Genomic DNA, 244,248 nt, shown 5'->3' with positions numbered 1-244,248 from the left:
AGAGTAAAGATTAATCATTGTTAGATAATATGATTTTTTTTATTTAAAAAAATCTTTATAATTTTAAAAGTTAACATCGACAAATATTTAAATATTTAACATATAGAGGTATAGTATTACAACATATCTACTTAATTTATACTATCTATAAATCTAATGGATCATCTATTATTTAAATCCAATTGTTGATAGCCCAATAAAAAATTCTGGTAGACCTAAAATTTAAATGATAAAATTAGAGATTAAATGTAACATGACTTTCTAGGAATAAGTCCATTAGGTCCATTTTTTATAAAATCACACATGAATCAAGGTTGTCACTTCTGTTTTAATATATAAGATGCCAGTTACTTTACCTTTGTATTTCCTTTTTTTCATAATAGAATTTATCATTAAAATTGAAATGAATAATTTTACAAATAAATTACCCAAAAATAGTTTCTGTAATTCATCTATCTATCCTATTAAAAGTGAAGTACAAATGGGAATTCACCCTCACTTCTTCTCATTATTTACAACAGACTGCCACTGGTTTTAATTAAAGAGTTTTTACTTATTTATCCATCTACCATCTCTAGCGATCGGGCCAAACCTCATTAACCAAGCCCATTTCATTTTTTTCTACTTTTTAATGGGCTACGTTTTGTGCAAAGTGAATTAATCTATAGCTGGGCCTAATTACCTTACATCTAACCATCTTTAACCAGCTATAATCTCTAACCATAAAATTTGACTCATAATCATATTTCACATAAGCACAAACTTATAACAACTTTTTGTAAAGATATTTTTAAAAGGACATTGTAGCAAGTAGTTAACAAAAATATTCCTATACCGGACTTTGTTTATTGCATAATATATTCCAATGAAAACCAGTTGGTTTGGCAAATCCTCCTATACATTAAAAGAGAAGTCACTTTAGTGATTCCTGCTGACATGGCATTAATATAGAGCTTCTCAGAAAAATTGTTATAATTCTATTGGTCAATTTTTTTGAATTTTATTTTTCATTTATTTTAATCAATCGCTTATGTAGACAAGTCCAAAACTTTTGTCGATTTAGTTTAGCCTTGGCAAGATTTAGAACTAAGAAAAATATTAAAAACTTTTCTTATTATTCAAACAGTAAACTTGCGCATGTTGATATCATATTAATTACATTTGCTTAGGAAATATTTTAATATTTCTAATTAGTAGGGGTGGGCGTTCGGATACCCGTTCAGGTTCGGATCGGGTATTTTGGATTTTCGAGTATTTCGGTATAGAGGTGTAGAACCCGTTCGGGTATTTCTGTACTTCGAGTCGGGTTCGGGTATTTTTAGTTCGGATTCGGTTATTTTAGATCGGGTTCGGATATTTAGATTTTGAAAGAAAATAATTAAAATTTTCATTTCTCAAGTTTCTTATATTTAAAAATATAACTTTCAGTTAACTAATTTTTTATTTTTAATAGATTTAATGGTTAATAGATTTGGACATAAAAATTTAAAACTAAAAAGGCATTAATTTAGCTATTTTAAAAAAAAATTTGGATGTAACTTTTTTGTTAATTTTTTAAATAAAAAACTTGACATGAATTTTCGGATCGGGTTCGGGTGCCACTTCGGATATCGGGTAAAGTGCCCACCCCTACTAATTAGGTTGTTTGTTTTTAATAACTTACCTTTCTAATATGGGTTACTTGCACAAGTTGAAATCATTAAATATACAAATAACTTATTGACAAAATTTGTTTTTAATAACTTATCTTTCAAATATGCATTACTTGCGCAAGTTGAAATCATTTAATATGCAAATCACTTATTCACAATATGGATTACTTGCGCAAGTTGAAATCATTAAATATTATCGATTTAGTTTACCCTTGGGCAAGATTTAGAATTAAGACAAATATTAAAAACTTTCCTTATTATTCAAGCGGTAAACTTGCGCATGTTGATATCATATTTATTACATTGCTTACAAAATATTTTAATGTTTCTAATTAAGTTGTTTGTTTTTAATAACTTACATTTCTAATATGGATTACTTGCCCAAGTTAAAATCATATCATATGCAAATCATTTTTTGACAATACACATTTAATATCTTTCTTTAAACGATTTTATTATTTATTGTGCAAAATATTGTGCGTCATTAATATGAAAAATAAATCGACTGTATATATATAGGAGACACCCAAGGTCTTAAAATACAAACATTCTCTTTTCATTCTTTAAAGTATTATTCACAAATCTCTCCTCTCATACTATTAAGGTATTACGACGATGCTGCTTGTGTGCTAAGAAAAATGTGTTTAGACGCAAAGGCTCCTCATCTTTCATCGACTCTGCCACCCACTTTGCCTTGGAAGTTCAATAAACATGTACAGCCTAATAAAGGACTAACCCGCCAAGGCAATGGGAACACATAAGAACTACGTTGTGTCATTGCTGTTATTCGACAGTATGTTTTCTTAGCATATAAATCACACCTTTATCTCCTCTATACTTCTATCTGTTAAAATTTTGTTATTACATGACAGTGGCGATCGAACTCCAAAACAGAAGGTGAAACTAAATGTTACAGAGGAGAATTTGTTAAACCTGATGCTGAAGTACAATGGTGGAAAGCCAAGAGCTGAGGTGCGAGAGGCTCCAGCTTTTCTGTCATCCATCTTTTATCAGAGCCTTGATTCATTTTATATATATATATATTTTTTTTTGTAGACAAAACTAAAAAGTGCAGTCTAGTTGCAAGACCTATTAGATGCAACAAGAATGTTAGTTCCCCGTCCAAGGTAGAACCATGAACTCAACTCTTTGTGTCTTGTCTCCAAAAAGCATGTCTGATCTATCCTTTCCATGTGTTGAATACTGGTAACGACAATATGGTCTTCCTTTTTTTTATATGTAGACCAGGTCGTGAGAGTGATAGTGATCCAGAAGACCTTGAACATGCTGAGAAGCTTCGCCAAGTTAAAGCAGTTATTGAAGAGGTTCTTTAGTACTTTCTCTTTTTTTTGTTGAATATAGTCCGGAGAAAGTGTTACATAGTATCATTTTGTAATACTATCTTATATCATTTTTTTTGTTGAATATACTATCTTATAAGTAAGCTAGCTTTATGCATTTTTCATTTAATTCATGAGGTCATTTTCAAAGCAGTCAAATAACCTAGAAAATTAATAATCGAACCAGCTACCTTTTTTTATTAGACCGGATATTAGTTCCACCAATAATCGTGGTCAACTTACCAACATGGTGCATATATGTCAAATTGAAAAATTTACGTTTAAGTAACCCAACCTGTAAGGAATTTAGATTTTTTTTTTGTGAATCTCGTGGACTGATTTATCGCAGATTGGGGTTCATAGGTGAAATTTAAAGAAATTGTTATAATTTGATTGGTCGATTGTTTTTAATTTTTATTTATTTAATTTAGATCTAAAAATTTAAGATAAGTCTAAAATCATCTAACGTCACTTGCCATATAATCTAACGAATATTACAAATAACAATTTATGGAAACTAATTCTCGAAATTATAGAAAGATTAATAATGTTTTATTTATTACTTTTAATATTTATAAACTATAAAATACAATGAACAAAATTTTATATAAGATAATTATAATAGTTTTATACTCTACTTGATGAATTGTGTTCGAATGTAATTATATAATAACTATTTTAAAAATTACAAAATCCAAAAATGTTTATTAATATTATTTTTAAATTATTTATCGTTGTTTGAAGAATAAATTTATCATAATTTTAAAATAATTTATAAAATGCTTACAAAATGCAAGGCAAAGTTGCACTTTCAAGAGTTAAGTCGAGATTTGGATTAAAAATCCTAATAACTGGTAAAGAAGGGAAGCCGGAGACAAAAATATTGAATGTTGTCTACAAACAAGTTTTTCAGAATATTTCGTAGTCACGGTACAAAATTTTAATCTACTTTTTTTTCTTCAAATACAAATTTTAAAATAAATAAACTGTTACAATTATTTATTTTTTGTATTTGCTAGATGGGTTGTGATGAGTTAGGAGACCGATGACGGTATGTCAATTTAATATTATTTTATGTTCAATAAAATTTAGAAATTTATAAATCTATCAAATAATGTTAACCCGTCAAATTGCTTACAAAATTTATTTAATTTTTTGCAAGTTTCTAATTGAATTTGCTTTATTTATCGAGAAATTTAGTTCATATATTATTTATGGATAATATTTTGATTTTTATTATATTTTCTTTTAATATGTCTACATAAATGTTTGTTTATTATTTATGGAAAAATAATATTATTCACCTAAAATAAAGAATTACGAAACATATACAATACAATTCTAATTAATGATAATATAAAATCTGTTACTTCTAAAACTATACACTATTTATTCCATTTTTTGAATGAAAGTATCTTCGTAAACACACAAAATATTTTGTGACGTTGCAATTATACATACACACAATATCTCCATCTTTATACTGACGTTACTGTGTTCCCTCCCGTGAGGTACGGGCCGAGAGAGAACACAGGGTGCGGGCCGGTCATTTTCTTATGCCCGCACAGGATGCGGGCCGGTCACCTAGTTCACATTAGAGTAGAAAGCATTTGGTTTTCTTATTTATTAAATCATTACATTATAGAACAAAATTACTCGAGAAAAAATAAATTTTCAAAAATAAGATCAAGATTTTTGAATATCTTCCTTCCACATGTCATTTAACAATATACCCGATAATATCAATTCAAAATCTTAACAAATCAACTAACTATCCTTTAAATCTTAAAATATCTTAAATGCTTAACATAACAATCCTCTACATTAGGACCTATACTCGAATGACGATGCCACCTCGGAGGAAATAGCAGCTGCCCTGAAGGAATTATCTACTGCTCTTAAGGCAGAAAAGATGTTCTGGAGACAGAAAAGTAGGGTTCTCTGGTTAAGGGAAGGTGATAGGAACTCAAAATACTTCCATGCGTTGGTAAAGCAGAGAAGAGAAAAGAATAGGATAACACAACTTCTGGATGAAAATGGGAATGTCGTGGAAGATGAGGAAGGATTAGTAGCCATTGCTACTAGTTATTTCCGACAAATATTTGAATCATCCAACCCTGAGGATATAGCGGAAGAGTTATCTGAGATCTCACCTACGATTACTGGAGCAATAAACGAGGGCTTGACTGCCCCAGTGACAGAGTGGGAGGTCAAATTAGCATTGTTTGCTATGCACCTAGAGAAAGCTCCAGGACCGGATGGAATGACAGCTCTTTTCTATCAGAAGTTTTGGGATATTGTAAAAGATGATTTAACTCTTATGGTTAATCAGTTTCTTTTTGAGGGGACTATGGCCCAGGGTCTGAATGACACGAACATCTGTTTGATTCCTAAAACAACGAAGCCGAATGAGATGACAAAGTTCAGACCTATTAGTCTATGTAATGTCAGCTATAAGATAATATCTAAGGTCTTATGCCAAAGATTGCGGAAGGTTCTTCCACAGCGGATATCAGAGACCCAGTCAGCCTTCGTTGCTGGTAGACAGATCACAGATAACATCATGATAGCTCAGGAGATGTTTCACGCTCTGAGAAATAAACCGGGAGGAAGGGTTAAACGAATGGCCATAAAAACTGATAGGATGGAGTGGTCATTCATTGAGGCAGTCATGAGAAAGATGGGTTTTTCAGAATTGTGGATCGAATGGATTATGCGATGTATTACTTCGGTCACGTATAAAGTCCTCATGAATGGAGATCCGAGGGGAAACATTGTCCCTGGACGAGGTTTACGACAAGGAGATCCTTTGTCTCCTTTCATATTTATTCTATGCACGGAAGCGCTCGTTAGCCTTCTTAATCAAGCAGAGAATCAAGGGAAGATAACGGGGATGCGAGCCGCTCGTGCTTGCCCCTCGGTATCTCACCTTCTCTTTGCTGATGATAGCCTTTTCTTTTGTAAGGCGGAGCCCCGTGAATGTGAAGAAGTTATGAAAGTAGTAAGGAAATATGAGAAAGCATCAGGTCAACGTATTAATTTTGACAAATCCTCATTACTCTTTGGTAAAAGGGTTCCAGCGAACGTTAGGCAACAGATCAAGGATACCCTGGGTATACAAAATGAAGGTGGGATGGGCTCATACTTAGGAATCCCAGAGGACATCAGTGGATCAAAGTGCAAACTTTTTGCTTTCTTAAAGGATAAGCTCCTACACAGAGTGAATGGCTGGACGGGTAGATGGTTATCGAAGGGAGGGAAGGAGGTTTTGATTAAATCAATATTGCTAGCCCTTCCGACCTATGTCATGTCCAGCTTTCTTCTTCCCTTGGAGATATGTGAGAACCTAGCAAGTGCCATTGCACAGTTCTGGTGGAGTTCGAATCCTCCGAAAAGAGGAATACATTGAGCAAAATGGGGGAAGATGTGTGCACCTAGAGAAGAGGGAGGAATTGGGTTCCGTATGATCCATGAATTTAATTTAGCTCTTCTAGCTAAACAGCTATGGCGCCTGGTTCAATTTCCGGATTCACTTGTAGCAAGAGTTCTACGGGGAAGATATTATCGTTTGAGTTCGCCGTTGCGAACGGGCGCAGTGGATAACCCATCGTATGTATGGAAAAGTATAGCTGCTGCGAGGAAGCTGTTACTTTTCGGCATCAGAAGCAAAGTGCATTCAGGGTACGAGGTTAATGTGTGGGAGGATCATTGGATTCCTTCGACGCCAGCTAGGGCCGGGGCTCCAGCAGTAAACCCAAAGATGATCGTAAGTAGCCTTATCAATCCTGCTACAAAGGAATGAGATGTTCGAATACTGGAACAATATGTTGATGAAGAGGATATCCCGATGATTCTGAGTTTGGCCATAAGCCCTACTCATCGACGGGACACATTTTGCTGGAGTTACACGAAGAACGGACAATATACTGTTAAGTCGGGATATTGGGTTGCTACAAACCTGATGAGAGATGAGGAGGACTTAGAAATTCTACAACCCAGCATTACAAAACTTCAAGCCTTTGCTTGGAAGATGAATGCACCACAAAAGATATGCCATCTTATATGGCAATTAATATCCGGACAGGTGGCTGTAACAAGGAATCTGGTACGCCGTAATATGCGCTGCGACAATTACTGCCCAAGATGTGGAGCACCAGAAGAGACCGTTACTCATGCTATCTTTGAGTGCCCTCCGGCCTTACAAGCATGGGAACTATCATCAACCCCGACGAGTGCTGAAATCTTTCCGATACCAAGTATTTATGCTAATATGGATTATCTTTTTTGGAGAAAGAATAGTATTTTGGAACCCGAGTATGATAGAGATCCTTATCCTTGGATAATTTGGTATATCTGGAAAGCTAGGAATGATAAACTGTTTAGAGGTATAGACAGAGATCCATTGGAGCTAGTTAGGTATGCAGAGGGAGAGTGTCAAGCGTGGTATAATGCAAGAGAAAATGTACCGAATCTGCCAAATGCACAGAATAATGAAGAAACTCAAGTCTTAAGCTTGAGTAATATTTGTATGGTGGATGGTTCATGGACCTCCACAGCGCAGTTTAGTGGAATGGGATGGGTTTGGAAAGATACTTTGGGAAAGATACAGCTCATGGGGTCAAGGAATCTGCGGAGGAGGGAGACATCACTACATTCGGAGCTGGAGGCGCTAAAGTGGGCCATGGAGAGTATGCTACAACACTCGACCTGTCAGAGGTTTGGGACGGACTGTAAGGACCTGATTGCAATGATAGAGCAGCCACAAGATTGGCCCAACTTCTCAACTGAGCTGGAAATAGTTCAAACTCTTCGGTTATGTTTTTCGGACTTCAAGATAAGCTACGTTCCAAGGACGCAGAATGAGATTGCGGATTCGTTAGCTAGGAATGCACGTTCTTTTCATAGATCCTTATGTTTTATTGGTTGTTCTATTCCGGTCTGGCTTCCCAGACCACCTCAAGTTTGAGTAATAGAATAGCCGTTTGCCGTTAAAAAAAGAAAAAAAAAACAATCCTCTACATTTAAGGTCTCACATTTATAATAACTAAAAGAAATACTTGCTAATCAAGATAATATAGGTCTGATTGATTACAACCAATTTTAAATATCAAAATTTTAACCTCCCTAATTACGTGATTACGTGATCAAAATTGTAACCACAAAAATCTTTAAAAAATATTCGAATATTAAGTATATTTCTTATCTTGAACGACTTGCTCATCAAATTTTATAATAATTAGTTTAGATTTACCTATCAACAATATATCACACACACACACACACACATATATATATATATATATATATATATATATCCTTCATTCTACGTTCAATAACAACATTCATTTTGCGATCTAAACCAAAACACATAAAATGGCAAACATTGTAAGTCTCACGCCTGTCAAATACTTGAAACCATTTAAGACTAAATGACGATCTCAAGTGAAAAGGCTACTACATTCATGGCTGCAAAACACTGGTTTTGGTCTTCAAATGGTCTGACCGATGAACAAGTAAGTTTCAAAACGCAATCAATCATTACTTTAGTGTTTCTTAATATGCGTAACTTACATTATGAGTGTGATTGGTTATTCTTAGAGTAAATGAGAGAAATATAAATAAGTGGAAAATGGAGAAAAAGTAAAAGTGGGAAAAAGAAAAAAGTAGAGTAAATATGTTTACTCTTGAATAGGAGAGAGTAAATATGTGTCTATGTTTTACTCTATTTAAATAGTAATCAGAGGAAAAAAATCAATACATATTTTCACTTGATTGGTAGTTTTGTAGAGTAACCAAGAGTAAAACATTTTTCATCTTAAAGTTTTACTCCAGAAGTTACATTCAGTTACACCCTATGTGGTGCTTCTTTTGTAGGGTGAAAAGATTAGTGCTACGTGCAAAAAGAATCACATTTTGAGTGTCCAACGATAACTACCCCTGGGAAAATAACGTGTTCTCACAACATTTTCCGTTTCGCAAGCATCAGGCTAATATCGGCCAACAAGCCATCCATACAAGATAACGATCAGTGACGAATATGTGATAACAAAGTCTGACCTAATTCAAGATAGCATCTTCCTGTCTCTTGCCAGATACGAAGACGTCATTAATGGGACCGTAAAGACCAACTTCCTTATTGTAATACCTATATGTCAATGTTTCGGATATTTAGTTTCAGTTTCTGGTTTTGAATGTTCTTCTGTATACTAATGTGTTTTGTTTATCTTACAGATGTTATGGGGAAAATCGTAAGCCTTGAACCAGTTCAAACTGTCCAAGTTAAAGGACAGGACCGGAAAAAGTTCAATTTCGTTTGGTTGATGCAAAGTAAGTTTTTTATAAAACAATTTCGGCTTGCATACACGATTTTCTGATTTACTTGCGCTAATAGCTGTGCTTTTTTAGTGGTAAGGAACTTGCATGTTGTTTATGGGGAAAATATGCAGAGCAATTGGAGGTTTATGTTGAACATGAACCACTGATCTGTTTGATCAGGTTCGCCAAAATCAGTTTTTACAAAGGTATTTTTTATGCGTTTTCATATTATTGTATTCTTTTTATGTGCCTAATTCTATCTGGGTGTTAATGGGTGAGGTGCAAATCAAAAATACTTTTGATGCATCCATTGTTTATCTTGATCCAACTATGGAAGAAGCATTACAGTTCAAGGAGAAGTAAGTTTTGATAAACTTATTTTTTTTTGTTATATCTTGGTAATTTCCTTAGACAGTTGATATTTTCTACATATATGTGTAGGCTGGTGGAAGACAAGCTTCCTCTTGCTGTTATTGAGAAGAAAAATGGAAAGAAAGAAATCGTTTTACAAGAAGATGACTGGAACAAGCTTGAGATCAAGATGATTTCGGAACTCTTTGTTTCAAATTAAGTTATATTCCTACAGAAGAGTTTTTATTTAGTAAAGTGCCACTAATCTTATTGTAATATAAACGTGATCATATATTCCTAGGTGGAGAACTGCAAAATCATTTGTTCAATTGAAGCTGTTGACACTGATTGGGCATGATTCTACTTTGGGCATAAAGGTTGCAAACATCGTGCCTTAAAACTTGCATCAAACCATGACGACAACCAACTTTGGCGTTGTGAGAAGTGCCAAGTTAAAATCACAGAAAGTGATACCTATGGAAGAGCATATTTTCAAGTATTTTGTTCCTTATTCGAGTTTTCAATATATTTTCACACCACTCTAAATTAATTTTGTGAACTTTAATAGGTTCAAGCTTCATTTGATTGTGAGGGATGACACAGAAGCATGCAAGTTGATGTCGCTAAACACTGTTGCTAAAACCATTGTTGGACATGAAGCTGTTGATCTGTGGGATGGCTCCTATGATGAGGTATGTTTGGTTTCTGCTCTTAAGCATTTGATTTAATATGCACAAATCCTAATTTTACATGTTTACAGATTGAAGATCCAGAGCTCCTACCAGAATCTATCAGAGCTTTAGAAGGAAAATCTTTTTGTTTTGGCATTTCTGTGAACTCTGACAATGTGAGGGATGGGGCAGGAACATTTAAAGTTCTTGAGGTCTGGTCTGGAGATCACATTCTTAAAGTGGAATCTCAATCCGAGCCAACCTCAATGATTGGCACATCATCTTCTACCGTGTCTTCTGGTGATGTGATTTTGTAATAAATTAAAGTTTCGTATGTTATAGTTTTGCTAACTGTATAATTCTGTATATTAGGTGCTCATGCTGGAAGGAAACAGCCAGAATGATTCAGAAGAATGCAAAACACCTTTTGCAAAATGCAAAGAGGAAGATGCTGATCTCCCAGACATAACTTCTACTTCTAAGAAGTTGTGCACCTCCATCAAAGTAGAAAAAGAAAAGGAAGAGTAACACTGCAGAAGAAGAATGTTTTTCATTTTATGTTGGTTTTTTTTCTATTTTTAATCTTGGTTTTTTCATTGGTTTATCCAGAAACAATAAATTATTTTCCTATTTATTTATTTTATTTATTTTAGCGATTTGAATAAGATGGATGAATGAGAATCTTGATATTTTTGCAGAAAATAAATGAGTTATAAGTTTGTGCTTTCATATTATAATATTTAGTTAATTAAATATTTAAATTCTTACACTCTTCCTAATCTACAATATTAATATGAAAGAGTCTATATTAATATAGATAAGATTATCCTATCACTAACCAAGTATCAATCTCACTGAAACAAAACAGTTCCCCTTTTAGTCCTAGCAGTTTCTAACTATATACATAAATATAGACTCTTTTTGACATACCTTATGGTCAGATATAATCTTATGATGCAAGATGAAGCTTGACTCGAAATTCCTTAGTCCATTGATTTTCGACCTGTTTTTTTAAACATAAACATATTAGTACCTAGCATGGATGCTCCAGAACATTTTTTAGAATTACAAATTTAAAACAACTAATTCTTAGCTATATATCAAAGCAATACGTTTTATATACTTCTGTAAAAGAAAGATGTATCAATTATGTAAATTTCTGTTCCAGAATATTAACATATATTATTTACTTCTATCTCTATATTATAAACAAATAAATATAGTCCTAATTATTAGGTTATTGAAAATCCTATTTTGGATTTTGACACCAAAAACAAAAAAACTTTGAAACCTTCTCCTGCCTCTTCCATATTCTATCGATTACATCTCAGTTTTTCTAAAAACAAAAGCAGGATTTTCAGACTATGAAGAGGAAAAAAACAGATTATCACCCTGGAGATCGAGCTAACAACAATCACTCCAGAAACCTTGAAGGTTAAGAGAACATTCAGCAATGCAAGTCAAATTTGTTCAAATTCCATCACAAATAAAGACATTCCATTGCGATCAGTCTATTACAGGCTGTTTGACACTATGGAAGGAAGGAATGGTCCACCTAATACACATTCCTTATATCAGCAAATCAGCATGCTATCACCCCAGACACCAAGAAATAAACGGAAATGTGTACTTGGTAAGTGTATCATCCAAGCTTTTTTAGTCTTTTTATAAATAAATGCTTTTTGACAGGCTCTGACATGGAAGTTATATTCGGGATTTTCCTTTTAGGACTTGATATTTTGACTAACCAAACATCAGACTCACCAAAACAGAGCAGCTGTTTGACGAATTTGACATGTAAGTGATGAAAAATTACCTGTTGCTTTGTACAGAGAATGGCGATGCCTTGATTTCAGGCATTGAAAAGATAATACCTTTTTTATTCTCTTTTGTTCAGCTCAAGTCCTGCAGCCACAGAAGCCATTCTCAACTGGTCTCTCATTTGAGCAGAGAAAAAAAAACAACACACGTAATGTTTCTGTTTTGGTCAATGCTTGCAGACTTTTAAATTATTTTGAATGCATTCTATTCTTTACACCAATTTTTTTTTGTGGTGTATATATTTCTCTAGCCCAAGATTTGGTGCAAAACAACTCTCAAGGACAGCAAGTCAGAAAAAATGTTTCAGAACTCCATCATGTAAGTTTGAACTTTCAATGCCTGTGTTGGTTTCATTACGAGCTTGGCAGTAATCACTTCCATGCCCTTCATGCCTTTAGCATCTATTCTGCAAAAAAACAAAGGAGAACTCATTTAAGAAGTTGCCTGATAAGCGTCAAAGGAAAAGGACATCAAATATTTAAAAGACATTACAAATATTGCCTTTTCTTTGGGTTCTGAAAATCAATAATCACCATCTCCTACGGTTATTCCAAAACCCGAATTTGGAGGTTTGTTTTCACATTTTAATTAATTTATATTTTTAATTAGTCCTATAACCAATAACTTCATCTAAGCTACATTTGCATTTGTTTTGCAGCAATTGTCGATGAAACTGGCGAACTTGAATTTGATTGTAGCTCTCTAGATACTACTGATTCAAAATATGAAACTGACGATGTTGATGGACCTTCGTCTACAGCAACTACAAAAGGACAAAACAAAGATGGTATTGTCTTTTTTAAATAAAAAACTATTGATCATGATTGTATGATCTTTTTTTAAAGTATGTGCCTAATTTCTTGTTTTTTGTAAACTCAGAATATACTGATGAAGGTGATCCAAAATATACATGTTCACATTGTGGTGCAATGATGTGGTATGGAGAACGGTTGAACAACGCCAGAATGCTAAGAATCCTACATTTTCACTATGTTGTATGCAAGGACAAGTGCAATTGCCTTTATTGAAAGAACCACCAAATGTTCTAAAAAGGTTGATGGAAGGTGATGATTCAGAAAGCAAACATTTCCAGAAGAATATGAGACCTTATAACATGATTTTTTTCATTTACTTCACTTGGTGGGAAAGTAGAGAGATCTGCTCAAAAGGGAAAAGAACCACCAATGTTGGTTCTACAAGGTGAAAATCATCATCTTATCGGCAGCTTAACTCCTAATAATGACAGTCAAGCAAAGTTCGGACAGCTTTACATAGCTGACATAGAAAATGAAGTTGAGAACCGAGCAAAATGTTTGAGGTAATAACTCTGTTATATAACGTGGCTTACATGAAATTTGTATTAAATAATCAGTGTACTTAGAATTCTGATCTTTTATTCATTGTTTTGCAGACCAATAAGAAGGATAATCTGAGGAAAGATATTATTGAGAAGTTGATGAAGATGTTGGATGAAGTGAATCCATGAGTTAAGAAGTTTAGAACAGCGAGAGGTAGATTTAAAATACAACCAGAAGATTCATTTCATATGGGGATTGTAAGTGATCGATCTAAGGATGGAAGGACATATAATACTCCCACAGCTTCTGAAGTTTCTGCTCTCATACCAGGAGATTTCTCTCTAGATATGGATAACATGGATATTGTACTACAACAAAAATCAGGAAACCTACTGCGAATAAACGAGATACATGCTTCTTATCTTGCCATTTAATACCCTCTGTTATTTACTTACGGAGAAGATGGATTCAGACTTGGTATCCAGAAAGGTGTAACAAAATCTACAAAGAAACAAAAGAAGCCTAATATAAGTATGCGGCAGTTCTTTGCTTTCCACCTTCATGAATGTAAGAATGAGTCTCATTCTCTGTTGCATTCGAGAAGACTATTTCAGCAGTCCTTGGTGGATGCCTACACTACTATAAAGTCTAATCGCCTACGCTATCTGAGATTTAATCAACCTACTTTTCGATCTGATAGTTATGACTCTATCAAAGACTCTGAGAATGCAGGAAAGGTCGATATGAGTGATCAAGGATCAGAGTTCGTGTTACCAGCTTCATTCACAGGGAGTCCTAGATATATGAAGAATCTTAACTTGGATGCTATGACAGTATGTAAGAATTTTGGATTTCCAGATCTTTTCATTACTTTCACTTGTAATCCGAAATGGTCGGACATCACAAGATATGTTAAGTCTCAGAAGTTAAAGGCAGAAGGTAGATCAGATATTGTTTGTAGGATCTTCAAGATGAAGCTTGATTCATTGATGAATGACTTAACCAAAAAAAATCTTCTTGGAAAGACTGTTTCATGTAAGTTATAAATAGTGTTATATTTTTTAAAAACATGTTTTGACTTCGTTGATCATATGTCTAATAAGTTTTTTTTACAGCAATGTACATAGTCGAGTTCCAGAAACGTGGTCTACCACACACACACACATTCTCTTATTCATGGATCCTTTGCACAAGTTTCCTACAACCGATGACATTGACAATATCATTTCTGCGGAGATTCCTGATAAATTGGAAGAACCTGAGCTTTATGAAGTTATTAAGGATATGATGATTCATGGTCTTTGGGGAGCAGCTAATATGAATTCTCCATGTATGGAGAATGGTTTGTGCTCTAAGGCGTATCCTAAACCATTTGCTGAGAAGACCACTATTAATAAAGAAGTATTTCCCGTTTATAGGAGGCGAGAACAGTCAGAGAACTTTGTCCTCAAGAATGGATTGAAATGTGACAATCGGTTTGTTATTCCATATAACAAGAGACTATGGGCCTGACTGGTTTAAACGCAGCGGTTGCGGTTGTGGGAGTTTGTGGATGTGGGTGGTTGCGGTTTCTAGCGGTTTTAAGAGATTTGTACGACTGGTACTGCTTTTAAAAATTGGTGCGTTTGTGGGTGACTTATGACTGGTTAACTACCAAATGCGGTAACAGTCAAATAATAAATTAACAATATTTACATTTAATATAATTATAAAAATATCAAAAATCATAAAATTATAATAAATATAAAATTTATATTTAGAAAGTTATAATTTTAATTTTTGAAAATTTATTTAAATGGTTTTTATTATAAAATTTTATAATATTAATTAAATATAATAGATATATTTTAATATTTTCATAATTTTAGTTTTAAATTTTTTATTAAATATTTTTACTTTTGTATATATGCTGTTTTACAAAAAAGAAAAAAAAATTACCCTCCCGCAACTGCCCGCAACCGCAAACGCTAGCTGGAGTCAGCTTTTGAATTTATGAGATTCTGAGCGGTTTGAAGCGGTTTAGAGCGATTTGAGTGATTGTTGCAAACCGCCGACAACCGCTACCAACCGCAAAAGCTGCGTTTGCGGGTGGTAGCGGAAAAACCAGTCGCCCCCTATCTCTATGTTTCCGAGCTCATAGTAATGTGGAGTGGTGCAACCAAGATGGATCTATAAGGTACTTATTCAAGTACATTAATAAGGGACAAGATCGTGTGACTATTGCCGTGGAACCGCCAGATCACATTGTCTCTAACGAGTTGGGCAATGAAGAGATTACTGTGGAAAATATAGAAAAGAAAAGAAATGAACTGAAGTACTTTTTCGATTGCAGGTATGTAATTAATACAAAACGTTTTATAATTGTTCGATGTGATCAATTTTTCTGTTTCTAATGAGCTTTTTCTGTTATGCAGATATGTGTCTTCTTGTGAATCAGCTTGGCGAATCTTCATATTTCCTATTCACTATCGATCAACTGCTGTCGAGAAGCTTAGTTTTCATCTACCAGGAAAACAAGTGATTACTTTTAAGGGAAAGGACAAGCTGAAAGCAGTGATCAGTCGTAAGCTCATTAAAAATACAATATTCTTAGCATGATTCGAGTTGAATAAAATCGATGAGTTTGCAAGAACACTAACTTATGCTCAGATTCCTATCTTCTATATCTTTGACAAACGGTCTAAGAAGTTCAAGAAGTGGAAAAGAGATTTCTGTTTAGGAAGAATAAATTATGCTCCCCGGAAACAAAAAGCCGCTTATTTCTTGCGCATATAGTTTGAACATTGTCAGAGGGCCTACCAGTTATGATGACATTAATACCTTTGAGGGCTCTATCCTGAATACAAAGATGCGTGTTTTGCTCGTGGATTATTAGATGATGATCAGGAGTACATTGATGATCTTGTACGGAGAAGCTACAAATGCTCTGCAAGTGATCTAGGAGAGGTGTTTGTTATTATGCTTATGCGTAACACACTGTCTCAGCCAGAGGTCGTATGGGAATACACTTGGCAGTTTTGGCTGAAGATATAGAGCATAATAGAAGAAAATATTTGAATAGGCCACGTATAAATAATCATTCCGGAATCATCTTTATATTAGTTTTACCTACAATTTCAATAGAAAATTTGACTAACCATGTATCTTTTATCTACAATTTTTTTCTGTAGGATTATTGTTGAGCGACGACGACAAAAAGAGTATGTTTTACTAGAGATTGAGAAGCTCTTGAGACGTAATGGTACATTTCTACCAAGATTGACGAAGAAGCCAAATCTGCCAAAGACAAGTGCTTAGGATTTCAATATCTTGATAGTGGATGAGCGCAGTTATTCTCGAGAAACATTGTTAGAAACTCTTGATAGAGATATTCCGAAAATGACAGATGAGCAAAAGGAAATTTATGATCGGATCCTTGCTGCTGTGAATGAAAGAAGTGGTGGAATGTTTTTTGTTTATGGATTTGGTGGAACTGATAAAACCTTTCTCTGGAAATTATTTTCTGCAGCTATTAGATGTCGAGGAGATATTGTTATAAACGTTGGATCAAGTGGCATTGCTTCTTTATTACTACCTGGTGGTAGGACTGCTCATTCAAGATTTGGTATTCTATTAAATCCAGACGAGTTTTCATCGTGTACTATGGAGCCTGGAACTGATCAAGCTAATTTGGTAAAAGAATCATCACTTATTATATGCGACGAAGCGCCGATGATGGGCAAACATTGTTTTGAAGCTTTGGATAGGAGCTTATCTGATATAGTTGGGAAGCATGCAAACACCCCATTTGGTGGAAAGTTTATTGTCTTCGGGGGTGACTTTAGGCAGGTTCTTCTTGTTAAAAACATAGCTGGTAGGGCTGAGATCGTCTTTGCTTCTCTGAATTCGTCATATCTTTGGGAGCATTGCAAAGTTCTGAAGCTCACCAAGAACATGTGTTTGTTATCGGATGGTTTATCACCAGAAGACGCTGCAGATCTTTGGGATATTTCGGATTGGATATTAAAAATTGGAGATGGTAAACTTGCAGAGCCTAATGATGGTGCAGCGGATCTAAATTATGTTGATTTTTATTAGCTGGTCTCGGGCGAGTGGTTCGGAGCCATGAATCGTTCCATACATATATAGAAGAGCTCGTTCCCATCCTTTTGATTAGTCTTTTGCTTACCAGAGATCTATAAGAGACAATACTCCGCCACCCATAGGATGGAGAATATGAGCGAATCGGTTCCAGGGTTGAAGCATTCCTGTAATAGCGACCTTTAAGAACTCGGGCAAATAAAGTGTTTGGTTTCTCTATGAGACGCCAAAGCTGTTTGCCAAGCATCGCTGTATTAAAATCAGTGATGTCTTTAAACCCCAAACCTCCTTCTTTTTTATCAATACATACTTTGTCCCATGATTTCTAATGCAAACCCCTGGTACTTCCCCCTGGACTCCACCAGAATTGTGCTACCGCACTCGTCAACTTTTTTGCAGCTGCCTTAGGTAATCGATAGCATGACATCACATGATTAGGTAGGGCTGTGACCACTGATTTAATGATCACCTCTTTTTCTCCTTTTGTGGAAAACCAAAAAGCCCATCCGGTAACGCTACAATTTAACCTATCCTAGACAAAGCTGAAAACTTGTATCTTAGATCCCCCGAAATTTTCAGGCAGACCCAGATAAGAGCCCATTCCGCCTAAATTTTGAATCCCCAGAATATCCCTTAATTCCTGTCTGGTTGCTTCCTCAATCTTATGACCAAATTGAATCGATGACTTATCAAAATTTATAAGCTGACCAGATACTTGCTCATATTTCTTTAAAATCCTAAGAATGGTTTGACATTCTTCCTTTTGAGCCTTACAAAAGAAAAGACTATCATCCGCAAAAAGCAAATGAAATATTGATGGACATGCTCTTGTCACCTTCATTCCCGTTAACTGTTTCTCTGCCTCTGCCTTTTTTATGTTTGCGATCAAAGCCTCAGTGCAAAAAATAAATAAGTAGGGAGATAGAGGATCCCCCTGACGTAATCCTCTATGTGGAACAATGAGACCGCGTGGTTGTCCATTTAGTAGAACCCGATATTGAACTGAGATTATACATTCCATCATCAATTTGATCCAGTAAGGGTCAAAGCCCATCTTTCGAAGTAATGCCTTAATAAAATCTCATTCCACTCTATCATACGCCTTACTCATATCCGTTTTAATTGCCATATACTTTCTTGGGCATGCTTTATTAGTCCGTAACCCATGAAACATTTCCTGCGCTATAAGAATATTATCCGAAATCAACCGTCCTGCCACAAATGCCGATTGAGTTTCTGAGATGAGCATGGAAAGATATAATTTCAATCTCTGACACAATACCTCAAAATAATTTTATATCACTACAAAAAAAGTTCACATTGATAGCACATTGTTATAGCACGTTTTACTGAACTGTTATCGTATGTGTGTTTGAAATTTCCGTAATATATAATAGCATTCGATAAACGCTATGATAGAATGAAACCTAAAATAACACTTAATTAATGCTATTTTCAAGAATAACTAAGCGGGAATATAAATCACTCATTTCACCAGTACTTAGCGAAAAATTATACTTAAGCGCCAAAAAATTTATTTAAGCGGTTTCCATAATACTTTCAAAGACATATAATAGCATTTTTCTAACGCTAAGAAAAACTATTTTCTAGCATTATATTTCAAACACTATAACTCTAAACTTAAATTACGTACCAAATCATAAGCTCTTTTTTATATTTAAACACAATTTGTAATTTCCAAAATTCTTTAATTTTATAATTAAATCTTTACATGTATATTTAATAATTCATTTTAACATTTATAACCCCTAAATTAAAAATTTAAATTCCAAACCCTATATCTAAAGTCCAAACCTATTCCACAAACCCCAAATATACTCTAAACCCTATGTACTGTACCAAAAATTGAAATCTACACTGTAAAACTAATATTTTTTAACTTAAACACCAAATCTTAACATATAAATTACAAACACTACAAACACCTAAACATTTTTTGTTTAAGTTCTAAAATTCAAACATAAACTTTAAATTTATAATCTTCTTATACTATAACCCCAAATCTTAAAATTAAAATCAAAATTTCATCTTTTTAATCTTATTCTATAACTTTCAAAACACAGACCCTAAATCTTCATTCTATAATTAAACTCTATTTTGAAACATAAAAAGCCATACTTCTCAAACATTATCTTGATCATATACCCTACATAAAACAAACTCACCATACCTTCTATATACTATTAAAGCTTTAATAAACGAAACATAATAAATAATACACTCTTGTCGAAGACATAAAAGAAAAAAAAATACTCCTAATTTTCTATTGGTTAAGATAGTGATGTGAGGATCGCCATTTTTAGCCATTGATTAATTATAATCAATGGTTCAGATTCAATTTTTGTGTGTATCTCTCTCTCTCTCCAAGATTTCCTCTGTCGATTCCTTTTTCTTCTTTTCTTCCAATCTTCTTCTCTCCAGAACTCTGTCTCTTCGACAATCAATTTTTCATGTATCAAATCTTTAACAACTCTCACATCCTTCTTCTCCATTGTTTCCCTCTCAATCATCTCTCAACAACGACGACGCCAACGAGGAGCTCTGGTGTGACCAGCCCCTGAGTCATTCGCAAACAGAAGTAGAAAAGCTCTGGTATGGAAAGATTTACGGTTTGAGCTTGACGGCGGAGGAGGCAGAGACGGACATGGATTCTCCACCTCTACAAAGGAAGGATGGGAAGAAGACGCGACGACGGTGAGATGGGGAAGAAGATGGAGGAGAGGAAGATTTGTTGGAGACGACAACAGCGAGCAGGTCCGAGCTCTGGTGTGGAGAGGACGGTGACGACGGCGAGCAGGTCCAAGCCGAGGAAGAAGACGCGACGGCATGTGGAGGCGTAAGAAGAAGAAGCGGCGGTTTCATTAGGGTCAATTTATTTTTTAGGTTTGTTTTGGTGTAGAGTTAGGAAATTGTAGTGGTTTAACTTTATTTTTTAATATCTGGTTTAGTTTAGTAAACCAGAATTTATTTGTAAACCAATTTAAATTTATAAATAAAATTTATTTTATTTTTAATTATAAAGTAAGTTCAGTTTAATTTTTAATTATTTATTTTTAATTATAATTATTTGTGGTTTATTGTACAAAAGACCTATTATAGCACGAATATACGAATCACAATCAATTTGTAACAAAAAAATAGTGCTATAATTAAAGTTAATAACAACATTCAAGTATTGCTATCGTATCTGCACATTTCACAACATCTTATAAATGCTATCGTAGAGGGGGTACCTATGATGGCTGCCGATGACATAGCATATGAGAAAACGCTATGAAAGGCCTACTATAGCGTTTTTCGTGAGCTAAGAATGTACATATTTCTTGTAGTGTATCCTACATTACAAAGACTGATTGGTCTCAATTCCGTCATCCTTGTAGGTCTCTCCGTTTTTGGAATCATACATATATTAGTAATATTTAGTCTAGCATCCATTTCTCCAGAAACCAAAAAATCATTCACCAGCTCCACCAAATCTTCCTTAATAATGTGCCAGGAGTGTTAAAAAAATAACGCTGTTATACCGTCCGGTCCAGGTGCCTTTTCTGGGTGCATCATAAAAAGAGCCTCCTTAACCTCCTCCTCCGTAGCTATTCGCAACAATCGTTGATTTATTTGAGGGGTGATAGTCGGTGGAATTTGCCACTTTTTCTACCCCATTATCCTCTGTAATCCAATTCCCATCGACAACATGTAATCCAACAATTCTGTTACGTATCCGTCGCTGTTTTGTCAAAGCATGATAGAATTTTGTGTTGAGATCTCCAGATGAGTGCCACATATTCCTACTTTTCTGGTGCCAATATTCTTCTTCATCCCTATAAGCATCTTGTAATTTCTTAGACACTTCCAGTATATCCTCTTGAGTCCTTGTGTTATCTGTCTGTACCTCCTCCTGAGCTTGCTGTAATTCATTTATTTTTTTCTTTCCATAAGGTGGATTGGTTTTCCGCCATTTAGCAATTTCATGACGACAATTACTAATTTTTGCCACGATATTCTTCACTGTACCCTCATTTCTGTCTTCCCTAGAATCCGACCATCCCATTGATATTGATTCCATGAAACCCTCTCTTCCAATCCATCTCTTATCAAATCGGAATTGCCCTTTCCTCCTAGGAACTTTATCATCTAAATAAGCCACCACTGGTCTTTGATCAGATGCCATCATTTTTAAATATTATGTATAAGAGCATGGGAATAAAGTATGCCATTCTTCATTTGCCAAAGCACTATCAAGACGACATCGAACCATCACTGCCCCTTTCCCTTTTCCTCTTCTCCCTTGCCATGACATTTTATTTCCCCTCACCGGAAATTCCAGTAATCCACTGTTTCTGATCATATTATTGAAAGGAATAAAAGAATCTGCGTTTCTTAAAGCTCCTCCGTCTTTTTCATGGTTCCCTGTGATCTCATTTAGATTTCCAATAACGAACCAGGGCTCGGATCGTGAAAGTCCATATCTAGTTAAGCACTCCCATACGTGTTCCCTCAGTTGTTGATTTGGATCTCCATACACAAAAGTTATATAAGCTGTTTTCCCCATGACCTCTGTTTCCACATCTATCATCCGGTTACTAGAATATAGTACTTTAACTTGATACTCATTATTATAATAAAGTGCTAATCCACCACTTCTTCCCATTGGATTCACTGTGACCAAATTATCGAAACCCAAGTGGGCTTGAAAATTATGAACAAACTCTTTCTCTTGTTTCGTTTCTGATAAAAAGAGAAAGTCAGGTTTATGCTTATGCCTTATCTCTTGTAAATAACTTATTGTCCATTTACTTCCCATTCCTCTACAGTTCCAGCTTAGTACTCTCATTAAAAAACGAATTTTATATGGTTCGAAAAGCCAATTTGATGGGTGTAAAGAAGCCAAAAATACTCAACCCAAATTTTTTCCTTGTGTAGTAACTTGGCATATAATAGCTCCATGCCATTTTTCCAAACTGTATCATAAACAATTTCATGTATTTGCCAATCCAATATATCCCTCGTTCCAAAATAAGCGTGATCTAATATACCATTCCTAGTGATGTACCATACTAGAAGATAACTTTCAATTTTTATAAATCCCATATATCCATTATCATAACCGTTGTAACCCCAGCACCAAAGCAATATACAAATAAAATACATATACTCCATCACATAACCAATAGTTAATATTGTGAGAGCCATCGAAAAGAATTTTTCTATCCAATGGGCTCCATACATTCCTCTCCGTACTTGTGACTGTCCTGCTTTATGTACCTTGATCAACAATCCCATCGCATAAGACAGAGCCAAATCTCTCGTAACCGTGTTTGAAGCCATCAACCTCGATCTACTCTCTCGGCTTAAGCCCATTCTCCGCATGGCAAGTACCCTCTGTGTTGGGTTTAATGAGACCCAACAGAGTGAATGCATCCAGAAAGGGAGTCTGAAATCATCATCCCAGTATCCAAATCAGTAAATCGTTCCAAGAAGCCACAGTAGTCCCCTTATATCAACAATGCTCCACATATTTTCTTCGTCTTGTGACCACGAGTTTGTACCATACGAAGACCCAAATGTTGTCTGCTGGCCCGGTTTCTTAAAACAACAAGCTCTCTCCCTAACTCCTGCCCATAGTATCAACGTGCTGTTCCTGCACCAAAGACAATACCCAATGCAATACAACAGATTGTCATATGATGCTACTTGAAAAAACCATAATGCCTTAGTGCCAATCAAACATAGATCCATGCAAGTAACCTCATACTGTAAGCCCTCATTCTCCTGCGATCCACGAACTTGATGATAAACAAAACCAACAAGGGAGAATACTTCATACCATGAGACCAAAAACCATAAAACCGAGAACCAACAGACCCAATTTTTATTCCAATAGGTAATCATACTTAAAACAGAACTGACAATCATAAAAATATGAAAAACCATAACAATAATAAAACCCATAACCCTTATGCTTACTATGATAATACTCATAGAGCTTAATAAAAAACCGAGACTACTAATACCACGAGCGAACCCCTGCTCTCTCCATCTCCTTCTTATACTCTGATCCATAAAAGTATGGTTTAGGAGGTCCCATCTTCGGGTTTGAGGGGCCCTTATTCTCCATCTGCTTACCAGGTTCACCATGGCGCGTTCCAGTTTTACCTACAGCTCTTTTACGTGGGGAAACCAGAACCTTGGCAAGTCTCATTTTTGTGCTAGCTGCAGTGCTTATCGTCGGCTTGAACAGCCTTTTGCGAGATCCATTTTTCTTCCCCACGTCACCATCAGCCATATCCTTATCATCCTCAACCTTAGTCACTTCTTCAACCTCGCGATTTTCCTCTCCACTTGCCTGCTCTAACTCTCTCAATGCTTCCTCCATCTCCCTTTCAGAGCATTCCTCGAGATCAGCCGCGTCCATGTCAACACCATGCTCTAGAAAAACTGCCCTTATCTCATCCATTTCCATGATCCTGTCTTTATCACCACCATCATCAACCTCAGTTACATTGCCTATCAGACTCTTCACTACTTGTAACCCACTCTCTGTGTCCATTGGATCCGAAATGACAGCTGCTCCTGTAGCTTGAGTCTTAGCGAGCTCCTCCTGAAACTCAAGTGAAGGTACATTCTGTTGAGCTATCTCAACTGTCTGATTACCTTTGCCCACTTTATCTTCAGAGCGTTGTAGCTCCCTCCTCCCGTTCTTCCACGCGAGAGCCTCACATCACTTGTTGATCTCCTACTTGTCCAGTTACTTGTCCAGTTACTTGTCCAGGTATGCCCCTACCCCTTTCTTCCTGAGTGACCACTCTTGCTTCATCCCTACGTGGCATTCTCTGCCTAGACCCCTCTCCATCTCGTCTGTAATTTCCCCGGTTATTAAGCGAGCTCTTGTTCCCTTTCTCAGCAACACACCTCCATTTGTGATCATTTTCCTCCACCATCTTCCCTTTCCCCTTACCATAATACTCCCTTCCATCTCTTTCCTTCTGCTGATTGCCCGTGTTCCCGTTGATGACAACGCCCTTGTAACTCCTGGCCCTCACCTCGTGCTTTCCACCTTCAAACCACCCGCTATTACCATCTCTATTCTCCCTCTTCCTCTTCGGACTCTGCTTCACCTCTGGTTTAGCATGAGGACACCTCTCTTCCTTATGGCACAAACTAGCACATATTGAGCAAAATCCAAACAGTTTCTCGTACCGTAGAGTGATCGCCGCTTCCTCCCCATCATAAAACTATCTTCCTTTGAAGTCCACAGTGGTCTCCAAACATAGTTGTTGAAAACCATCTACTACCACTTGAACTCTTGAAAGCTCAAGATCCACCGAGATTAGCCTCCCAGGTGCGCCACCAATGCTCTCGAAAGTGGGAAGCGTCTTGAAATCCATTAGAACACCTCGCACCCGAACCCAAAATGGTATTTCTGACGGGAACAGTTGTGACTTCCTAGGTTGCCACCTTGCAAGAGCCAGCATCCAATAGTCAAAATGATATGGTTGCAGCTTCAGTACGGCTTCAATCTCTTCCTCCGTCTGAAAATTGAACTGGAACTCCCCGTGACCCAAATCTGTGCCCACCACACGGTCCTCCAACTTCCAAATCTTGGGATGTTCTGTAGCAGCGCCTGCATCTCTTGCTCAGCTGGATTCATGCACCTCCCAATCAAAGTCTTTGCATATGTCTTGATGAGAGCCGAATTATCAAAATGCGGAACCGATATCTTCAATCTTTTCCGAGTGTTCTCTCCCTCCTTCATGGCTCCACCAGTTCCCAATAGCTGTCCCTGTGTCATGATGAACCACACAACACCCAAATCTAGTTTTTTTATCAAAGCGAAAAGCTAGGAAACTTGAGACTGTGATGTAATAAACACCACCCCCACCACTCTTTTTATATTGTCTCCACATTCCTATTTCCTCTACCAAAACTATTCCGTCATTAGTACCAAATCTGTCAATAGTAAAGGCATGATTATCTCCATGAATCCAAATAATCCTCAGTATCTTCAACCCACACTTAACCCGTATCAAATCAAATCCGTAGGGATTGATTGCAATCCTCGCATAAAAGAATAGTATTCCTTTAGTTATGCGATCCAAAATAATACCTGAATATTCTTGTAATCGCAAATTGAAGAAGAACCATATCACAATCCATAGGATGCCGTCATCTCTTTCCTTAAATTGAGATCCTCTGAATCTTGTATCTATTAACCTGAATCGTGTATCCATTTACATCAATCGCTGGGTCGTCCTCACCAGAACCTTCCCAAGATCTGATTGATCACCTTCCCAAATCTGCCGAGATCCCTCGATTCCTCTCGAGGAGATCATCCCGAACCAACCATAATCCCCACTCCTCCATCGATTTCTTGGATCCCAATCTCGAAACTCCATCAAAACCCTAAACACGAATCGCCATCGCCGTCGCTTTTGTTGAGAGCGTTTTTTTGCTAGGAGAACGGATTTAGCAACCGATTATGTTCTTCGCCCAAAAATATTATATATCCACTTTTAAAATTTATAAATATTTTATTTTTAATATATGTGATTTGAAAATCCAATATAAGAAAAACGAGGTTAAACTTAAAAATATACAAAATTATATAAAAAGAAAATAGAAATAGAATTTTTAATAATAGATAATATTTCAAATTCATTAAAAATATTTTTTATAATTAACCGCCTTGAAAATTAACGTAACAACAATGTAGAACTTCCTAAATAATATTGTAGAGACTAGGTTCACCATCCACACTACAAGCAGAGATATATTAATATATTAATATATTAATTTATTTTTAGGTGATGTAGAAATTATTAATACATAATATTTACAAAATTGTATTATACGAAAAATAGGTTAAAAAGTGTCTTGTTTTCTTATATACTATTTTACCTTGGTCAATCGATTCACATGTCTCTAACATATCCAACATCTAACAACTTTCCAGAAAGTGGTGGCGAAAGGTATATGTAGTTGATTGTTAGTGTCCCACGTTTGAGTTACTAATGGTTTTCGTTGTTTCGTTTACTTTCAATGTCACAACCTGTTTTTTTCAAAAAAAGAAGGTATATGTACGTTTAAAGAATATATCTTGTTAATTCTTTTATAACTTAAGCATTTGATTTGTGATTAGTTATGTTACGAAATTTCCATTTTTATGTTTTCTTAACAAATTTGAGTTGTATGCTACATGTGTATAATCATAATTGAAGAAGTCTAGTTTATTAACGCTTCCTCTGTTTTTTCTATGTTCAAATTTCATTTTGTAATAAAATTAAAACTAAATTATAAGGGAAATAATTTACATAATTTAGTTGAAATACTAATTTGATCTAAAATTTTTGGTTTAAAATTTTATATAAGGGATATATTTCATAAATAAGTTTTGGTAATATATCGTATATATTTTTTTGGTTATAATTTTTTTTGGACATTACTGGTTACAGTGTTATATAGTGATTACATATTAGCATCCTATTAGAAATCGAACCGATAAACCTTGTGGCCATATATAATTCAGACCATCTTATGTTTTTCATGTATAATTCTTTCAGAAGATTAAGAATAGCATAATGGATTATACCACCGGATTTTTGTGTAATTTACATACAACTGATTTTGTTATGTTATTTATTTCAATATGAAATTACAAAGATGTCCATTAGTGTATGCATATCTTTGTAACTTCATACTCCAGTAAATAACATAACAAAATCAGTTGTACGTAAATTGCACAGAAAGACAATAATAAAACATTATTTGGTATCGAAAAGGGAAGAGTAACCATTAAAACTTTAATCTTCTAAATCCTTTGGTCGGTGGTAGATTAGATCATTAAAGAAAGGGAACTGTGTCAGAAGAGAACCAAAAGATTTGTTTTTTATACGGGAAAATCGTATTTTAAACCCTGAGAGTGTCACATTCTCGCACTTTAAACACTGAACGTTTTTGACTAGCACTTTAAACCTTGAAAGTGACATTTTTATCATAACAAACCTCCAAGTCAATTTGGTGACCTGTATTGTTCATTTTGTGATGACATGTCAGTTTTTTCGTTTTTTTATCTTTTAAATAAAAATAATAATACATAGAAAATTTGAAAAAAAATTGAAAAATCGAAAAAAAATGAAAAAAATCGAAAAAAGAAAAAAAAATCGAAAAAATTGAAAAAACTAAAAGTTTCAAAAAATATAAAAAATAACATTTTAAAATTTCAAATAAAATAAATATTTTAAAAATAAATAAAATAAATAGATTTTTTAAAAATAAATAAAATAAAGTAAATAAATTCTGGTTTTTGGTTTTTGATTTTTTTTAATTTTTTGATTTATTAATACTTAACTTGTTAAATTTTTGAAGTTAATCCTATTGTTGGTATTATTTATTAAAATGATATTTATTTTAAGTTTGTTTAAAAAGAAATTAACTTATAAGTGAAGTTCTTAAAAACAGTAAATAACTTTGAAATTAAATAAATAACTAATCAAACTTTAGAGAAACTAAAACATATGTTAGTTATCTAAGAAGCTCCACTAGTACCAAAACCTAACGTATACAAATCTAAAGGCATACCTCTCTATCTCTTAATTATATTTCAAACTAACTTACAATATTTTAGTTAAGGTCAAAAACATTTTGAGTGGTCTATGAGATATTTTCTTGTTTCACAAAAATTTAATAAGTTAAGTATTAATAAATAAAAATTAAAAAAGAAAATCAAAAACCAAAAAAACTGAATCTAGTATCACCATTCAAGTTATTATATATATTTATTGGTTTATAATTGGATTAATTTTTGTTAAATATTTTATTTTATTTTTAATTTTGAAATGTTATTTTTATATTTCTTTTTTTCAAAAAACTCAATTTTTTCAAATTTTTCAAATTTTCTATATATTTTTTTTTTAAATGAAAAAAAGAAACTGACACATCATCACCATATGAACAGTACATGTCACCTCGTTGACTTGGTAAATAAGTAAACCTCGTTGGAGGTTTGTTATAATAAAAATGTCACTTTCAAAGTTTAAAATGCTAGTAAAAAACGTTCAGTGTTTAAAGTGCGAGAATGTGACACTCTCAAGGTTTAAAATGCGATTTTCTCTTTTTTATACCTCTTCTCTATCTGTACTGGTGGAATCCAAAGAAGCCGTGTGAGACCAAACCGACAAACTTCAACTTGTCGCCACGTCAGCAGATGAACCTCCCACGTTAATTCCTTCTCCTACTTAGACTTCGTCACGTGTCTTTTCCCAACGGCTAGTTTTTGAGCCGCCTTTTGCTTCCACCAGAAAGGGGAGAAGGAGGGTAAAAATTAAAATGAAAAATGAAGATATTTTGGGCTTCAGAAGTTTCGGGTTCTTTATAAAAAATTTAATTGGACTAAAAAGTAAAAAGAATGATAATATCTTAACTATATAAGTACATTGAAGCTCATCTTGTAGTCACAACTCGAAAAAAAAAGAAAAATCACTCATTTTTCTCAGCTTCTTCATTTCAGCAAACATACTTGGAAACATTCAAGTATATATCGAGACAAATCTCAAATTGTCGTTTTTTTCCATAAAAATCACTCTGTGTATAGAGGTTCGTTTCTTCATCCATATCCCCTCTTCATCAGTCTCTGATTGTGTCTGCTTTTCGTATTCTGACGCAGATACTGTGAAGTAAGGAGCATTACGTATTTTACCTAATTTGACAGAAAAATGGCATTGGGAAAGAAGAGAATAATAGTTGTCCAGAAATCGCATTTGAAGCAACGTCGTGGTGTGGAAGATGGAGGATTAGGGTTAGAGTTAGAGTTAGAGTTGGTTCAGTACAAGAGAGGATTTGGGAGGAAGAGGGTTTTAATTTCATCAGGTGATAAGATTTGTGATTCACCTGTCCGAAAAACCTCATCGAAGAAGCTATGCGATGAAGCTTCGGCTGCAGGTGGTCAAAGTCGAGAGCTTGAATATCTTCCTCTAGATATTCTGGTTAGTTTCATCATTAACCATTTCTCCTAATCATCTTTTTTTTTTGGGTTATGTTTATTACTTGAGATTGAGCTCCTGAAAGTTTGAACCTTTTTTTTGTTCCTCTGAGATTCAAAATCGTATACGAAATGAGCAAGTGTTCGTTAATTTCATCATAATTTGATTCATGGGTTTTATTCTTAAGTTGAGATTCCATTCGGATGTACAGAGTATTTATCGGACTGAGCTCAAAGTTTAAACCTTTTGTTCTTAAAGATTCAAAATCATATAGGCGCTACAAGAATGGTTGATTTCATCACAAATTTACTGAATATTAAATTATATTGAGCTGAAAATCTAAATGTTAAAATTGTAATGCGATTTATCCTTTTATGATCTCTGGATTATATTAAGTTATTTGATATTAGTTCATAGATTTAGTTGAACGTTTGAACTTAATCTCGTTGCTTGATTTGACTGTAATTTCCAAATCTGGAGAATTTTTATTATTCTGCAGTTTGGCGTCAAACTTTGACCGTTTCATATAAGAGTTACTCAGTGACTTTGGGATTTTTATTACAGTTGAGGATTATATGTGGGGCATGAAGATTTGAAACAACTGTTCCATGTTTCAAAGGCAGTAAGAGAAGCTGTAAGTAAAATGGAGATCATTAGTATATATTTCACGAAACAACATTTTCTTGATGTTAATCTAATTGGTCTGTGTTTTTATTTTCAGACATTAATCGCAAAGCAGTCACATTTCGCATATAGTACACCTTGGAAAACCTCTGTTTTCGAACGTAGCAGATTCGGTTTAGATAAACCGTTTGGTTTAGGTGATGGCGACGATTATGAGATTGAAGCCCCAGGAGCCCCATTGCAGAAAAGGTACCGTTCCCGTGACGAGGACGATTCTGGAGTCTCAGTGGCTCTATTCAAGTGAATCAAACAGCTTGGTTTGAGGCGAACACCAATCTACTTGGTTTCTTCAAGATTCTTGATTGAAGAAACAGAGCTATAAGTTATGTTCTTAGGTTTGGGTTGGATAGGTCTCTGTAAAGTGTTGTTAGATAAAAAGAAAGATAGGGTTTTGGAAAGGCTAGCTTGTTTAGAAGGTCAGAAATGTTTTACTTTGGAGGTTCTAAACTTTTTTGTTGTGTAAGGAAAGATAAATATAGTATATTTGGATTTATTTATGAAGTAAATTAATTAGAAATGAAATATTGTGTTCTTTTAATTCATAGTGAAGTGATTTATCTTTTAGTGTGTATCTTGGTCTTCATTTAACTGATTACTGTAGTTTCAAATGCCATCCAATAAAACCATTGGTTTATTATATACTAGTGGTTGGCCCGCCCTACGGGCGGGTGAGTTTACACTAAAATTATTTTATATGAAAATATATTTTAATTTTATTATAAAATTTTTAAATTTATTTTATATTGAAATTATAAATATAATATTTTTTATATTAAAGCTTTTTGATGTTTTTTTTGTTTGTTTCGTGCGGGAAATTTATATATTTTATTTAACATTTACTTTATTTAAAACATATATTTGGCTATATATTTTGTATTTTCTTTTTTTTTTTATTCCTGTTAATTTTTTGAGCTTACCATATCACTTTAAATTCGTAGGGGCTATGTTATGTTCGCTTTAAACGATTTGTAGCTTTTATTGAGATAATTTCTAAAATAATTTAGTGGGGCTCTTCTGCTTTATATTGATTGTGTATATCTTTCTATATGTTTGTTTTATTTTATGTTATCTACTTTTATTTCTGATTTTTTATATATTGTATCAAGTTGTTTAATGATATTCGAAACTATTATATTCTTCTGAAATGTCATTCTTTAGTTTTTATGAAAGTAGTAAATACATATTGAAATAAGTCGTAAATTTGTAGATTTGTAGCATTTTCATTTTCTTCTTGTTATTTTTCGGTCTGAATTTAGATTGTGTTTGCAATTTAATTTGTTAATGTCTGCAAATTTTCATGAAACTAATCGATGTTCCTATTGTTTTAGTTTTTGGTGTATAACCTTTCTAAATTTACAATTTTGCGATTATTAATATATCCAAAAACCACATAAAAATTTACAATTTTTGCGATTATTAATTTTTATTAACAAATAAGTTATTGTGTTAAAATTTTATATATTATTTTTATTTTATATGTAATATTATCAATGAATCAGATAATTTTTTAATAAATTCTAGATTATTATATTCAGTTTTAAGTTTTAGTTAACTTATAAGTTGGATATAAGGTAATAATATATATTTTAATATTTTATATATGAATAAAAATTAGCATTTATCTTTAAATTTTGGTGTATTTGAACTTATTTATTACTGTATAAGTAATTGTTCAATAGTTTTGTTAAAAGAATTTGTCATGTAAGATACATTATATAATGTCTGCAAATATTAAATATAAACATAAGTATAGCATAGAATCGAGAGAATATTCTACTTGACATTAAAATAGCGAAGAATTTCACAAAAACTATTAAACAACGCTGCGAAGATTGGAACCATTAGAAATAGTATTCTCTTTAGAGTATTATGATCTTCAAATAGACTATTAGATGTTGTATTGCTTCTATCTTCAAAGTATCATTCGAGGAGTTGAGGATATTCTTTCCGTAGTGTGAACTCTCAGACTAAACACCAGAAGGAAATCTTCTTCATCTGGAAAGCCAAATCATAATCTCAAAAAATACAATGTTACATGGTTACCAGAAATGGAAAACTAAATCAGCATAAAAGATAGCGCAGTTGATGGCATGAGAAGAAGAAGGACAAGAGAGACTAAGAAAGATCCAGAAGCTGAGGCGTTAAAAGTTAGAAGAAACCTCTGATATAGGTCCGTGATCTCACATGACTTGGCTGATCAAGATGTCCTCGATTGGGGACCTGAATATAAATAGATGGGTGACTCTCCCCTGAACATGAGTCAAGTACCCTTCATACAATGCAAGTAGTTCTAAGAACAACAATAAACAGTTCTGGGAAATCTTAAAAGTTGCAAGTATAAAATCAAACTTAACAGCTGACTTCATACTCATCCACCATGAAATTAAAAAAAAGATAAGAAAGTTATGTTTCATTCGATATATGAGCCTTAGCTCAGGTATGATGTTCACCTTAAAGTATATTCTCTCTATGTCACTCAATTGCCAACAATGGGTGTTAGAATGCGACGTTGCTATGAAATTATGTCACATATACTGTCGGTTTTATGCTTGTCTTCAACCTGCATAATGAAAGAAAAACACTTGAAAGACAATCAGTTAAGAAACAGAGCCCGAGCTGAAGGTAATTACTAAGAACATTGAAGTGACATGTTGACACCTTTATATTTTTCTTTTTTCTTGGCATTTTCCCACATCTGAAACTGTAAGCGGCTTCAATGGCGTTTTTCCTTACCATATCATGTAAAGCTAACCTCTCTCTCTCTCTGATAATACACAAAACCAATACAAAGTAAAGCTCAAGAGGACAAATATAACCAAACGGTACTGCCTGAGGCAAATGCAGACCTTATTATGTCCCAAGTTGAGAAGGTTTGTATCGAAATAAATAGCAAAGCTTCCAAAAATATTGATGAAAGCTCGGACGACACAATCTCCCAGGATTAAAGAACGGAGACAACGATCATCTAAAGCTGCAAACTTGGTGCAATCACAACTCAGGCTCTCATGTGATCTTAAATCCTTTGAAATCTGCAAGAAAAGAACCCATTTAAGCGTATAACCAAACATGGGCTACGTGATGTTAATTGCAAGAGATACAAACAAAAACACAAGCTTGCAGCTTCAGTTAGGTAATAAAGAGAAAACTGTCCATAAAAATTCATCTGGGTATCTTCAATCGTTAAATCTATCAAAACAGAGATTGAATAGCAAAGAATTGAAGAGGCAAAAAAAAACCTGAGAGGAGACGATGGAGAGTTACAGATCCTGAATGATTCTAAACAGCAAAGCAGGGTAGACGTCTTCTTCTAACACCAAGAAAATTGGTGTTGAGTAAAGGAAGAATAAAAATTGGATCTTTTTCCCCACTTTCCTTCCATATCCAGACAATCCTCCGCCTCCGAAGTCGACGTCGTAGTCAACAAATCCTCTCAGATTCGCCGTCGTAGAATTGAAGACCACAGAGTAGGGCTACTTGAATGCAAGCTGGTTCATCGTTGCTGAACGAAGGAGGAGCTGAGACGACAGAGCTGGTTCATCGTTGCTGCAACACAGTAAGATCTCTGTTATTGGGCCAGTATTTGTGAAACTGATAACAAAGCCCGTATAACCCACAAGAACTAACTCGTGAATTCATTTTACTTACGCCACGTGTCACGTTTTAGAGATAGGAGAGGTGAAGTGGCTCAATGTGGAGAGTTTCTCCTCAACTTTATTAGTATAGATGACCTGATTTAAGCTCTCCTCAAGGCTTCAACTAAACGATACTGAGAAAGGAATTTTTATTAACGAGGAATGTTCACGAAAAAGAATGAGAAGTGCTTATAGGTTCTGCACTTGTCTGAATCTGGGTAATAATTAATTGCATAACGACCAATCTTTAGTACCGTGAGATTAGGAGTGGGTACAATTATTTGATACTTGTCTCACACTCCTTACTTGGTTTATTTGACTCGTAAAGTCAGGCACTTGATTTAACCAAGTCGAATATCAAGTAGTTTATTTAAATTACTTAGTTATAAGAATAAAATACATATCAAATATTAAAATAAAGTAACTATTTGGTATTATTTAGCTTGTTACTCGTTTTTAATGGACATATATACATATTTTCTTAAGTCATAGTAATGTATTTCATTTATATTTTCATTTTTATAAGTAAATTAAGCATAAGTTATATATTTATATAAACATCTTGGAATTGTATCTTTCTTATATATATTCTTTTCCAAATTAATTAAACAGAAAAAACAATAAGATATTATTTATAAATAATGTTTTTAATTTTGATTTCCAACGAATAATTAAATAATTTACAATTAGTTATCAAATAATTTACAAATAACTAGTGGCAAAATAAAACAAATAGTCGTTTTTAGCAAAGCAAATACAAATACAAAATCTTACTGCTTGGAAAAGCCAAATTAAATATCAAAATGTATCAAAAATACCAAGTACTTAGGCTAGGATTTATATATAAAAACCAAACCGAACTAAGACAGAGAAAATGGTTTGGATTTGATAAAACTTATTTTATTAATATAATATTCATAATTAAAATTTCGATTTCATAATCTGTTATTTTGTCTTAAGTTAAAAGGTTATTCTTTCTCATTCTCATCAAATCAAATAATATTTTTTATTTTATTGGTAACTATTTTTTCTAAAGTATAATTATATAACAATATTATGCTATTACTATATTTTAATTTTATTTTATCAGCTAAATAAAACAGAAAATATTATATTTAAAAGTTAGAGTAAGGAATGTATACTTATGTTTTAATAAATCTGATTTTTAATCATATAATTTATTTATTTTTATAACAGATAAATATAGTTATGTTTTTTTGGTGTAAAATTGAATAAATAAAAAACCGATAGTATATAAACTGAACCAAACCAAATTAGATATGGTTCTAATATAGTAGCTAATTTTTATAAACCAAAATATTAAAAAACGAAAAAAACTAACCAAAAATGGATCGAAATCCGGATTGAACATGCATACTTATATCTGTAGTTACTTCTAATTAATAATTAAGATATCTTCGGCTAACCACAAAAAAGGGTAAGGCACTGACCATTGTACCATCCCCTTCATCATCCTGGACATGTCACGGCCTCCAACCCCACCAAGAAGGCCAACTCCTCAAACTACCTGTGAAAGTCTATGTCTTTTCAATCTTCTTTTCAGAAGTTGAGAGAGACAGAGAGAGAGATAACTAGTGGCAAAATAAGATAAATAGTCGTTTTTAGCAAAGCAAATACAAATACAAAATCTTACTGCTTGGAAAAGCCAAATTAAATATCAAATATATCGAAAATACCAAGTACTTAGGCTAGGATTTATATATAAAAACCAAACCGACAGAGGAAATGGTTTGGATTTGATAAAACTTATTTTATTAATATAATATTCAAAATTAAAATTTCGATTTCATAATCTGTTATTTTGTCTTAAGTTAAAAGATTATTCTTTCTCATTTTCATCAAATCAAATAATATTTTTTATTTTATTGGTAACTATTTTTTCTAAAGTATAATTATATAACAATATTATGCTATTACTATATTTTAATTTTATTTTAATAGCTAAATAAAACAGAAAATATTATATTTAAAAGTTAGAGTAAGGAATGTATACTTATGTTTTAATAAATCTGATTTTTAATCATATAATTTATTTATTTTTATAACAGATAAATATAGTTATGTTTTTTTTGGTGTAAAATCGAATAAATAAAAAACCGATAGTATATAAACTGAACCAAACCAAATTAGATATGGTTCTAATATAGTAGCTAATTTTTATCAACCAAAATATTAAAAAACAAAAAAACTAACCGAAAATGGATCGAAATCCGGATTGAACATGCATACTTATATGTGTAGTTACTTCTAATTAATAATAGTTACTTCTAATTAATAATTAAGATATCTTCGGCTAACCACAAAAAAGGGTAAGGCACTGACCATTGTACCATCCCCTTCATCATCCTCGACATGTCACGGCCTCCAACCCCACCAAGAAGGCCAACTCCTCAAACTACCTGTGAAAGTCTATGTCTTTTCAATCCTCTTCTCAGAAGTTGAGAGAGAGAGAGAGAGATAACTAGTGGCAAAATAAGATAAATAGTCGTTTTTAGCAAAGCAAATACAAATACAAAACCTTACTGCTTGGAAAAGCCAAATTAAATATCAAATGTATCAAAAATACAAAGTACTTAGGCTAGAATTTATATATAAAAACCAAACCGAACTGAGACAGAGGAAATGGTTTGGATTTGATAAAACTTATTTTATTAATATAATATTCATAATTAAAATTTCGATTTCATAATCTGTTATTTTGTCTTAAGTTAAAAGATTATTCTTTCTCATTTTCATCAAATCAAATAATATTTTTTATTTTATTGGTAACTATTTTTTCTAAAGTATAATTATATAACAATATTATGCTATTACTATATTTTAATTTTATTTTAATAGCTAAATAAAACAGAAAATATTATATTTAAAAGTTAGAGTAAGGAATGTATACTTATGTTTTAATAAATCTGATTTTTAATCATATAATTTATTTATTTTTATAACAGATAAATATAGTTATGTTTTTTTTGGTGTAAAATCGAATAAATAAAAAACCGATAGTATATAAACTGAACCAAACCAAATTAGATATGGTTCTAATATAATAGCTAATTTTTATAAACCAAAATATTAAAAAAACAAAAAAAACTAACCGAAAATGGATCGAAATCCGGATTGAACATGCATACTTATATCTGTAGTTACTTCTAATTAATAATAGTTACTTCTAATTAATAATTAAGATATCTTCGGCTAACCACAAAAAAGGGTAAGGCACTGACCATTGTACCATCCCCTTCATCATCCTCGACATGTCACGGCCTCCAACCCCACCAAGAAGGCCAACTCCTCAAACTACCTGTGAAAGTCTATGTCTTTGCAATCCTCTTCTCAGAAGTTGAGAGAGAGAGAGAGAGAGAGAGAGAGAGAGAGAGAGAGAGAGAGAGAGAGAGAGAGAGAGAAGAGAGAGAGAGAGAGAGAGAGAGAGAGAGAGAGAGAGAGAGAGAGAGAGAGAAGTGAGGTGCTTTAGAAGTATAGACATTTTTGAAGACCGATAAACTGTCGGGAAGTTCCGAAAGACTGTCCAGAAGAGAAAGAAGGTTCTTTCCGAGTTCTGATCAGTCCAGAACAGTCTATTTAAGACATTACGTTGGGTTTTCAGATTAACACCACAGTACCAAGACGAAGATTTGGAGGGGATAAAAAGGGTTTGGTCAACATCTGGAATCAAAAAGTCAAGCCACATCGGTTAATCACTGTGAGTCACGGTTAATTGTTTGTTAACAAATTTTTAATGCAAGTTCCTGACATCGGAGACGGCTTCCGAGCTAGGATAGCGGGACCGGTCTAGGTGTCAGTTTGTGGATCCGAGGCTTGAGACGATGTATGGGCTAAGTGGATAGCAAGACTAGTCTAAGCACCCATATTATTGTGATTGTGTGATTATTATATGTTGTTATGGTGTGTGGTTACCTTGGGCGGAGTATTGATATAAAACGTCCTACCATTCCTCTTCCAACACTACTCCTTTCAAGGCGTTGTATGGCCGAGACCCACCAAAGTTATTGAGATGTGGAGATGTTCCAACCGCAAATGCTGAAGTGGAAGTGTTGCTTAAGAGTCGTGATGCACTATTGTGTGAGATGCGTGACTATCTGGCTGAGGCCCAAGCTCGTATGCAAGCAGCAGCAAACAAGAAACGAAGAGACGTAGAGTTCAGTGTTGGCGAGTGGGTTTATTTGAAGTTGAGACCATATAGACAGATCACGGTGGCTATGAAAAGAGCTGAGAAATTAGCACCGAGGTTTTTTGGCCCCTATCTGATTGAGAAACGAGTTGGGAAGGTGGCGTATAAGCTCTCACTCCTTGCTAACAGTTTGATCCATCCTGTCTTCCATGTCTCCCAGTTGAAAAAGCAGTAGAACCTCAGAAAAAGGTACAAGAACTCCCTTTGATCATATCTTCTTCTCTAGAGTGGAATGCAGAACCTGAAGATGTGTTGGAGGTTAGGAAGTCATATATTGATAAGCAAGCTGAAGTTTTGGTTAAGTGGAAAGGTCTTCCAGATTTTAAGAGTTCTTCGGAGTCGGTGCAAAGATTGAAGGAACAGTTCCCTTACTTCCAGCTTGAGGACAAGCTGAGTCTTCTTCGTGTGGGGGGGGGGGGGGGGGGGTATTGATAAGCTTGCAGTTCTCTTGGCTTTTACTCAGAGGAGTGAGAGAGAGAATCTTGATTAGAGATGTCAAATGGGCGGTTTGAGCGGAATTGGGTGTGTTCGAATGGGCTTCATTTTTTGCTGGATATTTTTGGTCGAAGCCCAAATAGAACCATGTCCAAACGAGACCATAACCAAATAAGACTATGATTTGTTGGGCGATACATGGACGGCCCATACGCCCACTTAATATAAACAACATAATTTCAGTTTTAAAGATTTAAAGATTCCGAAGTTTTCAATTTTAAAGATGCCATATACTTAAACTTTATGTTTTAAACTTCATGTTTCAAAGTTATAAAAAACACAAGATAAGTTCAAAAAATTCGTGATTTCGTCTGACTTGCGGAAACAGAAACAGTCGCCAGACTCGCCACCAGCTTTGTTATGAACACAAATCACTGATCCATCTAACACATAACCCATAACACAATATTAGTAGATGATATGAATCAGTAGCTAATAGTGAAAACCCATAACACAAATCACGAAATCAAACCTTAAGAGATGATGAAATCAGAAGTTGGTGAAGAAGAACCGAATGAGAATCGAAGAAGAAGAATCGAACACGAAGAGGAAGAATCAAAGACGAGGACTCGAAGAGGAAGAATCAAACACGAAGAAAAATCGCAAGAGTGAGACGGAAAGAAAAAAAAGTGATTTGTGTTTTCCCCCAATTTTCCAAACCCTAGACATTTAAGTTTATTGGGCCGCCCATTATCCAAGTGGTTAAGCCCAATGTTGCCCATGGATATAGTTGGGTTCACCCATCTGGACAAATTTTAATTATGGTTTAATCTGGGTCTGTCCATTTTGGACCATATCGATTTGAACACGGGCCACCCATTTATAACCCGCCCATTTGACATCTCTAATCTTGATATTATTAATAATGAGATAATATGTCGTTTTGGGTTATTTCGTATTGCTACTTAAGTTGAGATATGTGTATGGAAAACCTTATCCAAATAATTAATCAACAAATCTTATATTTTTATCCTTTCTTCTATCTCTCTATCCCCTTTTCTGTCACAACTCGATAAACCCTAATCAAGGGCTTATCAGATCCATGCCTAGCGCTAACGCTTGCAAAGAGGACATTAGGTTGACTTGCTTACTAGGATGAAGGTTGTGGATGTGGAGATGAAGAAACAAGCTTTGGAGGATGATAGATAGATATGTCAGGACTGTGATTGAAAGTAACGATATGGTTAACATCCTTGTTGGGTTTCTTGATTCAAGAGGAATCTGTTAAAGCTGTGTTTTTTATTTCTTTTATTTATGGTTTTGGTTCTTACAAGTCTTTTTTTTTTGGTCCTCTGGTTAGAGTTCTTGAGAATGGGAACGATGTTGGTAGAGAGAGAGGCGTCCGCAAAGTGTTTGAAGAGATTAATAGTGAATTCAGAGAATTCTTGGTCTGGCTCTGCTCATGAGAATTGATTGCTAGCTCGCTCGTGTGGATTGAGGAACCTCATTGGTGTTGAAGAAATCAAGAGGCATATGATCAAGGAAGATGATACAGTGACCCCTAGACTTTCATTAAGCTTATTAGATCTAAAGAAAAGATTGTTCAGGTGATCTCTTGTTAAGTATGTGTGCTAAAGATGAACAAACACGCGAGATCTTGGTTAGACAAGGAAAAATCCAGGAGCTTATTATGATGAGTGTATTATCAGATCTCAATTCCTTGTCTTCTTCCAAAATCTAAGTTGATAGAACTAAATGGCAATTGATAACTTATGTTTCGGGTTGACCTATTGTTTGAGTGCATTGATGAGCTGCAGATTTTTGGACCATTTGCTGTATTTGCTTTAAAATGGGGAGATTTCTGTTCAAGAATCAGCCTTGAAGGCTATCTACTTTATCAGAAGAGGTTAAAGAGGCAAATGGGGAGATTCTGGCTGTATGCCTGAGTTAGTTAAGTAAGAGAAATGGGGAGCATGGCGTTATTATACTGAATGATCTCTGTTCCAAAGAACAGGAAGAAGTTTGCGCAAGACAACTTTAGTATTAGCTACATTCTCAAGTTGCTAGACCATGATGATGGGAGCAATATGAGCAGCGATTCCAAGTTTTTGATATTGATATTGATGATGTCTTTAACGAGCTGCAATAGTGCGAGAAGGAAGATTGTGACTTCAGCCTATTTGAAAAGCATAGAGAAGCTAGCAGAAACTGAAAATTCTTAGAATCTTGCACTTTTAGGATAACGGTTCTCAATCAAGTTGCACTAGCATTATTTAAGGAGTTCAGTGATCAATCTTAACTTTGGTGCGGAAATGGCAAAACTCCTAAACATGACATACAATAAGATTCAAGCTAATAGATTTGATTAGAAAAATGAAACAAAAATTTTAGGAATTGCTTTTGTATAAATGGATGTAGTCTTGGACGTATGTGATACCACTCAAATTATCTTAACGAGTGAATTACTCTCTCAAATAAGAGGTTCAATTGCAGTACTTAGGGATCAAATCCACAAGGAGCTAGGGAACCTATTAAATCTAGTCAACTTATTAATTCTAGGTGTTTGTTGTTTTATGGGTTTATTGCTCGACTAACAAGATGATTGGGGGTGTAACTTTATTGGAAGATATTAGATGCAGGGTTTCTATTCAGGTGTTAGAGATTATAATCCTATAGATATCTAACAGTTGCATGCATGATATATTAGAGATCAACTCCTTAATCACAGTGATCAGCGAGGGCAATATTTCACTGGTTAACTAACTAGATCTTGGATCTCAACTGTCGTCTTTTGATCATAAGAAAGTGTCGATCAATGATCCTATATGGATATCGATCGATACACCTTTCGCAATATCGATCGATTTTCAGAAGACAATATCGATCGATAGCTTCTAGCTAAGCCCTAGGCGCGGGTTGATAATGCTCACTAGTCTCCTAGATCAACGGTTAGCTCTGTCTAGCAGTCCTAGCATGACATATTAGATTCAGGACAGGATGATCAAAGATGCTTGACACATGCAAATTCCTAGGTTCATTTTCTAGTTAGCAAGGCTAAAACAAGCATTAAGAAAAATTAATCAATGAATATCACAACTCAGCAAATCTATAGTTGGGGCTAATCCCTCTAACCTATTTGAACCCTGAATCTAACAAGTAAACTACTCAGACATAGCTAAGCAATTCATGACACAAAATATAGATAAAAACTGCATAGAATAGAATAGATGAATCAATGGAGTTCCAATCACAAATCTCTCTATGATTTTCTCTCCTAAAACTCTCTCTTTCTCTCTTGCTGAAAGTAAGAATACAAATGGTGGCTAAAAGCTCTCCTTGCCTCCTAACACTTAGGCAAGTATATAACTATTAGGTTAAAAACTCGTCAGGGGTAATCTTGTAATTTGGTGAAGCCTTGGGTTTAAAGTCGGCTGGAACCAAGTCGCACATCTCGCGTCTCGATATCGATCGATGGTACAGGATACACATTGATTGATCATAATCTTCAATTGTCGAGGCTTCTCTTCTGTATCGATCGACGGCACTAGATATGGATCGAACGATTGCTTCTTCTTCGTATCGACCTCTAATGATCAACTCGGATGAAATCTCCTTTAAACTCCTAAATGATCCATAATCATCACTTTACTCCAAGATACTCTTGAACCTGAAAACATACCTAATATGATAGAATATCTAATAACGTAAAGTAGAGATTTACTCAATTTTCATGGCGCCATGTATGTCCACAGCGTGACACCTGTCCCTCCCTTAAATGCGCTGCGTTTTATTAAGTTTATCGTTCGTTTGTTTTTGGGCTACTATTATTTATATCGACGTTTTTTGGGGCTGTCAAGAATAGAAAATTGGGTCGTGTATATTATTAACCTAAACCCGAAATGTATTGTCTTTAGAAACTCCGGCGAATCACGATGAAGATAGTCCCGCTGAAGTCTCCGGTTTTTTTTTCCTGTTGAAGTCTCGGTTACATACATCGATCGTTTCTGCCAATTCGTGTTGGAATCGACGCCGTCGTCTAATCCAATGGTGTTCTTCTCACCGCTGAACGTTACGGAAGTGGACTACAATCAATCGTCGTCATTAACAAAACTTCCCCACTCCTCACACGATTTCTTATTCAATGCATTACCTCTTTTGTATGAATCTCCAACTATAAATACCTGAGTTTCACTCCATGAAATTCATCAGTTTTTCTTTTCAATCATTATCATTCCTAAAACATTTTAAGAGAAAAGAATCCACAAGCAGAGTTCCTTGCTAGATCGAGTATGAATGTGAGCTTTTCAAGTAGAACGTCCGGCCTCTTAAGAGATGACACAATCAAGCTCTCAAATCTCACACCGACCACCAATTAAGGAAGAATCTCCTCAAGAAATGGAGGTAAAGCTTTCAACTTTCAAATTTATGCTCTTTGGGTTTCAATCTACTGAGTATAATTTGACATGGATATCGATGAGTACAGACAGTCATGATGACCTATCTTTTCCTTTATCCAGTGATTTTATATTCCAATAAGTTGTTGAAAATCTTTACTGCCGTACATATCCACTCTGTAAATTATGTTTTGCTTCAGTTTTTTTTCCCTAAGCAAAATGGTGCAAATCCCTTATATATTAATTGAGAAACATTACAACATTTAAGTGTAGCCACGTGTCATCAGCATAATGAAATTCACCAAAATATGTTGGTCCAATTAAATATATATTATATTTTTCATTAAACTAATCATGTGTACAATTAATATTTTATTTTCTTTCCTTAAATAAAACCTACGGAATTACCAAATATGACTAATATATATATGACAATTAATGATTATAATAATAAAGATTTGATAAAAATTTATATCTCATCCATCGTTTTTGTTTAATTTTATATTATTAAAATAATTTAAACAATCAAATTAGCTATAAAGTTAAAATATAGATTTTTTCGTATATGTTATATTTTGAATTTTTAAAAACGACAAAATTACTAAAACTGTTAAAATTATTATGTTAAAAATTAATGATCAATGGTTTAGCGTCCCTTATATATTAATAGATAAACATTTAAAAACTTTAGAACATGTAGTTAGCACCAAATAAAAGAGTGTCATGCTGAATTTTCACTTAATTGGAATGTTAATTTGTTTACGTGGCGGCTTGAAAATCAATTGAGAATTTTGTTAGTCAAAATTTAAATTGTTAGGGAATGATATATTATATAATATGTTCATTATGGACCATTCATTTATCAAATTGAAATTTATTATATATTATTTCCTTAAATAAAACCTATAGAATTACCTAATGTGATTATGATATATATATAGTAATTAATGATTTTAAATATAGTAATTAATGATTTTAAATAATGAAGATTTGCTAATAATTTGTATATTTTCTATCATTTTTGTTTAATTATTTATTATTAAAACTAAATTATACAATTACATTAATCATATATTAAAAATTAGATTTTTTCGTATATGTTGTAATTTGAATTTTTCAAAATGAGTATAAATTACTAAACTGTTAAAATTCTAACAAAATTTTGTGATCAATATCTAATTTTTTTCTATAATAAGATACAATGATAATAAAATCATATAAATAAATAATTTTATTTTAATAGTTTAATGCTAATATATATTTAATTCATATCGTTTACATTTAATTATATATCATATACGATAGATAAGATTGATTGTTTTGATTTATTTATCTTAAAATGATTGAGAATAAACAAGAGTGGTCATTTGATTTATATGTGCAAGCCAATTTATTACATAATTGTAAATGATTTCTTAGTTATTTAATATATAGTTATTATTTTAATATTTCATAATATGCAGAAAAAGATAAAATAAGTAATAAATATAAAATATTTATCCTGCACAAGGGTCAGATATTAACTTAAGTATTTATCTCTTTAATAATTTTGACTCTTAATCATTTTCTAAACAAGAAATGATAATAAACTCAAAAATCAATATTTATATCAAGCAATAACCAAAACATAAAAAAGAAAAAAATATCGAAGATAGATAGGATTGGCACGTGAACGTAAACTTCTCATAACCATAATTAACTTTTAAATTGCTGAATCATAATATAAAACCGAGCTGGCATAGTTTCATTGTAACCAAATAGTAGACATGAAATTCTCCGGCTTAAACGTTAGGTTCTTATGCGATAAATAATTTTTTGACCTGAAATATTTTTAAAAATGGGATCAGTTTATAAGTAAACAAATTATGTAATTAACAAAAAAAAGTTTTTAAAAAATTGTTTAAGAACCAAAAATATTAATTCGATCAATAATATAAATTTATTTTCCATACAATATTTCTTAAATAATTTTAATATAAATTTACCCGTCTTATCCTAGTAGGCTTTATATGGCAAATTGAATAAAGCTCCATCTAACAATACGGTAGATAGATGGTGTAGCAAATGAAATTCTTAGAGCAGTTGACAAAAACATATCATGTGTTAAGAAAATTGTTTCCATGTCTCTGCTTCCTTTAGTTTTGACTAGGCCGTTCGTTTCGTTTGGATTACTTTATAACTCTAATCACTCTTTCTTTTATTAGATTCTTTTATTTCATCCATCAAACCTTCAGTCTAAGTCTATTTGCATTGTAACTTTGTTCACATGTTTTAGCAAATGTCACCCACAAAACAAGCTAAACTGCTAAAGTGATCAAGGATTACTAGAAGTAGTATGCACAGCTGGACATGAAAGGAAATAAAATCCCTATCTATTCATTTCTAACAGCATAATGCAATCATGGTGTAATCGCGAATAATGGTTGTGTGATATTTGTTTTGTGTCTTTATAGATAAAGATGATGACAGCGGCAATTGATGGAACACTTGACAAGGAAGAAATTGAAGAAGAAACTGAAGATCTAACTAACCAGGTTATGTAGTTACTGCAGTTTCAGTCACAAGGTACATATACACCCGCACACACCTTTCGTTAGTTTTCTTCAAGGTTCTTCAATCTAACTCATTCCTCTATATTATGTTGCATATAGGTGGTCGATGAGATTAATGTTGGTGTTTCATCCCATGTTGGCTTTTCTTAAATAGTTATTTTTTTGTTAAGTTAAATTTGTCAAGAAAACCATTACAGGTGGCTTAAAAGTAAAAAGTTTGTTTCTTGCTTCGTTCTAAACAATTATCTACAGCTCTAATACGCCGGATGGCTACAACGATGTTCCCACTGCAGTTAAGAGCAGATGCACGAGTATGTTCATTGAGCATATCAACAGTTCTGCATCAAATCTTCCGTTTTTGAGAAATCAGTATAATATCCACTGATATAATAAACAAGTTTAAACTGGACGTATTTTATTTTCAAACATCATCAACCTATTGTAACACCCGTCTCTTTAACACTCGAGCCCGGCGTGCTAGTAATCAACAATTCATATCTCAAATCCGTAAAAAGGTCTGAAAGTCGACTTTCATATAAATAACGAAATAAATCCATAAATCCCATAGTCGAAATAACTGAAATAATCGTCGAAATAATAAATATAAGTCTGATAAATAAAATAAAGGAAAACGCCTAAAAGCACCAGCTGTCCGATCAATCTCCTAGTCGTCAGTCTCACCTGCATGGCGGCAAATGAGGGGTGAGTAACAGGTGAGTTACCCAGTGAGGTATGGAGATACTAAACCCGAAGTCCAAGGACCCGGACAGAGCACTCCGAATAAATATAATTTAATCCTAATACGTTACAAAACACGGTACCTAAAGTACCCAGAGATCAAATAAGCTGCCCACTAACAGGCCAAAACACCACCGAATACGTGCTCGGTAACACACGCCCGTAGACGATTTATCGACCTCGAAGCCTTGGCACAACAGGTCGACTAAGCTGTGCCGCAGCATACACCACACCCAATGTACTGGGCTCCGACCGACACATAGAATTACGTCTCCATGGTCGGCTAGCATCCAAAGCATCTCAATATATTATATACATATATATTATCAATTATAAATGAACAAGCACTGTTGAACCATCTAACACCCTAGTTCCGGTTTAAGCAAAGAGCCTATAACTAAACAAGCAATGACAGACTCGATTTCACACAGACGAAACACATTAGAAATAAATTATACTTATTCGAGGTCCTAAGCCGTGTAAGAGAAGCTCGGGAAAAGGCCCTCACCTTAGCAATATGGAAAAGTAGTAGCTATGAACTCCAACTGCTCAAACAGACTCCAAATCTGAAATCGGGGCGAAAAATCAAGTCAGAACGCCCTTCGAACGGTTAAAAATGGATAACCGGCGATCTGGTCTAAAAGTCAACCCGCTGGTCAAAGGTCAACCCGGTCAACTTTGACCCAAGCCGGTCAACCCTTGACCAAATTGAAATCGAATTGAACCAATCGGTTTATCCAAACCAAAATCGATTTCAATTAGACCAAATCGGTTTTCCATAGCTGAATTTAAATCAATTTTTAACCGCCGGTTTAACTTAACCAATTCAATTAATTTAAATCAGAAATCGATTTATTAAATAACCGGTTAGCCTAAACCAAACCAAAATCAATTAACCTAACCGGTTGACCGGACCTGTGTTGACTCGCTGAGTCGACTCGGCCGATTTACCGAGTCACGACCGAGTCAACGGCCGAGTCACCGGCGGCTGAAAAGGGACGGCGGCTTACCGGAATCAACGGCGGCGACGGGAAGCGGCGGGTGTGACGGACGGCGGTGGCGCGTGAGCTACACGCGCGGAACGTCGCGGGACAAATGCGGCGCGTGACGGCGCGTCTGAGCCACTCTCCGGCTGATCTTCCTTGTCCGGACTCGTCTCGACGTCACGATCACGATGGTTGTCTTGAAATCACGAGATTCCAAACGGTTAGTGAGTTATGATCGATTGAATGAACGGCCGTTTTAAAAACAAATCGGAAAGGGCGATTTCCGGTTACCTTCGGCTGGGATCGGCGGTGGACTGGTCGATCTCGGCTCTGGACGTGGTGGTGGCGGCGGTACGATCTCAGATGTGAGTGACGGCTCAATCTTTGTAGAGTTACAATGTTTAGGGTTTCTGGGGAATAAAATAATGGCAATAATGGTTTATATATTGGACTCACCAAGGGCTTCCTGCAACACTAACGGGCTCTGACGGGCCAAAGTGACTGGGCTGGAAATTGGGTCGTTACAATTCTCCCCCACTAGTAAAGAATTCGACCCCGAATTCGGCTCCTGAACCAACTGTCCAATACCATCCTCAAAAAGTCTTGGGTAATCAATTCTCATCTGAGTCTCGGTCTCCCATGTCTCCTCATGGATCCCATCTCTCTCCCAACGAACTCTGACAAAACTAGTCATCATGCCCTGAACCGCTTTCACTTGCCGATCCAAAATCTGTACTGGCTGACAAAGTGCAGATAAATTTTTACCAAGGTCACTTGGTGGTTGTTGCAGAATGAGCTCTGGTTCTCTCACGACTTTTCTCAGAACTGACACATGAAACACATCATGAAAGTCTGATAACTCTGCTGATAGTCCCAATATGTAAGCAACTGCTCCTATCCGCTCCAAAATAGGATACGGGCCCATGAATCTCGGTTTAAGCTTCTTTAGCTTTCGAGTCTTAGATCCTCCTTGAAATGTTCTCATTTTTAGATATACCAGGTCGCCCACCTGAAATTCTAAATCCTTACGGCGCTTATCTGCATAACTCTTCTGTCGGTCATGAGCTTCCTTAAGCCGAGTCTTGAGCATCTCCACCTGTTCTACTGTCTCCTGAACCATTGCAGGTTCTAAATCTCGTCTCTCCCCCACTTCTGTCCAGCAAAGTGGTGTACGACAAGGTCTACCATAAAGTGCCTCATATGGTGCCATTTCAATACTCGAGTGATAACTGTTGTTGTATGCAAACTCCGCTAGAGGTAGATACTTTCCCCAGTTTCCTTCCCAATCCAAAACACAAGCCCTAAGCATATCTTCCAAAGTCTGAATAGTCCTCTCTGACTGTCCATCTGTCTGCGGATGATAAGCTGTGCTCATATGGACTTTTGTCCCAAGCGCCTTCTGAAAGGCCCTCCAAAAAGCTGATGTAAACTTTGTATCTCGATCCGATACAATGCTGACAGGAACTCCGTGCAATCTCACAATCTCTCTAAGGTAAATCTGCGCCAACTGATCAGCTCCATCTGTCTTCTTAATCGCTATGAAATGAGCAGACTTGGTGAGTCTATCCACAATCACCCAAATAGCATTCCTCCCTCCTAAGGTTGTCGGGAGTCCAGTCACAAAATCCATAGTCACCATGTCCCATTTCCACTCTGGCAATGGCAGGTTCTGCAATAATCCGCTAGGCACTTGATGTTCAGCCTTAACCATCTGACATGTCTGGCACTGCGATACAAATGTAGCAACATCTTTCTTCATACCAGTCCAATGGTAATACCGCTTCAAATCTCTGTACATCTTGGTGTTCCCTGGGTGGATAGAGAAACGTGAGTTGTGTGCTTGCTGTAAAATTTCCTTCCGTAGCAGTTTATCATCTGGCACACAAACTCGGTTCCGGTACATGTACATCCCGCTTAAAGCTGTGTGATATCCAATACTCTCGATCTCAATCTGCTTAACCAAAGCCTCATCATCATCCTGGACTCTGCGTATCCTCCATAGTAAATCTGCTTGTTCCAAAGCATCAAGACCAGCTGTCTCCCCATCTGAAGTGATTGCACACAATCTGAGACTAGCAATTGTGCCAGTCAGCTCCTGAACCTCCTTGGTTCCTGAAACATCACTCCTGCGTCTACTCAAGGCGTCTGCCACATGGTTGGCCTTACCTGGATGATAGGTAATATCCAAGTTGTAATCCGCTAACAACTCCATCCATCTACGCTGTCTCAAATTCAGGTCTCCTTGAGTAAAGATATACTTAAGACTTTGGTGATCTGTGAGGATCTGAACTTTCTCTCCATACAGATATGACCTCCAGATTTTTAGCGCAAAAACAACTGCTGCTAACTCCAAATCATGGGTAGGGTAGTTGACCTCGTGAGGCCTCAACTGACGTGATGCATAAGCAATAACATGACCATCCTGCATCAGTACACAACCCAAACCAGTACCTGACGCATCCGTGTAAACCTCATAAGGTATCCCTGGCCTCGGTAGTACCAAAACTGGCGTGTCCGTGAGTTGTCGCTTCAATTCTGTGAGACTCTTCGAGCACTCGTCTGTCCACACAAACTTAACATCTTTGCCTGTCAACTGAGTCATCGGTTTGGCGATACTAGCAAATCCCTTGACGAATTTCCTGTAATAACCTGCTAAACCCAGAAAACTACGGATCTCTGTAGCACTCTTAGGTGTTGGCCACTCTGTAATTGCGATAATCTTCTCTGGATCTACAGAAACTCCTGCCTCAGAAACCACATGACCCAAAAATCCAATCTTTCTCTGCCAGAAGCTACACTTACTCAGCTTAGCAAATAGCTGATGCTCCCTGAGCTTCTCCAACACAATCCGTAAATGCTCAGCATGCTCTTCTCTGCTCCGAGAATAAATCAGAATATCGTTGATGAAGACGATTACACACTTATCTAAGTACTCGCGAAAAACATCATTCATAAGTTTCATGAACGCTGCAGGTGCATTCGTCAACCCAAATGGCATCACTACAAATTCGTAATGTCCATAGCGTGTACGGAAAGCCGTCTTCCGTACATCCTCCCCTGCTATCGCAATCTGGTGATAACCTGATGCCAAGTCAATCTTAGAAAACCATGAAGCTCCCTGTAGCTGATCCAACAACTCATCAATACGCGGAAGTGGATACTTATTCTTGATGGTCACCTTGTTTAGACCTCTGTAATCAATACAAAGCCTGAAACTCCCATCTTTCTTCTTCACAAACAATACTGGTGCTCCCCACGGTGAAGTACTTGGTCTGATGAAACCCTTACCCAATAGCTCCTCTAATTGTTTTTTAAGTTCAGCCATCTCTGCTGGCGCTAGTCGGTACGGGGCCCGTGAAACCGGTGCTGTCCCTGGTTCCAACTCAATAGTGAGAGCATCTCCTCTCGCTGGTGGTGGCCCCTTTAAGGCCTCAAATACATCGTCAAACTCCTCAACCACCGGAATATCCTGCAACTCGTGATGTTTGTCGTTTTTAACCATCGAAATAGTCGCCAGAAATCCCTCTGCTCCTTTCTCCAATAATTCCTCAGCATGCATCATAGAGATAATAGAAGTTCCCCGGTGAGCCTGAACACACTGGAATGTGATCTTCCCCTCTTCTCTAGGAATATGAACCCTGGCCTTCGGGCAATCTAACACCACTCGATGCCGTGACAACCAATCCATCCCAAGTATAACATCGTAGTAATCCAGCTCCATCTCTGCTAAGTCTCCGGTGAAAACGAACCCTCCAAGTAAGACAGGTACATCTCGATGTACGCCAGTGGCTCCAATTCTCTCTGTGCCGGCTGTCCGTATCTGCTTGGTCTTTGGCTCAAAGACACCTTGAAAAGGCCATGACTTGACTAGTCGCGAACTCACGAAGCTGTGAGAAGCTCCCGTATCGAAAAGAGTGTGAGCTACCTCACCTCCAACAGAAACCGATCCTACACATAATTTTTTTAACTATACATAGTAATCACAACCACAATAGCTCTCAAGAGAAACGAGTGTGGCAAAGATACGTACCGGCTATCGGCTCAGCTCCATTGGCCTCTCCTAGGGCATACACACGTGGAGCAACGGCTTGACGCTTAGCTGGTGGGAGCGTTGGTTGCCCCTTCTTTGGACACTCTCTGGCAATATGACCGGGCTCATAACAATTGTAACAAACCCTGTTTCCTGCTGTAGGTGCTGCAACCTGACTAGCCGAAGTCGCATCCGCTGGTCTCACCCGACAATACTTTGACAAATGTCCCCACCTTCCGCAAGTAAAACACTTGGGACACTCTCCGCTGTGATGACGACGACAACGAGCACAATACGGTGCCTCCGACTGGTCCTTGGTCCTCCTCTGAGACTCATCAGTCTTTCCAGACTTAGTCTGAGATGATTTGAGGAGCTTCTGCTCCTCTGCCAAACCTGCTTCCTGCTCAGCAGCTTTCTCTACCAAATCTCCCAATCTGTGGTAAGTGACGACACGACATCTGTTGCGAATGTCGACTCGCATCCCACTCAAAAACTTCCTAATCAGGTCTTCCTCAGTAATACCACCTCCTGCAAACCTACGAAGTCGGTTGAACTCAACCTCATACTCCCTGATTGTCATGCCACCCTGGCTCACATGCTCGAAGTCACTCTTCTTTTTATCCATAGCTTCTTTTGGGAAGTACTTCCTATCGAACTCCAGGATAAAATCTGCAAAGGTAAGCGGATCAGGCCCACGATGGCCCAATCGTACTCCCTCCCACCACACAAGTGCATCTCCACGTAGGTACTGCATAGCCAACCTAAGTGAAACCTCTGGTGGACACTCAATAATCTCCAATTTCCGTTGCAGACCAAGCTTCCAATCATATGCAACTGTAGCATCCACTGTTCCCCCAAAATGCTCCATATCCATGTTCCGCATCTGAGTCGTGAGTCTGTAAAATCTCTCATCATATACCCGGTAAACCGGTAAAGGTGGAGGTGGTGGTATTGGTGGCTGCAAACCCTGAGGAAGCTGCTGTCCTGGAACCCCCTGCACAGGAACCTGAGGTGGAATCTGCTGCGGTGGAATCTGCTGCGGTGGAACCTGCTGAGGTGGAATCTGCTGCGGTGGAATCTGCTGTGGTGGAATCTGCTGCGGTGGAACCTGCTGACCAGCAGCCAACTGACGGGCAACCTCCTGTGCAGCTACACGGGCAGCATCTTGTGCAGCTACACGAGTAGCTTCCTGCGTAACCTGTTGGATAGCAGCCTGAGCAGCCTGGGTAGCTGCCTGCTGAACAATCTGCATGAGCGCAGCCTGATCAAACTGTGGGGCTGCAGGCTGCACACCCTCTGCCTGAACACCTCCTGCAGGACCCTGCTCATCCACAACTTCCCGAGCATCAGCTCTGACCCTAACGGTGTGAGTACGCTTAGTTCCCTTTCTTGGTGGCATCTGAAAAGATAATGGACGAAACGATTAATTTCTGTTAAAGCGGGACATTAACGATTTCTGAAAAATAACCGAACAGAGAGGTGCTTCTAAGTTTTGAAAACCGTTGAAAACTTAAAAAAATTTGAAAATCAGGTCCCCTAACCGGCGTCCCGGGTCAGGGCCGAGACACAACTCGGCTCTGATACCAAATTGTAACACCCGTCTCTTTAACACTCGAGCCCGGCGTGCTACTAATCAACAATTCATATCTCAAATCCGTAAAAAGGTCTGAAAGTCGACTTTCATATAAATAACGAAATAAATCCATAAATCCCATAGTCGAAATAACTGAAATAATCGTCGAAATAATAAATATAAGTCTGATAAATAAAATAAAGGAAAACGCCTAAAAGCACCAGCTGTCCGATCAATCTCCTAGTCGTCAGTCTCACCTGCATGGGGGCAAATGAGGGGTGAGTAACAGGTGAGTTACCCAGTGAGGTATGGGGATACTAAACCCGAAGTCCAAGGACCCGGACAGAGCACTCCGAATAAATATAATTTAATCCTAATACGTTACAAAACACGGTACCTAAAGTACCCAGAGATCAAATAAGCTGCCCACTAACAGGCCAAAACACCACCGAATACGTGCTCGGTAACACACGCCCGTAGACGATTTATCGACCTCGAAGCCTTGGCACAACAGGTCGACTAAGCTGTGCCGCAGCATACACCACACCCAATGTACTGGGCTCCGGCCGACACATAGAATTACGTCTCCATGGTCGGCTAGCATCCAAAGCATCTCAATATATTATATACATATATATTATCAATTATAAATGAACAAGCACTGTTGAACCATCTAACACCCTAGTTCCGGTTTAAGCAAAGAGCCTATAACTAAACAAGCAATGACAGACTCGATTTCACACAGACGAAACACATTAGAAATAAATTATACTTATTCGAGGTCCTAAGCCGTGTAAGAGAAGCTCGGGAAAAGGCCCTCACCTTAGCAATATGGAAAAGTAGTAGCTATGAACTCCAACTGCTCAAACAGACTCCAAATCTGAAATCGGGGCGAAAAATCAAGTCAGAACGCCCTTCGAACGGTTAAAAATGGATAACCGGCGATCTGGTCTAAAAGTCAACCCGCTGGTCAAAGGTCAACCCGGTCAACTCTGACCCAAGCCGGTCAACCCTTGACCAAATTGAAATCGAATTGAACCAATCGGTTTATCCAAACCAAAATCGATTTCAATTAGACCAAATCGGTTTTCCATAGCCGAATTTAAATCAATTTTTAACCGCCGGTTTAACTTAACCAATTCAATTAATTTAAATCAGAAATCGATTTATTAAATAACCGGTTAGCCTAAACCAAACCAAAATCAATTAACCTAACCGGTTGACCGGACCTGTGTTGACTCGCTGAGTCGACTCGGCCGATTTACCGAGTCACGACCGAGTCAACGGCCGAGTCACCGGCGGCTGAAAAGGGACGGCGGCTTACCGGAATCAACGGCGGCGACGGGAAGCGGCGGGTGTGACGGACGGCGGTGGCGCGTGAGCTACACGCGCGGAAAGTTGCGGGACAAATGCGGCGCGTGACGGCGCGTCTGAGCCACTCTCCGGCTGATCTTCCTTGTCCGGACTCGTCTCGACGTCACGATCACGATGGTTGTCTTGAAATCACGAGATTCCAAACGGTTAGTGAGTTATGATCGATTGAATGAACGGCCGTTTTAAAAACAAATCGGAAAGGGCGATTTCCGGTTACCTTCGGCTGGGATCGGCGGTGGACTGGTCGATCTCGGCTCTGGACGTGGTGGTGGCGGCGGTACGATCTCAGATGTGAGTGACGGCTCAATCTCTGTAGAGTTACAATGTTTAGGGTTTCTGGGGAATAAAATAATGGCAATAATGGTTTATATATTGGACTCACCAAGGGCTTCCTGCAACACTAACGGGCTCTGGCGGGCCAAAGTGACTGGGCTGGAAATTGGGTCGTTACACCTATGTTGTCTTTTCGGTTGTTTCTCTATTGATTTTCCTTGATTCCATTCATGTTATTGAATAACTTTCAAAATATAAAATTGTAACATTCTCATGGCTTTTTTTTTTGACGGCGTAACATTCTACATGATATACAAATAATAAAATGATATCTATACTATTATTTGTGAAGTGATTTAGCTTATTTGTCACGATTTCTATGATTTTAGTTAATTTTGCTTATTTGTCATGTTTAACATGATTTTAGTCTCTTTTTTTTTTTTTTTTGTCGACAACATTACAGACTCATATTGACCCTGTAAACCACACTGGGAGATGTTGATCCATGTGAACGACGAAAGACGTTTGTGTCCTGACACTGCGTGCTAGGTTATCCGCCTTTGTATTTTGCGTTCTTGGCACATGAATAATCTCTGATCGTATGAAACTCTCTTTCAGACTCTTGATATCTTCCAAATAACTTGCAAAAGCAGGCCATTCTTCTGGTGCTGAAACCATCTTCACCAATTGAGAATAATCCGTTGCAAACGTAACCTGAAATTGTCGTAAGTTTCTCATACATTCCATAGCCCATAGTAGCGCTTCCATCTCTGCATGTAATGGTGTTAGAGAGGCCCGTACATTCCTTGCTCCCATCAACCCCTCAAATCCTTCTAATGTACTGAACCAACCCTGACCAGAGAAAATATCACCCTCTTTCCATGATCCATCTGTAAAACACCATCGTCCGGAAATTGACGGAAGGGACGTAACCTGTATCTGAGTTCCCATTTTCTGTTCATTCAAAACTTGTGCCTCTGCCCAGAGTATAGATTCCGTTTCTGCCAGTTTTAGAGTATCCTTAGGATCCATATCCAAATTGCTAAAAACCTTATTGTTTCTTCCTTTCCAAATATACCATAGTATCCAAGCAAACTGATGATCCTCCATCTGTGGAACAACCCTCCAAAAAAGATGATCCATATTCGTAAAAAGAGAACTCGTTGGGAAAATGACTGGATTTGTTGGTATCTTTGAAAGAGCCCAAACCTGAAGTGCTGGAGGACATTCGAAAAATACATGGTTAATCGACTCCTCCTCCGCTCCACATCTTGCACAACAAATCTCACCTTGCATCCCTCGCGCCTTCAGATTCTTCTTAACTGCTACACACCCTGATACCAATTGCCAAAGGAAATGTTTTATTTTTGGTGGACACCGGATTTTCCAACAAAAAGCCTTCAGAGCATCAACTGTTGGTCCCATCAATAATGGTGGTCGTTCCCTATCTGGGTAGATCCGCTCTACTTGACTTATTTGTCTTATTTGTCAATTTGACTTATTTGTCATGTTTTTATTAGGTTTTAGCTTAGTCTTTGATTTATTAATAATTTTTAATTGAATCACTAATTTATTAATTTAAAAAATATCAGTAATATTTTTATATATAATTAAAAACAAATTTTGATTTAATAATATTTAAATCTATATGTTATATTAAATTCTTATTTTCTTATTTGTCATATTTTGTTAGGTTTTAAGCTTTTACATAGGTCATTGATTTATTATTAGTTTTTAAATGGGTATTTATTAATTTTCACAAAATCCGTAATAAATTTTATATATAATAAAACACAAATTCTATTTTAATAATATTAAATTTATATGTTATATTAAATAATTAATTATAAACTAATATAAAAATGGTGAAAATATATTTTAAAATTAAGAGAATTATTATATATATATATATATATTGTGTTGCTATCTGAAAACAATATTTTTTATTATAAAGTTAAAAAATTAAGATATAAAACAATTTATAATTAAATATTAGTCAAACAAAAATATTTATATAAAGATATTTTCTAAACTATTTCTAATATATGAGTTTATTAAAGAACTTTTAACACAATAATAAGTACATAGTTTGATGAACGTTTTATCGACATATATAAATAATTTGATGTTTGATTTAACTATTTAAAATAATAAATAATAATTGTGGCTGAGTTGAGTTGGTGACCACTAGAAGAATGAGAAAAATAAACAAAATAAAAAAAAATTCATTTGAGGAATTGAAAAAATAAAATAAAAATAAGAATGTTTGTTCAATTTGTCCCTTATCAAAATTGCATAGGAAAAAATTCATTCCTCCATGGAAAATTTAAAAAAAAAGTGGAATCTACCTTTCAATAATTTGACTAAAATTTCAACATAACATGTATAAATTTTGAGGAACAAATAATTCACCATAAGTTTTTTTTCTTCAACATGTTCACCAATTAGAGTTTTATTATGCCGATTGGTGGATTAATAAAACATAAAATTATAAGTATTCGTAAGATGATGTGCGGGCAAAATACCTAGTTTAAAGTAAAACAAAAGCAATGTAATCAAATAAAATACTAACCCGATACATTTCGAATTTTAAATATCACATTTAAATTGGTAAGAGTTTCTCTTGGTACATGTACGAAATAAATTAATGTGTATGTATATAAGATTAAAGTAATAGTCTTTTTGAAAGCTATGTGCTGTCATATAAATAAAGCATGTTTAAATTTTTTAACCCCGATTCTTTGTTTGTTTTGTGAATTATATTTGGCAAAAAGAGTGAACACTGAAACATTAATAGCTTAATAATATGTTTTTTAAAAAAAGGTAGCTTAATAATATGTTTAACCATTATATATTTAAGTTATTAGTTTTAAGTATAATCTGAATATTAATAAATAAAACTAAATTATTTACATGTTAATATATAATAAATCAATTAGATTTAATGAGGTTAATGTTATATATCTATATATATAAAGAAATGTTCGCCTCTCTCCCGTGAAGCCACGTCATCAATTCGTGCGTTTTGGGAGTGACACGTGTCCCATTTTATATTTAGGGCCAAAATAAATAAATGCAGTTAAAGGTAATTGAACCCAGCACCTCTAGCACTGGTAATTTCTTTTAGAACCACTAGGCTAAAGTCACTTTTTATAAATATGTGGCCGCGAAAATACTTATTATCGTGTCAGCTGGAAGCCCATGCTTCTTCTGCTTGTGGCCAGGGTCGACACTGAACTGACGTCAAGATGAAAATCGTGAAGTTAAAAACTTTGCTCCAAACAGTTTAGCAATGTTTCTAACCTTTATAACTTGATGCATATAATATATATCAAAATACATTTGTTGTATATGCTTTTATTAGTTTTGTTTTTAAAAGAAGGTATTTACAGTTATAAATGTTTTGTGCCAGTGAAGTAATGGTTAAAAAATCTCTATACATATGTCATTTTAAAATAACACTCAACTTTTATATATAGTCAATACATATGTGCATGTTATATTCTAGACTAAATATTTTCTCTTTTAAAAATATAGAAAACAATTTTTTTAGTCTACAAGCAAATGTTGTAGAACAAGTATGCATTATACAAAATAATATATATTTAAAATCCATACACAAAAACATAAAAGTTGTTATAGGCCTCTTTCTGACACATGCACACTCCACTATGAATAAGAATTAAAAAAACAGTATTGTCATCAAACTTTATTACAAATCCACATTTGTACATCTATAATTATGAGTTAGACAATTAGTTAATTTGATACAATACCAAAGCAAAAATAATCGAAAAACAACTATACCACCGCATACTAATAAGTAAGACATAACAGATAACCAAATTCTTGAATCTTAAAACAAATTTCAACTCGAACATTTAGTGAATATCAAATTAACTAATATCCCGCCCGTAGGGCGGGCCGACCCTAGTTATTTTATAAACACTAGTCAGTATCTTTTTAGAAAACTTAATCAGTATCATATAAAGCTTACAAAAACAATCACAAAATAAATAGTGAAAGTTGTTAAAGAAATAGCTAAATTTAATGTTATGTATAATTGAGAATAAATTATTTTTAAAAAATTACATTAAAATTGTTTAAATGGTAAAATAAGTATATTTTTGAAAGTATTGTGAAGAGAAAATGTAAGGTTATTGTAATTTAATGTGTTTTTCTTAAAACAAAATATTAAAATAGAAGTCTCAACCATAATTTTAGTATTGATATGAAAAAATATATATACTTTCATAGTCTAACAAAAAAAAAACCTGATAAACAACAAAAAATAATGGAAATGTAATTAGATTTACTAAAACAAACAGTTAAACTATATATACGAAAAATAAAATTAAACTTCATTAACAATCGTAATAATCGTATTAGAAAATTTAGTTAACCCAACAAAACAGACGTTGCGTCTTATACAACAAATGAGATCAACATAAGGAAAAGATAAAAATTACAAAAATAATATTTTATACATAACTAAAATAAAATCATGTGAAATTGCCACAAATACCACATTCATAGTACCACTTTTCATGTTTACACTAATCACTTTTATCCTCATTTTTAATGAAGGGTAAAAGAAACTTATACTCCTATCGTTAATTAATCTAGACTTAAGGTTTAGAGTTGAGGAATGGGGTAAGGTTTTTAGAATGTGAAATTTAGTATTCTAATAAAGACTTAAAAATATATAATTTTTTTAAAAATAGTTTCAAACATAATTTTCGATTTTCAGAAAGAAATTTTGAAAAAAAAAATAAAACAAATTCGAAAAAATTAGAAAAACAATAAAAAAGTTAGAATATATAAAAGTATAATTCGAAAACATTATTTATTTATTTTTTATTTATTTAAATAATGAATTATTATGTATATAAATAACAAGGGTATAAGAATCTTTTGCCACTTAATGAAGAATGTATTTTCGAAAATGTCCATTTAGTGGTGGTAAAGATGAAAAGTGGTACAATAAAAGTGGTAAACATAAAATTTCTCCTAAAATCATTTAAGCTAAAAGCACATGTTAAATGAAAATATAGTGAAACAAATTTCCGCGCGAAGTGCGGACTTACACTAGTATAATATATAGATAGTAAAACACTTGTATACCATGGATGAAAATGGGTCAAATCCATGATATATCAGTATGTAAGGAAAAAGAGAAGCACATGGTATCAAGTGATAAAGAAGCCTATGAGGCTGTGTAGAGATAGAGTGATCTCTTCCATCTACCACACTTCAATTATGTGGAGAGAGAGAGTGATGGAACATATGAGAATTAAAATGTCTCCTTTGTTGCTTAAACTTATAGTGCTGTGACTAAGATTTGGGGCCATGTGCTGCACTTGGTGGCACACTAATAGAGTTTATGGACCGATTGGTTGTAATTCTTGATCTTTTGTCTCATTTGAAGTCTCTAAAACTTTATAACCAAATCGAAATAAATATGGAGAAGATTGAGAGAATGGGAGAATGTAAAATTTGCAACCTCATGGCTGACTGAAGAGTCAATTTCCATCCTTGATTTATTTTACAATTTTAACTAAACATATAGTCATGCCCACATGGAAGAATCAGATTGGTAAAAAAACTCATGTGGAAGAATTTAGCTCCTTGGAAGATTTGTTTTCATCAACAGAGAAGAGACCATTGGAGCGTTGAGACAGAGAAGAATCCTCATCGCTTGTGTCCAATACAAACATTGGTTGTGTTGGCTTAGGAAGATCCATTGTGGAAGTCAGCATCGACACAACTTGTTTGATGTTTGGTCTATCAATAGCTTGATGTTGAACACAGAGCAAACCAATATGAACACATCTCCCTACTTCAACTGGATTAACTGAATCATCATAATCAGCAAGATCTTCATCCAGTACATTCACTCCCCCTGTTTCACTCCAAGATTCCCATGCCTGTAAGGTGTTTGAAGAAGTTAGAATTTAGAATCAAATCTAGACTCTGCAAAGTGTTTAAGACATGTTCTTACATATGAGAGAAGGTTTTTGCCATCTTTCCCGTAGCTAAAGCTTGAAATCTCCTTTCCGGTGATGATTTCAAGCATCAGAACTCCAAAGCTGTAAATGTCAGATTTCTCAGAGAAGGTCCCTGTCCAAGCATACTCTGGAGACATGTATCCTCTGTTCAAAAATCAATTTAATAGTTAGTCAAGTTGGATACAAACAAGAAAGAGTTTTAGCTGAGCATGTCATGAGAATGGGATTGGTTCCTTACAGAGTTCCTACAACACTGCCAGTGCTGTCTTGATGTTGCTTTCCATGAAACATCCGAGCCAATCCAAAATCCGATATCTTAGGGTTCATTTTCTCATCCAAGAGAATGTTGCTGACCTTCAGATCACGGTGAACAACTCTGAGTAATGAGTCCCGGTGGAGATAGAGAAGTCCACGAGCAATTCCTTGAATGATATTGAATCTCTTAGGCCAATCAATCTCAAGCTTCTTCTTCAAATCTGTTACAGCCAAACTGATCAGCATAAAGAACTTTCTACTTTCATGGGAAGAAAACAAGCAAGAAAGAGACTTACCAAAGAGAAAAGTATCAAGGCTTTTGTTCACCATATATTCAAAGACCAATAACTTCTCTTCTCCATCGATGCAGCATCCCAAAAGCCGAACCAAGTTTCTGTGCTGTAGTTTTGAGATAAGTTTTATCTCATTCATGAACTCCTCTTTACCCTGAACAGAGCTGGTGGAAAGACGCTTCACAGCTATTTCCTTACCATCGTGAAGCTTCCCCTGAAGTCAACATAGTTGCAGACAATCATATAAAGATGCAAAAATATCAAAACGAGGAAGAGCTTACTATATAGAAGGAACAGTATCTCTTACCTTGTAAACCGTACCGAACCCACCCTGACCAAGTTTATTTGACGCGCTGAAATTGTTTGTGGCGGTTTGTAAGGTTTGAATCTCAAAGAAGTTTAAACCTGAGACATGTTGTGATTCCAAATCACTCTTCCAAGAGCCTTCTACATTTTCCTTGGAAACAAGACTTGAATCTAATAAACATATAAGCAACGATGTGTTAGCACAATGAAATGAGCTAAAGCTCAAATAGACGTCTGAAAGCAAAAAACAGAAAGAAGTTAGTTGGATTCTCACCATTTTGTTTCATTCTGTATCTCCAACAGCCATATGCAGCAAGCACCAAAATCAAGGAAATAGAGAGGCTGAGAGTGGCAATAGTGATAACCTTGATTCGGTTGCTTCCAGCTGAAAGGGACACACAAAAACATTGTTAAGACTCAAGACAGTTAAGAGATTACAAGAAAGGCTCTTTATGAAGGCTTACTCAATTCAGAATGTGCAAGACGAAGGGAAAGAGTCTCTCCTCCGGCAGCAAATTTCACGGTGTCTAACAGCTCCCGGTCCCAGAGCAAACATCCTATTCCTTTAATAAATGAAAAGGCTGTGCAAGAACAGTTCCTTAGACATCCCTGGTGGCACTGTTCTTCATCGCTAAAGCTTGCTAATTCGTAAGAATCTGGAGGCTTTACATTGGCAACATGATAGAAGAGGTCTCTTTCTTTCCCCTGTGTTTCTTCAGAAGACTTTTCTCGGCAAGATAAGTCCGTGCGTCTCACACACCCACGGCTCCAGTTCCCGCTTCTCCACTCCTCATCTGACTTTGGCTCAAACCCTTTCAAGCATTGGCACGTTGGAGTCTCGGACCTCACACACAAACCAAAAGGTCCACATGTACCATAAAGATCACACGAGCTCACCGGACCTTCAAAGTGCTTAATCCATTTGGTTCCCTCGTACCGTTGAATCCTCAAGGATCCCTCTGACGTTAGCTTGATGGATGACAAATTGAAATTTCTCAGTACACAGAAAGCGAAAACACCAGTGCCGTTGACTACATCTTGAACCATTCCCAACGGATTTATATATGATTCATCCATTTCAGGTATCCCAGTGAACCTCGTTCCCGCCCATGGTCCGCTTCTCCAGTAAGGCGACGAGCCTTTCCATATAATGCCTTGCGAGGGCACTTGTGGGGTGATCTCAGCTACAAAATCCCCAGGTGATGGATCAGTCTCGCTTCTCCACGAAGTCAACACACGTTTCCTGTTGTGAGGAGTATCATACATCAGAGACGTGAGTGGTAGCATAGTATCACCAAGATGCTCAAAGCTCTGCCATACATACTCTCCGGTTACGTTATCCACGAGGACAAGATTGCCCGTGTCTAAAAGCTCAGCACGACACTTGTTAGACGTGAGATCTCCTTCTGATGACCACACAGGATCTTGCTTGCCATTAAGCAAGACAAGACTTCCGTTGCTGCTGATTGTGAGACTCGCCATGGGGCTGGAGACTGGCTTCTCTCTGTTAGCCACCCAAACAATAACACGAGGAGTGACTTTCTGGAACCAGATTCCAACATACTGCTTCCCAGAACTGTTGGTAGTGAAGAAGCCTAGCTCAAAAGATCCACCAGGAGAGCTGAGAGTTTGGCCTACTGACAAAGGACTTGATGTGGTTATAGCTGCATAGCCAGAGTTTAAGAATAAGGTTGTTATCAAGAGCAAGCATACAACGATACCCATCTTAAGATATGAACAAAAAAAAAAAATGTAATTTAAGACTTGAGAGAACAATCCTCCTATAGAGTTTGATCTATAAACATAGAAACTGATGTCTTCTTCTGCTACTTAAAGAGACACCTAAAGTTGACCAGGTTTTTAGATCGCAATACTTGACTTTTTCAAAGTTTCCTTTAACTTTGTATGCGGCAATAATATATCACTATCAATAATCTATTCTTCAAGTTGCTTTCTATTTTCTATAATTAAACAGAAATAAAGACTGAGAGGTTGAAACAATCATCCATTTGCGCTAAGTCTAAATAGAAGTCAAAAAATTCTCTCCAAGCGCTGAAAAAAATACTTTTCAAAATTCACACTATCACTTTCCATGAAAGAGGGTCCATATGCAGAAGTTACCTGGATGCTACGGAACCTTTTCATATCTGAAATATGTCCTTCAAACTATCATTTAAACCATACAATTTCAAATTGCAATAATAATAATAGTAATAATCACGCATAGATAAATCAGCTTGAATAACTCAAGTACATAAAAACTATATACGGATCAAACAAGATTTTGGATTTCTTGCAAGAACCCAACTAAGAGAAAAATCTAAAGTACCTATATATTCACGAAGTCAAAACTCGGTCAGTCATTTCGTCGAACATAATCATTAATCACTGCGCCCCTTTCTGAAGAAGCGGTCAAGCAGAGACCAAAGGAAAATCAAAAAAATTATTTTAAAGTAATTGTGATTAGTCATGCTGAGATTATCTGGGCGTAAGCGCTTGGATCCAAAGTTTGCGACTTTAACTGAGAAACTTACGCAAACAACAACACAATTTTTTATGACGCGAGAAAGAAAGAAAAAGAAGAATTTTGAAGATGATGATGTTTTGCAAGGCCGTGAACAAGACTCCGGATTTGTCTCGTGTCTTTGAATATCTGAGCCAATAAGGCTTCTCCGTCTCTGGCCTAGACACAAAAAAAAAAAGTCAAAACACGTGCGGTTTGGACATTGAAGACGTACTTCTTAGGTAATCTTCCTCTCTCCTTCGTTAAATTAACTGACTTTTTTTGGGTCGTCTAACGATTTTTTACTTTTTCCACTTATGTTCTTGCTCGTCTTCTTATATTAAAATATCTTAAATCAATATGACGTTTGGCATACATCAAAATGTAAGCGAAAGGTGAAGAGGTTAGGAAAGCAGTCTTCTTATATTAAAATATCTTTAATCAACCTCCACAAGTGCCCTGGACCAGATGGGATGACGAAATTTTTTTGTTTCAACGAGAAACAGTACTAAATAGTGAAACGTTTGATTTCAGAAGTGGGTTAAGCAAAGACGTCTTATTAATGGTCGGAAAAGCGTTTAACCGGTCACAAGGAAAGGAGATGCGCAATATAAAAGAAACCGGAGCTCGAAGAGCTTGCCACGAGGCGCGCAATACGGCGAGATAATAAAGGTAAAACCCTAATCTAGCCGCCGAGTGTGTGTGAGTGATTTCGGATCTCATTTACGTCGCATACCTTTCTCTGTATATAGCCGACCTGGTGCTCTTTCGTGACCTAGCTCGTGTCGTCTTCATGGGCTTTCTAACTCGTTGGACCGAGAGATCCACGTTGCTTCAAAGAGCCGTTGAGGCGGATGCACCTAGTCGACGCGCGGTCGACCGAAAACACTCTCGTGTTGCGCCGAGGAGTTGGCGCTCCGAGCCGTTAAGCCGAGATGTCGATGTGCCTTATATGGGCCGGGCCGTCTATTCTTCGGGTCTTGAGGGATGGTGAAATCCATCCCCTACAATTTTTACCAATAATTTTGGGATACCGTGGGGGAAGAGGTCACTGAGATGGTACAGAGATTCTTTAGGAATGAATCTATCGAGGAAGGACTCAACAACACCAATATTTGTCTCTTACCGAAGAAGATGAACTCAAAGAAGCTCATTCAGGCCAATAAGTCTATGCAAAGTAGGCTTCAAAATCATTTCGAAGATCTTAGCAAAATGGTTGAAAAAGATATTGGGCTCAGTTATATCAGACATCCAAGCCGCGTTCATTGAAGGCAGACTTATATCGGACAATATCATGGTTGCACATGAACTTCTTCATGCTTTGAGCTCGAGGAATAAGTGTGCAAAGGAGTTCATTGCAGTAAAAACAGACATCTCTAAAGCATACGATCGGGTGGAGTGGTCATTTCTGCTCAAAGCGATGAAAGTGATGGGTTTCTCCGATAAGTGGTGCAATTTAATTATGAAGTGTGTTAACTCAGTAGGGTATCAGATCCTTATCAATGGAACACCATACGGGGAAGTGGTCCCTTCCAAAGGTTTGAGACAGGAAGACCCTTTGTCTCCATATCTGTTTGTGATATGCACTGAGATCCTGGTCCAAATGATGAGAAAGGCTGAAGAGGACAGGAAGCTTTCGGGTTTAAAATTCGCAAGAGGAGCCCCTGCGGTCACGCATCTTATGTATGCCGACGACAGCACGTTCTACTGTACGGAGGAGGAACTTCAGTACCTGGTTGATTTTATTCAGAGATATAGTATGGCCTCAGGACAACGAGTGAATTATCAGAAATCGAGTATTTACTTTGGTAAATTACTTCATGCGGAGAGGAAAGAAGAAATAAAAGCCAAACTTGGAATTGAACAAACATGTCGAGAACGAATTTATTTGTGGCTCCCTGAATCTTTTGATGGCTCCAAAGTTTCAATTCTCAGCTATCTCCAGGAAAAGCTGAGACAAAGAGTGCAAGGATGGCAGACCAAGTTCTTATTACCGAGTGGAAAAGAAGTCCTTCTCAAGGCAGTAGCAATGGCACTACCTACCTATACTATGTCTTGTTTCCTCTTGCCAAAGACTGTCTATAGGAAGATTGCTGCAATTATGTCTGATTTCTGGTGGAAGAACAAAGAGGAGTCTAGAGGCATGCACTGGTAAAGCTGGGACCAACTAACCAAGCCAAAGGAGCTCGGCAGTGTAGGGTTCAAGGACATAGAAGCATTCAATCTTGTCTTGTTAGATAAGCAGGTATGGAGGCTAGTGACAAAGAAAACACGCCTACTTGCTCAAATCTACAAAAGTCGATACTACTCAAAGTCTGATCCTTTAAATGCTGAGTTGGGGTCAAATCCGTCATATGCTTGGAAAAGTATCCATGCGGCTCAAAAGCTGATCAAGCAAGGGGCTAGAGTGATCATTGGAAATGGAATAAACACAAACATTTGGCTAGATCAATGGATCAAGTTTAAACCGGGGAGGAAAGTGTAAGCTATCAACATTCTGACAGAGCAGCAGCAGACACAAGTGTCAACTATAAAGAAGGTCAGTGATCTGTTACAAAGTCCGGGGAGGGAGTGGAATGTTCAGACCTTGAAGAGCTTATTTCCTGAGGAAGATGACACTGGATACAGCGGATCAGGCCATGTAGGGAGATGAGTTAAGATACTTACATTTGGGACTACACAAAAACAGGTCACTACACAGTTAAATCCGGTTACTGGGTGTACCAGAATATTCTAAAAAAGGATGAAACCCGGAATCAGGTGTTACAACTGAGCCTAGAGCCCCTGTTTCAGATGATATGGAAGCTAGAAACGAGTCCAAAGATCAGGCACTTTTTATGGAGATGTATAAGGGACTACCTCCATGTGGCTCACAATCTGAGCTATAGACATATCTCAGATGCGAAGCAGGGACTGAATCAGTCAACCATGTTCTATTCCAATGTCCATATGCTTGATTAATATGGGCAATGTCACCAATCCCTGCTCCTTCCGAAGGTATCACTGTAAATTCTCTCTACTCTAACCTCTATCACGTATTTAATTCTCATAAGAAATACCGAAAAGATGAAGTCCCAGTAGAGTTAGTGCCGTGGATTCTTTGGAGAATTTGGAAGAATAGGAATGATTTTCAGTATAAAGGGAGGGATTATGATGTGATAAGTACTTTGAACAAAGCTAGAGAAGATGCAGAGGATTGGAAGCGACGTAACGAGGGTGAAAAGAAAGAGGTGAAACAAAGGGTTCCAATATGCTACTGTCATAAATGGAAACCTCCACCATCAACATGGCTGAAATGCAACTCTGACGGGTCTTGGCACAAAGACAGAGACCACAGTGGAGTTGGCTGGGTGGGTACGGATCACGAAGGCAGGTTGGTATGGGAAGGTGCTAAAGCAGTTCAGCATATGGGATCAGCCATTTAATGTGAAGCAGAAGCGATCCAATGGGCAGCAAAAACGTTATCTGGTTTTGGTTATAAGAAAGTGATTATGGAAACCGATTCTCTGGTTTTATGCAGAATGATCCGGGGAGAAGAGGAGACATGGCCTAACCTATTAGCAAAACGTCATATGCTGAGAACAAATCCTGAATTTAAAGTGGAGTATTATCAGAGAGAGGACAATAAGGTGGCACACAAAAAAGCGAAGAAGTCTTCTTCTTTTTTGAATTATGTTCCCAAGTTATATTCTATAACACCATTGTGGTTGAAATATGTAATAGAGGCTGATATGCCTATGGAGTATATTTCAATTGGTGAATGAAAAGTTTGAAGTTGAGTTAAAAAAAAAAACGAAAGGTGAAGTTTCTACTTCATAGTTTTATAAGACCCTAAAATTCTTGAAAAAATTAGACCCCAAAATTTTTTTATTTTAAAATTTTTTGAATTTCTTGTATTAGATCACTTTAAAAAATCAGACTCCAAGAGTGGCAGGCAACAAACAACAAAACTTAGTGTTTTAGGTGATTCAATACATAACTAGCTTATATTAAGCACTAATATCTTCACAATCGTTTCAATTTGTAAACATGGTTTATCATTTGCAAAAGCAATGTTCTTTTATCTACCAAATATAGCACTTTGTGTTATTATCATTCACATGAATACATAGTCTTAAGACTCTGAATCACTCTCTTGGATCTGCAATGCGAAAACTGGTTGTTTTGGTCTCGAAAGATCCATTGTTGTAGTAAGCATTGACATGAGTTGTGCAATGTTGGGTCTATCCACAGCTTGTTGTTGAGTGTAGAACAAACCAATATGTATACATCTCGGTACTTCGGTTTCAGAACCGGAACTGGATATATTTTGAAATTTGATAAACACAAACATATAAGAAACATTTGATCCATAAATCAAGATTTAAGAACAATAGAAAAAAGTAATTTGACGTAGATAATCGAGAAGACTTTGTCCTTCCTCTCCAATAGTGAAGTTTTTGAAATCCTCTTTCATGTTATGGTTTCCAGTACTATTACTCCAAATGCATAGATGTCGGATTTTTCAAAAATCATTCATGTTCATTCATACTCTGGAGGCATATGTATCCCGGGTTCATTTTACCAAACTACTTACTCAGGTTGATAATGTAAGCAAGTAAAGAGTTGGTTTGAGATGTTATCCATATAAATAAAGGAGGCATATAGATACATACATAGTTTCAACAACTCTGCGAGTGTTGGCTTGATGTTGTGTTCCTTAGAACATCCAAGCCAATCCAACACTCGCAGAGTGACTGGCTTTTCACTATCAGTAGCAATGGAAGCCTTATCTTGTTCTTCTCCTCATGTAAAATAAGGCTCCCATTGCTACTGATAGTTAGATTTACGTTTGTTTTTGTGACTTGCTTATCTCTATTAGCAACCTAAACAATGATCTGAGTAATGTTCTTGAACCATATCCCAACATACAATTGAAGTTTCTTAACTCATAAGGATTTGCTTTGGATATAGCTGTATAGCCACTACTTGGGAATATGATCAGCAGGAAGAGAAATGAAGCAAATAAAACAATATCAATCTTGCCCATACGTACAAGAGTTTTTCTACAGATTTAAGTTTATGAAAAAACCATCTAGACCACATTGACCTCTAGAATCACTATCTCTCCACTGACACCAAATAAAACAAAAAACATATTTATTATTGTTCGTATTTTATATTTTACGTTGCCTTGGCAGAGAAATTTGAATATTATTTATAATAGAATAGAAGCCAACAACTTTCCATCTAACCAATCACATTAAAAATAAAGCACTCACATTCTACATTTTCTAGGAAAGTAACCAAAAGACAAAAACAAAACAGAGCTAGATTTATGCAACATCCTACTTGCATTAATACAAGGATTCAACAATATATTTGTTCATCAGCTCTGACACATAAACCAATATGTTTCAAGTGATTTAAAAACTCTGAAAGCGTAAGCAATGGTATTTGGAAGATAAAAAATACCATTAAAAATCTTATCTTAATTGCTGATAGTGGAGGTATGATTTTGATGGACGGCTTTCACTATTGGTCCCTACTGCTAGACTTCAGAACTTGACATTGAAGAGTCTAACCAAAGTCAGCAAAGTTTCACTGCCGCAAACTCAAAAGAAGATGATATCAACAAGTACAAATGCATGTGATGCACAATGAAGAACCACATTAACCTGTTTTGAGTATTTGACCAAGTCAACGAAACATTGTATTTAAGGATAACAAAACATGAGATATCAAAATCTTAGGCTCATGAATCTATAGACTGAAGTATATACAATAAGAACTTTTTGTCCTTGGATCACATAGTGTGTCAAGTCATTGACAGAGAAAAGATCTTTAGACGATGACATATAGTTAGAAGTTTCCACATTTTGAGTTTGCACCGCAAATATTGGCTGCTTTGGAATTGGAAGATATGTTGTTGAAGTAATCATAGACAGTACTTCAAGAATGTTTGGTCTATCTGCAGCTTCCTGCTGAACACATAGAATACCAACATGAACACATCTTGCAACTTCAATGCCGTTCCAAGAATAATCAAGATGTCTATCCAGAAGATTAGTTCCCTTGGACTCGCACCAAGATTCCCAAGCCTGATTATACTAATAACAAATTTGTAAGGGTGCCTGGAAATGTCTACAATTGAAGAAAAAAACAAAATCATTTTACTTACATATGCTAGAAGGCCTTTGCTCTCATCATCACCAAAGGCGAACCTTGAAATATTCTTTCTGCAGATGATTTCCAACATCAGAACTCCGAAGCTATAGATGTCAGACTTCTCAAAGAATAACCCTGCCATTGCATACTTTGGAGACATATATATATATATCTGCTGTTCAAATATCAAACAGTGATTGTTGAATATGGGATGATAAAGAATGAATCCTTGTTAAGGTGGTAGTTGAAGACAGGTTCTTAGAAAGTTCCTGCAACCTCTAGAGCGTTGTCCTGAAACTGGGTTCCCTGGAACATCTGAGCCAATCAAAAATCCAATATTTTTGGGTTCATCTTCTCATCCAGAAGAATATTGCCAACCTTCAGATCTCAGTGAATGGCCTTAAGGCGGGAGTCACGGTGGAGATAGAGAAGTCCACGTGCAATTCCTTAAATGATGTCGAATCTCTTTGGCCAATCGATCTCAAGCTTTAGAGTTTAATCTAGCCAATAACATTGAATAATATTAGTGACAGTAACACACCAACTATTACCATATAATGAGAAGGTAAATGAAATAAAAGGACATACCGAAGAGGAATATATCAAGGCTTTTGTTCACCATAAACTCATAGATCAAGGGCTTCTCTTCCCTTTCTAAGTAGTATCCCAAAAGACGAACCAAGTTTTGATGTTGTAGTTTTTGAGATTAATGTTATCCCATTCATGAATTCCTCTGTACCCTGACCAGAGCTACTAGAAAGGCGTTTAACGGCTATTTCCTTCTCATCTAGCAGGTTTCCCTGGAAGAATAGTTTCAGATAAATACAGAGGCGATGAAAGGAAGAAAATAGAACATAACATCACATACCTTGTACACTGGACCAAATCCACCTTGACCAAGTTCGTTTGAGGAACTGAAGTTATTGGTGGCAGTCCGTATGGTATGCATCTGAAAGAAATTTACGCCTAATATATCTTGTGGCTCGAAATCATTCTTCGATGCATCTTGCACCAGTTAGTTTAAAACTGATTAAGAACAAAATATTGGGACAAGGAAAGAGAGTGGCAAAGAGAAATAAAGCTGCTAAGTTTTTCACTGTCTCACCATTTTCCCCATTTTTGTATCTCAATAACATATATGCAGCAACAACCAATATCACGAAAATTGAAAGCCTAGCAGCAGTACCAACGATAATCTTGGCTTGACTGCTTTCAGCTGGTACATAACATTATGAAGAAAGTTGATTCTTCAGAGTAGTAACATCTCTAGAAGAAATATGTTTGATTCTTACCCAATTCCAAACGTGCAAGACGGAGGGGGAGAGTTTCCCCATTAGACAAAAACTGAACTGTTTTCACTAGCTTTCCATTCCATACTAATCATCCAATCCCACTTATATAGGCAAATGATGTGCAAGAACAGTTGCGCATGCAACCTTGGTAGCCCATTTTTGCATCGAGGAAGCATGCAAATTAGTGCATATCGGGAGTCTTTTCATTTGTCACACGATAGAAGTCGTCTGTCTCTTTGGCTTGAGAGTTTGCCTGGAAAGATAATTGTTTATCTCTCACACACCCACTTGTCCAGTTCCTTCTTTCCACTCCTCATCTGACTTTGGTACAAACCCTTTCATGCATATACACTTTGGGGTACTGGATCTCACACACAAACCGAAAGGCCCGCAAGTACCATATAAATCACATGGGTGTTCTGGTTCCGTAAGGTGATGCATCCATTTTTTGCCTTGATCCCAGTATATCTTCATTTCTCCCTCTGATGTTAGGGTAATATATGATAGATTAAAGTTTCTTATCATGTAATAAGAAACAGATCCTGTGCTGGTTGCTAAATCCTGGACAATGGTACATGGACTTACATATGTTTCATCAAACTGTGGAAACCCAGTGAATCTTGTTTTTACCCATGGACCAGTGGTGTATCTCTAGTGAGAGGCTCCCAGGAGATGGATTGCTGTTACTTTTCCATGAAGTCAATACACGCTTCTTGCCATGGGAAAGATCATACATCAACGATGAATGAGGCAGCATAGTATCACCAATATTCTTGAAGCTTTGCCATATTGTTGTTCTTGACACATCATCAATAACAACAAGGTTTTCGGTGTCTTGAAGCTCGGAATGACATTTATTGGATGTGAAAGCCTCTCATGTTGACCAAATAACATCTTGTTCCCCATCAAGTAGGATCAGGCTCCCATTAATGCTGATGTTTGGATTTGCCGGAGAGTTTGTAACTAGCGTATCTCTGTTAGCCACCCACACCACTACCCGAGGAACGATTTTCTTGAACCAGATCCCAACGTAGAGATTCCGGGTATTATTAGGAGTGAAGAAGCCTAACTCATAAAAGCCACCAGGGGAGCTGAGAGTTTGTCCTATTGACAAAGGGCTTGAGGTGTTCATAGCTGTGTAACCAACCACAAGTTGGGAAGATGATTAGTAAGAGAGAGCAAGCAAATAAAACCATACTTGTCTTTCTCATGTGTTAATTTTTATTTCTATATCAGGAACTTTATAAGAGCATCCGCATTGGTCTTTTTCTACGTGAGTCTCTTCTCCAAAAAATTAATAAATTGAACAATAGTAAGAGAGAGAGAGAGAGAGAGAGAGAGAGAGAGCCAAAAAGTTGAGAATCGTTTCGTCTTAAAGGTACTACAAATGCAAGAGTAAAAGATATTTCTACAGATGTAACTCATTTATTGGTTAGGTGTTAAAAGATAAATCAAATATAATTATTAAAATAACTGTTATTATTTTATCATTGTTGAGAAGCGCACATAATCTCTCTTTCCTGCTGATGCTGTAAGGATGTTATTGGTTCATATTGATGCTTGGAATATTACAAGCACTAACATAAAAACCATTTTGACGTGTCAGTCAGTGATAAGACAACTAATACTTAACCAATAAAACAAGTCAAAAAGAAAAAGAATATTGAACTAGAAATGCCCCCACCTTACATGTTCCATGTTGTAATCATAAGTCAACTTTCTGGAAATCAAATAAGTTTGGAGCTTTTGAAATGTTCAAGACGAACAATACAGAGCTGAAAGTTGATTCATTTTAATTTAAAAAACAACGTGCAAGCTACAAAATTACTTAGAAGAAGAAGACATTCCATGGGTTTGAAGATCACCTCAACTCCTATGAAACTGTATATCTCGTTCAAGGCATTTTATCAAACAGTTAGAAGACATGAATTTTACAATCATCCCCGGACCTTAAATACCGACCGAGAAAGCGATGTTACGGGGAACTTGGCTGATTTATACAATTCCCCCAAGCTTTTGGAATTTGATTATGAGATCAAATATAAGTAAGGAAAAGACAATATCGCGGCAGCAGACGCAGTGTCTCGAGTTGGTAGTGCAACAGAATTACATATGGTCTTCTTATCAGTGATTGAATGTGATTTGATGAATCCAATAAAAAAAAGTATGAGAAAGATCAGGAGTTAACAGAGTTGACTGAGAAATTAAAGGTGAAATAGAAAGTGAAGAAGCACTTTTCATCGGAACAAGAGATATTACGCATAAAAAGTAAGATTGTTATTTCTTCTGGTTCTGCATTGGGGAACTTTTTCTGGACTGGCTTCATGGTTTAGGAAGTGGTTGTCATTCGGGAAGAGATGTAACACATGAATGTGTTAAGAGTTTGTTTTAATGGAAAGGAAGAACGAAATATATCTTGAGTTTCATATAAAGTTGCAGAGTGGGGTCTCCAGTAGTACTCTTACAACGTTTACCAATACCGGAGATTCTGGACAGATATCTTGATAGCTTTCAGATGGACTGTAATAATCCTCATGAGCCAATAAATTTTTGGTCGAGAAAAATCCCGCTCGACCAGTTTTTAGTTGGTTTAACAAGGATTAATAAAAATAAAAATCGATCCGGTAGATTAATTTCTCGAAGGGACTGTCTTGTGGTTGAAAGACCTTCACTTGATAGTTTGGTCGAGACTTAAATATTTTGGTCGAATTTTCATTAAACTGGAAGAGATTTTTTGAGAACAAGACGAGAGCCAAAGACAAGGAATATTTGGTTGAAAAATTATTGAAAATTATCAACCAACTGCTACAAGTAATTTTGGACCAGACTCATGTCTTCCACCAGCCTGCTTGCTCAGTCTTTAAACACATGACTTGCACCTGCCTGCTTGCCTAGCTTCTTCAGTAACTGGCACATGACAATCACAATCTGCATGCTTGCCTTGTTTCTTAGATTGTCATGTGAGAAGCACATGAAAGGGCTGGAGTTTCTTCAGGTTAAGGAAAGGACAGCAGCTTGTGCTGAGAGTGCTGAAGCAGCTGGCCAGCTGTCCCCACTCAGCTTAGCTTTGTCCTGAGTGAAACCCTCACCTGAATCAAGCTCACCTCGTATTTAACCCCTCTCCAGCTGCTTCCCACGTTCAGAACCCTGCAGAAAAACCTAGAGGATTTTCAGCGAGAAAGAGAGAAAGAAGAAGAGAAAATCAGTGAGAAAATCAGAAAATTAAATCAAGAAAAAATTGTTGGTGATTTGATCTTCAGCCCTAGCTCAATCAGTTGCTGTGAGAAAGATCAGAAGGTGAGATTCTTAAATAAAACCCTAGACCTAGTTCAGTTCAGATCATGATCAGGCCTTGATCTTTCTCTTTGATGAATTCAGTCACAATCTAATCTTGGAGAAGAGGATCAGCTGAGGCCATATAGTCCTTTGGTTCATCTTGGTAAGCTTTGGTCTCTTACCTCAGTCATGTCTTGATCAGAGCTAGTTGATGTTTACATAAGAACTTGGTCGGATCAGTTCTCTAAGTGGTGATATAGTTCAGATTTTGAGTAATTTCGGTTTGAATCAACCTCTTAGAACCACCAGCTATGATGTTCTGATCTGGCTTTGATGAAACCAATTTGAACTCAGTCTGATCTTGTCCTGAACTTTGGTAGACTGACTAGAACCAAGCTGAACTGGTATAGTTTGAGTGGAACCAAGCTTGAACTGATCTGATCTAAGGTGTTAAAGCATGAACCAAACTAATTTTGTAGTCATTCACTTCTGTTTCAGGTCAGAGGTGGAGTAAGGCCTTAGGTATCCAACCAGTTCCAAGACTAATCTCTTAGGTGAGTCTAGATAGATGTTGAGATTGATTAAGTTAGTAAAGTCTCTCAAGTTTATAAGAGTGGTGTTATGTTTACTTATTGTGAACTATACATAAGAGTAATCAAAATGTTAAAGTAAGGTTAATCCTCATCTTAGTACTTGTGAACAAGTACTAATCTTAACTATGAAATAATCATGGTTTAATTAAGGATTAATCTTGGTTTAATTAAGGATTAATCATGGTTTAATTATGGATTGATCTTGATTTAATTAAGGATTAATTTTGGTTTAATTAAGGATTAATCTTGGTTTAATTAAGAATTAATCTGAAATTAATTAAAGAGTAATCATGATTAATTAAGTACTAATCTTGGAATAATTAAAAATTAATATGAGATTAATTATGGATTAATCTGAGATTAATTAGGAGTTAATTATGATAGGATTATTTTTGGATTAATTTTGGAATGATTATGGAAGTAGAATCATGTGAAGTCTTGTTATATTCAATATCACTAATGTCTCAGCATTACCGTGACTTGGTCCTGCGAACGGAACAAGGTCATGAAGACACGATGATGGGGCAGCTCCCTGGAGACCGTGTATTGCATGACGATGCAGTGTTGGATTGTTCATACCGAACATTCGACAATGATGGTGATGCTAACTCACTAGTCCCGGTTAGCCTTTGTGGTTTCTCGGGTCTAGTATATATATTGTATTATATGAGTTTAGTACCGGGCGGGTGTTGTGGAAGTGATGTTTAAAATAAGAATTCACAATGATGAATGATATACTATTGTATAGTACTAGTACTTGCATGATCATGTATATGCATTTGATAACTGTTTGGTTTATTATTGATTGTGTTGTGATTCTAGATTCACTGAGTAAATTAGTTGCTCATGACTCATTCGTGTGTGCAGGTAACCCTTAGGCGGGAGACACTTTACTTTTTGGACGGAAGGAACATCCAACCAGCGGTAGTATTTTGTTGTCCTTGCAACGTACCTTTTGAGGTATATTTACTTAAAACGTTGTTGGGCAATAGGCCATAGGATAAAACTATAACACTTTGTAAGATGTTTAAAGTAAATAAATAATGTATAAAAGATGTTTATAAATCACGAGTTCTCATATGATATTAGTCCTTGTCCAGGACGAACTAACTATCGAATATTGCTTTATCAGGTTGAAAAGCCTAGAGTAATATCCGATAGGAGCGTCTGTGTTCTTTGGTTGTTGGTCTAAGGCGATCGGATTTATTTCGAGAACCTCGGGTCGACCATCAGGGAACATCGACCGTGTCATTTCCGGTTATCTATGATCGGGGGTGTCACATGGACTGCCTCCATCTTTCGGGAATCTGTAATTTTTGTGGAAGTGGACATGCTCAATAAGGAAAGACACTTCATTTCTCTACAATACCTTTATACTCCATCCTCTTCTGTGTAAGGTATTAGTGCAATGGTATAATCAACCAGAGGAAAAAAACACTTGGGAATTTCTCTATGATCTTCAGTTAAAGTTTCCCAGACTTATACCTTGAGGTCAAACTCTTTCAAAATGGAAGGATTTGTTACTTTGATTTGAATACAGAGGAGAAGGGACACATGTTCATAAATGAGTGGAAGAGGCGTAACGAATTGGTGATCTAGCTCAAACAGGGGACTGAGACACGTGGAGTAAAATCAAAGGTCAGATGAGAAGTATGTTCAACTCGTCATCAATAACAAAGGAGGGAACGAACATTTTAGATTCATTAATACATTTTACAGAATGTAATCAGTCTCTCTTATCTCTCTTTGTAATCGTCTTCCACTGCTGTTGTTTAATTCATTCTCGGTTAGTGGTAATCTGAGTTCTATTCGATTGTTAAAAAACATTCTCATCTTTCCATATGAGAAATTATCCTCTTAATATTGAACTTTTAGACTCTTCTTCTGCTCTTTGCGTATTAGAAGTGCCATTGCCAAGGTAAACCGTATTGACTGATGCGAGTAACCGAAATAAAATAAAAGAAGACCAAGACTATTATATGCTACTGTCCACAGAAAATAGAAACACTTTTAGTAATAACAAAACATTAATACAAGAGGGAAGAGAATATTTGATAAAAAGAAAAAGAAACAATGAAGAAGTTATTCGGACCATCATCTTGGCTGCCCTCACTAATACAAGAGGGAAGAGAATATTCGAACTTTTTTTTAAAATTTCAGATTTTAATTATCGATATACAATTGATCGTAATTTTACTTAGCTGTACTGAGTTATACTTCGTTATAGTAAGTACTACTGAGTTAGTTATACTTAAAGCACCTCCAATGGGGTTCTACCCATTGGAGTTCTAAAATTGCCATATATACATATACATATATAGCAAGTTCAAAACTCCAATGGGTAGAACCCCCCCCCCCCCCCCATTGGAGGTGCTTTAAGATATACAATTGGTCGTAATTTCACAAAATAACAAGATCAAACTCGAATCTGTTCTCGTCTCTGGAACTTATAACATAAGATATAAATTACCAAAATAGGTAAGTGATCAAAAACAAGCAAATACTTCTGTCTTTCATCTAACGATTTAACAAACAAAAAATGTTGCAATGATAAAAGGGTTTACGAGTAAATAAAACTACCATTTTTTTCACTCGTCTTCATCGATGACCTTGGTGCCCAAACTAGACAATCCTTCAGCAGGAATCTCAGCGACAGTGACAAGAGAGTAAAACTCCTCCTTGGCGTCTTCATCATCATTTCTCTTACGTGCAACACAAACTCTGACTCTCCTAGGAGGACCATGAATTCCTCTGCTCCATATCTGCTTGTTCAGCTTAACATCCACTCTAACGTCCTTTGTTCCCATTGCTTTCAACACAAACTTCCTAATCTCTTTGATGGCACTGGGTGCCTTCTTCTTGAAGGTGTTGTGTACATATATTGATAATCGATCAAATCAATCAGCATCTCTAAAACCCTATCGAAAATGTACATGGAGCAATAAGGAAGGAGGTGATAATCTTCTTCTACAAACAATGAGATGTCACGACATTTTTACCAGCTATGCAGGCGCCTGTGGAGGTTGATAGTGTACTCCCTGGTAACAATCTCCTCCTTTCTTCCCTTGCCTTTCTCCATTTTTGTCTGATCTATGTTCTCTTCAGACGGCACAGTGAGAGAAAATTAAAAGAAGCTACGCAAACCCTAATATACAGATTCCCGTATTATTATTATTTGGGCCTGATGAATGGGTTTATGGTACGCAAATATATTGTCTTCATTATAAACTATAGTCTATTCTCCTTCAGTCCAAATATAAGTCCAGGGTATGTTATAATATAGTCCATTCTCATCCTGTCCTTCAAACTAAGACCATCATTAACGCTGAAACTGTGAACCGGTTTCTTAGAAATTTTAATTTTTATTTTTTCCTGTCTGAAAAAGAAAATTAAAAAGCGAACCAATCGTGAGCCGCCACTTGTCGGTGGAGTCCGCGAACAGTGCAAAAAACCCTCCAAGATCGGTCCTTATTTCACACTTCTAGGAACCGATTTTTGCAAAAATAATGGGACCCACCACTAAGAAACCCACTTAAACCCCCGTTAATTATGCCCTAATCTATTAAAATATAACAGGACTGCTGAAGACAATTCAGAAAAATTATGGAAGATGACTAGATGCAGAGAGAATGAGAGCCATTGCTACATGTTACTTTAGAACACTTTCCGAATCATCATATTCATTTGAATCATCAAATTCAGAAAAAAATAAATGACGTTTTTTGGAAAATATCTTTACAACAATCACATATGCGATAAATCAGGAACTCACCGCTTCAGTTACACAATGAGAGGTAAAACTTACATTTGTGATGCACCCTGATGGAATGAGCGCTTTATTTTTTCAGAAGTTTTAGGACATAGTGAAAGGAGATTTGACTCGTATGATCAATGAATTCTTATTTGATGGTATCATTATTCAATGATTAAATGACACAAACATTTGTCTCATTCTGAAAAAGATAAGCATGTTGATATGGTCCAATTTTTAACGATATTACAGCTCTTATTAGGTTCTTGACAAAGGGTAGGCAAATATACGGTATCTCTATCTGTCGTCAAAGGAATTTTGTCCCATTGTAATGCAGAAAACTGTCATATGAGCTCATGAATTTGTTTTCCCTTAAAGAGGAGATCTTCGGTTAGATGTTCGAGATGGGAACGTTGGCTAAGCCGTCCATGAACAACGTCTTTCTGTGTTTCTTCAATGACATTGTCAACTTCAGGACCGAGCTGGTGGCTCGGTGGATCTTTGATTTCATCAACCGGAGATAGGTTGTAGCTTGGGCTAATGTTTGTTTCAAGATGATGATCTCATTTTTCAGGCTTGCGGTATGTTGTCTGAAATAGATTCATGGTTTCTATTGTCTAAACTATTATTCTTGCGGGCTTCTTGGTGACGAAGCAATTTGAAAATCGATATGCTCCAGCTATTCACCCAAGATTTTTGTGAGTTGCTTTAAGCTTTCTGAAGCTTGATGTCTCATAACCTTCGGCTGACCTGCACGTTGAATCAAGATAAAGGAAACATTTCGTAACTCGCCTGGTGCATGGGATAGAGTTTCGTCCAGATTGACAATTAGTGATGTCGGTGGTGTTACACTGATGTGAGTTCCATCCGCGTTGAATTGCTGTCCTACGACATGCAGGGTGGAACCCGTGAGTTTTGTTGTTCTGGATAAATCAGATGTGTGTGTTCCAGTCAATTTTATTTGATTTTCACGCCGGATCTGAAGAGGGTTTTTGTATTAATTCCCACCTCGTTCCTTTAGCGCGCCAAATGATGGACCAGATGACCCACTCATAAATTATGGTTATGCTTTAATCTAAGATGTTGAACAAGTAATGAACAAAATGATAATGCATATGAGACAAGTTTCTTAGTGATACTCAAAGTTGATATAATGATGAAGAACAAGATATGTAAGAATACAAGTGAACTAGGTTAAGATCCGCGCCTTGCGCGGGACGAATATTATATATAAATTATTTTTAAGTATTATATATTTTCTACATGTTATGAAATAATAAATATATATTGAATAATTAAAAATTTAGTAACTATTACGTATATAATTAAATTGGTACAAATACTTAAATAAATTTTATTTATCCAAACAAACACTTTTTCTATTTTATATATGATAAAATTAAGTTTAAATGATATTAACATAGATATATAGTATATTTTTAATATTGACATCTGTTAAAACATATTTTATACTCATATTATTTTTACTTGTTTGTATTTCTTTATAACAAAAATTTTAAATCAATGATAACAATAAAAAATTTATGGGATGTTTAATAGTTTTAGTAATTTATAATTTTAAAAACATTCAATGCAAAGTTTAAAATCTAAATATTAAGTTGTCAACAATTGTTCAAAATGTTTATCAAAAATTTCAAATCAAATTCGAAATGAAAATACTTATGTATTTTACATGGTATATAATTTATTTTTAAAAAAATATTAATATGCATATATATAATATTTATTAAATGAGACTTCCTACTTATGTAATTTTGTAATCATTTGTATCTTGTTATAATATAAATTTTAAACCATGGATCACAAAAATTTCAGTGTGATATTTTTAACAACTTTAGTCATTTATATTCGTTTTTTAAAATTCAAAATATAACATATACGAAAAAATCTAAAATTTTATTATATAGTTAATGTGGTTGTTTAATTTATTTTAAAATGAATTAAAAATGATATAGAATAGACTGTTTTTTATCAAATATTTATTATTCAAAATCATTAATTATCATATATACTTTAGCCACATTAGGTAATTCAGTGATTTTTATTTAAGGAAACAATGAATAACATTTATGATTAATTTATGGTTAGTTTAATAAAAAGCTTATTATATATTTATATGGACCAACATATTTTTCTAAAGATTCTAAAAATGATTGTGGTGATGACATGTGGCTACAAAAATATGTTGTAATGCTTCCCTTTTAATATATAGGGGATTTGATTGTAAAAAGAGTATAATTTCGGTATGTGATTTTGAGGCTTGGATCCCTTTTTCTCCTTTGTCTTAATTTTATAGTCGGTTCTGAATAGAATAGTAACAGAGACGTTATATCCGGCTAGGAATATTAATATGGCTCAACCTAACAGGGTTATCCTTGACCTTGTAGGCAAACTTTTAGCACAAACCCTTACATTGACAAAAGGCTTAAAAGGCTTGAACATAATTAGCCTTAAATTTATAAGGCTTAATTTTAGCTCTTTTATTTTGCTTTATATAAACTGTATACAATATTTAATTGTATACTGAAATTTTAAATTTTTTCGATTATGCAGAATAAAGTTTTCTCACCACTCCGTAAAATCAATTTTTCTCGCCAAAACTTCAAAACGAGTTTTCTTGCCAAAACCAAAAAATTGAGCTTTCACATAAAACCCCGTAAAATGAGTTGCTTTTTCAAAACCATAAAATAGGGTTTTCTACCAAAACCAAAAATCAAATTTTCTCGTAAAACCAAAAATGCATTTTTTCGCCAAAACTTCAAAAATCAAGTTTCCGCCAAAACTAATAATCGGGTTTTCCTGCCAAAACCGTAAAATCAAATTTTCCTGCCAAAACCACAAAATCAAATTTTCTCGCAAAAAAACTTAAAATCGAATTTTCCAGCAAAAACTGAAAATCACGTTTTTCCGCCAAATGCGCAAATTTAAAATTTCTCCAAGACCAAAAAATGAGTTTTTATTAGATTTAAAAACAGTTGGAGGTTTAAATCACTAAAATATCCATCAGTTGTTAACAGAAGGTTAACATATTAATGGTGGGTTAACGGCATTAACAGCTTAATAGTTGAGGGTTTAAAAACATAAAATTTTAGTTGGGGGTTTTCCATCCGATATAAAAATAGTTAGGGGTTTAAATCGCTAAAAACATTTCATGAATTCTCATGACTCGTGTTATTTATATCATATAAATCAAAATTTTCATTTAGTTTTAAATTTTACCTTTTTAGCCTTTCTTTTGAATTCGTTATCTGCAAACTTTGTATTTGTGTGCATGGTTTTTTGTAGTTAGACCATCTCCAATGGTTAGCTTCACATTTTTATCTTAAACAATTCATTTTTTTTTTCAAAATGAAGTAACAATCACTCCAATGGCATGCTTCATCTATTTCTTATAAAAAGACTATTGCAAGTATATTTTATCTCTACTTTATCATTAATTACTAATAGACTCCTATACATTTTTATATTTACTTATTTTACCTAACTATTTTGTTTTAACAATAATCCAGCATAATTATTATTTCATATAAATTTAATATTATCATATAATGAATTTATTACATAACATGAATAAACAAACACAAAACATCATAATTTGTATAAAAAACACCATACATATAATTGTTTTCTACAATTGATTAACAAAAATGTTTAGAGTAAGAAATGAGCTTATTTATCTTTGATTCTTTTAAATCGAGTTAAAAAAGTTCTTAAAACAAATATTCATATCTTTTTTGATATAAACATCTGATTAGATAAAATTAATAGTCAAAATTTTGAAATTAATTGGATTATATTAAAGCATATAGTTTATTTCGTCAAAAGATAAGAATAAATAAAAGTTAAGGACCAATTTATAACAAAAAAGTTCATCTTCAAAAAAAAAATGAAGATATGTACAATACATTTCAAATTTGAAACAACAATGTTCATTACTTCATTTTGAAGCAAAAAAATGAAGTAAATTTGAAGCAAAACTTACTTCAAAATAAAGCAAAAAGTGAAAAATGAAGTGGAGTTGGAGATGCTCTCAGCAGATAATTTGATTTATAATTTTAGATAAAGAAAGAAGATGTGGGTGTAGTACAAATAGGTCAAATTTTCAATTTCCTTTATTAATTTCATTTAGTTTTTAAATGTGCTTTTCAAAAAATGATCTATATTCTATTTCTGAAGGACTTCCAACCAGTCGGTGAGACAGGTCCGATGTTAACGTTACCAGTAGTCACCACACTCACACTTGCGCTGAACTTGGGCACATCACCGTGGATGTCGTTGTTCGACACATCCAGTGTCCTAAGCCTAGGCAAACTGGTAAGCTCTTTCGGTATACTCCCGGTGAGTTGGTTATTAGAAAGATTGATGGTTTCCAAGGAAGTAAGCTTAGCAAAACTCGGAGATATCGTACCCGTGAGCTCCTGCCTCTCAAGATCAACCACTGTAACTTCATTACTTACAGAACAAGAAATCCCAAGCCAGCTACCACCACAAGGATCATTCCCTTTCCAACTCTTGGCTAGCTTCACCGGATATCCAAACGACTCAGCTACAGAAAGCAAGGCCTCGACACGAGGATCGCAGGGAGTACCAGGAGTATCCAGACAGAAGCTATTCGTGTTGGCTATTACATCAACAGCGACTGAGTTTTCGAATAACGGAGTCGGTCCTTGAAAGCAGTTATTAGTTAAATTCACGACAGTAAGGGATTTGAGACCAGTAAAAGAGGGTGGGACAAGGCCAGTGAGCTGATTCTCTCTTACATTGAACAACCTGAGAGACTGTAAACCAGATAGATCAGGGATGGGACCCGAAAAGGCGTTAGCTTGCAGATCAACCTCGACGAGAGAAGTCATATTCTGTAACACCGAGATTGACCCGCTGAGGTTCTGTCCGTTGAGATAGAGTTGCTGTAACGACGAAGCTCCGATGCTTGCAGGCAGCCCTCCCTGCATATTGTTCCGAGATAGCTTTAAAGAAACGAGGCTCGAGAGCGTATGGGAGCTGAAGAAATCAGGAATCGAACCCACGAGGTTGCAGTTGACGAGAGAGAGGTTTTTGAGTGACGTGGCTTCTTTGACGGTTTCCGGAATCTCCCAAGAAGCAAAAGGGTTGTTGTCGAGGTAAGCTTCTTGTAACGAGTTCATCCCCGAGAAGAGATTCTTAGGAGTCGAATCGAACAGATTGTCGTGCAGATTCAGCCTCTGTAGACGCGTTAGTCCCGAGAGGTCAGGAACCGGGCCGGTGATTTTGTTGGAGAAGAACTCGAGGACGATGAGCTCGGAGAGTTTCTGGAGATCCGGAGGGAGAGTGCCGCTGATCCCTTTCTGTTTAAGCTGGATCCTCGTCACGCGGTTGCTTCCGTCGCATTGGACGGCGACCCATTTGCAAGGGTCAGGGTTCGACCAGTCCACGTCTGGTGTGAGATGAAGAGTAGATTTGAGGGATTGCATAATCGTTGCATCGTCTTGAGAAGCGGCCAAATTCACTAGGGAGAGGAGGAGACAGAGGAGGCAAAGATGTGATCTTGTCATTGTCGCGGGAAAGTGAGGTGGAAATGAGAGACTACTCGAGAGTGTTGTGTGTGGGTGTGTGGGAGAGAGACACTGTCTCTATTAATAATAGATAAACAGTATAAAATGGGGAAAATATTCATAGTCAAACAAATGAATGTTTGTATATATCCTGAATAATCATATTTTAAGTAAGAAGATCGAAACAATTGACTGACTGGATGAAAATTTGGTAACTCTCTGACCACTTTTATGGTAAGAAGGAAACAAAGAAAAATCTACGGATCAAGATGAGAAAACGATATGGTCTTTGATTTATTATTCTCTTGCCTGTATTTCTATGATTGATTCTTTTTTTTTTGGCATTTTCGGCTCCCACTAATGATTAAGGAATTAAAAGAATGTGTACGAATTGAATACTCTACCATGACTTGGATGAAAATTTGGTAACTCTCTGACCACGTTTATGGTAAAAAGGAAACAAAGAAAAATCTACAGATCAAGATGAGAAAAACGATATGGTCTTTGATTTACTATTATCTTGCCTGTATTTCTATGATTGATTTTTTTCTTTTTTGGCATTTTCGGCTCCCACTAATGATTAAGGAATTAAGGATGGGTACGAATTGAATACTACGAAAACTAGATGATAATATGTGCCCTGCAAGGAGTGAATTTTTTTAAAATATATTGTATTAAAATATTGTAAACAATATATATTTTATTATCGATAATTTTTTTTACATTTGATTAGATGTGGGCATTCGAGTACCATTTGATTAGGTTCGATTCAGATCCTTGCGGGTTTGGTTCGGTTCTGCTCTTTGCGGGTCTGGTTCGGGTTTGGGTTTGGATAACTTATTTATTTATTTTTTCAAAAATTAAAGTTCATATATACTTTGAATATTTCAAAATCTAAAAATATAAATAATTTATAACATATAAATTTGAATAATGTATGCCAAAATACTTAAACTTAACCTAAAAATTGGTTTAGATAAAATATTTGGATTGAAAATCAATAGATATTTTAAGTATTTTAGGTATATTAAGGTGATGATTGATTAAGTGGTTTTTGTATATTAGGTTTTGGTTTTTAGATTTTAGTTTTTAGATTTGAAATTTTGGTTTTAAATTTTGGGTTTTTTATTTTTCGGTAGATTTTGGTTTTTCAAAAACTTGAATGGTAATTTTAGATTGTGGTTTTTGGTTTTTTTCTTTTCAACTATAATACTATTAATAATAAAATATTATTTTCAAAACAGTAAAAAATACAAAATAGTATTATTATGAAAATAAAAACATTTTAAATTTTATTTAAAATATATCATTAAATAAAAACTAATAGTTACATATTAAATACACAATTAATTTAATCTCCACGAAAATACAAAATTAATTGTTAAGCTTTTAAACAAATTAAATAAAATTTAATTATATTTTTTTAATATGAGAAATTTTAATAAAATTATGAAATTAAAATATTATAAAATATTTATCAATAAATTAATTTAAAGCACATTTAGTTCTAGATAATTAATAACTATATTTATAGCAACAAAATTAAAATAATTATATTTTAAAAATGGTAGTCATACATAAAATTTATGTAATTCAAACATTTAACATAAAACTGAGGATTTTTAACGTTAAAACCCCTCAACTAAGTTTGTTTTGTGTAAAAACCCCCCAAACTAAGTATTTATCGAAAAAACCCCTAAACTAACTTTATTTAATGGATTAAACCCTAACAGGTTATAATAACTATTACTACCGGTAAATCTTAGGTTAGGGGTTTCTCCATTAAGTACACATAGTTGAGAGTTTTTACCATTATAAATAAAAAAAATCAAAATTTTTATAATATTATCTAAAAATTAGTAGCTTAAATTTTTAAAATTTGCTTTTTTAATTTCTTTTTGTAAATATACGAGTTTAATGTGTTTTTAATATCAACATTATATATGTATAAATTAAAAATTTAAAAATCTAGCAAATGTAATAAAATTATATCTTATCTAATAAAAACGTAATAATAAATCTTTAGATAATTTTTAAGAATGTAAAAAACAAAAAAATTATCTAAAGATTTACATGTACTAAAATTACTAAAATATTAAAAAAGTAAAAAACAAGAAAATATAATAAAACTCATATCTTATCTAATAAAAATATAATAATAAATCTTTAGATAATTTTTATTATATTTTATTGGGTTTTACATTTTTAATTTATGCATATATAATGTTGATGTTAAAAACACATCAAACTCATATATTTTCAAATCTTTTTTAAAATGCTAATTTTGAAATTTTAAGTTACTATTTTTTAGATAATATTATAAATTTTTGATTTTTTTTATGTTTTTTATTTTTAACGGTAAAACCCCTCAACTATGTTTACTTAATATAGAAACCCCTTAACTAAATATTTACCGGTAGTAGTGGTAATTATGATATGCTAGGGTTTAATTCATTAAATAAAGTTAGTTTATGGAGTTTTCATTAAATACTTAGTTTGGGGTTTTTACCCAAAACAAACTCAGTTGAGGGGTTTTAACGTTAAAAATCCTAAACCTAAATGCCATATATTATATAAAAAATAAAGTTACAATGTAATAAGTGTAAAATAATTATTACTAAACAATTCAATTAATTATATATAATTTTATAATAAAAATATTAAATAAATAATTTAACTAAACAAAAATCCAATAACTTAATTTTAAAGAACAATATTATTATTTTTTTATTTTTATTCATGTGCTTTTTATAATAAATATAGATAGTAGATGTTTTTCCTAAAGTTAAAAAAAATTCAAAAAAAAAACAAATAAAAATATAATAAAAATTATAGCTTTTATACTTAACACAGTAAAACAAAGGAAAATTTTATGTTTACCACTTTCATGGTACTACTTTTCATCTTTACCACCATTAAAGAAACATTTTCAAAAATACATTCTTCATTAAGTGGTAAAAGACTTCTATATCTTTGTTATATATATATATATATATATATATATATATATATATAAATCCTTGTTATATATATATATATATATACATATATATATAATAAATCATTATTTAAATAAAAATATTTTTTAATGTTTTCGAATTATCTATTTTCAAATTCAAAGTTTTTATAAAAAAATTTTATTTTTTCAAAATTTCTTTTTAAAAATCGAATTTTATGTTTGAAACTATTTCTTAAAATTTTTATATTTAAGTATTTATTTATATATATATTTATTATAATCCTAAATTTCACATTCCAAAAACTCTACCCCCCCCCTCCCCCCCTCAACTCTACATCCTAAGTTTTGATTAGTTAACCCTAGGGGTATAAGTGTTTTTTATCCTTCAGTAAAAGTTGTTAGTGTAAACATGAAAAGTGGTACTATGAATGTGGTATTTGTGGCAATTTTCCATAAAACAATGTAAAAACTAGTTTCCCTAAAAATTAGAGAATCTACTTTGCTAAAATCATGATTGGATCAAAACTAGATTTTGGAAAATCAAAAACAAAAAAATAATTCAAAAACTGAAAACAACCAACCTCTAAGTATCATCTAGCTATTTTAAACATATACTTATATATTCTTTTAGATATTAAATTTTAAAAAATATATATATTTAAGTAAATAAAGCTGGTTTGGATACCCGAAATATTTTGGTTCGGATCTGGTTTGGTTCTGGTTCTCTATATACCAAAATTTTGAACCCATTCGGATATCTAACCAATTTTGGTTAAAGTTCTGTACTATTTTTTGGTTCGGTTTTGGTTCAGTTTTTTTGTATTCTGATTTTTTTTTCCAAGACCTATATTTTTATTATGACAAAATTTAAATGAAAGTGTTGATGGTTTATATTGATTTTGGGTATGCAATAATTTTAAACCAAAACACATTTTATTATGTATGTGGCCCATTTAGTTAATCATTAAAAATTGTTTTCGTTTGTCAATAGACACTTTTAAATATTCTCTGTTGGTGTTGTGAACTTGTGATGAATAGAAAGGATGTTAGGGTTAGGAAAAAAATTTTTTGTGCACTCCATGTTCTTGCTAGGTGATTTCAGTAGCTTCTAAATAAATTTTGTATCGATTTCTTATAAGATTTTCGAACAATATCAATTAATGAAACCTTACACATGCTGAATTGTTTCTCAATTAATATATATATGAGATTAGATTAATCACATAAATCAACATAATACCTCTCTTTTATTTACCATATATTTATGGTAAATAAATAAAAATAATTATTTTATTTATTTTGTAAGGTATATAATTATATTTTAATGATACTGACATAAATATATAGTATATTTTAATATAAATATTTAATTGAGACTTAATACTCATATGGTTTTATTAACATTTGTATATTTGATGTAACAAAAAATTTAAACCATTAATCCCAAAATTTTTGATGTGATATTTTTTCGATGCAAATTTCAAAATTCAAATATTAAGGTCTCAATACTTTTTCAATTCAAATTTTAAAATAAATATATTTATGTATTTAAAATGGTACTTAGTTTAATTTAACCAATATTATATATATATATATATATATATATATATTATTTAATATGAATATCTATTAAATAAAAATTCATATTAATACGACTTTATGATCATTGTATCTTACTATAACAAAAACAACTGGGGGAAATTACATGTTTACCACTTTCTTGGTACCACTTTTTATTTTTACCACCACTAATGAGATATTTTCTTTTTTTTTTTTTTTGACAGCAAGAAAATTTACAGACTCATATAGACTCTGTAAACCAATGTGGTAACTCCGCATCCATGTGTACGACGAAAGACGGTTGTGTCCGAGCACTACGTGCCAAGCGATCCGCCTTTATGTTTTCCGTCCTTGGAACATGAACAATCTCTGAGTTGGTAAAGCTTCTTCTCAAAAACTTAATGTCATCCAGGTAGCTTTCAAATGCCGGCCATTCTTCTGGTTCAGAAACCATCTTCACCAATTGAGAACAATCCGTTGCAAACGTGACCCGGTACTGTCGTAAGTTCTTCATACACTCCATTGCCCAAATTAGAGCCTCCAACTCCGCATGAAGAGGTGAAAGACTTGCCCTTACATTTCTTGCCCCTAACAAACCCTCAAACTCCGGAAGCGTGCTGAACCAGCCTTGTCCTGAGAAATAATCCTTGTCTTTCCAAGAACCGTCAATGAAACACCATCTTCCTGTAGTCTGTGAGTTAACTCTGAACTGCGCTTCAGGGGCCATCCTGGAATCATTAACAATTTGTGCCTCCGCCCAAAGTGTTGATTCCAATTCAGCTAAGTTTAGCGTTTCTCTCGGGTCAACATCAATATTACTAAAAACTTTATTATTCCGACCCTTCCAAATGTACCATAGAATCCATGCAAACTGATGATCCTCCATTTTTGGATTAACTCTCCAAAACAGATGATCCATATTAGCAAATATCGAGCCCAAAGGGAAAATATTTGGGTTCGATGGAATCTTAGATAGTGCCCACACTTGTCGTGCCGGAGGACATTCAAAAAACACATGATTTATTGATTCTTCCGGATCACCACACCTTGCACATCTTGTATCTCCTTGTATTCCACGTGATTTTAAATTTTTGGTCACTGCTATACAACCTGTCAACAACTGCCATAGAAAATGCCTTAACTTTGGAGGACACTTCACTTTCCAGCAGAATGCCTTAAGAATATCCACGTTGGGTCCATAAAATTCTGGTTGTTTCTCCTTATCAGGATATATCCTTTCAATTTGATACCCTGATTGTACCGTGTATCTTCCATTTTCAGTGAAATGCCATCCATTTCTATCATCCAACAGATTTCTACTCAGAGGAAGACTTTCAATCATTTTTGCATCATTGGGTTCCACCAAAGTCCTAATTGCCTGTAAATTCCATGTTCGGGATTCCTGATGAATGAGGGAATCCACTGTGAGGTCCGGGTAGCTATCGTGAAAATTTTTGTTTGCTGGTCTCGGGCGAGTGGATGGGAGCCAGGGATCATTCCATACTGAGATAGATGACCCTGTTCCAACCCTTTTAATTAGTCCTTTACAAACCAGAGATCTAGCAGAGATAATACTCCTCCAGCCATACGACGGGGAATATGAGCGAATCGGTTCCAGGGGTGAAGCATTCCTGTAGTACCGTCCTTTGAAGATTCGCGAGAAAAGAGAATTTGGCTTCTCAATCAGCCTCCACAGCTGCTTTCCCAACATTGCTGTATTAAAATCCGTCAAATCCTTGAAACCTAGCCCACCATGATCCTTATGGGCACATAATTTATCCCATGATTTCCAATGCATACCCCTTGTACTTCCTCCTGGGCTCCACCAAAACTGAGCTACTGCACTCGTTAACTTCTTCACTATAGCTTTCGGTAGTCGATACACCGACATCACATGATTTGGCAGAGCCGTGATAACCGACTTAATAATCACCTCTTTTCCCCCTTTTGTAAAAAATCGAAGAGTCCAGCCATTCACCCTATTATTCAGACGATCTTGTACAAAACCAAACACTTGAACCTTAGATCCCCCTAAACTTTCTGGCAAACCTAAATAAGAACCCATACCTCCTAGGTTCTGAATCCCCAAAATATCTCTCAACTCTTGCCTATTGGATTCCTCAATTTTATGTCCAAATTGAATTGAGGATTTCTGAAAGTTGATTTGTTGTCCTGATACAGTCTCATACTCCTTTAGTATCCTAAGAATAGTCTGACACTCTTCTTTGTTTGCCTTACAGAAGAACAAACTATCATCTGCAAATAGCAAATGAGAAACTGGTGGACACGCTCTTGCTACCTTCATACCAGTTAAATGTTTCTCCCGCTCCGCTTTTTTTATATTCGTGATTAAAGCCTCAGTACACATAATAAATAAATAAGGAGATAATGGATCTCCTTGACGTAATCCCCGCTGAGGTATTATAAGGCCTCTCGGTTGCCCATTAAGAAGAACTCTATATTGAACTGAAGATATACACCCTCGCATTAATTTAACCCAATGAGAATCAAATCCCATTTTTTGAAGAAGAGCCTCGATAAAATCCCACTCTACCCGATCATATGCCTTACTCATATCCGTTTTAATTGCCATAAACTTATTTTGACAGGATTTGTTGGTTCGTAAACCATGGAACATTTCCTGTGCAATAAGAATATTATCCGATATTAACCTTCCTGCCACAAAAGCCGATTGTGTTTCTGAAATTAGATGGGGAAGACAATTCTTCAACCTTTGGCACAACACTTTCGAGATAATCTTATAACCAACGTTACATAGACTTATCGGTCTCAATTCCGTCATCCTTGTAGGTCTTTCTATTTTTGGTATCATGCAGATATTAGTTATGTTCAACCGTGAATCCATATTTCCTGTAACCAAGAAATTATTTACCAACTCAACCACATCCTTTTTAATGACATTCCAGGAGTGCTGAAAGAAGAGAGCCGTCATTCCATCTGGGCCTGGCGCCTTCTCTGGATGCATCATGAATAAAGCTTGACGGACTTCTTCCTCCGTTGCTACTCGCAGTAGCATAAGATTCATCTGTGGGGAAATTGATGGTCCTATCTCCTCCAAAAAACTATCAAACTCCCCCGGGTTAGTTGAACTAAACAAACCATCAAAATAATCTACCACCACCTTTTCCACACCATTTTCTTCTGTAACCCAATTACCCGCCTCATCATAGAGACCCACTATTTTATTTCGGATCCGACGTTGCTTTGTCAAAGCATGATAAAACTTAGTATTAAGATCCCCAGATGAATGCCACATATTCCTACTCTTCTGATGCCAGTATTCCTCCTCATCCTTAATGCCACTAATGAGATATTTTCAAAAATACATTCTTCATTAAGTGGCAAAACACTCTTATGCCCTTGCTATTTATATATATAATAAATTATTATTTAAATAAAAATAAAAAAAAAATATAAAAAAAATAAAAAAATTTTTTTTATGTTTTCTAATTATACTTTTTCAAATTCGAACGAAATTTTTTTTTGAATTTTTTTTTTATTTTTTTTCAAATTTCTTTTTGAAAAACGAAAATTATGTTTGAAACTATTTTGTATATATTTTTTTAGTATTTATATATTTATTAGAATTATAAATTTCACTTTCCAAAAACCCTACCCCACCCCTCAACTCTAAACCCTAAGTCTAGATTATTTAACCCTAAGGGTATAATTGTATTTTACCTTTCATTAAAAGTGAGGGTAAAAGTGATTAGTGTAAACATGAAAAGTGGTACTATGAATGTGGTATTTGTGGCAATTTCCCAAACAATTGAGCCATTAATCACAAAAAAATTTCTAAGGAAGTTTTAACATTTTTTTGTAATTTAAAGTTGTTTTCAAAAATTCAAAATATAACATATAAAAAATCCAAATTATATGTTTAATGTGATTTTTTTTAATTTCTTTTAATAATATAAAAATAAACAAAAATAAGGAAGGATACAAAAATTGTTAAAATAATGTGCTTTAGCAATTGGATTTTGGACATACAAATTATTCAAATGATTTTTATGCTGCCACGTAAGCCAAATGGAAATTTTAGTTACATGACATATCATCAAGTCTATTTTGTAATTAGTACAAAATATATGTTACAACTTTTTAAATGATTTTCAATTAATAATATATAAGGAATTTTCAGTATTTATATGACTTACTTCACATTTTACGGATATCTAATTTTGTTTTTTAATTCAAAATACGGATATTCAAAAACTGGATATCCATAAATTTTCCAGATATTTGCGACGTATATTTATAGATATGTTATCCATTTGTTCAATACAAGTAATCTAGAAAAACTATAAAATTTTGTTTACAAAATATATTTTACATAATATAAAGTAAAAAAAAATATTAGTGAAATTATGTGTTCTATAAATTTTTAAAATTAGTTAAAATGTTTCGGTCAATCTGAAATTTAGAAAATTATAATTTATAAAGATTTATATTCCTGTCTTAACTTAATACTTTTATATGAAATTTATAAATCGTATCTTAAAATAATAGTTATACAAAATTATACATTTAAAATTCTATATTTGTATAAAACTCGAATCGCAGCGGATATCCGACTCTAATTTTTATAGTATTTATGATTTGCTTTGTTTAAAATGAATATTAATTTTTAATCGAATCAAAGTTAATAGATAAAAATGTGCAGTCCTACTAATATTGTTGATCGGCTTACATAGTTTGAATATTGTCTATAGATCTTGGAGTTTTCTTCACGTCATTTCTATTTTCTTCTATAAAATAATACTACTATTTTCTTCGATTAGCTTTTGTGTGACAAACTCTAAAATGCGTGAAATGTATCACTGTGATTCAGCGAAAAGGAGATAAGGAGTATGCAAGTGGAATGGCAGATTGGTTGATACGAGATAGCCAAATGTCTTAAGGAGATGAGACTTTGTTAGGAAATTTTGGACTTTTAAATATGCAAACTCAAAAAATATGATGCACATGTTGTAAAAAGATCATTTTTCTTTGAATTAAATTTAACGTTCAATTCAAAAAAAAAAAATTTAATTATGGTCAAATTAGTGAGGAAAATCATTGTAACGTGATAAACAGTTTAGTATACAGCGTTTATTTATTTTTACATAGATTAAATTTCTTTATCCAAGAGTCACGATTCTGTGAGTCATCGTGGTAAGTGAATAATGGTCCCAATGATCTACCGTAGTTAATGTATATGATGTCCTGCTTCGTTTTACTTTAGAGTAACTATGATCACTGATGTCTATGGTCATTGTAGGATGAAAGGTTGCTACAGTTTACGCATTGATTAAACGAGTCGCTTGCTTGTAAAGCATCATTCAATATGATTGGTATACATCTCACTCAACGATGGAACCCACATACTCACTCACCACACAAGACTTCAACTATAAACTCATCTCTCATCTTCTCCAAAACAAGAGTTCCATTGTTTTTTTGTTTTGTTCTTTTTCAGTTCCAATGATCTGTTTTATTTTGTTTGTTATCTCTATTCTTATTTCCGCCTCCACCAACGGAGGGGAAGGAGAAACGGCTGCACGCAAGCCCACCGATGTCTTCCTCATCAATTGCTGCGCTACCTCCAACACCACTGGCCAAGCCTGGACACGGGACTAGCAGAAGGATCATGTGTTGAGTTCAGTCTCCACACACTCTCGCCTTCATTAACGGCTTGGAGATTGTTTCTATGCCTAACCGGCTTTACACAAACGGAGGATTTGATGACCACATAACAGATGTTGGTAGCAACAGTGACTCGAGATAGACGATACCACGGCACTAGAGACCGTTTACGGCGTCAAGGTCGCTGGAGATGGGGTACCTGAGATAACCGACCTTGGAATGGCCTTCCGATTCTGAAGCCATACAAAAAAATAGAATTTGTTGGTAACGGAATGATTGGTAGGGTAGATTCTTTTGTACAGGAAAATATCAATTATACTACGTAGCGCCTAAGACCACCTCCATCGGGGGTCTCTTAAGGAGAGTTTCAAGCAAAAGGAAAAAGAAAATAAATGAAAAAAGGGGAAAAAGGAGAGAACCGGGTCTTTAAATGGGCTTTCTAGGATTGGTAAGGAACCCTAACGTGGCAGTCTCCTATTCGCCCACCCCTTAATGTCTCTCTCTCCTTGGCCTCACGAAATCAGTCGGCTTCTTCCTCCTCCATTCTCTGTTGATTGATTTTGGAAACGACGAGTGGTTTCCGAGATGTTATTCTTCGAGTGGGTCTGTGATTATGATGATCGGAGTATCATCACCAGCTGAAGAAGGAGACGACAACGCCGCCGCCGCCGCTCTATCGTCGGAGGATTCTTATTCTCCCAACAAGTCAGTGAGAGTAGCAGAGCTCGACTTAGCTCTGGATCTTAGCATTGGTAGGAATCACTCAAAGGTTCAGTTTTTTTTTCATCTTTGGCTTCCTCGTCTTCTTCTCTGACGAGGACTTTATATGTATATGATTTGTCTCAGATTTGATTTTTTTAGACTTCTTTGTATGGTGAGATTATACTTGTGGTCACATTTTTAATGTTGCAATGTGTCTTTTGGTAATGGGGTTATAAACGGAGTTTTCCACACACATTCTTCTGTAACAACAAGTCAGTTCTTTAATTCCATTTTTATTTTTTTACTTTCGTGGTGGATCGGTTCTGATTGATCAAATTTGTAGGATGCAAGGTAATTTTCCACACACACATTCTGCTTTGTCGAGTCTGTAACATTGTGATCTTTCTCATTAAGTTTTATATGAAATTGTTTTGTCTTCTATGTAATAACATTGTGATCTTTCTCACTGTCTGCTCATGTTTCATATCTTTCATAATGTATCGAGTGGTGAGTCACCATAGAGTTCATATCTTTAACATATCTTTCATCTTTCTTAGAAAATGTTTTGTGCAACTTAAAAAAAAAAATTTAAGAACCTCAATGAGGTTCTCCCATTGGAGGATAAGAAAATTAATTAGTCTAACAAAGGTTCTTAACTTTACAAATCACCAAAAAAACTACTAATTTATTCATGAGAGTCCACTAGGGTCTCTTACCAATGGACTTGCTCTAAGGCCTATCGCGTAATTTATAACGAGAAGTACCCTAACCAAATTAAAACCCAGATTTTGGTTTGACATGGCTCTTCGCAGTGGACGCTGGATTCAACTACCTTGTTAGGCTTCATTTCTGTGACAGTACAGCGAAGGCAGCAGCCTTGCCGAGGTTCTCAATCTACATCGGTAACAAGACTGCCAAGGCTGAAACCGACGTTAGAAACCTGAGCGGTGGCCCGATGCTTCCGATGTATCTAGACTTCAAAACATTTTTACCCCGCAAAAGTGGAAAGAGACCTAATCTACGACTTGACTTGCATCCTCAAAACAAGGAAAATCTACAGTATTTCGAGGTTGTTCTGAGAGTGGTATAGAGATTCTCAAGCTTAATGATTCCAAGGGAAATCTCTCCGGATCTAATAAATGTCAAATAGCTTTACATGTTCTGGCGATCATCCTCATAGCCATTGGTTCCGCAGCTGGGCTGGCGACTACCATCATTGTCTTCATGCGTCAAACTAAGAGGAAGAATAAAAAGGACAATAATAATGTCGTTGTATTTATTGTATTGCTAAAACAGTACACTTATGCAGAGTTAAAGAAAATCACGAAATTATTTTCACACACACTTGGAAGATTTGGAACCGCATATGTTGCATTGCACCTGAAGATGTCAAAGAACGTCGTAGGAACATAAGAAACCTTTGAGCATTAGTTTGGAAATGTGAAAATTGAAAAAACAATTCCAAGGATTGGTTGTCAAGTTACCGTATTTTGGATTGCTTAGCTTTAAAAGCGATGGACAGCTAAAGCGTAAAAACAACACATAAATAGGGACAAACATATGATCTTCAGTAACAGATAGTTTCGTTATAGAGACAACACACCACATAAGAGAGCTTTTCTCCCTTATTTATTTCACAGAGCCTTTCTCCAACATTTAATTCTCAGGTCATGAAAATAAAATGTTACAAAGCTGTAATGTAAAACACAAAAAGCCAAAAATCCAAAAGAAAAAAAATAAAACATAAAATAAATTGAACCCAAGCTACTTAAATAATAAGAAAAACCGAGTTTTTTTAGAGAGAGATATTCATCTAGTCTGCCTTGAGTTGCTTCATGTGAGAGCATCCGCTAACACTCTTGTAGTCAAGCTGACTCAACTCGCTAAGCTTGCCAAGTTTTGTTTCATAGTTTTGGATTAGATCAAACCTATATATATATATATATGAAAGTGTAAGAAGAAGCATATATATAAATATAAAAGAAACTGAATATGATTTAAAAATTCAAAATACTAGAAGCAAACCAGTAGGCTAAAGACTGGAATGGAGAGAATCTGTCGTAAAAGGATTGTGCTGCTGTCTCTAGCGTCTCTTTCGAACATTCCACATTTACATGCACCTCCAAACACAACATTAGATTAGATTAATCAATGAAATATAACTTATAAACAGAACTAAGAAATATATATATATAAATATATACCTCTCGGAAGAGTCTTAGGGTCTCGGTATCAGATGGAACAAGGTGGTAATAACCAATACACATAAGCACTGTTGCAGTTGAAAAAGGACCAAAGCCTTTCAATTTGTTCAGTTTCTCAGACACTTCTTCTGCTGTCATATATCTCCTTTCCATCTCTTCAAGATTCAGTTTCCCGCTTTCGACCATCTTTGCTAATTTAACGATCCACTTTGCTCTATACCCAAGTTTACAGTGCTCGTTTATCAAATCTTTGTCAAGGCTAGCTATTTCCTTGGCACTAGGGAAATTTCCACTTGTTTCTTTCCTTGCTTTGACTACTCGTTTCCTTTTTTTATTAGTTTGACTACTAACGGTTCCGTCAGCTAGCTTAGATTGCAATAAGCAGAGGCTAGAAGCCATACCTAGTGTCCTCTCCCAAGTCATGTTAGACAACAAGATGGATTTCACCATATCTTCAAAGAGAAAGGGCGAGCGGAAAATTCGACCGAAACCATACTTCTTTGCATCCTCATGAAGTTGTTGGAACTCGGTCACATCACGATCGTCCTCAGCTGATATTCTCAGCATCCTTCCCACTTGTTGCAAGATGAGTTCTTCGTCGACCCTTGAGACATTGTTGATGCCGTGAACTTGGATCACAAGAAAAGAGAGAGTGCGAGGGTGAGAGATGGTCACACTGACAGAAGAGGAATTTGAAAGGGTCAAAGGTCGAGTTAGTGACTTAGATTTGGGGTCCCACACGTTTGGAGCCATCATGAAGAAGCCATGGTTACATACCGCTTTCTCCATATCGAATTTTCTTTCAAACTCTTTTAGATATAGTCTCAAATTCATCTCTTTGTTGCTTTTCAAGTATTTTCTTCTTATTTTGTGTTTGAATAATCTTGTCACTTAGCTTTGTTTCTTTATATATAGTAGCGATTATGTTCCTTTTGCCTCTTCCTATATACAACTGCTTTTCAATAGTTTCATTTACAGTAATCAAAGACTAATTAGTGTAGTTTACTTTCCCCAAATTCACTGGTCGTCTGTCATCTTTATTATTTTTGCCTTCCTATATTATTATACAACTGCTTTCCCTTTTGCCTCTTCGTATATACAACTGCGCGTCTGTCATCTTTATTATTTTTTTTCCGATTCGTTAGGGAGAAGGTGAGTTGAAAAAGGTGTTTCAGCGCTGATTGATTTTACTTTGTCACCTTGTGCATAACTCTGGACATGTCTTACAAAGAATCGTTACTTTGATTTCGACAAACTAGCAGAGGTCAGCGCTTAATTACTTAAGTTTATTTTGATAAGTTTGCTGCAACAGTTGCTGTAATTTGATGTTGATTTAGAAAAATATATATATTCTATTTCTTCAGGTTACTGCAACCGTTACTGTTAATCTCAATAAGATAATTGATGTGAATCAGTATCCTGTGGATGCAGATGCATTTATTCTTCTTGGAAATGCCAACCGCCAAAACTTCAAACATGCGTCATAGGCAGGCCTATCGGTATTGGTGTACAAGGTCTAGCAGATGCATTTATTCTTCTTGGAATGCCATTTGATTTGATTCCCCTGAGATACTATTTGCAACTGAATTACCATAAAAATGAATTATCAAAATGGTTTTTATATCCGAAGTATTTCTGACTATCCGATATTTTATTCTAAAAATTTGAATTACCAAAAAAATTTCTTCTAAAACCCCTAATTATTTGAAAACTTTACCTAAACAAATTGGAACATAATTAAACCCAAAATTTTCTCGGCTATTAGCGTTTTTTCAACATTGTTATCCAGACTGAACTGAAAACCAAAAACAAATTAAAAGTAAACCGAATATCATAAATATCTGCACGGATTTCAGATCTCTAAAACCGAAAAAAAAACTGAACCGAGAACCAAAACCGATATGCACAATCTTAGAAGGAAAGGTTAGCTCATATTTCAATATTGAGCAGTTCTGATCTGGAGATGCATTCACATCATATATCTCGCACATTCACTCCTTTTTTTTTAAAATTGCATACCTTAGTTTTTTAAACCAGATAAATCATATTGATGTATCTACAACACCGTGAGGCAGTGTTTTGAAACCCGACCCGGAACCGCGATTGAACCGGTAAACCCGGTGATCCAGAAAAAATCCGGTTTGGATTTTATGAAAAACCCAATATTTAGAAACCCCGCAAAAACCTGTAAGAACCCGCAAAAATCCACTAAACCCTGGAACCCGATACCGGTTGAACCAATAAATAACTTTTACTCCTTTTTTAGCTTTTAGATTATGTTTTATATTCTAAGTTTTCAATTAAAAAGTTAGGTGCTGGCAAAAAAAAGTTAAGTTTTCCCTTTTCAGTTTTATATTTGTAATTTTTAGATTTTGATGAAGATTTTTCACTATGCCACCTAAACAAAAATGAAGTGAACGATGATAGAGAAAACCAAAATTAGTTGATGTGATTTGTTGTTAGTTTATTTCTGTTATTGACAATTTATTATAATGATCTTTTAATTTTAGTTTATTTTGAATTTGAAGTTAATTTATTATTCACATTAGATATTTATATATTTGTGAGTTTTATATCTTGATTTTTTTAGATGTCATAACTCTTACTTTGTTACAGACAATTTTAAATAGTCTAAACTATTTTTTTGTTATTTTGCATGTCAAATGAAAATAAAAATATAAAAACTAAAGTTAAGTATTTGTTAAATACTTTTTAAACATAAAGTATATACATATCCAAACTATTATTTTATGTTTTAAAAAACATTTGGAAAATATTAAACTTTAGTTTTTATATATTTATTTTCATAGCTAATATATTATTATATAATAAAATTAATTCATTTATTAACCCGCGGTTCATCCGCGGTCGACCCAGTGACCCAGCGATCCGGTTAGTCGTCCGGTTCAGTGTCCGGGTCGGGTTTAAAAACATTGGACATGTGTGATTTCAGTGTCCGGGTCGGGTTTAAAATTTAGAAGCAAATTATAAATTAAGAGAACATATATGATTTTAATGATGATAAAATATAATATATCTCCCTTGTTTAAGTATATTGTGTTATGCTATTTTAAAATACTATGTAATTATTAGATTTGCTTTGTTATTCACATTATATACAAATATCTATTTTCGTATAAGAAAATATAGATATAAAAAACTATTTTATTACTTCAAAAGTATATTTTATGTTATTTATAAATTTTTTCTTACTATTTTCCGAACTTTCCTTTTTAATGAAATCGTATTATATATACATATATTTTCGTTTTTAAATTTGCTTTTTAAACTTTATATATATTTTGTTTATATTATATATGTTATTTGGAAAGTTTTATAAAGAAAATTAAATGAAAATTAAATTAAATCAAAGATGATAATTCAAAAGGATTTGTTTCCAGGAAAAAAAGACGAAACGTTAGGGTTTTCTTAGACCATCTCCAATGGTTCACTCTATTTTTTATTCTAAAATAGAGTAACTCTATAATAGAGTTGTGATATACTCCAATGGTACTCTATTTTAGAGTGAAAAATAGAGTGATGAACAAAGAAAAAATAACTTACTCTATATATAGAGTAAACCCATTTTTTACTCTATTATAGAGTGGAAAATAGAGTACCATTGGAGCATTTTTACTCTAAACTCTATTTTAGAGTGAAAAATAGAGTGGGGTTGGAGATGCCCTTACTCGGTTTCTTCTACATCATTCTCATTTAAGTTTTTGGGAAAGCATAATTTTCAGAGAATAAAATCATTAACCCAAAACTTCGTAAACTGAAAAATTCCATTATTTAGTTATTTATTAATAGATTTTGTTGTTGTTGTTTACGAAATAACTTAAGTATGTATAATAACGATGCATCATGTATTTATAAACTTTTGTTTACAGAAATTCTTTATATTAATATTCTAATTAGTTCAAACTTTTTTATATTTATTATAGTATTTTTCTTTCTATTTTTCTTCTTGGGGTAAGAATTTTTCATATAAAATGAAGGAAGGCTAAACGATAATGGAAATCCAAGAGACATAATTCAGAAAATAAAAAGAGTAAAATTAAAATACAATGGAAAACCAGGAGACGTTTTAAATTTGTTGTGTTTTCTTTCTATAAAAAAGAGAGGAAACGATGAAGCCAAACAAAACTCACTCACAAGTGACACCTCTCAAAAATCGGAAGAAGAAAACAAAAGAAAAAGTGATGACTGTCGAACATCTCCAAGATCAGCAGAATGCGTCTTCAAGCGACGAAGATTCCGTTGACAACTCTTTGTCGGCTGAAGAAGAAGAAACCGATTCCGAAACTGAGCCGGTCGTAGATTCCAAAAAGGGTGAAACTTCCAAGACAAGGGCAAACTCTTCGTCTCCAGTCACCAAGCCACCTCCCGCAGATTCGAACAAGGTTGAAACTTCCAAGAAGCGCTCTAGTGAGACAGGTGAAGGAGAAGAAGCGAAGAGGGTTAAGAGGGTTTCACTTTCAGGAGACGGCGACAACAAAAAGAGTACATCTTCCTCGGAAGGAGAAACCGATTCTGAATCCGAAACCGAGTCGGTCGCAGATTCCAAAATTGTTGAGACTTCCTCTAAGCCCAAGACCACGGCAAACTCTTTGTCGGAAGTAGCAACTGTGTCTTCCAGCTACGAAGATTCCTCCTCCTCGTCGGGAGATGAAGAAACTGATCCCCCTGTCCCGAATCCAGTTGTGGAACCTCCAGCAGAGTCCAGCAGAAAGGTGGTTGAAGCTTCCTCGAAGAAGCAGCCATCTATTGAGACAGATGAAGGAGAAGCAAAGAGGGACACTAAGAAAAACTATTTCCAAAGAGTTTGGACCGAGGAAGACGAGATTGTTATTTTACAAGGGATTATCGACTACCGATTCGAAACTGGGTCAAACCCTTTTGATGACAAGAACGCTTTATATGAGCTCCTGAAGGAATCTGTCAGTTTTAATCCTACAAAAATCCAGTTCTTGGAGAAGATCAGGGGCTTAAAAAAGAAGTTTGACAGCAATCTTGGAAAAGAGAAGAAGAAAGGAGAAGAGTTGGCGTTTTCTAAATCTCACGATCTTGAGGCTTTTCGTTTGTCAAAGTTTGTTTGGGGAGATCATGATGGTATCACGGCTAATGCCATTGGAGTTGAGCCTGCTGTGTTGAAGCTTGATGAGCCAAAGCAAGGGTCTGTTTCACTTGTTGAGTCAGTAACTCGTTTCGGTATGGATGATCTTGTTGCTAAAAAAGGTTGGAGTAGGCTTTCATCAGAGGATAAGAAGAGTCTTGAGGAGGAATGGGAAGCATTGGCGCTTGAAGAATTCAAGTTCTACTCTAGAAAGAGCCGTATCATTCATGATGCGATTGCAAAGATGGCTGAAGCTTCCCAACCAGACCATTAGATTTATTATTCTAAGATTGGTTATTTGAGTATCTCTTCTAAACTCTACTCTCGTGACTTCCATCTGTGTTGAAAGGCACCCAAAGGACTTTTTTATTATCTAGGTTTTGTTCTTCTTGATTGATTATGTTGGAATCATCACATTTTTTTCAAGTTTGATTTTGGTTCCTTGCTATCTCTATCAAACTATCACACAGCGTTTATTTGGTTGGTTTATTTGCTTTGCTAAATAAATAAAGGACCAAATCTGTCATGTCTAATACATAAAAGGATTCAGTCCCAATCTCATCAAGTCATCCGTGATTGTTTTCATAAGCTTCCTCCTAGAGCCAAACATTGTTTTGAAAGCAAGTTCAGATAAAGCACGTGTACATGCTTATGTTTCTTAATATATCTTGATTAAACAAATGAATGAACAATAATCTCACATTTGGTTTCAAGGAGGCGAATGATGCTGCTTTGTGTATGAATTGTGATAGGGGAGAGCACTATTTAAGGATCAAATTTAATTCTTAAAGAATCCGAAAATAAGCTTGCAATCAAGTTGATGCTGAAGTTGGATGGTGTAATTGATGTTTCAGAGTACACAAATTCTTTCAAATTTCAGTTTTGAAGAATCCGAAATTATCCATGCAACCACTAGTGTTCTAGCCACTTGGTAGGCGCTTTCAGGGCAAGGGCAGGCTATGGACCAACGGTGCAACCGCTCCGGATCCAAGTCCATGTTTTCCGTATATTAGTAGTTAAGGAGTCCAGTTTTTTTAGAAATCTATATTTTTATACAAAAAATATAATAAATAAAATTGAAAAAGACATTTTACCCTAAAACTTGTAATAATGTTAAGTCGGTCCTATGATCGGCCCTATGAAATATATAATATATTTTCATCACAAAATATACAAAAAATTACTGATTAAATTTTAAAAATATTTTATACATCAAATAATATAAATCTTAAATGGTAGAAAAAAACATTTTACCCTAAGATTTGTAATAATGTTAAGTCGGCCCTATGATCGCTTGTTAGAAGATATACAGATACTAGATAGAGACATGCGCCTTGTACAGAATAAAGTTATAATGATAATAATATCTTATAATTTACATTTTTTGGTTTAAACAGTTTTTTTTTACATTTCTTGGATATTGCAACTAATTTTGATATACATTAGTTGGTAAAAATACAACTAAATTTTCGTTTATCCCTAAATAAAGAGAACGCACATGTTAATTGTAACATTGAAAATTGTAGTAATACGTATTATACAATCATACGAATGTAGTGTGTAATAATGAGAAACATATTTGAATTGCCATTTTAATTTCCATGCACATAACATTTTCTTGATTTATTTAATTTTGATCAGAAATGTTGCAAAAGTTAAATGGGATGATAAACCTTTGTTGGTTTGATATTATTTGATGGGTTTTGGTCATTTTAGTGGCCCTATAATATTGAAAACGAAAAACAAATTATTTCCAAAATCTGTATGGAAATAAATCTAGAAACAAAAAAATTGGTCATCTCTCACATACGATTGAGAAAAGGGGATCAACAACGAATGAATTACTCCTGATGGTAAAAGTAAACACTTTAGTATCTTAAAAGCAACCGAAAGTAAAACTGTTTTCATGGTTCCATGAATCTTGTCTCCTTGTTAAATAAAAACAAGGACTTATCAAATCACCTTACAAATAGGTAGAACAAAAACAAAAACCTATCTAAGCACCTTAATGGGAAGCAGTATAATATAGAAAACGTATACATAAACATCATCCTATATACTTTATAACCTACTCTAGAATCGACCAAAAACATCTCTAATACTTTCACCATCCGCAGAAGAATATTGTTTACATAAACATAAAAGGCTTCAAATCAGAGATGAGGTTAATCCCAGCCATTTTAGTATAGGACTTTTAAGAAGCACAAAATACTTTGAGTCTGGCATAGGGAATGACTACACATACATATGTGCTTCGTTTATATAGGTTGTAGAAACCACTACAGAGAATTGTGAATATTTACGCCCATTAATCATGGGATTTACCTTGACAATCACTCTTTGTATTAATCTCGTCATAAAGGCATAGGACATTAATTTGAGCCGTATATTAGTCCATCATATTATAGTAACTTAGGCGTTTCGGCTAAATTTAGGAAACAAAAAATGTTATTGTCAAATATAATTGATTGCAGTGTACACAAAGTGTATATATATATAGATATATATAGTTAATGCATAGTATTTGATTTCCTAAAATCTTGAAATGGAAAAACTTATCGTAATCACGTAACTGTGTAATTTGCCAAATTGAAGACATGAACATCTTGACTGTCGTACATACTATTTCATCACAATAACAGTCGGTTATGTTAAAACCGAAGGGCAGCCAATTACATTATAATTTTAATTCAATTGGGTTCTTCGGTTATATTACAACCGGAAAACATAAAAAAAACATTGGAACATGCCGTATGGACACACATGAACATAGTATATAAAACAACTAAAAACATATGGTACACAAAAAAAACTAAAAATATTGGAACATGCAGACACATGAAATGGTATTCACTATGGTAGAACTAAACAATTTAGGAGCTCTGAGAAAGAGTTTAATGTTCTTCATATACTGTATTCTAAACTGTTGAGATGTCCAAATGTAATGGTTCAATGTTCTTCTCTATTTACAATTGGTGCTTGTTTCAAAACTCTTATGTACGTTTTCATTATATTTGCAGGAAAAAAGGTGAAGTCAGTGAAGCTCTGTTATAACTCGTACGCCAAGATTACGCTTTTTCGTATGTGGGATTAAGAAATGTTTTTATGTTCTTCTATGGTATCTATAGCTGTTCTATTTTTAACGATGTTTTAAGTGTTTCTTACCATAAAATCTTTTTGATTGTTAATCTATTTATTACTTGCAGTTTTTATATACGACTGAAATTATTTTTAAGGGGATGTGGGTTGAATGACAGTGACATATCTTGTAAATAGTCTAGTAAAAAAAGGGGATATAATTATTTAGGCTGAAATTTATTGTGAGAGTGCCACCTCAACATGGCATCCTTGTAAACAATTTACATTTCAAAGGTTATTTTTTCAAATTGCTTCTCCGTTAATAAGAAAGGGATATTTCTAACCGCTTGTTAGAGGATATAGTAACCATATAGGCAGGGGCTTAGGCTGGCTTAAGAGGATACTAGTGTGGATCCGTACTTTGTGCGTATTAATATATCTTATTATATAAAGTAAAGATTGTCTCTTTCCCGGTGAGGACACGTCACTAAATAGTGCAACGTGAGCTTGACACGTATCCTTTAAATTAAAACGCTTCGTTTCATTTAGTCTGATTTCGATTTATTCGGGCTTTAATTTGTTGGGCTGTGTCTTAATTTCGTCGAGCCCATAACATAATATATCACTTCGCCTAGATGAAACATCGCGTTTTGTATTAGAGTAGGCGGTGTTCATCTTCCCATCTCGAGAGACCATGCCGATTAGGGTTGCGCGAACGATCTTCCATCTTCTTCCTTACACTACGAAACGATACATGTAACCGAATTATCCTCATAAAGCCATCCATTAACCTATCAGTCACAATCTATATTCAACTATAAAAAGGTACTCCCTCCGTTTCACAATAGTTGATGTTTTAGAAGATGTTTGTTGTTTCAAAATAGATGAAGTTTTGATATATTTATTTTATTTTTAACTTTATTGAAAACTGTGTAACCAATAAGATTTTGCAGTTATTTTGTTAATTGGTTGAATGATTTTTAAATTATATTTGTAAAGTTACTTTTTGAAGAAAACTAGATTTCTTAATCTTTGTGCAATGGATCAAAACATCATGTATTTTGAAACAGAGGGAGTATATGATTTCCTACTTTCAGAATCATCCTCTCATTCGTTCTAAACTAACCAGTAAACTAAAATTGTGAGATATGGCTAACGTTTCAGTCTTTTTCTCCGATTTACAGACTGGCCGCTCCTCCTCCACCGTTCAAGTCCGCTTGCTTCGTTTCTGAGAGGCCAGGAAGGTACGCCGTGGTGGAGATCTCATGGGAGTGGATATGCTCTCACTTGATTGTCAGGTCTCTTATTTAGCTCCACCTTTTGTTCATAGTCAAAGCAATCTCACCGTTTAAATGTTTTACACATCTCCGCCATATATTGAATCCAGATTACAATTTTTCTGTGTGTTTTTAAGTTTCTGTTATAGATTTTTGACTGAGAGATGATAACGAATGTGATGGAGGAGAGAGATGAAAAGGCCAGTGATTGCTTCTCTGGCGTTCGTAAAAGATGCGCTTGGATCACTCCCAAATCTGGTAATAGTCCTTTTTTAATTTTCCTTATAATAGCAGTTGAAGTTGATGCTTGGCTTTACTGGTCAAGCAACTGAAATGTCATTGTCCTCCTTATGATTCTGAGCTTGAGTAGTTTAAAAGATTTGGTATTAAGTTGGAATTAAGTGTTTGAATGTAGAGCTCAAATCTTGAGTATTTTGCTTTGTGTTCACGTGATCTCTATTGTACAATGACCACATAAACATGATTAGGTTCTTTATCATTTCCTTACAGCCAAATCTCAAAGTGCTTAATCGTTGTTTAAACTAAAACAACAGGAAATTTTCATCGATTTTGTTTCAATTGCTATATCTGAACTAACTATCAATAAAAAAAACATCCCTTGAGATTGCTACCACCCCATTACTATCAGAGCAAAAGCTACCCTCAATCCTCGAATTGCAAACCATATTCGCAAGGTATTTCAAAATCCTCGAGATTGCAAACCATATTCGCAAGGTAGTTCAATATTTATAGACCTGATCATAGTTTTTGTAAATTTGTATATTAACTTGAAAGCCCCACTCCTCCCACCGGTGTTTGAGCTACAGGGACAAAAAGCACAGCTTGAGGAGAAGGCACATAATGTAAAAGATGTATCAGCAAAACATGCGATTGAGTTGCCAGAGACGGAAAGAACAACTTGGGTTACAACTCGAACGGGGTGAAATCTAAGATTTAGAGAAGGAGATGGATAAGCTAAATGTGTCGCAGGTGAAGAGAGAGAGAAGCGCAAAAGTACTGTATGTGTGTTTATTTTTCTACTTGGAAACTCAAATTTTAGTTGTGAGCAGGAATCTCAGATGCCAAAGCCATCGTATTATTGTTCACAAGCCAAAATAAGTTATAAAAACTGAAAACATAGAAACGTTAGAATTTTATTTGGTCAATAGCATGGTTTACTAAACTTAAAAGCTTAGGTAAACTACATAGTGTTTTTAAAAGATTATCTATTTAAAGCTAAATTATTCTTATGGCAACCAAAGATATGGTTTATGTATACGAAAGAAAGACTATTAAATAACAAATAAATGTTCACTAATAAAGAGGTTTAAGACATGCATTAGTACACCGAAGCTGATTAATTTGATGTCATGACTACTTTAGAGAAAGTGGTTGATGACGACAATAAGCTTTTTACTGTTGTGGTAGGAAATTACCATTTTGAGACTTCTAAAAAATATTAGTAAATTTAGCGACGTCTAAAATGTTAGGATATGTTTTCAGTGGATTGCTATGTGAGCTCTATTTTTTTTAACTAAATACAAGGAAATCATGTTGATTTATTTTCCATGAATTTTGTTTCAATTGACTTTGGTTGATTAGCTGAACACGACGACGAACTGGAATATAGTGAGGAAGCAGATTTGATTTTGAATTCTCCTTTTTCTATGTTTAAATCTTCGTAGACTTAGGATATATACAGTTAATGCTTACACACAATTTTATTCCCAGAAATTTGTTTCCATGTGTTTGTAATTTTACTACTTATTTAGACCAAATAAAAAAAAACATAGAATTTTGTGTTTAAAATAAAATTAAATAACAAAGATGTGTCTACGCTACTGTTACAACCAAATGAAAAATTTAAAGGATATTGTATCAAACCGAATAGCCCACCAAGTTTTCTATCTGATATAGATAAGGCATTTAATGAAAATGCATAAAATAATCCAAAATACATAAAATGTGGAAATAAATAGAGCAAGTTAATAAGAACAAAAAAAATCAACTGAAGTTATTGTTAACATTTTATCAAACCTACGCCAACAAAAAAAAAGAACCAAAAATTATAATGAAAAATCATATCCAAAAATTTATTAATAATTAAAAATCAAACAATCAGTTTGAAAAAATAAAAAAATATAATAAACAATACATTTTTAGTTAGAATACATAATATATCTTAAGAATGGTGGAAATTTATTCAAAAATAATAATTCAATGAAAATATATAAGTTTCAAAATACAAAATTTAATTTAAAAAACCGGTTACCATATCCACATTTTGTTAAACTTATGCTGAGAAAAAGAGTGTATCACAGATTGTTTTGGAAAAGGAAAAGTATAAGTAATAATTATTACATATACAATACATATAATTTTCGAAAATTAGTTTGGAAAAATAAGATCTAACATTGCTTCATTCAAATAATTATAATTATTGTCTGTAACACCTAATGTCCTAATATCTTATATAAACAAAGATTTACATTGCTGTTTTCAAACAACCATAATTATTTATATAGAAATTTATTTAACAAGAGGAGAATGATTTAAAGATATGTTGTCTACACTAAATTCTAATTATAAAACTAAAAATGACTGAATTCTTAATTTATTGCTATTAATAATTTAGAGTTGTAAGATTTTATAGTGTTTTAAGTATTATAACACCATAAAATATATAAATCAATCGAAATCATTCAGAAGAGAATGAAATCGAGTTTTCAAATACCATTGAAAATATCATTCTCCACTATATATTACTAACATTATAAAAAACAACTACAATAATCATGACAAAAAATTCCTCTAAATAAAAATAACATTCTCCACTATTTCATATACCCTCACAAGATAAAATAAATACAATGGTTTTAGAAATATGAATCTTATTTTCTTTTGATGATTGATTTATGTATTTTATAGTGTTATAAAACTGAAACACTATAAAAATCTTATAATTTATAATTAAAACAGCAAAAATAATAAGAATGCGATAATTTTTAGTTATATAATTATAATTTATTGTAGCCAACATAAGCATATTCACAATCATCTTAACATAAAAGGAAATCTACATAAAATTACATCTTTTATAAAAAGCTGATCCATTAAATCCCGCCCGTAGGACGGGCCTACCCTAGTATTCTCAATAAAAAAAGTAATATTAGTTTTTGTATTCAAACTATTTTATTTAATTATATATACATAATAAATTCATTTTTGTGTGTTTTATTCGATTTAAGTCAATTCTAATGGCTTGTAGGTTTAAACACAATTCTTCTATTTGAAAGTTGAATTATTTGAAAGTTGAATCGAAGAGTGGTGATATTTTTTTAATTTTTTTTCTTGCCTCAAGTTCGGTAGTTTTAGAGTTGCTTTTTTATATAATGTTTTGAATAAGAGCAGATGTTAAATTAAAAAAAAAAATAAGAATCGAGGGTTATAACCAAAATATTTAATAAGCACAACATGCCTCATTCGATACATTCTTTCTGCTTAAAATTTTTATTGGAGTAATAACGGAAAAAAATGTAAATCTATTTTAAAAGGTATAGATCAAAGTCTTCTCTAGAAATAATGAAATCATCATTAGGTAACTTTAATTTGAAATCAAACACTTCTTATAGTTTTGGATCAAAAAGAATTTCAGTGAGATTGAAGTTATAAGAAACAATTACTGCTCTTGAAACATCAACAAAATAACAATAGTCAATTAACATTATATATTATCGGGTAAACGTGTTATTTTCCCACGAGAACTATCATATAGCATTAGATGTCCACCAAACCATGACATCATGCTCTATGTCCATGAAATGAATATTGTAAATGTATTTCTCTCTGAATTAAAAGTTATAATCTTATTTCACCCCGAACTGATAGTTTAAAATTTAATTATACATAAACCATAATTTTAATCGGTTTACTACTTACCAATAATATTAACCATTTAAAGCAAACCAAAACTCAGTTTTAAATTAAAATTTTAATTAAACCAAACTATTTGACTCAAAAAAAAAAAAAAAAAGCAACCCAACCCATTGTTCTCTTCTTCTTCTTTACTCGAACCCAATCCTTACCTCTCTCCAACCAAATTTGTTTGTTGTTGTGGATCCAATTTTCCAAGGATTGTTCTTTTGTGGTATAACCCGATGGAGGAGAAACACAGTGGAGGTCTCTCCTTGTACCTTCTGTCCTAGAGATCATGAAAGAGAAGGACTTTATACAACTGTTCATCCTAGGTATAACCGGTCTGATCAAAACAAAATAGAGACTTTAGATGATACTTGTCTGAGTTCAAGATTCCAGTCATCAGATGAAACGCTTGTGTTCTGTTTCTGCCATGGATACTAAGCTCGAAAACCTCAATCTAGCTTGCAAGATTAGGGATTTTTTCAAATAAAATACTTTTTTAGATGTTGAAGCTTTGTATTTATATTAAAAGCTATCTTTGTACCAATCTGTCTACATCTAGTCAACCATGGAATAGATTCATCTTTCCTGGAAAAATTAGAGATAGAGGTTCAAGATTTCTTCAACCTTCCTGTGGAAGAGAATACGAATCTGTGGCAGAGAAGTGGTGGGTTCGAAGGGTTCGGACATGTGAACATTGTGTCTAAGGATCAGAAGTTTGATTGGAGAGAGGTAAGGATTGGGTTCGGGTGAAGAGAAAGAAGAGAATGGGTCGGGTTGACGGGTCTGTTTTATTTTCTTATTTTTTTTGAGTCAGATGGTTTGGTTTAATTGAAATTGAGTTTTGGTTGCTAAATAGTTAACCGAGTTAACCGATTAAAATAATGGTTTATGAATAATTAAGTTTTGAATCATCGGTTGGAGGTGAAATAACATCGTAACTTTTAATTTGGGGAAAAATACGTTTACAATATTTTTTTTATGGACATATAGCATGAGATCATAGTTTGATTCACATCTTATGTTATATAATAGTTCTTGTGGAGAAATAACATGTTTACCCTATATTATCAACAATTTAGATCTTAGAAACAATAACAAAAAAGATCTTTTTGTATTATCGTACACAAAGCAACCAAGCATAACATACAAAACATGATTCCTCATTAGATTTAAAGAAATTTGATACTTATTTTCCGTACTCAGACCACATCATACATGTTAGGTGTTATTTGTTTGCTCATCCAGGTGATCATGGGTGAAGATGCAAATCAATGTTCGTTTAGTGCATTATAATGCAACATCTAGATGGATCACCCAACTGTATTTGTGAAAACTCACTTCAAATTTTTACCCAACAGAAGGTGGGTTTTCATGGTGCATATGGATGCATCTAGTTCAGTCCAAAATCATAATTGACAAAAATGATTTTTTAAAACCAAAATATTTTTTTTTCAAACCAAAATCCTATTTTATGAAAATATATTTTTCGTCAAAACCGAAAAGGCACTTTTCCGGAAAACTGTAACAATGCATTTTTCGCGAAGACCATAAAAACACATTTTCCAACAAAAATGCATTTTCCCGTCAAAATCCCAAAAATACATTTTTCCGCCAAAAATGCAAAAACTCCATTTTCCCACCAAAGCCGCAAAAACACATTTTTCGTAAAAAAACGTAAAACACAATTTTTAGCTAAAACCGTAAAATGCATTTTCTGTCCAAACCGTAAAAACGTATTTCCGCAAAAAAGCACTTTTCCATCAAAACCGTAAAACGCACACTTTTCCATCAAAACTGAAAATGCATTTTTCCATCAAAACCGTAAAAATGCATTTTTTGTCAAACCGCAAAAATGAACTTTTCCATCAAAATTGAAAATGCATTCCCCCCCAAAGCCGCAAAAACGCAATTACCCATCAAAACCGTAAAAAAAATTTTTCTGTCAAAACCTAAAAACACATTTTCCGTCAAAACCGCAAAAACGCATTTTCTCGCCAAAACCGCAAAATGCACTTTTTTAAACACATTTTCTGTCAAAACCACAAAAATGCACTTTTCTGTCAAAACCGTTAAAACGTATTTTCCCGTCAAACTCACAAAAAGCGCATTTTCCGACAAACCGAAAACACACTTTTATGTCAAAACTGATAAAACGCACTTTCCCGCCAAAATCACAAAAATGCACTTTTCCGTCAAAACCGTAAAAACTCACTTTTCCGCCAAAACCATAAAACATTTTTCCCATTAAAACCACAAAACACATTTTCCGCCAAAACCTTAAAAACATTAGTTTCCGCCAAACATGTAAAAACAAGTCTATTTTGGTAATTTTAGTAATAAGTCCATTTGGAACGATTAAAGATCTCACACCTCATGATTGCAGATGACGTGATGGTGTTCATTGATGGATCGAGCGACAGTCTCCACGGTATCTCAGAATGCCTTGATGATTTTGCTACCTGGTCAGGACTTCACATGAACCCATCCAAAACGGAGCTTTTTACTTCTGGCCTTAACTAGAGTGAATCAACAGCAATTGCATCATACGACTTCCCAGCGGGTAATCTGCCTATACGCTACCTTGGTCTCCCGCTGATGAGTCGAAAACTCAAGATCTCGGAGTATGCTCCCCTAATGAACAAGATCACGAGGAGCTTTCAGGCGTGGTCAGTAAAGTTACTATCATTCGCCTCAAGACTGCAGTTGCTTAAAACTGTTATCTTTGGAACTGTTAGCTTTTGGACCTCAGCAATCATGCTACCGAAAGGTTGTATGAAGAACATTGAGGCGCTATGCTCCCGGTTTCTATGGTCAGGTAACATCGATAAGAGAAGCATAGCCAAGGTAGCATGGTCAACAGTATGTCTTCCAAAGGAAGAGGGAGGGCTGGGTCTTCGTAGCTTTTTAACTTGGAACCAAGTGTTGTGCCTGAAATTTATCTGGATACTACTGTCTAAAGGACCTTCGCTATGGGCAGACTGGCACCGGAGCAGGCACCTACTGGAAAAGTCCTTTTGGTGTATTGAACCCTCAAACAGCGACTCATGGCATGGAAAAATCTTCTAAAGCTTCGTCCGTTGGCCATCCAGTTCTGCAAACTGTCTCTTGGAAATGGGAAGTCAGCCAGCTTCTGGTTCGACGCTTGGTCTCCGTTGGGTCAGTTGATCAATTATCTCGGAGAGTCTGGTCCCAGACGCCTCCGCATTAGGAAGGACGCGGTGGTGGCAGACGCAATTCAAGGATCAGTATGGTCACTCCCTCACCCGCGTTCTCAACAGGAAGTTGATCTACACTCCTATCCTACTACTGTTTCATTGCCTTTGCCAAATAATATAGATGATGTGTATGAATGGTCTGCTGGTGACTCTTCTCTGCGATGTTTCAGGTCATCAAGTACATGGGAGATTCTCAGGCCTAGACAAGAAGAAGTTGACTGGTGCGATGTGGTCTGGTTCAAGGGTGCGGTCCCGAAGCACTCCTTCACGATGTGGGTTACAAACTATGACAGATGGCCAACAAGAGATAGACTAGCTTCGTGGGGCCTCCCGGTCACTACAGACTGTCCTTTCTGCTCAAGATGCCTAGAAACCGGGGACCATTTATTTTTGAGGTGTGAGTACAGTAGACAAGTCTGGAGAGAGATCTTCGTTAGGTGCCACCCTCCCTTATCTCCTCTCTCGGACTGGCCTGAACTGCTTTCATGGATTCGAGCTGCAGCGTCTACAAAGCTTAAGTTGCTGAGGAAACTAGCCACTCAAACCATCATTTTTCACTTGTGGAAGCAAAGAAACAACCTTACCCACAACCAGATTTCTCTCTCTGCTGTTGCTGTGTTCCATGGCATTGATAGAGAGATGAGAACCATTATTTCAGCCAGGAAACAAAGAAAGCATTTGTGTTCTCTTATGGTTATGTGGTTGAGATAGAATCTTTCCCTTGTAAGGAAATTAGGTGATCCATCTTGTTTTTATTTCTTTTTGCCGAGATGGCTCAGACACTAGGTTTGCATTGTAAATCTTCTTTCATTAATATGATATTTACAGTTTAGCAAAAAAAAAGTCCATTTGGATGCTAATGCAGGTTCAAAATAATAAAAAGCAAACAAACATAGTTGCATTCAGTTGATTTATATGGATGCATAGACAAAATACACAAACGAACAATATCCAAATGGAGCATCTGGATAAGGCATCTAGATGGACCATCTCGATGCATCTTTCAGATGTACAACCGAACATGGCCTTAAACGCATATCACTAAATCATAAAAATAAAATAGTATACAATTAAATGGTGATTAAAATCTATATTATCTCACGAATAGTTAATTTAACTTAGTTAAAGATCTTCCTTTTTTCATAAGATTTTTCTGAAGGTCCAACATTCACAACCTCACCATTAATATCTAAAATACACAATATTTGGACGAAGAACTGATGAAAAAAGAGAGCATTAATAAGATACATCAATTAAAAATACAATATGATATAAATAGAAAACTCACCGACTAAGACTTCTTTTTCATATTCGTCCTAATATTTCTTTAAATAAATAATTATTTTCCAACGTTTTCAAAAAATCATGAAAGTGAGTGATTTTAGTTGTTCTATAGAAGTTTATCTTAAAAGCATATTCTATATTATGTGGTTTACTCACTGATAGTGAAATTACTCAGAATAAAAATATTTCTTTGAGATAACTTAGATCGAAAGTACCAAAAAAACTTTCATCAATAGAAGCATGAATCTTAATTCCCTAATTTTTATTTTAATAAAAACAAGTGACCAACAACAAATCAACTAATTAATGAAAATCAATAATAAAATAGAAAACACTATACTTATAATGGTACCAACCAATACCAATTCAATCGAAACTATTTTTGAATTTTTCCATGTATTTTAAGATTTCAATACTCTAACTTTAATCTTGTAACAGTCTCTAACCATATCAATATTTCCAATAAGAACAAGAGAAATGGGTTTTCTCTTAAAAACATCATTTGATAGTTATAATTTGTGCTAGAAAGTTTTGTAAATTTTGTTTGTATTGTCAATTAAATATATAATGACAACTGTATATACTAATATAGAGTCTGTACAGTATTACTATAATATAATATTAAGATATGTATACTAAAATATAATCAGTAATCAGTATTATATATGTATAAAAAAAAGATGGATTCAATGTATTAATACTAACGTATTATTATAACATAAGATAGATTACGATAAATATCACTTACATATCATATACTATTATTTAACTATAATATAAGATAGATTATGTTACATATGGAGAACAAAAAATTATTGAGAACATGACATATAATCACTATCAAATTTAAAATTTAAATTAATGAATTAATAATAAATAAGAAAAATTATCTAAAATTATGGAAAACATGAAAAAATTACCTAAAGTTGTTGAGAATATGACATATAATCAGAATCAAATTTAAATTGATAAATAAAAAAATTATCTAAAATCATGGAGAACTTGACAAATAAACAAAATTACCTAAAACTATAGAAAAATATGACAAATTCGCAAAATCACTTCTTAATCTGACAAATAAGAAAAAATACCTAAAACTGTGAAAAACATAATAAAACAGCAAAATCACTTATTAAATAAAATATTGATATATTATTTTTTTAACATCAACTAGGGGCATTGCCTCCACGCAAGCGCGGGGTTGTGGACAGGGTTCTTGTTTCATCTCAATATTTGCTAGGGTTATTGTAGTTGTGAATTTTGCGTTTTGTGTTGTTTTTCAAGTTTTGTTTATTGTTATAGAGTTAGAGTTGTGATGATGAACTGTGTATGCATTGTTCTCCACTAATGAAGGACTAAACTGTGTTAGTAATGTGATTGATATAGTTCATGTTGTTGTTTGCTGTGTTACTGAGACTTATTGTTTATTTGTCTTTTTAATTTGTTTATTGTACTGTTGAGAATTCATAAATTATATTAAAGTTGCTGAGAGTACCTTTTGTTTCTGGATATTTTTTCACGAGTTTAGTTGTGTAAGTTGTGTGTATTAAGTAATAATTTTTATTATCCTTATTATGTTTGTTATATGTTTTTATTTTATTTTTAAACTTGTTGCTCTTACCGGACCTTTAAAACAAATACATGAAGACTTGTAGAAATAACTATAAAATGAGTGACAGTTCTGAGTATTTGGACTTTAATGAGTTTTAAACGAATTTATGTATTTCTCATATAAGAAGACAAATAGCATTGGCATGTTGACATTGGGCATGTAAGCTATTTTTATAAAACAAGAGAAGTGAGCATGTGGAGCTGTTGTTGCCGCCTTTGTGTCTGTCAGGATTGTCTCTTGTATCTTCTGTTGTGGATGTGTTTGTTTATCTTTTATTTGATGGGTAATATGTAAACAAAAATCTTTTTTAGTTGTATTTATCAGAGTTCATAACGTACTCTGCTTTTTTGTTTAGGTAATTTCACTGGTCTTGGTTGTCGTCTTCGTTTTCTTCATTGTGAAAGTGAGTTTGTAAACTGTTAAATAGCTGGCCGTGTAGTTTGCATTTGTTTAGCTGACTCGATGTATGTGTCATTGCGAAAGTAAGTTTGCAAATTCTTAAATAGCTGGCCGTGTAGTTTGTATTTGTTTAGCTGACTCGATGTATGTGTCATTGAGTTTTAGTTGAGATGATTGGTTTGGTATATTTGTTTTGAAGTTTATTTCTAAGATTAGAAAAAAAAAGGTGATCATTAATGATTCATCTTTTTTGGAATTCTAGTTTTTGGTGTTTTTATTGTTTGGGTTGTTGTGGTTTCTTTTAAGCTGTTTAATAAAGGTTTGTGTAAAATTAGTTTGATAAGTAAGAGAGATAAATAGACGACCACATCATTTGGGTAGGAAATATTTTTGATTATTGATGTTGGCACAACATAGATAATAATATAAAGGGAATTGTGTGTTGATTGTTTCTTACAGATCAATGAGGAGACGGATAACGACTCGAGTTGTTTCCTTGCTAAGGTCAGAGCCTGGGACAGAACGGATTTGCCCAACCACATCTACGAGTTTAAATATCAGTTATGATAACAAAACATATTATAAACCCTGATGCAATATGATAATATACCTGGGAATTCTAGGTTTGTGTTTGTAATCACTTGAAAATTGTCAAACAGTCTAATTATGATTGGAGATTGATCTCAGGAGCACCCGTGATGACTTCATCAATAATAGTTGGTGAGATGAAACTAATGAAGAATGGATGATCAATTATGTTGTACATGCTTGAGCACCTAGCAACCTCAAAACGATCGACTTTCACAATGGAACCGACTTTCAAAGATGACATGTAATGATTAGCACGTCCGGCAGGAATAAACCTATGAATCACGGAATCTGTAAATAATATTATTTAACAAAGAATCATGAAATCAATTAAAAATAATAATATTAAATAAGCGTGATTAATCGAAGATTAACTTACCTTTTCATCAAGGAAGAGAACCGTGATTCCCATAAACTCACTGTCTTTCTTGAAGTTCAAGGAATCCTATAAGCGAGGAGGTTAGAGGCTTGCTCTGACTACTACAACTAACACGGGGAGACTCGAAGGTTAAGTGAAGGATGCCGGGAACGCCGGTTTGAGGAACTAGAAAGGCAGAGAGACATTTTTTAGAAGATCGTTAAAGCTAAGAGGAATCAATGAGTTTTGTGGAGATACAGATTGGGTTCATCAAAGATAAGAATCATATCTATAGGATTTACAGAATGGCTACAAATCAGGAACATTTAAGATCAAGAGATTTAAGATGGGGAGATGAAGAGTTCACATGTGAAAAAATAGATTACGAACAGATACACAGCGCAACTCTGTAACTCAGACTTGTCTAAGACAATAATGAAAAGAACCCTAACTCATGTTAAACGAAGACAATTTACAATATGGAAAAACTATAATTGTTGTTTTTTTCATATAACGTGATGAACCTCATTTAAAAATGAAACTCATAATACACTTGTAGGCTCGGCCCACAGAGAAAACCGAAGAAGCAAAGGTTTCCGACCTTCATAAATATATGTATATATATTAGTTTCGGCCATCAGTGTACAAAGAAGCTTTTAATTTAGTAGTATAAATTAATATTAGTGTTTATATCTCAATAACCCGGATTCGAACCACATACTTGACACTTTTTCATACTTTTTAAAAGTGAGACCTCCCAAAATGCTGACGTGTGGCCTCAGGAAAGAGAAAACTGTACTATTATATTATAGATTTGAATTTTCCAATCCATAAAACATGTGATAAATGTTATAATAGGTTCAGATGTAAAGATTTTTTTTTGTTCTCGTTTGGCAGATAAGGAATAACACGAAAACAAAATCTCTTATTCAACTCATGTTGCAACGTGGGCAGATATAGTTGGTGAAGCAGATACTAATCTAATCTGAGTAAAACCAGTTGGCTATTTCAAAACCACAAGTAGTTCTAATGGACCGTGTTCCTTGTACTCTTAACCCTTCCCTGCAGACCATTACTGAACAATCATCGTCTCTTGGTGACAGAAGAGAGGAGTTCAAGGAACAGATCAAAAAATGGCAGCACAAGCACTTGTGTCTTCTTCACTCACCTCCTCTGCTCAGACAGCTAGACAGATATTCGGCTCAAAACAGCTGTGTCTGTGAGGAAGACTTCCTTTGTTGTTAAAGCTGCTTCAACTCCACCTGTCAAGGTTCATGATACCTAATAGTTTTTTCACAAATCTCTCTCCCTCTATATCTCTCTGTACTGAATAATCTGATCGTGGATTTGTGTGTGTTTTGGTTTCAGCGAGGAGCAAACAGGCAATTGTGGTTTGCATCATCACAGAGTCTTTCTTACTTGGATGGCAGGTAATTCCAAATATTTAATTTCTATAAGCATTATGATCTTCCAAAACGTGTAGACTTTATAGTAAACGACTTGTAACTCAGGAGATGTTGTGAATCTGCAGCTTACCTGGGGACTTTGGATTCGACCCGCTTGGTCTTTCAGACCCAGAGGGTACTGGAGGGTTCATCGAGCCACGATGGTTAGCCTACGGAGAGATCATCAACGGGCGGTTCGCTATGTTGGGCGCAGCTGGAACTATTGCACCTGAGATTCTAGGAAAGGTCGGTCTGATTCCAGCAGACACTGCTCTTCCCTGGTTTCAAACCTGTTTGATTCCACCTGCAGGAACATACAGCTACTGGGCAGACCCTTACACCCGCTTTGTCCTCGAGATGGCTTTGATGGGATTTGCTGAGCATAGGAGGTTGCAGGACTGGTACAACCCAGGCTCTATGGGTAAACAGTACTTCTTGGGTTTAGAGAAAGGTTTTGCCGGTTCAGGTGACCCGGCTTACCCTGGTGGACCTTTTTTCAACCCTCTTGGGTTTGGAAAAGACGAGAAGTCGATGAAGGAGTTGAAACTCAAGGAGGTCAAGAACGGTAGACTAGCAATGCTGGCCATCCTAGGCTACTTTGTCCAGGGACTAGTGACCGGTGTGGGGCCTTACCAGAACCTTCTTGATCATTTGGCGGATCCAGTCAACAACAATGTCTTGACCAGCCTCAAGTTCCACTGAGATGATAATATCATATCATCCCATGGTGTTTTGGATTGGTCTCCCGTTCTCTTGTATGCTATAGTCTTTTTGTTTTTTCTTGGTACCACCAGCTTCTTCGTGTTGTAACACCCTGTGTAAACAAATTCGTATTTTGTAAGAAATGACCATTTCAATTGACAAAAGACCAACAACTTCTAGGGACTACTAATGATGATTTTCAGATTCTGCATAAACGAGAAATAATTACGTATAAATAAGGTGAAATGTACACAAGGACATTGTTTTAATATAAAATTATAAACATATTAAAAAATCATCACTAATAGTAATAATCAATTTTTTTATAAATAAAAATCATCGCTTAAATGAAAAATCTCTTAAGCTAATAGTACTAATCTCATGCTGAGTTCTTATTATTCCAGGTCCAGGAGGAAGCTCCACAGCTGAAGAAGAAGAAGAAGAAGAAGCCTTCTTCTTCTCTGAGTCTTCTTCCCTAAACCTAGAATGATACTTTATGGAAGAAGAAGAAGGTTCTTGTTGCGACTCAACATCCCACGTATCGAAGTCAGAGTTTCTCCTCGGAGACAGCGAGTTAGCGAAGCTCTCATCGGCGCTTCTGCTTCGTTTGTGGACGTTGCGAAGGAGATGTATCGGAGAAGAACCGTGCGTAGGTGTAGCTGGACGGCTAGAGAAAGGCGTCGTTGACTCTGAGGTTCTTCCATGTTTGATTTGCTTCTTGGCAGTGTGATGCCAACTCTTTAAAGCTACTGCTACTCTCTCGTTGAACACTGTCGGTTTCATCTTCGAACCCATCTAAATAGAATTCCACCAAACTCAAAAACTTTTAGAATCACTCTTTGCTTAGTTATCTCTTTGTGTGTATGTGTTTGTGACTTACCTGAGTAACAAGAGCGTAAAGAGGAAGAGTAACGTAGCTGCAAAGAAACTGTACAATAAGTCTGCAAGTTAATAGAGAAGGAAGAAAGATGTTAATTTGATGTTTTCTCTCTGTTTCTATAATTGGTTAAAGATTAAAAAAGCTGTTACTTACCCAATTGAAATTCTGATGACCACATCTACAGTACTTTTGTGGAAACAGTTCTTAATCCCAAACTCATACTGCAGAAATAGCAAAATGTGATGTCAAGTGAAGGTTGCTTGGGAAATTGGTAGTGGAGAATGTGGAATTGCATTTGGTTGCTTACCGTACTCCACGCAAAGAACGCTAGTTGAAACGCATTCTGTAAATTGTTAAACATGTTTAGTTTTGTTGTTGTAAGAAGGAAGGAAAATAGATCGTGAAGGTATGTGTATAGTACCGTGAAAAGGACCAAGTGAACGAGGAAGAGAATGAATCGTGGACGACCAAACCAGAAGAGATGATCACCGGGCTGAACAAGCGGCATACCTTTCACTATCTCTCCTTTCTCTTGGATTAGAAGTCCTAGTTTTGTTATTATCATTTGAAGTTTCGTTCCAACTATAAGTATCACCTGCAGTTTGTTTTATACATTGGTATATGTAACAAAAACCCAAATCAAAAGAAAATGTCTCTTTGTATATAATGTTTTTGTTGCTTACAACTAAGGGAATGAATGGTTGCCAGAGGTAAGAATTCAATCCTGTTTATAAGAAAAACAGAGAAAATATATTAGTTTTTGACTGTTGTATAGGAAATATCAATGTAGCAATGTCTTGAAAATGAGTGTACCGTGTGTGGTGGTAAGGAGGAATAGCACAGCCACAAACCAGATCACAGGACTGTAAGATATAAGCAAATGAATCATAAGATTAAGGGGTGATTAGTAAACTGATTTAGAGTTTGTTAAATATTACTAATTGTTCCCAAACCTGATTTCGACGATGGTTTTGAAGTCTTCCTCTAATGATCTTTGAATGTACTTCCGGAAATCGAACCTCGCGTCACTCCCAGGAGCCAAATGGGCCTAAAGAAGAAGCATTTTCGCAGTAAGAACTTTCTCTTGAGAGAGAGAAGCTGTTTTCAAACAATGAAAAAAAGTACTAAAATCAAAAAAAGGATTTACCATGATGAAACCATGTCTCAGTGTTAAGTAATCAACTTTGGTAACAGATCCAAAGAACTGTCTGAAGAAACATGCAATCCAAAGAGTAATAGTTGACTTGCTCCAGAAGTTCAGATGTCTACGCCCGAAAGATGTATCCCTTGCAAACCTAAACCTCTCAGGATCTGCATTACATTTGAAAAGATGCCTTGTTAAAGCTTCACATTCAATTTCATTTCCAAGCTCGTAAGCTATACATATATATAAATATACCATGTGAATACTGATATTCGATTGTCTTTGTCTCCTCTTCCCACCTCTTCCACCTTCTCATCTGAGGTTAGACAAATAAACATTAAAACAAAACATATTTTAGTGAAAAGAAGCAAAACCTCAACCGGTTTTGAACACATTGTGGATATATACTACCTTGATCTTTCCCAAAGCATAAGTAACAATGCAGTAGATCACATGACAAACGGCCAAAACAAAAATGAATATATGCAGCTGATGCATACCGTACGACGATACAAAAGCCACTTTTCCCTGGACACAAACATTAGAAATCATCTGTCAGAAACTGAAAAAGGGTATCTTAAAAAATTCTAAAAGGGGAATATAATCAACATCTAGAGTGTCCACATCAGCATGTTTAATCAACCAATCAAATAAAAGTTTAATTACATGTCATTCATTTGAAGAAAATATTTAGATCATGTCATTAAATTATATGCAATTACTTCTTTTATTTTAATCTATCTTTTTGCGAAAAACATTTTGGTACCAAAACCAATTATCTTCCTCAGCTTGATGAACCGATTCGGTTTCTATCAAAAACACTCATATTATTTGACTTCTATTAAAGAGGGTGTTCTTCTGCAACAGAAGTCGAATCATAGAAAATGTTCTGTTTAGTTTTTTTTTTGTTTTCATGTTCTTTCTATCTATTGTGGCGCCGCATCTCAGTCCAGTTTCGTCAATGGTGGGTGTTACATCTCTATACGTTCATAGCCATAATTAAATAGCATGCTTCACTTCGATCATGCAACTTACGACAAGAACCATATTGATTTCTTTCATTACAACTATCAAGTATGATCTCTCTGATACATGACACTCTTCGTAAGTGCTCTTTTTAGTGGTCAATAGTCTCACTCAAGTTTCTTTTTGTTGTTCGCATAATTAAATTCAAGATATAGACAGGCTACTGATCTGGATTAGAAGAGAATTGAGCTGCAAATCTGGGATACTACCAGACAAGAGCGATTCCGGACTATCCCGGATTTTCCTTCTCGATTCATCTTAACGTTATATATGCATTCTCTCTCTTTCCTCACTATGGTGGGAACCTGTAATACTCACCTATGTGGTTTCTTCTTATTGCAGCATAGTACCGTGGAGCAATGGGAATCTCGCTTGCGTGTGATGTCACCGACGAATCATCTTTCAACAATAAGTATTATCTTTACTTTTTAACTTACAGTTTAATTGGTTCAATTTTAGGCCGCCTCATGCAACTTTCTAAAGCTCGCAAGTTAAAGTTGATCAAATTTTCCAACTTTTCAGTGAATAAGCTCTTACATCATATGTCTTTTCTTCTAGCTTTGAAAAGCTTATTCAATTGTTTGGATAGTTATCACTATCTTTTGTATCAGTTATTGGTTCTACTCAATGGCTTTGAATATCATATATTACTAGTTAGTTATTTTTAAGAAAAAACTAAGCATAAAATCTCTATGGATAAGCTTTTTATGGTGTGCTTAGTTTTTTAAGCTTTTGTATCGTATATATATAAGTTGATGGGTTTTGATAACTTATTAGTGTCTTTGCATCATTTTGTTAGAACCAAAACCTTCATGATACTCATATTAGTGAGTTTGTTTGTTATTGGGTACGCTTGTGAAGCTTAAGTAAGAAATTTCTTCTTGCGTATTACTAGATGTTCCTATTTTCATATGGTTTGCACACATATTTTGTATTGGTTCTGTCATTATTTAAATTTTGTGACCTGGTTATATGTGTGCATCATGCAGAACAATGGTCACTTGCTAGGAAGGTGGTCAGAGATTTGATAACTGCAAATTTGAATTTGTCGTGAATTAGAGAAGACACCTGTTTATTTGATAACGATGAGATACAAGTATTTTGTTGAGCCATCAATAAAACACTACTCTTAACGTGTTGGGTGAAGCAGAGCTATTGGAGGAAGCCGAAGCAATGACAAAGAACATAACAATGGAAGAAGCCACTATTATATGGAGCTCTTTTTTTTTCTACTTGCAGGAAAAAGGGTAACGTTGATATGGCTGAAAGAGTAGTAAAATGCTTGCTGAACCTGGATCCAGATGAAACTTGTGCTTATGTGCACATATCTAATGCTTGCTATTTATGTGTTTTTCGAAGAGGCAGTTGAACAGAGGATTTTCATGAAGGAAACACAAGTGAAGAAGGAAGTAAGTGCAGTTCGATGGAGGTAGATTACAAAGTTCACGAGTTTGTTATTCTTTTTGCCGGAAAAGACACAATAGATTCTCGGAACATCAACAACAAATTCAGTGTCAAGTATCATCTGAATATTTTTCAATAGGTTCTTAGGAAAAACATACAGATAGCTATTAGAGAATATTATTATATTTTAATATTTTGTTTTGCTGCATGAAAACAAAATTATTTGACATAAATTCAGGATTATTTTTTTAATGTACATCACTTTTAGATTTCAATTGTTCGCCATTTCACCACTGCCTTAGGAACAAATTCATATACATTTTCTTATCACCAAATAATAAATAATCAATATTAAATTTTTAAAATATATATTGGTCAATTTTAACATCAAAATAATCAATAATCAATACTAAATTTTTTAAATATACATTGGTTAATTTAAACGTAAAAACAATGTTTGAATTATATGTTAATCTAACCATATATTTATAAAATTCAAATAAATGAGATAAAATAATAATTGAATTTCAACTAAAGTTTAATTTATTTTCTTATTCAGTTTGTTTACTAAGTTATATGTATTTTGACAATGAAAGAAAAAATTTTTGAACTTTAATAATTTTAAAACTTTAGTCACCAAAACCAATACAAAATAGCAATTTTTTCTAATAATTTATATAGCATTTTCAATCTAAGTATAAAATATGTAGTCAAATACAGATTCTATAATAAACTAATTAAATTAAAATAAAGGAAAGAAATCCGGGCGTAGCCCGGAATAATCTCTAGTATGCATTAATGGGTTTTAGTGAAATTGATTTTTTGAAAATAAAAAGAGTTTTTTACCTTCTCTGCACATTTGTCATAGCCTTTGGTAGCCAAACTCCTCCGAGGAATGAAAGTTTCGACTAATTCGAGAAGCTTTCGACCAGAGGTTTCTTCATCTCCTTCGTCATTTCCAGTATCTTTGTTCTTAGGTGGATACTCTTGCAACTCTTCTGATTTACTGCAAGGGCGCATTGATGCTGCGATGCTCTCGGAGATGCAAATTTGTGATATATAGTTTTGTCCAATTGTTAGCAGTAGTGATATGAATCCCATCAGCATAAGCTCTACAAGTTTTTACATTTAATAAATACACACAAAAGAAGACTAGGCTCTATACTTAAATAAAGTTTTGGTGAGGGAAATAATAATATTTTTCGTTTAAACTAATATACAGAGCTTTTTTTACCTGCTTTCACCTTTTCAAGAGCTTCATACAGAGCTTTTTTATTCTTCCTTTTAAAACACTGTCATAAGTAGATGGATGAACAGAGCATGGATTATGTTTAGTATTAAAAACAGAGCACCACCATGAAACCAACGCAAACACACTTAAAAAAACGTAAACCCGTTTTGGATTTTGGCAGTTTCGAACATAAATTACTTTTAATCTATGAGATCTTGTTTGAATTTTGGGATGATGAAGAACCAAACAGGCTCAGAAACAGAGCAAGAAGATGCTACAGACAATCAAGAAGACTAAACTGAAACAGAAACAGAAACAGAGAATCAAGAAGAACTAAACAAACTCAGAAACATAGCTAAAAGAAGAAACAGAGAATCAAGATTCAAGAAGAAGTAAAAAAAGGGGGACTTACGGTTCCTAATTTGTGAATCAGTTTCTCAATGACAATCGAAATGAGAAGCAAGAAGAAGCAAACCACGGCCACCGCCCATGTGGAAGTCTGCTGTAGCGTTCTTTCATCTACCTTATCAGCCATTGGAGCTCACAGAACAACCTCAAGCTAAAAAGCCTTCCTTTGGAACGTTTTCTCCCCGTAAACACTATCTAATAAGTATAGTATACTTTCCAAAGAATTTAAAATTAAGAAACGCAATTTTATAGTATTCCTTTTGTCTGTTTCTTTGTTTATTTGCAATCATGAAAATACGTCTTTATGACATAATATAAACAGAGAGACGGTGAACGAAGACGACCGGCGAGTAGTCATTTCTTGAAAAGTTCAAAGTTTTTGACTTTGAAACCATTTTATGACTTTTTAAATAACATCCCGTATTCCCGTGTGTATTGTTGAGTTCTTCATTAATGTTATCAGACTTTCAGTATAACAACTTCTCCTTCTGCATGTGTTTCTTTTGTTTTAAGTGTGAATTAATTATTCACATATTGATGTAATCGAAAAGAAAGATTAGTTAAAATTGCCGACAAAAAAAAAAGATTACTCAAATTTTTTTGGTAAAATCTGAAAATGTTCGGAATTCATATACTGTACTATTTTCAGGGCCTGTTTAAGGTTGTGAGGGGGCCCTGGGCAAAAACATTCTTTATGCCTAGGGGTGTTCAATCCGGATATCGGTTCGGTTTCGGTTTGGTTTTTTTCGGTTTTCGGTATTTCGGTTAGTAAAATATAACTACCATTCTAAATCCATATTTACTTCGGTTCGGTTCGGTATATATACCGTCGGTTTTCGGTTTATTCGGTTTTATACCAAAAAACATAATTATTTTGTTTGAGATCATATTATATGAATTTTAAAGTCATATTTTCAACACAGTCATTTATTAAAAATATATTACATGTTCAAATAAATGAACAAAAAAGTAAAAATGCTTCTATCATCAAATAAATAATCAAATCTATAACTAAAATCAAAGCTTGAAATTTTGAAAATAAAAATATGAAACAAAACAGAAACATGAAAGAAAAGTTTTTCCACTCTTCCATATTTAGTGTTTATTAAAGTCATGTTTTTTCAATTGAAAATTTTCCATTAATTATTGTCCATGAAATTTATAATCTTCATATTAATTTAGTGAATACTAAAATAAATAAAAAAAATAAAAAAAGACTTAGAAAATACACGATATTTGAATTGCGATGTATTGTTATTTAGTTATAGTTCCAGTGTTTTACAAATTAAGGTTTTTTATTACTATAAAGTTATGGTAATAGTTATTAACACAAATTTAAGTTATGTAACAAATAGATTATCATGTATTGTTATAAAATATATACATATTTACATGTTTCTACTTTTAATCGGTTTTATTCGGTTTATTTGGTTTAATCGGTTATATACCAAACCATATCCAAATCCTACGGTTTTTATAAAATTATATCCATTCGGTTTATATGGTGTATACCAAAACCAAACCATATTGTCTATTTCGGTTCGGTTCGGTTCGGTACGGTTCGGTTTTACCATATTGAACAGCCCTATTTATGCCTCTTAATTAATTAATTTTGATATTATAATTAAAATATTATTTAAAAGAGTTTTAAAATTTTGAAACAAAGTAACTAAATTTATTTTTTTCGTTTGCAATTTTGTAACTTTTAAAAATTTAGATTATTATATCACTAAAATATTATCTAAATTTAACACTAAGTATCAAAAAAAAAATCTGGACCTTTTATTATAAGGAAAAAATAAATATTTGGGCTTTTTGTATTATGAATATTTAATGGGTTTTAGTTGGGCCATGGACGGGTGCACTGTTTGCCCTATCCATTAAGCCGGTTCTGATTATTTTCACATATTAACGAAAACTCAGAAATGGCTGACCAGATTTGTAAACATAGCTACAACGGCTAATTGTAATTATCAAAGATCAGTCTTTGAGATTTGGAAGTTATACACAAATTATTTAAAAAATTACTATATTTAATAATATTAGAAACTATAAAATTTGTGTATATTAAATTTTAGACTTTTGAAAGTTAACCCTATGTTTTATTGGGTTTTATGTTAATCATATTTAGAAGCATAGGTCTATAAAGACAAAAAACAACACACACAAAAAAAGCAATGAACCCTACCTTTTTATCTAAGAAAACCGTGGGCTTCAGTAGTACATAACAAAATAATCTAAGTATTGAAAATCTGTTTTTTTTTTTCTTTGAAGACAGATTGAAAATCTGTTCAAAAGATACTTTCAAACTTCATCAGCCAATTGTTTCCCAAGTAATAACGGTCGTTGCTACCTAACAATTATTTTTAAAGGTCGAGGTGATCAATGCAATCCCAGGTCAAGGCATTAAATAAACTTTTATGGAAATGTTGAATTTATTTGCTTCCGAAAATGTTGAATTTAGGTTATTATAGAGATGTTGACCAAAAATGGTTATTTACGGAGATTGAAAACCAACCCAAATTTTTTTTTTTGGATTGCATATTGTTAGTACGCATACGGATATGGTGACGTATAGACTAACAAAGTAGCATCGCTTGGTGAAGAAAAACTTAGCATCGGCAATACATAAATATCAGTGGTTGCACAGTCAACAACGATCAGTGGAGAAACATTAAGGGCGTCATATGATTTTTCAGTGGAGAATGTGTAACAGCCCGATCCCCCGGTGTCCGACCGGGGTTATCGAAAGGGCGTTATGGACACGTGTCTATTCATTTAAACAATCATACGTGTCCAGTTACTGATATCAAGAATTGACAGACACATAACATTCTTTGAAATACAGTCACACCCACATCCATATACTTCTACTTACAGTCTTGCGCACAGGGAAATAGAAAGGGAGGGATGAGCAACAAGTTACTCAGTAAAGTGACTGTAGACCAGCCTGTCCGCATGACACTCTACACTACTCTATGCGGGAACTAGGGCTGGCTGACTAGCCACTACAATCAGTTAATGCATCTTAACATTTCATATCATCATCATTTATTTCCAAACATTTGATTCTATACATTTCTAATAACCTAGCGATCAATCAATACAATGATCTCACTCATTGCCACACACGTCAAACAATAGACTTAACCGACTCGACACACAAGACCGACTCAATCTTATGACACCTTTAACGCCCAGATACCCGACCATGAACTAAGGACTCTACAATGCACGTTTTTATATCCGGCCTCTCGCGGTTGGCTCGTCTTCTCATACTCCGAGGGTAGCCCTCGCTAGACCACTACACCCTCTATCCTATATGATTCCCCAAACTCATGCTTAACCTTAACGTTATTCACTTATCCAATCTCATTCACATCCACATTCACTTATCCGTTCACATCCTTATTCACTTTCATTTTCTCATTTTCATCCTCATTCCTTTACACTTAGACTCGTACTCATACTCGTTCACTAGACGCCACCCGTTATCGGTGTCACACACATTACACATCGCACTCAAGTTCTACTTATAGTATCATTAACAATCAATAGTCATCTATCATCTCAGCATTCACTTCTTTCTACCATCCTAGCTTTAATCACAAACAATACATGAGACTACACATCCAATCATACAAGCATCACCCATCAAACAATCAACCAATCAACATCACAACAACATAAATCAGTTCATTAAGTCCCGTTAACAGTATGATGGTTCTTATGCATCGTGATCCATTCATCTATCATCCTATCAATAAACATGTTCTATCAACCTAGCTCTCAATCAGGGTCTAATCAAACCTAACTCCAACATAAAAGAGTATACAGAATCATGAGAGAAAGTTGGGTTCGAGACACTCCACCTTAGCCTAGATTTGGATCTGGAACAAGGGAACAAGAGAACAAGAGAAGGTCGAGATCTGGTCACCACCACCACACACGGCGCCGGCGAGGAGGGAGAGAGAGAGAGAGAGAGAGAGAGAGAGAGAGAGAGAGAGAGAGAGAGAGAGAGAGAGAGAGAGAGAGAGAGAGAGAGAGAGAGAGAGAGAGAGAGAGAGAGAGCAACAGCGTGGATGAGAGAAAGAAGAGAGAGACGGCGCAGGAGAGAGAGAGTTTGACGGTTAGGGTTTTTTGCCTCCGGGAATTCTCTGCAGAGCTTTGCTTCAGATTTGTGGTGAGGCAAAAGAAAAGGCTGTAATTCCTTTTATAGGGACAAGGTGAGGGAAACCCTAGGTCTTTGCCAAATGGGCCGTAGAGAAGTCCATTCTCTTATAGAAATTTTTGGGCCAGGAACCGGGGCGTTACAATCCTCTCCTGTTAACCGGAATTCGTCCCCTAATTCCAAGGCCCCCATCTTCCGGAGTTATCATTCGTTACCGAAATAGACTCACATAATCACACAACAGACGAGGGAGGCATACAAGGTGTGATAACTCTGCTTGGGATCTTTAAAACCAACGAGTGAATGTCATAAATAAATAAAAAGAAGTAGGACCACAATAGTTTTAAAAAAGAAAAACTCAAGGCATCTGTACATACACAGAATGCCGTAAAGAATGGAAAGAACACCAACTCCAATAACCAATAAATAAATAAAACCAATAGCTAATCACGTGTCCTACTCCTACGAATTGTCCCTAGGATCTCGTCTAGCCACATTAACATGGCGAGACACAGTTGGTCTCGGGTCCAGGACCACCCGCGCCATCATTCCCTAGTGAAGGTTCCAGGTCTTCATCACCCTCTGCGAAGCGATCATACTCGGCCTCCGCCTCTCCTTCCGCCAACCACTCCTCTGCGTGTAGTGCTTGACTGGCCATTCTTTTCACCAACGCAAATTCCAGAGGCTCCAGAACCCCCACGAGCTCTTCATGAATATCTCCGCGTAGTCCAGCCCTAAGGAGTTGACACCACTCCTCTGCTAGCTTCGGTTGACACCTCTTGGCCGTATCCAAGAAATCCTCCAGGTAATCTCTCACCTTGAGTGGCTTCTGCACCATATGGACCGGTACATCACAATCACATGTCCCTGTAGAAGGTTTCCGCGGACATCCCCGCTTTCTCTTAGCGAGTCCCCCAACCAGCACCTCCTGGCCTTCATCGTCCATTCCCGGATTCCCTTCTTCTATACTCGAGAGAGTGGCCACATTGGCTGCAATCTTCTCCTCTGCCTCCATGGCGAAGCCTGCCATCCGCCTCACTAGCGCGAACTCTAGAGGCTCCAAAACACCCCTCAACTGAGCCTGGATATCCTTGCGAAGCCCGTTCTTATACCATCTGCACCATGTCTCTGCATTCTTCGGCTTGCACAGCTTGGCTTGATTGATGAAGTCCTCTGTGTATCCAGCAACTGATCGGTTCTCTTGAGCATTCCTGATCAGTACTCCACACTGACACTTCCCGGTGAACGCCGTTGGGGTTCCCCCCGCTGCACTTGGCGTCTTGCATGGACAGCCATGCTTCCTCGGGGGCCCCCCTTCAGTTGCAAGCTGGAACCTCGCATGGCCCTGTAGTATGCGTTCCTCCATAGCCATCCTCTGGAAATGTGGCATCAACACTTTACGCCTCACGGTCTGCTCGTGCGGGTACCTGAACGGAAACTCCCTGTACTGCTCTTCAGGATCCGGGAACATGGGTAGCACCCAGTTACCCTCCATGTCACGGTGGTGCCTACGGGCATACTCCCTGGTGTTCTTCCCTCCGTAGTGCATATGCGGCATCTTCCACTCATAATGGTCAAGCGAAAACATCCTGCAATGAAATTTCGATCAGAACCATAATAGAAGTATGGATATAGTGGGGTTTCAATACTCTTTTCACAATCTGAAAATACATAGTAATTTTCACAATCAAATATTTTTTTATTTTTTTTTAAACATCGGAAATGCTGATCCCTTATGACAGAACTAAGGGATCTTAACCCGCTCTGATACCAATTGTAACAGCCCGATCCCCCGGCGTCCGACCGGGGTTATCGAAAGGGCGTTATGGACACGTGTCTACTCATTTAGACAACCCTACATCTCTCGTTACTGGTCCCAAGAGTCGACGGACGCATAACCTTCTTTGAAATACCGTCACACCCACATCGATATACTTCTACTTACAGTCCTGTGCACAGGAAAATGGAAAGGGAGGGATGAGCAACAAGTTACTCAGTAAAGTGACTCTGTACCAGCCTGCCCGCATGACACTCTACACTACTCTATGCAAGAACTAGGGCTGACTAGCCACTACAATCAGTTAATGCATCTTAACATTTCATATCATCATCATTTATTTCCAAACATTCGATTCTATACATTTCTAACAACCTAGCGATCAATCAATACAATGATCTCACTCATTGCCACACACGTCAAACCATAGACTTAACCGACTCGACACACAAGACCGACTCAATCTTATGACACCTTTAACACCCAGATACCCAATCGTGAACTAAGGACTCTACAATGCACGTTTTTATATCCCGCCTTTCGCGGTTGGCTCGTCTTCTCATACTCCGTGGGTAGCTCTCGCTAGACCACTACCCCATATTCATGTGGGTTCCACCAACAGCTCCTATGGGTGCCTAGCATAGAACTAATCCACGTACGCCCTCTATCCAATATGATTCCCCAAACTCATGCTTAACGTTATTCACTTATCCAATCTCATTCACAACCACATTCACTTATCCGTTCACATCCTTATTCACTTTCATTTTCTCATTTTCATCCTCATTCATTTACACTTAGACTCGTACTCATACTCGTTCACTAGACGCCACCCGTTGTCGGTGTCACACACATTACACATCGCACTCAAGTTCTACTTATAGTATCATTAACAATCAATAGTCATCTATCATCTCAGCATTCGCTTCTTTCTACCATCCTAGGTTTAATCACAAACAATACATGGGACTACACATCCAATCATACAAGCATCACCCATCAACCAATCAACATCACAACAACATAAATCAGTTCATTAAGTCCCGTTAACAGTATGAGGGTTCTTATGCATCGTGATCCATTCATCTATCATCCTAGCAATAAACATGTTCTATCAACCTAGCTCTCAAACAAGGTCTAATCAAACCTAACTCCAACATAAAGGAGTATACAGAATCATGAGAGAAAGTTGGCTTCGAGACACTTCACCTTAGCCTAGATCTGGATCTGGAACAAGGGAACAAGAGAACAAGAGAAGGTTGAGATCTGGTGACCACCACCACCACACGGTGACGGCGAGGAGGGAGAGACAGAGAGAGCGACGGCGAGGAGAGAGAGAGCATCGGCGCGGAAGAGAGAGAGAAGAGAGAGATGAGAGAGATGGCGCAGGAGAGAGAGAGTTCGACGGCTATGGTTTTCGGCCTCCTAGAATTCTCTGCAGAGCTTCGCTTCAGATTTGTGGTGAGACAAAAGAAGAGGCTGCAATTCCTGTTATAGGGAAAAAATGGGGGAAACCCTAGGTCTTTGCCAAATAGGTCGTAGAGAAGCCCATTCTCTTATGGAAATTTTTGGGCCAGGAACCGGACCGTTATAGAATGTTTGCTCGATAGAAAAATGACAATTTTGGTTAGTACTTGCTGGTTACATGGTGGAGAAGACTTTGGAATCTTTTCTCTTCTACAGGAATCAACAAGACGAGATTTGATCAAAAATAGTGGAGAATACTAAAAAGGAAGTATTTTTCATGTGTCACATACAAATTATCTTTTGGTGCGGAAGTGTTTGAGATTGATTAAGATGTAACAGATGAATCGCATTTAATGATTTTTATAAATTAAAAAGTTATTTTGATCACAGTAAACAACAACCAAAAACAAAACTATATACGACCGAGAACAAAGTGAATAAAATTAGCAGATCAGTTTATTCTACTGATGAGTTAGTTAGCATCATATTATTACTTTTTCAATTTCAAATTCTTCTTAAAATGTATTTGTTGTAAGTTATATTTCATGTAATGTGTTAAACTGTGTTTTTGATATTAATAAAATCTAATTGTTTGCTGAAAAATATATAACTAGAACTTATCGGTTGGTCTTCATGAAAATCTTTACATTTTTTTAGTATGTGTTTTATTTCTACCATTTTTAGTACTTCAAGTTTTTTTCTTTCTATCCTCTCGGTGTTTTGTCACTATTTTATTTCATCTTTAGGATTCTTTTCTGAATTTGGGAAAAATACATAGTATCAACTAGAAACTTATTTTTTATTTAGTTTTATATAATTAAATTTCTTATTCTTAATATGTGTAAACTTTAAACATCGTTTATTTGTAAGTAGATGGAATATTCCATACAACATAATTTATTTTATAAGATAATTTTCTATATCTCACGTGTAAAATTTTAGTTAAATTTTGTTTTTTGTTTAATTTATACTAGATTTTGACCCGAACTAAAGCGCGGATAATTTTTTGGTAATTTTTATATATAATTGCATTTTCTCTTCATTTAAAGTAGATGTGAACATAAAATCTGTAACCCAAAGTTCATACTGAAATCAAACAAAAACTTATCCATATCCAGTCCGAAATGTAACAAAAAATGATCCATATCACTACTTGAGTTCCAGTATTATCTATTTCTGCAAATGATTGTTTATTTGGCTAGTGGCAGAAGTTCAACATGTATTTTGCTACGTTTTTGTTTTCTCTGGGCTAACCACCCTCCTCTATGTAATTTTCTGGATGATTTTTTGTGATTATGTATTTGACTGAGAGCCATGGTGGCTGATGTCCCACATTCTCGTAAACCGTGAATACTCTAGGTCCTGCTTACGCACCAAATGAATCGTAACTTAAATCCATCACTTTTTAATATGTCCAATGAATGAATGTGTAGTATGCTACTTACCATTGGGTTTATTTTTTAATTTCTACAATCACCATTCAAGAGATACGTATGACCCGCATTTTTCACCAAATATCAATTGTTTAGGTAGACCGGGGTTAACATTACTTCACTGTATTTGTGACTGAGTTATATTTATAGATTTGAAAGAGAATACAATGATTGAGTTGGAGGGAGTGATGAGTTCTGTGGAAACTAACAACATTATTTATAGTTATCCTTATTTATAGTTGTAGATTTGCTCCGTAACGTAGGAGGAGTGGGAGGGGAAGTAATGTCTCAATAGTTATAAGAAAGCCTTTTTTATATATAACTTTCTTAAAACAGTCAAGAACTAACTAAGAATCAAAGAAATAAAAAGAACTGGAGTTATGAAAATATATACGCTTGGAGAGGTAGATGCCGACAATATGCTAATTCACAGAGGTGTTAAAGACAGAGATGAGGAAGAGAAGCTTTAGATGCCAAATCAAATCCATACTTGTAACACGTTTCAATTTTGTAACTTAATAAGCGATGATGATGAAGTAAAGCTCTTGTATTTATATGAGCAAACCATATCCCTAAATGACATTCAGTTTATTGTTTCAGAGCAAAAATATTTTATATTTGTATAACAGAATATGGTAAACTTCCTATGCTGAACAAATGTTCAAATTACAACAAACATAAACCGGTACACTTTGACCCAGCCATGGCTGAAATCACAATAACAAAAAAAAACTTTGCTTATTTGTTCTTTCTTATACTAAAATCTTAAAAAGCTTAGCCGTCTCTCAAAGAGATATTAAATCCTAGAAGCATTTTCAGATTCTTAATTAGGCTGATTGAATGATAGCCTTATACATTACAGAGGCAGCATTCAACGTTGATCGTTACGAAATGCAAAGACTCACTAATTCATCAGAGCCTTCATCATCCTCGTCTGATTCACGATTCACTTCTTCAGGCTTTGAGTCAGCCTTGACAACACTCGAAGCAGCAGCTCCAGCACTTACATTGGCAGTGCAGTTGAAGGGACCTCCACTTCCTCCTCTTCTTCTGAGTCAGAAGAAGAGTAATCCTCAGAAGAAGAGGAGTCCACCTATTCATCGAGGTCGGGCGTTTTGTAGTCAATGAAGTAGACCCTTTCTCTCACCAAGGAGTGGGAGAGTTCAAACTCCTTCTCAAAGACCAGATCGAAGCTGATCTGAGGAATCTTCTCCTCCTGAGAAAGAGTTCTAATCACAAGCTTCTTCCCATTAACGGCCACATACATGAGAGCAGTTTCACCCTTCTTCCTATTACCAATACATGCCTACACATTTAAAAAAAAAGGAAAAGTAGGAAACTGTAAAAAAAACCAATCATGAATCTTTCAAAACTGTTAATAAGGGAATTTGAAAGCAACCTGTGAAAGGTGGATGAGGCAGTCTTCATCTCATGTTTACATATATCCAATCATACAATCAACGTGAACCCGTTTGCACAGACGAAACACTACTTGTTACTGGAAAGGAGTGGAGCTACAAAGAAGTAGTCAAAGGCTTCTCTACAGCAGATCAACTGTGCCTTGTAGACTTCTTCAAAGTTTCATGGAACTGAATAGTTCTAGAACATCTGGATATAGTTTGGCACAGAGGAGAGTGAATCATGTGTCTTACTGTGCCTTGTAGACTTATTATAGTTTCGCATACATAGAGAAAGACTGAGATAAATGAAAAATACTTGCATTATTATTGGTAGAACACTCAACGAAGCTTTCATAAACCATCATCTCTAAAAGGCGTCATCAAATTCCCTACTAAAATCTTTGAGTCCTCAAATACACAAGTACAATCATAGGATTAACAAACATGTGTTTAGAGTTGAATTTTATGATTGTGTCAATGATGGGAACTCCAAAAGCAAGAATATTTCTAGTTCATTTCGTAGCACACCTTGCATCCTGGCTCAAGCACAACTTTCCATACAAACAACCAACATCAATACATAGTTTAAAAAAAACAAATAACTTTGATTGACCCCATTTTCAGAAAGAAGAGCGTACATGAATAGGAAAGAGTTTCTGAATTCCTCCATTATTCACAGCTGTAAAAATCTCCGGGGACATCAGAAACTCAGATACTGATAACCCATCAAGCCTGTTGCTGCTACCATTTGTTACTCTCATACGAATCAGTGTAATCTTGAACCGCGAATCTGGCAAGAGAGAACCTATCGAGGCTCTGACTGAGAGGGCCTAGAATGGAAGTGAGAGTCTCTGGCTTTAATACTGAAAGGGTTTGAAGCCTGAGAGAGAGCGATGGTAGGCTTGACATTTGCAGTTAGATCAGAGACTGCAGGACGGTGGCGCAGATGGAATAAGGTGGTGAAAAGAGCGTCGTTGTTTGTATTAAGCTTTATACCATAAACGCTAATGGAAACATTTTGTTTCTGGTAAGGTGAAAAGGAAGAGACGGCAACACTAAGAAGAGAGAGATTTAATAAAAGGCTTAGTTTGGGCTGATATGAATCTAGACCTAGAGAGCTTTAAAAGTCCAAATCGATAGTACATTTTTTAAGTTTCAGGGATTGGCCGACACGTGGCGCAAAACGCCCCTCTTTCGAGGGTGATGTGGCAGCAGGAGAAGGGAGGTAAATCTACTTTATTTTGCATTATTATTGGTAGAAGACTCAACAAAGCTTTCATAAACCACCATCTCTAGAAGGCGTCATCAAATTCCCTACTAAAATCTTTGAGTCCTCAAATACACAAGTACAATCATAGGATTAAAAAACTTGTGTTTAGATTTGAATTTTATGATTCTGTCAATGATGGGAATTCCAAAAGCAAGAATCTTTCTAGTTCATTTCGTAGCACACCTTGCATCCTGGCTCAAGCACAACTTTCCATACAAACAACCGACATCAATACTGAGTTAAAAAAAAACAAATAACTTTGATTGACCCCATTTTCAGAAAGAAGAGCGTACATGAATAGGAAAGAGTTTCTGAATTCCTCCATTATTCACAGCTTTGAAAATCTCCGGGGACATCAGAAGCTCAGATACTGATAACCCATCACGCCTGTTTCGTTACTCTCATACGAATCAATGTAATCATGAACCGCGGATCCGGCAAGAGAGAACCTATCGAGGCTCTGACTGAGAAGGCCTAGAATGGAAGTGAGAGTCTCTGGCTTTAATACTGAAAGGGTTTTGAAGCCTGAGAGAGAGAGAGAGCGATGGTAGGCTTGACATTCGCGGTTAGATCAGAGACTGCAGGACGGTGGCGCATATGGAATAAGGTGGTGAAAAGAGCGTCGTTGTTTGTATTAAGCTTTATACCATAAACGCCAATGGAAACGTTTTATTCTGGTAAGGTGAAAAGGAAGAGACGACAACACTAAGAAGAGGGAGATTTAATAAAAGGCTTAGGTTGGGCTGATATGAATCTAGACCTAGAGAGCTTTAAAAGTCAAAATCGATAGTACATTTTTTAAGTTTCAGGGATTGGCCGACACGTGGCGCAAAACGTCCCTCTTTCAAGGGTAATGTGGCAGCAGGAGAAGGGAGGTAAGTCTACTTTATTTTGCATTATTATTGGTAGAAGACTCAACAAAGCTTTCATAAACCATCATCTCTAGAAGGCGTCATCAAATTCCCTACTAAAATCTTTGAGTCCTCAAATACACAAGTACAATCATAGGATTTAAAAACCTGTGTTTAGAGTTGAATTTTATGATTCTGTCAATGATGGGAATTCCAAAAGCAAGAATCTTTCTAGTTCATTTCGTAGCACACCTTGCATCCTGGCTCAAGCACAGCTTTCCATACAAACAACCGACATCAATAACATTTTCAGAAAGAAGAGCGTACATGAATAGGAAAGAATTTCTGAATTCCTCCATTATTCACAGCTTTGAAAATCTCCGGGGATATCAGAAGCTCAGATACTGATAACCCATCACGCCTGTTGCTGCTACCATTCGTTACTCTCATACGAATCAGTGTAATCTTGAACTGTGAATCCGGCAAGAGAGAACCTATCGAGACTCTGACTGAGAGGGTCTATAATGGAAGTGAGAGTCTCTGGCTTTAATACTGAAAGGGTTTGAAACCTGAGAGAGAGCGATGGTAGGCTTGACATTTGCGGTTAGATCAGAGACTGCAGGGCGGGGGTGCAGATGGAATAAAGTGGTGAAAAGAGCGTCGTTGTTTGTATTAAGCTTTATACCATAAACGCTAATGGAAACGTTTTGCTTCTGGTAAGGTGAAAAGGAAGAGACGGCAACACTAAGAAGAGGGAGATTTAATAAAAGGCTTAGGTTGGACTGATATGAATCTAGACCTAGAGAGCTTTAAAAGTCCAAATCGATAGTACATTTTTTAAGTTTCAGGGATTGGCCGACACGTGGCCCAAAACGCCCTCATTTCAAGGGTGATGTGGGAGCAGGAGAAGGGAGGTAAGTCTACTTTATTTTGCATTATTATTGGTAGAAGACTCAACAAAACTTTCATAAACCACCATCTCGAGAAGGCGTCATCAAATTCCCTACTAAAATCTTTGAGTCCTCAGATACACAAGAATAATCATAGGATTAACAAACATGTGTTTAGAGTTGAATTTTATGATTCTGTCAATGATGGGTATTCCAAAAGCAAGAATCTTTCTAGTTCATTTCGTAGCACACCTTGCATCCTGGCTCAAGCAAAGCTTTCCATACAGACAACCGACATCAATACTGAATTAAAAAAAACAAATAACTTTAATTGACCCCATTTTCAGAAAGAAGAGCGTACATGAATAGGAAAGAGTTTCTGAATTCCTCCATTATTCACAGCTTTGAAAATCTCCGGGGACATCAGAAGCTCAGATATTGATAACCCATCACGCCTGTTGCTGCTACCATTTGTTACTCTCATACGAATCAGTGTAATCTTGAACCGCGAATCCGGCAAGAGAGAACCTATCGAGGCTCTGACTGAGAGGGTCTAGAATGGAAGTGAGAGTCTCTGGATTTAATACTGAAAGGGTTTGAAGCCTGAGAGAGAGCGATGGCAGGCTTGACATTTGCGGTTAGATCAGAGACTGCAGGGCGGTGGCGCAGATGGTTTAAAGTTGTGAAAAAAGCGTCGTTGTTTGTATTAAGCTTTATACCATAAACGCTAATGGAAACGTTTTGTTTCTGGTAAGGTTAAAAGGAAGAGACGGAAACACTAAGAAGAGGGAGGTTTAATAAAAGGCTTAGTTTGGGCTGCTATGAATCTAGACCTAGAGAGCTTTAAAAGTCCAAATCGATAGTATGTTTTTTAAGTTTCAGGGATTGGCCGACACGTGGCGCAAAACACCCCTCTTTCAAGGGTGAAGTGGCATCAGGAGAAGGGTGGTAAGTCTACTTTATTGTTATAGATAGACTAGGTCTACACCCGCGCTACGCCGTGGGAAAATGTCTATAGGATTATGTTATTTGATGCAACTAACATTTCATATTTACTTCGTTTGAATAATTCAATCGAACATTTTTACCTTAACTTTAAATATATTGTTTTGTGATTTTTTGCTTAGCTTCTCCGCTGATCTCTTATTATTTTTATGAGTTTTAGCATTTGTTATTAATATAGTTTAATGATTTTAGGATGCATTTAGATGTGTATTGCATTAGAGTGTTCATTTGCATTTAACAGGGGTTAAAATGCACTTTGAAATGTTTGGGGGTGAAATTGCAAGTTTATTCTTGCAAATTTCAGAGTTCGTGGCCGATTTGAGAACTATCAAGAGGCGAGAGACCATTCTGCAAATATGAGGGTTTTGTAATGTACAGCTGAAAGTCGAGGGTTGATTTGAATGGATATCTTTGCAATTTCAAAAGGCTTAGGGCCAATGCAAGAAGAACCAAAAGGTTCAAGAATCAACTGTGAAAATAATTGGAAATCCACCATTGTGGAATTCCCAAGCTTTTCAATCTGAAAATTGCCACGACGGTTAGAGGAAACGACACCGGAGCTTCGGAACTGGCTGCCATGACTCGAGCTGAGGTCACGGCGGCATTATCTGACGGCGAATGAGGATTGCGAGAAGACGGGCGAGTCGGAGGAGGAACCGCAGTGGCTAGGTGAGCACGGCCATGGGTTGGGCCCCGACGAGACGACGGAGCTGAGCATGACGACCACGAGCTGATAGCAAAGACGCGCCGGAGGAGCTTGATTTCATGGCCGATACTTCGGCTCGAGCTTGACTGAGCGAGGAACGCGGGCTGTAACCGCAGACCACCCCAACTCCCACCGCCGGAGCCCGCTGCAAAACCGGAGTCGCAATCGACCTCTCTGAAGAAAGCGCCTACGCCGTCCGCTGGGCCGGCCCCGGAGACGCCGTCGTCCTCCTCCACGTCTCCCCCACCTCCGTCCTCTTCGGCGCCGACTGGTACAAAGAGAGAGCAATGGGGTTTACGCTATCCTCGAGGCGGAGTTGTCGAAATGGAGCCAAGCAAACATGGAGCTGTCGAAATTGAGAGAGAGGTGGAGCTGTCGAAAGTGAGACAGAGGCGGAGCTGCCGAAATTGAGGCTTAGATATCTAAACCCATACGCAAGAAAACGCAAGAAACCTGGTTCTATAGGGAAAATAGATGACGGGTATAAACGAAATGATATTATTGGTTCTTCAATTTTTTTTCATTTAATTAGATGTCAAAACCATATGTCTTTAAAAATCTGAAAGAACTTTGCAACATTATTGTGTTGATTATATATAATTATTAGTATATATAACAATAGCCAATCTACAGATCCACCAATAGTTTGGATTCAATATAAAATCTAGGGGTGGGCAAAAAAACTGAACCAGACCGAGTCAAATCGAACCAACCGTTTCAAACCGAACCAAAATCTATTTCAAACCATTTGGTTAAAGATTTCCTCAACCCATAAACTGAATCAAACCGAAAAAACCGATGTCTTTTTGTAATTTTTTTTTTGACGACGCCCATCTTCTAAGATCAATTGGTAGTCGGGTCTGAGTCGTTCCGAAGAGACGCTATGTCCGGCTGGGTCTGATCTATATGGGAAAAAAAGTGCCGCTACATCTCGCCTCTTTAGCGAGAGAATCTGCACGCAAATTCCTAGTCCTGAGTATGCGGGTGATGCTGAGCTCCGAGAAACCGTCTCTAAGAAGTCGGAAAGAGACGAGCTCGGAGGCAAAGGCCGGCCAGTCGGTAGGGTTTGCAATCATGTCCACCAGGTCGGAGCAATCCGTCTCCATTTGAACCGCGGTGCAATGTAACTTACGTAAACAAGACATCGCCCATATGAGTCTTTCCATTTCTGCATGAAGGGCTGATAGGCTTTTCCGACATCCTTGTAATCCAAATCTTTCGATTCCCATTGGGTCCTTGTAGAACCACCCTAGTCCACTGACCTTGCCATCATCGATCCATGACGCATCGATTTGACAGGTCGGGAGTTGGGGGAACCTAGGGAGTGTCAAGGTAACTGAAGGAGCAGATCGTACCTCCTCTTCCTCTTCGTCCTCAGGTAAGTTTGCTTTTCTCCAGCACTCAGCTTCGACAGAAGCTAGCTGAAGGGTGTCAACGGGTGATACCTCTCTTCCATTGAACAATTTATCGTTACGTGCCTTCCAAATGTACCATAGGATCCATGGGAAGGTCTCAATAAGTGGTTCCATATAGGCCACGTCTTTCTTCTTCCAAAATAGGAAGTTCATATTTTGATAAACAGATGTACTCGGGAAGTAATATGGAAGGGACGGATAGTCCGATAAAGCCCACACCTAGAGGGCGGGGGGGGGGGGGGGGCATTCAAAAAGAAGATGGTTGATGGTTTCCTCAGGGTCACCGCATCTAGGACAGCTCCTATCAGTGCCAAGGTGTCTGTAGACGAGTCTTTCGGTCGTCGCAATACATCCTGTCAAAGCTTGCCACATAAAATGTCTCATCTTCCCCGGGGCAGGGATACTCCACACATGGCTCTGTAAACCAGTGATACTTGGTTGTACAATCTGAGCTTCAGAATCGCTCACTTTGGTCATCTGTAGCCGGTTATATCCTGATTTCACCGAATAAACGCCTGACTTTGTATAGTTCCATGCATACCCATCCATAGACCATGTATTGCTTGGGCGTAGTTTTAGGATCAATGGGATCTCCTCAGGATGGAAGTACTCCAGTAGAAGGTTAGTATCCCAATCTCTTGTATCACGCCTAATGAAGGAATGAACAAGAAGTTTTGGGTGTCTATAAGTAACGCGATCCGACGGTCTCAGAGGACTAGCATGAGTATCCGGGATCCAAGGTTCAGTCCAAACACATGTGTTGAGCCCTGCTCCAATAGTCTTTTGTAAACCCGATTTTAGTAGCGGTTTTGCTGCCATAATACTACGTCAACCATAAGAAGGGGAGTAAAAATTACGATCTTCCAAGGGGCTTGATCGATTATAGTATCGTTCTCTCAAAATTCGGGCAAGGAGGGAGTTTGGAAACTGTATCAATCTCCAAAGTTGTTTTGCTAATAAAGCAATATTAAAATCGTGTAAATCTAAGAAGCCGAGTCCACCTTGATCATGTGGAACACAAATCTTGTCCCAAGCAATCCAATGCAACCCTCGGTTATTTTGGCTCGAGCTCCACCAAAAATTTGAGACTGCACTTTTTAGTTTCTCCACAATGCCTTGTGGAAGCAAGTAACACGACATACTGTATGTCGGAACAGCTTGCGCCACTGATTTTATTTGAACCTCTTTACCCTCTTTCGAGAGTAATCTAGCCGACCACAAGGTGACGCATCCATTGTGTTGATTATATATAATTATTAGTATATATAACAATAGTCAATCTACAGATCCACCAATAGTTTGGATTCAATATAAAATCTAGGGGTGGGCAAAAAAACTGAACCAAACCGAGTCAAATCGAACCAACCGAACCAAAAACGTTTCAAACCGAACCAAAATCTATTTCAAACCATTCGGTTAAATATTTCTTCAACCCATAAACTGAATCGAACCGAAAAACCGATGTTTTTTTGTAATTATTTTAAATTAAAAGTATTAGTAATACCAATATATTAAATTCTAATACCAAACCACTCTTTTCTATTTTTTATTCATTAACATATATTGTTTTTAACCTAATATGTAATCATCAAAATATTTGATTTAAAAAAAAAAGTATATATTTTTATATTCTTATATACATAAACGTAGATATTAAATCTAAACCTAAAACCTAAAACAAATATATATATATATATATAAAAGAAATGTTCGCCTCTCTCCCGTGAAGCCACGTCATCAATTTGTGCGTTCTGGGAGTGACACGTGTCCCATTTTATATTTAGGACCAAAATAAATGAATGCAGTTAAGGGTAATTGAACCTAGCACCTCCAGCACTGGTAATTTCTCTTAAAACCACTAGGTTAAAGTCACTTTTCATAAATATGTGGCCGCGAAAATACTTATTATCGTGTCAGCTGGAAGTCCATGTTTCTTCTGCTTGTGGCCAGGACCGACACTGAACTGACGTCAAGATGAAGATCGTGAAGTTAAAAACTTTGCTCCAAACAGTTTTGCAATGTTTCCAACCTTTATAACTTGATGCATATAATATATATATCAAAATACATTTGTTGTACACGCTTTTATTAGTTTTGCTTTTAAAAGAAGGTATTTACAGTTATAAATGTTTTGTGCCAGTGAAGTAATGGTTGAAAAATCTCTATACATATGTCATTTTAAAATAACATCCAACTTCTATATATAGTCAATACATATGTCCATGTTATATTCTAGACTAAATATTTTCTTTTTTAAAAATATAGAAAACAATTTTTTTATTCTACAAGCAAATGTTGTAGAGCAAGTATGCATTATATAAAATAATATATATTTAAAATCCATACACAAAAACATAAAAGTTGTTATATACCTCTTTCTGACACATGCACACTCCACTATGAATTAAAAATAAAAAAAAACAGTATTGTCATCAGACTTTATCACAAATCCACATTTGTACATCTATAATTATGAGTTGGACAATTAGTTAATTTGATATAATAAAAAACAAGAATAATCGAAAAACAACTATACCACCGCATACTAATAAGTAAGACATAATAGATAAACAAATTTTTGAATCTTAACTCGAGCATTTAGTGAATATCAAATTAACTAATATCCCGCCCGTAGGACGGACCGACCCTAGTTTTATTAAAAACAAAAGTTTTTCTCCGTACTATTACATGAAAGATGATTCATTGTAGGGTTTTTAATAATGATATAAAAGACATTACTACTGATATTAGTTTTTTTATGTTAACTTTCATTTGTTGTAATTCTTATATATTTTTGTGATTTTGTAACGATTTTTGTTTCAGTTTTACATTAAATTTTGTTCACATAGTTTATGTTTACATAATTTATATTTTTAAACATAATTTTTCTTTAAAAAATTAAACTAAGAAGAAACTAATTAAACTGATATATCAACCGAACCGAACCAAACTAACTATGGTTTATTTCAATTGAAAAAAAAAAATTAGAACCGAACTAACCAAAACAAACCAAACCCAAACCAAACCGAAAGAATAACCAAAATGCCCACCCCTATTAAAATAACACAAAATTTAAGATACCTTCAGAGCATGTACAACGGTATAAATCAGGCAATCCTTAGGAACAATCCTTAATGCTTTTTGATTAAAGAAATATTAAAAGAGGAGGGTAAAGTTAAGGATGATCCTTAATTAAGGATTAAAATACGGAAATCCTTATTGTGCTGGCACACTTTGATTGGTCAGCTGAAAGTGTACGTGTTCTTCATCTCCACCTTGTCTCTTCCACATTATCTGCTTCACTCTCTCTCTCTTTCTAGAGCAACAATGGCTACGACTGCTTCTTTCTTTACAATAACGTCGTCATTCTCCGAGCCCAGGATTCAGATCCGTTCCTCGAAGCGCACAAGCCTTTCACTCCAATACTCAATTCCGTATAAAGCCAATTCTCGGAGCAGGAGGAGACTCGTGGTAAGCTCCGTTTCAGCGCCCAAAGTTGAGCTCCGTACTGGACCGGATGATCTCATTTCATCCCTCCTCTCTAAGGTCTGTATCGGTTTGAGTCAAATACATTTTCAATTTTAAATTTCAAATTTTTAAATTTCTAAGATTAAGAAAAAAAAAATTCTAAAGATTCCATATTAGATAATACCATTGGACCTATAATTATGTTAAGAGTTCTTAACTATTGAAAAAAAAAGAAAAATTATTATAATATATCTAAGGATTCCAATGGTGGGTAACACCATTGGAGTTGCTCTCAGAACCAATTTTTAAAACAGAACCAAACCAAATGGCGATAAGATTTCTGCTCTTTGATTTGGAAAATGTACCTTTTTAAAATCAAAGTCAAATCAAACCAAAATGGAAGAGAATGCTCAAACGTCAAAAGAACAAGTACCAACGTCAAAATGGCCAACAAAGAAAGAAACTCGGAAAACAACAAATACGAAAACGAAAATGTTTTAATGAGATTTGAAAACAAAAAAATCTAAGCCTTGACTCTACCATAGAACTTGGCCTTCTCTTCAGCAGTCTGGAAACGACCGTGTCCACCGGTAGAAGACGTGTCAATGAACTTAAGCTTTATCTCCTCCAACGCAACCCTAGAAGTCTGCTTCAACAACGTCTGTCTCAAAGTCACCACACGTTTCTTCGGCCCCACGCAACATCCCTTGATCAACAAATAGTCTTCCTTCACTATCCCATAGTGCGGGAACCCTCCCATCGGTGTGATCTCCTTCTCGGTTCTGTCGAACTCGGTCATGGCTGTGTGAGTCTCTTGGCCAACTTTACCAAGTCTGTAAATCTTCTTGTTCATCTCAGTACGGTGGTGGTACCCGTTCTGCCCAGCTCTAGCCACTGTGTACGAGACTCTAGCAGGGTGCCAGGCTCCAATGCAAGCCACCTTGCGGAGTCCACGATGAGTTTTCCTTGGAAGACGGGTCACACCCCATCTTGTAACCACACCTTCATAACCTTTTCCTTTAGTGACGCCGATGATGTCAATCATCTCATCTTTCTGGAAGATGGCATCCACAGGGACTTGCTTCTCGAATAGACTGTAGGCATAGTCAACCTTCTTTGCTACGTCTCCACCGTTGACCTGAATCTCATTCAGATGAGCCTTCTTCTGCTTGAGTCCTTTCATCTTCCTTATCTGAGTGTGGGCAAGAACTCTGATGACAGTGCAGTACTTCTTCATCTTGTCCAATTGACTTTGAATGTCTTTTTTACCTTCTTCGGTTTCATGCTTCTTTGAGTATTTGGTGAACGCCTTCTTCTTAGACTTGGCCCAGTTCTTGTAGAACCTCCTCCTCACATCTTCGCTCAAGTGCTGAGCCCACACAGTGCTTAGAGAGCGGAGACCACGGGGTGTCTTCACGTACCCAACCACACCAACAACCACCATGGGAGGTGTCTCAATCACAGTCACAGCTTCACATGTTTCCTTCTTGTGGAGCTCTGGCAAATCACATGCAAAACAGATCAGCAAATGCAACATTTTTTATGTAAATGTTTTGAATCAGTAAGAGAGGAGAGTGAGAGAACGCACTTGATCCAGGTTTTTCAACTTCTCTGACAATGTGAGTCATACCAGCCTTATATCCCAAAAAGGAAGTGAGTCTGCAAGGCTTAGTATGATCATCCTTGGGGAAGGCCTTCACTGGAAGAAAAAAAGAACTAGGAGTGTCAGATCGAAACTACAAAAGCCATATTAAATAAGATGCTATGAAACCATTTGCGAGACAGCAAACCAGATCCTACTAAACCTCTAGTAAAATACATATCATTTAAGAGAAAATAAATATTTTTTTAGGTTCATAAGGTTACATTGCAGAAAGCAAATGAAATAAATGCAAGAATTCAGATAATAAAATGAAATTATATAAAGTTATAGCATCTGTCTAAGAGAATAAAGACTACCTTTTCCACGTTGCCTGTTAGCCCTTTTCCTTGGAAGGAAACCCAAAGAACCGTGCCTTGGATGCTCAAACTTTCTGTGAGACATAACTCTCTACTGCCAAAATAAGATGTCTTTTACACAAAAATGATGAAAATAATCAAGCAATCAACAAACAACCAAAAAACGTGTCCTATATGATGCAAGACTCATAATCTAACAAATAAATCAGATATGTAAATATAAGTTTAACTCTTCAGAAGAGAGTAGAAATTCATACAACAGATCAAATAACAGAACAATTTATACAAAAAGCAAACTGAACACACACAGCAATATCCAATAATAAATTATGAAATGAAACAATAGCAAATAAAGAAAAAAAACAGGTAATTAAATATATGTTTCATTCCTGAGAGAAATAAAAATTCTAAACGAATGTAAGTGATTCAGACAAATGAAACCCATGTATAAAACTAATCACAAGACACGAAAGTATACTCTCCCAGGACTAGTGTTAAAATGATACGAAATGTTCCCTCAGATCAAAGGCCTATGGCATCATAGAGATAACCAAATCTCAAGCTCATTTTAAAGTGTTTTGTCACAAGAAAGACATTTTGAAAATGCTTTCCAGCAAAAACAGAGCAGATAAGAGATTCCAGCCTTGATTTTAAATATTTCCCGAGGGTTTTCATTCCGACCACAAACCACAAGAACATCAGAGTATACAGAGTCAATCGTAAACAATACAAACATTACAGAGAGCAAAAAAAGCATACTGAAAGCATATAATTAAACGAAAATTGAATGGACGAAGATCAAATCAAAGGAGTAAGCTTGTGTACCTTACGTCTTTGGCGGCGTTAACAGTAGAGAAATTTTTAGGTCAAGGTAATAAGATTGTCTGGATGAATATATTTATATGCTAAAGTTTAGAAACTAGGGTTTTGCCGTCAGGGCTATAGCAATATAAATATGGGCTTGGGCTGTAGTGAGATTCAAATAAAGTATTTATGTTTGAAGTGTAAGACTATCTCCAACAATAAATATGGTTTTAAGAGTTCTAAATCAATTTTTTTAATTGAAAATAATTAAATTAAAATTTTTAGATATTTGTTTAGTTTTAACCTCTCCAATAATAAAATCAATTAAAGATTCTAAGTTTCAAAATACTAACTAATCAGAAATGAGAGGGAGAGAAAAAAAAATGAGAGAGAGAAAAAAGTTGGGTGTAATTTTTTTTTTTTCTTAAAAATATTAACTAATTAGAAGGTGACATATTAACTTAGAGTTGGTTCCAAAAGTTCTATTTTTAGAACCATATCTATTTATTTTTTCTCTTTTTGAATTAATTTTGAACATATAATTAGATAGAACCATGAGATAGAACCTTCATAGATACCCCATTGGAGAAGGTCTATTAGCAGCTTTGGTGAATATTAATGTAGTAACCCTCACGAGCAGATAGAATTTTGGTCGAGAAAATTCTTTAAGATGAGTTTGACAATTGGTCGATCAGAATTTAAATAAAAATCAACACAGTGAATTAATCTTCGACAGAGCTTGCTTTTGGTCGAAAGACCATCTCTTGATGGTTCTGGTCGTGTGTTAATTATTATTGTCGATTTTTATTCATGCTGGACGATTTTATTCAGAGCAGGACGAGATTCGAATAATGAAAAATATTTAGTCGAAACAGTTCGAAAAATATCGACAAAACTCTGAAAATTATTTCTGAACAGTCACATGCCTTGCACCTTCTAGCCTACTTGTTTCCTCAGTAATTAGGTCACATGACCTGCACCTACTTGCTTGCCTACTTGCTCATTAGAAGTCACATGCTGGTCACAAACTGTTTGCTTCAGCTGCTTGCATCTTTCTTCATGGAAGGGAAATGTTCAGCTGCTTGTGCTGCTTGGTGTGCTGAAGCATATCACCAGCTGTCTAACCTCAGCTTTGTCTTTTGTGGGAGCAAACTCTCATCTGAAACAACTCTTTATGATATAAAAGACCCTCTTATCTCTTCTGGTCGTCCATGACCTGCAAGAAAACGACAACTCGCGGAGCAACAAAAGCCACCCCTTTCTCGATGGCCTATGAAGTCGAAGCAATGGCACCTGCCGAGGTAAACGGGACGAGTCTACGCCGTTCCAAAATGCCGCAAAACATCAAACTTAACCAAGCTATGCTCCTTGACGCACTGGATGATATCGAGGAAAGACGCGACCAAACATTACTTCGTATTCAGAACTATCAGCACCAGATCGAAAGCTACTACAACAAGAAGGTTAAGTCCCGTCCTCTCGAATTGGGAAATCTGGTACTCCGAAAGGTATTCAAAAACACTAAGGAGTGGAAGGCCGGAAAACTTGGAGCCAACTGGGAAGGACCCTTGAAAATCATCGAGGTCATAAAACCCGGAGTGTACCGTCTCGAGACTTCATCAGGCAAAGCGGTGCCACGAGCCTGGAATTCGAAGCACCTTCGCCTCTTCCACAACTAGAAGTATCAAAGGCAGATGAACGACCAACGGTCACGTTCACTTAAAAAAAACCCGAGTGATTGCGCTCTCAGCCACTTTTACTCGGAAAACAAAGACCTACGAATGGCTTGATCTTCCACAAAGGAGATACGTAGGCAGCCTTAATGGGTCCAGCTATAACAAAACAAAACTAAACACTTCCCCGAGGAGTCACACTTCCCCGAGAAGTCGCACAATCCGTGCAACGCCTACGTGAGCTCGCCCCAGCATCTCGAAACACATGTACCGGCACTCGCACCCCACAGCCGAGTATGTCCTGATCAGACACATACTCGCGGGAATCCGGTCGTATCACAGTATTAAACTGATACTTCCGAAATGATAACTCTTATCCATCTCATAATTCACTAGGTAAGGTTTGGCCGACCGAACGCTTAGTAATTACTTTGAGAACGAGTTAAGAACCGTTATCATTGAAAAATATATTTTACGGCCTAAAGTTACCTAATTTTGGTTTGTATCCAATCAACATACAGATAACAACATGAAACAAACAAAGGAACTCAAAAACGGTCAAACGAACACCCGACTAAGAGTTATTGATTTCGCAGCTTACACGAGACAACGTCAAAAATGACTATATCATTGTCTGGATACAGCGCAAATCGCACACTCTCGTCACAATCAGACAGAACGTCTACTGAGTTTCCTAAAACCAATACAGAACCTATGTCTTCTCGCAATCCTTTGGTTTATCAAAAACTCAAGGAAATAAGCAGAACGAACGCGATGAGATTCATAAATAAGACGAAATGGATAAAGTCTTAAACAAACAAAAGACCACACTGGGTCAAGTCATAATACATCAAAAGCAAGGAAGATATATAGAGTTAAAGGAGATAAAACAACAGAGTTACTCCTCAAGGTCTTCAGCCTCAACGCCCTCAACACGATTTCAGGAACCTCCGGCTGATTCTCAGATGGGTGAGCTTCGGAGCCAATCATCTCTCCACTATGCTCCTTGTTGACCTCCACACCACCATCATCCTTATCCGACCATTCACCCTGATTACCTTCTGGGTTCGAAGCAGAGGAGTCGGAGATCTCAAGGACATCTTTGCTCCCGACGGACTTCGCTCCCTCATCAACAGCTTGAGAAGCAAGAGCCGGCGCATCAGTTTTCGATCATCCCTCCCCTGCGGAACGAGATGGAGCAGTCGAAGCTTCGGGGAGATTAGCGGGACTTCGGAGAACCATGTGGAACCATGTGGATCAAGGCCCACAAAAGCTCGCATATCGACGAACTGAGAGTCAAGATGAAGTGGGGAAAGGGTCAAGTCAATCTCCGGAATCTCGCCAGGATCAAGTTTCAGGGCTTCCTCCTCGAACTGCTTCTCACGGGCCGCGAATGTATCAATGACATCTTGAGGGATATCGCGACCGCCAGCCTTCAGAGCCTCAAGGCATTTCTTAGTTCCAAACGCCTGGCTCTGAAGCTGCCGTGCTGTGTCGAAGGGATCGCGAAGAGTCCACCATTCGCGCAGGTTTCCGAAGTGCTTGTTGGATTTCGCGATCATCTCGGTCTCAACCCTCACCCTCTCTTTCGTGACCTCATAGACTCGCGAGTCCCTAAGTCGATCCAAATCTCTCTTATATTCTTCTGCTTTGGCCCCCATCTCTTCCATCAGATTGGCCTTCCGAGACTCCAAGATCGCAATGGTCGAGTTGGCGACGGAGAGTTTGGCCTCGGCTGCTTCAGCTTGCTCCCGCTGAATCTTCCTATGAGCAATCGCTCGCTCTCTTTTCTCGGCCATCTTCTCGTATTCATCCCTCCATTCTGCTCTCTTCCGACGGTAAAGCCTACCCTTGGCCACCACTTCTTTCTCCGACTTCCTCAAAGCTTCACGAGTCTCCTTCAAAGCTGTGTCATATTTTTCAACAACGAAGTTCATGCTCCCGTCGCCCTAGAAGATGCAAAAACAGAATACTTAAGTTTTTCTTCTTTCACATAAAAGGAAGACGGTCAAAGGAGATACTTACCAGTAGTTTAGTACGAGCAGCGTCGACGTACTCGTCCTTAAAGATTAAGTCCGACACGGACGGAAGTGGTTTCGGTCCACATTTGATTTGGCTGACTAACTCAGCACATTTATGAGGAACGTAGATAAGCGGGGTGGGACCATTGTACTTGAACGACACGTGATCGGGAAACTCGACTCTCGAATTTTTCTTCCGAGACGAGGCACCGACAGCTGATGTTCCAAGAATCGACGGAGCTGGAGTACTAGCAACCGGCTCTCGATCATCCGTCTTTTTGGACTTCTTCTTCTTCCGCAGCGTAACTTCGGGAAAGACATCTTCAAGGTCATCCACTGAAGCTAAGTTGAGAGCCGGCTCGCCAACTGATTCATTCCGACGCACGGGAATGACGACATCAGTCTCTCGCGGCCTCACATTCCCTACAGCTTGAGGCTGCTGATTGCCTTTCTTCTTCTTTTTCGGCGGCGGTTCAGCCATCTCCTCCCGACTAGGAACCTCCATCTCATCAGGAGCTACTTCAGAGCCTACTCCGGCTGGAAGGTCGTCACGGGGTCTCTTCTCCCCCTTTCTTCTTCTTAGGAGCCGGAGCAGTGGCACCGGCTGAGGAGTCTCGATGACGAGGAGTCGCATCGGTAGTATCAGCAATCACAATCTCGTTAGAGGGTGCAGGTGGCTCGACACTCGGCAGATTAAGTTCGACCGTCATCATCGCACTCAGATCTGGATGTCCTCTCATTCTCCTTGCCTCGTTGACTCTTTTCTTCTCTTCCTTTGTGAATAGCGAGATCTGCCTCTTAGTCTTGTTGGCAGAAGGAAAATAACTCGAATTCCAATCTTCTGCAAGAAACACAAATCCAGAAGCTTGATTATGAAGGCAAAGTCAAAGAGTCATACTAAAACAAAAGAAAGTAATGGACTTACTCTGGGAAATACGGTCGATTGAACGGTGAACCCTTTCCCAAGAAATATTCCCCCAATGTTCTTGAGCAAGTCTCGCAACGGCAGGAGCGTTCGTAAGAAAGTCTTCCGGATAGTCGCGAGAAGTCGAATGGTCGGCTGCATAAAAGAAAAAAGAGTAGAAGGCAATTAGCATACGAAGAAATGATACGAGCTAACGAAGATGTTCTACCAAGCAAAGTGTTCCATAAGACACGGTAATCGTCATCTGGCGGGTCTTCGAAGGCAGAGTCAACGCATTTAATGAAGAAGTAAGACCTCTGCCAATCCGGCGTCTTATTAGGATGTCTTCCTATCACATTGTAGCTTGGACGCATCTTTATCAACAGAAGCCCGTCATCTAAAGAGCTGATGGACGTCAACTCCTCGAAGGCACGAACGCTCAAAGAGACATCGATCTCAGTGGCCATAACCATCAAAGCGACCACAATGCGCCAAGAACCATTCAAAAACTGACTTATCGCTGCATCTCGGCGCCTCGCATATGATGTGACTAATCGAGGAATCGGGAACCAAAGCTTCGTGTCGTCTCGAAAATAAGATTCGTAAACGCACTGATACCCAACCGGCGACAACCAAGGCCTTTTGCTTGCTGAGGGAATCAAGAAGGTTACCCCTAGTCCGTGACGTTCCTGCAGAAGCTTCTTCACACTATTGGGAGTCGACTTAGTCTTCATAACGTTCTCCCAAGCTTGGCCACTCACATCGGGAGAGCGGAACTCGGGAGCTATCGCCGGGAGTTCCTCAAAGATGCCACCAGGATAGTAGCACGTCGGCACGTGATTAACAGAGGGAGTCTCGTCTCCCGCGCCGCCTGAACCGTCTCTCTCGCAAGCCTGAGGCTCATCTTGATTTCCTCTCACTTCCTGCCGATACGAACACGCAGATTCGGAGACCAGGATCCTTTGAGACAGGTATAAATTCCCAGTGTCCATCATCGCGTCGTGATGAATCCGAACGAATTCCTCAAGCGGTGCCTCGATCCCGTCTCTCGATGCACTAGAGGAGGCTGAAATCTCTTTCCTTTTCTGTTCGTGAGACAATCTTTCACCAGACGACATATCGCTATCTACGTTACAACAACAATCTAGAGAGAGAAGTGAGAAGGAGGAGAGAGAAAGTACCTGAGAAGTGCTGAGAAGAATAGAGAGAATGGAAGGGGAGCGAGTATTTATAGGGAAGGAAGGGGCGCCTCCCCGAGGCGTCATCATTCGACCTACGTGGGCCTACTTGGGCCTAGGAACAGTTACCTAGCCACCGAAGAAATCGAGGCGTCGTTTCGACTTCCTGCAATAACCGACCTCAACCCCGACCAGAACCAATGGTTAGAGAAAAATCAAATCTAACCAAACCAAAACCGGTTCGGTCAAGACTTTATTAAACCATCCGACGAAGCGAAAACGTCCAACGATGCCTCGCGACGCCTGATCTAGAGATATTCCTTCTAAATGGTTCATCTGTCCTTCCAAACCTTTAACTTCCTAAATTCATCGAATCCAACAGAATCTTCATCTCGATGAACTGGGGGGACTTACCGTAGAGGGTTAATTCGACCATCCCTCAAGGCCCGAAGAACAAACGGCCCAGCCCACACGAGGCAGAGCAACGGCTCGGTGCGGTCGGCTCGAAGGGTCGATCTCTCGGCGTAATGTGAGGGAGTTTTCGATGGGCCTCTCGACTAGGCACCCCGAGCAAACGACTCCGCAAGACAGCATGGGCTACTCGGCCCAGCGAGTTAAAAGCCCATAAAGACGACGCAAACTAGGTTACGGGAGAGCGTGAGGTCAGCTATAAAGGGGAAAGGAAAGGCAACGTAGAGGGGATCCGAAATCATTGATACACACTTGGCGGGTAGATTAGGGTTTTTACCTTTGCTGTCTCGTCTTGTTGTATCTCTCCGGCAAAGCCTTTCAGGCTCCGGTACCTTTCCTTTCACGTATTTCCTTTCCTTGTAACCGACGAAATACTCTTCCGACCATTAATAAGACGTCTTTGCTTAGCCCACTTCTAAAACTGAACGTTCTCTCGTTCCGTACCGTTTCCCGATCAAACAGTTCAGATTTCATTCGATCAAAGAAGCAACAGGAGAGCTGATCTATACGGTAAATTTAATATATAGTTTGTTGGTAATGTATTCCTCTCTTTGTAGGTGTTAGCTTCAATTATCCGACTGACAGATGACACAACCATTAAAAACTGTTCAAATACGCAGATTAGCTAATCGATGGACAAAATCTGCAGGAGCTCCAACTACTCCACACACTTGACAGCAACAGAACTCGCTTGCGTGAGCTCCTCCTTATACATTGATCGGATACAAATTCCCTACGGCTTGGAAATCTCGAGGTTTCGTATTATGTTTTGTCTTCCTCGGGTCGTTCAAAGGCAAAGACATAGTCTCACCATTTGTAAGAAATTTGATCTGATCACTTCCTTTCAGATTTTAAAATACACTACTTTTTCAGGACGAAGAGTTTCGAATTGAATTGTTATGGCTCACAGGAACAATTAAGATTAAGATTTTCAAGACGAGTGGTTCTCAACTAAGCCTATAGTCTAATTACAATGCAAAGGTGAGAACAAAACGGTGTTCATTATTTGAAAATAATGAATGTGTCAAACTCTTTCAAAGACCACGCATCTTGGCAGGTTCTTTTTTCTCTTTCAAAATGTAAATCAATCGTGAGACAGCTACTTGCTGATTTTCGCTTCTAACTATGCTGTTGAATATCATAGCTTTAGTTAACAAGATTTTCCGACATATGTAATTTTTTCTTTAATCTTAAAACCAGCGTAAAAGAGTTGCCGATCTCCTTGGTTAATAGTGATATCACTCAAATTACCCTAAAGAGTGTTACTCTCATCAAAAGAGGTTCAAATGTAGTACTTAGGAATCGAATCCACAGAGACTCTAGGAATACTCAACAAACTTAAATAATTAGAAATGAAGATAGAATAAAAGGTTTTAATAGTTTTAAAAGCAGTGAATGATAAATCGAAAACAACAGTGATTCAATAGATTGAATTGAAGTGGTTTCAAGATTGGGAAAGAAGCTAGATTCAGGCAATTCTCAGGTGTAAAATGTATGCACTTAGTTTAGACTAAAGGGTTTAATGGTTCTTGAACTAAACATTGATTTAACCGGATAGGTTATCTTCACTAGATCTCGGATCTCAACTGTCGTATTTTGATCTCGAGAGAGTGTCGATCGATGTGACTTGATGTACATCAACCGATACACCTTTGTAACGATCGACCGACAGAACGATAGTTGCATCGATCGACGGTTATTCTAGCGAGCTTTTCGAACGGGTTTAACTTGTTCTCTAACCTTCTAAGACCAACTGTCGTTGCGCCTGAGTTAGTTAGATCACGCAAATGGGTTCAGGTATTGAGGGGAAACGGTTAGTTGGACTCAATTAATCCTAAGATCTAAAATGAAGGTGATCAATCTCAATTTTAGCATTAAGTCCATAAGCAATGAAAGAACAATCAAAATACCTTTTTAACAGTCATATTAACAGTACATAATTTCAACCATGGTGAGAAACCTAAATCTACAATTGGTTTACTCAAACATATTCATGAGAGACAAAGTCATGATGGTGTGAAATAAACTAAAATGAAACATAGAACACAAATAGATAGAGTAATAAAAATAAAAGAGTTCAAGATCTTCTCTTTTGCAAGTGTCTCCTAGAAATGATACAAAACCCTAGTACATATAGCCTAACAGGCGGCTAGGGACTTAAGTTGTAAATAATAGATCTTCTGGAAAATGAAATCTTTTAATTTGCGATTTCATCCGTGTGACAGGGTATCGATCGATGCACATAAATGTATGTCGATCGATGGTAAGTGATTATGATCGACCGATGTTGCTCTTCAAGCGTCGATCAATTTTTCTTGCGTAAAAGCATTCCAAAATGTCCCAAAAGTATCATTTCCTTCCATCAGGTGAATAAACATGTATTTGCTTTGAAAAGACTCTAAAACATGATTAATACATCTTAAAACCTTTATATACCATGTATAAAAACGGGTGAAAACCATGGTATATCAACTCCCCAAAACTTATCTTTTGACTTGTCCTCAAGTTAAACCAATGGACAATCTCTCTGGAAGAGGGTTGAAAACATCAGGAACTCACAGATTTGAAACATTGAAATTATCACCTCTATAATATTGCATTCCACATCTAAGGTTCCTTCTTACAGATATACATTATGCAATATCCTAGCTTAGCAACCAAAATCATCTAGCCAACAATCTTAACTAATCTTATTATCAATCTCCTCAACCAACCTCATTTCTTAATGTAAAAAGTGTAGGCTTTACCTTGGGAGTATCGATCACAGGATGCAAGGATTTCAGACAAGTATCTGGAGCTGCAGGTAAAATTTAGTTCCTAGTTTCTCTCTCTCTAAATTTCTCTCTTGGGTCAAAGTATGCTTCCATTGTAGGATCAGTGACCAAAAGTGGACAGGCTTCCATGAATCAAAACTTAATGGTGGTTGCCACCAAGTTCTGTTCACTTCTTTTTGACCTATATCCAAGAGTTCTTTGCGAAAGCGAGCTTTGAAGATTGCCGCCTCCAAGTCCCGTTTCGAACTCTTTTATTTGAGTCTTTATGAATAAAGCCTTAATGGTTTTAGCCACCAAGTCCTGTTCAGACTCATCCTAATTAAACAATAGATCTTATTTATTTTTATTTTTTATTTTTTAGTACTCACTAACTAATCTAGGGTCGAAATTTAGAGAGAGAAAATGTGATAGATAATCTAAACTAGGCGTTACCTTCCAGACTTGTCTAAAACTCTGATCCCATGTATACCAATCCCCAAAACAAGCAGTGAAGTCAGGTTAGTGTTGGAGGTTAGTTTCGGTTTTTTCTAACAAGCTAGCAAGTGTGCATAGTTGACTGGTTGATCCACTTTAGCATCTATAGTATTATCTGTAGTCAGTAAATCTAGAATGGTGCTAGAAAATGGTTAGACATTCAAGTAGAAATCATTAGTTCATAATCCCCTTCTTGACTCAATAAAATTATTTTGGAAAAGATTTTTGACAAAAACTCAAGAAAATGGTGTTAGTAACTACCTCCCCCAGACTTAAAATGCACCGACTCGGTGCAAAGTGTCCAAACGTAGGTTAAAATCAAGTTAGATGTTTGAGAATGTTAGAGTAAGAATGAAGTACCTATCCGTACTACACATCGATCGATGTAATCCTCGCCATATCGATCGATGTTACTCGCCCAGAATCGATCGATGTAATCCTCTCCAAATCGATCGATGGCGAAGCACAGACATTTTCGCATGTGCTTGGAGTCAAACTCGAAGTTCCTTGCCTAATGTTAGCTCTGTTAGACAATCAAGCATAAGAAATAATAAGCATCCTTAAACATAAAATATAAGTTTAAAAACATAAATCCTACAAGTTCGGAAAATAAATAAACAAGTTCATAATAAGAGGAGAAGAGATAGAGATGGGAGGACTAATCGGTGTCCTCATCAGTCGCCTCATCATCCTCTGGGGATGGGTCCCTGCGTGCTGCTGGTGCTGGTGCATGCGCTCTTGTGGCTCTCCTTCTCCGACAAGACACTCTAGCCAAGATGGCCTGAAGAGCGTCCACCACGAAACTCTGAAAGTCTCCCTGGTCGTGCATAGGGATGTCCGGGATGTTCGGGAAGTCGGGAAGAGGAGGTGCCCGGCGTCCCGAGCTCTGGTACGGCGAATGCTGGGAGGTCGGCGTGACATGTTCCCCAGGTTGCGGAGGAATGCCTCGTCTGGCATGCATCAAAGCTGCTCCACGTTGTTGCCGAAGTCAGTGATCCTCCTATCTGGTAGGGGTATAAGGCGATGCTCGTCGCGGATCCTGAGGCGCCAGAGCTTCCCTTCCTCGAGCCATAGCGAGTGCATCAAGTGCTGCTCGTCGAGGAAGGCGTGGTCGCGGTCGGCAGAGCAAGAGTCGAGGTGGATGCCGAGATACTGGAAAATCGGGGTTAGAAGACTCCCAACTGTCTCCTTCTTGTTCTTGCCCTTGCTGGTGAAGGGCTTCTTCTTCAGCTCCACCAAATGCGCGGCAAAGACAGCTTCGAGGTTCAGCTGGCTTACCTCACCATCCTCGTCCAACTCAACCAAATCCACCACGCCGTTCACTGCGCAGAAAAGTAGTGTGAGCTCCTTTATCCTGACCTTGTTGGGCTCCATCTTGCAAACAAGTGTGTTTGCAAGGAGCCGTAGGAAGTAGCGAAGTGCAGGATGGCGAATGCCTGATAACACGGCCCTGTTCGTGTCCCAAACTCCTGTGCCGACGATGTCCCAGAATCCCTCAATGTGTGAGAAAGGTGGGACCGTGTAAGAGGCGATGCTCTCATCGAAACCGTAGATGCGGCAGAGCTCGGAGATAGTGATCCTGTAGCGTGTCCCTCTGGTGAAGAAGGTCAAAGTGACACCTCCCGCTACCCTCGCAGCTGAAGTCCTGTAGGTGACCTCGACAGTGGCCATGAACTGGCGGACGAGATCGGGGTAGAGGTCGTAAGCGCGAGAGGGCATGGTACCGAGTCCTAGCGGTGTGATCATGTCCTTAACATCTCCCTCGATCCCGAGTTTCTTCAGGATGGGTCAGTCAAGGAATTTGGTGGGCTCGATAGAGATTCCTAGCCAGGCATTGTAGAAGAGGCTGTCGTAGTCGTCCCAGTTATCAGACAGAGAACGCTGACGGCACTCGTTGCTGTTGATCGCTGCCTTAGGATCAGCATAGCCCGGAACATCGAATGGTGTGTTTTCGGGGCGAGGCCATGGATGACGCTGTGGGTTGGAGGAGCTGCTAGTCTCATCGAACCTCCTTTTCGACCTGAGTTCTCTGTTTCGTGCGTTTGTCTCTGAGCTGCTCATCTGAAACCAAGAAGAAAAGAAGGTTAGCATTGTCGATAAAATGTAATATCGATCGATGGGTTACACTGAACATCGATCGATATCATCGTGTCGGAACAATCGGACAAGAGAGCATCGGTCGATGCGAACAAGTTCATATCGACCGATGTGGAATTGCGAAACCTGCAAAATCACTCAACTCCAAATCGCGTTTATACGAATCTAAATGCATGGAAATCACAAACCGAACTCTAGATAAGCAATATGAACTACAAAACATCTCTCAATCGCACTAAATCAAGCGTTCTAATCCAACTCAAAACGAAAACCTAAATTTTTCGAAAAATTGAAAATTTCGAGTGCATACCTTGATTGTTGATTTCGGGAGTGGATTTAACAGTTACAGAGTGAAAAATCGAGTGGATTTAGGCGAAGAATGGACGAAATCCATCGAGAATCGAGAGAGAAAATGGGTGTTTTTGTTTTCGGTTTCGTTTGTGAGTGTGGAAGAGGAAGTGGGTTGATATCGAGTGAAGTTAGTGTTAAAACCGTCGATATGCCCGCATCGATCGATGGCAGTAATGCCTCGTCGATCGATGTCCTCTTTAAAGACAAATTCTAATTTCTAAATTTTTTAAATAATGCTAATATTAAGAAATACGGAAATTACTATTAATTACTAGTAAATATAATTTATTAATTTTAATTAATGATTTTTGAAATTAAATTATTATTATTTTATTATTATTATTATTATTATTATTATTATTATTATTATTATTATTATTATTATTATTATTTATAAAAATGGGTTGCCTCCCATTCAGCGTTTAATTTTTAAGTCTTTAGCTCGACTTCCTGATTAAACTAATTATCAGGTTCATACAGCACCATGGGCACTTTCGCTGGTGGTTTTGCCCAATAATGCTTAACTCGTTGGCCATTCACCGTAAATTCCTGGCCTTTCTCATTTTGTAAGGTGATAGCTCCGGAGGGTTGAACGTTCGTTACAGTGAAGGGTCCAGACCAACGGGATTTTAGCTTTCCAGGAAATAAAGTCAATCGAGAGTTATAAAGGAAGACTTGATCATCTGGCTCGAAGTGCCGGGATATGATCTTTCTATCGTGATAAGCTTTAGTCCTTTCTTTATAGATTTTTGAATTTTCAAAAGCTAAATGTCTGAATTCATCAAGCTCGTTAAGCTGGATGAGTCTCCTCTCTGCAGCTGGTTTGATATCAAAGTTCAAAAGTTTGGTAGTCCAAGCTGCTTTATGTTCCAGTTCGACTGGTAGATGACATGATTTTCCATAAAGAAGGTGGAATGGTGTTGTTCCTAACGGCGTTTTGTAGGCGGTTCTGTAGGCCCAATGTGCATTATCTAGTTTCCTAGACCAATCTTTTCTGGAGGTTCCTACGGTTTTCTCTAAGATTTCCTTAATTTGCCGGTTAGAGACTTCTACTTGTCCACTAGTTTGTGGGTGGTAAGGTGTAGCTACTCTATGATGAACACCATTCTTTTTAAGCAATGTATCAAAGATTTTATCAATGAAATGAGTTCCACCGTCACTAATGACTACTCTTGGAACTCCAAATCTTGGACAGATTATGCTCTTAAAGAGTTTAATAACCACAGATGCGTCATTGGTAGGGGAAGCTATTGCTTCGACCCATTTGGATACGTAGTCTACAACGACTAGTATATATTTGTTTCTATATGAAGACGGGAAAGGTCCCATAAAATCGATACTCCAGCAATCAAAGACTTCAACTTCAAGAATGAATTTCTGTTTCATTTAGTGTATTTTGCTGATTTTTCCACGTCTTTGGCATCTGTCACATTGGGTTATAAATGCATGGACATCGCGAAAAATGGTTGGCCACCAAAATCCTGCTTGGAGAATTTTCGAAACCGTTTTAAAGGTAGCGAAATGTCCTGCATACTCAGCTCCGTGACATTGGTAAATAATGTCTGGAATTTCAGCTTCGGATACGCATCGTCTGTATATGCCATCAAAACAATGCTTATAGAGGTAAGGTTCATCCCAATGATAGCGTCTTACTTCTCTGAAAAATTTCTTCCTCATATATCCCTTGAGTTCGTCTGGCTCGACCTCAGCTGCCAAATTGTTAACTATGTCGGCATACCAGGGTCGGTTATCCGAGTTTCTACCAATCGCATTTACCTCCCGTTGTGATAATTCCTCAGGTGTGAGATTAATCTCATCACTGGAAACATTTACTTGTAAACTGAAGTTGATCTTAATAAATGGGGGTTCGTGATTTTGGTTATCGGAGAGATGAGAAATTACATCAGTCTCGTCATCGATCGATGTATCACTACGTGAATCGACCGATATGCCATCTCCCTCATCGATCGATAGATCTTCAGATGTGAGAGATATTTGACCGACGAAGGATGTATCTATGTGTGCAACATTCTCTGTGGGGAAAAAATCGTCTATAGGGACATCATCCTCTATCCTTATCCTAGAAAGATGGTCAGCGACTCCATTATCTACTCCTCTCTTATCCTTAATCTCAATGTCAAACTCTTGGAGAAGTAGAATCCAGCGTATGAGTCGAGGTTTAGCATCTTTCTTTTGCATTAAATATTTGATGGCAGCGTGATCAGTGTGAACTATCACTCGTGAGCCAATCAAGTATTGACGGAATTTTCAAAAGCGTAAACTACAGCTAATAGTTCATTTTCTGTTGTTACATAATTCCGTTGTGCTTCATCAAGCGTGCGGCTGGCGTAGTAAATGACATGTAGCTTTTTATCTTTCCTTTGGCCTAAAACTGCTCCAATTGCAAAATCACTCGCATCGCACATGATTTCGAAAGGAAGATTCCAGTCGGGGGCTTGTACGACAAGGGCAGTGATAAGGGATTTCTTTAAATCTTCAAAAGCTTTCATGCATTCGGGGGTAAAATCGAATTTAATATCCTTGCATAGTAGGTTATTTAAAGGTCTAGCGATTTTGCTGAAGTCCAGTATAAATCTCCTGTAAAATCCGGCGTGTCCGAGAAAACTTCGCACATCCTTAATAGTTTTGGGTGGGGGTACACTGGTCATTACTTCAATCTAAGCTCTATCGACCTCTATTCCAGCAGCGGAAACCCTATGTCCTAACACTATTCCATCATTTACCATGAAATGGCATTTTTCCCAGTTTAGGACAAGGTTCTTTTCTTCGCATCTTTCCAATACTTTGCATAAATTGTCGAGGCAACTCTTAAAATCTGATCCATAGACTGAAAAATCATCCATGAATACCTCCATGAAGTCCTCGATCATATCCGTAAAGATTGACATCATACAACATTGGAAAGTAGCGGGGGCGTTACATAGACCAAATGGCATTATGCGATATGCGAAAGTTCCATAGGGGCATGTAAACGTTGTCTTTTCTTGATCATCCGGGTGTATAGAAATTTGGAAAAATCCGGAATATCCATAAGAAAACAGTAATACTGGTGATTAGCTAATATCTCCAGCATCTGATCAATAAAGGGAAGGGGAAAATGGTCTTTCCTAGTAGCGGCATTCAGTTTCCTATAATCAATGCACATCCGATGACCAGTAACGGTACGAGTCGGAATGAGTTTGTCCTTTTCATTTTTCATTACAGTGATACCTCCCTTTTTGGGTACATGTACGGGGCTTGCCCATTTGCTATCCGAAATAGGGTAAATAACTCCAGCATCAAGGAGTTTTATAATTTCCTTCTTAACTACTTCCTTTAGATTCGGATTCAATCTCCTTTGCTGTTCTATTGACGTTTTAGCGTCATCTTCCAAGTTAATCCGATGCATGCAAAGATCAAGAGAGATTCCAGGAATGTCATCGAGAGAATACCCGATCGCTTTCCTGTACTTGCGTAATTTATTCAGCAATAAAGCAAGTTCTCCGCTAGTAAGATTGGCGTTGACGATAACATGGTAGGATTGGTCATAAAGGTAAGCGTACTTAAGACCGCTGGGTAGAGGTTTTAATTCCACCTTTGGTGCTTTATCTTTAGACCAATTTGATTGCGAGGGAGGTTGTCGATCGATGGTATCTTGAAGGTATCGATCGATGACAACTTCGGAATCGTCATTTTCTTCTACGTTTGCAACGTCGATGCTAGCGTCCATTAGTTTCATGTAATCGTCTGTCCTATCTGATATGCTGAAAACTTCATTTTCCACGTGGTTAAAGGTGTCTTCTAAGGGGTTGTCTGAACACATGTTTATGAAAGAGTCTCTTTCATCCTCAGAAACCTTTTCCACGTAGAAGGCCTGGTCATCTATTATGGGTCTCTTAATCAGTTTCTCCATATCAAAAGTCATCGAGATATCCCCTATGTTCAAATTAATTCGTCCTTCTTTGACGTCAATGATTGCTCCAGCTGTAGCTAGGAATGGCCGACCCAGAATGAGGGGGTCTTTGGGTTCTTGTCTGTATTTCAACACAACAAAATCCGTAGGCACGTTGCAATCGTTAATCTTTATGGGAACATCTTCGAGAATTCCTTCGGGTACCCTAATAGATCTATCAGCTAAAACCAGGGTGATCGGAGTTGGCATAAACTCTTTATATCCTAACGTTACTGCAACAAAGTAAGGCATAAGGTTCACGCTAGAGCCGAGGTCACATAATGATCTAGAAAAGCGCGTGTTTTCTATTTTACAATCTAGGACGAAACTACCAGGATCTGATCTCTTCGTTGGAGTTTCTCCTTTAATCATAGCACTTACTTCTTCTGAAATCATCATCACGCTATGTTCTGCGATTGGATAGTTTGGAGATTGCATATCCTTTATATACTTCTTAATTGAAGGTGCTATTTTTATAGCATCACTAAGAGACATCTCGACAGAAATCCTATCTAAGGCTTTCTTGCAGATTGCGTTTTCTAATGATTTCTTAGTTTGCGTTTTAGGAGGAAAAGGGGGTAAAGTTCTATAGACTCTTTCAATTATGGGCTCGGGTTGAGTAGACCGTCGATCGACGGGTTTCTCAGGTTGTCGATCGATGGTGGGTGTTTTGGGTCGATCGACGTCAGTTCCGTACTGTCGATCGATTTCATCCGCAATCTCCGTATCTTCTTCTAGTTCTAAGTATATTGCCTTTTCCTTAGCCTTTTCAGCGGTGGTTTTCCGGTTCTCTTGAGATGGATTTGGGTCAAGTTCATCAAGAAAAATAGGATGAGAGTTGCTTTTCCCGGTCTTATCGGCGTCGTCAGGCTTTCCAACATCTGAATTATTCCTCGTATCTGCTGCGAGGTTTTTCCCGCTGCACAGCATTACGGCACTGACTTGACGTCTTGGGTTTAGATCAGTTCTTCCGGGAAGACATCCAGCGTCTCTCTTTATGGCAGTTGCAATCTCAGCTACTTGACCTTCTAATTTTCGGATTAGTTCTCCTAAAGAATCTGCTTTCTCCATCAATTCTCCGTAAACAATATTTATCTTTCCGTAAAACTCCGATTTTGTCTTACGGTTGCCAGTAAGAGCTTGTCTGATATTGAACCTTTCTCTTCCGGTACGTGATTTTAAAGCAGTGTCATAAGCTTGGATAAAGCTCTCGACATGAAGCACATAGTAGGGATCAGAGCAGTTCGTTTCTTCATCCGAATAATCATCGGGGTCAGACAAAGCGTTGTCGTCGATCTGGGCTATATCAGATTGGTGTTTGTTTTGAAGAAAGGAATGAAGGGATTTAAGGGAATTCTTAATTTCTTTTAAATCAGAATTGTCTTTTGGACTTGTAGTTTTTTCTATCTCTTCATCCATCTTTTCATAGGATCTTCCTGTTGTCATATTCTTGATAAGGCGTCTAGCTCCTTCGGAATTCCTAGTGATGAAATTTCCATCACTCGCTGTATCAAGTGTGGTTTTATAGCTCAAATTAACACCTCCACAAAAGATGTTAAGAAGTTGTGGTTTTGAATAACCATGATGGGGACATTCAAGTTCATAGCCTCTGAATCTTCCCCAAGCGTTTTTAAATGATTCGCATGGACCTTGGTGAAATGTAGAAATTTGTTTTCTTACTTCCCAGTAGCGTTCATCAGTGAAAAATTCTCTAAGGAAATCTCTTATAATCTCTTCCCAACAAGTGAGTGATCCTGTTGCTAAACAGTTCAACCACCTGAGGGCTTCTCCTTCTAGGAAGAATGAGAATAGTTTGCAACGATCATATTCATCTGGTATTAATTCTTCCAAAGTCTCAATATGATCTTGTGGGTGTTCTGGGAGGGATCCACATAATGGGTTTTGACGAACCATACGGTAGTAATCTGCGTTAAACTTAGATTTCTTGGTATCGTCTCCTGGGATTTTAATAGCGGACCTATTGGAATAGGTCCTACCAGGATCAAGGTAGTCTTGTATGGACAATTTTATATCTTCACCTTTAGTTAAGGTGGAATTTTCCTTAACAGGGATTTCAGTCCCCTGTTCAGTTTGGCTAGTTTCATTGCTCGTTTGACCATTTAGTTCAGTTTGGACTACTTTCTCATTAGCAGGCTTGGTAAGAGAAAACTTACCTGCTTCCGGCTGGGCGGTATCGATCGATGTTGGTGACTCCGTATCGGTCGATTCTTCTGACTCATCGTCGCTCGATGGAAACGTGTCTCCGTCGATCGATGGTTGGTCGCGCTCTATGTTCTCCATTCTTTGTGTCTGAGTAACAGATTAAGAAAGAAAACTTTAGCAAGATTTTCGTAACAAGTCTATACTAAATTCTAAATTAAATCTAATGGTAATAAGAAAGAGTCCCCGGCAACGGCACCAAATTTGATATCACTCAAATTACCCTAAAGAGTATTACTCTCATCAAAAGAGGTCCAGATGTAGTACTTAGGGATCGAATCCACATAGACTCTAGGATTACTCAACAGACTTAAAATAATTAGAAATGAAGATAGACTAAAATGTTTTAACAGTTTTAAAAGTAGTGAATGATAAATCGAAGACAACAGTGATTCAATAGATTGAATTGAAGTGGTTTCAAGATTTGGAAAGCAACTAGATTCAGGCAATTCTCAGGTGTAAAATGTATGCACTTAGTTTAGACTAAAGGGTTTAATGGTTCTTGAACTAAACATTAATTTAACCGGATAGGTTATCTTCACTAGATCTCGGATCTCAACTGTCGTATTTTGATCTCGAGAGAGTGTCGATCGATGTGACTTGATGTACATCGACCGATACACCTTTGTAACGATCGACCGACAGAACGATAGTTGCGTCGATAGACGGTTATTCTAGCGAGCTTTGCGAACGGGTTTAACTTGTTCTCTAACCTTCTCAGACCAACTATCGTTGCACCTGAGTTAGTTAGATCACGCAAATGGGTTCAGGTATTGAGAGGAAACGGTTAGTTGGACTCAATTAATCCTAAAATCTAAAATGAAAGTGATCAATCTCAATTTTAGCATTAAGTCCATAAGCAATAAAAGAACAATCAAAATCCCTGTTTAACAGTTATATTAGCAGTACATAATTTCAACCATGGTGAGAAACCTAAATCTACAATTGGTTTACTCAAACATATTCATGAGAGACAAAGTCATGATGGTGTGAAATAAACTCAAATGAAACATAGAACAGAAATAGATAAAGTAATAGAAATAAAGGAGTTCAAGATCTTCTTTGTTTTGCAGTCTCAGATCTATCTCTCCAATCCTAAGCTCTCCTAATGGTAGCCAAAATGCTCCCTCTCCAAAACTAGGTCTTTTGCAAGTGTCTCCTAGAAATGATACAAAACCCTAGTACATATAGCCTAACAGGCGGCTAGGGACTTAAGTTGTAAATAATAGATCTTCTGGAAAATGAAATATTTTAATTTGCGATTTCATCCGTGTGACTGGGTATCGATCGATGCACATAAATGTATGTCGATCGATGGTAAGTGATTATGATCGACCAATGTTGCTCTTCAAGCGTCGATCGATTTTCCTTGCGTAAAAGCATTCCAAAATGTCCCAAAAGTATCATTTCCTTCCATCAGGTGAATAAACCTGTATTTGCTTTGAAAAGACTCTAAAACATGATTAATACATCTTAAAACCTTTATATACCATGTATAACGAGTGAAAACCATGGTATATCAAATAGATATTGTCTAATGTCCTTAGGATTGAGGTATTCTTACTGCATTGAGACTTTGTAAAAGGCGACTAGAATATAATTGTTTGACTTATTTTGAAATGTTATGCTCATTATCATTACAGTCTTTGCGATATATGTTTTTGTTTTAATATTTTCAGCCACTAATCCAATGTAACGAAGCCAAATACAAAATATGTGGAATCTACGAAGAAGACAACTTTTATATATGATTCACGGCTGAGAGTAAATACGCACATGCACAACAAATTAAATGTTAATTTTCTCTGCCATGGGTGCTCACAAGTGGAGGCTGGTGAATTTCGTACATGAATGTGATCATTAAGGACATCACATGCGTATTTTTGTAGCTGAATGCATCCACCCATGGAATTGTCAAAGCTCTATTTGAATCTTACCGTGGGCTGCAGAAGGTAAATCAGTTTTACTAGACTGTTTTTTTATTTAAGTTTTTGTTTCAATATTGAATACTCTCCTGCTAATGTAAGGAATAGTAAGTTTGCCCATGCTGGAAAAATAGAATATCATCTCTCATCTAATGTGCTCGAGCTGATATGGTGTACAAGGTAAATGGCAGATAATTCTACACTGGGATTAGCCAAGAAAATCAAGAATGAGGCGCGAAAATTGTTCTTAAGCGAGATATATCTAGAGGCTTTATTGGTCACAATGGAGAGGTAGAGGAGCTTGTGTGTGTTTGTTGATAAACTGAAAAAGTAATAGAGAGACAGATGATTTTCACGGAATGCTTGTGGTGAGAGGAAGATGAACCATAGAGAACGATGTGTAACAACCTGCTTATGAGTATATTAGTATATATGATGCTGATGCTGACAAGACTGGTCATTGAATTTGGTCATACATATAACCTCATCAAATAATTATTTTAAGTACATATAAGAGAATTTCTAGGAGGCAATTTTTGATGTTGTTGCAGGGGACCATGATTAATGACCAAATGATGCTGCACCATGTCACTAAGTGTAGGCACGAAGCATATCTAGCCTCGAGGTTGATGTCATGGTAGGTGGGCATGTGTTCAATGATGTCGGTTGTTGTGTCGGTTAGATGACCATTAGCGGTAGTCAAACATCTTATTCCGAAGGTTATACTTAGAAAGTTTTTCTTATAGTTATTATAATTCAACTTATGGGTGTGATTATTTAGTTTTTTGATCAAAATGGGCGTGATTATTAAGATTTTAACTTATGGATCATAAAAGAGGAGAGTCTCATCATACCTTACTACTATTGGTACATAATTATTTCCCTTTGGATTCGTTTGCGAGTAGTTCATAGGGATTTAACAAATATATTTGCATGTTGCTCTGTATTGGCTGCTGATATCAAATTGGGTCACTTGACCAAAAAAAATCTTCTCTTTTTGTTTGAAGGTATGGGAGAGAAGTCAGACGAAGCTTAAGCTTCTGGCTTAATTGACGAGGCTAACAAAACATTTGCAAAAGACCTGGATGAGAGGAGTTCGGAAAACAAAACTTAAGGATATAGAGAGGGGAGGTAGCTAGAGAAGTTCATCGGCGTCTATCAGAAACTCTGAGAGGCCCACAAATGCCACAATGGAAAAATGTTAAGAGTAAGTTTGTTAGCAGGTACAATGAGGTAGCTCTTTCATTACAGCCATTTCCTAATTTTATGTTTGCGAGCTTTTAACTAAATATGCATGAAAAGGTGACAGACCAAACTATAGTGTTTAAGTTATATCTCCCTCGAGATTTCCGTAGTCTTCTACCTAATGAACCCATGTGGGATCATGCATTCATGCCTATGGGTTTGGTTTCCGGTGAGTTTATAAGATTTTACACATTAATCTTAGAGAAATTCAGTGTTAACATAATTACAGTGAAATAATCTAAGACCAGCAAGATTAGCCCTTAAGCATTAACTACTAAGAATCTGATAACGCAAAATGTATACAATATAATTACCCTGACAATAGGTTTCACCACCCGAACCAACCTCGCTATATAACTGGTCTCTTTTTGCATTGGTATCTTAGCCCATCTCAAACGTTACTTTAGATTAGAAATAATGTCATATGTGTTAGCATTCGTTTAAATTATTAAATTATTTTCAAAAGTAAATAAATGAGAGAAACAAGAGGACTGCATGACAATATGTTATAACCAGTGGCGGAGCCATAAACTTTTTTTACCGGGGGCATAATTTTTTCAAATAATATTTAATATTAAATCAATTATTTATATAATTAAATAAATATTTATTATTAAATAAAGTGATAAACAACTGGTATTTTTAAGTAAATATTTTTATTATTTATACGATTTAACATATAACTTAAATAATTTTAATAAAAAAATGTTTATGGTATTTGTAAAGAAAATAACCTAATCATGGCTCATGGGGAAATAATAAAAACCTAATTATCTCATCAAAATAGTTAACCAATGAAAAATATATAAAAGACTTATTGAACAAAAGTTACTGAACAAACCTCTTTAAATAAAATACAAAAATTCATTGAATATTTTGTCATGCATATTAGTGTATATGCAAAATAGGAAAGTATCAATAATTTATTACAACTGATAAATATGAGATTTAAAAAAAAACGGAAATGGTGAGATGTGAGGCTTGAGGGATGGTTTGGTGGGGGCAGGAAGAAAATTTCAACGGGGACAAGACAAGCTGATCTAGTAAAACTTTGGTTAATTACTTAACGATTTGGATAAATATTTTGTTTTATCTGGGGCAGTTGCCCCCCTCTCCACTAACGTAGCTCCGCCACTGGTAATAACTGCTATGCTTAATGGAATTGCCTACCTTTTTGTCTAAACATTATTCAGTTTGTAAACTTAGTTATGAATTTTTATTAGGGCTACAAAAAAATATAGATGAAAAGGGTGGAAGTTACTTGGAAACGGAAGTCAAAAGGATGAGAAGATAACAAACCAGAATGCCCGTGTAGGAGACCATGATCAGTGATATCACGAGGCATGTTACCAACTGTAGGACAACACGAGGCATATCTAGCCAACTTACCATCATAGTGGGGTTTGTACAATACTGAAAAGAATCATGATCCTCTCTAACCAAGACGTCCAGTCTGTTTCGATCCAGTAACAACTCTGTTTAGCTACCCAAAAGAGAAAATGTACAGTTAAAATCAGTGACTATAATTCAAATCTAAAAGAAGAGACCGGAGAAAAGCAACATGTGTATCCATGTACAGAGAATTATCAGTGTTCAAAAGAAAAAGTTTTGCTAAACTCGGACGGTCTTATTCTATTTTTTGTTATGAACGTTAATATTTATATAATAATATGTTGGACTGTACAAAAGTCAAATCTATAGGGACAACCAATTAGGCAAAAGAGAATAAAAGATATATTGGGTCTATAACTTGTTTTTAGTGTGAGAGCTATCTTAGACATTTATAAGCTTGAAGTGTTTCTTTTGCCTTTTCCTTTCAAAGTGTTGCGAATGTCCAGGTCAACTAAAGATTGCAGTGGTAGAGAACGAGACGTGATTGGAAAGAAGATTGTTTCTTTCTCTCCATATGTGAAAGATAATATTGCAAAAGTAAATTGTTATGACAAATATACATGTTACTGACGTGGTTAAGTAATAGATATCAAACTTTATTGCAAATCAGTACAAGAATAACTAAAAATAATATATATATATACATATAATCTAGAATATAAAATACACATTTCAAAATTATAAATTTGATAATTTCAAAATGATAAATTAGGTAAGTCTCAGATAGATTGTCCACGTAGGATAGGAAAATCAACCAATCAGAGAGTCCGAAGTTGCCACGTAATCTCATTTATTTTTTCGTAAAAAACAAAAAAACAATGCGAAAAAAATAATCGAACCCGGGTTAGTATGACATAAATATAGGACAGTTACCACTAAGCCATTAAAATTTTCTTAGACACATATACAAAAATCACTAAGTATGTAATCACAAACTCCTATGTACAGTTACAATAATATGAATTCAACTTTCAAGACTCCGATACTTTGTTTTGTTAAAAAATAATAAGTAAGTGACTAAGCTAATATATTCTTTGAAAGTGTGAGAACATTGACAAATATGAAAAAGCATAGATTTTTGTTTTCGTGACAAATGTGAGAACCGAAATTCGCACTGTTGATTTACGTTTAAATTAGGAAACTACGAAAACCCTAATTTCCCAAAGGTCCCGGATCTCTGCGAGAGCCAACGACAAGTGATCGAAAATATATGCGGAAATCGTGAAAAGATAACAAACGAGTTTAGAGAAAACAGTAGATTTTATTTCGAGTCTGCGTAAGAGCGTTGCGATCATTACAAGAGATCATAAAAGCTTTGGCCGCAAAGGCTGTCAGCGAGTTACCTAGTTCTAGCGGCCTAAAAGCTCAAACCTAGTTGAGTCGCAGCTCGATAACAAAAGACAAAAAAGATACAGAAAAGGTTTTCGATTGATTTCGGACTGAACCTTGATAAAGACTGCCTACGTACCCCTTTCGAGGATCAAGCCGAACGTAGTTCAATTGATAGAGCTGGACAAGAGATCGAACTGCCTGGGCGAGTTCGTCTAGTAATTGAGTGCCAGTCATAGAAACCGAACTTGTCGAGAATAAAGCCTAAAGTTTCTAAGTGCAGAGAATTCAGAATCTAAAAAGCTCTCCCCCATGCCTCTCGTCTAGGACTCCTTATATACAAGCTCCAAGGTCGGTTTACGCTTTTACTCTTCTGCCCTTAAGCCGTCATAGCATAAAATGGAGATATTCTATTTTTTCTGATCTTCGTAATTATCTTCAAAATTCTGTATTTATCCGCGGAAACTTGACATTTATCTTCCCTTGCGAACCAAGCGTAAACCATCCTACGGTTTACGGGCTTTTGGTTAAGAAATCGTAAGATGGGACTCGAGTCGTGTCTTAGGCCCCTTTGGGCCGTATTCCGACTCGAAACGTTTATTGCGACTTCTTTCGATAAAGAATGGACTTTCCGAGGTTTTTACCGCAAAGTTTGATCGATGATTTAGAATGGCGGAAAACATGAACTGAGTTCGCTACGGTCTTCGGGATATATCATTGCAGGATAGACGAGAATGCATGGACTGGTGTCGTATCGACGTTTCGGAAGAGCTCGGTCGCTACGTAGCAACCGAGCTTGGCTCGAGCTCGGTCGCTACGTAACGACCGAGCGGAACGGACGCTCGGTCGCTACGTAGCGACCGAGCTTGGCTAACGGACGCTCGGTCACTACGTAGCGACCGCGCTTGGCTCGAGCTCGGTCGTACGTAGTGACCGAGCGGAACGGATGGTCGGTCTCTACGTAGCGACCGAGCGGTACGGACGAAGCGACCGAGCGGTACGGACGCTCGATCGCTACGTAGCGACCGAGCGGAACGGACGCTCGGTCGCTACGTAGCGACCGAGCTAGGCTCGGGCTCGGTCGCTACATAACGACCGAGCTGTTTGCACGCTTGGTCGCCGCGTATCGATCGAGCTTGGCTTGTCCGCGGTCCGATTTCCATACTCGAGCTTGTCCGCGGCCGATTTGGATACATGTCCGTTGCCTTCGGACAATCGTATTTAGTGGTTCGAGTGAGATTTGAACAAGATTTTACCGCAAGGCTCTTCGCAAAGATATCTTTACGAAGATTACTTTTCATAAAAGCGTTCATGCTGATTTTTACTAACTTTCAGACATTGATTCCGTCGTGACCGATTTTGACCCCAACAGTTAGCCCCCCAGCTCGTTAGAACCATGAGCTTCTAGCGTGAGGTTCTAGCGAGTGGCTTGGCAAGTTAGGCAGGTTAGGTGAGTTAGGCGGAATCAATGGTTGAAAAGGTCAGTGAAAAGTGGTCTTCTCGCTCTTCTAAAAGTAGAACGCGATAAGATTGGGGCTGTGCCTTATGACGGCAGCCTACGTACCCTTGTTGAAGGGATCAAGCCTTTCGTAGTTCGTCTTGGAGTTAGGGTTCTTATGACTAGTTTTCCAGCGAGACCTTTACGGTCTAGTTTTTATGTAGCGGTTATCAGGAGTGTTGCTGCCGATGGCATTTTGTATGAGTGTAGAAGGAAGACTACGAGTTGTCATCTCGTAATCTAACTCTGTGTGAACTGCTATATCCGTAATCTGTTTCGAGAGTTTTCCGCAGTGTGTAAACTTGCGGGATTTCTGAAGATTCTTGAATATTGGCAAAGAGACAAATTTTGGGATCTCGTATCAGGGTGTTTGATACTATGCCTAGAGATGTTAGAGACCAGTGCGCTGGGTTTAGGGCAAGACCTAGGTTTACTCCTGGTTTTAGAGGGTGCGATGACTAATTCGACTTTCGTATCCCGTTTCAGTTTCATCCTGATTCCATACCGATTTAAAGTCCGCGATAGGTTCTCGGCTTATACGACTTGTATGGTTGGAATCGAGCATCTCTCCGGAGATCGGAAGTGCTGGACCAAAATTTTGGATTTCTTTTATAGCGCTATTATCCTTGTGTCGGATGTACGAGAGTCATCTCTACGAGATGGCTAAGTCTGTTTAGGACGTTGAGAGTTTGTTGTGATCAGCAACAAGCTTAATGGTAAAAAATACCGTTTCGAGTCTTCGCGAAGGGTATGTTTTGAGAAGATGTTAGTGCGTATGACTGTCTTGTCTTCCAAGAAAATGTTTTTATCGAGGAAGGAAATTTCGTTGAAGAACAAATCTTCAGGCGTCTGCGACGTCTCGTGATGCTGAAGATTTGTTATTCTTTCGTATGCCGCGTTTCGTGCTTGAAATGTTCGCGGGCTTGAAGATGTTTCGCGATGTTGCAAGGGTTTAGTCTTAGCCCTGCGTTTGAGAAACGTTCTTGTTTGACTATGGATGTTCGCAGCAAAAATTGTTGTTCCTGTTTGGATGCTAATAATTTGATTTTCGACGAGGAATTATGATTGAGGTGTAGCGTAAATTTATCCATGGGAAGAAGCGTTTTCCTTCATAATGTTTTTCGAAGTGTTGGCCTTCCGAGATCTATTTCGTGCATTTTTAAGGATGTTTCGTATAGTTCTAGAGGCTTTGATACAAAAAAATTTTCCTTACATGCCGCATATTATAGGTAAACCGTTGCGGACTTAAAGTGAATTGTGGAGCGTATTGAACTTGGTCAATTTTCGAAAAGTTGAGATTTTCTGTTAACCGTTTGATTGTTAGGACTTAGTTTTGTTACGAAGAATTTATCATATGCTTTCCGACTGTGGGCTATACGATAATTTATCATATCATATAACCGGTTTTACGAAGGTTGTAAATCAGTGATATGGATACATATGTCAAAGTAGCGTTGTTTCTGCAGGTTTTATGAGAAACGTTTCTACTGTGATTTTGATCTTAGGCGAAAGTTGCTTGGAGTTACTCATGGAATGTTACCGAAGTTTATTTCAATACGATCTAGTAGCAGAATGTTTTTCATAGGTTTTTTGAGAGGATTCTCATGATACATTCGTTTCTTGAACGAATTGGTCAACCAGAGGTGGATCTAGCTAACCATCGGGAGGAAAGTGCTCCTTTTAATGTGCACGATGCTTCATCTATTCTCGAGTTTTCTTCGTCGCAAATATTTTCGATGCTTTTCCGTGACTTACTTGGTACAACGGAAACTGAAAGAAATGCTTTGGTGATTGAAGATTTCTCGTAGAAATTTTTAAAACGAAACTGGCTTTCTGAAGCCGGAAAAGGCTTCAATACTTTGGCTAATCGTCGAGTTTCAGTTTGATATTGGTACAAGTTTTCTGTACGCATGATTGCGACAAGAAATGATGTATAGTTTTTGAGATTATGTTTATGATCGTCTGGATATGTTGCTAGCGTTTAGACGAATATTAAGATTGTCGTTTGCCTATTCTTGACGATTTGCTGAAGTTTTTGAAGTTTGGGAGTATACGAGTATAGTATACGTACCTACTCCCCCCTTTTTTTTACGAAAGAAAACGGTTGAACCGATACTTTGAAGGGTTGTGTACGTTTCTTCTTCTGATGTTTGGAATGATCGATAATTCGGGACGATTTATAGACGACGCTTGGACTGTAATTTGGTTGTTTCCACGTTGACGACTTGGGATATGTCGGTTCCGAGAAAATTGCCAGAAACAAATCGGTTTTAAGACGATGTTCATGTCTCTAACTTTTTCTCTCTTTAGGAAGTGAGCTTGATATGCGTGGCGATCGTTTCTCGACTTTCGGAGAGTTTAGATCGGTTTGCAAGATCTGGATGAACAATTATGGAACAATATATCGAAACAGGAAAAAACGCTTAAAACTTAGTTCGCTAGATTATCCGCCTAGGTTTTACGTTCCCTAAAGTTCTATGGCAGCCTCAAAGTAATTTCCTACAAAAACTCCAAGTCTGATTTCAAAAATTTCAAGTCGGAAATACCTTAGTTCTCTCGAAGACGCAGTTTTGCTTGCTCATTTCTCTTTCCTCTTCTCGTGTATGTTCGCCATTTTCGATATTGGTGTTTATCCTTTGAAACTTGACATTTATCTTCCGAACTTGACTGTTATCTTCTCCTTAGATAAGATGTCGATTTTTGTAAAAAAGGTTCAACGTAATCGTATAGTTAAGGCGGCTAAGATGTTAAGTTAACCGTTGCCGTTTTATACGATTAATCTGAATCCATGCGAGAAAACAAGTCTTTGCGGTTTTTTTTTATCGTAAAATTTCAATGGTAACTCCGATAGAAACAAGAGATGTCTCGATCGAGATTTGAAGGAGAATACAAAGCTGGAGGTAAGGGCGAGTAGGAGCGAGCGAAGGAGTTTAGACGAGTCTTATTTGTTTTTGTCGTAAAATCTCGACAGAAACTCCGATTGAGACGAAACGAAAAGCGTTTCGATCGGGATTCAAAAGAGAACACAAAGGAGGAGCTTTTTGAAGCCTGAAAGGTCGCAATGTAGCGAGCTGGGGTCTGACAGGTCGCTACGTAGCGAGTGGAAGCAAGCCAGGAAGAGTCCTACTTGTTTTCGTCGTAAAATCTCAACGGAAACTCCGATTGAGACGAAACGAAAAGCGTTTCGATGAGGATTCAAAAGAGAACCCAAAGAAGAACCTTTCTGAGGCCTTACAGGTCGCTACGTAGCGACTGACGGTCTGACAGGTCGCTACGTAGCGAGTGGAAGCAAGCCAAGAAGAGTCCTACTTGTTTCGTCGTAAAATCCCAACGGAAACTCCGATTGAGACGAAACGAAAAGCGTTTCGATGAGGATTCAAGAGAGAAACCAAAGGAGGACCTTTCTGAGGCCTTACAGGTCGCTACGTAGAGACTGACGGTCTGACAGGTCGCTACGTAGCAAGTAGAAGCAAGCCAAGAAGAGTCCTACTTGTTTTCGTCGTAAAATCTTTACGGAAACTCCGATTGAGACGAAACAAAAAGTGTTTCGATGAAGATTCAAAAGAAAACCCAAAGGAGGATCTTTATGAGGCCTTACAGGTCGCTACGTAGCGACTGACGGTCTGACAGGTCGCTACGTAGCGAGTGGAAGCAAGCCAAGAAGAGTCCTACTTGTTTTCGCGTAAAATCTCAACGGAAACTCCGATTGAGACGAAACGAAAAGCGTTTCGATGAGGATTCAAAAGATAACCCAAAGGAGGACCTTTCTGAGGCCTTACAGGTTGCTACGTAGCGAGTGGAGAGTTGGCTTGAGCTCGGTCGCTACGTAGCGACCGAGCGGTGTGCGTGCTCGGTCGCTACGTAGCGACCGAGCAGTGTGCGTGCTCGGTCGCTACGTAGCGACCAAGCAGTGTGGTGCTCGGTCGGTATGTAGCGACCGAGCAGTGTGCGTGCTCGGTCGGTACGTAGCGACCGAGCAGTGTGGTGCTCGGTCGCTACGTAGCGACCGAGCCGTGTGCGTGCTCGGTCGCTTCGCAGCGACCGAGCAGTGTGTGCGTGCTCGGTCGCTACGTAGCAACCGAGCCGTGTGCATGCTCGGTCGCTACGTAGCGACCGAGCTGTGTAATCGTTTTGTTGTGTTTCCTTTTTCCGCGATTAACCTAGGGTTTTTTCAGCGGTTTTTGGGAGAACAAGTTTTATCCTTACGAATTTTTTTCGGAAAACGTGTTTTGGTAAAACCGTTACACATCGAGATTTCTTTTGTTCGGTAATGAGCCAAACTTACGGGGTTTGATAAGATTTATTGTTTCCCTTTATGTTTAGAAAGAGAAATCGCGAGCTTGTTTTAGTGCTCTTCCTGTGGCGGAAGGTCGCGACTAAGTTTTCAATTTTGCTGAACAATATGGCGTTTGCGTAAGCGTTAACCATAGGAGCAGTCAGTGCTGCGAGTTTGTCTCTCATATATCCAGACATCGTTTCGATCAAGCGTTTTGTGGCCATGAGTAAGAGTAATCCGTAACCCCCCTCCTTCTAGCGCCAAACTGTGGGAACCAAAATTCGCACTGTCGATTTACGTTTAAATTAGGAAACTAAGAAAACCCTAATTTCCCAGAGGTCACGGATCTCTGCGAGAGCCAACGACAAGTGATCGAAAATATATGCGGAAATCGTGAAAAGATAACAAACGAGTTTAGAGAAAACAGTAGATCTTATCTCGAGTCTGCGTAAGAGCGTTGCGATCATTACAAGAGATCATAAAAGCTTTGGCCGCAAAGGCTGTCAGCGAGTTACCTAGTTCTAGCGGCCTAAAAGCTCAAACCTAGTTGAGTCGCAGCTCGATAACAAAAGACAAAAAAGATACAGAAAAGGTTTTCGATTGATTTCGGACTGAACCTTGTTAAAGGCTGCCTACGTACCCCTTTCGGGGATCAAGCCGAACGTAGTTCAATTGATAGAGCTGGACAAGAGATCGAACTGCCTGGGCGAGTTCGTCTAGTAATTGAGTGCCAGACATAGAAACCGAACTTGTCGAGAATAAAGCCTAAAGTTTCTAAGTGCAGAGAATTCCGAATCTAAAAAGCTCTCCCCCATGCCTCTCGCCTAGGACTCCTTATATACTAGCTCCAAGGTCGGTTTACGCTTTTACTCTTCTGCCCTTAAGCCGTCATAGCATAAAATGGAGATATTCCATTTTTTCTGATCTTCGTAATTATCTTCAAAATTCCGTATTTATCCGCGGAAACTTGACATTTATCTTCCCTTGCGAACCAAGCGTAAACCATCCTACGGTTTACGGGCTTTTGGTTAAGAAATCGTAAGATGGGCCTCGAGTCGTGTCATAGGCCCCTTTGGGCCGTATTCCGATTGGAAACGTTTATTGCGACTTCTTTCGATAAAGAATGGACTTTCCGCGGTTTTTACCGCAAAGTTTGATCGATGATTTAGAACGGCGGAAAATATGAACTGAGTTCGCTACGGTCTTCTAGATATATCATTGAAGGATAGACGATAATGCATGGACTGGTGTCGTATCAACGTTTCGGAAGAGCTCGGTCGCTACGTAGCGACCGAGCTAGGCTCGGGCTCGGTCGCTACATAGCGACCGAGCTGTGTGCATGCTTGGTCGCCGCGTATCGATCGAGCTTGGCTTGTACGCGGTCCGATTTTCATACTCGAGCTTGTCCGCGGCCGATTTGGATACATGTCTGTTGCCTTCAGACAATCGTATTTAGTGGTTCGATTGAGTTTTGAACAAGATATTACCGCAAGGCTCTTCGCAAAGATATCTTTACGAAGATTACTTTTCATAAAAACGTTCATGCTGATTTTTACTAACTTTCAGACATTGATTCCGTCGTGACCGATTTTGACCCCAACAACAAAGTTAAGAATTTTGTAAATTTAAGTTTAACATATAAATTTTCGTGACAAATATGAAAAAACATAGATTTTTGTACAATTTTGAAAAATTAACTCAAAACATAGTTCTCTAATGTCTTAATAAAATATTATTTAAGGATACTGTAATTAAATATATCAATTCAATAAGTTTTGTAATTTATAGACAAAACAATAACACAACAAATTTTGAAACATTTTTTTAACCTATCGATTTCTTTTCATGAGAATCCAACTAAACTAGATAAGAAAAAATAATTAGATTTACAAATATTTAATTACCATTTTATTCAATTTTGTTTAATTTTAAATTGTAATAATGTATCTTTTTGAAGTTACAAAAAAATAATGTTCTTTCTTTATTACACTAGCATTATATATAGATTCTTTATACACAAATAAATATAATATTAAAACATAAACTTGCTTTCCCCGATTCATATGAAAACTTTTTAAGTTATCCACCAAAGAAAATTAATTAAATCAATCAAATTGTTAGAATACAGTAAATTAATATATAATTTTATTTTAAATTAAAGTATTTAAAAAGTGTATTTTCATTAAAAATAAAATAATAAATAAGTAAAACTGATTTGATGGTAATTTTTATGACATATATATATATATATCAATTTTGTGAAATAAATAGAAGCTTAATATGGAAAAAATCTTAAATACAAAAAACTCTAAAAATTAACAAAAAAAACTAATAAAAATTAAACAATGATATCACTTGAAAGCTTTTTAGACAATATTAATAAAATATTTAAGCGATAATTAGACAAATTTGATTTTTTTTGCCAGCCAAAAATTTATCCTTAGTTAGCATCAGTTATTTCATGATGTATAAGAAAGGATGGACAAAAAAATAAGATGAACATAAATGATATATGAACTATGAATAGTACTTTGTAAAGCTGACTTAAATACACATCTGCACATCCATTTTCAGTCCTTTTTAATGCATTAATTCAATTTCTTCAGAGCAGTTATCCCACAAAGAGATTGTATGAGATATTGTTTTGATATTCATATTTGTTTCTTGACTGTTAAGAAGATTGATAACTGAAAAAATGTCTTCTTCGAATATAATATGTCTATAACCGTATCCCCAACATGAGACAAGTTTGTTTAAAAAGTAAATAATTTCACTTTTCTTATATTATATAATTAATAAATATATATTATTTACAGATAATAAAAATATAGTTATTCATCTATCACAAATATCTATGCAAATATGTGAATCAAGTACAACAATCAAACAACATAATAATTTCTACAAAGAAAATTTAAAAAATATATTTATGTTATGTAGACTTATTTTATATTTTTTAAATAAAGTAATACAATATTATACATTATTTTTTTACAATTAATAAATACATATAATATCTTATATGCCCAACGCGTGGTTAAAAAATCTTGTAGTAATAAAAATGGCACCATGAACACGTTTCACTGCAATTCCAATGCCTCTTTAGAAAAAATAATATTAATAATTGTTCTCAGCATAAACTATCTCAGACATTTAATGGATCTGTTGGGAGAAAAAAAAGTTGGTCACCTTCTACTCAGTTTATCGGTTTGATTTCAGCCAGGTTAGATATTTTAGTATTTTAATTTTATCTCAGACCTAAATTACTATTTTGTATCTTTATTGGTTGATTTATGTGTTTCAGTATCATATAATACAGAGCTTGATCATCGATATCTTTGTAGAAAATTTGGAAAGCCATAGCAACAATGTAATGTTTTGTGTCATGATTAGCTTCAAAACCCAAATTTGTTGTCCCTGTCCCAACTGAGTTTTTTAGGTTGTTGCCTCTTTTCAATGATTACCAGTTTCCAAACTAATTAACCACTTTCCAACTACGCAGGGACACGACTGTGTGTCTAAGTGTGTTTGAGTGTCTTGCAAGACTTATTCTTGAGTGTCTTAGACTTATTCTCAAGAAATGGAACCGACTCAGTTTTTTATATGGGTCTTCAAGTAAGGATACAGTTTTAGCGGAGGAAGGTGAACCTTCTAAGGCAAGAAGAGGCTTTAACGCTGTCATGGAGGAGAAAAAGAAGATTTCTTCTGGTTGAGACCACCAGGCAAGCAAAGTAAAGTAGAGCTTGTCGTTTACGGTACGATGAGTGGCATGAATATAAAACAAAGAGAGATTTGAGGGTTGATTATGATGTTTTTTTTCTTTTGGAAAAGCAAGTGGTTTTTCTTAAATTGTTTCTACACTGTCACTGCAGAGGCCGTGAAGGCAAAGTGAAGAAACATCTATCCAGAATACAAAGGTCAATCTCTTCTTATTCAACAATATATATTTTCTTTTTTTGCTTTTTCTTATCAACATGTTGTCCATACAGCATATGCATATCATTGTGAATGGGTTTATGGTAATTATAATTGAATTTGGCAAACACTTAAGTGGGACATCCTTCACAATAGATTTTACTTCAAAGGTATTTTCTCATTGATACCAAAGATGTAAGTGATAAAGACTATAGGGACTTCTTATGTAAATATCTTAGACCTAAACATAAGTTGTACTCAGTATATATTGTACATTCACGTACTCAATAGAATCAAGTTTCCACATTCACATGGTATCAGAGCAATACGATACCTAGACCTAAAAACCTTCAGCCGCCCAAGCCCTTTTTCAAAATTTTGTTTTTCAACGTCAAACAAAACCATCACCATCACTGAAAACCCTACCATACTCAATGTCAATATGACAAACGTTACCAAACTCACTGCTTCCAACTTCTTGATGTGGAGCCGCCAAGTCACTGCTCTCCTCCATGGCTATGACCTTGTGTCATACCTTGATGGATCTGTTCCACCTCCGACGCCTACCATCACCATCGACGGAAGCTCTGTCTCAAACCCAGCCTACTCGCTCTGGAAGAGACAAGACAGTCTCATCTTCAGTGCCCTTCTAGGTGCGATCACCACCACGATCCAGCCCATCTTATCGACCGCTCAAACCTCAGCCGAGATCTGGTCTCTTCTATCTGAGACATACGCAAAGCCAAGCCGCGGTCATGTTAAAGAGAGCAAACAACAAATCAAAGACTGGACCAAGGGCACCAAATCCATTGATGAGTACTTCTAAGGACTCACAACCCGCTTTGATCACCTCGCACTCCTCGGTAAACCATATGATCATGAAGATCAGATTGAGTTTATCCTTGCTGGTCTACCCGAAAATTGCAAAACTGTTGCTGATCAGATCGAGGGTCGCGATCTTGCACCATCCCTCTCTGAAGTTCATGAAAAACTCCGAAACAGAGAAGCTACGATCCAGATTTCCGCTGCTGTGCCTTCAGTCCCTGTCACTGCGAATGCCGTCACTCATCGAGCCAACAACAACTCCTACAACAATCGTCGCAACAACAACCGTGGCTCCCAACAGACCTGGCAACAGCAGCAACAATTCACTCCACGTAATCAACAACACACTCCGCGTGGGTACCAAGGCAAGTGCCAAATTTGCTCTGTTTTTGGCCACAGCGCTCGCCGGTGCCCACAGCTCCAGCAATCTTCACGCGACTACCCAAACTCAATGGCCTCGTCTTCATCTTCCTACGCACCATGGCAGCCTCGCGCCAATATGGTCACAGCTCCAACGCCCTACAATGCGGCTAACTGGCTCCTTGACAGCAGCGCCACACATCATCTCACTTCATACCTCAACAACTGGGCCCTGCATCAGCCTTATCAAGGTGGTGAAGACGTCACCATCGCAGATGGTTCTGGTTTGAACATAACTCACTCTGGCTTTACTACTCTTACCACTCCTTTACGTCGCTTAGCCCTTAATTAAGTTCTATGTGTTACTGATGTCAAAAAGAACTTAATCTCGGTTTACCGGCTTTGCAACTCTAATAAAGTGTCTGTTGAATTCTTTCCTGCTCATTTTCAGGTGAAGGACCTCAGCACGGGAACCCCGTTGCTCCAAGGCAAGACTAGGAATGAGCTATACGAGTGGCCAGTCTCACCTCATCTCGCCTCCACCTATTTCGCCTCACCTACACCCAAAACGTCCCTCAACTCATGGCACTCGAGACTTGGCCATCCATCCCTTGCTGTCTTAATATCTCTTGTTGCAAATTTTTCTTTACCAGTTTCAAACTCTTTTAAAGAACCTGTTTCTTGCACCGACTGTTTGCTTAATAAAAGTCATCAACTTCCCTTTTGTACAAATACTATCTCCTCTTCATACCCTCTTGAATACCTTTACAGTGATGTCTGGACCTCACCCATTGTGTCGATAGATAACTACAAATACTATCTTGTTATCGTCTATCACTATACCCAATACACATGGCTCTACCCTCTCAAACTTAAGTTCCAAGTCAAAGATACCTTCATTGCATTTACTTCTCTGGCTGAAAATAAACTGAAGCAGAGAATTGGAACTCTCTACTCGGATAATGGTGGCGAGTATATAGCCCTCCGACCCTTTTTTACTACCCACGGAATCGCTCACTACACTACTCCTCCGCATACACCTCAACTCAATGGAATCTTCGAGCGCAAACACCGCCACATCGTAGAAACTGGTGTTACCCTACTCACCCAGTCATCGATGCCCAAAACCTACTGGAGCTATGCACTTTCCACAGCCACATATCTTATTAACCGCATGACAACGCTGGTGCTCAATTGTGACTCTCCTTACCGCAAACTGTTCAATCAGCAGCCCAACTACAATAAACTTCGAGTCTACGGTTGTCTATGCTTCCCCTGGCTCCGTCCTTACAACAAACACAAGCTCCAGTCACCATCTCTACGTTGTGTCTTCATTGGTTACTCGCAAACTCAAAGCGCCTATCTCTGTCTCCACAAAGACACAGGACGAGTCTACACGTCGAGACTTGTTCAGTTTGTGGAAACATAGTTCCCCTTCTCCATCCCTACTCCCTCCCGCCAACAAACCCAAACCCAAACCGACGAACACATACCACAACCCTTCCCTCTGGCCACACCTATACCGAAGACGCCACCTGGTATAGCTCCTTCAGAGTCACATACGTGCTCTGGTCCTTCATCTCCAGTGACAGGTATGAACTCTTCAAACAACTCTGTTTCATCATATCCACAGGTCTCTGCAACACAAACTACACCACCCTCACCGACTCTTACTCCACCCGCACCATCATCTCCACCCGCACCTTCATCTCCACCCGCTACTTCCCCTCCAACTGCTCCTTCCCCTCCACCCACACCTTCTCCACCCTCTCAACCTGTTCAACATCAACCCCCACCTCCTCAAAATATACACCCGATGAGAACTCGTGCCAAAAATCAAATCACAAAACCAACTCAAAAGCTTACCCTCACGGCTTCGGTTTCCACCACCAAACCAAAGATTCCCACCTCTGTTGCAGAGGCCCTTAAAGACCCTCGCTGGAGATAGGCTATGTGCGATGAGATCAATGCTATTATTAACAACGACACGTATGTTCTTGTTCCACCGGAGACTTGGCAGAATATCGTTGGCGGGAAATGGGTATTTACTATCAAATATTTACCAAATGGTGAGATTGATAGGTACAAAGCGAGGTTCGTTGCCAAAGGCTTCCACCAACGTAAAGGACACGACTTCACTGAGACGTTCAGCCCTGTCATCAAGGCCACTATGACACGTTTTGTTCTGAATGTCGCAGTCAACAAATCATGGCCTATCCAATAGCTCGACATCAACAATGCTTTCCTACAAGGCACCCTACATGATGAAGTTTATGTAGCCCAACCTCAAGGCTTTGTTGATCAGGACCGCCCACACTACGTCTGCAAATTAAAGAAAGCGTTGTACGGCCTCCGTCAAGCCCTGCGAGCGTGGTATCAGGAGCTCCGCAACCATTTGCTTGGCCTTGGCTTCACTAATAGCACTGCTGATACCTCTCTGTTCACGTTGCGAGCTGGTACTGACTGTGCCTACGTTCTTGTTTACGTTGATGATATGCTCATCACCGGGAGCTCTGCTAAAATTATCCAGACATGTGTCTCCAGTCTCGCATCACGTTTCTCCATCAAGGATCTTGGAGAACTTCCGTACTTCCTTGGCATCGAGGCTACTCAGACTAAGTCTGGCTTACATCTCATGCAGTAACGGTACATAACTGAACTGCTTGAGAAAACAAAAATGCTGCATGCGAAGCCGGCCTCCACGCCTATGTCCCCGACACCCAAACTCTCACTCAATGCAGGCGCACGTCTCCCTAATCCTACTGAGTATCGTCAAGTTGTTGGTAGCCTGCAGTACCTATCTTTGACACGACCGGATGTTGCCTTTGCAGTCAATCGCTTATCCCAGTTCATGCATCAACCAACTGAGCTTCACTGGCAAGCAGTCAAGCGAGTGCTACGGTATCTAGCAGGCACGGCAACACATGGTATTCTTATTCGCCGAGGCTCGCCACTGACCCTTCACGCCTACTCTGACGCTGACTGGACAGGAGACTCAGATGACTTCGTCTCTACCAATGCCTACATCGTCTACATTGGCAACAATCCTATCTCCTGGTCTTCCAAGAAACAAAAAGTGTTGCGAGGTCATCAACAGAAGCAGAATATCGAGCTGTTGCTAACACTGCTTCTGAACTCCGTTGGGTCTGCTCTCTCTTAATTGATCTTGGAATTCCATTACCTACTGTTCCAGTGGTGTATTGCGACAATGTGGGAGCGACCTACCTCTCCGCCAATCCTATCTTCCACTCGCGTATGAAACATCTCGCCCTTGACTACCACTTCATCCGTGCCAATGTCCAGTCTGGTATCTTGCGAGTCAGCCATATCTCCACAAAGGATCAACTCGCTAACGCTCTGACCAAGCCTCTCTCACACCTGAAATTCACGGAGTTAGCGTCCAAGATTGGAGTCACACACCTGCCTCCATCTTGAGGGGACATGTAAGAGATAAAGATTATAGGGACTTCTTATGTAAATATCTTAGACCTAAACATAAGTTGTACTCAGTATATATTGTACATTCATGTACTCAATAGAATCAAGTTTCCACATTCACAAAAGATACCGAAACATTTTGCTTATATTGAAAGTGCATCTTTCATGTGCAGGAGCAAGAATGGTGCAATGAGAAACAAGAATGCCCACTTTGTCAAACACCTAAAACTCATTCAAGTTTAGTTTGTTTGTACAATTCTAATTTTTATACTTACATGGATCAACAAGGACACTGAGAGAGATTTGAGGGTTGATTATGTTATGAAGCAAAACAGTGTTCACGACCCCGTGTTTGTGTGGAGGCTCTGCTCCTGGTATATTCAAAGACACAGTCATCATGTGAGAAGAAATTAATGTTTTTATTGGCTTAGAAAAAATAAAACATGATTGAATTACTATAATACTTTTTTTTTAGAAACTTTCTAATTGTTGGAGTTGTGCTACTGTTTTGGATATCTAAATTTATTTGGTGCCTGCGAATAATTTTTTTAAAGCATTAGATCACTTTTTGCTTCATCCAAAATCGTGTTACTGATTATGATGATCATTTATGAGCTCTAGGACCAAGACGGCAAAAGGGGGCATGATTTTTGGATAAAGCTTTCTTTTCAAACAGGGAACTTCAACTAAGTTTAAACTAACCAAGAGAAGTGTCACATTCAAAAATAAGTACTAGATGAATTAGAGTATCTCTAAAAAAAAATTTTATTTTAGAGTTTGCAAAACTCTATATTTGAAGTTTCAAGGTATTCTTCTCCAAAAGCAAAACATCAAATTTAACTTCAAAATTATTTGTAATTTACACAAAGGTCCTTATATTTGTCATAATTAATATAAATCCATAATTATTTTATAAATCACTAGTACATATATAAAAATATTACAATAATATTTATTAATAAAATCTAACACTAAAATATAAAATTATAAATAGTAATACATAATTAGTTATTAAAGTACAAGCAAAATATCACATTATTCCATAAAATTATTTTTGTAATGATCCACTTCTGATTAAAAAAAATTTGTTTGAACAATATTTTAGAGGTTCCAAAGCAAATTTACTAGACTATGAGTGTTGTTGTAATATTTAATTTTATGCAATAATTATGTCTTCATGTATCTTTTCAAAAAACTTTTTTTATTAAGTTTCTTTTGTGATATTCTTGTTGTCTAGTTTTAGTTTTACAATATTATAAATCTCTTTTAAAATTTTTTATTTAATGTTATATGTAAAATTTGAATTTATAAAAATAAATTTGAAATATTTATGATATACAAAAATTTTAAGGATTAAAACGATTAATGAGAAATTAGTTAAGAATCATAAATGTGATGTGTAATTAATTGTAATGACCAAAATGCAAATAAAAATATGAAACTTCAAATTTGGAGATTTGAGTAGTGAAACTTCAAATTTGAAGTTTCATTTCTTAAAACTTTAAATTTGAAGTTTTAAAATTTCTTTTTGAAGAAAAAAAACTATATATTTGAAGTCATAGAATTTCTTTTGGAGAAACTGTTAAGTAAACAAAAATCAAATGTTCTTTGACATTTAAGACATCTACAGTAGCTAACCATAACTGAAATTTGTACTGGAAGGACTCGTATTCTTGTCCTTTAAAAATGTTTTTTCTTTTGTTGATATTACTATGTCACACACTTAGATATGTTTAGCCACATGCATTCCATAAATACACACACACACACACACAAAAGACATATCACACGTTTATCGAATTTAATCAATCCCTGATTTCACGATCTTAGTGAACCCGGAGCTGATTTTCGAGAGTTTCCATTATCCCCTCTAACCTTTTGCGAGACCTTGCCGCCTTGTGAGCTAGGAGACGGTGACCAGTGGCCGGAGGAAATCGCCATGTCCTTATGATGCATGAGACTCTCAAGAACCTCCACAACGACAGGCATCTTAGGCCGGTCTTTAGGGTTAGGGCTCACACATTGCAAGGCGAGAAGAGCCGTATCCTTAGCTGCCTTGACAGAGTATTGACCAGCGAGCCTCTGGTCCATAACGCATCGGAGACGACGGCTGCTGGTTAGGTAAGGCTTTGCCCAGTCGATGATGTTCTGCTGGTTTTTCGGCCGTGACTTTTCGGTGGCTCTTCTTCCCGTTAGGAGCTCGAGTAACACGACTCCGTAACTGTATACATCACTCTTTGTCGTCAAATGCCCTGAAAATATTGGGCACGTGCATTAGAGAATTAACCAAATCAAATGTATTATTTGTTATAATTCCATAAAACTAAAGACCTACTAGTTCAAAATTTTGAAACGTTCACATCTAATCTGTTTTACTTATCTAGTTGTTTATCAAACATATGCATATATCTATATAATTTTATTCAATATGAATGTCTAAAATTTTAAATTTGATCAAACAAAATTTGTTGAAAAAGTAGTTAAGAAACTTGTTTTGTATATAAACCTGTTGACACATATTCAGGAGCAGCATAACCATAGGTGCCCATGACTCGAGTTGTGACATGAGATTTGGATCCTTCTGGTCCCATTGTTGCCAAACCGAAATCTGATAGTTTCGCGGTAAAATCCTGGAATATTTTTTAACAACTCGGATCAAAATAAAGTAATTTTTTTTGTTACAGAAATAAACATGTTGATTATAATATGTTGTCTTCTTTTTGTTTGACAACATGTTGTGGAAAAGAATTATTTAAATAAAAGGCTGAAACTGTACCGAATCGAGTAGTATATTAGAAGTCTTGAAATCACGGTAAATTATTGGACCCTCTAAATCATGCAAAAACGCCAAACCCTTAGCAGCTGCGACAGCAATTTTCAGCCGCGTAGCCCAAGGAAGCGATATTGATATCCCTGTTTATATAATTAGGATTAGAAAACAAAACGAAATACAGACTATATATATAATAGCCACATATATGATATGAGACTATGTAAATGATTTTTACGCTTGAAGAGGTGATTTTCCAAGCTACCACGTGACATGAACTCGTAGATAAGGACTCGTTCTTCCTCCTCGCAGCAGTAACCGATAAGCTTGACTAGATTTGGGTGCTTTAGTTGTCCAAGGAGTATGACTTCAGACTGCATATGAAAATAAAAAGTATACTATAAATCAAATGTCATTATATTCTTATGCAAAGGTAAAGAGTGTATCAAAGTGCTCTCACCAACTATTATATTCTGCTTACCAAAAAGATTCTTATACGTTCTACGTGACACCAAAAATATATAACGACAAGCTCATATGCGTACTTAACCCATAAAATAAAATAAAAAATATATATATTTTCAATGTTGTTTCATACCCTAAAGTACTAAAAGATAAGTATATGAGTCCAAGGATATCTTTGACTTTGAAAAACAAAAAAAAAAAAAAACAAGAGGAATGGTTCGTTTTTTTCTTTCCAGAATTGTATACTAACGTAGCCTATTGTTCCAACCAAATATGTCTAATTCATGTGTCATATGGAAAATAATTAAACACTAATAAGAGAACAGCGACAAAGTGAAAAGAAGTCAGTAATTAATCAGGCATGCTATTACTAGTAAACGTTCTTACAAGCCATTCACGATGTCCTTGAAGCCCTTCAATGTCCAGTAGCTTGACAGCAACAGGCTGAGCCTTGAGACTTTGTCGGAGATTCTCATCGATGTAACCTTTATAAACTTTACCGAACCCACCTTCTCCGAGAAGATAGTTCCGAAAGAAACACTGCGTGATCATTTTAAGTTCACACATCTGAAAATCCACTAAATCGGCTCCGAGAGCCTCTGCAAGATCTTCATTTATCCTAGCCGAAGAAGAACGGCTTAGATCGGCGAAGGAGAGTCGTCGGAAAGAAGGAAGTGGTCCGAGATGGTTCTTGGAGAACTCCGATTTGGAAGGTCGACAACGGCTTAAATTCCCCAAGACGGTTTGGTCATCGACGGAGCAACAGTTTGAGGCAAAGGGTTTCCATAGCGGTGAGGATTTGGTAGATGTTGTTGTTGAGGAGTCTCTCATTGAGGAAGATAGTTTACATAAATGTTTTGTGCTTTAGATTTTCAAGTAGTCAAAACAATGATAGGTGGTTTGGGTCTTATTTATACATGTGAGATAGGGACTTCACGTATAAGACATGACTATATGAGACAGAGACTGTGTCTATAACATACAAGTGTAAAATAGAGGTATCTGGTTCTCTCAGGCTATGCCGAAATTTGTATTTATGGCTTGGTTATCAGCTGATCGCTTGTCAACATTGGGTAGAATTGCCAAATGGAATCAGGGTATTGATACTACTTGTGTGCTCTGTAAAGGGGGTTTTGAGTCGAGGAATCACCTCTTTTTTGAGTGTTCATACACTGGTGAAGTTTGGGAGTTTCTAGTAAAGGGTATTCTGTGCAACTCTTTCACTAACTCTTGGTCTGAGATTATGGAGATTCTAACAGACTTGAACAGAGAAAAGAAAAGTCTGTTCTGCATTCGATATGCTTTCCAAGCGGTACGGTATGCGGTCTGGAGGGAGAGGAACAAGTTAAGACATGGTGACAAGTTGTTGCCACTTTCTGTTCTGAAAAGGATGATCGACAAGGGGATTCGTAACAGAATTACTTTGTTAAGTAGACATGGGGTCAAGGGAATGGAGGGCTTGATGCAGTATTGGTTTAGTACTAGAATGTAATTTTCCTAGTACTAAGTAGCTATGGGTTAGTAGTATAGCTTTTCTTGAAGTAAACAGTATGCATTCCATGTAAGAAGGCTTTTTTGAATAAATTTAACATTCATTCAAAAAAAAAAAACATATAAGTGTAAAAAGACTTTAGTACAAACTATTTGTCAAAATCATTAAATAAGATATTTAAGAGCCGGTTCTTAACTTTTTAGTTAAAAGTTAAGAGACAGATTATTATATTCTGCTAAGAACTCAAGTCTAAGAACCCCTCAATAATTATGCTCTAATAATCTTTCGAATTACATTGCCTACGTACATATATTTAATTTCCGTAGAAAGAAGGAAAATGTAAATATACTAACTATCGTGTATACTCTCACACAACTATATGTAATTTGGATTAGATTGACAATAATATATTATTAGTAGAAAATGTGAAATAGCGGGTTTTTAGTTCTCAATTAAGGACAAGATAATATAAATCAAAGTAAAGAGCATGGTTGTTCTTTCTCTAACTGCCCTAACCACTCTACTTAAACTTTGGGGTTTTGCGTCATGATGTCTTCTCTTTTGACTTATTATTGAGATATGAACGTGTGTGTGTCAAATTTGACTAGGAAACTATATAGTGTGTGAATTTAAAATACGAATATACGACACGTACACATCATAATATTAGATATTATGAATAAAAAAAATTAGATATCATGGATTTAAAAACCCATAAAAACCACAGACTTGTTTGGACGTTATAGTTGTAATGAAGATGCAGTGGATTTGTTATAGTAGTAAGAAAGTTCGATTATGGGATTTAAAAAAATAAAAAATAAAAAAATAAAACCGTTAATCAATACATTTTTAACTCTGAAAATTCCAGTTACAAAATAAATATCCTCCTATATATTAATTGAGAATTCACTAAAGTGATTTCTGCTGACGGGTGAAAAATATTTTTTTCTCTCTCCTAAAAAGAGCAAAAAAGGGCGATTAGGTTTCCGGTGCGTTCACCGCCGTTAGTTGACCTCTCGCCGGCTATCGAGAAGTGATTTCGTGTCGGTTTCTTCACACAATGATGATTCCAGTCTCTGTTTCTCCGTCAAGTGCCCCGATTGATCCAGGAGGGGTTGAAGAGGGGAAAATTTCAGACCGCGAAAATCAGATATGGAACGGCGAGTTGGAGGTAAAGCTTCAAGGTTCGTCGGTCCCTGAGTCGATTCCGGCGTCTAGAGTTCCTTCTTACGCAGCGAGGTTAAAGTATTCGTTGAGAAACCTCCATAAAGTCTCAGATCCAACCTTCCTGGACGACAGTACCCCGGTAGTTCAGGCGCCGGAATCTGTGCTTCTGGAGACGTCAAAGCTATGGAAAGACCATATTGTTGCGCATTTCCATGGTCGGAGGCCGTCGGTAACTAAGATTCTCGCTGACCTAAACCCGGTTTGGGAGAATTTTGAGAAGATTACAGTCCGTACGGTGTCAGATACCTGTGTCTTGATATTCATTTCGTCGGTCCAAAACAGAGAATGGGTATTGCAGGTAGGGTACTGGCAAGTAGACAGATGCGCTTTCTCGGTGTACCCATGGAGCGCTGATGGGAATCTGGCTGCGCAAGAACTTCTTTTTGCTCCAACGTGGGCAGTGCTCAAGAATGTTCCTCCGCAGTTATACTCTCTGAAAGGTATCAGTGTTGTTGCTAGTGGTATAGGTGAACCGCTCCACACTGAGAACTCTCGTCTTGACCCGTATCATTTTGGTAACACTAAGGTTAAGGTTGAAATTGATCTGGCACACACCCCTCTGGAGGTGGTTGAAGTGAGGGATACTCAAGAAAATTCAGTTAGAATTAACATAGAGTACCCGAGTCTTCCCCCTAAGTGCATTAACTGTGGGAAGTTTGGACATTTGATGAACAGATGTCATAAACCATTGATGAAAAGGAAACACGTTCAGAGGAAGGAAAAGGTGATCAGTGTGGTGAAGGCTGTAGAAGAGGTGTCGCTATTGGAGGAGCCCCAAGGAGATCAGGTCGCTGCAGTTGTACGCGAGGAGATGAAGAAGAACAGAGTTCGATCAAGATCTCGTCGAAGGGCTAGGTCTAGAGCAAGATCGAGAGCTTTGAGCTTACCTCCGGAGGTCTTAAGTGTGGCTGAGTCAGAAGAGTTACCAGTGGTAAAGAAAGTTGAACGGAAGAAGGGTGGAAGGAGCTCAGTAGAGAAGGATAGTAGTAAAGAAGCGATGATGAGTTCCAAGGATGAGTTGTTCGTTTTGGGTGAGTCTCAGTTGGAGGAAGGAGAAATTGGTGCTGAAGGCAGAAGAGAGTTGATAGGCAATAGTCCTATTGGGCGAAGGGAATTGAGAAATCAATATGATGAGACAGGTTTCTGGATTACCAAGCATTCCAAGCACTATAGGCGAGCCCTTCGTCAGATGGAGTCGTGGAAAGCTTTGGGCAGTATTGGGAATCCTCCTAAATCCGCAAAAAACCTTATTCGAGGAAGCTCCTCGGGTGAGAGTTCAGGCTGTTGATCTGGTTTCTTCCCAAAATTTGTATATATGAAGATATTCAGTTGGAATATTAGAGGTCTCAATAGTAGTGGTCGTCAGAGAGTAGTTCGTAGTTGGGTTCAGAGCTTGGGGCCTGCAGTGGGTACTTTGCTGGAAACTTATGTACATGAGTCTAATTTTCGTAGTGTCTTAGGGGCAGTGGCTCCGGGTTTGAGGTTTGATAATAATTACTCAGTAGCATCGGGAGAAGGGATTTGGCTGATGTGGAGTCAAAATTTGTCAGTGGTGGTCTACTTAAAGACGGAGCAGTTGATTTTATGTGGAGTGTTGGATCCTGCAACAAGAATGAACAGCACAGTTGCCTTTGTTTATGCTCGGAATACAGAGGAGGAGAGAAGAGTTCTTTGGAGGGACCTAGTCATGATTGCTAGAAACTCTTTAGTGGCAGCATCACCCTTTGTGATTCTTGGTGACTTCAATCAGATTCTAACGGCGGCATAGCACTTTTCTTTGCAACCGTATGATCTGCCAATTAGAGGTATGGAGGAGCTATATGATTGTTTGGAGGAAAGTTGCTTATCAGACATGGAATTCAGAGGAACTTTCTTCTCCTGGTCTAATCAAAGAGTAGAGGATCTGATTCTCAAGAAACTGGATAGAGTGGTCTGCAATGCAAGATGGAGAGATATTTAACCTGAAGTGGTGAGTGTATTTGAAGCTCCAGGTGACTCCTATCATTCGCCAGCAGTAGTGAATTTCGCTTCGGTTCCTCAAGTAAGAAAATGCAGCTTTAAATATTTCTCCTTCATATCTTCACATCCAAGCTTCATAGCAGAAATGTTGAAGGCGTGGGAGGAGGAAATTCCTGTAGGGTCAAAGTTGTTTTCTCTGGGCAGGAGGTTGAAGAAAGTGAAGGCTGTGTGTAGGAGGTTGAGTAGAGAGGGGTTTGGAAATATTCAACAAAGAGCTAGTGAAGCATTAAGTACTCTGAAGGAGGTGCAACAACAACTACTGAGCTCCCCTTCAGATTCTCTGTTTAGGCAAGAATTTGTAGCGCGTAAGAAGTGGAAGTTCTTTGAATCAGCTCAAAAGAATTTTTTTCAGTAGGAAAGCGAGAATCAGGTGGCTGGATTGTGGTGATGCAAACACAAGGTTCTTCTACAAGGCAGTGCTAGCTCACCAGGTTCGCAACTGTATTAGCTACCTACTGGATGGAGGAGGTAACAGAATCTTTGGTCTGGATCAAATAAAGGAGATGATTGTGGCGTATTTTAAGAACCTATTGGGGTCAGAGGATACCCCCGATTCAAGCGACTTCAGTACAGCATCTAAGTACCTTGATATCGTATAGATGCCCTCAGAATATTTCGGAGCAACTGGTTGAGATTCCATCGGATGAGGATATCAAAGCCACATTACTAGCTTTACCAAAGAATAAAGCTCTGGGGCCTGACAGCTTCTCAGCGGAGTTCTTTTGGGAGGCTTGGGAGGTTGTTGGAAAGGAGCAGTGAAGGAGTTCTTTACAAGGGGAAGAATGTTGAGACAGTTTAATACAACGGCAATCTCTCTTATTCCTAAGGTCATAGGAGCGGATCAGCTTACTTTATTCAGGCCGATATCGCTATGTTCGACCATATACAAGGTTATGGTCAGGCTCTTGAAGAAGAAGCTAAGAGTGTGCGTATCTGATATTGTCCAGAGGAATCAAGTGGGTTTCGTCCAGGATAGACTCTTATGCGAAAATGTCCTTCTAGCTTCAGAACTAGTAAAGGATTTTAATGATCAAGGTCCGACAACTAGAGGTTGTCTTAAGATAGATATTTCCAAGGCTTATGACAATCTCAGTTGGGATTTCCTATTCAAGGTCCTCCATGCAATTGAGATGCCAGAAGTGTTTATAGACTGGATTAAGGAATGTGTAACTACCCTTTCTACAGTGTAGCAATCAATGGCAAACTCCATGGCTTCTTTATGGGAAAGAAAGGATTGAGACAAGGAGACCCGATCTCCTCGCTTTTATTTGTCATTGCGATGGATGTATTATCCAAAATGCTGGATGAAGGAGCGATCAATGGTCGGTTTGGTATACATCCAGAGTGTGATGCCCCTTTGATCACTCACCTTAGCTTTGCAGATGACGTGTTGATATTCTTTCGGGCTTGAGGATCAACATGCAGATATCTGAGTTGCTTTTGGGTGGAGGCAGTGTTAGTAGATGCAGGGAGTTAGCGGTTGCTATGGGGATAGCTCAAGGAGCTCTGCCTTTACGTTATTTGGGAGTGCCATTATCTCCTAAGAAAATGACGAGAACAAACTTCCAGCCACTCATTGATAAGATTGCAGCAAGGTTTAACTCTTGGACATTCATGCATTTATCCTTTTCTGGACAGTTTCAATTAATTCAAGTTGTGATCTATTCAACCATCTCTTTTTGGGCTTCCATGTTCATCATTCCAAGTGATTGTGTGGAGATTTTGGAGCGTATGTGTGGAGCTTTCTTGTGGAATGGTGCTCCGAACTCTGCGAGAGGAGCAAAGATTGCGTGGGACTCAGTATGTACTCCTAAGGAAGCTGGAGGCTTGGGCCTGAGGCGTCTAGCAGAATGGGAAAAAGGTTCTCGGCCTGCAGCTGATATGGTTGTTATTTACAGCAGGTGGCTCGTTGTGGGTATCGTGGGTACGTAGGAATCTGATTGGCAGAGAGAACTTTTGGGTGTTGGATCCCACTAGAAGTAGAAGGAGAAGCTGGATCTGGAAAGCTATCTGTAAGCTGAGACCGCTATCTAGATCAATGGTGCACTGTGAGGTGGGATCAGGGATTACAGCTAGTTTTTGGCATGATAACTGGACCTCCCTTGGTCTGCTGATTGAGCTAGAGAGAGGACCGCAGATAACGGGCCTGGGCATTAATGCAGCAGTTGCGGAGGCGTTAACTAACAATGGCTGGTGGTTGGATCGTAGTAGGAGCAGGAGTTCTACGATTTTGCTTCTTAAGTCTTGTTTACCGAATGCGTAGGAGATTATAGACTCGGAGGTAGATGATACTTATGTGTGGTACCCGGGAGCAGATCGTGGTTCAGGTAGTTTCTCTACAAGTGAGACGTGGAGAGCCTTGCATCCTTATCCAATAGAAGTGTTTTGACATAAGGCTCTGTGGTTTACTGATAGAATTCCGAAGCATTGCCTTTGTGGCGTAGGTGGCGGCTCGGAATAGAATGGTAACAAGAGATAGGCTTATTGGATGGGGTCTCACGGTTCCTTCCAATTGCGTTCTCTGCTCAGGGCATGATGAGAGTCGACAGCACTTATTCTTCGACTGCTATTATAGTTCTCAGGTCTGGACTTTCTTCCTATCTCGACTGCATCTCACTCCGCCTCAAGGCTTTGAGGATGTGTTGCGCTGGCTGTTAGCTCCGTCGCGTGATAAGAACATGGTTTTGATAGTAAGACAACTTCATCAAGCAACTTTGTATCTAGTTTGGAAGGAAAGGAATAGCAGAGTACATACCTCGGTGGAGAAGCCCACATGGGTTATTATTGCAGAGATTCAACAGATTCTGAGACTCAGATTGGATCCGGTGGCTCGTAGACAGACACTCTTGCCAGGCCAACCTTCTGTCTTGGCGACTTGGTTGTCTTTTTTTGCACTTTAGAGTTTTCAAGCTTTTATTTATGTGTAGTTTGAGGTATGTAGTTTCGAAATTGGCACTGTTTTAATAAAAGGAAGTAGTTAAAAAAAAATGATTTCTGCTGAAGTGTCGCTCATATGAGAGCTTTCTAATTAGAGAAATTCTTGGGTTCACCCCCTAGAGTGAACCTGTAGATTCACCAACCAATAAGATTTAGTTATTTCAAATTCGATATCTTTTAAATAAGAAAAAATAAAATATTGTCAAATAATATTACGTTTTTAAAATTAAAAAAAGAAGTATAAATAAATAAAAATAATAGTAGTTGCAAAAAAAAATTATACCATAAACAAAACACTAAACTCTAAATCTAAACCCTAAACCCTTTGGTAAACCCCAAACCCTTTGATAAATTTTAAATTCTTGAATTTAAAAAAAAATATTTTTAACACAATCAACAAAACACTAAACCCTAAATCCTAATCCTAAACCCTAAACCCTTGGGTAAATCCTAAACCCTTGGATAAATCCAAAACTCTTGGATCAGTCTTAAACCCTAAGATTTATGATTTATTCAAGAGTTTAGGGTTTACCTAAAAGTTTAGGGTTTACGGTTTAATATTTGTTGGCAGCGTTAAAAATACTTTTGAAAAACAAATTTTTTTTTTTTTGCGATTAAAAAATCTTCTTTTTGTGATTAATACAATTTTTATTTTAAAAATATAATATAGTTCGATAATATTTTGTTTCCTTTTTAAAAGATACTGAATCTAAAATGACACAATCCTATTGGTTGGTGAACCCAAGAATAAGTCTTTAATTAATTGTTATAATTTGATTGGATAATGGTTTTTAATTTTTTTATTTAATTAAAAATTTTAAAAGAAAACTAAGCGGTGTTTCAAAAAAGGAAACTAACCCTAGAATTACCTAATCTAATATATGTTTCCAAACATACAATTAAACATCTTAAATATAGATGAATTAATATAATTTATTTATAGAAACAATTAAATATCATAGATTACATTATATAAATTGATAATATACATTTAAATGCAAATGATACTACAAAAAAAATTATAAAAACAGTTTTTAAGATATCCCCCTATATATTAAATGAGAAGTCACTAAAGTGATTTCTACTAACGTGTCGCTCATAGAAGAGCTTTCTAATTATTTTGGTTATAATATGATTGGTTGATGGTTTTTAATTTTTTTTATTTATTTAAAAACTTTAAAAGGAAACTAACCGGTGTTTCAAAAAAAGGAAACTAACCCTAGAATTACCTAATCAAATATATGTTTCCAAACATACAATTAAACATTTTAAATTTAGATGAATTAATATAATTTATTTATAGAAACAATTAAATATCATAGTATTTTTCACATGCTTTTCCTAGAGTTAATACTCTATTAATATAATTCATATAGCTTTGATTATAATAAAATTAGCATGCTTGTTGTGAATAGTAAAAAAAATAAAGGAGACCTAAGAAAAACATGATGGAAGAATAATAAAATATGTTTTTGTCTTCTTAGTTCTTTTATATTCTTATGTATTTAATTTTATTTATTTGTCGAGATGCATGTATTTTTGCATTACTATAAATGTGAACTAATTAGTTTTAGGTGTTTTTAAACATTGTGATAAATTGAGTAAGAAAGGTCAATAAAAATGATCCGTTCTATAATTGTTAAAGTTAAAGAAATGAAATATAATGTAGGATAAATTATTTTAAAATAGTGAGATGTATATTTTGCGGTATAATAAACTTTTAAAATGTACAATAATAAACTTTTAACAAATTTTATACAAAAAAATATATTTAATGTTGATATAATATTGAATCTCACATTATTATTAAGTATATATGATTAAAATAATAACATTTTGTTATTTTTTCTTATTAATTAATCAGATCTAATTAAAATAGGTATGTGTTAAAGGAAGAAATGGTTTTTTAACTCATTTAAGTTTTATGTTAGACACTAAATAAAAAATGTGTGAGAAAGTGTGATTTGTGATTTGAAAAAATTATGAGAAAAATTACTGAAACAACTATTTTCCTAATAAATATTTTCATGTTTACATTAACCAAATTTGTCTTTGGTTTTAAAGAGATAAATCATACTATATATTAATTGAAAAGTCATTTAAGTGATTTATTCTTATGTATTATTAAAAGGTTAAGTTTTAAAAAATATTTTTAATTTGATTGGTTGTTGACGTTTATTAGTAATTTATTTTAATCAGATCTAAAAAGAAAAGGTAACTATATAACTAATTAATATAAATTACCAAATAACACAAGTAATATTACAAATAATAATTTATGGCAACTAATTGTAGAATTGGTGAAATAATATATATGTTTTATAAATTTCTTTTTTTATCAATCATTTATATATAATTAAACAAAATACTTTAACTTATTTTTATTGAAAGACTTTTAATGGTTATATATTCTTATATAAAAGAATTAGATTTGTAGGTAAAGAATTATTAGAACTTTTTATGTTTGCTAAAGTCCACACAAAAAAAACATTTACAAAATATCTTCATGATAAAAACATCCGATCATTCCATTGGTCATACACGAAAAAAAACAGTTTTTATTTCTTAAAAGCTAGCGTATTTCCGTTTTTTTCATGTGTTAAAATAAAATATAAAGTAATTCTACAACCAATTATCTGATTAATTATAATATTGTTTTTCTTTCTGTAAGAGAAATATTAATTGTAAATATAATATATATTTCTTCATATAATATAATTACCCGCAAAATTGTGGACAAACACCTAGTCCCCTTATATATTAATTGAGAAGTCATTAAAGTGATTTATGCTGACGTGTCGCTCATATGAAATATTTCTAATTAATTTTTATAATTTCATTGTTGATGGTTTTTAATTTTTTTATTTAAGTAAAAATTTTAAAAGGAAACTAACAGGTGTTTCAAAAAAGAAAGGAAACTAACCCTAAAATTACCTAATCTAATATATGTTTCCAAACATACAATTAAACATCTTAAATATAGATGAATTAATATAATTTATTTATAGAAACAATTAAATATCATAGATTACTTTATGTAAATTGATAATATACGTTTAAATACATATGATACTACAGAAAAAGTTATCAAAACAACTTTTAATATATCCCCTTATATATTAATTGAAAAGTCAATAAAGTGATTTCTGCTGACGTGTCGCTCATAGGAGAGCTTTCTAATTAATTTGTTTATAATTTGATTGGTTAATGGTCTTTAATTTTTTTTAAATTAATTAAAAAATTTAAAAGGAAACTAACCTGTGTTTCAAAAAAAGGAAACTAACCATTTTACCTAATCTAATATGTGTTTCCAAACATACAATTAAACATCTTAAATTTAGATGAAATAATATAATTTATTTATAGAAACAATTAAATATCATATATTACATTATATAAATTGATAAAATACATTTAAATACCTATGATACTACAGAAACAATTATGAACACAATTTTTAATACATTCATATTAGTACTGAATAAAGTAAATCAATAAATCATTGATTCCATAAAACTAATTAATGTAAAACTAATAATATATATATTTTACAATGTTTCAAATGAATGCAAAACAGTCAAATACATAATTTTAAAAATTCTCATTATTTTCCAATGACAATGTGATATATCATAGATGAGTTATAACTTGTAGAAATTATTAAGTATTTTTATATTTTAAACTTAAAAATTATATGGTAAGTCATTTAAAATTATATTAATCAAAAAATGTTATTTAATTCATCTATTAATATAAACAGATGAATTTAAAATTATTATATGGTAAATCACTTAAAATTATATTATATGGTAATTTATTTAAAATTATTATATAGTAAGTCATTTAAAATTAAATTAATCAAATTATTTTTCACATGCTTTTCCTAGAGTTAATACTCTATTAATATAATTCATATCGCTTTAATTATAATAAAATTAACATGCTTGTTTTGAATAGTAAAAAAAAATAAAGGAGACATAAAAAAAACATGATGGAAGAATAATAAAATATGTTTGTTGTCTTCTTAGTTCTTTCATATTCTTATGTATTTAATTTTATTTATTCGTCGAGATGCATGTATTTTTGCATTACTATAAATATGAACTAATTAGTTTTATGTGTTCTTAAACATTGTGATAAATCGAGTAAGAAAGATAAATAAAAATGATCCGTTCGAGAATTGTTAAAGTTAACGATATAAAATATAATGGAGGCTTAATTATTTTAAAATAGTGAGATGTTTATTTTGCTGTATAATAAATTTTTAAAATGTACAATAATAATTTTTTAACAAATTTTATACAACTAAAAATATTTTATTTTAATATAATACTGGATCTCACATTAATATTAAGGAGGCGACTATTTTTCCCGCTACCACCCGCAAACGCAGCTTTTAAAACAATATATATACAAAAGTAAAAATATTTAATAAAAAATTTAAAATTGAAATTATGAAAATATTAAAATATATATATTATATTTTAATTAATATTATAAAATTTTATAATAAAAACAATTTCAATAAATTTTCAAAAATTAAAATTATAACTTTCTAAATATAAATTTTATATTTATTATAATTTTATGATTTTTGATATTTTTATAATTATATTAACTGTAAATATTGTTAATTTATTATTTGACTGTTACCGCATTTGGTAGTTAACCAGTCATAAGTCACCCGCAAACGCACCAATTTTTAACCACAGTACCAGTCATACAAATCTCTTAAAACCGCTAGAAACCGCAACCGTCCGCATCCACAAACTCCCGCAACCGCAACTGCTGCGTTTGAACCAGTCAGACCCTAAGTATATATGATCAAAATAATAACATTTCAATATTTGTTTATTATTAATTGATCATATTTAATTAAAATAGGTATGTTTTAAAGGAAGAAATGGTTTTTTATAACCCATTTAAGTTTTATGTTAGCACTAAATAAAAAATGAGTGAGAAAGTGTGATTTGTGATTTGACAAAATTATGTGAAAAATTACTTAGACTACTATTTTCCTAATACATGTTTTCATGTTTACATATTAACCAAATTTGTCTTTGGTTTTAAAGAGATAAATCATACTATATATTAATTGAGAAGTCATTTAAGTGATTTATTCTTATGTATTATTAAAAGGTTAAATTTTTAAAAATAGTTATAATTTTATTGGTTGTTGAAGTTTATTAGTTATTTATTTTAATCAGATCTAAAAATAAAAGGTAACTATATAACTAATTAATATAAATTACCAAATAACACAAGTAATATTACAAATAATAATTTATGGCAACTAATTGTAGAATTGGTGAAATAATATATATGTTTTATCAATTTCTTTTTTTTATCAATTATATATATATAATTAAACAAAATACTTTAACTTTTTTTTATTGAAAGACATTTAATGGTTATATATTCTTATATAAAAGAATTAGATTTGTAGGTAAAGAATTATTAGAACTTTTTATGTTTGCTAAAGTCCACACAAAAAACATTTACAAAATATTTTCATGATAAAAACATCCGATCATTGCATTGGTCATACACAAAAAAAACTCTATTTTTATTTCTTAAAAGCTAGCGTATTTCCGTTTTTTTCATGTGTTAAAATAAAATATAAAGTAATTCTACAACCAATTATCTGATTAATTATAATATTGCTTTTCTTTATGGAAGAGAAATATTTGTAATGACTAAGGTTTACATTGTTGAACTATTTTAAATCTCACAAATCTTCTAATTAATTATCCAACTATTTGAAATTAATTATTAGAATTTTAATTATTATTCAAAAATTAGAACAATGTAAATATATATATATTTCTTCATATAATATAATTACCCGGAAAATTGTGGACAAACACCTAGTCCCCCTATATATTAATTGAGAAGTCATTAAAGTGATTTCTGCCGACGTGTCGCTTATATGAAATCTTTCTAATTAATTTTTATAATTTGATTGTTGATGGTTTTTAATTTTTTTTATTTAAGTAGAAATTTTAAAAGGAAACTAACCGGTGTTTTAAAAAAGAAAGGAAACTAACCCTAAAATTACCTAATCTAATATTTGTTTCTAAACATACAATTAAACATCTTAAATATAGATGAATTAATATAATTTATTTATAGAAACAATTAAATATCATATATTTGTATGTAAAGAATTATTAGAACTTTTTATGTTTGCTAAAGTCCACACAAAAAACATTTACAAAATATCTTCATGATAAAAACATTCGATCATTGCATTGGTCATACACAAAAACATTCTATTTTTATTTCCTAAAAAGCTAGCGTATTTCCGTTTTTTCATGTGTTAAAATAAAAATAAAATATAAAGTAATTCCACAACCAATTATCTGATTAATTATAATATTGCTTTTCTGTAAGAGAAATATTCGTAATGACTAAGGTTTACGTTGTTGAACTATTTTAAATCTCACAGATCTTCTATTTAACTATCCAACTATTTAAAATTTAAAATTAAAATTTTAAAATTTTAATTATCATTCAAAAATTATAAAAATGTAAATATAATATATATTTCTTCATATAATAAAATTACTCGCAAAATTGCGGACAAACACCTAATATACTATTATTTGAGAATTGAATTTGCTTACTTATCATCTTTTCTGATTTTAGGATAAGTCATTAGTTTAATTAATGAATTTTATTATTTAAAATTTTATTTTAATATAAATATATATCATAATATTTAAGATAATTAATAAATATTAACCTATTTCTACCAATATATATATATATATATATATATATATATATATATATATATATATATATATATATATATATATATATATATATATTATTAAATTTATCATTATATTTAAGATAATTCATAAACATTAACCTATTCTACCGATATATATATATACTATTTTTTTAAGAAAATATATACTTAGCATGATGTTCAGGACATTTAATTAATGTCTATTCGTGACAATGATCAAAGACCTGCGGTAGTGATGGCTACAAGTATCGATATTAGAAGTTGATATTAAAAATATCTACCGATAATATCATAGTTATATTTATCTTATATTTATTTTATGATTTTAATGACTAGTATTATAGTTATTTTCTATGACTTTTACTGGAAATATTTATCCAAATACAGATTATTACAATATTAAAGTTAAGATTAAAACCAAAGCATCACTGATAATTTGTCGTAAAATATAAATTATATACTTACGTTAAATATTTTTTTTATATATTCAATATTAAAATATCATATTCCTAACCTAAAATAAATTAACTTATATTTATCATGACATACATCAAAATCACAAATGATTTTATGCACATAATGAATTTATCCGTAAAATCACAAATGTTATCAAAATAATATATTTAAACTAAAATAGTAAATATTATATAAAGTACGAAATGAAAATTAACTAAAAATATTAAAAATAAATGGAAACATGAAAACTAAGAGTAAAATATTAAATAACACTAAAAATTGACAATAATAAACATAATATAAATATAATCTAAGATAAGATAATACACATATAATGTTTTATAATTATTATTTTGTGTTTTTGTTTCACTTTTTCAAAATCTAAATTATACGGAATATATAATGTATGTTGGCTATTGTAATTTTTGCTGATGTTTTATGGGTTGTGATTGTTTATAATCCTTTAACTGCCAATTAGATTTCTTTTCAGTCAGGAAATACAATAATTTGATTACTACTATAATCAATATTTTGATCCAAAATATACATCATAAATAAAATTATGAAACAAAAGAATATAATTTAATACATTGATTACCAATATGAATATATAACTAACAATATTAATTTTTAATTTGTGTCTAATTTAATAATTTAATTTTTTTTATAAAACTAGATATTAAAAATAAAAAGATTAGGTATATATATATATTAGTTCGCACAAGGTCTAAACCATCAACTAGTATATGATTATAATGAAAGGGAATATGTCAAATATGACCCAGAACTTGATTTATAAATGTAAAAGTATACCGGGAAAATGAACATTTTATCCTCCAAGTATTTGAAATCAGCAATTTTAATATCCAAGTATTGCTCGCGCATAATTATTCCCTAACTAAAAGGTGATTGCGCGAAATTGGGAACAAAATAGTTAACTGTTAGCTGATGGACAGAAAAATAACGGTTTCCGTCAAATTTTTAACAGTTGAATATTCGAATCATAATTTTGCGTACTCAATGATTAGTTGAGGAATAAATATGCACATATAATACTTGAGTATTTAATTTGCCGATTGAAAATACTTGAGGAATTAAAAATTAACTTTCCTTTATATTCCTCCTTATAAGATTGAAAGTCACGAACATTAATTCTTTAAAAAATCATAATTAAAAATATTTTCAAGTTAAATAAAATTATTATTCTAGATATTTATCTTTAGAAAGAGATTGTTGAGTTTTTACAATGAAATAGCAAATACAAAATAATTACAGTTACATCATATTGTTACTTCATGTTTATAAAATCACTTTGGATGATTTATAAAATAATTCCTAGTTAAAACGATTCTCAATTTGAATTAATATATAAGATACTTAATTCCAGAATTTTTTTTAAGGTTTTAAAAGCATATAAAATATTAGAAGATAACTTACATTTGCATTATATTGTTAATGTACAATATATAATTTTTTTTATAGTAAAGATAATTATATATACTTATTTTATACAGGCCGATTGAGCGGGCGTGGATGATATATTAGCCGTGGAAGGTCGGAGCATTACATATAGTTATTTGTATTATTTTAAACGACATTGTAAAAACTCACAAATCTCTTTCAAAAGGTAAATATTTAGTAATATTGGTTACATCTAACTTGAGAATATTTTAAATTATGACTTAAAAAAAAAGAGATTGCTGCTTTTAATTTCTCAAGTATTTTCAACCGAAAAATTAAATTCTCAAGTATTATATGCACATATTTATTCTCCAACAAATCATTGAATATGCAAAATTAAGATTCAAATTCAACCATCAAAAAGTTTTCATAAACTGTTATTTTCCATACAGCTGTTAATGGTTGACTATTTTGTTTCTAATTTTGCGCAGTAGTAAACTATAAGTTGGAAAATAATTCTGCGCGAGAGATACTTGAGTATTGAAACTGCCAATTTCAAATAGCTGGGGAGTAAAATGCCCATTTTCCCAAAGTATATCACAAATTCAATCCAACCCCCTTATGATCAAACAAAATCATTCAGACCCATGAGGACCCAATTCGAATGCAAACATAAATGTATAATATCCAAGCGGAGCCTAATTTTAAAAAAATCCAAAAATTGATTTCGAAAGAAACAACTTGTACCTGAATGAGCTCCCGAATGTCAATACCTAACCGATTCTGTAAATAAATTGAAAAAATATTTTTATATGTTTGGCTAAAATAAGGGAACTAAATATTTTTTTATTTAGTAAAATAGTAATATGGAGTGAATCATTAAGTGATAATAAATGTAATACGTTTTATTTATTTTGATTTAAGTTTTAATTATAAGTATGGCTACGTAATTTTTCATCGATTAGAAGTAAGATAAAAAAAGGTTTTAGTAAAACATATTAAACCGAACTATTAACCATATGCAAAACCTAGTTATTTTACATTTTTGATTTTTATAATTTGAACAAAGTTAGTGTTGATTAACTAGTAAATAAAAATCTACATTATTTGCTAATATGGTAATATAATTAATGATTTAATGTATTATTAAGGTAAATATAATTAATGCTGTGATGTATTGTTAATGTAATACAATTAATGAAATTATTAAAAAGCAATATATTTCTTTTCATACTCCTATCCATATTTCCAAACGATTCTCATTTATACTACTATCCATATTTCCAAACAATTCTCAAATGTACTTCAATCTTAATAATATAGACTAGATCTTGAGCCGTGCGTTTGCACAAGTGTTTGCTTTAATTTGTAAGAACATTATAAATTCATAACTAATTGGTAATTTTTGGATTTTAAAAATTATAGTCCCGTTATATATTATTGTTTGACTATTATTGTATTTGTAATAAGAATAAAGGAATACTAATACATTCATATTTTTTTTTGTTTCATTTTTTTATTTGATATTGTAACTCAAATTTTATAGCTATTTCTAGTATTGTATATCTAATTCTATTTCGGTGGTTCATAAAAAAAATTGGAAAGAAGGTTTACTCAATATATTAGTTCCTTTGTATTGTATTTTTTATATATATATTGAAAACAATTTTATAATGGTTATTGGAAAGTACATTAGTAAAAATCAATTTTTGAATACATGTATATTTTTGAATCAACTTGTGTTTTGAATTTTGTTTAATGATTAATTTAGAAAAAATATTTTTTAGTTAATTATATTGGACCAGATGCATAAAAAAAGTAATTAGATCTGGTCCAAACAGATAATTTATAAAAATATAATGGACTTCAATTTTTTTAATAACATAAGCCCATTATTTACTTTTTAATATACTGCTATCTTTATTTTCAAACAACATTATATTTCTTTTTAATTATGTTATTTTTGTTTCCAAACATTCCCAAAGGTACTTATACTTTAATAAGATAGAAGATTTAATATTGCAAAAATATGTTGTTATTTATTTTTTCACGTCACTATTAAATATCATATATGTGTCATCATATAATTAGTTGTGTTTTTTTACCTACCGTCATACAAATAATCATATAATTAATAGTATTTTATCGGTACCATCATATAAATAATCATATTAATTGTATTTTTTTAAATATATTTAAAACATTTTTATAATGGTTATAAAAAACATTTTAGTAAATCAATTTTTGAATATATGTATATTTTTGAATCAATTTTTGATATAAATCAATTTTAAATTAAAATTTTGATTTGAAATATGTATATAAAATTTAAATTTCATTTTATGATTATTTTAGACAAAGATTTTTGGGGTTCTTTCAAAAATGACTCAAAATTTTAAGTCAGACACAAAAATAACTTATGCTTTTATTGAAAATTTGTTTTGTCCTATTCCCCCTAGAAGTTTTTAGTTATTCACGAAAATGTCATTACTTTTTTATTTATTTTATTTCGAAAATAAGTCTTTTACTTTACCATCCTTATGTTGACCAAATATTTACAATATTCTCATTGATATCAATACCTCAACCACCATGAACTACCAAATTAAGAGTGTTAATGCCCTAAAGGTTTGATTTTTTCTCATACTTTCTCATTTCTTATCCACACAAACCACATATCTTACACTTTCTCTCCAAATTCATCAAAAAAACTGAAAATTTTGATTACAAATTATGTAAGGTTCATAAGCTCACGATTCATGGTGATTAACGAGTAGGTAGCTGTTGTGATGAAGTTTTGGGTGATTGGGGAAACCACGCAAGTCATCTCACGAGTTCAAAGTATGAAATAGCGAACTACATTTTATTCTTCAGATCAATGCATAGTTTAGTTTTGCAATTGAACTTTTGTGTGTTTTTAATAGAAGATTTCTCTAGAAGTCTTCTAATTTTCCTTTGTAAACAAATTTTTTTGAAATCCCTAGAGAAGTCTTCTCGGATAAACAGGTTACTTTTAAATTTGACCGAAATTGGTAAAAAATTTGACTTTTTGTATAAGACTTCTAAAGAAGTCAACCTGGAGAAAACTTCTACAGAAGTCTTCTGAAAGTCTTCCCTAAGTCTTCTCAATGCCAGAAGATGTTTATGTGGGTTACTTTTGCAATTGAAACATAATAGTAAACACACATTTAATATCAATGAGAAGACTTCTAAGAAGGCTTCTCGAGTTTAATTTTGGGTTTTGGTCAAACCTTTGTCCGCGAGAGAAGACTTCTAGAGAAGTCATCCGACGGAAGACTTTTAAAGAAGTCTTCTCTCGAAAAGTCAAATATAGTCAATTGCAAAAGTAACCCAGCAGACTTCTTGCGACATTGAGAAGACTTCCAGAAGACTTAGAGAAGACTTCTTTTGAAGTATTCTCCAGGTAGACTTCCTTGGAGAATACTTGTATAAAAAGTCAAAATTCTGACTAACTTTGGTCAAATTCAAAAGTAACCTCTTCTCTGGGAATTTTGATAAAATATCAATTTCAAAAGTAAGCCAATATTTACAAAGGAAGACTTCCAAAGATGTCTTCTGTAGAGTAGACTTCTTAAGAAATCTTCCTTCATAAATTTGCAATTGCAAAAATGACCTAAATAGAAAACTTTTTTTTGAAATCTACACAGAGTAGACTTCTTTTGAAGTCTTCCGTGGATGACTTCAAAAGAAGTCTTCTATGTAAATATTTATTAAATTTCAAATTTATCCAAAATTAAAATAATTTTTTAATATTTTCTTGCTAATTCATGTTTGTTAGTCAATATTCGGACTAATGAGTCAAATTTATAACTTAATTGGTTATAATTATGAAGTTACAAACATTGATGTTTAATAATGTTTCTAGCTAAATGGAGAAGTCTTCTTTGATGATTTTGTTTTATTAAGTTGATGTTATGTTTTTGTGTTGTCTTCTTCATGAGATACAATTACTAACTTCCATGAGATTTAAAATTACAACTTTCAATTAAAATTTAATTTTGATATTTTATGAATTTGATTAAGGTTTCTTGAGAAGTCTTCTCTCTTAGTTTTAGCAAATTTTACTATGTTTTTGTGTTGTTGTGTTTTGTTATGTATGGGTAGAATGATTTAAATATTTTTTGATATGTTGCATTAGTAACTTTAATGAAGTCAAGTACTGTTGGCAAAACATAAACATATTTACCATTCTTGTTATTAACATCTCTTAAAGTTTAAAAAATAATTCACAACTAAAATATTGCACATACAAATCACAAAAAGACCATAAACAAAATTATTACACAGCTAGATATTATTTCTCAACATAGATAAGCTTGGACTCCACTTTACATCATCTCTTTGTACCACTTTTGACAAAAGACTTTCTGAAGACTTCTAGCATAAAATACATTAGAAGATTTCTCAAGAAGTCTTCCGAGAGTCTTTCGAGAGTTTTTCGAGAGTCTTCCAAGAATTATCCCAGAAGTCTTCCAAAATCTATCTCAGATCTGAAAAGTCTGCATATTCAAAAACATTCAGATGACTTCAAAATAGAGAACACTTCAAAAATAAATTTTTAGATAATAAACAAAACAATCACATTAGGTTGGATCTATAATTTTTTAGAATCTAATATATAAAATACACAAAATACATATCTAAAATTTATACCACTTTAGGCAGAAGACTTCTCAGAAGCCTTCTTAGAAAGTCTTCTAATGCATTTTATGCTAGAAGACTTCCCATGAAGTCTTCCAAGAGTCTTCTGAGAGTCTTCTGAGAAGTCTTTCAAAGTCTCTCAAATCTGTAAAAACCTGCAAATTCAAAAACATTCAAATGACTTCAAAACATAGAAAAACTTCAAAAATGAAAATTTTATGCTTACAAAATAAACAAAACAGTCACACTATGTTGAATCTATAGCTTTTTAGAATCTAACATATAAACATACCTAAATTCATATCCACAATTTAGAGAACTACCTTTGAAAGAGTGAAAAATGAGAATCATGTAATGAAAAACCTGCAAAAAGAAGATATATTAGTGAGAAGACATAAGAAAAAGTGAGAAATGGAAATAATGTTTTGTGTTTTGATGTTCAGAGAGGTAAGAGAGAGGTTAGAGAGTTTTAAAGTGAAAAACATTACATTTTTGTTGCAGTCATTTGATAGGAAGAAAGAGAATGTGCAAATTTTCTTTATATATGGAGACAAAAATTCTAATTAGGTTAAATATTTTCAACCCAGAAGACTTCTGGAAGACTTATGTAAGACTCATGAAAGACTTATGGAAGACTTTGATTTAGGCGGGAAACCTAAATTATTCCAAAATTTAGACGGAAACCCTAAATTTTACTTAAATTTAGGCGGGATGTGTCGGAAGACTTCTTTTTAAATTTTCTGTAAGTCTTCTAAACCCTAAAATCATATAAATATGCAAAAAACACTTTCTTAAACTTAAAAAAGAACTTAGAAAGTGTTTAAATCAAGTTATTAGATAGTTACTAAACATATATAAGTCAATTTGAAAAAGAAAAAATACTGAAGGTAAGATTTCAGAATCTAATGACTCATGAACCAATCTACATTCACTCATCTATGTTGAAAATAATTCAATTTCAGATAAACAAAATTTACATCATTGAAAAGTATTTTATTATTATATGATTTCAAATTTTAACCCATGAAAATATTTTTTATAAAAAAATTAAATTATTTTTAAGATCTAATCCATGAGAAGACTTTCTCTAGAAGACTTCTGGAAGACTTATGGAAGACTTATGGAAGACTCCTGGAAGACTTATGGAAGACTTTGATTTAGGCAGGAAACCTAAATTATTCAAAAATTTAGGTGGGAACAATAAATTCTACTAAAATTTAGGCGAGATGTGTCTGAAAACTTCTTTTTAAGTCTTCTGTGAGTCTTCCAGACCCTAAAATCAATTAACTATGCAAAAAAAAATACTTTCTTAAACTTAAAAAAGAACTTAGAAAGTGTTTAAATAAAGTTATTAGATTGTTACTAAACATATATGGGTCAATTTGAAAAAGAAAAAAAAATGATGATAAGATTTCAGAATCTAACCCCAAAGATACATACAATACTATAACATATGTTACCAAACCCTAAACCAATGACTCATGAGCCAATATATGTTGAAAATAATTCAATTTCAGATGAACTAAATTTACATCATTGAGAAATGTTTATTATTACATGATTTCAATTTTTTACCCATCAAAATATTTTTTTATAAAATTATAAAATTATTTTTAAGATCTACTGAACAAGAAGACTTACAAAGAAGTCACCGTAGAGAAGACTTAAAAAGAAGTCACCGTAGAGAAGACTTAAAAAGAAGTCTTCTCTAACGGAGGATTATAATGGTAAAATTGAATACATGTTTTTTGTTTGTTCATAAGGGGGCTGTTGTAATTTCACTAGGCTTTTGGGTTACTTTTGCATTTGATTGAATTTGGGGTACACTTTTGTATTCAAAATCAAGTTTTGAGTCATTTTTGGCAATATTTTTTAGGTAATTAGATTGGACCAGCCATTTTTGTACATTTGAAAGCTCACTCATATATATAATTTTCATAATATAATGAATTTCTAATTTTTCATGATAACATAAGCTCATTACTTTTTTCTTTAATATATTGCTATCCATGTTTCCAAACAACACTATATATTTTTTTTAACTACTATCTATGTTACCAAACAAAAGCTTAAAGTGCTTCTACTTTAATAAGATAGACTAGATTTTGATCCGCGCGCCCGCACGGGTGTATTTTTTAAAAAATATGTTGCTATTTGTTTTGCAAAAAAAACTCAAATTCAAACAACCGAACCGATCCTAATCCGAATAAGTAGTACCAAATCCGAACCAAAATTGATTAAATATCTGAATTATTCAAATTTTGATATTTGAAGAACTGAAACCTAATCCGATCCAAACCGAAGTATTTTGGGTATCCAAAATAGATTTATATACTTATATATATATATAGATATATTAATTATTTTTAGATCTAATATATATAAAAACATCCAGAATATATATGATACTCTTAAGTTCATTTAAATACTTGAAAATGTATAAAAATAATCAAACATAAATATCTAAAATAGTTAAAATATACTCAAAATTCCCAAAATACTTAAATAATTATTAATTCTCTATCCAAATATTTAAACCAAACCAATGTATATGTTAAACTAGGTACTCTAACATATGTTATTCAAATTTATATGTAATATATTATATTGTTTACAGATTTTTTCTTAAATTAAAGTATAGAATAAATTTTAATTTTTTTAAAATAATTTAAATTGGTTATCCAAATCCGAGCCGAATCCTCAAAGATCTGAACTTAACACGAAACCCCAAACAGACCCGAACACGAACCTGAACGCCCACCCCTAATCACTATTATATATCATATATGTGTCATCATAGGTTACAAAAATATGTGTTATCACATAATTAATCGTATTTTATACGTACCAGCAAATAAGTAATCTTATAATTAATAATATTTTATACGTACAATCAAATAAATAATCAAATATATTATATTTTTAAATTTCAATCTGAAATACAAAAACCATAATTAAGTTGGTGTTTGAAATTGGGCTTTGTATTGTATTTTTCTTATATATATTGAAAACATTTTTATAATGGTCATTGGAAAATATGTTAGTAAAAATCAATTTTTGAATATATGTATATTTTTGAATGAATTTTTCATATAATGTGGGAACCGAAATTCGCACTGTCGATTTCCGTTTAAATTAGGAAGGTTAGGAAAACTCTAATTTCCCAGAGGTCTCGGATATCTGCTAAACCACACGCCAAGCAATCAGAACACGAATGTAAAGACGAAAAAAATAAGAAATCGTAAAAAGAGCAAAAGGAGTTTTATTCCGAATTCGCGTATAAGCGTTACAACAAGGTAGAAGCCTCGGCTATGAGAGCTGTCGGCGAGATTCCTAGTTCTAACAACCTAAAACTGCAAAACCTAGTTGAGTCGCAACTTGAAATAACAAAAACGAAAAGTTGCCTAAATATTCTAAGTGCTAAGTTTTGTGAAAAAGTTCTTTTTTTGTGTCTCTCGCCTAGGACTCCTTATATACTCCCTCCAAGTTCGGTTTGAGCTTTCCTCTTCTACCCTTAAGCCATAATAACTCGAAAATGAAGATATTCTATTTTTTTCGATCTTCATGATTATCTGCGGAAACTTAACATTTATTTCCGGAAATTTGACATTATCTTTTCTTGCGGACTAAGTATAAATCGCCATAGTATCTGTGGGATTTTCCTTAAAAAATCATAAGTGGGTTTCTAATCACGTTTTAGACATATTTGGGCCGTCTTTCGATTCGAAACATTTATTACTTTTTTATCGATAAAAACAAACTTTCCGCGATTTTTATCATAAAGTTTAAATGATAACTCCAATCGATGGGAGTGAGAAATGATATGACCGTGGTATATGGGAGCTGCCATTGAGGAACATACGAGAATGCACAGATTTGGGTCGTATCCGTTGATCGATGTCCGAGACGGTTCTGTCACTACGTAGCGACCGGTTCTGTGATGGATCGGTCGCTACGTAGCGACTGAATGGAAGGCTTGGTCGGTCGCTACGTAGCGACCGACTAAGTGGCTTGGTCGGTCGCTACGTCGCGACCGACTCGTTCGCGGGTCGGTCGCTATGTAGCAACCGACTAAGTGGCTTGGTCGGTCGCTACGTAGCGACCGGCTCGTTCGCGGACCGGTCGCTACGTGGCGATATTGTTCGGATCCTTTTCCAATGTTCCATGAACGTGTTTTTGGGCTACGCGTGTTTAGTTTCGATGAATGAACCGAGATTGGTGCAATATTTCACCGCAAGATTTTTCGTACAAGTAATCTTTACGAAGAAAACTTTTCGTAAAAACGTTCATGCTGAATTTTTAAAGATATTTGGATGTTAACTTCGTCGTATCCGTTTTTGACCCCGACAATAGTTTTTCCGCTCTTTCTTGACTTCTTTTTTTTTGTTTTTATTGCGGGAAATATTTTCAGGGACTTTCAGACATTGATTCCATCGAACCATGAGCTTCTAGCGTGAGGTTCCAGCGACTTGCTTGGCAAGTTAGGCAAGTTAGGCGGAATTAATGGTTGAAAAGATCCGTGGTAAGTGGTCTTCTCGCTCTTCTAAGAGTGGAACGCGATAAGATTGGGGCTGCACCGTATGACGTCTGCCTACGTACCCTTGTTGAAGGGATCAAGCCTTTCATAGTTCGTCTTGGAGTTAAGGTTCTTATGACCTGTTTTCGAGTAAGACCTTTACGGTCCCGTATCGTTTCCGACCTGATTCTATCCCGGTTTAAAGTCCACAATATGTTCTCGGCTTACGTGACTTGTATGGTAGGAATCGAGCATCTCTTCGAGGATAATTTTTAAGTCTCCCGAAAGTGCTGACCAAAATTTCGGATTTTTTTTATATGGCGCTATTACCCTTGTGTCGGGTGTACGAGAGCTATCTCTACGAGATGGCTAAGTCTGTTTAGGACGTTAAGAGTTTGTTGTGATCAGCAACAAACTTATCGTTAGTTATTACCGTGTTTGAATCTTCGCGAAGAATACTTGTTTGAGAAGATGTTAGTATGTATGACTGTTTGGTCTTCCAAGAAGGTGCCTTTATCGAGGAAGGTAATTTTGTCGAAAAATGGTTCTTCAGGCGTCTGCGATGTCTCACACTGCTGAAGATTGATTTTTTCGTTTGCCTCGTTTCGTGCTTGAAATGTTCACGGGCTTGAAGATGTTTCGCGATATTGCAAGGGTTTAGTCTTAGCCCTGCTTTTGAGAAACATTCTGGTTTGTCTACGGATGTTCGCAGCCAAAATCGTTGTTCCTGTTTGGATGCTAATAATTTGATTTGCGATCGAGGAATTAGGACTGAGGGGTCGCGTAAATTTGTCCATGGGAAGAAGCGTTTTCCTTCATAGTGCTTTATGAAGTTTTGGCCTTCCGAAATCTATTTCGTGCATTTTTAGGATGTTTCGTATAGCTCTAGAAGCTTTGTTACAAATTTTTCCTTACATGCCGCGTAATATGGGTAAAACATAGCGGGCTTAAAGTGATCTGTGGAATGTATCAAACTTGGTCGATTGTCGACAAGTTTTGGTTTTCCGCTAACAGTTTGGTTGTCAGGACTGGGTTTCGTTACGAAGAATTTATCAGATGATTTCCGACTGTGGACTATACGATAATTATTCTCTTAATAGTCACATGACTTTTTTAGAGAAATTGCAGATAGTCGTTTAGCCGTTAAGTGATGGAGCGATGGTTTCTCAAATACTTTGGCTTGGCGTGAAGGATGTGTTCACCCAGATAGCCAAGGACGTTGTAGGTCATGCATCTGATCCTGGTGCTTTCGTGTTAATATTAAGGTTATGTTAGTTTACGATTGTCTTTAAAGGGGATGCCAAATTCTGGTTCGGATTTTTACTGGAAGGAGTAATTGACGGAGGCCAAAGAGCGCTTGTCGAGATTGATAGGCCAAGTTTGCCGGGGTTATCCGTGTTAATATGGCTGATAGTCATAGAAAACGATTCTCCCCTCTAGGTTTCAGTTATACGACGAATATTTCGTACAATGTGACCTATAGTCTTATGAAAATCGAGTAGTTTTTGTCTGAGGAAGACGAAGCACAAGAGGTTTGCTACATAACCAGTGTGGAGTTAGCGGAGGGATGACTGCCTTCTCAGATGTGACCGAGGGAAAAGAAAGGCAGAAGCCAGCGAGCCATAGGGCTAAAAATGAGATCTATTATATCGTAATGCAAAGAAATAAAGTTTAGATTGATCATCAAAAATCAGATCTTACAGGTTTGTGTTTGCTATGCAAAACATACTTCTTCATAAAACCTGTTATGTTAACTTTCGAAAGTTTCTTCGTAAGATTTGGTCTGATTGTACGAATGATTTTTTGCATAAGGAATGGGGACCGGTCTTACGAAGGTTGTAAATCGGTGATATGTATACATATGTCAAAGTAGCGTTGTTTCTGCGGGTTTTACGAGAAACATTTCTGCTGTGATTTCGATCTTAGGTGAAAGTTGCTTGGAGTTACTCATGGTGTGTCACCGAAGTTTATTTCACTACGATCTAGTCGCAAAACGTTTTTCATTGGTTTTTTGAGAGGATTCTCATGACACATTCGTTTCTGGAAAAAATTGGTCAACCAGAGGTAGATCTTTCCAACGATCGGGAAGAAAGTGTTCCCTTTAATGTGCTCGATGCTACATTTATTCTCGAGTTTTCTTCGTCACAAATGTTCTCGATGCTTTTCCGTGAATCACTTGGTTCAACGGAAACTGAAAGAAATGCTTTGATGCTTGAAGATTTCTCGTAGAAATTTTTATACGAATATGGCTTTATAATGCCGGAAAGGGCTTCAAGACTTTGGCTAATCGTCGAGTTTCAGTTTGATATTGGTGCAGGTTTTCTATACGCATGATTGCGACAACATATGTTGTACAGTCTTTTGAGATATGTTCATGATCGTCTGGATATGTTGCTAGCGTTTAGACGAATTTTAAATTGTCGTTTGCTTTTGTGGGACGATTTATGGAGGCATCATATTGCCTAAATGTTTGTCTGCCTACTGTTGCGAGAGTTTGCTTTGACGAAAGTGTTTTCTTGATGACAAGGCAAAAGTTTTTGAAGTTTGGGAGTATACGAGTATAGTATATGTACCTACTCCCCCCTCTTTTTTTACGAAAGAAAACGGTTGAACCGATACTTTGATGGGTTGTGACGTTTCTTCTTCCGAGGATTCGAATGATCGACAGTCTTAGTTGATTTAAAGACGATGCTGAGACTGTGAATTGGATGTTGACGACTTGGGATATGTCGGCTTTAAGAAAAATCGCTAGAAACGAATTGGTTTTAAGTCGATGTTCGTGTCTCTAGTTCTTTCTTTCTTTAGGAAGTGATCTGAATATCTGTGGCGATCGTTTCTCGATTTTCAGAGAGTTTAGATCGGTTTGCAAGATCTACCTAAACAGTCATGGAACGATATACCGGGACAGGAAAAATCGCCTAAGACTTAGTTCGCTAAACTATCCACCTAGGTTTTTAGTTCCCTAAAGTTCTACGGCAGTCCAAAGGCGTTTCTATTTCTTAGTAATTTCCAACGAAAATTCCAAGCCTGATTTCAAGTCGGAAATACCTTAGTTTTTTCAAAGATTCGGGTTAACCTCTTCTCCGTTTTGCTTGCTCATTTGCCCTTGCTCTTTTCGTGTCTGTCTGCCCATTTCGAATAGCAAGAATATTGACTCTTCCTGGACTTCTCTGCTTTCCTGGCCGTGTTTAGGCTGCTGCCAATATTTGCGGTTTTCGTGATCCATGTTTCAATCTTAGTATCATTGGATTTACAAAAATGAATGAGCATCTTGTCGAAAACTTTTTTAGCGTTTTAGGAATAGCCAGGGATGATCAAGAGGTGCCAAGGATGATCAGGAGGTGCCAAGGATGATCAGGAAGATTTTCCAGGTGATGAGATTTTGGCGACAGATCGAGGCGTGAGAGGAAGGATGGTGACACCGTGGAGAGAGGCGGATGAGCGAATTTTGATTCTCGGATTTCGCTCCATCTCTTTCCTTATCCGAGATTCTTTTTCTACGATTGTTGTTAGATTTTCGAAGGTTGCCAACTTTAGTTTTACGAAAGTTATTTTGAAAAATAATATCGAGTTTAATTTTAAGAAAGTTATTCCGCAAAATGTTATCAATTTTCGTAAAAGGTTGTCGAGCTTAATTTTTGCAAAGGTTATTTCGCAAGATGTTGTCAAACATATTTTTACGAGATTTGTTCCGTAAAGAAGTTTTCAAGTTTTGGTTGTACGAGAACCGTGACGAGGTTAATTATTGCAACCAAACTTAACCTTGGTTACGGTTTTGGTCACCCTTTTTGGCATCCATCACAACCAAAGTAATACCAGGACCAATCCATATCAATTTCATAGACTGTTCAAGTGACTAAACATCTATCAACCTAAGCAATAAAAGTTTAAAATGGTTACAACCCACTTACACGAGCTATACAATGTAATATATGTAATATAAAGGACTTAAACTGCTTACTTGAGTTGATGCTTTCATTTCATGGATGTTCTTAGTGGGCTATAGCAAACCACTTATCACGCTGTACTCGCTTATCTGCCTGATCAACTTGCTTGTTGATGTACTCTTGACTCTCCTCATTACTTTCATATGGCATTAGAGTTTTGTCATCTTCAGTATCCCTTAAAATTATATTTTTAAAGGTTAGTATGATAGACAAATAGCTACTGTAAAATAAACAATAAATCATCCCCTTACATATCTTTAAAGGCTTCTGCGTCGGGTATTGTAGGGTTGATGATCATTTGAGAAGCATCAAAGGAGTTAGATATTTGTAGTTCTCCTGTTGTGGATACCATTTTGTAGATTAGATATTAGACAGTCTTATTTATATAAATATTATTTTGTTTACAACGAAATCTATATGAGTTAAAATATGTACCTCCAAACTTGCCAATTTTAGCAAACCTCAGAAGCAAAGTAACCATTCCATCGTCTTGATTGCAGGCAGAATGGAGAATGTCGGTTAATTTGCCCCAAATACAGCATGGTATTCTTGAATCACTACAGCGCAAGACATAAATAGAGGTTTGTTGTGATTCTGTTGAAAAAAAAATTGCTTGGATTGCATGTAGATGAGAGAAAACTTACTTGATGTCTCTTAGGGTGAACTCTAGTTTCTTACGCGGGTTCCCCCCCAGCACACTGAATGGTTTCGACAGCACCACAATCCAAAACTTGGCCCAGAACATCTGTTAATCAAACATTGAAAAGTTATTAAATGTAGCAAGTATACAATTTAAGTCTAGAAACTATCTTACGATTTTACCTATTAGGAGTTTTTCATCAAGTGTTCCAGATAAAACGCTCTCAAAATCGACCAAATTAAGATATAGCTCATCATTCATGAAATTGGACGGAGTAACGGCTGTTGCTTGGTTAATTGAAATCTTGTAGGTATGGTTTGTTGTGCGATAAGCTCCTCCAGCAGGCCTAACTTGGAAGTTTCTGATGTTGTGCCATACTCCAACCAGAAGAAGCCTTCCTTTACTCTCAAAGTAAGTCTTTTTACAGCTTGCATGAATTTTATGCCCCTTATACATGTTACAAAAACTAAAATATTAACATTATTAAGAGGTAGTTCAAATAACATAAATTTAGTTAAAAAACAAAACGATATTGAAAAAGTACGGATTGCTTACATTCTCATCAGCCAAGACGAATTCCATGGTTCCCCCCCCCCGGCCTTGATTAATGTTTTGTGTCCACGAATGTAGAACCTTGACATGAACCTTCTTAGTAGCGTGCTTTGGCTTCCAGTCGCTGATGGCGGTTATTTCTTCAATAGAACTATTAGCTGTGTTGATTCGTGCTTTAGAAGCCATTTTTTGGTTTGACGGTATGAGTTTGTTTAGGAAGATGCGTCGTTATTTATAATAGGAAGAGGCAATAATTAGAGTTGTTTAGGTTTGTCGAAATCTTGGGGAATACTCTAAATCTTGGCAAGATTTGAATGTGATTTTGGGGATATTGGCTAGTAAATTCAGTTACTAATTTGAAACCTAAGACTTGTGGAATACTCTAAATCTTGGGGATATTTGCTAGTCAAATTCAGTTACCAAATTTAAGGCTTAGAAATTAGGTGAGTATAATTATAGAGTGATTTTGTGGAACTGTGAATGTAGCTATATCGTATCTTCTTTTTCTATATCTGGTTATACATTTTGCACGGTGAAAGTAGTTAAAATGTATCTTGTTAAAATTACTAATACTTGCTGAAATGTAGGAGTCCATTACTCTTTTAATTGATTATGAAAATTAGGGGATGATTTGAAAACTTATAGTTGAAATAGATATGATATCCAAGATGAATTAAAATAAATTTATATAATCTTAAAAAAATTCAAATTTGATTTTCTAATTATTGTTTTATATTTATTTTCTAGAGGGTTATATTCATATGTTTCGTGTAAAATTTATATTCATATGTTTCGTGTAAAATTTGTTTTCTAAATATATATATTGGGGATATTGTTCAAAATATAGAGGCTTATATTCATCTTGTTTTGTGTTTTCATTTCAGTGTTTAGGTTTTCAGAGAAGATGATTTGATGGGTTTGTAATGGTATAGAGATCAAGGTAAAACAGTATTGGGCTTGATCATTTATGTTTGGTCAATTTTGTAAGACAAATCAAACATAGATGAGCTATAACGTTTTAGAGCATTAAAAATCGTAGATGGGCTTTAAAAATATCACGATTTCGATTGGCTATTTTATAATGGCGTATTTATTTTTTTTTTAAAAAATAAAAGACAATGGCAGAAACTTGTAAATAACTTGAAAAAGCAGGGGCATAATCCTATGAAGGATTCTGCTTGAATAGTATAGATGTATCAAAATAAAAGAACAAAAAGTCTTTGGATGAATAGTCAGGGCCAGCTCATTATTACCAAGGCCCTTGAGCAAAAAAGTTTTTAGGACCCTACAATTAGCTAGTTGTGTAACTAAGAATTTTTTGACTCAAGCATCACAACATACACACATTTTTTTTTTTTTTGAAATAACAAATATCATGTTTCTATTTGAGCATTTTAACATACACACATTTCTATTTAGTAATTTAACTAGAGAAGTACATATATCATGTTTTATGCTGACTAAAGGTTGATTGTTTGTGGTTTTTGCTTTAGTTTTTGGTTTTTGTTTTTGCAAAAACCATTGTTCATCTAATCAAGTTTTTGGTTTTAGTTTTTGTTCTTGTAAAAACTATGAGAGTTGCCAATCAAGATTTTCAATAAATATATTCCCTAAAATTTAGGAAAACTAGTTTTTGAAAAGTTTAACCATTTAATGAAGAAAAACCAAAAACCAAATTTTTGAGTGTTTATGAAAAAAAAAACGAATTTTGATTTTTTTTGTAGAAACTTCTACATTTTAATTAATTAATAATTAATAAATAATATTTTCATAACAAGAAAAATATAATAAAATTTGTTTTACATTAGATATCATTTAAACGATAATGTGAAATATTTTAATTTGTGTTTCATATCTGTAAATATTTTTTTATAAATAATATTATTTAATTTTAAACTTAGTTATTAGTTTCTATAAATAAAATAATTGGATTATTTTAATAATTATTAATCACATTAAGAATGGCGAAAATTATAAAAACATAATATATTTTATTAATACAATATATTGTATTAATCGTGAAATATAAAAATTGTTATTCAACTTAAAGAAAACATAAATAATTTATATAAGAAAATTTATAATTAGATTCAAAATTTTATGTATTTTTATTTTTATATAATTTATAATATTTATATAAGAAAAATTATTGATATTCAAGTTTTAAAAATTAAAAAATAATTTATATAAGAAAAGTTTCTAAGTAGTTTCAAATTTAATATTTTTGGTGTAATTTATATATATTTGATGATTTATATTTTACTATAATATATTTTTATAAAAATATAATAATTAAAATATGTTATTTTATTTTATTTTAAAATAATAATACAGTATTTTGATAAATTTTCATTGTAAAATCTAAAGATTTATTGCTATTTTTTTGTATTATTTTAAAGGAGTGTATTAATTAATTTTTGAAAAATAAAAAAATTACAGCAAAACCAAAAACAAAAATAAAAATCTAAAAACCAAAAACCAAAATCCAAAAGCTGAAAACCAAAAACCAAAAGCTGAAAACCATAAACCAAAATCTAAAAACTAAAAACTAAAACTAAAAACTACTGAAACAATCATCACCTAAATTTGGACCAAATATTGTAATTTTAAAAATCAAGACCCCTAATAATATTACAGTTAGACTAGGCCCGAGGCGGTCACACTGGCCGCCCTCCCTATTAAGCCGTCCCTGTGAATAATAACAGTGAATAACAATAGACTTGAATGAATAGTAAAACATATATACTTTTGTATTTGTTCTTTTTTGTAAGTTAAGTCTGTTTTGTTTTCCTATAAAAAGCCAAACCTATTAAAAAATTATTGTATCCACAATTGCAAAGAATAAGAAAATTAAATTTCTCTTTTCTCTATTTTCTCTCAACCATTCTTTATTGTTCTTCAATCTTTCATCATTTTTTATTAAATTAATTTCATATTCTAATGTAGTGCGTTAAGCTCTTATTCTCTTCATCTCTTCAACATTCAACCTATTATTTTTTTTCTGGATCTGACCATGCAAAACTCAAAGCAAGTGGTTGTTCCTGTCACCCTTATAAGGGTAAACTACTTACTGTAGTCTAGGATTGTTAAGATAGCTTTGGGTGGCCGTGGTTTATGGAGTCATGTAACTAAATATGAAGCTCCAAAACAAACGGCCCAACAAGATGGCAAGGAGATTGTCCAGGTGAATGAAGACAAGTGGTTTAAAAAGGGCTAACCAGTGTTGTCTATTATCCAAAGCTACGTAGAAGCATTAATCTTGGAGGCTTAAGACTTTGTAAAACATTTATGGGAATACCTCCAACTTGAGACTAATCTTTGAAATTAAGAACGCCATCAATGATCTTAGTTAATAAGACATGGAGTTTACCCAACACTTTTGCAAGTTCTGATCTTTATGGGCAGAGCTTGAGATCTTGTGGCCAAACTCGGTTGATCTGGCTGTCCTTAATGAGAGGAGAAAATAAGATCAGTTCTTTGCCCTTTTGATTACTCCCAATCCTACCTAGAATGACCTTATTAATCTCATCCTAAGGTCAAACAAGCTTCCAACAGTTCAAGAAGTATGCACATATTTTGAAGCTCTCAGCAGTTTCAGACTTCTCTCGAATGAATCTCACCCAAGTAAACCTCGTGTAGCCATCCACTAGAACAAAACATACTTCTTGCAAGCATTGCTGTAGATCTGGATCAGCTTCATTAGATCCATGTAAACTAGATCAAGAGGTACACTAGTCTGTATGACATGTACCTTATTGTGTTGCATCTTTACCTATTTTCCTTGATTTCATGCACAACATATCATCTTGTTCTCTATCCGGAGTTTTGGTATACATATAACCATATCCTTGTTCAGCAAGTTTGTCAAGTTTCTTAAATTCATATGACCCAACCGTTGAGACTGAAATCAATAACTTGGCAGCTAGGAATTTAGCATTTTTCTCCGCATAGCAGTTGTTATGAGATCAAATCCCTTATATTATTGTGATTCCAAACTCAGTGATTGCTCGACAAATTTTTTTTGAAAACACAAAAGTGAGTGCGTCATCACATTGATCAAGTTTGGTCTCAGTCTTTGAACAAGTAGTCATTTATTAATTTTGGTACATATGTATTACATGTTGTTTTTCCTTTGATTACTCCATGTCACCATATCAGAATGTGACATTGTCTTATTTGAATTTCTTTATCTCATCCATATGCTCAACATGTCCAGTTAAAAGTCGAGAACAACCACTATCAAAGTACCAAGGTTCTTTCGCCTCTGATTTCTCTATAGAGAGTGCGATATTACATTGATATCATGACCTTGTTGTACTTGGTGCTGCATAGTAGATATATGTATTCTTCATCCTTTCCTGGTTTGTCTTTCCTATATCCTCCATAATTTCTGTTGATTCGAGATTTGCTTAACCTTTTCAAGATATCTGTAGCAGAACCTTTTGTAGTGATTAAACTTTTCACAGTAGAAGCAGCCAATGACTTATGTTGAAGTACTTCTCAATTTAAGTTCATCAGTCTTTGCATATCCTCCTGAGACAAAGTTGGTTTTTCCAGTATAAGTTCCCGTCTTCTTGTGTAGCATATTCCTATATACGACTTCTCAGTCTTGACCATAGCTCAAAATCTTATTCAGTAGCTAAGTTCCAGTGAACATTTTGATATTTTGTACTGTTGATCAAGTTGTTCTTAAATTTTGGACCACACTTGTTTCTCCAGTTCAATTTCTTTTTAAAATTCTTCTGCTTTATTGGCAAGTCTCAGCTTCTTTCTCATAAGATTCACATCTCATGTGCTAGCTTTGATTCTCTCCCTCTCTGGAGATCTTGTTGCATCAATAGTAGCTCAAATTCGAGACATGTTTTCTCTTTAGCAAGCGCCAAATTTTCCTTTCCAAGGTTCATGAGATTTTCACACACTTGTTTGTAGCTTTCAATGAGTTCTTGCTATTCTTCATCATCTGATTCATAACCTGATTTAAATTCAGTAAAACCCACCAATGTTACAAAGTTGTAGATTTCTTTTTCCTCAATCTCACTTTCTGACTCATCTTCATTAATACCCAGCACTTACCTCTCCTTTTTTCAGATCGCTCTCACACTCCAATGGAGTATGTCCATATCCTTTGTATTAAAAACACTGGACTTCTCTTCGTTTGGATGTAGGGCATTCAGTCTTAAAATGTCCATACCCTTTGCACTCAAAGCATTTGATATTTAATTTCCTTGTGGTTTTATCAGTTAATTTCTGATGTCTGTTCTCCTGAACTGAATTTCCTTTTGAGGTTTCCCATATTTTACTCTTCAAAGTGCTCAATCAAAACGACGACAAACATGCTTACTGGATCAGTATTCTCAATCTGAATGCCTTCTTTCTCAACCAAAGAGAGTGCCAGTCCCTTCATTTTCTTCCCACCAGCCAGTTCCATCTCATGAGCATGTAGCATCTCAAATACTTCGTCAAAATCCAATTTCATTGGTATTGGGGAATACACTCAGTGCTGCTTTGTATGTCATGTATTTCAATGTAATACATATAAGAATTTTTTTAACTAGTTTCTTTCCTTGTATTTCTTTCCAGGAGTAAGAGCCTTTTGTGACAAGGAACTAAGTTTAGAGTTTAAGTCCCCAATCGATTCATGCTATTCCATTTTTAGTTCTTGAAATCGGGCAGGGATCATGTTTTTTCTGGAGCTTTGAACCTTTAGAGTTCTTTTAAAATATTTTTTGATGGAGTATGTCCCATGATTTGTTTTTGCAGCGTCACACCCTTGAATTAGTAGTTCAAGCCGTTTCCTTGCTATGCTGCAATGAATACCCGGTGGGCTCTTTCATTGTATTTATCAATCTTTGTTTCATCCTAAGTCCAGAGCTCCTCAAATCCTTCCCATTTGTCTTCCTAATCCCTGGTAACTGGTTGCTTCCACCAAGATCTACAACTTTCCATGCAAGTGGATCAATACCCTTGATTATAGCCTTCATCCGTGCTTTCCAAAAACAACAGTTCCAGCTTCCAAAATCACTTTTGAGTTTAACACCATCTCTTGATAGCTCTCCATATGTTACACATGATGTTCACCTGTTTAACTAAAACACAAGTGCATACTCAATTACCAATTTAAAATGTGAAAATTATCCACTACATGAACAGGAATACACAATAACACATGAATTTTCTTTTCAAAAAAATACAACTAGACTAATCTTTTTAAAAGAATTTACAAGTTCCAATTAAAACCTATTCTTCAATAAGATCAAGAGACACCTTGACTTTTTGCTCTAGTCTTTTTTGTTTAAAGACTCGTACAAAGACACTTTAAACATTCAAACCACTTTAGAAAAATTACAAAACTCTCTTTCCTAAAGGCTCTCTCAATGTGTTAAACACATATAATGCTCACGACTACCTCTTTATACTTAGAGGCAACCCTAAAAGTTAAAGATTTACAAATCTAAGACTTTTATGTTCTCTTCTTCACGAATTAAGTTAATCTATTTCTGTGAAAAAGTCAAACTTCTTCTTCTATTATGACTTTCCTAAAGATGCTCTAATGCAAATAATATTTTTAATTAAACGCATTTTGATGAACACTTCATTCACCAATGTATACTCTTGTTTCATGAACTGCTTCACTTCTACTCTAATCATGCATCTTCAGGTAGTACATAGAATTTCTTGATGTTTGGATCTGGATATGGATCATCCCTAGGTTGATATGTATTGCTGCCTCGTTTGACCGTCTGACATATTCTTTCATGCACACTTCTTACTCACGTTTAGGGGTCAACACAGAAAACATAACCAACTACGCTGTGTAAAATGCTCAATTTCTCTTGAGTGATGTTTTAAATATCCCTTGAGAATATAAAATTATTGAAAACATTAATAATTTAATTGTTTTCACAAATTTCATCACCAACATAGTACAAATTCGTTACACTAACATACAATTTACTTTTAATATGAAACAACAATATCTACCCTTTGTAAAGAAAATAACTTCTCTAATACTAAATGTCATTTAAAATTACATGTACCAAAACTAATAATACAAAATATTATTTTATTTTGGTAAATTACTTATATTAATGATTTATATATTGAGATTTACAGAAAAATCACAAATTTTCTTCAACTGTAAATAAAACCTTTCAAAATAAAATTTTGAAATTTACAAAATGTGTATTTACATACAAAACATTTTATGTTGTAGTATACACAATTTAAATCTGCACAATGTGTGGAATTATCTCTTAATATTATATTGCATCTACTAACACTGAAAGAAACCCACAAGGTGTTGGTCTAATGGTAAGCGGGCTCCGGGGTGAAAAGCAACCCGTGTTCGAAGGCACCCCATTACACTTCACCTTGTAGCCATAATATTATGTCATGATTTAGGCCTCATTTGAATACACGGAGTGAGAGTCCATCCATGGGCCGCAAACCACATTTGGGGATAAGTGTGGGCCTCTCCATGGGTCGGGGATACTTCCAAGGTTTAAAATAAAATTGAAAAGAAAACTGATAAATGAGTAACATTATTTCAAACACAATATTTATTATTATAAATATTAGAGTTATTTAATAGAAAAAGAGTTAATATATAATTTAATGAACACACAAAATTAAAATGCAATAAATATTCTATAATAATTTAAGAAGCCCACGGAAAACAGTAAGGTTGACCTCCATCACGTCTATCTCTACATGGTGCTGGTTCGTAAATGCTCCAAATACATTCGCTGCAAACTCCAACTTTGCTTTTTGGATTATCATCTCGATCAGCTCTAAAAATATCAAATGTTGCTGTATTATTAGGCCAATCAAAACTACAAGTGTATACCGTTGTTTTTCGAAGGTTAACACGAAATCTAAAATCAAAACTATCTCCATGTCCAAGTGAAAATACTCCCTTATCTTCACCTTTGTTCCGACAGTGCACAACTAATGTTGCACGCGTTACAAGTTTGTTGAAAATTATAACATGTTTAGCGGAGAAGGGCAACCATCCTGCAGATGCAAACAAAATCATTGCATGGAGGATTAGAAATGAGATTAGCATAAAAGTGAAATTGTGGTTCCTTGAAGCCATTTTCTTCTTTTTTCTCTATTGTATATGCTGAATTATTTCTTTCGTGAGGTAGTACACTTATATATGTAATACCATGTATAGTATCACAGATACATAAATCTCATTCTTTAACAAAAAGGTATATATTTATTTATGTTGGCAACTATTCAGAATATGTTAGAGTAGATATATGTCAACCATTAATTACTTGAAAAACTAATGAAAGATTCAATGATATAAAGTATCGCTTCAAACTATTCTGAAATTATTATAGTTAAATTGTTGTTGAATTATTTTGTTAAATGTTCATGCCACAAAAGTTAGGCATTAACTATTTGTAGATTACAAGTTATAAAATAGATTTTGTTTTTATTTTTCCAAAAAGACATTATATAAATCAAGATTTATGAGAAATAATTTTCTATTTTTAAGGAAAATAGTTTTTTCCCAATTTACTATTTTCAAATCATTATTGATAAATTGTCATTAATGTTTTTTTTGTTAAACGTCTATGGTGATGATTGGTTAGTATTTTAAAACTGCTGTAGAATCTTTTGCGGCCAAAATATTTTCTAAAGCACAAATTTCTTCCAATCATGATTTAGAAATATCTTTTAAACTTATATATTTTTCTTTCCTTTCTTTTATTTTTTGGCTTTAGAAAACAAAATACCTAGAGCACTTATGTCTTGCCTTTATAAATTGTAAAAATAAATAATTAAATCCCATCAAACTTACAACCAAAAATCTACAACAACAATTTATACAGCTACAGAAAAAAATTCTACAACATTAATTGTACAACAAAATATATAAAACTACAGCTCTTTCCAATCAACCTCATACTAGGATAAGACATGCGCCTTACGCAGAGTGAATTTATAGAAATTTTTTTTAAGAAATATTGTATGAAAAATTAAAATTTATATTCCTAATCGAATTAATATTTTTGGCCCTTAAATTGTTTTTAAAATATTTTTTGTTAATTACATAATTTGTTTACTGATTAGCTGATTTCATTTTTAAAAATATTTCTGGTCAAAAAATCACTTATCGCATAAAAACCTAACGTTTATGCCAAAAAATCTCAGGCCCACTTTTGGTTACAATGAAACTATGTCAGTTCGGTTTTATATCATGATTTAACAATTTAAAAATTAATTATGGTTATGAGAAGTTTACGTTCAAGTGCCAATCTTAAATATCTTATATATTTTTCTCATTTTTTGTCAATTTTTTCATTTTCGTTATTGCTCGATATATACTGATTTTTGAGTTTATTCTAATTCGTTATTTTATTTTGGCATGAGATTTAAAAAATGTTTAAAATTTAAAATTATTAAAGAGATACATATTTAGGTTAAGATCTGCGCCTTGTGCAATTTTTGTTGTATATTATAAAATAATAAAATAATAATCATATATTAAATAACTAAGAAATCAGTTACTATTAATATATTTTACTTTAGTATATATATTACCCTCACTTTTAATGAAGGTCTAAATTTAAAACATGCCATAGTAAATTTCAAATATGACCCTATTTTATTAGATTAGATAAATAAAGAAAAATATTATACAATTTATAATTACTAAAGTAAAATATTTATTAGATAATTCTACAAAAATACTGCTAAAATTTAATAATAATGCTAATAATTTTATTTAATATAATGAAAATATTTATTAGATAATCACTAAAATTGTTTAAAACTAACAATTCAAAAAATCTAAACTATTAAAACTGAAGTACATTTTGTACGTAACCCTGATTTTTCCACACTAATTACCATTCCATGCCACTGGCTTAAACCATTAGTAATCTTAACCTTCTTTGTCAACTTAATAATAAATCATCATTAATAACCATATCCTGAATATGAGGGGCCATTACCGCAAGTGATCGGAGTATCCTATGCTTCTCCTCCACCTCCACCCTTCTATTGATTCTTGTACAGATTGTTTAACAGAGATTAAGCCAGTGATCAAGATTGTCTTAGAAGATTTATTTGATGGAAATAAGAACAAAATAGAAGAAGATATTATTATGGTTTCCAGGAAACAAAAAAAGTTATATGCATAAAAATGATGATATAATCAGAGCAACATCTTCTGCTCCATTGTTTTTCATGAGATTAATTTTATTTTTGTGTTAAAAAAACCTTAACCTATCGTAACTGCTGGAAAAAAAAATCTATCGTAACTTTTTACAAAATTTGAAAAAACTCCACATATCCAATCTATGTTTCATGCTGTTGACTGCTCCATCATTCCCCTGTTCGAAAACACAGGCTAGGCAGCCGGCTAATTGTCGAGGACATGCAAATAGGACTACATCATGGCAGATTGATGATAATCAGCCAATAAATCGAAGATGAAAAAAAAACTCAATGTTTTCATAATTTTAATGTTGATATCGCATATATGCCTTAGATTTGATGTATTCTCATTAAAACTTACAAGAATAATGAGAAAAATATATGAAATCGAGAAAAAAAGCGGCTGGAAGTTGCAGAGAAATCAAAGTGGGAGGTTGAAGATTAGGTTATTTTCGTCATTTTAAAATCATTTAACCTAATGTTTTTTAAAAAAAATTGACAAATAAGCGCATATTTACCTCGAACCTTGTATATATTTAAACAACACTTCTAACCACTACGCTATGTCACAATAACACTAAAAGAGCACATAACTAATATCTATACTTGGCGCTAGGCCCTACCCGACCGCATACGTTGCGCCTAGCGATTTTTTGAACATTGCATGTTCAAGGTAAACAATAAAATTATCAAATATTCAGTTAGCTAAAATTCAATTCAAAACTAGAACACCTTATTGTCTTCGGATTAAAATGTTTTCATTCAGTTTATTTACCATCGTCCTCACAAGGAAGTCTTTATCATGTTAATACTTTAATTTTTTTCACTCAGAAAATCATGTCCTTTTTCGGTTTGTATAGAATAAAGTATTGACCTATCATAAGAAATAAAAACCGGTTTGTCAAAGTACATATTGAAACAAAATGTGAATCCGATTTATAGATACATGCAATCAAGGACATTCGAAATATAATTCCTATTTTTAGGTATGCAATTAACAAAGTGTAAATCATATACGAATATTCCTATTAACAACCTTTAATCAATATTTTTTTCATAGTATCTTTTATGCAATTCTCCATTATTTTGAATTCCTTTTTGGATAAAATTTCCTATATACACAATTTAATTGCACATACTAGGAATATGCAATCATATGTGCGTGATTAAAGGCCTTATGATATGTTATATATTATTTTTATTTTTAGATTTTAACAAAATTAAAGTATGTATGAATTTTAAACTTTTAAAAAATAATTTAAACGGGTTATCTGAATCTGAACAGAGCCCGCAAAGATCCAAACCGAACCTAGACCAAAATTTATAGAAACATGAATATGGTTGAAATCGTCAAACTAAAAAACTCGATATCTGAATTGATCCGAACTGAACCCAAATGGGTACCCGAATCCAAATGGATACCAACATCGTTTTAATACATTTGAAAAAATTAACCAATTATATTTCATTTCTAAAAATAAAATACACATCTGCGCGGGTGCGCGGATCAAAGTCTAGTTATTTATTAATACTAATGATTCAACCTAGAATCATAGAAAATATGACAAATAAGCTTCTAAAAAGGGAAATTTTCATGTTTACCACTTTATTTGTACCATTATTCATGTTTACCACTACTAAAGAGACATTGTCAAAAATACATTATTCATTAAGTTGCAAAAGACTCTTATATCCTTGTTCTCTCTACATATATAATAAATAGTTATTGAAATAAAAAAAAATATTTTCTTGTGTTTTCGAATTATACTTTTTCAAATTCAAACTTTTTATAATTTTTTTGGAATTTTTGTTTTTGAATTATTTTTTTTTCAAAATTTCTTTTTGAAAATCGAGAATTATTTTTGAATTTTTTTAATTTTTTTTTATATTTTTAAGTATTTATTTATATATTTATTTTTATACATTTTTGAAACTTATAGAAAGTATACCACTAAGCAGGACTCAGAGGATAGATAGAGATGCTTCACAAAGAATGGAAAATATACGGTCAAATCAGGATATCAGGTAGAACGGCTCTATCCAGATAGGGAAAGGCCACCATTAATTGGTCCCACAGTAGATGTCTTGAAGGTTTACTGCTGGAAAATATGTTGGCCACCAAAGTTAAAACATTTCCTATGACAATTAGTGACAGGATGTATAGCAGTGAAAAATAATTTACATGCAAGGGGAATACAAGAGGATTTTTGTTGTGGAAGATGTGGATCCCATGAGGAATCCATAAATCATGTGTTCTTTGAGTGTCCTCCAGCAATTCAAGTTTGGACTCTTTCGAAGATACCATCAAATCCAGCTACCTTTCCGACAAGTGCTCTCTTCACAAACATAGATCATCTGTTCTGGAGAGTGGTTCCGCAGATAGAAGATCATCAGTTTGCATGGATACTATGGTATATCTTGAAACTAGGAATAATAAAGTTTTCAGTAATCTGGATATTGATCCTTTGGATACGCTTAAATTGGCTGAAACATAATCAACATTGTGGGCTGAGGCCCAAATACTGAAGGAGCAGAGGGCTATACCACCAATAGTAGCTACGATTCTGCCGTCAATTCCAGAAAGATGGTGTTTTGCGGATGGCTCATAGAAAGAGGGTGATACCTTTTCATGACAAGGTTGGTATAGTACTTTAGAAGGATTTGATGGATTGTAGGGGGCGAGGAATGTTAGGGCTAGTCTCTATCCCCTTCATGCGGAGATGGAAGCACTACTTTGGGCAATGGTATGCATGAAGAATTTACGTCAATCTAAGGTTACGTTTGCAACAGATTGTTCTCAATTGGTGAAGATGGTTTCGGAACCAGAAGAATGACCAGCTTTTACAAATTATTTGAAAGATGTCAAGACCCTGAAAAAGAGTTTTACCCGATCAAAGATTATCTATGTACCATGAACGCAAAATACAAAGGCGGATAGACTAGCACGCAGTGTTAGGAAGCAGCCGTCTTTCGTCGTTCACATAGATGCAAATCACCCAGTTTGGTTTACAGAGTCAGTATAAGTTTGTAAAAGTCGATGATAAAAAAAAGTTATATATTTATTAGAATCCTTAATTTCACATTCCAAAACTCTACTCCACCGCTCAACTCTAAACCCTAAGTCTAGATTAGTTAACTCTAGGGTTATAAATGTCTTTTACCCCTCATTAAAAGTGAGGGTAAAAGTGGATAGTGTAAACATAAAAATTAGTACTATTAATGTGGTATTTTTGGCAATTTCCCCTCTAAAAATTAATAAAAACATGACAAGAAGCAATATAACATGAAAAATAAACAAAATAACCTAAAATCATAGTGAATATGACATGTGAACGAAATCACTTAGCAAATATGACAAATAAATAAAATAAATAAATACCAACTAAAATTTTCAATTATTTCTAACTGATTTCTTATCACATGTTTATATTAATAATTTATAATTACCAACTAAAATTATTTTAAAATATGAAATCTAAATAAAATTACCAATTAAAATTACTAAGAACATGAAAAATAAATAAAGTACCTAAGATTATGGAGAATATTGATATACCATGGATTTTACCAGTTTTTAGCCATGGTATATAAATGTTTTAGAATCTATTTATTATGTTTTAGGAATCTTATTAGGGTCTTTAGTATGTTTTGGAGCAATGTGGTGATTTTGGAGCATTTTGGAAATAAAAATAGAAGAAATTCATAACAGTTCATCGAACCATCCAGAGTCGACAATCAGAGTCAACAGTCGATTATCTCTTGTCGTCAATCGACAGTGAAGCGCGAGAGCGGGCCACTTGAAGTCTAAGTTACACATAATTACAGAACTACCCCTGGTTAACTTTGACATAATATTTATGTGTTCTGTCATTGTATTGGACAACACACGCTTTCTTATTTAATACCACAAAGTTTAGGGTTTTTATTTTTTGGAGTGAAGAACTAAAACTCCTTTAGAGATTTGTATTGGAACTCAAGTTATTCTACCTTATTCTACTTATACGGTTTATTCAGATATTTGCTATGTTTGAGTAATTTATCTGTTAAGGTTATGAAGGATTAGCCAATATTATAGAATTTCTAAGGTGATAGCCATCTTTCAAGGAATTGCTTGTAATGATTGTGTTCTAAAGTAGCTAAGTAGAACCCTGATATTAAGATTGTGGACAACTACGATGGTAGGTTTTGCACCAGAATAGATTCCCTTGCGCTAGGATTGCTAGAAACAAGCGACATTTGATTTAGTTAAGACTAGTGAACCTATCGATTAACTAGCTAACGCTTCCCTTTAGATCTTTTGTGTACCCTCATGTTTGGAGACCTGCATGACCAGGAGGGTCATCTGCGTAATGCAGCAGGTCAAAGGTTGGACGATCAGGAGTTGTAATCCTGATCCTGATGCAACTAATAACCAAATTGCTGATGCTGATTATGTTCATGCTGCTCGACCCAGAACGTTGGATGATTATAACCGTCCAGACCAATACTACACTAACAAGTTTGCTATTCGTCCTCCAGCTATCCACAGGAACGATTTCGAGCTGAAGCCTCAATACTTCACATTTTTGGGACAGACACCTTTCCATGGTCACCCACATGAGCATCCTATGAACCATTAGGAGAAGTTCGAGGATCTGGTTTCTGCCATTAAGGCAGATGGAGTACTTGACGACTACCTTCTCTGCAAGCTCTTCAAGTACTCATTCGCTGGAGATGCTTCGCACTGGCTTAAGCAGTTACCACCATGATCTCTTACATCTTGGACTGACATCAAGAATGCATTCTTGCGTAATTTATTTGATGAAGCATACGCTGAAGACTTGAGAAGCAAGATTGCTACATTCACACAAGAGCCTACAGACTCTTTCATAAGTTCAAGGATCAGATTCAAGTCCTATCAGAGAGATTTTTCACACCATGGATTCAACGAAGTGCATCTGCTCAATACTTTCTTCAAAGGCATTGCGCTGGCATATCAGATGTCTCTAGACACTACGAGTGAGGGAAACTTCAACACCAGGAATCCAGAAGAGGCTGTGAGACTTATTGAGAACTTGGCATCTAGAAACAGTACCAAAAACACTGACTTCGAGAGAAGGAAATTGGTTACTGTCTTTGGAAAAGAACAGATGAATGATGTTAAGGCCAAGCTAGGCAGTGTTCACAAGCTTCTTAAGAAGCAGGTTAGCTTTGCAGAGGATGTAGAAGCTGTAGACGTCGGCGACGAAGATGGTGACGAGAAGAATGTGAACTTCAACAGTGGTACCAGTTTACAGAATCAGAGATATGGGAACCAGAGTGGCAACAAGAATTCCTATGGCAACAACGAGAGGAGAAACTACAACCAAAGTTCACAGTACTAGAAACCCTACAGCAACAACAGAACCAATGATAGTTCTTACTACCAGAATCCACCAACACAGACCCATGAAAGCAAGATCGATAAGATACTTGATCATATTCTAGAGAGCCAGCAGAAGCTGACAGTGGATTTCAATGAAAAGATAGATACTGTCTACACAACCTGAACACAAACTTTGAAACTTTAAGCACACATGTGAAGAAGTTGGAGACCCAGGTTGTTCAGACAAGAGAAGCTCTAAAGAGGCAAGAACCCTTAATAAAGAGCAAAGGAGATGAAGCACCACGTGAGTGCCATCATAGATGATGACTTCTGGCAAGTGGTTAAGGAGGAGAAGCTTCAAGAGGGTGATTTCGAAGTTGAAAGCTCTATGAGTTTTGGCAGTTCACACTGGTGTCGATCAACACTACGCGAGGAAAATCGACCGATGAAGCTAGACGAGTACCAACCAACACATCCTGTCAAGCATCGATCGACACCATCCATGGAGTAAGTTGGATCGTGCGATACAGTGAAGATCATGACCCACAAAGAGTTTGCAACTCGACACCCTCATCCACCCTAGCCCTACCATGTGACTACAAAAGACATCGATCGGCAACATCAATCAGTCACCGATCGACAGAAGGAGTCAGGCAATCAACATGATTTCTCCTGCAGTGATCAACACCCGCCTTTCACCTACCGAATGTGGATACCTAGCATCGATGTGGCCAGACTGAATGCACTCAAAAACCCATCTTAACCTTCAGAGACATCAACAAACATCAACCAAAAATCTGAAGATGGAACAGATCCAATGATCATTGACCAGACTATTGAGGGAAATACCTTGAGGAGAAGGAGAGAAACAATTCCCAAGCATCTAAAGAGAGGAGCTAATGAGAAAGCGATGGATATCATCACAAAAAGGGTTCTAAGGATCCTTATGGACAAGCCATGGGATGAGGTTTACTTTATCCACATATTTGTGGATGTTTTTATAAAGAAACCAAGAAGACTGGGACAAACATTGAGAGGATATTCCATCATGTTAGAGAGAAGATGAAGCAGAGGATTACACTGAAGAAGAAGAGTGATCCTGGAAAGTTTGTAAATTCCTTCTTGATATGAGGCATTGATTACCCTTGTGCACTCTGTGACACAAGTTCTTTAGTCAGCATCATTCCTAAGGTGATGGTAGACCATCTAAGCTTACAGATAGAGCCTTATGAGGAGTCATTCACTTTTGTGGATTGCTCTAAAAAGAATTAAGAAGGAATCGTCAGAAACGTTGAGGTGAAGATATGAAATGCCCTTGTTTTAGTGGATTTTTATGTCCTGGATATCAAGCTTCAAGAATTCTTCATGGCTACTGTAGAAACAGTTTGTAACATGCAGACAAAACAATTGTACCTGACACTCATAGACCCTAATGTCTACTATGACCTAGTGATAGTTGTCAAGCCACATACATCCTAAATGGAGGTTGGAGATGATCCAGGTTGCATAGCAGTTTGTTACTCCGATTCTTGAGTAGAACGCAAATCAGACGGTGAATCGACACCCAGCCTGAGGCTTCGTTCGACAATTGGTTTAAGGCCACAATAGACATGAATCTTGAATCATCGATCGACAGGGCAGACGAAGAACACCGAGAGAGCTTTGCGAATTCGACTGCTACCCATACAAAGAGGAAGATCCGTGTAGTGCAACCTATTGAGCAAGGAGTATATAGAGATAAGGATGGAAATGCCCAGACAATGGATGGGAGGATCATCGATGTTTCTAAGGAGGATATAGAAGCAATATTGGAGATGGCTGATAAGTCAGGAGGGAAGTATCTGAGTTTACTACAGTATGAGGGATGTTTTCAGATGCCTGGAGTTCGTCCTCCAGTACACTACCCACCGGCTAGGTCATACAGCAAAGACAACATCGAAGAACTCTTGAATGACATCTCTACATCAAAAAACATAATGTTTGATGAGATTTAAGAAAAGATAGATGATGTTTATTTTCCTCTTGTTAACCCCATTGTAGAATTATAAAGTTGGAAGAAGGCACTGAAATTGAAAGTGGTTTCAGCTCATACGATTATTCAGAGGCAGCAAGAAGACAGAACCAGAGGTGAAGAAGCAATCAAGAGCTTTGTTGGTACATGGTTCGAGATGAGCAGAGAAGATGTTGATACGTGTTTCCCAACAAGTATTCCACTACCTCCATTCACACCATAAACCATCCAAAAGGTCAAACCAAATAACTATAACAAAATGCTTAATGGGAGGCAACCCATTGGTAAACTTTTACTAAGTTTTATTTTACTTTTTTGCTAATTTTTCGTGTTTATTTTCAGAATAAAAAAAGATCTGAGGAGAAAATTGTGCTAAGCATCGACCGATAGGACCGGCAGGTATCGATCGACAATTCATCATCCGCAGCAATCGATTGCCACTTAACTGTGTCGATCGACACTGATACCCAATGAGCAGGTATGTCGTTCTTCCTTGCTAAATGGAGTACTTTTGATTTATTTATCCACCAATCTTCGACTGGATAACACTGGGATAATGTTGTTTAAGTCTAGGTAGAGGTTTACTGATATTGTGCTTTATTTTGAGTTTTATTCATTGAGTTTTTACTAAGTTTTTATTAAGTCAAGAAAGGGATAATGATCTTTTTAAAATTTGATTGCTACTCTAACCACTCTCTAGCACCATCTAGATTTATTGACTGCATGATGTATTAGATAGAAACAGTGCAGTATATCACATATTACTCACATCCACAATTACTGAGAATGTTTGGAGAAACCAAAGCTGACTTCCAACCTTAATCTACGTAACTCGCTTATCTTGGAGCATGGTATACATTGGTTCGGAGTCCCCCCGAGAGTCTGGAAGGTATTAGACTTAATGTCTCTGGTTCCCCTTTCACCTCTCTTCAGCATCCATCTATTATAAAAGATTGTGATGATTGCCTAAGATGCAGAGGGGTAGGTACATTACCTATGACCCCACTATTCTAATTCAAAGGAATGATCACACATCGTTGGAAGCGAAGTATAGGTACATTACCGATGACCCCACTATTCGCCTGCACTTTGCCAGATAAAAAAAATTGAAAAAGAACAAAGAAAGAAAGCAAAGAAAAAGATTCAAAGAAGAGAAAAGAGAAAGGAAAAGAACCTGATAGTTACCTGTAGGTCCAATTACTTGCCTGGGTTGATTCCATGTGTCCCTTGATTGTTACTCCCAAGATGTAGCCTACACATCTAGCTTTATGCAGAAATGAGGTCAGTAGAGGGGTACATCATGCGCTATCAATGGAGTTATGTGATGTATTGTATAGTGACTAAGCTCAAATTTAGTACATTGAATCATCTCTGTGGTTAGCAATTATTCATTCCCACCATTCATATTTGCAGAAGTGAGAGTACTGAATTTAAATTATGTGAGTCACTGCTGTTTTCAAAATCTCTTTCATTAGGACAATAAAAGGGTAAGTTTGCGGGAGTCGATATACCATGAATTTTACCAGTTTTAGCCTATATAAGTGTTTTACAATCTATTTATTATGTTTTGAAGTCTTTTTAACCATTTATAGGTTCAGATACATTTTGGAGCAATGTGGTGATATTGGAGAATTCTAGAGATAAAGACAGAAGAAACTCGTAGCTAGTTGTTCATCGAACCAGCCAGAGTCGACATTTAGAGTCAACCATCAATCGACAAACATCTCTTGTCGTCGATCGACAGCGAAGCGCGAGAGCGGGCCGCTTGTTCATGACCGACTTGAAGCCCAAGTTCCATATAATTGCATAACTAGCCCTGGCCGACTTTGACCTAATATTTATGTGCACTACCATTGTATTGAGCAACACGCGCTTTCTTATTTTCATACCACAAAGTTTAGGGGTTTTACTAGTTTGGAGAGAAGATCCAAGACTCCTTGAGAGCTTTGTATTGGAATTTCAGTTTTTCTACCTTATTATATTTATGCAGTTTATTCAGATATTTGATATGTTTTGTTTTGCTATGTTTGAGTAATTCATCTATTAGATTTATGGTTCAATTAGGGTAATGAAAGATTAGCCAAAACTATAGAATTGCGAAGGTGATAGACATCCTTTAAGGAATTGCTTGTAATGCTTGTGTTTTAGAGTAGCTAACTAGAATTTTGATATTAGAAATGTGGACAACTACGACGGTAGGTTCTGCACTAGAATAGATTCTCTTGAGATAGGATTGCTAGAAACAAGCGACATCTGATTTTAGTTAAGACTAGTAAACTTATCGATCAACTCGCTAACGCTTGCCTAAAGAAGTATCGATCGACGCTAAGTCAATAACATCGATCGACGCTTGATCCGTAACAACAAACGACAGCTGAGATACTGGACTTAATCAATAGAATTGATTCACAACGGAAGCTGGAAACGTTTTGCATTAGATTTTGAGTTCTAGGGTTGTTAACCTAAACATTCTTGTTGCTATAATATTGATTATCTGAAACCTTAGATCTAGCTATATCTATTAGGTGTTTACAACCTCAATCAAGTGAACAATTGTTTGTTTATCCTGTTTTAATTTATTTACTGTTTTAAACCTATTTGCCTAGATTAATCATTGTTGCTTTAGATCCTATTGTGTATTTTTGTTTTTTGTGGATTTGCTCACTAAGTATTACAACTGAATCTCTTATTTGAGAAAGTAAAGTCACTCTTTATGATAATTTGAACGATATCAAATATGAAACATAAGAAAAACTAAAATTACTAAGGATATAAAAAATAAGCAAATTATCTAAAATTATGAAAATATGACAAATAAGCAAATTAATTGAAATCATGGAGACCATGGCAAAGTCATCAAAATCACTTCATAGATAATATATATAAAATTATATTGTATCATGTAAAATAATAAATAGCAAATTTTTTAACCACCAGCATTAGTAATTTGAATAAAAATTATAAATTACAATAAAAAGTTTTATAAATATAAAATTTTAAAGATGGAATGACTTTAGATTTATTTGCACAATTTTCTTGTAAATAGCTGTCTTGTAACTTTATTCTTTTTTCCTTTTCTTTTCTTTTCATTTCTTTTCTTTTCTTTTCCTATTTTTATCATTTCTTACTTCATCCACTAAATCAAAAGCTATTTCGAATGGGTGGGTAAAGATTATCGATACGATTTTCTTTTGTTCTGAATAAATTCGTTTAATAGTTTAATAGAAAGTTATTTTTCCTTAACTGATACTCCAACCTGATTTACGGAATATAACACTTCGAGCTTAGCTGGTCGTAAGAATTAGAGACAAACCTAAATAAACTTTCTAATATTTTGAAAGATAAAACTTAGTTTCTGAAGTTTAAATAGTAAAATCCTGTCTGATAGACTGAGAGAGTGGATTGTGATTGTTATATTCCGCTTTATCTTTTGTTTTCTCTTTAGTAAAAAAAAAGGAATGACTTGCCTCCAATCAGCAAAATCTTAGATTACTCAACTTTACCCTCCACTATCAAAAGTTACACCGAGCCACTCCACTATACTACAATCTTGTCGTTTTCACCCCCAAATTTCATAAAATACTATGATAAAACCCATCAAATTGATATTAAAACCTAAACATAATCACAATTCCCATACATCTTCAAGCACAAACAATGTACGTGACGAGGACATTGTCGCAGTTCAGAAAATACCAGAAGACACTATCGGAGGAGTCACCGGAGGGTCCATTCTCCGGTGTTTTAGTTATCACAGACGAAGAAGCAGAAACAGATGATACCTTCTGTTTCGGCATGTGTAAGAGGACAAAAATAGAGAAGCTTCCGTTCCCTCAAGACAAGATCTTATCAGTTGTTCACACAGACAGTTCCGGAAACAGAGATACTTCGGTTAAGAAGGTCTTGTTCATACCAGCTCTCGATCAACCATTGTCTTCGAATCGGTATTATGTTGTTCACGCAAGAGGCAGACATAAAGGGTAAGAAAAAAAAAACACAAAAATCCAAGTCAGAGGCGTTAAATTAAGATTTGAGTTGGTGTCTTTAGCCGTTTGGTGATAAAAAGCATAAATAAAATTAGGAGCGAGTGTAGTGAAGTGTCTTCTTCTCTCTCTTTTTTTTTTGCAGGAAAGTTTGTGTGTGTTCTAAGGAGATAGAGAAAGGTCTATGCTGTTTCCCGGATATCTTGCATGAAAAAAAACCTAAACCTTTGGATCCAAGAAACATTTATCAGACCGTGAAGATCAACCGGCATCATGACAAGACGTTCTTTGCAAAATCTATGGCCCCAGATGGCACACCACCTTCATTTCTCAAGAAGAAAGGGTGGGAACTACGAGCCTCTAGGAGTTTGCATCCGAGGAGACCTAGAGAAGCTCTAGGCCTAGACGATGAGCTAAGAGCCCGTCTCCCTGAATTTGGATTCTCAGTTTCAACAATTCGGTCTGGGAGTGTGATAGTAGGAGAATGGTATTGCCCATTTATGTTTGTGAAGGAGAATTGTAGTGTAAGTTATCAGATGAAGAAGTCGATGTTTTATAGGATGACACTATCTCAATACTGGGAACGGATCTACCATTGTGAAAACAATAACTTGGGTGACACAAACGACGAAAACAATGATGAAGATGAAGGACTGGTGAGGGTAGAAGCGAATGTGTTGAGAGAGGCGAATTATGTGAAGGGTATAGAGGCGGTTAAGGAAGACAAAGAAGGGAATGGAGGGTTTTATTGGTATATACCGGTTCAAGGTTTGCGGGGACGGGGGGAGAGGAGGAGGAAGACGTGTTCCGGATCTGCGGTGGGACTGAGTTTCGTGGTAGTGGAAAGAATGAGAAGGGTAATGGAGGAAGGAGGATGGGTGGAAGGAGGGAGGAAAGTGGTAAGAGTGGAGAGAGATGAACAAATTGGTGTTTCTAGAAGAGATTTTAGAGATTTGAATGGTAATAATAATAGAGAATGGAGGAGATTTGGGTGTTATGTGTTGGTGGAGAGCTTTGGATTGAGAAGAGCAGATGGAGTTTTGTTGGTTAAATGTTTATTTAGACATACTCAAAGACTGAGATGTAAGTGGGAGTGACCACTAGTTATGTTGTATTACAAAAATATATATTTACTAAAATTCAATATAACCCTTACTGCTGGGACCTAATCTCGCGGTCAGCTCAGCCCAAGAATGATTATAGCCATATTCTTTTGTCAACCGCGACGTCAGCGGCAGCGTCTAGAAAAATAACGTTAGCAGAGAACAAAATAGTCATGGAAGAAATAGAAACAGCCGCCAGAAACGATCGCTGGTGCTATCCAAGGCTTCTCTAATGGATACCATTATTTTCAGCGTCATCTTCTGTGTGTAATATGTCTCTCGCGTCTTAATTAAGCGATACTTGATAACTCCGTCTTTTTCC

General features: G+C 35.5%; 16 protein-coding genes, 7 long non-coding RNA genes and 3 pseudogenes across 33 annotated transcripts; 9 read left to right on the top strand and 17 right to left on the bottom strand.

Moving 5' to 3' along the window:
- Window positions 1–23,006: 23,006 nt before the first annotated feature.
- LOC103849666 lies at window positions 23,007–25,338 on the bottom strand. The gene is made up of 6 exons (XM_009126395.2): window positions 25,058–25,338; window positions 24,842–25,004; window positions 24,299–24,694; window positions 23,572–24,246; window positions 23,295–23,365; window positions 23,007–23,187 (listed from the first exon to the last, which is right to left on the bottom strand). Exons 1-6 carry the CDS (start codon window positions 25,336–25,338, stop codon window positions 23,007–23,009), a joined length of 1,767 nt encoding a protein of 588 aa, XP_009124643.2.
- A 3,919-nt stretch (window positions 25,339–29,257) lies between these two features.
- On the top strand, window positions 29,258–30,452 carry LOC103849638 (F-box protein At1g61340). Its single transcript, XM_033287541.1, has 2 exons — window positions 29,258–29,527; window positions 30,246–30,452. Exons 1-2 carry the CDS (start codon window positions 29,258–29,260, stop codon window positions 30,450–30,452), a joined length of 477 nt encoding a protein of 158 aa, XP_033143432.1.
- A 9,132-nt stretch (window positions 30,453–39,584) lies between these two features.
- Window positions 39,585–40,764, top strand: LOC103849667 (annotated as a pseudogene).
- Window positions 40,765–42,937: 2,173 nt separating this feature from the next.
- LOC103849639 lies at window positions 42,938–45,658 on the top strand. Its single transcript, XR_629514.3, has 3 exons — window positions 42,938–42,998; window positions 45,152–45,441; window positions 45,528–45,658. It is a non-coding gene; the product is annotated as an uncharacterized LOC103849639 (long non-coding RNA).
- A 193-nt stretch (window positions 45,659–45,851) lies between these two features.
- LOC117132790 lies at window positions 45,852–56,108 on the bottom strand. Its single transcript, XM_033287892.1, has 2 exons — window positions 54,583–56,108; window positions 45,852–45,864 (listed from the first exon to the last, which is right to left on the bottom strand). Exon 1 carries the CDS (start codon window positions 55,825–55,827, stop codon window positions 54,868–54,870), a length of 960 nt encoding a protein of 319 aa, XP_033143783.1. The 5' UTR covers window positions 55,828–56,108; the 3' UTR covers window positions 45,852–45,864; window positions 54,583–54,867.
- On the bottom strand, window positions 51,094–54,583 carry LOC117132789. Its single transcript, XM_033287891.1, has 4 exons — window positions 54,347–54,583; window positions 54,080–54,251; window positions 53,578–53,635; window positions 51,094–53,012 (listed from the first exon to the last, which is right to left on the bottom strand). Exon 4 carries the CDS (start codon window positions 52,579–52,581, stop codon window positions 51,151–51,153), a length of 1,431 nt encoding a protein of 476 aa, XP_033143782.1. The 5' UTR covers window positions 52,582–53,012; window positions 53,578–53,635; window positions 54,080–54,251; window positions 54,347–54,583; the 3' UTR covers window positions 51,094–51,150.
- A 3,765-nt stretch (window positions 56,109–59,873) lies between the features above and the next one.
- LOC103849641 (G-type lectin S-receptor-like serine/threonine-protein kinase At1g61360) lies at window positions 59,874–63,227 on the bottom strand. Its single transcript, XM_009126378.3, has 7 exons — window positions 61,729–63,227; window positions 61,539–61,649; window positions 61,266–61,435; window positions 60,962–61,172; window positions 60,649–60,886; window positions 60,404–60,554; window positions 59,874–60,329 (listed from the first exon to the last, which is right to left on the bottom strand). The coding sequence occupies exons 1-7, from the start codon at window positions 62,987–62,989 to the stop codon at window positions 60,009–60,011; spliced, it is 2,463 nt and encodes an 820-aa protein (XP_009124626.1). The 5' UTR covers window positions 62,990–63,227; the 3' UTR covers window positions 59,874–60,008.
- Window positions 63,199–72,371, bottom strand: LOC117132833 (annotated as a pseudogene).
- A 5,112-nt stretch (window positions 72,372–77,483) lies between these two features.
- Window positions 77,484–80,202, bottom strand: LOC103849642 (60S ribosomal protein L31-1). Its single transcript, XM_033288127.1, has 2 exons — window positions 78,075–80,202; window positions 77,484–77,943 (listed from the first exon to the last, which is right to left on the bottom strand). Exons 1-2 carry the CDS (start codon window positions 78,152–78,154, stop codon window positions 77,664–77,666), a joined length of 360 nt encoding a protein of 119 aa, XP_033144018.1. The 5' UTR covers window positions 78,155–80,202; the 3' UTR covers window positions 77,484–77,663.
- Window positions 80,203–83,004: 2,802 nt separating this feature from the next.
- LOC103849670 (receptor-like kinase TMK3) lies at window positions 83,005–84,378 on the bottom strand. Its single transcript, XM_009126398.2, has one exon. It carries the CDS (start codon window positions 84,376–84,378, stop codon window positions 83,005–83,007), a length of 1,374 nt encoding a protein of 457 aa, XP_009124646.2.
- Window positions 84,379–97,058: 12,680 nt separating this feature from the next.
- LOC103849671 lies at window positions 97,059–98,238 on the bottom strand. Its single transcript, XM_033287540.1, has 3 exons — window positions 97,450–98,238; window positions 97,271–97,365; window positions 97,059–97,173 (listed from the first exon to the last, which is right to left on the bottom strand). Exons 1-3 carry the CDS (start codon window positions 98,236–98,238, stop codon window positions 97,059–97,061), a joined length of 999 nt encoding a protein of 332 aa, XP_033143431.1.
- Window positions 98,239–100,124: 1,886 nt separating this feature from the next.
- Window positions 100,125–108,077, top strand: LOC103849644 (probable transcription factor At1g11510). Of its 8 annotated transcripts, XM_033286668.1 has the most exons (5): window positions 100,125–106,468; window positions 106,808–106,941; window positions 107,070–107,178; window positions 107,570–107,655; window positions 107,748–108,011. In XM_033286668.1, exon 1 carries the CDS (start codon window positions 101,580–101,582, stop codon window positions 102,837–102,839), a length of 1,260 nt encoding a protein of 419 aa, XP_033142559.1. In that variant the 5' UTR covers window positions 100,125–101,579; the 3' UTR covers window positions 102,840–106,468; window positions 106,808–106,941; window positions 107,070–107,178; window positions 107,570–107,655; window positions 107,748–108,011. The 8 variants fall into 8 exon arrangements, 7 of the variants coding, with proteins under 7 accessions (XP_033142559.1, XP_033142560.1, XP_033142558.1 ...); XM_033286669.1 differs by lacking the exon at window positions 107,570–107,655; XM_033286667.1 differs by having other exon boundaries at window positions 107,570–108,011.
- Window positions 107,405–111,390, bottom strand: LOC103849645. The gene is made up of 2 exons (XR_629519.3): window positions 111,213–111,390; window positions 107,405–111,121 (listed from the first exon to the last, which is right to left on the bottom strand). It is a non-coding gene; the product is annotated as an uncharacterized LOC103849645 (long non-coding RNA).
- Window positions 111,391–113,885: 2,495 nt separating this feature from the next.
- LOC103849672 lies at window positions 113,886–114,767 on the top strand. The gene has a single exon (XM_009126400.1). The coding sequence runs from the start codon at window positions 113,886–113,888 to the stop codon at window positions 114,765–114,767; it is 882 nt and encodes a 293-aa protein (XP_009124648.1).
- A 1,854-nt stretch (window positions 114,768–116,621) lies between these two features.
- On the bottom strand, window positions 116,622–119,339 carry LOC117132480. The gene is made up of 2 exons (XR_004456057.1): window positions 118,136–119,339; window positions 116,622–118,053 (listed from the first exon to the last, which is right to left on the bottom strand). It is a non-coding gene; the product is annotated as an uncharacterized LOC117132480 (long non-coding RNA).
- A 13-nt stretch (window positions 119,340–119,352) lies between these two features.
- LOC103849647 lies at window positions 119,353–120,608 on the top strand (annotated as a pseudogene).
- Window positions 120,609–120,634: 26 nt separating this feature from the next.
- Window positions 120,635–127,407, bottom strand: LOC103849649 (MLO-like protein 6). 2 transcript variants are annotated; one of them, XM_009126383.3, is made up of 14 exons: window positions 126,542–127,404; window positions 126,133–126,190; window positions 125,745–126,010; window positions 122,880–122,996; window positions 122,724–122,784; window positions 122,472–122,635; window positions 122,278–122,372; window positions 122,138–122,187; window positions 122,008–122,048; window positions 121,746–121,919; window positions 121,632–121,667; window positions 121,478–121,545; window positions 121,325–121,385; window positions 120,635–121,239 (listed from the first exon to the last, which is right to left on the bottom strand). In XM_009126383.3, the coding sequence occupies exons 1-14, from the start codon at window positions 126,662–126,664 to the stop codon at window positions 120,781–120,783; spliced, it is 1,773 nt and encodes a 590-aa protein (XP_009124631.1). In that variant the 5' UTR covers window positions 126,665–127,404; the 3' UTR covers window positions 120,635–120,780. The 2 variants fall into 2 exon arrangements, with proteins under 2 accessions (XP_009124631.1, XP_033142553.1); XM_033286662.1 differs by having other exon boundaries at window positions 121,632–121,919; window positions 126,542–127,407.
- An 8,609-nt stretch (window positions 127,408–136,016) lies between these two features.
- On the bottom strand, window positions 136,017–137,761 carry LOC103849650. The gene is made up of 2 exons (XR_629521.3): window positions 136,785–137,761; window positions 136,017–136,691 (listed from the first exon to the last, which is right to left on the bottom strand). It is a non-coding gene; the product is annotated as an uncharacterized LOC103849650 (long non-coding RNA).
- A 453-nt stretch (window positions 137,762–138,214) lies between these two features.
- Window positions 138,215–140,033, bottom strand: LOC103849651. Its single transcript, XR_629522.2, has 2 exons — window positions 139,234–140,033; window positions 138,215–139,181 (listed from the first exon to the last, which is right to left on the bottom strand). It is a non-coding gene; the product is annotated as an uncharacterized LOC103849651 (long non-coding RNA).
- Window positions 140,034–146,716: 6,683 nt separating this feature from the next.
- Window positions 146,717–149,294, bottom strand: LOC103849653 (60S ribosomal protein L3-2). Of its 3 annotated transcripts, none has more exons than XM_009126386.3 (4): window positions 149,175–149,294; window positions 148,350–148,440; window positions 147,979–148,089; window positions 146,717–147,887 (listed from the first exon to the last, which is right to left on the bottom strand). In XM_009126386.3, the coding sequence occupies exons 2-4, from the start codon at window positions 148,432–148,434 to the stop codon at window positions 146,914–146,916; spliced, it is 1,170 nt and encodes a 389-aa protein (XP_009124634.1). In that variant the 5' UTR covers window positions 148,435–148,440; window positions 149,175–149,294; the 3' UTR covers window positions 146,717–146,913. The 3 variants fall into 3 exon arrangements, with proteins under 3 accessions (XP_009124634.1, XP_009124633.1, XP_033142561.1); XM_009126385.3 differs by having other exon boundaries at window positions 148,350–148,443; window positions 149,175–149,269; XM_033286670.1 differs by having other exon boundaries at window positions 148,350–148,457; window positions 149,175–149,255.
- A 6,622-nt stretch (window positions 149,295–155,916) lies between these two features.
- LOC103849652 lies at window positions 155,917–171,404 on the top strand. Its single transcript, XR_004456056.1, has 5 exons — window positions 155,917–156,216; window positions 156,311–156,381; window positions 168,948–169,102; window positions 169,158–169,830; window positions 170,201–171,404. It is a non-coding gene; the product is annotated as an uncharacterized LOC103849652 (long non-coding RNA).
- Window positions 171,405–188,691: 17,287 nt separating this feature from the next.
- Window positions 188,692–194,719, bottom strand: LOC103849654 (probable serine/threonine-protein kinase PBL15). Its single transcript, XM_009126387.3, has 5 exons — window positions 191,094–194,719; window positions 190,480–190,615; window positions 190,248–190,384; window positions 189,978–190,101; window positions 188,692–189,723 (listed from the first exon to the last, which is right to left on the bottom strand). The coding sequence occupies exons 1-5, from the start codon at window positions 191,535–191,537 to the stop codon at window positions 189,290–189,292; spliced, it is 1,275 nt and encodes a 424-aa protein (XP_009124635.2). The 5' UTR covers window positions 191,538–194,719; the 3' UTR covers window positions 188,692–189,289.
- A 3,187-nt stretch (window positions 194,720–197,906) lies between these two features.
- Window positions 197,907–198,344, top strand: LOC103849673. Its single transcript, XM_009126401.1, has one exon. The coding sequence runs from the start codon at window positions 197,907–197,909 to the stop codon at window positions 198,342–198,344; it is 438 nt and encodes a 145-aa protein (XP_009124649.1).
- Window positions 198,345–204,610: 6,266 nt separating this feature from the next.
- On the bottom strand, window positions 204,611–223,339 carry LOC117132920. The gene is made up of 2 exons (XR_004456668.1): window positions 214,506–223,339; window positions 204,611–214,406 (listed from the first exon to the last, which is right to left on the bottom strand). It is a non-coding gene; the product is annotated as an uncharacterized LOC117132920 (long non-coding RNA).
- A 185-nt stretch (window positions 223,340–223,524) lies between these two features.
- On the bottom strand, window positions 223,525–241,251 carry LOC103849655 (S-protein homolog 5). The gene is made up of 2 exons (XM_033288182.1): window positions 241,119–241,251; window positions 223,525–235,745 (listed from the first exon to the last, which is right to left on the bottom strand). Exon 2 carries the CDS (start codon window positions 229,405–229,407, stop codon window positions 228,970–228,972), a length of 438 nt encoding a protein of 145 aa, XP_033144073.1. The 5' UTR covers window positions 229,408–235,745; window positions 241,119–241,251; the 3' UTR covers window positions 223,525–228,969.
- A 1,009-nt stretch (window positions 241,252–242,260) lies between these two features.
- Window positions 242,261–244,014, top strand: LOC103849656. Its single transcript, XM_009126390.3, has 2 exons — window positions 242,261–242,820; window positions 242,969–244,014. Exons 1-2 carry the CDS (start codon window positions 242,498–242,500, stop codon window positions 243,918–243,920), a joined length of 1,275 nt encoding a protein of 424 aa, XP_009124638.2. The 5' UTR covers window positions 242,261–242,497; the 3' UTR covers window positions 243,921–244,014.
- Window positions 244,015–244,248: the final 234 nt, after the last annotated feature.

Source organism: Brassica rapa, chromosome A03, assembly GCF_000309985.2.
Source record: "Brassica rapa cultivar Chiifu-401-42 chromosome A03, CAAS_Brap_v3.01, whole genome shotgun sequence".
Classification (NCBI taxonomy): Eukaryota; Viridiplantae; Streptophyta; class Magnoliopsida; order Brassicales; family Brassicaceae; genus Brassica; species Brassica rapa.
This window is presented reverse-complemented; position numbering and strand designations above follow the sequence as displayed.

Bases quoted from the DNA above. Each gene is read 5' to 3' on its own strand.
- LOC103849670 (XM_009126398.2), bottom strand. From the start codon at position 84,378: ATGACAAGATCACATCTTTGCCTCCTCTGTCTCCTCCTCTCCCTAGTG.
- LOC103849642 (XM_033288127.1), bottom strand. From the start codon at position 78,154: ATGGAGAAAGGCAAGGGAAGAAAGGAGGAGATTGTTACCAGGGAGTAC. The intron at 77,944-78,074 runs GTAAAAATGTCG...ATATGTACACAA, and splicing joins CACAGGCGCCTGCATAGCTG to CACCTTCAAGAAGAAGGCAC.
- LOC103849666 (XM_009126395.2), bottom strand. From the start codon at position 25,338: ATGACACAGGGACAGCTATTGGGAACTGGTGGAGCCATGAAGGAGGGA. The intron at 24,247-24,298 runs GTAACTGGACAA...CTCGCGTGGAAG, and splicing joins CTGGACAAGTAACTGGACAA to AACGGGAGGAGGGAGCTACA. The intron at 23,188-23,294 runs GTTACTTGCATG...TCTTTGGTGCAG, and splicing joins ATGAGGGCTTACAGTATGAG to GAACAGCACGTTGATACTAT.
- LOC103849649 (XM_033286662.1), bottom strand. From the start codon at position 126,664: ATGGCTGATAAGGTAGATGAAAGAACGCTACAGCAGACTTCCACATGG. The intron at 126,191-126,541 runs GTAAGTCCCCCT...TACTTATGACAG, and splicing joins TGATTCACAAATTAGGAACC to TGTTTTAAAAGGAAGAATAA. The intron at 126,011-126,132 runs GTAAAAAAAGCT...AAAAACTTGTAG, and splicing joins TCTTGAAAAGGTGAAAGCAG to AGCTTATGCTGATGGGATTC.
- LOC103849641 (XM_009126378.3), bottom strand. From the start codon at position 62,989: ATGGGTATCGTTGTATGCTTGCTCTTGATAACAACCTTATTCTTAAAC. The intron at 61,436-61,538 runs GTGAGAATCCAA...TATGTTTATTAG, and splicing joins ATACAGAATGAAACAAAATG to ATTCAAGTCTTGTTTCCAAG. The intron at 60,555-60,648 runs GTAAGGAACCAA...ATTTTTGAACAG, and splicing joins GGCAGTGTTGTAGGAACTCT to AGGATACATGTCTCCAGAGT.
- LOC103849654 (XM_009126387.3), bottom strand. From the start codon at position 191,537: ATGAGAGACTCCTCAACAACAACATCTACCAAATCCTCACCGCTATGG. The intron at 190,385-190,479 runs GTAAAAATCATT...TTATATAAACAG, and splicing joins GGAAAATCACCTCTTCAAGC to GGATATCAATATCGCTTCCT. The intron at 189,724-189,977 runs GTTTATATACAA...CAATATTTTCAG, and splicing joins TCCTGAATATGTGTCAACAG to GGCATTTGACGACAAAGAGT.
- LOC103849638 (XM_033287541.1), top strand. From the start codon at position 29,258: ATGGCATTGGGAAAGAAGAGAATAATAGTTGTCCAGAAATCGCATTTG. The intron at 29,528-30,245 runs GTTAGTTTCATC...TTTTATTTTCAG, and splicing joins ATCTTCCTCTAGATATTCTG to ACATTAATCGCAAAGCAGTC.
- LOC103849672 (XM_009126400.1), top strand. From the start codon at position 113,886: ATGGCATGGAAAAATCTTCTAAAGCTTCGTCCGTTGGCCATCCAGTTC.
- LOC117132789 (XM_033287891.1), bottom strand. From the start codon at position 52,581: ATGCCACCAAGAAAGGGAACTAAGCGTACTCACACCGTTAGGGTCAGA.
- LOC103849653 (XM_009126386.3), bottom strand. From the start codon at position 148,434: ATGTCTCACAGAAAGTTTGAGCATCCAAGGCACGGTTCTTTGGGTTTC. The intron at 148,090-148,349 runs GTAGTCTTTATT...TTTTTCTTCCAG, and splicing joins TAACAGGCAACGTGGAAAAG to TGAAGGCCTTCCCCAAGGAT. The intron at 147,888-147,978 runs GTGCGTTCTCTC...GTGATTTGCCAG, and splicing joins AGTTGAAAAACCTGGATCAA to AGCTCCACAAGAAGGAAACA.
- LOC103849671 (XM_033287540.1), bottom strand. From the start codon at position 98,238: ATGGAGAAAGCGGTATGTAACCATGGCTTCTTCATGATGGCTCCAAAC. The intron at 97,366-97,449 runs GTATATATTTAT...TTGTGTTTGGAG, and splicing joins CCCTAAGACTCTTCCGAGAG to GTGCATGTAAATGTGGAATG. The intron at 97,174-97,270 runs GTTTGCTTCTAG...ATATATATATAG, and splicing joins TTCCAGTCTTTAGCCTACTG to GTTTGATCTAATCCAAAACT.
- LOC103849655 (XM_033288182.1), bottom strand. From the start codon at position 229,407: ATGGCTTCAAGGAACCACAATTTCACTTTTATGCTAATCTCATTTCTA.
- LOC103849644 (XM_033286669.1), top strand. From the start codon at position 101,580: ATGAAGCCAAACAAAACTCACTCACAAGTGACACCTCTCAAAAATCGG.
- LOC103849656 (XM_009126390.3), top strand. From the start codon at position 242,498: ATGTACGTGACGAGGACATTGTCGCAGTTCAGAAAATACCAGAAGACA. The intron at 242,821-242,968 runs GTAAGAAAAAAA...TTTTTTTTGCAG, and splicing joins GCAAGAGGCAGACATAAAGG to GAAAGTTTGTGTGTGTTCTA.
- LOC103849673 (XM_009126401.1), top strand. From the start codon at position 197,907: ATGGTAACAAGAGATAGGCTTATTGGATGGGGTCTCACGGTTCCTTCC.
- LOC117132790 (XM_033287892.1), bottom strand. From the start codon at position 55,827: ATGGGACCAACAGTTGATGCTCTGAAGGCTTTTTGTTGGAAAATCCGG.